Raw genomic sequence first — 210747 nt, 5'->3', positions numbered from 1 at the left:
GAAAAATATATAATAGATATAATTTAAAAATTGTTTCATATTAATATAAAAAATAACCTATAATAGAACAATAATAATATAATTGATGTGCTTAAATATAAATATAAAGGCATGCGTCAATTAAAACATAGGAAAGAACAAGCTCATTGATTAATTAGATGGAACGTTGTGGAAGTGGTGCACGAATATTAACATTCTGTTATAATTCCTTATTGTTAAAATACTTTGTGATGTATGAAACTAACAGTCTATGTTCAGATATTGAATACAAATCAATGAAATGAAGCAAAAGCAACAATGTTTGCTGTAGACAGTGAAGGATGCTATTGGCACTGACTTATGTGTAAGACTGCATGATTACCCACAAATTACCCTAACCATATTTGGCAAAAAGGAAAACCTGCACATGAGGTTGTTAACAGAGTTTATGATTGGAATCCAAAATAAAAGTATGAATACAGCTCAATGACGGTGTGAAAGAGAATAGCTCTGAACTGGAAAACCCAGACTGTGCCCACAGCCCACCTTAGAGGAAATGAACAATGAGCAACAGTGTGCTTTAGGTTTGGCAGAGAGACGCAGCCCATACTGCACGGCTGAGGCCACAGACCAGCTGACTGTCCACAGAATGATTCTGCTGGAGCAAAGTGATGGGCGAGAGGCCGGAACAAGAAATAGCACTCGTCATAGACTCCCTGTTAAGAACTAAGATTGATGACTAAGTGTGATGACTCTCCTTGCGATACTCCCATATTCCCAGTAAAGAAAGCTCCTACTTCCACTGGCTGGAGGATGGTACAAGACCTTCAAGCTACAAATAAAGCTGTACAACGAAGAGCAGTTGTGGTACCTGATCCCTACATTCTGTTGAATAGTTTACACCCAGATAAGCAGATCTTCTCAGTTACAGATATTAATAATGCCTTTTGTAGCATCCCATTTCACCCAGGTTCACAATTTTGGTTTGCGCTTACTTACAAAGGTCAGCAATGCACGTACACCAGGCTACAATAAGGTTATTGTAAAAGCCCGACTAGGTTCTCAGTGTATGCCAGCAAATCTTGCTAAATTTACACCCCCACACAGTAGTCAGATATTACTGTACGCAGATGATGTTCTGGTAGCGTCACAGACTAAAGAAGAATGCAGGAAAGATACTGTAGGACTTCTTTCATTTCGGCCAGAGAACAGTCACAAGGTCAGTAAAAACAAACTGCAACTGTTGAAGAAAGAACTTAAATATTTAGAACAAAGTGGACAAAAATTGACCAAAATAGAGTTTTTAAAAGTAGAGAACCTAGACCAGATTTACAGGACAACCCAATACCTGGTTCTGTATTTCTCTCTTCGGATGGATTAAGCAAAAAAAGTCTGAAACTAGAAAAACGCAGAGTGGCTGTGTGGTTCTGACTGATAGTGAGACCTTGAAAGCAGAACCGCTACCCCCACACTACAGAGCACAAGCAGCAAAAATAATTGCACTGACTGAGACATGCCGACTTAGGTCAGATAGTTACCATCTATACTGATAGCAGATACGCACAATGAACTATTCATATATTTACCAGTGGGAAAATAGAGGCATGATGACATCAACGGGAAAGACTATAATGAAGGTGATTTAATGAAAAATTTGTTAAAAGCAGTACAACTATCTGCAAAAATAGCCATTTGATGCACTGCACTCTCAAAAGTGAAAATAAATAAATAAATAAATGGACTCAAAGGACAAACTGCTGAAAAGTTATTACTATGTTTGACAAGGGGAACCTGTCCTACCAACATCCCTCTATAAAGGAGCAGCAATATTGAGACGTGGGCCTTGCCATGTCTCAACTGCGGGGATGGTATGGATAAAAAACAAACTACTATACAGCTTATGCATTTACAAATTATTCTAAAAAAATGTTGTTCCCAATGCATCACTTGCTCTAAATATAACCCCTAAAGGAATTATTCGACAAACAAGAAGAACATTCCCTATAGCAGAATATCCATTTCATTATTTGCATATTGGATTTTTGTGAATTAACTAGCTGTCAATGTAAAAAGTAGTGTTTGACAATTATTAACCTTTTTTTCCAAATGGATAGATCCACTAGCTGTAGCAAAACTCTAGTATGATATAATACGATTTGGGATACTAGATCGAATTTGTAGTGAAAACGGACCACACAGATTTTTCCTACCTGCTGCTATCAGACTATATAACGAGAACTGTTAACTTCCTATTGCTACATTAACTCACCTACTGCATCAGTGATTTATGTAATAATTTCCTCTGTGCAACATTTGTGCAAATCAGTACAATATTTAAATTTATACAACCCTTCCAATTCCTTCCATATGTCAAAGGTGTTAAAACATCATAAGAAATGTTTTTCTGAAAATGCTTTTCAAGATGTGCCTTGCCCACAGGAGGGACCACTTCAGGTTGGTGACTGGGTGTTCACCAGAGTCATAAAGCGCAAGAACTGGACCTCACCTCGATGGGAGGCCCACATAGAGTGACGCTGACAACACCTACAGCCTGCAAAGTCGAAGGCATCTCCCGGTGGATACACAACACACACTGCAAAAAGACAACAGGTACAGGCAACCGAGTAGTATTGTCCGTGAGAAAAAACCCAACCGAGGGAGGGGAAAAGTCTGCCTACAAAGGGGGTCAGCAGCATTTAGAGCACTGGTCGTCTCAACGGCAGCGAAGAAACCAGCGGTACCTTCTCTCACTTAGGGGGACATTCTCATAAGGAGATACTATGAGGGGACACTGTCCAGCCACGGGAGTTGTACTAACTGCCCTTGTACTGTTGATTGATGCTAGGCCACTCCCTGACCTCATCGAGGATGAGGAGAGACCTCCTGACCAGTATCACACTAATTTGTGGTATTGTTAAATGAAGACAGAGCACTCTTAACTTTACTGGTTCAGTGTGTCACTTATTATGATGGTCCTGATTTCATGGGGACCCTCCCACAGTCTGATATCAACTATGTTTGTAGGCACACAATCTATGGGCATCTTCCACCCAATTGGGTGGAGGTTGCTGTGCCCCTGTTTATGTTTCAGATGACTCCTACGTGATGACACCACAGCAGCCGACTTCCAAGGGATGGCTACGGAAGCGAGAGATTGACCTCAAGGAAAGTGATCGGATCTGGGGATCAGACGTTCCCATAGACAAAAAGCTCTGGACTACAGGCCAGAAAGTGGCACTATCCCTATTTCCAAGGTTAGCGGTAGGAACAAACATGCTAAGAGCTGAAACCATAAATTACTGAATGACTCAACAGGCACTCCGTGACCTACAGCACATATCGAATGTGCAGGCGGCTGACGTAATGAAGGACAAATCCTGGTTGGTTTAGGTCTGGCACATGGACTGACATTATGATGAAGATTTTTGGACCGAATTCCCTGTTTGAGGGCCATGATCATCAGGCTGGTGAATCAAGGCCTTCTCAGGGTGTGCGCAGTCATGCACTCTCAACAAATACACTATACACCTTTAAAGCTTGATAACTGTAAAGTGAACCTCCACGATGTCGACGGAAATGGACGCTAAGCTGTAAATATTGTGCTTCTGTGCTTTTGACCCTACCTCAGATGTTCTAACATTTATTCCATGTTTTATGATGACTGCACTCAAAATCAAAAGACGTTGTGCTGTTCTGATGTATGCATTATTGTTTAATGAATGTTTCAATGTTAAACAGGAGGGAAATGTTGGAAAAATACTGCATTTAATCATTGAAACATATTTTGCTGAAGCCTTGTTAGCTGTGCTATAGCCTTGAAGTTTTCTCCCTTCTGCTCTGCAAGAAATAGGGAGTACCAGTGTGTAGCATCCTTATCTGATGAGCCCAATGCTTGCTTTGTGCAGAGAATATTTCCTACGTACTGTGTGACGATGCACCTCCCAGAATGCAATACATATTATGAGCTGAATCCCTGTCTTCTCTTCAGTGAGAGGAAGTTGCCTTTGCTGTAAACTGCTCACTCCTTGCAAGTAAAATCCTGAAGAAGGTCTCAACTGATTGTGTCTGCTTTATTTAAGATTTACAAAGGGAACTAACAATTTCCCTAACAAACCATCGTTTCAAAATTGGTGGCCTGGATATGTCTGCATTCGCGCTGACCAATCACAGAACCAGCTTCAACCCCCAACCCCCCCCCCCGGACAAACATGGACCCCTAAATGTATCTGAAACATTTCGTTTCAGTCACTCCAGTCACAGACAAAAGAAGAAGTCACTCAATGCGCAGTCTACCATAGGAAGTGGCGCTAATGCACCTTTCAGTTGGTTGCCACCCGCCATTTAAAAGACAAAAGAAGAAGTTGGCTGCTTCCCCAAACGGAAGTACATGCTTGATACTTATTTGATGTATGTACTCCAGAAGTTTAATTGCTAGAACGGTTGAATCTAATAGCTACAGCGACAGAGAGAGACAGTGTTGCAAGGTGCTGACACGCAATTTGGATGAGTCCAAGCCTCTCCAGCATTTGTCCGGTTCGAATTGTGTGATATATGGTACTGAGGTCATTTACTCAGCTCACATTATAGCTGCTAGCGCGTTAGCGGTTAGTGTTAGCGGCTAGCGCTAGTAAGTTGTGAGAGTCAACTGTGTTTCTAATTACCACCGAGCCTGTCGTGTGTATGCTGTAGCCCGAGTAGACCCGTGGATTTGGGTTATTGCAAGTTCTATCTAAGTCTAACATGTGTGTTTTTGCTTATCTAGTCAGCTACTTGAGCTGTAAACGTGACTTTTTTTTTTATACAGGCTGACGCATGCCAGGTACCGAAACGCGAGGAGGTTGCTTCTCAAACTGACACGCGGCTACCTTGTAGAAGAGTGCTCACCTCAGGAGCAAAGGTATGTACATTTAACAGCCGTATAATCCTTTTTTGGCCAATATGCAGTTTTGTTTGAGATTATTTTGCATTTCACATTTCAGTAGTTGTGGTATTCATAATCTGATCTATATTATTGCCTATGTATTTACTCTGTATGCAGTTGGTCAACTTATTTTGATATTTTAGTCTGTTGACGGGTAATTTGTAACTCTAGTGTTATGGTGCAGATTATGTGGAAAATGTGATGGAGACCATCTTCAATAAAGTCTTGCTGGACTCAGGTTGTTCTATGGAGGACCTTGTAAACATCTCTGTCCCACCGGCCCTCTGAGCAGAATTTGAGCAACCTGACAGAAAGGAGGTCATTAATGTCATGCTAAGATTTAACAAACCAGTACTATAAAATAAGTTGAAAATGTGTTTGCTCCACACACCATTAAAACTGATCTAACTACTGTACCTCTATTTATTGTTTAGATCTGTAAAGGTTGTGAGATACATAGGAAATACTGGTAATTTCATTAATCTGCTATTCTATTCTTTAGACCTTCTAGAGTGGTGTCAAGGAAAACAGCTGCATCCTCCATCTGTACAGCAGCTGCAGTGCTTCCGATGTCTTTTAACACGTGAAGACAAAAAAGATCCTCACATCCCCCCAGCCAACTGCCCATGACTGTACCTGTTCCACTCCAGAAACTATGCTTTCAACATAACTATGAATCCTACCCGTTCATTTTGTGGTCTGCAAATTGAACTGTGACGGTAACTTATCCAGCATTATAGTGCTGGTGCATTGGTTAAAAATAAAGTTGGCTTTGACTATTGCTGTTTCACTGAACTATTTTTGTATGTATATACCTAATGAGGGAAAACAGACAAATGTTTTATAATATTTCAGCTTTTATTGAGGTATTGCCAAAAAAACAATAATTTAGGTATTTCACAGGTGGTCTAAGTCTAACAACAAACACTGCCCTGATCCAGACCAGGGAAGGTGGGATGACTTGGACTCTTCGCCCTAGAAGTCCCCAGCACCAGCTGACAAGACTTCTAGGCTAAATACCTGCAACGACTTGAGATACACACAGACATAGTACTGAAAAAAAACAATAACTACATTTCTATTAGTTATATATTAGCACTTGATATATCATACACCTTACTAAAAGCAATTAAAAAATATTAGGTCAATATATATTTAGAAACAAAACTATGTTTGTAAACCAGAGTTCCCAGGTACATTATGATTAATCTGTAAATAGTAAAATGCTCTAAAGTTTTTTATGAATTTCTGAGATACTGATTTATTCCATGCATGTGTTATTGTCTGATATACTGTATATTAAATGTGTTCTGTAATTAATACACATTCAATCATATTGGCTCCAGTCCTGGATCATCAACCATACATGACAGTAGGTTTGGCAACTGGTTCAGGCGTCTTGAGGTAAGCTTTATTGAGATTTTTTTTTATTAATAAAAATAATAAACACATGCAATATCTTGAAAGCAATAGTTGCTGTCACACCATCCCTCTGTAGGCATTCACTGTTGGCACTTAATTACAGACAAATACGGCAAAATATAAGCTGCAGCTGAAGATCCCATTATAGAAAAATTATTTTCACACAGGAGCAGAACGAGAAATAAAAAAACATGTAAAAATTAGTTTATATTAGTTTATCAAGCTATGCTCCTGAACAAGCTGTAGTCGTGTTATGAATATTCTGTTGTATTAATTCAGGCTGCTAATTTGCAACCATTAGTATTAGCGTTAGCAGCTAATCAAGTTGCGTATTATATAAATCAAATTAAATTAAATGTGAATCTGCCAGTTAGACGTACCTTGCGCCAGTTGAAGTGTAACCACTTCAACAGCTTCCCATTCGACTTCAGAGTCAGATTTTGGATCAAACGTATGGTTGAACTCCACTATGAGGAAGAGGTAGCCAGTTTCGCTGTTATGGTGGATTCTGTGACCGTGACTTTTGATCCCAGCGGCGAATCACAGCTATGCGCTTCCTCAAAGGGGTGTGGCGATCAGTTTAGCTTCCGACACACTCCGAAAATAGAGCGTTGTGGACGAGAGCTTAAAACACACATTTTCAGACGGGTCGTGTGGGCGATCTACAGCGCTTTTTGGCATGAAAAGTTACAGACACCTTACTGAGACATCAAGGTCCAATACTTTAGCAATGTGGAGCATGAAAAAAGCATGTGCATGGATCTTTAATGTGTATTGTGTGAGCTAGAGTGCGTGATGTCACAGCTAGAGTGCAAGGGCTTGCTTTTTTAGGAAAGCTGTTTGTCTGCTTTTAACTCGTCACTACAGCCACACTTTTCACTCTATCAATGTAATTTTTTCACTAAATTGTACTCATCCCTGTCTTCTTTCTAATGATGTGTCTGCCTATACCCTCGGACATATACTTTAGTCACTATCCACCTCAAAGCGCAGAGAGATCCTAAATAATGATAATTTTCGGCAGACGCCTGGGGAAAAAAACAGGAGGAGACATATTATGAAATTGCGATTGTAGTGACAAGCTTTCGTTCTCAAACATAAAATTCCAGTTGTAGAAGGAAGCCTTGTGATTCATTAAATAAAATATATTATTTAATAACTATTATGGTTTTGCTGGAATAAGCCTATTTATCAATCTGCTCCGCCCACATCTAAATCTGGATCGGTGCACTCTGCTTTCACAGAGCAGAGTGAGCCTGATTTTCTCGCCTTTTGTCTCCATGGTGACAGCACAGCTGCAGATTTTATTGACAGGTCAATCTCCTGATGCTCAGTCTACACAGCAGTTCCATGCTTATTACTGATTTATCAACTACACTACTGGATTGTGTAGGAGTTAAGCACACACTTCCCTTATATCCTTTCAAAATAAAAGCATCAATCCAAATATTTAGCTTTAATAGCAATATTTCTGCTTTTGGCTGGGTAATTATGACTATTTAAAGATAGAGTATAAGTTTAGTAATTACCCACACATGCTTCCCCTACAAACCTTTCAAAATAAAAGCACCAATACAATTTATTAGCTTTTACTGCACTGTTTTTGCCTTTGAATGGTTAATTATGAGTTACGTTACGTTATTACCCCCCTCACATTTTGATTTGATTCAAAGGAACCTTTTTGGTTGTGACTGAATAATTACAGATTGGTAATGAGACTGTTTTGCAGTTCAGCAATTAACCACACACACACACTTATTATGGTGCTTTAATTCTGAAAGGGCTTAATGTAAATCTTTTGCATTAATAGGGCTTTTTTTGATTTTAAATAATAAATTATAAGTAGGCGGCACGGTGGTGCGGTGGGTAGCACTGTCGCCTCACAGCAAGAAGGTTCTGGGTTCGATTCCCGGAGGCGGACCTCGTGCCTTTCTGTGTGGAGTTTGCACGTTCTCCCCGTGTTTGCGTGGGTTCTCTCCGGGTTCTCCGGCTTCCTCCCACAGTCCAAAGACGTGCATTAGGTTGATTGGCCTCTCTCCATTGCCCGTAGGTGTGAGTGTGTGAGTGAATGGTTGTCTGTCTATGTGTTGCCCTGCGATGGACTGGCGACCCGTCCAGGGTGTACCCTGCCTCTCGCCCGTAGCCAGCTGGGATAGGCTCCAGCACCCCCGTGACCCCGCACTAGGGAGTAAGCGGTTAAGAAAATGGATGGATGGAATTATAAGTAATTACCTGCCATTTAATAGTTTACTCACTCATAAACGACAGCTAAATCTTTTCAAAATAAAAGCACAACGTAATTTATTACCTTAAATGGAAAGATGTTTGGTTCTGACTGGTTAATTATGACTACTTTTTAAACTATTACACAGTTAAGCAATTAACTACAAATGCTTCCTCAAATTCTTTCAAATTAAGAAGCTACTCAGTTTTTTCATGATTGTCAATAATGCAGCTTGGTCAACTGTTCAATCATTGTCATCTTTTTATCTTATAACGGTTTCACCGTATATATATATATAGGTTCTGCACAGTATCCTTGCTGTTCCTAGGATTGCAATTTTCTGGACTAAGATGTCGGATGTTTTTCCAGGGATCTGTTGTAGCCACTCCTCCAATTTGGGGGTCACTGCCCCTAGTGCTCCAATCACCACAGGCACCACTGTGGCCTTCACCTTCCAAGCCTTCTCCAGTTCTTCTCTGAGCCCTTGGTATTTCTCTAGTTTCTCATGTTCCTTTTTCCTGATGTTGCCATCGCTTGGTATTGCCACATCCACCACTACGGCTTTCCTCTCTTCTTTGTCCACCACCACAATGTCTGGTTGGTTTGCCATTACCTTTATGTCTGTCTGTATCTGGAAGTCCCACAGGATCTTGGCTCGCTGGTTCTCTATCACCTTGGGAGGTGTTTCCCACTTTGACCTTGGGGTTTCCAGTCCATACTCTGCGCTGATGTTCCTGTATACTATGCCAGCCACTTGGTTATGGCGTTCCATGTATGCTTTCCCTGCCAGCATCGTACATCCTGCAGTTATGTGCTGGATTTTCTCAGGGGCCTTCTTGCACAGTCTACACCTTGGGTCTTGTCTGGTGTGGAAGATCTGGGCTTCTATGGCTCTGGTGCTCAGGGCCTGCTCCTGTGTAGCCAGGATGAGTGCCTCTGTGCTGTCCTTTAGCCCAGCCCTTTCAAGCCATTAGTAGGCTCTGTTGAGATCAGCCACTTCAGTTATGTTCCGGTGGTACATCCCGTACAAGGGCTTGTCCTCCCATGATGGTCCCTCTTCCAGCATCTCATCCTCTGTTCTCCACTGCCTGAGACATTCACTCAGCACGTCATCTGTCGGAGCCTTATCCTTGATGTACTACTTCCTTGCGGCTAGCGTACAGTCTCAGGGTGCTGGATTTGGGGTGGAACCCCTTCATGTATGGTGAGGAGCTTTCGTGTCTTAACATCTGTGGTCTGTATCTTTTCCTTTGGACACCTTTTTATTCCCGCAGGGTATCTGATCACTGGCAGGGCCTTACTTGTAGCAATCCACGTCTGGACCGAGGTAACCTGACCTACATGTGAACCTAACTCCCTCCTTTGAAGAGCCTCTACGTCCTCTCCAGTCCCCAGAGATAAGGGACCCTGAATCTTTCTCCACCACAGGAGACTGGTTTCTATCACAACAGGCACCAATTAGCACCAACATCTCAAATGTCCATATCAAAGAACCATGAGTCCACGTTGTTGGTCTACCTGTAAATCTCACAGGATTCCACCTCTGCTTATCATGCCAAAAGGACAGGCTGTCACAATTATCACTGAGAAGCTGCCTCTCCCAGAACTGGGACCACCAGCCATAAAATGTGGAATGTGCTCATCAAGGGAACGAGAGACTTCATTTGGACACAAGTTCTGGTTCAGATGCACCAGAACTTTCAACTTACATGAAACAGATGCCATTCTGTGGACAAAATGTTTTCATTTGATATTAGATTGGTTTCTGTTAGATGTTTAATGCCTGATCTACAGATTTGCCAGGAAATTCCTAAAGTTACAAAGGGACTTCAACTTATCACCATGCTTTCCTTTGTGTGTATGGACAAAGTTGAAATAGAGAGACTCACCTTCTTTACATCTTTTAAACATACACATAGACTATTTCCACCAGTTACAATTAGGTATCCTCATTATTGTATTACATTTTTAAGTGTTACAATTGTTTAATTAGTAATGTCCAGATTAGGTCATTTATAATTTGATTTAGCTTGCATTTATTTTTCGTGTATGTTTTAGTGTTTACTGGATGTTACTTAAGACAAGACCAGTCATGAAGAATAACATTACATTTGTTTCAGCGTTTTAAGGGACCACGTATAAGACCTTAATATTCTATGCATTTAATATTGCTGTTTAACCATTCTGAATTCTCTACTTATTTGAGTGTCAGAGTGATCGTTGCACGTGTATTGTGTTATGGTGTGATGGAACTTTGAGCTTGATGAAAAGAGGAAAGCTTAGTTATCCCAGATTTAGGATCAATCCAAATCAAACAGTTTGATTCCTGATCTGAAGAGGTGGAACTCTTCACCACTGGTTGAACTAAATTCTCCGCCCTGCAGTGACCACTGCCCCAGGGGTATTTAAACCAGTGATACCCTAGTGGAAGCGGATTTCATCCCTTAGCAGCTGGTTCATTTGTGCTGCCAGGCGCTCATGGATTGCAGTGAGCTTCTTTAGCCAGTTGGCATGGATCATGTCAGGGCCGGGTGTTGTCCAGTTTTTCATACCTGAGACTCTCTGTTGGATGTCTGCCACTGTGATAGTCACTGGATTTTTTTTTATTTAACCTTTATTTAACCAGGAAGGATTCTGTTCAGGGAGGTTGCTGTGGTCTTCCCTCAGGTCCACCAGCCACTGTGCATCACTGTTGTGTGACGCCTCCCTTTCCCATATACCTTTCCACTACTGTTTCCAGTCTTGGTGGGTCTGCTCTGCTGTTATTACCCTGCCATTGAGAGTACACTTTTGCAGGTTGTGTTGCGAACAGCCGGTTTATTCGTCTGGCTTCGTGGTCTCTGGTGTATCTCTTTAGGCGGCTGGCCAAGGCTTGTAGCCTTTGCTTGGCAGTTTCGAGGGCTTCAGGTATGGTCATCTGGCTGTACCTCTTGGGCATCGGTCTTTTCATTGCACCTCTCTGGGCCTCTGTAATTTGGCTCACTTCCCCTGAGCTGCCTTGATTTTTGCCAACTCCAACTTTCGTTTCCCGAGTGGGCTCCCATGATTGCTCTTATAGCCAAGCACCTCTAGGATCACTGATGCTGAAGCGTATATCAGCTCATTGGTTTCTGTGATAGTTGTGGGATGGCTCTCAAAGCTGCATTCACATCTTCCATGAGACTTTTTGATGGTACTTCACTTAATCGTTGTAGTTGTCTTCGGGGTTGCCTGTTCAATCTCGCAATCTTATCTTTCTGGGTGCTCAGCGTGTCTGTGCTCATTGGGGCTTCGTACCCAATTTTCGGTTGAAAAGAGATGGTGAAATCTCCCCTCTGACCTGGCGTCCTGTAGCATTTGTCTTGTACCTCATCAATCTCAAGTTGTGATAGCAGTTGCCGTTTGTGGATGTTGGAACACTGAGCTACTAGTTGTTTTGCCGTGAGCCCTGAATGTGGGTTTGTCCCATTCGCTGCACATTCTTTGCATGTAACCCCTCTGACTACGGTTACTTGAGTAGTAACGTTCCAACAGAGCCTTTTTCTCACATTTTAGCCATTTCTTTCTTGTTCCAGTAACCCACTTCCCCAACACCTGACGTTGGGGAAGTGACCTTGTTAGACCTTGTTAGACCGGGCGACGTCTGAGCCGGTATCTCATGTGGTTCATTGTCTCTCATCATTATGAGGTAGGCAGTAGCTTGAAGGGTCTTGCCCAAGGACCCACACTGGATGTTTATTCGCCCAAACGGGGATTTGAACCGGTGACTGAGCTATATATATATGCTATACTGGATAGCTCAATCCAGACACACACAACTCTAGGTATATATACACAAGGTATATATACACAACTCTAGGTGAGTTTACACTGTGCTGTTTTACAGCAGGTTTCCTACTATTGTTCTGGTGCCAGTTTAACTGGCACCTAGCATACAAGAAAACTGCAGCCTTTACCACACATTAGATTGTGTTTAAAGAGGGGCAAGAACACTTATTTTTCAGGAGGAAACACACATCTAGCATCTACTGTATACATATATCACATGAGGTAGATTTTCATTGATAGCACATTTCAATAAAATAAAATATTCAGGCAATTTACATTGGTGTAAATCATTGTGAACAAACTGGAAGATTGTGTGCCTAAGATTATTAGGCATATAAAAGCCCCCAACCCCACTAACACAGGTGCAAAACATTAGATTGCAAATAAAATGCTGTGTACTTTTTTTAGGTGTGTGCTGTTACTGTCACGGCCTCAGACAAAAAAAAAAGACTCAAATTGTTGTGAGTCTCCTCCCAACCTCAGAGGGCGGCACTGAGCAGCTGTTTCCTTCCGGGACCATCATTAACTGGGGAACTATTTAAGTGGAGGATGGAGACTCCTCCAGTTGTCAGTGTGTCATGGTGGACTCTCTGTTTGCATCTGGCTTCCTGTATGACGGTTGGTTTTGTTTAGTTTGGATTGTGAACAGCCCTGCTACTCCTAATTTGGTTACGTTAGTAGAGTGGTGTAGAGCCTGACTCTGTAGTTTGCGAAAGCCATGTTACTCTTAGTTATATTTTTGCCTACTCAGTGCGGCGACCTATTGTGTCCTGAATTTGTTTTGTCGTTACTTCTGTTTAGTGTTATTCCTCTGTTTAGTTTGTTTGGTCCTGCTTCGCAGTGCTCCTCAGTTTAGTTGGTGAACCCTTTTCCTACTCTGTAGTGACCTTCAGTTTTGTGTAGTAATAATAAATATCGTTTTGTATTCTGCCATCCTCGCCTGTTACTGCTTGTGCGTTCCGTCCTGTCTGGTCTTGGGGGTGTTTGTAACACAAATGTTTAATTATGTTAGTTAGGTGCTCATATAAGAGACATATTTATCTTCTGCAATCAGTTGTTAGTCATATTAATATTTGCTTTAAAGAGATCATTTCACAGTGAAGCTTTCAAAGCAGGTCCACAGTGTTACATGTGCAAAATTGTAGTACAAAGTCCATTTGAAACAATATATGACACACATATGACACACACACAACACTTGTCTTTACCTAAAACTATTAATCTTCTAATGACACAAACAAAAGCAAAACATATTTAATGTATGCAGCCCATAGACTTTGGAACTTAAATAAGAATTCAACTCCTTAGGTGACACCTTATGTGTCACCTAAAGCCAACAATCTTGTCAGATGCTAAATTTAAACGATGACAACTTTTTATTGCTCATTACTGTTTTTAACTATTGTATCTGCTGCATGTTTTCAGTGCATTAGTGTCTATTAATGGTATTTTATTTCTCCGGTGCCAGTCGGGGTGGCTGCTGGCTGCTTGTTCCCCATGTTCTAATATCACTCTTTAACTACCCTAAATAATCATGCCTATAGCATCCCACAATATGACTATTCAATTCAGTTCAGACACTTCTTTGAAAATGTTAGGAAGTACAACCTTGTAAAAGGTTGTATTGTTTTGTTATTATGTGTTTAATTGTTTAGGCCCCTGAACCTCCACACACTAACTATGCGACACTAAAGCTCAAATGCGACGAAGCCTTTGCAGTAGCTGCCCTTAGACTTCCATCCACCATTCCACCATACATATTAAGGCTGCACCAACGCCAATATGTGCCACCGAAGAGTTTTATTTATTATACATTAGCTGTTAACCAGCCTTAGACTTATTGTATGTTGTCTTTGTCTTTGACTATGAGTTGTGTTTATGTTTGCACTGTATATTTATATACCCTCTTATTTTGTGTTTATCCATGTACAGTTTTTATATTTGTGTGTGTACAATATTTGTATGTTTTGACTAGGCATTGTTCTCTAATGAAAAGCACTCTGATCAATTTCTATTGTTTTCAACTAGTAGCTTGAGATAAATTTAATTAACCCAACATTTGTTTTATTTAAGTTTATGCGTGCCATTTAATGTTTTTCTTTGCGCTAAAGTAATTGTAGATTTCTTTCTAGTTGCTTTGCACACTGTGTTTTTTCTGTCTCATTTTGCAGTTTGTATGTTTGCACTTTCTATAAAGTCATTACAGTATGTCCCCTCTTCCATTGGACCCCTGAAGCTATGCCCAACATGCCTGTTCAGTACTCCATCCATGGATGATGCGGGAAATTTTTTTGTTTGTCAAGACATGTTGTGCCCCTGGGTGAGGGTTGTTCCTGGGGGGTCATCAAGCATTTGGTTATTAAATGGTGGGGGTTTTACTGTGGTGACCACAGGAACATTGTTAAGGAAGTAAAGGGGAGTTAACTGAACTCATGAATATCACCAGTCAAGTGGGGGTTTGTAACAGGTTATAAATACAGGTCTTGTGTCCTCAGTCCTTCAGTGGATACTTTGTACATAGTAACATGTGCCTTACCTCTTAGATGTAGTGTAATTGTGATCCACTTCATGTCGACACGAAAGTAAACTTTGAGATGGTTTATCACTGATGATCTCCAGTTGATTTCTTTTTAAGAATATTTCCACAAAAATGATAATGCATTCAGACCAAAATAGAAAAGTTCACTGTGCTTCACTATTCCTCATAAGCTGTCCGTGGAGACATATTTTCAGACAACTGTCTCTACGGTTTTATTCCAATGTACTTTTCTGGCTAAAGTAGGCAGAAGACTCTGCAGACCCTCTTACCTTGGACTTAATTTCAAAGGCATCAAGACCAAGGCCCTATCTAAAACACTTCATACCTGCTTTAATGTCTTTGTTGTCACTTTGTGTCTGTTTCTAGTCATTTTGGTACTTACTTTCTGGGCCTGTCTGTTAAATAATCCACCCAGAGTTGCAAAATTTTCTTATGTTGTTCTTCATAAGCACTCCTGATTGAGACATTCTCCAGAGACTGGCTCTGGGATTTTTTTCGGATCACACTTCTCTGGCTCGACAGTCATGCCAGTGTAGTCTATGCAGAACACACTGCGGCGACGCTCTCCCTGGCCACAAGTTTGTGAGCAGGAAGACCAAGGTCCCATCTGCCATATAGGGCATGGTAGATCCCCACAAGGCCTGATATCCATGGGTTTCAGATCTTTGTCACACTGACTGGAAAGAAAGCCTGCATTGTCTGTGCATTCAATGCTCCTCCTGGACCATCCAGAATTGCAGCTCTTGGAGCATTCAGACCACTCTCCAATTACCCATTCAGGCTCCCCAAAGGGATATATCATATGTAAAATCTGTGATGAGTCTTTGTTTTCCTTGGATTTATTGAATGTCACATCTCTTGGGATGAAAAAAGTGTATTTGACTTTTGGAGGATTAACACCCCCCACAGTGGCCAGGATTTGGATGGTGATGTCCTCCTTTAGTTGCCCAAAGCTTTGGATTCGCTCCAAAGTGGTAGAGGACCCACTGTATTTCAGCACAGCACCCAGCACAAAAATGTCCTGCTCTACTGTAGATATAGAAAAGTTCCCATTCAATACGTAGCCACCGCAGTCTTTTTTAATGGCCAGGTAGTTGCCATCATGTTTAAGTCCTCTGTGGCCCCGCTGTTTGATATCAATGTTAGTGGCACCAATTGGAATTGTAATAATGTCACTGTATCCAAAACTGTTAGAGAAAAAGGAAATCTAGATTTAGATATAGGTTGTGTTTCCTAGTAGTAGTACTGTCACCCATTAAAGGAATTTGCAAAGAAGTTACATAAAACACATAAATTACACATAAAATAATAGTAAAGTAGTCACCAGTAATGAATATACTGTAACTACAGCTACCAATAGTAAAGAAAATGTCAGTATCATATGTACAGTAGTCTGGAATCAATATTCAACATGATTAGCTGCTTTAATTTCTCTAGAATGTTAACAGCTACATAAGCAGGGTAAATATGCAGTTCAAATTAAATGGGCTATAACATGCTCCTAAACTAGTCTTCCACCAGGGTATGCAAATTCAGTATGATTACAGCTAATGCACTTAACATACTGTGTCACCGACTTGATTTTCCATGTTTAATTTTACTTACATTGCTTTGTTGTAAAAACCTGTAATCTTTTGGCAGTTGACCCCATTCCCCCCACAAACTCCACACTTGTCCACCTTTTTAAAAGATCCAATCACCTGGTCACACCCTGCTTTTACACACTGGCCTCGAACACACACTGATGTGGTGTCAGGGCCACATGTTGTGCCATCAGTCACCTGCATTAACACAGAGAATGGGCACAAATTAGTAGCTGCACCACTATTACTTCAGAAGTCATACTGGACTTGTTCCTTATGAAAGAGGGCCATTAAATGTGGCTAAAGACCCTGTTTATCGTTTGACTCTTCTGGCTGCGTACAGGCTGCTGGGATTCTTGTGCCTGGACCCTTGCTGGGATTGGACCACATATCTGCATACATGTGTGCATGGGTTGTATGTGTGGGATGTTGCTGACTGAGTTGCCCTGCTGTCATTTCATTACTCCACCCCCCCATAGCTCTATCCTTTCTATGATGAATGGGAGTGTGGGAGTTGCTTAACGATGTTCCCAGCCATTGTCCCACCTGAAGCTGAATGCCCCTCAGCTGGTTGGAGTCTATATCATTTTATGTGCCTTATTTTATCACATATACATGTATTTAGGGCCTGGGCCAACAGGGTTCTGGAGGGTAGGGCTGCATAGCTGTGGGTTAACCCTGGTAGCAATCCCAAGTTTTAAATTATAGTTAGAGAGATAATAGTAGTGCTTGACTCTAGAGTCCCACAGACCTCTCTGGTGTTGGTGTCTAAGTGAGTGTGCATGTATGTGAGTGTGGGTGTGATCACATATTGATAGGTGGGTGTCTGTGGATGTGTATCTGTCTATGTGATGCACTTGGTGAGGGGTGACAAGTTGGCTGTACTCTGTTTAGGGCAATATTTCTTTCTCTCCATCTCCTAAACAGGATAGGAGAAAGTATTCGTCTTATTGCTATACCTCTTGTATTCTATGTAAAAATACTGATAAAATGTGACATCCTATTCAGGGCTGGATAAAAAAAATAAAAACAATTGTACAATTTTTATTAAAAAGCAATAAATAAAGGTTGGGACATGAAAGGTACAGCCTAATGTGTTGGCAAACGTCCGAAGCTGTGAATGTAAATACCCTACCTTAGATTCAAAAACCTTAAATTCACTGCTTCCTCTGGCTCTACATATCAGCTTACACCTATCCCTGGGAGAAACACCAGCATATTTTGGTATCCACTGTTTCATGTTCCCATTGTAGTCCAGGAAATTCAGGCTGTTGTACTTCTCACATTGCTCTTCTCTGAAACTCTTTCCTGTAGGTAAGATAGCAAATCTTTAAATAGACATCTATTTAAAAATAGAACAGCACAAGCTAAACCTATAAAATACAAACATAATCAATTCAATACAGTATATATTCATCCTTGTGAAGGATAATACTATATGTTAATAACAAGTCAATATTTACAGTTCAGTTATGTGGGTGTACTGCTGCTCTTGGGTTATAGCGCAAAAGCAAGAATATAAATTTTAGCAGAAATAGACATCCATGCTGATATTGCTATGAATGGAGATTTCATTCTTTTCTTGTGTTATACAACCTCTCACCTTTGTTGTTATCACACGGCTGAGAGTTGCAGGACTGGTACCGAATCCTCTGACCCTCACAGTACTTTCCTCCATTCTCAGGTACAGGGTCAGTACACTCTCTGTAGGAAAACTCCACTCCCCCTCCACAGGTTTTGGAGCACTGTTGCCATGGTCCCCAAAAGCTCCAGCCACCGTCCACCACTATCTTTAATAGAATATTACACATAAAAAGGAAGAAAGAACAGTTGGAGTACTTATTTTGGGTTTGGTGCCAAAAGCAATCTTATCAGAGTAGCCCTCCTAAGGTCTGCCTCTACCCACATTCCTACTACATGTGTCACTCACTGCTAGCAAACCCTGCCATGGTACAGCTATGTAGGGCAGAAATGAGTGTTGAGTTAGCTAGAACAGATCATCTTCCAGCAAGTTTTAATATAACAAGGGGAAGATCAAAAGTATAGCTTTATATAGCTATATAGTTGGTTTACATGTGTTTTTATTTCCACTGAAAACAGTGCTTCATTGCTGAACTCAAATGAAAAGCTGGGGCAATGAACTACAACATAAATCTGTAGGCCATAAACCCCAAAAACACAGGCTGAAACATGCCTTTATCTGAGCAAATGAAAAAGTGAATGATGAAATACTGTGCCTCTATTATTACACAATCCTCTGTTGATATAGAAATGTTGCATTCTACAAGCACGATCTTGTAATGGCTTAAATCTACAGAATTATATGTAGCTTCTTTTCTTTCTCAACAGAATAGTAGGGATTACTCCCACTTACAATGCGGTTCTTTCAACCCCTTCCTACAGTACTATTGATAACTTTGCAGTTGTTCCTGATGAAGTCCAATTTTATTTATTATGCTTTCCTAAAGGCAAATATTTGATGTATTGGAAAGATAGAAAAATAGAATAGAAAATAGTCTGTATTTTATTAGTTAAAATTTTATTTTATTTAAAAGAACAATGAGAACACTTTTAGTGATGTGTGATGTTTCATATGCCAGTAAAAAAACAATAACCTTACCAGTGGCTTCATCATCTTTTCCATTAACATGCAGGTTCCATGGCGACAGGTGCCAGTGATGTCACATGGTGTGCCATCAGCCCAGGGTAAGTTGCCATTTTTAGTGGAGCACTGTGAAGTCCCGTCCTCCTGGCACCAAAGCTGGCTGCAAACATCACTGTCTGACATGTTGGGGCAGTGTAGGAAATCTTCTCCAAAGATTTGCTGGCACTGTTGGTCCAAGCTGTACTTGACACCTGGTAGCTCCTTTGGCAATGGCAAGGACCTTTCTGGGACATCTAATAAACAGTCCCCTGCAGTAAAATACAAAGTTCTTTGTATGAGACTAACTGCATTGTATTTTTGTACATTGCAGCCCTTCCTTGCATGACAACAGACACAAGTGGACAATAGAATAGAATCCAGCTCTATGAATGTAGCCATACTGTATGACAGCTATTCTATTCTTTTTCTTTATTGTTCCACTAATGACACTTTAATACATCCAATAAACTTGAGTCTGGAATTGTCAATGACGTGTGTAGTTTGGAATGAACATTCTCAGCCACATGGCTTTTTGCTGAAAACATTTTTGAACTGATAAACAACTTTCCTTGCTGACACCAGCTGTTGGCTTTGGCTGACAACACTGAGAACAGGACGAAGTCCATAGTATGACTCAGTGGAAAAGAAAACCTGCTCATAAGTTTAGGAACAATACACAAAAATATAAGATTTTTTAAGAGGGTGGGGGGGGGTGGTGTTCAAACAAAGAACAAAGAAATAGTACAAGTGGAAAAGAATGTTTGGAATAGAATGACCCCTACAGCCTATAATTTTAAGGATCCAAATGTAATGTATAAAAAGAATAACAACCTTTTGGCTCAGCTCCTTCTTTAGCACAATGGACCAGTACACCAACCACATGCGAGGTTGGCTCCAGCGTGCCATTCAATTTAATTTAGATTATATAGTGCCAATTCACATACAAGGTACTTTACAAGTAACCCCCCCATCCATCTGTATATATATATATATATATATATATATATACACACACACCAAAATACACACACATATACATATATATGACACCTATATATACATATATATATATATATATATATATATATATATATATATATATATATATATATATATATATATATATATATATATATATATATATATATATATATATATATATATATATATATATATATATATATAAACACATTTATGTATTTATTTATTATTTTATTTATTTTATATAAATGACAGATTGAATTACTTCCTACCATGCCCATTGTCAAAAAACTCTGTGATATAGAGAGCGCTGCAGGGAGACCAAGGCTCTGTCTTGTTGAGGCTGACAAACACAGGAGCCATCAGGTAGTGTCCTCCTAAATCTCCAAACAGCCTCTCACATGTCTTGGAGTCATCATGAGGCATACTCAGCACATGACCTGCAAGAGGAATTTGGGAATGGGACATTTCTATGCAGTATTCACAGATTCTCTAAGAGTGTGGTTAGCAATTACTTTCTACTTCAACATGAACTAGTCCTTTTACACTACATTAAAAAAGTATTTTTTCCAATAATGAACCCACACTAGCCCACATATTAGATAATAAGTGCAACCTAACCAAGCTCATGTACAGCTGTAAAGGCAGCCTGCAGGCCATTGTCCTCAATGACTGAACAACTTCTCTTGGGGTCACACATTGTCCCAACATCAGCCACACCCAACGTTTCGCAGCTCTTTTGTCCACAGATGTCCTACAAAACAAATAGAGTAAACACTGATTATGACGAACAGAACTCTATCAAGCATAGGTTTTGTTGGACAGTTTTCTTGAGCACACCTACTTTTGCCATCTGCAAGTTTGATGTCACTATAGATTAATAACTGCTGTGGAACACTGAACACCAAAACACGTTCCTCACTTTTTGCTATGGAGTGATACTAAATGCTTATTTTACTAAATGAAAACAAGTCATTAGAGGCAGCTGCTGCAGAATTAATTAATTCTAATAAAAAAGTTTTAAGTGTATACCTACAAATGATCATCCAGAACGCAACCAAAAATTAGAGCTTAAAGGTCCATGCACACGCTTTTTTCATGCTACACACTGCTAAAGGATTGGACCTTGATGTCTTAGTAAGGTGTCTGTAACCTTTCATGCCACAAAACTGTGTAGCTCGCCCACCCGTCTGAAAATGTGTGTTTTAATGTGTGTCTGTAATTAAGTGCCAATGTGGAACGTTGAACGCCTACAGAGGCATGGTGTGCCAGCAACTGTTGCTGTCAAGATATTGCATGTGTTTATTACCTTTATTAATGTGACATTGTATTTAAAATTTGAATTTCGATTGGTTGCCAAAACCTACTGTCATGTATGGTTGATGATCCAGGACTGAAGCCAGTATGATTGAATGTATATTCATTACAGAAAACATTTAATATACAGTATATCAGACAATTACACATGCATGGAATAAATCAGTATCTCAGAAATTCATAAACAATTTTAGAACATTTTACTATTTACAGATTAATCATAACGTACCTGGGAACTCCGGTTTACAAACATAGTTTTGGTTCTAAATACATATTGACCCAATATATTTTTAATTGCTTTTAGTAAGTTGTATGACATATCAAGTGCTAATATGTAACTAATAGAAATGTAGTTATTAAATTTGACAGTACTATGTCTGTGTGTATCTCAGGTCGTTGCAGGTATCTAGTCTAGAGAAGTCTTGTTAGCTGATGCTTGTCATAGATTCAGAATTTTGGTCATGTGTTTGCTTAGTTTCCAGTCTTGTTTTGGTATTTCCTGTCTTGTTTCCTGTCGGCCTTAGTTTTTGTTTACTTACCTAGTCATGTGTCACCACTTCATGTTTTATTTTGGTACCACTTCCGGTATAGTTCTGTTCTCCTCAACCAGTCATGTGATTTCACCACCTGCATTCTATTAATCATTAGTTGGTTATTTGTACCCCTGCACTTACGCCTTTGCTTTGCCAGATTGTTTGTTCATTCACTCGTTGAGCCTTCCAGCATTTCGTAAGTCCTGTTGTGTACCAGTTCTTTGCCCGTCATAGTTGTTTTCACCGTGTCTCCGTCTAGTCCTTGCCTGTACCTTCGTTGGAGTGTGTTTTCCTACTCATGTACCGACCTCTGCCTGTCCGACCAAGAGCTATAATAAACCCTCTGAAACCTCACGTCGTGCCTACGCTGTGCGCTTGGGTCCTCCACCGTGTGTCCCTGACAATGCTGAGGACTTCTTGGGTGAAGAGTCCAAGTTGTCATCCCATCTTCTCTGGTCTTGTGGATCAGGGCAGTGTTTCCTGAGGGACAAGGCACCTATGTTGGACTTAGACCACCTAAAAAATACCTAAATTATTGTTTTTGTGGCAATACCTCAATAAAAGTTGATTATAAAACATTTGTCTGTTTCCCTCATAAAAAATAGTTCAATGAAACAGCAATAGTCAAAGCCAACTTTATTGTCAACCAATGCACCAGCACTATAATGCTGGATAAGTTACCTTCACAGTTCAATGTGCAGACTACAAAGTGAATGGGTAGGATTCATAGTCATGTTGAAAGCATAGTTTCTGGAGTGGAACAGGTACAGTCATGGGCAGTTGGCTATGGAGATGTGAGCATCTTTGTTGTCTTCATGTTTTAAAAGCCATCGGGAGCAGTGCAGCTGCTGTGCAGATGGAGGATGTACCTGTAGCTGTTTTCCTTGACACCACTCTAGAAGGAGAGAGAGAGAATAGAATAGTAGATTAATGAAATGTCCAGTATTTCCTAGGTATCTCACAACCTTCACAAATATAAACAATATATAGAGGTAGTTAGATCAGTGTTTGGAGCACAAAACCAACTTAGCTTTTATAGTGCTGGTTTGTTAAATCTTGGCATGACATTAATGACCTCCTTTTTGTCAGGTTGCTCAAATTCTGCTAAAAGGGCCGGTGGGACAGGGACGTTAATAAGGTCCTCCATATAACGACCTGGGTCCAGCAGGACTTTATTGAAGATTGTCTCCATCACATTTTCCACATAATCTGCACCATAACACGAAAATTACAAATTACCCGTCAACAGACTAAAATATCAAAATAAGTTGACCAACTGCATACAGAGTAAATATATAGACAATAATATAGATCAGATTATGAATACTACAACTACTGAAGTGTGAAATCCAAAATCTCTGTCAAATAAAACTGTCTATTAGCCAACAAATTATCATGCTGCTGTTAAATGTACATACCTTTGCTCCTGAGGTGAGCAACAACTCTTCTACAAGGTAGCCATGTGTCCACAGCCTGCAGTGGCGTGTCAGTTTGAGAAGCAACCTCCTCGCGTTTCAGTAGCTGGCATGCGTCAGCCTGTATAAAAAGAAAAAATAGTCACATTTATAGTTAGCTGACTAGATAAGCAACACATACAAGAAGACAGCAACAACATACATGTTAGACTTAGATAGAACTTGCCACAACCCAAATTCACAGGTCTACTTGGGCTACGACATACACACGACAGGCTCGGTAGTTATTAGAAACACAGCTGACTCTCAACTTACTATCGCAGTCAAACCCAAGTTGTACTGAACGTCATGTGGAGGCTAGCGCTAGCTGCTAACGCTGCGCTACCATCGCACTAGCGGCTAACATGACACTAGCAGCTAAAATGTGAACTGAGTGAATGACCTCAGTACCATATATCACACGATTCGAACCAGACAAATGCTGGAGAGGCTTGGACTCATCCAAATTGCGTGACAGCACCTTGCAACACTGTCTCTCTCTGTCGCTGTAGCTGTTAGCATCAACTGTTCTAGCCATTAGCATTCCTTACAAAGGAGGGAATCTAGATTATAACCAAAGAAACTTCTGGAGTACATACATCAAATAAGTATCAAGCATGTACTTACGTTTGGGGAAGCAGCAAGTGGATCACGTCTTGTAGGAACAGAGCCTTTCTTCAACGTCAAGCCCAGTAATAAATATACCCTTGTTTTTAAAGCAGACGGAGGTGAAATGGTGTCCACACACAAACAGGCATTTAGGCAGCAGTGGTCCATTTACAAGTAAATTAATACACAATATTCTCCTTTCTCGCTCCGCTGGTAAAAAGAAAAGGCTGCGATGCTTGTTGGGACAACCAGCAACGAAGCACTTTCTGAACCTCAGTGGCGTCATGTCAGTTTTGTGTCACAGTGAGTGACTTCTTTTTCTCTTATCTTTTGAATAGCGGGTAGCAACCAACTGAAAGGTGCATTACTGCCACCTACTATGCTAAACTGCACAGTAAGTGACTGAAAAGTAGTGTTGCAGGTACATTTTGGGGTCCAGGTTTGTCTGGGAGGAGCCTAAGCTGGTTCTGTGAGTGGTCAATAGAATGCAGACGTACATAGTCCGCCAAATTTGAAACGATGGTTCTTGAACCGGATTGGATAAACTCTCAAAAATGTGAAATAAGTAGGGGGTTGTACCTCTAACGCACTAGGAGTGTCTTAACATGAACCAGGGAGTCATATAAATGTACCAGAATGTCCAAAAAGTGAATTTTGCAGGCACCTTTAAAGGAGTCATATCATGCTTTTCATTCTAAAAAATATTAGACTTTAATGTCTCAGTAAGGTCTCTGTAAATTTTCATCCCATAAAACCCTTTAGATCGTCCACACCGCCCCTGTCAATGTGTGGTTTTCAGTCTCCATCAGCAAACGCTGTGTTTTCTGGGCGTGTCGCAAGCGAAGCTGCTCACCACACCTCTGTGCGGAAGCGCATACCTTTTTTGTTGTTGTTTTTTTTTTTTAAATTGGCTCCATGGATACGAGCCACCGCACGGTTAGGATACAATAGGTGGCAGTAGTGCGACATTGAGAATGCAATCCACCGCAATCCTCCACAGAAGAAGACCCGCTACAGAACTGCATGACATTAGTCAGCTGATTCGTAGCGTAGTAGAACCATACGTCTACGATCCAAATCTGACCCTGAAGCTGAAGAGGAGGCTGTTGAAGTCGCCACATTTCGGCTGATGCAAGATGTGTCTCATTGGTAATGTCGCATTTACTTCAATTTAATTGATTTATGTAATTTGCAAAGCGACTAGCGGTTGCTAATGCGTATGCTAAATGGCGTGTGCAGCTTCAATATTCACAACACGACTTACCTGGAAAACTCTCGTTAATAGAAAACACTACTTTAGCTTACATTATACAAATAAATAAGTTTGAGAGCATAGCTGAAATAATATAAATACATTTTACATTTACACATTTCACTGTTTTTGTCTTACTTGTGCTGCTGCTCTGACAATTTTATTTAAAAAATGTGCATTAATATTTAGAGCAATCACTGCATGACCTTCCTGGGAACAAAAAGCATTGGTTCAAATTATATATTGACCTGACGTATTTTTACTGCTTTTAATTATGTTTTTTGTCATTCTTTATAAATCTGACAGTAATATGTCTCTGTATCTAAAGTTGTTACAGGTATCTAGTCTACAGAGGCTAGTGAGCTGGTGCTGAGGATTCCTGGGGTGAAGAATCTGAGTTGCCATGTCTTCATGCTTGGGTTGTAGATGAAGGCAGTTTCCTGATGGATAAAACACTAAAACACTCATAGTATGATTGATGTAGACCACCTGTGGATTAACTCCTTTACCATTTGAGTAAAAATGTGTTTTTTGTGAGTGCAACACTCATTAAGAATTTTTTTATTTTATTTATATATAATTTATATGCTTTTTATTTATGGCCGTTTCAACTTTATAGCTTACCATATTAGAAAGAGAAAAACATGTAATTTCAATACTATGATTTCCTAAATAAAAGTGTTTTCCCTTCAGAAACAGAGTTTAGTGAAATACATAATAGTTAAAGCCAACTTTATTGTAAACCAAAAAATACACCACTACTCCAAAGCTAGAACAAACTGTTACCTTCACACTCCAATGTGCAATGTATAGGTTACTGAGTTAATTAAGAGGTCTGGGGGTTTGAGGTCAGAAGCTTTTGCAGGGCTCTGCAGACAGAAAGTAGGGTAAACAGGGAGATGTGGTGATCCTTGTTCTCATCACTATTTGGAAGACTGAGCGGAAGCAGTCCTCTACCAGATGGAAGCTGTGGCTGTCCTCACCATCACCTCATCAAAACAAAAGGTACTGCAATCAGAATTGTAGATTAGTGAAATGTTCATTATTATGTAGGTCAAAACCTTCTCTAATGTAAGAACACACAATACCAGACAAAAAATTAAACCAAACAAGAGGACAGGCCTGTCTGTGCTAAAACAACAGATAAACAGTTGTTACAATTCAAATATAAAATCTAAACAGTATATACCAATTAAAATCTTCTATTACCTATCTTACTGTTGGTACATACAAACTTACATACCTTCACTCCTGAGCTGGGCAGCAGATGTCTGTGTACCAACAGTCTGCAGTGATTTCTCTGTTTGACAGCCTCCTTGCATGTAGGTAACTGGGATGTGGCTCCCTACAGTATAGAAAAGACTGTTACATTTACTGTAAATTGTATTGGTCCTACAAATATAATGGCTATGGTACAAGCTATAGGTAACTGACCAGATAAGCAGCAGGTATTGTAGAGATGTGACTAATTAGCAACTAAGTTTGCAACACAACACTAATCATTCCAACTAATCATGTTAGAATTTGATAGAACAATGACATAACCCCAAATCACAAGTTGATTTAGGCTGGACAGGACGGGGTAATAAACATAACCGCGTTCATCTGCAGGTTCTTTTTGTAGCGATCGACCAGCTGTAGCTCTAAAGTGCAAAGGCCTAAAGGCATGCTAACGGCTAACGCAACACACAAACAGGAGCGGCAGCACGTCAACAGGACAAAAGCTCGATCCACCGCTTCCTGCCTGTCGCCGATCGAAGGCCCATCGCTATTAGCTGTTCCTCACACAGGTGTGTGGTTGCACCAACTCAGAGTAGCACATTTGAAAGGGACAAAGGCTCAGTTGACTCACTGTAGCCGTTAGCGACGCTAGCGATTAGCTTGTCTCACATGTGGGTAACTGCATTTTAAACAGACCCAACTAACATATTTAGATATCACAAGTATCAAGCACAAACTTACTACAGCGAGCTAGACCCACCGCTTCCTGGCTGTCGCCGCTGGAAGGGCGATAAAGATCAGCTGTTCCCCACAGGTGTATGTGATTACAGAAAAAGGACAGACGCTAGACCCACCGCTCCCTGCCTGTAGCCGCTCGATGCCGTTAGCCATTAGCTTTTCTCCACACAGGTGTGTGGCTGCAGGAGCCCACATGAGCACATTTGAAGGGACAAAGGCTCGACTGGCTGTAGCCGTTAGCATAGCTAGCTAGTAACTTGCCCCACACATAGGTTACTACATTTAAACGGACAAACTAACATTTTAAAACATTATAAATATCAAGCATGTACTTACTTCAGTGAGTGGATGACGGACTTTAGGAATAGGTCCTTTTTTTCCAACAGGAGCCGTGAAACAAATCCAGCATTGTACGCACCCTCGTTTGAAATGCACATACGTATAAATGCTGAGGCAGTGTTTCTGGCACCGGTCCGTTAAAAATAAAAGTGACCCACAAATCCTCACTTGTTGATCCCTTGGTAAAGTGAATAGACTTTGGTGTTGGTTAGAACACCTAAGAACCGAACTATTTCTATGGGAGGACTTGGGCGCTGCCGTGCTGGTCTGTTCACGGTGAGTGAGAGGGGGGAAATGGCGGAAGTCCAGTTTTGGTTCGGGATCATTGTGGGGGTGGTGGTTCAGGATTTGCAAGGAGAACTTTCAACCAGTGTGACGACAACTGGGACACGGCCTCAGAGTAGGTCGTGGCTGTTTTCATTGGATGAGAAAATTTACGTTTTCAAAATGTGAAAAAAGCAGGAAATGCATTTCTACCGTGCTCAGTGTGTGTATATGTGACCCATAGAGTCATAGGGACGCTCCAAAATGTCTAAAAAGTGGATTTTGCATGATATGGGCCCTTTAAACACAGATAAATATGAGGCTTTTGTGCTGAAAACTGCGTAACTAATGAATTCAAAATGTTTAAGGGAAACTTTAAATGCTAGATGCCTTTGTATTGGATGAGTAGGAAACAAGGCCTGTTACGAACTCGCCCCGTCGGTTCCGAACCGGCGGGGTTTGACAGGGAACCTACTAACTCCTCCCGTCGGTTCCGAACCGGCGGGGCTCGACGGAACCCTGGGACAGGAGAGGGGATGTGGTGGAGAGAGACGGTGACAGCACCCGCTCCAAGCGGGGAGAACTACGGCTCTCACGGAGCCGGGAGGAGAACACGCTCACACTGAGCGGAGGCTTCAGGCACCACGGCCGACGTGCTTCCAGCACACAGCTCTCTGTGTAATCCCTCACACAGACACCTGGCCGCAACCGGCAGACCAGGTCGCAGGGAACACAGGAGAGGGAAGACCCCAAATGCACGACCCAACACAGAAGGTGCAATTTACATTAACAGTTTATTTAAATACAACAAAAAATCACTGCACAGCAGGACTCAGTTCAACACAAAAGGAAGAACTAAAAATCACTGCAATGCAGGTAAACGATTAACAACCTAAACTCACCATATAAACTAAACGCTCCGTACACTACGGGCAGAAACCTACACATGAACACAAGACACTCACAAAACTTACGTGGTGAGACAGGACATAAACAAAACCAAAACCCCTTTGCTTCACAAACTTTCCTCAACGTAACAACGGGGTAGCATCCCGCTACACTGAGCGTACACACCAGCAATGTGTGAAACAAAAGACATCCCTTATATATAAACCAAAACAGGTGGGTCAACTAATTACACAGGAAATTAAAACTCAGACCCACACCAGAAAGTCACAGGAGCGCCTCTAGCGGCGTGGAGGCTAAATGTCACAGTTTTAAGGTCAAACAAGTATTACACTATTACTGTATGTTTGAGCCTATTGCCTGTTAAAGGAATAATTTACACTTTTTTTACCTCAGCGAATAGAGCATTTTTTGGATGATTGTATTTGAATAGAAAATCATATCATGTAAATATAGAAATACATTGAGTTTTTTGTAAAATGGTCCTGTACTGGTATAGCACTTTTTTACCTAGTGCATTCACGTTCACCCATTTGGACACCGGTGCCAGAGTATCATATCTAGTATTCATATTCATTTCCTGTTTTATTTTGTATTTCTGAGCTAATCCCTGTTTGTTATTTTCTGTTCTAGCTCTACTCTGGTCATGTGAGTCATCAATCTTGTTATCTATCTATCTATCTTGTTAATAATCAGCCTCTGTATTTAAACCCCACGTCAGCCCATGCTTTGTGCCAGATTGTTCGATCACATTCCTGTGTCAACTCTCCAGCATTCATGCGTAGTAAGTCCTGTCGTGTACCAGTCCCGGATCTCGTGTTTGACCTTGCCTTGCCTGCTATCTTTGTACTGGTTTTTGAACCTCGCCTGGAGACTGACTGCCTTTGCCTGATCCCAGTCTGCACCGTTGCCATCATCTTGTTAACCTGTGTACCAACCTCTGTCTGTCTGAAGATTTTTATTAAATCTCCACAAACTGAGATCCATGTGTGTGCTGTCTGTTTGCATCCCTCACCGTGCTGCCCTGTGACACTATGCAACTTATGCTGACAGTGGGGACAACTTGGGGTTCAGTGTCTTGTCCCAGGACACTCGGGAAAGCCAGGACTCAAACCACTGATCCTATAATTGATGAATAACAGCTCTACCTCTTGAGCCACTGCCACCCTGAATGAACAAAATCTTATTCAGAGAAAATGTGAACTTAGAAAAACCTTCTATACAAATGTAAAGAACTAGAAACAAGATAATGAAAACACACTTTATTATTCAACAAGCAACAAGAATATTCAGCCAGTTAACCTTTGATCATCCACTGGGACCATGTTATCAGACAGAGAAAAAGATGCCATAGGCTTGAATATATTCCAAAGGCTTTGTTTTAATTTATTTTGAGTGTTTCTGTTTTATTTTTTATTTATTTTTTAATTTTTAATACTGAATAAATCCTGGAGTGATAAAGGTTGACTGAAGCTCCACCTGTGTTCACTGTGGTCATTCATAGTACTGTACAACTAAAACTGTATTATGGTACATGACAGTTGAAAATGATAAATATCATTAAGTCTACATGTTGCCAGCAAAGGGATTGGTATTCCACTAATCAACGGTGGCATTAGGAACAGAACAAGAGCTACAAAACATCAACTTTTTGAGATCAACATCTCTGCCAAAAAGCTTCAATATTATAGATTATTTTGGGACAGTGTAACACCAACAAAGCAGCAAAAATCTTTTGTTGTAGATATTTTACCTCTCATTCGAAAGACTTCTCAGTTGTTTACTCCAGGAGCCTATTGGATAAGAAGCTCAAATGCCAAAGAATACTACTATTGGAAATACCATGACTGGCAGGTCTATAAATTTCCATAGACAAAAACATGTAGATCTGTCCATTGTAAAATAAAGCAAATAATTATTGCCAGAATACAGATGTCTGCAGCTGGGAAGAAATTACGTTAAAGACCAGTCCCTTTTTGAGAAGATGGTTGCTTCTGTAGAACAAAGACAGACACTTCCACGGCCTTGCCTCAAGCGCATGATTAGTACCACAAGACAAAGCCATCTGTAATTTAAAACACATCGGGAGTTGAGGCTGTAGTTAAACCCAGCTCAACAGTGTTTGTACACATTGTTTCACAACAGCATCTATGCAAACACACAGTCATAAAGCATAATGTACAGTATGATTCCAACCACACACTACAGTATCTTTTTTATACACCATAACAAGTGGCTTATTGATTTGTGTCAACACTAAAGCTAGCTCATCCACAAAGATCAGTTTCAGTTCAAAGCATATCTAAAGAGAAAAACAAACACAAACCACTTGTATGTTAATGATGATTTCTAGCAAATCCAACTCAAGACTGCAATAGCCCAAATTCATTATTTCATTTGTGATCCAGAGTCTGATTAGCAAATGAAGTCCAGGTTTTTCATCTAAAGAAGCCACAAATATGGCACTTGCAGCAGGACAACCCCATAACAACCTGAGCTCTGACAATAACTGACCCCAAGTTAGTGGCTAAATTAAGGTTTGAGAACACCACCAGCACCACCATTACACACAACTGGCTCTGACATGCACCCGTGTTGTTGTAAAACACTTTGGATTGCTGTGTGGTTGAATATACTGCCTCTGAAACTCTCTCCCTCTCTGAGTTTTGCACCTGGCAAACTAAACTGAATCCCACTAGGACTTAATTCATGACTCATGCTTGCTGTGTTATTGCTTTCTGAATGGAGAACAAAATACTGTGGACTATCATCAGCGTGTGGCATTGTTAAGCACTCTCTGCTTTGTACTGTATGTATACAGGCTGAACCATATTTTGAGAAGAAGCTGGAAGTCTGACTGTTGTTGATTCCAGTCAGTTGTGTTGGTTATTATAGCATTATTGTTACAAGAAACCATACTTAATCATCATTAGGGAAAGATTGTGGTCTAATTGAAAAAAAATTGTCAAAAAAATCAATCCATTATCTGAACAATTATGGGAGAAAGGCATGGTACACCCTGTATAGGTCACCTACTATACCTATCACAGATCACACATGGACAGACAAACTTTCACACTGACACATTTGGGCAATTTAGAGTTTTCCAATTATCTGACTACAGAAGCTAGAGTACCCAGAGAGAACCCGGAGGCATGGGGAACACAGACAGGCACCTGGCCAACCTCCTGGAATTTTTTGCTTTGAGGGAAACAGTGCTGTTTGTCTTCTTGTCACACAATTATTACTTAATAATTAAAGACATTTGTTGATTGCATTGCATTAATGAAGAAATAAGAACACTGGAACGTGGTAGTTACACGCAGAAATCTGGCAATGAGTCAGGTGAGTGCTGGAGCTTAAGTAACAGTTAATGACTGATAGCAAACAGCTGGTGAAAACACATGAATGACAAGTGGGAACTAACAAGATTGAACACTAAGTGGAAAATGCTGAAGCAAATGGTACTCTTGTAATCTGGTGTCATGACATCTTCAATACCAACCACCGCCTTCCTATAATCTATTTACCTAAATGTAGTTTAACATAATATTTCTCAGATTATTATTATTTTTTAATTATGTAATTGTGGTTTCACAATTTATCAGTGGCAGGTAGATGATGGTATCTTAAACTGATGAGGCTCAACAGCCATTCAACAACAATAGTAAGGCAGCAGCTCCATACAGTAGCTGTCACCTGTTACAGACCAGCATGTAATACCCCTTTTGTTTTCCTACTTAGAAACTGTCTCCTTGTTAGCACTTTAAATAAGGACAAAGGTGTCATCAAAACATAGGGCAAAATTGTGCTATTCCTCACCTCTCTAGTGAAGAGCATGGCAGTATCATAGTGCTCTGGGTGCCTCTGGCTCGTTGGATTGAAGAGCTGCTGCCAGGAGCAAAAATTCCTTAAAGCCACATCTCCATTGCTAGAAACTTCTGGGCCAACCTCCTCATCCTCCACTATCAACATCTTCATCACCACAATGTTCACTGCATTCTTTATGCTGGGATGCTTATAAAACTGAGCAGCCATTGATATCAGGGTCAGAATGTAGAGCTATGGAAGAGAAGAAAGGACAAGACATATAATTTCCAACTAGAAAGGGCTGGTACAACATAAGCACATACAGTAGTGCAAGGGCACACTGAAGTTGAATGGATAATGATCAGGCATTAAAACTATAGTCTGTAATTTTGTTTCTACCTGCAGTAACGACACCACTTTTTGGCATATCAGCTAAAATTCATAAAAAGTCCCTTAGAATTAGTTATACACTTTTTTTTTACTAAACTTGGAAAGTTTAGCATTAAAAAATAGTGTTCTGTGTTTGTTTTGTAGTTGGTTTCATCAAACATTTTTCTGTAATCAATATTTCTTTTCAGTTAAGAATTCAATAAGTATTATATCTCTGATGATGCCTTAAAATAGTTCTATTAACTAGGGGTTTTGGTGGGTTTGGCCTTTGTAAGAGAGCTGAAAAACTAGAATAAATGCTCCATGTTGTATATTGTAAAGTCATTCTAAAATCATAATTTTTAGTTGGGGGAGGGTTGTCCCACAGAATGCTTTTGCATATTTGCTGTACACACACCTGTGCAAAGCCAGTTGTTGACTTTTGCCCAGAGCTGATTGGAAACCAGGTAAATAAATAAAAGTAAGTTTAAAAAACATTGTCTAATGGGTAAAAGCAATTAAACCCACAACAGTTTTCTGGACATTTTATATATGTTTGGAAGCCAATTATCAACTGGACCTTGGACTGTCCTACTTTTTAAATTTACCCTAGTTAGAATCAAAACTGATGATTCATGGTAAATAGTTTCAGAAGATCTTTCATGTAAAATTATGCTTAATTTTGTCTTACACAACATGCTTCAATCTTTACTAGATAATGCTAAGGATGTGCTGGAAAAATGTGACCAAGACTTAAGGAATGCTATCCAGCATTGCTGGCATTTCTTTTCCCTGACTTCTTTCTTAGTCTTTGGAATGCAGAGAACCCCTAAAAGTCTTCCCAAGCAATCTGGCAAACATTTTACTTATGTTATATAAAAAAAATACAAAGTGAAGAAAAACAAATCATGCTTTTTTAGAATCTTGGCTTATCAGGTAGGACGGTAAAATATAAGGAGAAACTGATTATGTCTGCGGTAATTTGGCATTTATAAACGCATGCTTTATAGAATACATTTAGATTATTTAGAAAATGTGTATTTGTGTCCTCTGTGTGCAGGAATAGGTGACTTAATCGTTTCTGACCTTTATTTCATCATCTCCATAAAACTGGGTCATTGTTGAGTCTGCTACCACCAGTGTCTCTATGAAGCGTGGCGCGGAAACAAAGCGTCTGCGGCGAGGATCCCTCTGTGCGTCACCGTGGCTGTGCGTAAAACTTTCCTCAACGTGCTTTTCCAATAAGCGCTTCTCCGTCGTCTGATCATAGGAGACACCAGGGCTTTCGGTGAATATCCTCCGCTTGAGGACATGCATCTGCTTGTAAGAGTGTGGACCCACGTCACCGCTAACTTTGGGTTTGATAAAATATTCTTTCCCTTCCGTCATGAAAGAGCCGAAAATGCCAGAACACAAACTGACAGACACAACCGAGTTTTGATCGTTATCTACATTTCCAGAATAAAAACAGCGTATTGGTTGTTCCTCGCTGTCTTCTGTCTGGCTCACAGCTGCCTGAAAATCAGCGTCAAAGACTTTCTTGACGTCTTTAGCTCTGCGTAAAGCATCAACATCTCTGGATTTTATGCGTTGTATGGTAAAGGAAGGAGCGATGAAGCTGGTGTCTGGTATAAGATTTAAAGTCATGTCCTTGCCAAATGCAGTGAGGACAAATCTCGGCGGTTCCTCGCTTCTTTTCCAGAAGCGGTTGCTCGTTTTAAGATTTATCCGAACAGGTACAATGTCTTCTGATTCAAAGGGGACAAGAACTGCCGCGTTCCAAACAAACAGTGATAAAACCATCAAACGCACAGTGGCATACATCTTTCGTAGAACAGCCAGCATTCAGTTGGTGAAAATGGAGACTGGATTAAAACGTGCGCTTTATCTCGGCTGAGTTGCAGTATCTTCTCAAAATAGACGACCTCTTCAAATTAAAAGTAGGAGGACATTCTAACTAATCCTTACTAATTTCACTAAAACAAAGGCTCTCGTCCCCAACTAAGACGATTCTTGTTATTACACTCACCAGTACAGCTGCAGTCTGGACATTACGACCCTATTTATGCTTTCTGCTCTTCTCTTCGTATGAAGGAGGTTTATTTTTGATATACGCCGTTACTGGAAATTCTCCTCCCACACATACCTCGTGAGAAACGCGCGGATAAAACGGATCCAACGAGAATAGGACGACACCCCCTTTTAAAATAGATCGACACCCGTGCTCCTATTATTAACTCGGTGGGCTACAGCGAGAGGCAGCAGGACATCTACATCCCACTCTGAGAAGCTTAAATCCGCTACACGAGTTATTTAGAAGCTACGTGCGAGTAGCAACCGCCCGCCACCTCCCCACAAACAACGTCAATCTGCTCGACAGAGTACAGACGACTGCTAGACAGAGATACGCACTATGCGTGATTGGAGCCGGACATTTTTTTATGTTTGTAACTATTCAAATTTGACTTAACAATATTAGTCAAAAACTAAACACAATGGCAAAGTGTAGTGTAAAAATGTTATGTTATATTGCATTTGGAAACTTTCATATTAAACAAAAGTATAAATCAGTGTTTTTATGACGACACAGCTGTGTTTTGCAAAGAAACGCTGCTCACTACATTTGCTACGCATAACGTGCATAACTTTGTTGAGTCAGTGAGTCAGAACTATGGCAAGTCAACATTTTTACAGTCATCATGTAATCGCAATTTAAATATTAACCCACAGATAGCGCCAGAACATAACTAAACATGTTTTAGGTGCTCAGGCTAATCGGCGTTCTGAAGTCTGTGTGTGGGACAGCTCTCAGTCTGTGTGTGTGGCAACGGGTCTCTTACTATTGATGTCTCAAGACTTCTTTATAATTATTATTAGTGGGAGAGCTGGCAACAGCTTTCACACAATTGTTATCTTCTGATTTCATTATTATTATTATTATTATTAGTGGGAGAGCTGGCAACAGCTCTAACACTATTGTTATCTTCGCTCTTTATTAGTGGGAGAGCTGGCAACAGCTCTCAAACTATTGATATCTTTGCTCTTTATTAGTGGGAATGCTTCCAGCATTCACTGTATTGTTTGTCTAATCTTTATTATTATAGTTCTTCCGTCTGCATCTAACTAGTCCCGCAGACTTTAAGCTACAAAAACCATATAAATATCAAAACGTGCAGCTCTTTAAGATGATATGGGCTAGTATTTTTCTCCAAATATGTTTTATATTTTTCAAGTTATTAAGCTTTTTCCAACTTTTTTTTGCCATATTGAAATGAATGGAGAAATGTGCAATGTCCTGTGGGTAATGCACCCTAACAGTGTGTAAATGAGTTATCCCTGCAATAATTGATATATGAGTTTGCTTTACAAGCTTTTTTACAACATTAACATCAGAGCTGTAGCTTTCATAGTGTTGTAACATTCAGCTTTTTGTTTTGTTGCCACTATCTTATTTATGTTAATACTGTTAAACATTTACATAAATTAGTTACTAATCCAGAAAAGCTTCTTAACCTTCGTCCTTTTACTTATATATATATCCAGGTGTTCCCTTTTGTAATAACCACTTTAAGCTAGTCTTTAAATTGTTAAATTGTTGTTTCTTGAGAAATAAAGTCAACATTAAAGCATTCAGTATTGTATGCAAATTAGATCACAATGCATTATGGTTAGTAATTGTGAACAATTGTGGCACCCTAATAGATAAACTTGTGTGCAAACGCTTCGTTTCGCTGACGGTGAAATTTTGTCGTTTTTGCAAATCCACTTTTGTAAGCTGCAACTTGTGGTAATTGCATTTTGACATTGTTTTATGAGAATATGGTGGTGTTTGATCTTCCCAATGTTTCATTTTCTGATGCCTGTTGAGTTTTGTTGTTTTTTTAGATAAAGCAATTCAGCTATACTTCACTATAAACTATTCAACTATACTTAAACTGCCTAAGCTTTTCTTGAGGGGGAAACTCAGTATTACTGCGTTCAGCATTATATTCAAATTCAGAGCGCAATGCATTATGGGTAATGCACCCTAACAGAAACCGGTATGAGAAGGAGTGACCCTTGCAATGACTGGTACATGACTTTTGCAATAGACTCTTCATGTTTGCACCTTACAATCTGTTTTTACAAAGCAGCGTTTTGTTCAATGTAAATATTTTAAGTGTCTTGATATCATTAAAGCTCAGATGGCCCTTTAGTTTTGTCATCTTACTTATGGCCCTTTAGCTTTGTCGTCTTACTTACAGCTATAATGAATGACAAATGATTTTCTACTAAAACATTGTCATTTGCCCTAGGTTTATACCTTTGATACTGTTGGGACTTTCATATCTTTGTGTAAAAAAGTAAATATCAGAATAGTACTTCTAAACGCAACAAGAGATTGTCTCTTTTTCAACACCCCCTTAGCAAAGTACAAATCCCATTTATTTTTCACACATCTAATATATACCCTGAGGGTCACTCACACGCTCTTTCTCCTCCCTCAGGGTGCAGCACGCAAAAAACAAGAACACAATACACATACACATGAGCAAAATGCTAAATGAATTTCACAAAATTTATAACATTACTTAAATCCTAACTTTAACTGTAACACTACAAACGGTTACACTTAACCCATAAGCCTTAGCGGTTCAGGATAAGAATAGCCCCCCTGGGCTGCTACAACATGTTAAAATGAAGTATTTTTATCAATCTGGCGAAAGCTCTTCCGCCACGTCCTTATTTGCCTTAGATATCTTGTGGTTCAATGGCTTAAGTCCATGACTTTCGAGTAGAAGGCCTAGGTTTGACTCCCATCTCATCCCAAGACATGTTTATAGAACAATTTTAAAAAATGTGTATTTCAACTATATTAATGACGTTAAGAAATTTTCTGTTTTTTATAATATATGTATAGTGCTGCTCTGAGGTGTAACATCAGCAACTAGTGTGGCTAGTTTTGCTCCGACCCTGGAAATCCTGGTTTCATCCTCCAGTTGCCTGGTGACATCCTCTTAGCTGTCCATGGCAATGCCTTGGTTTACAATACCTATCTGTTAGCATGTGCGCTCTCCGCGACAGAGTTATCAATGGATGGAGCATAGCGTTTAACTTCTGTTTTGATGCAGATACTTCCGCTGCAGCTATTCTCAGCTCAAGTTCCTCATTTTGAAATGCAACTGCTTAAGCTTCTTCTGTAAATATTTAACACTGTTTAAAAAACTCCTAATTTTTTTCAGATACATTAATCTATGCTTCCTGCTGCTTGTGTACATTCAAGTTTAACCCTTCATCGTAGAATCGTCATTCAACTTTTTGAATGTGTGTCATCTTTAGAAGATGGGAGCAATTGCTCTTTAACTTTTAACGTTATTCAACTTTTTTTTATCACTTTTTTATAATGGTCATCTATGGGAACCATCGTTCAACTTTTTATCAACTTCCCCCTCATCAGATTCTGTCATCGTCATATAGTACTTTGGCATAGAAACGTAATTTTAACTTCAAAAGTGTCTATCATTGTTCAACTTTCTCCTTGTAAATCAGTGTCCCTATATCTTTTATAGTTTTTGACTTGTGAGCGTCTACATATCGTGTGGTTTTCAGTGATTTTTCAGCGTTTCCATTAGTGTGTATTGCATGAGCTACAGTGCATGATGTCACAGCTAGAGTGTGAGAGCACGTTTTTTTAAGCCAGAATTGTTTTTTTTAACCTGTCACTATAGCCACAGTTTTCACTCTATGAATGTATTGTTTTCCTCTCATTTGTAGTCATACTTGTTTTCTTTCTAATGATGTGTCTGGGTAATCTGTTAGATGTATACTTGGCTATCGACCTCTGTGGTGGAAATTTTCCATAAAGAAGCAGATGAGAGAGTTGTCCTTTTGTGCGATTTATTGAAATAATAAAGAAAATAAAATAATGGGGAAAGCAAATAAAAAGCATGGATGTTGATCGTGCACATCAACAAACCAAAAACCAGCTGGGGAGATCAGTGCACACACCACGGAGGTGTGATGCAAAGAGCCCACGATCCTCAAGTTGTCTCTGCCTTTTAACCCCTTTCTCTGGCTCTGGTGGAATGTTTCGCTGCAGCAATGGAATTGTTTGTGCCACTTTATCTCGCTGTGAGTGAGAATGTTTGCTTTCTCACTTCTGCATCGTCATGTCTTGTTATCCAAAGGAAGGAACACTGAGCTTCCAAGACAAGATGCATTCGCTTTAACAGCCTTGGGTCTGGTGGGGAGTCAGATAGGATGGAGCCAGAGTCCGGGTGTAAAAGACAAACATATATCATAAATTATTAGTCAGTCAAATGGAACATCAGATGTTTAGACTTGATGTACGTCAGGGCACAAGAGATTATTTGTTTGTGTAAGAATGTTCAGTATTGCACCTAACCAGCACATGACGAGTGTGTTGGATAAGAAATAGCACAAGGCAAAATTTTTCCATTACATTCCCCCCTTTTGATTACACATTAATCAAACACTAAAATAATAAAAAATTTCAAACATTGCATTTTGAAATATTAACGGCCCTTACAAATGAAACAGTGAGTGTATTAAGTCAAAATTCAAAAATACACCTTCACATAAAATGCATGTAACTTAGGGATAAAAGTTTGGGAGCTGTTTTGGTGGGTAGTTATACAAGAATAACCTCTGTATGAGCATGTGAAGAAAATAAGTCAATAATCGTATTTGTATCAGAATTATATTTTTTGATCAGATTGCCTAAGACTATTGTCAAAGTCATTAAGTGAATTAGAGTTGGGGTTTTTGAACATAGAGCATTGTGTCATTTGATACGAGAGTGTTGCTGAGGTCGCACGCATGATGAGACCTCTAATCAGGTTGTCACAATCGCACAGATGAGGACCCACATGCACAGCACGACACAGCTTGGAAAGTGATAGGGAAGGTTTTATTCCAGGTATGCGGGTTCAACGAGGACAGGCAAGGTTCATACACGAGAGAAATTACAATACCGGAATCGTCGAGCGTCAGGTCGTGGTCAGGCAGGCAAGATCAGCAACAGGCAGAACAGAAGACCAGGGCAGACAAGACAGGCAGGGATAAGGCAGGCTCAAAATCAGCAGTCAGGAACAGGGTACATGATATACGGCCGGACAGGATCAATGAACTGGACTATGACGAGGTACACACGATCTGGCGGGGAACTGAGGACACAGGTGGTGGTTAAATACAACATGACTTGATTACTGATACTAAACAGGTGTGTGTAATGAAGACCGGTACTGACAGGGGACAGCTGTGACAACGGGTAAACAGGAAGTAAAGCAGGAACAGAAACAGAAACCGGGAGTGCTACCAAAATAAAACCGGAAATGGAAACAGGAACCAAAATAAAACAAGGAACAGAGCCAGAACCTGACAGTACCCCTCCCCCTAGGGCGTCTTCCACGGCGCCCACGGAAGCCCCCCCCCCCAAACCAGGGCGGGCGGAGGGCGGTCCCAGGAGGAGGGACCGAATCCCACCCCCTCAAGGCAACCAAGCAGGTTGGGTGGAGGGAGGACCGGAGGAGGGTCAGATCAAGAGTCCACAACACAAAAACAGAAAGTCCACGGCCAGGAAAACGCAGAGTCCAGGAATTCCCTCACGGAGGGTGGAGACGCGGCGAGATCCTGCACAGCCGTCTGAGGCAGGGGGCCACACCCAGTGCCCTTGGGCTGGGCCAGCGTCCACGGGAACCCCCCCGAACGGCGATGTCCTCCTGGCTGACGCTAATCCAGGAGGCTGAGGAGTCGAGGCGGACGGCGCCGCAGGAGGCAGCGCCAGGCGTGACTCGACTGGACTGGGACAGGACTCGACTGTACTGGGACAGGACTCGACTGTACTGGGACAGGACTCGACTGAACTGGGGTCTGGACGTGACTCGACTGGACGGGGGCCTGGACTAGACTCGACTGGACGGGGGCCTGGACGGGACTCGACTGGACTGGGACGGGACTCGACTGGACTGGGACGGGACTCGACTCGACTGGACGGGAACCTGAGCTGGGCTCGGCTGGAACGGGACCTGAGCTGGGCTCGACTGGAACGGGACCGAAGGCTGAACAGGGCGCGGCTGGACTGAAGGCTGAACAGGGCGCGGCTGGACTGAAGGCTGAACAGGGCGCAGCTGGACTGAAGGCTGAACAGGGCGCGGCTGGACTGAAGGCTGAACAGGGCGCGGCTGGACTGAAGGCTGAACAGGGCGCGGCTGGACTGAAGGCTGAACAGGGCGCGGCTGGACTGAAGGCTGAACAGGGCGCGGCTGGACTGAAGGCTGAACAGGGCGCGGCTGGACTGGAGACCGAACAGAGCGCGGCTGGACTGGAGACCGAACAGAGCGCGGCTGGACTGGAGACTGAACAGAGCGCGGCTGGACTGGAGACTGAGGACCGCATGAGTGCAGGGAGTCCTCCCAGCGGAGCAAACATGGAGCTGGGCAGGTGGGTGCAGGCACGACGGTCCGACGGGGCTGAGAGAAGGAAACCGAAACCATGGGCGGTGCGACCGGGGCTGGCGTGGTGCGGAGCGCGCTGTCCAACTCGCCGAGTCGCGCGCACAATCGTTCGTAGAGGAGACGGACACTGGGGCGCTCTAGCACGCTGTCCTCGTCCTCCAAGGTCCACATCGCCACCTCCACGGCACATCGCTGGGTTTTCGGATCGAGCACCCTTCGGTAATCCTCCGCGAGGATTTTAAAATAAACGCGTAGGTCGCTGGGTAGCTCGGCGCATGTAAACTCCATTCCCCCCGTGGTTGACTGATACTCGTAGCCAAAAAGCAAGAAACAAAAACAGTCACTGACCTGGGCGACGGCTGAGTGCTGGCTGGGTCCAAGTTTGGCCAGATCGTTCTGTCACGATCGCACAGATGAGGACCCACATGCACAGCACGACACAGCTTGGAAAGTGATAGGGAAGGTTTTATTCCAGGTTCAACGAGGACAGGCAGAGACGGCGTCAGGGACAGGCAAGGTTCATACACGAGAGAGATTACAATACCGGAATCGTCGAGCGTCAGGTCGTGGTCAGGCAGGCAAGATCAGCAACAGGCAGAACAGAAGACCAGGGCAGACAAGACAGGCAGGGATAAGGCAGGCTCAAAATCAGCAGTCAGGAACAGGGTACATGATATACGGCCGGACAGGATCAATGAACTGGACTATGACAAGGTACACACAAACAACGATCTGGCGGGGAACTGAGGACACAGGTGGTGGTTAAATACAACGTGACTTGATTACTGATACTAAACAGGTGTGTGTAATGAAGACCGGTACTGACAGGGGACAGCTGTGACAACGGGTAAACAGGAAGTAAAGCAGGAGCAGAAACAGAAACCGGGAGTGCTACCAAAATAAAACCGGAAATGGAAACAGGAACCAAAATAAAACAAGGAACAGAGCCAGAACCTGACACAGTTGGATAACTTTCAGTACATTTGGGTCTAGAATGAATAAGAGAATCAGGGATTAAACCAGAATGATGATGCATATTTCCTCTTGTGTTGTCTTTCATCTGTAGATGAAGGATAAAAAATTTTTGTAGCAGTGAATAAAGTGATTGTGAGCAAATCAAACACCAAGTCAACTTCAGGATATTTAACTCAGTGTTGTTGTGAAATTTTCTTCTTCAATAGTAGTGTGCAAAGTTACATGGAAACATCATATGATAAAGGCAATAATTCATGTAACATAAAATGAAGTTTAACAAAACAAGGTTACAATTGATGTCTTGTAACATTCTGCTTCGTCCTGTTGAACAGCGTTAGATTGTTTCCAACCTGTGTGTTGAAGTATTGACAGTTCGTTGGGGTTCTTCAGGTTGTGATCAGCTGATCACAGAGACACTTGGGATTCGTTATCACCGCCAGGTTTCCTCCCAATGTCGTCTGAGTCACTGTCACTCCCGTGATGTGAAGAGTCTACACGTCGTCCAGCGTCGGCAACTCAAGGCTGCTCGTGTGTGTGTTTTCTCAGGAACGTGTGTGTAGATGTATGGTCTGATACTGTGATTCACCGGCGCAGCTTCAGGCGGCGCTTGGCTCACACCTTTAGCTGAATGGTCAACGCAGCCTCGCCTCAGTGCGTGTGTGAGCACAGCGAGGGTCGTTCTTCTCAGTTCCTTTCGTTAGTGGTGAATTCTCCGAGTGGTGTAGATGGAGGGTCGTCTGTCGGATCCGGGACCTTCCTGGATGGAGTTGGATCCAAGTCACTCTTTCTGCGATCTTTACAGCCGTGTGGGTCGTCAGAAGGACCTGGAAGGGGTCGTTTGGAAACGCCATCGTTTGGAGTCCCAATGCTTCCTCCTAAACTCCTTAACGATCGCCCAGTCCCCTGGTTGGATGGTGTAGTGGTCCTGTCGACTGTTTTCACCTGTTGGGAAATCTGAATTATGGGGAAAAGGTGTTTGGGCGGCACGGCTGCCATCAGGCCTAAACCAGACTCCATTGCTACAGATGGAAACATTCGTCTGCCAGAGTCTGCGTTCCTGTGAGGTAGAAAATGTTTAAAGCACAGGGAGATGAGGAAGGAGAGGGTGGAAAGGAAACGAGGAGAGGGAACAAGGATCAGGAGAGGGAGGGGTTGTTGGGCAGCGACCTTCGCAGCAGCATCTGCTGCTGCATGTCGGCAGAAACAAAGTCGTCACTGATGGTGTGAGTCGGACGGTTAAAAACAGCAGAACCTAATCATGATGTGAGATAGGTTTGCAATCAGACTTAAAAAGCTTCCTATGCTTCCACAGAGCATCTGTGGAGTCTGTGTAGATGGTAACAGACTCTCCTTCTGCTAGTTTACTAGCTTCAGTCAATACGATCAACTCTGCAGCCTGAGCAGAGTAGTGTCTTAGCAAAGCACTAGACTTCAAGACGACCTCTTGATAGTAACGTTCAGCATGTTGAGCAAAGTGGTGTTGTATCTAAGTCATCGGGCTGTAGAAAGTGTCAGACTTGGGCAGGTGGCGGACCCACATGCACAGCACAGAGGCACGATTATGGTTAAGCACAGGTTTATTAGATAAGGCAGGGTCAGGCGGTCCAGATCATACACAAAGCGTTCAGTGAAGTACTACACACGGGAGCAGGCGATCTCTAATCCAATGTCCAGGCAGGGTTCGTTACACAAGCAGACTCGGCAAAAGTACAGGCAAGGATAAGACAAACTCACGGTCAGATTATTAGGCACGGTTCTCTCACGGGCAGCGGGATACACGAGGTTCAGGCAGAAGCAATGGTCAAGGCGATCAGGGTCAAAACACGAGTAGCTAAACATGAGATGCTGGAAAGAGTACGGAAACTAACAATCTGGCAACTGGAGTCTGTGAGAGGTGGAGGCTATATACTGATACTGATTGCTGATTGGCAACAGGTGTGGATAATGAGAACCGGAGAGTGACAGGAAGTTAACAAAATAAAACAGGATGTGCCAGATGACATGAATCATGACAGTAAACAACTGGAAACAAAACCCAAATCATGACAGTACCCCCCCCCCCTATGGCGCCTTCCACGGCGCCCACGGAAGCCCCCCCCCCCCCCAAACCATGGCGGGCGGAGGGTGGTCCCAGGAGGAGGGACCGAATCCCAACCCCTCAAGGCAAACGAGCAGGGTGGGTGGAGGGAGGACCGGAGGAGGGCCAAAACAAGAGTCCACACGACAAGACAAAAGTCCACGAACAGGAAAAACAACAACGACGTCTCCCTCTTAAGGCGGGTGGAGACGCGGCGAGACCCTGCCCAGCCGCCGCTGAGGCAGAGGGGCACACCCAGTGCCCCAGCGTCCTCCTGGCGGACGCTGATCCAGGAGGTTGAGGAGTCGAGGCGGACGGCGCCGCAGGAGGCAGCGCCATCCACGCAGCAGGAGGCGCCGAGGGCGAGGCCACCAGTCCGGCAGCCGAGCCAAGGACGAGGCAGGAACCAGCGGCATCCTCCTTGGACCACCGCGACGAGAGACGGGAACCAGCGGCGTCCTCCTTGGACCACCGCGACGAGAGACGGGAACCAGCGGCGTCCTCCTTGGACCACCGCGACGAGACACGGGAACCAGTGGCGTCCTCCTTGGACCACCGCGACGAGAGACGGGAACCAGCGGCGTCCTCCTTGGACCACCGCGACGAGACACGGGAACCAGCGGCGTCCTCCTTGGACCACCGCGACGAGACACGGGAACCAGCGGCGTCCTCCTTGGACCACCGCGACGAGAGACGGGAACCAGCGGCGTCCTCCTTGGACCACCGCGACGAGAGACGGGAACCAGCGGCGTCCTCCTTGGACCACCGCGACGAGAGACGGGAACCAGCGGCGTCCTCCTTGGACCACCGCGACGAGAGACAGGAACCAGCGGCGTCCTCCTTGGATCACCGCGACGAGAGACAGGTGCAGATGCGGCCGGAGCCCAGCCGCCAGGAACCGATGCAGATGCGGCCGGAGCCGAGCCGCCAGGAACCGATGCAGGAGCGGCCGGAGCCGGGCCGCCAGGAACCGATGCAGGTGCGGCCGGAGCCGGGCCGCCAGGTGCGGATGCAGGTGCAGCGGGAGCTGCGACGGGAACGACCCCCTCCTGGAGGTCCGCCGGGACTGCGACGGGCGCTGCGGCAGGAGCGACCCCCTCCTGGGGATCGTCGGGAGCTGCGGCGGGAACGACCCCCTCCTGGAGGTCCGCCGGGACTGCGGCGGGCGCGACCCCCTCCTGGAGGTCCGCCGGGACTGCGGCGGGCACGACCCCCTCCTGGAGGTCCGGCGGGACTGCGGCGGGCGCGACCCCCTCCTGGAGGTCCGCCGGGACTGCAGCTGGCGCGACCTCCTCCTGGAGGTGCGCGGGGACTGCAGCTGGCGCCGTCTCCTCCTGGAGGTGCGCAGGCGCTGCGGCTCCGAGGGTGACAGGGGCTGGAACGACCTCTCTCGGGTCAACAGGAACGGGGACTGGAACGACCGCTACAGGGCCGACAGGAACGGGGACTGGAACGACCGCTACAGGGCCGACAGGAACGGGGACTGGAACGACCGCTACAGGGCCGACAGGAACGGGGACTGGGGCAGCCTCAACTTGGCCGACAGGAACGGGAACTGGGGCAGCCTCAACTTGGCCGACAGGGACGGGAACTGGGGCAGCCTCAACTTGGCCGACAGGGACGGGAACTGGGGCAGCCTCAACGTGGCCGACAGGGACGGGAACGCTCTCAACGTGGCCGACAGGGACGGGAACGCCCTCAACTTGGCCGACAGGGACGGGAACGCCCTCAACTTGGCCGACAGGGACGGGAACGCCCTCAACTTGGCCGACAGGGACGGGAACGCCCTCAACTTGGCCGACAGGGACGGGAACGCCCTCAACTTGGCCGACAGGGACGGGAACTGGGGCAGCCTCAACTTGGCCAACAGGGACGGGAACTGGGGCAGCCTCAACGTGGCCGACAGGGACGGGAACGCCCTCAACGTGGCCGACAGGGACGGGAACACTCTCAACTTGGCCGACAGGTGGCGGACCCACATGCACAGCACAGAGGCACGATTATGGTTAAGCACAGGTTTATTAGATAAGGCAGGGTCAGGCGGTCCAGATCATACACAAAGCGGAAACTAACAATCTGGCAACTGGAGTCTGTGAGAGGTGGAGGCTATATACTGATACTGATTGCTGACTGGCAACAGGTGTGGATAATGAGAACCGGAGAGTGACAGGAAGTTAACAAAATAAAACAGGATGTGCCAGATGACATGAATCATGACAGTAAACAACTGGAAACAAAACCCAAATCATGACAGAAAGATGTGATCTATTTCAAAAGAATCAAAGACACAGTATGAGGACAAAAGAACAGAAGTCGTACAACCTGATTTCTCCACTGTTTGAGTGAAAGGTCGCGTAGGGTCAGATCAGGAAGACCCAAAGTAGGAGCCGACTGAAGAGCAAGCATGAGGTCAGTGAACGTTGTTCAGCCTCAGATGTCCACGTGAGACAAGAAGTGGACGATGAAGATGTCTGCATCAGAACCCTGAGTGGGGCCTCAGAGAAGGTAAAGTTAGGACTGAAGGTCCTACAGTAAGAACAAAACCCTAGAAAAAAATAAGCTGTTTTTACTTGCACGGTTTAGGCAGGTTTCAAATTGCTTCAACTCTGTTGGGTGAGATAGATTTGCCATCAGCTGTAATTACAATGACCCAGAAAAATGACCTTTGTCTGAACTAACTGTAATTTAGACAGGCTCTTTGTGGCCTGTAGCATCCAATGTTTCAGTAGATTAGTGGTGTCTGCAGTAATGCCATCTACAGTATGGCTTCCTTTAAGAGGGTGTTGTTATTTACATGGTCTGTGGTCAGATTTAGGTGTGATGACCACTGGTTCACATCCTCTCATTAGACCTACATCATGTCTGTGTGTGAGCCACAGGGAAGCAGGGGCTTCCTGTAAGGCTGAGTGTTGGGTCAGACCGTCCTGTGAAAAGTAAAAATAAAAGCAAAAGCATGTAATGTGGGTAAATACGTCACATGGGGTCGGAAGTCGTTCACCAGTCTCCACCCCGTTGACATCTGTTCACGAAAGCACCCACGTCCTGCATCTGTCTCCATCATGTTTTCACAGAGTGACGTGTGGAACTGTAGAATAAAAATCAAAAATTTTTTTGTTCGTTAGTAAAAGAAATCGCAAGCGCAGACCTGTGTTCATCCCAAAAGAGGGAAGTTGCGGTCAGTTTGTTACTGTGTGTGTTAAATCATAACTCTTCAAACCTGTCATCAGGACCAGAAGACACATGTGCTGTACAGGACAGGTCAGATGCGTCTCTGGAGGTCTTATCACATGGGGAAACAAGCTGTGATGCAGCCTGTGTGAGGGCCTCAGTTACAGCTTCCCCTCAGCAGCTAATGATAAGAGCACAGCTAAGCTGAGGTTAACAACAACAAAAGAGAGATTATTTAGAATGTCTGTAGCTGTAACCTGCTGGAAAACAATCAAATACCTAAATTACACATGAGATCTCTTCCTAAAAAATTAACTGGCCATAAATTTGAAAGCAACAATAAATCTCAAGGTGTCTTGCTGTCAGATGTTGCACAAGACAGTGAAAGAATAAGTTTTTCTTTAATAGTCTGGTACGTACAGTGATTAATATTACTTCTCTCTAATAGTCGTCTTCCCTTTAATAGTCATTAATAGTCTGTTTCAGTCAGTTTCAGTTTTCCTATAGTCTGGTTTTGTTTTTGTTTTGTTTTCCTATAGTCTGCTTTGTTTTCCTACAGTCTGGCTAGACATACCTATATTGTGCACAAATCTTTTTAGAAACATGAAGGATTTTATTACTGAATTTGTTGCAAGTTAAAATTGTTTAAACCCATCAGACTGCAAAGTCATGCAGCAGTTGTCATTTAGCTGTTTGTCATCATTTAAAATCACTCTGTGGGATTTTTTTTGAGCAAAAAGCGATTCTTCATTGGAAGCAGATAAGCATGAATTTGAGCGTGTATCAGCTCTAAGCGTGTTTCTTCATTGCGTGTATAAATGTGTGTATGTATGATTTGCGGTACCGTCTTCTATGTCACGTGAAAAGGAACCGTCACCTTCCTCCTTCCCCAACCATCAGTCCCATGTGAGCGCCAGTGGGTGAAGCCTTTCGATGGGACAGTTGTTCCTCGATGACAGACCTTTCCTGGATCCTCGCATGCAGCTCTATTGGGCCAATCACGTCTGAAGCCTCTCCTGTTGTTTCAACCAGTGTCTGTGTCAGCGCACGTCTTCTCACTCTGCTGTTGCTCTGTCCTTGTTTTCCTTTGCTGATTGTCATAAGCACGTGTCTGTGTCAGACACACACGCTTGTAGTAGCTGGTTTATCTGATGAACCCAGAACGTGATGGCTGCAGACGTTGTGGGAGTCGCTGAGGCGTCCATGCTGTGGTCTGTGTCCTCCAGCTGCTGTGGTATCAGAGCTTCTGGTTGTTGGTCAGGCGCTTCTTCTCCTTCGGTTTTTCTGCTGATGGTGGGAAAGGAGTCCAGATCCGGATTTATCCTCATCGCGCTCAGTTCTGCATTAGAATAGAGAGCGTCGTTGCCATGGAGACGAAAAACGGGAAACTCAGGCTCACTCTGCTCTGTGAAAGCAGAGTTTCAACACTGATGAATAGGCTTATTCCAGAATAATAATAGTTATGAAAGAAATAACTTCACTTTATGAATCCCAAAGCTTTAATGAGCAACTGGTTTGAATTTTATGTTTGAGGACTAAAGATTGCAGTCACACCCACAATTTCAAAACGTGTCTCCTGCGTTTTTCTCCAGATGTCTGGCGGAAATTATCATCTCTCTACGTATTGATGTTGTAATGGAAAAATTTTGCCTTGTGCTATTTCTTATCCAACACACTCGTCATGTGCTGGTTAGGTGCAATACTGAACATTCTTACACAAACAAATACTCTCTTGTGCCCTGACGTACATCAAGTCTAAACATCTGATGTTCCATTTGACTGACTAATAATTTATGATATATGTTTGTCTTTTAGGGCGTGGTGCGGTGGGTAGCACTGTCGCCTCACAGCAAGAAGCTTCTGGGTTCGATTCCCGGAGGCGACCCTGGCGCCTTTCTGTGTGGAGTTTGCACGTTCTCCCCGTGCTTGCGTGGGTTCTCTCCGGGTTCTCCGGCTTCCTCCCACAGTCCAAAGACGTGTATTAGGTTGATTGGCCTCTCTCCATTGCCCGTAGGTGTGAGTGTGTGAGTGAATGGTTGTCTGTCTATGTGTTGCTCTGCGATGGACTGGCGACCTGTCCAGGGTGTACCCTGCCTCTCGCCCGTAGCCAGCTGGGATGGGCTCCAGCACCCCGTGACCCCGCACTAGGGAGTAAGCGGTTAAGAAAATGGATGGATGGATGTTTGTCTTTTACACCCGGACTCTGGCTCCATCCTATCTAACTCCCCACCAGACCCAAGGCTGTTAAAGCGAATGCATCTTGTCTTGGAAGCTCGGTGTTCCTTCCTTTGGATAACAAGACATGATGATGCAGAAGTGAGAAAGCAAACATTCTCACTCACAGCGAGATAAAGTGGCACAAAGAGAGACATTCCACCAGAGCCAGAGAAAGGGGTTAAAAGGCAGAGACAACTTGAGGATCGTGGGCTCTTTGCATCACACCTCCGTGGTGCGTGCACTGATCTCCCCAGCTGGTTTTTGGTTTGTTGATGTGCACGATCAACATCCATGCTTTTTATTTGCTTTCCCCATTATTTTAATTTTCTTTATTATTTCAATAAATCGCACAAAAGGACAACTCTCTCATCTGCTTCTTTATGGAAAATTTCCACCACAGAAATTGACGTTTACGAACAGGATCCCGCTGCAGGTCGTCTGGACGGTGTGACCAGGGACGATAGTCCTGAGGACTAGTGTCGCTCAGCCTCCGAACCTTTACAGCTGTTCTAGAGTGGGAGGACTGCTCACCAGTCTGGATCGCCTCTGACGAGATCCAACGAACTCGAAATCCAACCTCTACTCGGCTCGGTGAGAGAGATTCCGTTTTGTCGCGACTTATCGAGGAAAAAAAAAAGAAAACGGGTTTGACATTGGTTTCAGGTATTCGGGGTTTACTTGGCTCTGATCATTTGGTTTAAGGAAAGTAAGGCAAATAACAATTAATTCTAAAGCATCCCCTACTAGACTAAAACATAAAAGAAAACATAATAAGGACTAGAGATGATAATATTTCTCAAACGACTATTTGGCTGAAAACATCTAAAATATAATATTAGGGGAAAAAAATTATAATTTTAAAATTTAATATTCGGGTAAAATGAATTAGGTCAAAGTCTGCCCTGGTGGCCGAGACGGTGGTTGCTAAGGGTTGGCTCGTGGAACGTAGCTTGTTTTTGTCTGTACTGAGGATACAGACCAGTGTTCAGATCTGAGCGCAGTCCAAAGGGTGTGGACAAGGAAATAAAAGACGGCTTCTGAAATACGGAGCGCGTTTGCAGGGGAAAGTGTTCTTGAGATACGAGGGACCCGGGTCTTAGAGGGGCCTGACGGTGAGGGAGCACTTCCGAGAACCCTGTCGCTGATCTGAGCGGTTCCCTTTCTACGGAGACGTCCGTGGAAGAGAAATTTCGAAAAAAGGTTCCGGCCGGAACACAAAAAAGTCTAAAGCAGGAAACCGCCGGGACTCTGAAAGATGGGTTCGGGGCGATCTAAGTCTCCACCACCAGACTGCAGCATTACAAAAGTAAAAGTAAATATGGTTATTAGTGCGTCATGTTTACATGAGTGGGAAACTGGTTATGGGTTCAAAAGGAGAATCACTTAGTGTAAAAGACATATGCACCTTTAAAAGAAAAGTTAGATACAAAAGATGAGATTTGAAAAAGCAAAACTATCAAAACTAAAGCCCTAAAAGAAACAAAAGTGATGAGAGTAACAGGAAAAAAAGGAGATAACAACTCTGGGGAAGAATTGTTTGCACTCGCCACACACACACACACACCACATACACACACACACACACACACACACACACACACACACACACACACACACACACACACACACACACACACACACACACACACACACACACACACACACACACGTCATGCCAAGAGCAAATGCTCCGATTGTTTCTGCTCTCTATTCTAATGCAAATACCTAAACTACACATGCTTTAAGATCTCTTCCTAATAGTTTAACTGAGCATAAGTTTGAAAGCAAAAAGGAGTTTTTAGGTGTTTCGCTGTCAGATGTTGCACAAGACAGTAAAAGAGTACGTTTTTCTTTAATAGTCTGGTACGTTCATTTACCAAAACAGTACATTTTTCTTTAATAGTCTAGTACGTTCATTTATTATTACTTGTGAATTTTGAGTCTTCTCCCCTTTAATAGTCATTAATAGTCTGTTTCAGCCTAAACCTACAGTATAGTGTAAACAAATCTATTTAGAAACATGATTTTATTACTGAATGTTTTGCAAGTTGAAATTGTTTAAACCCATCACCCTGCCATGTCATGCAGCAGTTGTCATTTAGCTGTCTGTTATCATTTTAAAGGATGTAGGATGTTTTTAGCAAAAGGCCAGTCTTCACTGCAATCAGACAAGCATGACTATGGATCAATTGAGCAAAGATTTGGTTCAACTGAGTGTGTATCAGCTGTAAGCGTGTTTCTTCATTGCATGCATGGAAATGTGCGTGTGTGTGGTACCGTCTTCTGGGTCAAGTGAAAAGAAACCATCACCTTCCTTCTTCCCCAGCCATCAGTCTACTGTGAGCGCCCGAGCGGGTGGAGCCTGATGTAGCATGGGACAGTTGTCCTTCGATGGCAGACATTTCTTGGATCCTCACATGCAGCTCTATTGGGCCAATCACGTCTGAAGCCTCTCCTGTTGTTGTTTCAACCAGTGTCTGTGGCAGAGCACGTCTCCAAGGACGGCAGATATAGCTCACTCTGCTGTTTCTCTTTTCCTAGTTTTCGTTTACAGAAGATTGTCATAAGCAGGTGTCTGTGTCAGACACACACGCTTGTATGACAGATTCACAGTCTCTGAAGCTTCAGAGAGGAATCCTTTCATGTGGCTTGTAGTGGCTGGTGAGTCTGCCCACAACGTGATGGCTGCAGACATTGTGGGAGTCGGTGAGGCATCCATGCTGTGGCCTGTGTCCTCCAGCTGCAATATCAGCTACTGTTGGAAAAATACTGCATTTAATCATTGAAACATATTTTGCTGAAGCCTTGTTAGCTGTGCTATAGCTTTGAAGTTTCCTCCCTTTTGCTATTCAAGATATGGGGAGTACCGGTGTGTAGCATCCTTATCTGATGAGCCCAATGCTTGGTTTGTGCAGAAAATATTTCCCACGTACTGTGACTATGCACCTCCCAGAATGCAATACATATTATGAGCTGAATCCTTGTCTTCTCTTCAGTGAGAGGAAGTTGCCTTTTCTATAAACTGCTCACTCCTTGCAAGTAAAATCCTGAAGAAGGTCTCAACTGATTGTGTCTGCTTTAAGATTTACAAAGGGAACTAACAATTTCCGTAACAGCTACCACCCTGGCTTCCGGTTATTGGTTAGGCACTTCTTCTCCTTCGGTTCTTCTGCTGACGGTGGGAAAGGACTCCAGATCCAGATTTACCCTCATTGCACTTAGTTCTGCATTAGGATAGAGAGCAGAAACAATAGGAGCATTTGCATGTATGTGTGTGTGTGTGTGTGTGTGTGTGTGTGTGTGTGTGTGTGTGTGTGTGTGTGTGTGTGTGTGTGTGTGTGTGTGTGTGTGTGTGTGTTTTTTTATTTTTGCTATTTTCAAAACTCTTACTCGTCATAAATTTTGTAATGTTCTGTCCGGTGGTAAAGACTCAGGTTGCCCCAAACCCGTCTTTCAGAGTTCAGCGGTTTCCTGCGTTAGGTTTTTCCTGTTCCGACTGGAACTTTTCTAAAATTCCTTTTCACAGACGTCTCCGCATAAAGGGAACCAGCCAGATCTGGTGACAGAGTCTACCTCGAAGTATTCCCTCACCATCAGCCCCCCTGGGTCCCTCGTATATTAAAAAAAACTTCACTCTGAAAACGTGCTCCGTCTTTCATGAGCTGTCTTTTGTACTTAGCCCCCACTCGCGGTGTGGACTGTGCTTAGATGTGTAACCTTATCTGTACTCCCAGTACGGACAAAAACTCGGTTTCACAAGCCAACCCTTAGCAAATTGTCGTCTCACCACCCAGAGCAGACTTTTGACCTAAATGAGAAAATGTATTATTGTGATTATTATTATTTTGATCTAATCAATTTTCCTCGCTTTTTCCAAACAAAATCAATTATCACAAAAAAATCTCTCACACTGGGCCAAGCCAAGTAAGGATTTAAATTTGATTAAGAGTTTGTTGGAAGTTGTTAGAGGCGATTGTCATGGGAAAAATTGTGTCTTCCTTATTTCTATGCAGTTATTATACGACTTATGATTTATGTTTTGCATTTAATATTTTATGTCTTGTCTTACTGTATGCATTTCAATGATTGTCTCTGCCTGATAGACTCTCGTCTCAAGCCTCCAAACCCAAGGCCAGGGTGTTGTGTCTCCCTGTATGTTGAGACTTGGTGCTCCTTTCTCACAGATGCAGGTGTGAGAAAGTAAAAATCTTCACACACTGCGTCTGGGAGGAGATGGTGCATGTAATTTGATTGGGCTAGACAGACATTCCACCCTAGTTGGACAGAGAAGCTAAAAGGCAGAAACAACTTGAGGATTGTGTGATCTTTGCATTATACCTCCGTGGTGTATGTTCTGATCTCCCCAGCTGGCTTTTTATTTGCTTTCCTCATTATTGTTATTTTCTTTATTATTTCAATAAATCGCACAAAAGGACAACTCTCTCTCATCTGCCTTTATTGCAAAAATTCCACCACAGAAATTGGCGTTGTCGGCAGGATCCCGCGGCAGGTCGTCTGGACGGCGTGATCAGGGACGGCGGTCCTGAGGACTAGGTTCGCTCAGCCTCCAAACCTCTACAGCAGTTCTGAGTGGGAGGACTGCTCACCCGTCTGGATCGCCTCTGACGAGATCCAACGAACTCAAAATCCAACCTCTACTCTGCCCGGTGAGAGAGATTCCGTTTTGTTGCGACTTATTGAGGAAAAAAAAAAAAAGAAAACGGGTTTGAAATTGGTTTCATTACTTGGCTCTGATCATTTGGTTTAGGGAAAGTAAGGCAAATAACAATTAATTATAAAACATCCCCAACTAGACTTTAACAACGACAAAGGAAAATATAATAATTAGGACCAAACAACATTTTAATTTTAAAATTTAATATTCGGGTAGGGAAATTAACTAGGTGAAGGTCTGCTCTGGGTGGTGAGACGTTGGTTGCTAAGGGTTGGCTCGTGGAACCGAGCTTCCGTCTGTACTGAGGATACAGACATGTTTTTTTGATCTGTGCGTGGTCCACACGTGGGGGACTGAGTATAAAAGACGGCTTCTGAAAGAGGGAGTGCGTTTGCAGAGTGAAGTATTTTCAAGATACGAGGGACCCGGGCCTAGAGGGGCCTAACGTTGAGGAAATACTTCGTGAAAGACTCTGTCGCCAGATCAGGTTGGTTCCCTTTTTACGGAGACGTCCGATAAAAAGGCATTTTGGGAAGGTTCCGGCCGGAACACACAAAAAATCTAAGGCAGGAAACCGCTGGACTCTGAAAGATGGGTTCGGGGCAATCCAAGTCGTCACCACCAGACAGTAACATTACGAAATTAATGAGGGGTAATGATGAGTGCGTGTCATGTCTTCACGACTGGACAAAACATTATGGGTTTCAAGAGGGTGGTTCACTCAGTGTGAAGGACATACGCGCTTTAAAAGAAAAATTAGAAGAAAAGGAGAAACAGCTCCGTAAAAGCAAAACAATTAAAGTTAAAACTTTAGAGGAAATTGAATTAAATAATAGATGCCTTGAAATATGGGTTAAAGAATCCGAATGCAGGGAAAGATTAAAATGCCAAAAAGAACTAGGAGGGAGAAAGGATGAGAGTGGTGACGTAGCTGGCAGAAAAGATAACAACTCTGTGGAAGCTTGCACACCGCCACCATACACACATACACACACACAACATGATGAGAAACAGAGCGCTCCCACTGTTTCTGCTTTGTATCCTTTTGCAGAGCTGAGCGCGATCAAGGTGAATCCCGACCTGGACTCCTTCTACGTCAGCAGGAGGGCCGGGCAGGGTGGACAGCAGGACCAACAGCCTGACCAACAGCAACAGCCTGCCCCATATCAGCCTGCCCCATATCAACAGCCTGGCCCACACCAACAGCCTGGCCAACCTCTGTTATCAGGAGCTGCAACATCAGCTGCAGAGCAGTCAGAGCATGTGGAGGACAGTGTAAATGCCACACTAACTCCTGGAACGGTGGCACGGATGTTCTGGGACGATTCACCTGTCGGCTTCATTCCTACATCATCCACTGCCACAGGCTCTGCCCATGCACCAACTGCCACTACGAGTGCTGCCTCTGCAACTACCAGCGTTCGTACCCTGAGGAGCAACACACCAGTAGCTCCAGAAATCAGCTTGCCCATGGTGGAAGTGGCCGGCCCTGAAGGAAGCATGTTAGTGCACAGACCATGGACTAGCGCTGACATAGCTGACTTTGCTCAAAATCTCCCAGACATCACTGTATCAGGAAAGACATTCGGTGCCAACCTTCTGGCTTTCTGCCAGGAGTACAGACCCACTGGAGCTGAGATCCGTCGCATCCTGGCCAAGCGTCTTTCAGCCTGTGAATATCAAAAACTGACTGGACAATTGCCTGATGTGACACTTGCTCTCAAACACAAAGACTGGACAAACAACTTAAATGATGGATTCGTTGCCGCAGTGAGGACGCTTGTCACCCACCTCGAAACTGCGTTCCCCGATAAAGTCTGTATGATTAAAGTCACCACATGCAAACAACAACCAGAGGAATCAGTTGATGACTTTGTTCACCGCCTCACCACCGCATACAACACACATGGAGGGGTTCATCCTCCCGCAGAAGGAATGGGAGGACCTGTTTGTTCACCGTATGAGAGCCATCTGTGTGAACTTGTGATAAAAGGTTTACTCCCTGAAGTTTCGGAGGCTGTGAAGCAGTCATACATTGGATGGAAGGAAGACGCACGTTTGTCTGATCTCACCAGACACGCACGCCATGCTTACGACACTCTTCAGCAAAGAAAGATGGCGAGGAAAGAAAGACAACAGAGTGAGCTGCATCTACCGTCCTTGGAGATGTTCTCTGCGAGGGGCACAATTCATAACAACGGCAGAGGCATGGGAGGCAGGCCCCGCGGGCGCGGGAGGGGGAGAGACCCCAGACGGGACTGGCCCAACAGAGACGTCAGAGCCACATTTGGAAATCCAGGGAATATTTGCCATTTTTGCGGCGAACCAGGACACTGGAAGAAGAACTGCCCTTTGCTACGCCAGCACCCACCCTCCCGGGCACTCTCGTCAGACTGACTAGAGGAGGAGCCCAGCGAAGGTTTCCGTTCACATGATGACGTAGACGGTACCGCACAGACACACACACACTCGATCACACTTGATACATGCTCAATCGATTCAAATTCATGCTTGCCTGCTTGCAATGAAGACTTGCTTTCTGCTCAAAATATCCCACAGAGTGATTCTGAAAAGAATAACAGCTAAATGACAACTGCTGCATGACTTTACAGTCAAATGGTTTCAAACAATTTCCTGAGTTTGCTCTGACGGTTCAAGGTGAACGTATGGTGTTTTTAGTAGACTCAGGAGCAACAAATTCGGTAATAAAATCTTCCATGTTTTCCAATCCACCTAAAATGAGTGGACGATTTGTGCACACTATAGGTTCGTCTGGCCAGACAATAAAAGAAAAACTTACTGTGCCTCTGTCTTGCACAACATCGGACGGCAAGACACTCAAACATTCATTTTTGCTTTCAAACTTATGCCCAGTTAATCTATTAGGAAGAGATCTCATGTGTAATTTAGGAATTTCACTGATTTCCACTCCGGAGGGAGTGCAGGTCACAACCACAGACAATGTAAATAATTTTTCTTTTGTTTGTGTTAATTTCAGCTCAGAGCCGCTGCTCTACTCTTATCAGTGGCTGCTGAAGGGAGAGGCTGTAACTAAGGCCCTCATACAGGCTGCTCGACAGCTTGTTTCCTCACAGAATACGACCTTTAGAGACGCATCTGACCTGTCTTGTACAGCACATGTGTCCACTGGTCCTGATGAAGAGTTTGAAAAATCATGGTTACGCACATCTGCGGACAAACTAACCTCAACCTCTCTATTCTGGGATGAACATAGGTCTGCGCTTGCGATTTCTCTCACTAACGAACAAGAGAGATTTGTTGATGCTTATTCTACAGATCCACATGTCCTTCTGTCAAAACATAACGGAGACAGATGGCAGGACTTGGGTCCTTTCGTGGACAGATGTCAACGGGAAGGAGACTTCCGACCCGAATGTGATGTATTCACCTACCTTGCATGCTTACAAAAAACTTTTTCAGTCCAACTTTCATGCGCAGCGTACAGTGCACTTGGTACCTCAACATTCCACACACACTCCACACCACGTGTTTTTGTCGGAGGACGCTCTGACGCAGTATCCAGCCTTACAGGAAGTTCCAGCTTCCCTGTGGGCCACACACAAATATGATGTAGGTTTGATCAAAGGATGTGACCCAGTGGTCATCACGCCAAAATCTGACTACAGACCATGCAAACCGCAATACCCTTTAAAGAGAGAAGCAATTGAAGGAATAACACCGGTGTTTAACTCTCTTTTGAAAGCAGGAGTCATCGTCCCATGTGACACCTCTCCAGTGAGGACTCCACTCTTCCCAGTTAAGAAAATCAGAGACAAAGGACAGCCAACAGAATGGAGGTTTGTCCAGGATCTGCAAGCAGTAAATGCGGCGGTCCAACCACGCGCGCCTACGGTACCGAACCCCTACACCATTCTTTCTCAGGTTCCGCCCAAGGCTAAATTTTTTTCAGTAATTGATTTGGCTAATGCTTTTTTCAGCGTGCCCGTCCACAAAGACAGCCAATTCTGGTTCGCTTTTGAATTCAACGGAAAGTCATATACCTTTACCAGACTATGCCAGGGGTATTCAGAAAGCCCTACAATTTACAATATGGCACTGAAGGACAGCCTGGATGATCTTGTCTTGTCCCCAGGCACCGCCCTGCTGCAGTACGTTGACGACTTGATGATCTGCAGTGAGGATCAGGAAACTTGCACAGCAGACACAATCAAGCTGCTGAAACACCTGCATGCTGCTGGACACAGAGCAAGTCTGTCTAAATTGCAGTTTGTTCAGACTGAAGTTACCTTCCTAGGTCACATCATCACCGGTGAAGGAAAATCCATTTCACCTAAAAGAGCTGAAGCTATTCAGAACCTGCGTAAACCGTGCACATACAAACAGCTTATGTCCTTTTTAGGCATGTGCTCTTATTGCAGGAATTTCATTCCTAACTGCGCCGTCTTGGAGGCTCCGCTTAGAGCGCTGATGCAGACGTCTTCTGCATCCACCACCCGCCTCACGTGGACGTCTGAGGCTGAACAGGCGTTCACCGACCTCAAACGTGCTCTTCAGTCGGCTCCTACTTTGGGTCTACCTGACCCTACGCGACCTTTCACCCAAACAGTGGATGAGAAATCAGGTTGTATGACCTCTGTCCTTCTACAGGATCACGGAGGACGTCCGCGCCCTGTAGCCTATTTCTCTGCTAAGCTTGACCCAGTCGCTGCGGGGCTCCCACGATGCCTCCGAGCAGTGGCTGCGGCAGAGAAAGCCGTGCTGGCATCACGTGACATTGTTGGGTATTCTGATGTCACCCTGCTGGTTCCTCATGCCGTGTCTTTGATCCTTTTGGAACAAAAAACATCACATCTTTCTACAGCCCGATGGCTTAGATACAACACCATCTTACTGGACATGCCAAACATCACTGTCAAAAGGTGCAATGTGCTTAACCCAGCCACTTTGTTTCCAGGCCCTGACGATGGCGAGCCTCACAACTGTGTTTCGGTGTTGAACCAGGTCTGCACTCCGCGCCCAGATCTGTCGGAGGTGCCAATTCCTAACTGTGACCTCGTTCTCTTTGTTGATGGCTCCGCCTCTAGAGACCCTGCTTCGGGCCGCTGTCAGGTTGGATATGCAGTCTGCACCTCTCATACTGTTTTACAGTCTGGCCCTTTGCCAGGACATTACTCTGCTCAGGCTGCGGAGTTGATCGCACTGACCGAAGCCTGTAAATTGGCTGAAGGGAAGTCTGCTACTATCTACACAGACTCCAGATACGCTTTTGGCGTTACGCATGACTTTGGTGCTCTGTGGAAACACAGAAAGTTTTTGAAATCTGATGGCAAACCTATCTTGCATCATGATAAGGTTGCTGATCTGCTCGACGCAATTCTGTTACCGGCTGCAATTGCTGTATGTAAGTGTCCCGCACACACTGGGGGCACTGATCCCATCTCTGCTGGAAACGCACGCGCTGATGCTGCTGCGAAGGCAGCTGCCCGACTTCCCCTTCCTCTTGCTCCCTGCCTCTTATCCTCCACCTCTACCCAACCTCCCTCTCCTCCCTCTGCTCTGCCTGATCTTCAGACATTCTCTACCCCACAGGAACGCAAGCTCTGGCTGACGAATGGCGCCACCAGTAGCCATGGCGTTTGGTATGGGCCCGACGGCAAACCTTGCCTACCTAAACACTTTTTCCCTCATTTCGCGAAGTTGACACATGGATTAGACCATGTATCAAAGGGGGGAATGTTAGATGCTCTTACAAAACATTGGTACACTAAGGGATTTTCAATCTATGCGCAAAAATACTGTGAAGCGTGTATGACATGCGCCCAACACAACCCAGGTAAGACGACTGCCAAACCACTGGCAGCTCACCCACCACCGGAACAGGCGTTCCGGTGGTGGAACCATTTAATGCTGGACTTCATCGAACTAACGCCGGCAGAAGGTAAAAAGTATTGTTTAGTGATTGTTGATATGTGGTCAAAATGGGTGGAGGCCTTCCCAGCTAAACATGCTAACAGCCATGCAGTTACCAAAGCCTTGCTGACAGAAATAATTCCCAGATGGGGGATTCCATCTAAAATCAGCAGTGACAACGGCTCACATTTTGCAAACCAAGCCCTCGAGGAAGTGGGAAAGTTTCTGAACATCGACATCAGAAAGCACTGCTCTTACCACCCTCAAAGCGGAGGGGCGGTAGAGAGAGAGAATGGCACTTTGAAAAACAAACTGGCTAAATGCTGCTCAGAGACTGGTCTCAAGTGGACTCAGGCTCTTCCCATTGTGCTCTCATACATGAGAATGAGGAGAAGGATGAGAACAAACCTCAGCCCGTATGAGATCCTATTTGGTAGACCTCCTATGATGGGACTCCACCCTGAGACTGAGACTAGGATTTTACCACCTACTGAAATGTGCGAAGACGCAATGCTACAGTACTGTAAGAACTTATCCTCTGTTCTGTCCCAAATCTCCAAACAGGTGAAAGCGGCTCTGCCCAAACAGGCGACAGAACCACTGCACATCATTCAACCAGGAGACTGGGTGATCATTAAGGAGCTTCGCAGGAAGCACTGGAACTCAAAGCGGTGGCAAGGTCCCTTCCAAGTCCTTCTGACGACCAACACGGCTGTGAAGATCGCAGAAAGAGCGACTTGGATCCACTCCAGCCACTGCAGGAAGGTCCCGGATCCGACAGACGACCCTCCATCTGCATCTACACCACACGAGAAAGCCACCACTGACGAAAAGAACTGAGAAGGACGACCCTCGCTGTGCTCACACACGCACTGAGGCGAGGCTGCGTTGACCGTTCAGCTAAAGGTGTGAGCCAAGCGCCGCCTGAAGCTGCGCCGGTGAATCACACTGTCAGACCATACATCTACACACACGTTCCTGAGAAAACACACACACGAGCAGCCTTGAGTTGCCGACGCTGGACGACGTGTAGACTCTTCACATCACGGGAGTGACAGTGACTCAGACGACATTGGGAGGAAACCTGGCGGTGATAACGAACCCCAAGTGTCTCTGTGATCAGCTGATCACAACCTGAAGAACCCCAACGAACTGTCAAGGTGTCAACAAACAGGTTGGAAACAATCTAACACCACTGTTCAACAGGAAGAAGAAGACATTGAATGTGATCCTGTTGTTTTAATCTTCACTGTATATTACTTTAATATTCGCTCTAAATTGTGTGGTTGATTTACATGTATGCCTCTCTGTGATTTTATCCACTATTTTTTAACAAAACATTTTACATTTCCACTTGATTTACACTTTCGCACAAATTTTTATCTCCCTCTGACGCAAAATGACATCTACCAGACGAAGCAAGATAAAAATGATTGTCATATCAACCATTGCGGTGACATGTGTGACCCTCCTGTATCTCTGGAGGACTCACACATTTGTTCATTATAGATCCAAGCGCGATATTAAGGACCCTAAAGCCTGGCAGCTTGCCCAAAACTATGTAAATCAGAACCCCACAGGAAACTTATGGTTAGCGTACCTCAAGTACACATCTAAAACCCTCACAAACAATTCATGCGTCGCATGTGCTGTAGCCAGACCCGATCTCATGGCTGTGCCCACTCCCTTTAACAGCAGTGAGTGTTACACCGAGCGACAACTGCAAAATAAAGACACCGGGTGTAGATACACTGCGGACCCCAGCACTCCGAGATGTGATCCGGCTTGCAAAATGCGCGCCTTGCACAATCTAGGCAAGGGTATGGAGATGTACAGTCCTGTCACACATAAGAAAGTCGAGGTGGCCGACATCAAGATAATGGAAAAGGAGCCTGCGGCTTCCTTGTATTACACGGTGTGTACCACGTGTCAGTTTGAATGTTTCACCTCCAGTCTCGACGGAGGAGTGGATGTAGGCCACTTCCCCAATTGCCACCTGACATGGGACGTCTCCAACGCGCACGGACTTAACCCTGAAAACCAAGTGATCCGGTTTGCAGTTCCGACAAACGCGGATGCCGTCCCTTCGCCCTCATATACCTATAGGATTAATAATGTCTCACACGTTGCCCCATCCTCCACTGACTTAGTCCAGCAAAGGAAGCCCTTGTCTGACATGTGGTGGCTCTGTGGGGATCACCCCAGGGCCACCTTACCAACCAATTGGACCGGCACCTGTACTCAGGTAATGTTCCTCACAGGGGGAATACATCTTCTACCCTCAGCTCCACAGAAACACTCACGCACCAGGCGCGGGGCTCCAGGCGGTTCCTTGGACCCCGAGCTCTACATAGATGCAATAGGCGTACCACGAGGAGTGCCGGAAGAGTTTAAGGCTCGCAACGAGCATGCGGCGGGGTGGACGAGTGCTATTCCCTTTATGGGCCCCATAATAGAGGTTAACAAGAATTCGGCCTGGATCAACTATCTTTATTACAATCAACAGCGTTTCATCAACAAAACTGCAGGCGGAATGAGAGGCATGTCTGGGCAGCTGGCTCCTACGTCTCAGATGACTTGGCAGAATAGAATGGCAGTGGACATGCTGCTGGCGGAGAAAGGAGGTGTCTGCGTTATGTTTGGAGAAGCGTGCTGTACTTTTATCCCTAACAACACTGATTCTAATGGCACTGTGACAAAGGCTATTGAGGGCCTTGAGAGTCTTAGAGACGAATGGGCTAGAAACTCCGGCGTTGATCCGTCCCCTTGGGGCTGGCTAGACCAAACTTTTGGAAAATGGAAATCAATTTTCATGTCGGCAATAGTCTCGCTTATCATCTTCATGGCCGTGATCATGTTGCTTGGTTGTTGTGTTATTCCTCTGATTAGGGGTCTCATCATGCGTGCGACATCAGCGGCGCTTTCGTACCAAATGACACAATGCACTACATTCAGGAATCCGGACACCGACTCACTCATTGATTCTGATGCTGACTCTGTAGAGGATGATGTTGACGTTGATAACGAGGACCACAAAGATAACTCCACAATAGTTTGAATTACCATACAATCTTCTGCCCATTTTTGCTTAACTGAACATGAACTGATTGAAATCGCTTATAGGCTTATTTCCCTTTCTTTCCAGAAGCTCATACACAAGGGTTATTCTAGTATAACTACCCGCAAAAACAGCTCACGATCTTTTATCCCTACGCCATTTACATTTGTATAAGCAATACGATTAACGAATCACATGTTTGACAATTTTTCTTCTTAGTGCTTGATTAATGTGTAATCAAAAGGGGGGAGTGTCATGGGAAAAATTGTGTCTTCCTTATTTCTATGCAGTTATTATACGACTTATGATTTATGTTTTGCATTTAATATTTTATGTCTTGTCTTACTGTATGCATTTCAATGATTGTCTCTGCCTGATAGACTCTCGTCTCAAGCCTCCAAACCCAAGGCCAGGGTGTTGTGTCTCCCTGTATGTTGAGACTTGGTGCTCCTTTCTCACAGATGCAGGTGTGAGAAAGTAAAAATCTTCACACACTGCGTCTGGGAGGAGATGGTGCATGTAATTTGATTGGGCTAGACAGACATTCCACCCTAGTTGGACAGAGAAGCTAAAAGGCAGAAACAACTTGAGGATTGTGTGATCTTTGCATTATACCTCCGTGGTGTATGTTCTGATCTCCCCAGCTGGCTTTTTATTTGCTTTCCTCATTATTGTTATTTTCTTTATTATTTCAATAAATCGCACAAAAGGACAACTCTCTCTCATCTGCCTTTATTGCAAAAATTCCACCACAGCGATCCAGACAGGTTAGCAGTCCTCCCAACTCTAAATGTCTGTAGAGGTTTGGAGGCTGGTCGACCGTAGTCCTCAGGACTATCGTCCCTGCTCACACTATCCAGACGACCTGCAGCGGATCCTGTTCTGTTCTGTTCTGTTCTGTTCTGTTCTGTTCTGTTCTGTTCTGTTCTGTTCTGTTCTGTTCTGTTCAATTCAATTCAATTCAATTCAATCATCTGCCTCGACCGTCAAGCGGGGGAGAAGCACATCTACTGGAGAGAAAGAGACAAAGTTAGTTGAACATAGAACAATGATGGGAGGTTATTGGACAGGCACCACAGGTTCCTCACCTGTCTTTACCTCTGTTGCTGCCCGGTCACACCCAGCTACAGCCCAGTCAAGCCAGGCTTCTGCCCCGTCAAGCTCCGTTGCCGCCCAGCCAAACCAGGTCTCTATTCCTGTCCCTGTTGGCTCCAGGGAGGACGCTATTCCTGTCCCTGTTGGCTCGAGAGAGGACGCCATTCCTGTCCCTGTTGGCTCCAGAGAGGACGCCATTCCCGCCCCTGTTGGCTCCAGAGAGGATGCCATTCCTGTCCCTGTCGGCCCTGAAGAGGTCGTTCCTGTCCCTGTCGGCCCCAAAGAGGTCATTCCTGTTCCTATCGGCCCCGAAGAGGTTGTTCCTGTTCCTGTCGGCTCCAAAGAGGTCGTTCCTGGTCCTGTTGGCCCCGAAGAGGTTGTTCCTGTTCCTGTCGGCCTCGGAGAGGTCGTCCCAGCTCCTGTCGGCCTCGGAGAGGTCGTCCCTGCTCCTGTCGGCCTCATCCCGGGTGGTCCGACCACGTGTGCCTCAGCTCCTGGTGGTCCGACCAGAGCCCGTTGTTCGTCCCTGAGCACCCTGTTTGCCGTTCCCGTCCAGTGGCTGCTGGGTCGGGACGCTCTCCTCGTCACCACCCTCCATAAGAGGGGGTTTTAGGCCCTGTGGGGTCTTCTTAATCCTCCGTAATTGATGTTTTGGACTTTGTGCACCTGTTCCGTTTGCCAGTTTGTTGTTATTGAGCACCCGATTTTTCTGTCTCCCAGCCAACTCAGAGTAAGTCAAAGGTTTTGACCTGTGCCTGTTTTTGACTCTGTTTGCCTTGTCCATGCCTGTACCTCTGCTTGCATATTGAGTTTCCTGGTTCTGACAATTGCCTGCCTGACTCCTGTTTTGCCTGCCGTCTTTATGCCAAATAAACCTGGCTCATTCTAAGTCTGTCTCCTGAGCTGTGCGTTTGGGTCCCACTCTCCTGTCCGCTCACTGCGAGCCCTGACAAAGAAAAACATCTCGAATCCTCTGAAAAGTCTGGTGTTTCTTAAAGCACTAAAATTGAATATTTCAAATTCATTAGTTATCCTTAGATTTTTATAAATTAGAAAGAAAGAATTCACGGTTTTATGGCAATAAAGTTGTTATTGTTGTTCCTAACTGGTAACTCATTGAATTGACATCTGGCGTTATCTAGATTTATACAAGCATGGTTTCAGCTTTAAAACAAACCTGGTGCCCCGAGGAATATTAATGTTTCTGCATTAATATCAAACTATTAATTTGAATCCGCTACAGCTCTATGGTATAACTCAGAGATCCGCAGCCTAAAGCACAGGACCCGACAACTAGAAAAGCACTGGCGTTCCAACAAAATAAATGTAAACTGCATAGCATGGAAGGACAGTCTAATAACATATAAAAAAAGTACTTCATGCTGCTAGGAAAACATGTGATTCCTTCCTAATTAAGGAAAACAACAACAAACCCCAGGTTTCTTTCCAGCACTGTAGCCTGGCTGACTAAGAGTCATAGCTGTGTTGAGCCTACTATCCCCTTAAATCTCAGCAGCAATGACTTTATAAACTACTTTACTAAAATTACCACCATTAGAGAAGACATTCAGCAGTGACTTCCTCCAATTGAGAGAAAGCGCTAGATCCATTAACTTTAAATTTAACAAGTCCTCTGTCTTGCCTAGACAGGCTTTCCCCCATAACTCATATGGAGTTAACTCTTCCAAGTCATCCACTTAACATTTAGACCCAATTCCAACCAGATTACTCAAAGACGTTCTACCTTTAATCAGCTCGTCCATATTAAATCAAAATCAACCAATCTTTACATTTGTATGTACCACAGGCTTTTAAGGTGGCTGTAGTCAAACCTTTATTGAAAAAGAACTACTCTGGACCCTGGAGAACTAGCCAACTATAAGCCCATTTCAAATTTACCCTTTATTTCTAAGATTCTTGAAAAAATTGTGGCTAAACCATTATCTGACTTCCCATCTGAGTGGGAATAACCTGTACAAAGATTTTCTGTCAGGATTTAGAAAACATCATAGCACAGCTCTGTTTAGAGTCACTAATGATCTTCCCTTAGCTTTAGGCAATGGTCTGGTCTGTGTCCTTGTCCTGTTAGATCATAGTGCTGCATTTGATACAATTGATCATAACATTCTGTTACAGAAACTAGAACATAGAATCGGAATTAAAGGAACAGCACTGGGATAGTTTAAATCCTATTTGTTGAACAGAGTCCAGTTTGTTCATGTTAATGACAAATTCTCCACATGCACAAGGATTAGCTACTGTATGGAGTACCACAGGGTTCTGTGCTTGGTCCAATTCTATTCAGCCTATACATATCTCTTCTAAGTGAGATTATTAGGAAGCATTCTATTAATTTTCATTGTTATGCAGATGATACTCAGATATATCTGTCCTTGGAGCAAAATGAAATAGATCAACTATTAAAAATTCAAAGTTGTTTAAAAGACATCAAATCCTGGATGTCCCAAAACTAACTAACTAAATTCAGATAAAAGTGAAAATCTTATAGTGGCCTGAGAATCAGAGAGAGACACTATTAAATCAGATAGCCACCCTGGATGGCATAACATTAGCTTCAGATTTCACTGTAAAAAACCTTGGTGTGATCTTTGACAGGGTCTCTCTTTTGCAGTACATCATACATTAAACAGATCTCCAGAACTGCATGCTTTCACCTTAGAAATAAAATTAAAATCAGAAGTATCCTTACTCAGAGTGATGCAGAGAAATTGATCCATGCATTTGTTACCTCTAGGCTGGACTACTGTAACTCCTAGCTCCTTAAAAAGCCTACAGCTAATTCAAAATGCTGCAGCCAGAGTTCTGACAGGACTTAGAAAGCGAGATCACATTTCTCCTCCATTAGCTTCTCTGCACTGACTGTCTGTAAAATGTAGGATTGAATTTAAAACTCTCCTACTCACCTACAAAGCACTGAATGATAAAGCTCCTTCTTATCTTAAAGAACTCATAGTTCCTTATGCTCGCAGCAGAACACTTCTCGTTCTCAGAGCGCTGGGCTACTTGTGGTTCCTAGAGTCTTTAAATGTAGAACGGGAGGCAGAGCTTTTAGCTACCAAGCTCCTCTCTTGTGGAACAAGCTCCCTCTTCAGGTTTCAGAAGCTGACACACTCCACCTTTCTCTTTGAGTTCCGCACTCTCGCCGCGGAGGCGGGCTGGGACTCCACCGCACTATGTGACGTGTTTATCAAGGGTTTATCTCGTCATGTCTAGCAGCCACTGAACCTCCAGCAGATTTAGACAAATTAATCGCACTTGCAATCAAAGTCGATCGACGTTTGTGGATCAGTGTCAGTAAACGTTGCGAAGAGGAACGCGCGGCATTGTCGAGACGCTCCAGAACCGCGCTACAGCCAGTGACCGGATGATGCTAGCCTCATTGACGCTGACCTGGTTAAACGCCTGGGAGTTCCCATGGTCCCCTTACCTACATTAATGGAGGCCACAGCATTAGATGGTCATCACCTTTGGAAGGTTTGCCCGTTTCAACTTTCACCTGTCATATCGCCCTGGATCAAGAAAGGCCAAGCCCGATGCCTTGTCCCGTATTCATGAGGCTGAGTCCGAAGCCGCGGAACCCACCACCAACCTCCCTGCATCTTGCCTAGTAGGGGCAGTTACATGGTCCATAGAAAGTCGAGTCCAAGAAGCAACAAGGGGCCTGCCAGTTCCACCAGCCTGCCCACCTAATCGGCTGTTCGTCCCTCCGGAGCTTTAGGGGGAGGTAGTCCACTGGGCCCACAAATCATCCTTCAGTTGCCACCCTGGGGTCCAGCGGACAGCCTTCATCATCGGCCGCCGGTTCTGGTGGCCATCAGTGATAAAGGATGTTCGAGAGTATGTAACCGCCTGTCCTGTCTGTTCGGTCCACAAGCCTTCACATAGACCACCTCCTGGGTTCCTCCAGCCTCTTCCCGTTCCGCATCCTCCTTGGTCCCACATTGCCCTGGATTTCGTGACCGGACTTCCACAATCCAGAGGCAACACCGTCGTGCTTACGGTAATTGACCGATTTTCCAGACTTACCCACTTTGTACCCCTTCCGAAGTGTCCCACAGCCCAAGCAGTCCTGGAGCATGTTTTCCGGCTACATGGGTTCCCGAAAGATGTCGTGTCTGACCGAGGTCCACAGTTCGTGTCACGTTTCTGGAATGAGTTCTGCAATCTGTTGGGGGCCCAGGTCAGCCTGACCTCCGGGTATCACCCTGAGTCCAATGGTCAGACCGAACGAACGAATCAACAACTTGGGACCAGTCTCCGTCTCCTAGCATCAACCAACCCATCGACGTGGTCCCAGCAGCTCATCTGGGTAGAGTATGCACACAGTACGTTACCATGCACATCCACCGGCATGTCACCCTTCCAGTGTGCGTACGGCTACCAACCATCTCTTTTTCCATCCCTGGAGAAAGAGATAATCATTCCCTCAGCTCATGCCTTGCTTAGACGCTGCCAGCGCACTTGGGCCCAAGCCAGGAGAGCCATGATGCAATCCCAGGCTCGCTATAAGAGATCGGCAGATCAACATCGATCCCAAGCACCTACCTACACCGTCGGCCAGCGTGTCTGGTTATCTACTCGGGACCTGCCAATCAAGACTCGGTCACGTAAGCTGTCACAGAGATTCATTGAACCAATTTCCACTGAACGCATTATTAATCCAGCATCGGTCAGACTCACTCTACCCAGGACCATCAGGATTCACCCTACCTTCCACGTAAGCCGAATCAAACCGTTCCTGTCAAGCCCACTGGTACCGCCCACTCCACTACCACCTCCACCTTGCCTAGTCGACGGCGAGCCAGTCTAAACCGTCCATTCCCTGCTAAACAGTCGCCGCTGAGGCCGCGGACTTCAGTACCTTGTGGACTGGGAGGGATACGGACCTGAGGAACGATCATGGATCCCCACCTGGGACATTTCGGATCCCGGCCTTATCCAAGAGTTCCACCAAGCTCACCCGCACCTCGCTGGGTCGTCTAGGAATCCGTCCTAGACGAGGGGGTTCTGTCACAACCTCAGTTATTTACATTACATTAAACTGTTTTGTTCATTTCCGGTTTTATGTTCCCAGTACTTCCTCTTTCCAGTCACTGTTAGTTTTAGCCACCTTGACTTCTTCTTTCATTAACTCACCTGCAACCTATCTAGCCATCATCAGCCCAGTACTTAAGCACCACCCTTAGCCTTGTTACCTTGCCAGATTGTCTGAATTCATTCCATGACCAGCATTCCAGCATTGTCGAGTCTCCAGTTCCAGTGCATGACCCTGTTTGGTCAAACCGTCTTGATTCTAGTCCAGTCTCTGATAGCCCAGTCTAGTGTTTTTGACCTGTGCCTGTTTTTTGACCACGTCTTTTCCTACACCTTGTCGGAACTTGTTTTTGCCAACCTGTGTATGACCATTGCCTGCCTAACTACGTTCTTATTAAAACACTTGTTTATCCAAGCCACGCTGTGTATTTGGGTCCTTCCACCATTGTGCCATTGTGACAAAAGTGACAATTTTTGAAAACCTATCCATAACAGTGAGAACCACCATGTTCCGTTGAAAGGAGGCAGCCCAGTGACGAAGTCCATGGATAAATAAGACCATGGGCGTTTGGGAACGGGCAGGGGTTGAAGGCGCCCTGCTGGAGCCAGGTGGCCACCCTTCGACCTGGAGCACGCGGGATGAGCTGCAACATACTCTCGCATATCCTTTCGCACTGTAGGCCACCAGAAATGTTGGAGCGACGCTCGTACAGTACGTGCTGCCCCCAGATGCACAGTGAGGTGGAAGTCGTGACAGACCTGCAAGACCCGTGACCTGAGTTCTGCAGGGACAAAGAGACAGCGATCAGGACAACTTGAAGGTGCTGATGGTACCTTGATTTGTGCCGATGACACCCTCCTCCAAACCGGCGCGTGCACCAACCTAACTGAGCCAGGGGGGATAAACTTTGACCTATCCAGAGGGTCAGAGGGGGCATGAATATAAGACAGAGCATCTGCCTTAATATTCAGAGTACCAGGTCTGAAAGACAGGGTGAAAGCAGAACGCTCAAAAAAGATCGACCACCTAGCCTGGCGGGAATTCAGTGTTTGGCAGACTTGAGGTACTCCAAGTTTTTATGGTCTGTTAGAATAGTGAAGGGGTGGGTTGAACCCTCTAGCCAGTGTCTGCTCCAGGGCCAGCTTGACCACCAGCCGCTCCCGGTTGCCCACATCATAGTTTCATTCGGGGGGGGGGTAGTTTTTTGGAGAAGAAAGCGCATGGGTGAATTTTTGTATCCAAAGGCGAATGGTGGAATAGTACTGCTCCCACCCCACAGTCCGTTACCTTTTTAACCTCGGCGACAAATGGTAGATTTGGGTCGGGGAGTGCAAGAATAGTAGCAGTAGTAAACAAAGTCTTCAATTCTTCGAATGTGTCCCTGGCTTCTGGGGTCCACAAGAACTTGGTCTTAGATGACGTCAACCTGTGTAGTGGTGCCACTACCCCGACTAGCCTTTAATGAACTTCCTAGAGAAATTTGCAAACCCCAGGAACCGTTGTAGTTGCTTCCTGTCTGTGGGCACCGGCCATTCTCTAACGGCTTGCCCTTTATAAGGGTCCATGGTAATCCTTTCTGAAGTAATAACAAAACCCAGAAAGGAAGTCGTGTACACTTGATACTCATACTTCTCAGCTTTACATAGAGCTGGTTCTAGAGGAGATGCTGAAGAACCGCTCGGACATGCTGGAAGTGCTCGGCTTTAGACTTTGAGAAAATGAGAATATCGTTGAGGTACAGTATACAAAAACAAACTTATTCAACATATCCCCTAAGACATCATTAACCATGTTTTGGAAAACTGCTGAGGCATTCGTTAGGCCAAATGGCATGACGAGATATTCAAAATGACCTGTGGGTGTGTTAAAAGCAGTTTTCCACTTGTCCCCCTCTTTAATGCGCACTAGGTGGTAGGCATTACGCAGGTCTAACTTGGTAAATATTTTTCAACAGTTCAAGAGCTGTGGCGATCAAAGGCAGAGGATATCTATTCTTTACTGTAATAGCATTAAGGCCCCTGTAATCTATGCACGGTCTTACCCCCCCATCCTTTTTATCGACAAAATGAAACCTGCCCCTGCAGGTGAGGTCGACAGCTTGATGATACCTGCAGATAAGGACTCCTGGATGTAGGATTCCTTCGCCTCCTTCTCTGGACCGTACAGTGGAAACAAACGGCCCCTGGGGGGGTGTGTTCAGGTAGAAGGTCGATTGCACAGTCGTAAGGTCGATTTTGTGGGAGGGCGACCGCCTTGGCCTTGTTGAAGACTTCTTTGAGGTCGTGATATGCTTGGGGAACCCTGGAGAGGTCTGGATAGCAGTTTTCCTATTAATAGACCGCCTATGAGGGGCGAGCGGAGAGAAGGCAGGAGGCGTGGCAGGCTGTGCTCCACCTCAGAACCTTCCCTGTTACCCAATAATGGTGGTTCAGCAATGTCAGCGTTATGAAATGAGATCTTTTCCTGGTGATTCCCCCTTGACAGAAATACAGGTACAGGGATGTAGGGAAAAATGTTTGATTCAGTGATCTGACCTGTAAAGCCTGCCCTACTGCTTCAGAGGTTATGTGAAGCTCCTTGGCTAGGGCCTCCGTGATGAAGTTAGCGTCAGCTCCTGAATCGATCAACACAGTCACAGTCTTTTGGAATGGTCCTAAACCAATCACCACCTGTAACAGCTCCATAACAGCTCCCACTCCCATCAGCAGGAGAGCCAAACAGGGTGGAGCGCCTGACCAACATCAACTGCCTGCCCCACATCAACAGCCTGACCAACAGCAACTGCCTAATCAACAGCTTGACCAACCTTTGTCACCAGGAGCTGCAACATCAGGATAAGAGCAGTCAGAGAATGTGGATGACAGCGTAAATGCTGCACCAACTCCCGGAATGAATGTAGGATTTCTGAGCCACCTTACCTCACCTCATCCTGGCCAAGCGTCTTTCAGCTTGCAAATATCAAAAACTGACAGACAATTGCCTGATGTGACACATGCTTTCAAACACAAAAACTGGACAAATAACCTAAATGATGAATTCACTGCTGCAGTGAGGACGCTTGTTATCCACCTCTAAACTACATGGGTTGGAGACTGAAAGGTGCCTTCAGACCCAAATGTGATGTGTTCACATACCCTGCATGCTTATAAGAAACTTTTTCAGTCTACCTTTCATGTGCAGCGGGCAGTGCATTTGGTACAACATTTCTCTGACACAGTATTGAGCCTTACAGGAAGTTCCTGCTTCCTTGTGGGCCACACAAATAACATGTAGGTCTGATCCAAGGATGTGAACCAGTGGTCATCACACCTAAATCTGACTACCGGTCATGCAAACAGCAATATCCTTTAAAGAGAGAAGCTGTTAAAGGAACAACACCGGTCTTTAACTCTCTCTCTCTACAATATGGCAATAAAAGACAGCTTGGATGATCTTGTTTTGTCTTCAGGCACCGCACTACTACAGTACATTGAAGACCTGATGATCTGTAGTGAGGATCAGGAAGCTCGCACAGCAGACATGATCAAGCTGCTGCAACACTTGCATGCCACAGGCCATAAAGCGAGCCTGTCCAAATTACAGTTTGTTCAAACTAAGGTCACCTTCCTAGGTCATGTCATTGCCGCCGATTCAGTAATTCAAAACTCGTCTATTGTAGGAACTTTATTCCTAACTGTGCCTTTTTAGAAGTGCCACTCAGAGCTCTGATGCAAAGACCTTCCACGTCCACCTTTCGCCTCGTGGACATCTGACACCAAACCGGCGTTCACCAAGCTCAAACTTGCTCTTCAGTCTGCTCCAACTTTGGTTCTGCCTGACCCTACGCGACCCTTCACCCAGACAGTGGATGAAAAATCAGGTTGTATGACCTCTGTTCTTCTACAGGATCACGGGGGGCATTCCCCCCCATAGCGTATTTTTCTGCTAAGCTTGACCCAGTCGCTGCTGGACTTCCACTGTGTCCCCAAGCAGTGGCTGCAGTAGAGAAAGCTGTGCTGGCTTTATGTGACATGTGGGCTACTCTGGCGTCACCTTGTTGGTTCCTCATGCTGTGTCTTTGATCCTTTTGGAACAAAAAACATTACATCTTTCCACAGCCCAATGGCTTAGATACAGCACCATCTTGTTTGACATGCCAAACATTACTGTCAAGAGGTGCAATGTGCTAAATCCAGCCACTCTTCTTCCAGTCCCTGACGATGGGGAGCCTCATCACTGTGTTTTCGTTCTGGACCAGGTTTGCACTCCACGCCCAGATCTGTCTGAAGTGCCAATAACTAACTCTGATCTTGTCCTTTTTGTTGATGGCTCCGCCTCTGGGGACCCTGGTACTGGAAAATCTCAGGTTGGTTATGCAGTCAGCACTTCTCATGTCGTCTTGAAGTCTGGTGCTTTACCAAGCCTCCACTCTGCTCAAGCTGCAGAGTTGATTGCATTGACTGAAGCCTGTAAACTAGCAGAATAATAGTCTGTGACCATGTACACAGACTTCAGAGATGCTTTTGGCATCACACATGACTTTTGAAGTCTCATGGCAAACTTATCTCACATCATGATAAGGTTGCTGATTTGCTGGACGCTATTCTGTTACCTACAGCTATTGCTCTTTGTAAGTGCCCTGCACACACAGGGGGCACTGACCCCATTGCAGCTGGGAACGTGAGCGCAGATGCAGCCGCGAACGCAGCTTCCCGGCTTCTCCTTCTATTCCAGTTAAAATCAGCAGTGACAACGGCTCACATTTTGCGAACCAAGCCCTAGACGAAGTAAGGAAATTTCTGAACATTTCTGACTGCACAGAAAGCATATGTTGGCTGTGTCAGCCATAGCAGCAATGTGTGTTGTCACTCTGGCATTTAGGTCAGCCCACTATACTCCTTTTCGACACAGACCTAAACATGAAATTAGAGATGCAAAAGCATGGCAGCTTGCCCAAGATTACATGAAGCTGGGCCCTACCGGAAACTTATGGCACGCATACATCAAGTACACCTCTAAGTCCCTCACAAACCACTCATGCGTAGGTGGTGCAGTCGCTAGACCCGATCTTATAGATGTGCCAATTCCTTTCAATAGCAGTGAATGTTACAACGAAAAACAGTTAAAGAATCGAGACACTGGTTGTAGGTATACTGCAGACCCTAGTGTTCCAAGATGCAATCAAACTTGCCACATGCAAGCTGAACACACTTTAAGCAGTGGGATGGAGATGTACAATCCAATAACACACAAGAGAATTGAGGTAGGTGGCATCAAGATGATGGAGAAGGAGCCTGACGCTCCCTTGTATTACACCGTATGTGCTACTGTACGTGCCTATTTGAGTGTTTCACTTCTAGTTTCGGTGGAGGAGTAGACGTAGATCATTTTCCCAATTATCATGTAATGTGGGACATCTAGAAATCATTTTCCCAATTATCATGTAATGTGGGACATCTAGAAAGCACATAGGCTTGACCCCGTTTGCTGTTGAAACTGATTCTGATGCTGTGCCTTTACCCTCTTACACATATTATATAGGTAATGCCTCTTATGTTGCTCCGTCCTCCACCCTCTTAGCCCGACAGGAAAAGGTTTTGTCTGATGTGTGGTGGCTTTGCAGGGACCATCCCAGGCCTAATTTACCATCTAACTGGACTGGCACCTATATCCAGGTGAGGTTCATCACAGGGGGAATACATCTCTTGCCCTAAGCGCAGCAAAAGCATTTAAGCAATTGGCTCCTACATTCCAGATGGCATTGCAGAATCAAATGGGCGTTGTTGGCAGAGAAACGAGGCATTTGTGTTATGTTCGGAGAAATATGGTGTACCTAATAATAACACTGATTCTAATGGTACTGTGGCAAAGGCGCTCCACGGCCTTCAGAGCCTCAGGGACGAATGGGCTGCTAACTCTGGTATAAATACTTCCCCTTGGAATTAGCTAGACAAAATGTTTGGAAAATGGAAATCTGTTCTCATAACCGCAGCTGTTTCCTTTATCTTTGTGATGGCTATGATTTTTTTGCTTGGTTATTGTGTTAACCCACTGGTTAGAGGTCTCATCATGTGTGCAACCTTAGCAGCTCTCTCGAATCAAATGACACAATGCACTATATTCAGAAACCCCGACACTAATTCACTTAATGACTGGTGATCTTGGTTTCTCTGATGATGACCACGATGATGCTGAGACTACAATTGCGTAACTACTTTATTGTGACAATCTTTTTATTTCTCCTCTCCTTTCCTTTGTTGTTTTCTATCTGATCATAAAATATAATCTGATACAAATATGATTATTGGCTTATTTTCGTCACATGCTCATAAAGAGGTTTTTCTTATACCAGTGACCAATGAAATAATTGGAATAATAGGGAAATAGGGATAATACAGGAAAGCGCTGTCCTGCATTATCCACAGCATGAAAAACATTTGAAGACATTGTCATCAAAATCACTCTACTGGCTTGTTGATATTTGGCTTAAGCCTATTCAACAAAGCTTCAGTATAGGCAAAACCTGGGAATGTATACTTAAACAAAGTCATGCATATGCTGAAACTGGAACACAGCACAACTTAAAACCTTATGCTTTCCACATGTTCAATGACACATCGTAAGATGACATCATGATTATATGAACCATTTTGCATTAGAGATGGAAAGTCACTGTGTTTCTGGAAAGATGTGACAGCAGTGATAATGACAAGGCATACATGTAACTAACTCATGACCTTAGTGATCTCCAGAGAGGCTGGGCAATCACATTGGCATGTCCCCATCAACCTTTGGATCTGTGTGTGTTTGCATGTGTCCTTGTCCACAGTTCTAGTGTGTGGACACATATTTGTGTTCCCACAAAAGCAGTCCTACAGCATGCAACAGGTGCAGCTGATTATGTAGCTAATTTCCTCACTTCATGCACTTGTGTAACTCTCTTCTTCTCCCAATTTGTGTTATTATGCTTTGTATACCACAGCGTGTGGGAAGGACAATCCCCCTCTTTGTCCCTTCCTACTCTATGATGACTGGCCAACATGTAGAGGTGTGGTCATATAATTTGAATATCATCAAATAGTTGATTTCAAATGTTTATTTCTTTACTTTTCGGTTATAATCATTACAATTAATGAAAACCCCAAATTCTATATCTCAGAAAATTTGAATATTATAAAAAGGGTTCAATATTGAAGACATCTGGTGCCACATTCAGCTATTTAATTCAAAACACTTGCCTTTATATGGTCTCTCTCTGGTTCTGCAGGCCACACAATCATTGGGAAGACAGCTGACACCTTGCACAAGAAGAGCAAGACACAAACGATATAGATGCGAAGGGAAGGAAAAAGTATGGTAGAAAAAAGTGGACAAGGGCTAGGCATAACCACACCCTGGAGATGACTTTGAAATAAAATCCATTCAAAGATGTAGGGGAAATTCACAAAGAGTAGACTGCAGCTGGAGTCAGAGCTTCAAGAACCACTACGCCCAGACGTACTGTATGCAAGTAGGATTGTGGGATTTTCTTAAAATTACTGTATCTTCGCTTACTCTTTGCCAAAACACAACTCTCTGGAACAATCCAGACATCATAAAAAACAAAAAGGCACACATTTTCCAATTTGAAATATCAAAAAGAATAACACATCTGAAACATGTTTTCACAAGAGACAAGTTTACCTCTTTAAAAAAATTTGTGTCTCGATATGAAATTGTCACGGATAGCGAATATGGCGGACCCACATACGTACGAATCAGGTTTAATCATATCTCTTGGTCAGTTCACAGGCGGAGGTGGGTACACAGATGGACGGTAAGCGGAGGTACAGATAAGAAGCAGGCAAAGCGGGGTACAAAAAACGTTAGCAGGGCTGGCAACAGATCTATCCAGCAGACGGCTACGGTACAGACAGGGACATTCCACAGACTTGGCACAAGACTTGGCAACTTACAAAAGATCAGGACTATGAACAACGCTGGAAGGTGGTGATGAACACACGACAATCTAGCCGACGACTGAGGTAACGATTGGTGACTAAATACACTGAATAGATTACGGGATGAGAGACAGGTGGTGGATCATGAAGTAAAAACATGGCACAGACGCCAACAGGGTGGACGGAAGGAGAACTGGCGGAGGGCCACAACAAACACAAAGCAAGACAAGGCAAAACTAATCAATAAGAGTCCACAAGTTCAGTCCACAACATGAAAGAGCACACACAAAGTCTAAATCTTAAATCCTCCCCCCCTTTAAGAAGGGCGATGGCGAGGAAAGTCTCGGCCCAGCAGCCACTGGGCCAAAAAGGCACACCTAGTGAATGGTGGATTCTGTGAGGTCGGCGTTGAAACAAGCCACCTCCAGAGCCCCACAGGGAGCGACGACATCCTCCAGGCGGGGAGCTGTCCCGGAGGCAGGAGGGTCGAGGTGGCCGACGACAAAGGAGGCAGCACCGCCAATGTGTCAGGAGGCGCAGAGGACGAGACCACCAGTCAGGCAGGCGAGGAGCCGGAACCGGAAATGAAAGATGAGCCACATACGAGAGCAGATGAGGAGCCGACAGCTGATGCAGTCATCACCGAACCAGTTTAGTCCATAACATGAGAGCGCACACACAAACCACAGATTATGACAGAAATCACTAATGCCAATTTCTTAGAATATTAACAACTAATGTCAATACTTGATGCAAAACTAAGAATACTCCTATCCAAATGCAATCACCACCAGCAACAGAACAATTTATTGACATCTCAGTGCAAAGGACAATATCAAAAATCTATATTTAAATTTCCAATGTTGATGACATAGCGAGCCTTCCGATCTCTAAATGGGAAGCTACTAATCACATGTTCTGGAAAAATATATGTTTAAATTTATTACAAATGACAAAAAAATACAAATTTATAGAAAGAGCCTTCACTTTGATGGCTCTGTCTACTGGACCCCTCGAGGATATGGCTGTCTCTGAATGTTTATACCTCATACTGTACCTAGTCACATACAGTATAAAGCATGTAATATTACTCAAATGATGATTCTAAATTGTTCTTTAGGTTAAATATTATTTCAAATTAGTTCATTAATGAGTTGCCATTTCATTTGTGTCATGTATCACAAATGTATCCTTAAAATCTAAATTTATTTCATTTTGAATCAAAATCAAATCAGATAACAGTAACACTGCAGGACTCTTCTCATTGGGAGAAGAGGCTGGTGAAAAAACAGTATGACCAGGTTTGTATATTGGCCGTTCTGCCTGGAAGGAGGCTACTAATGTTATGCTAAATATATACAATGAGAAATTAGCGATTTCATTAGGTGATTAGGATTAGGTGATTACACAGGTCAGACACTAAGCTTTTGTGATCAAAGCTCCAACTTTTGGTTATACCCTAGAATTGCATCATTTGTGCTTGTGTATGCGTGTAGTGCGAATGATGTGTGGGGGATCCGTTTTCCGCTCAGTGTACATGGATTCGCTGCATGGGTAGTCTTTTCTGCAGACCCTTATCAATTGCCAGCCTTGTGTTGCGGGCCCGGGGGCTCCATATGGGCCGTAGGTCATTGGGCTTTGCTCTCTTGGGCTGACCGCATTGACCCACAGTGGTCCACTCTGATCTTGGGTGCTGTCTCTGTGGCTGCTGCAGCTCTGCCTGGGAGGATCTGTGTGGGCGGCTTGGGTCGCAACACCTACCCTCCTGTAACTGAAGGTGTGTGGACTCCCTGGCTTCTGGGTTTCTTCCCTCCACTCGTTTAGCTGGGTGTAGCCGGCGAGATCCTCCCATCACTCTTATTTATCCTGTGCCTATTGTTTGCTTAATTGATATGTTGGTTCCAGAATCTGGTTGCACACCCCCCCTCCGCACACACACGCACAAACTTACTTGTCCACCAACACAGCGACATCACACATACTTAGGATAGACTAAATAAAACCAAAAATAAACCATTAATCAAGAAGAGTATATATATTTCTTATATACTTCTCTTGTAAAAGCAAAACTATCCATCACAATATGGCATTCAGCCTAATACATGCTGCTTGCTGAACTGCTGGCCAGGACAAAAAAAAAAAAAGAAAAAAAAGACATGGGTTTCAGCTGTCACATTCCTTGTGTCAAGCTGCTCTTGAACAATAGACAGCGTCAGAAGCGTTTTGTCTGGGCTAAAGACAAAAAGGACTGGACTGCTGCTGAGTTATGTTCTCTGATGAATGTTCTTTGGAAATCAGGGTCCCAGAGTCTGGAGGAAGAGAAGAGAGGCACCAAATCCACTTTGCTTAAGGTCCAATGTAAAGTTTCGACAGTCTGTGATGGTTTGGGGTGCCATGTCCACTGGGTTTTCTGGGGTCCAAGGTCAACACAGCTGTATACCAGGAAGTTTTAGAGCATGTTATGCCTTCTGCTGCTGACCAACTTTATGGAGATGCAGATTTCATTTTCCACCGGCACACAAAGTACCTGCTACCAGTACCTGGACTATGGTATCCCTGTGTATAATTGGCCACCAAATTTGCTTGACCATAACCCCATAGAAAATCTATAGAGTATTGTGAAGAGGAAGAGGCGATATGCCAGACCCAAAGGCCACTATCAGAGCAACCTGGCTTGCGACCTGGGTCGCTGCATTGCTGCAGTGGTGTACGTGCTTTTCATGTTCATACTTTTCAATTGGCCAAGATTTCTAAAAATCCTTTCTTTGTATTGGTATTAAGTAATATTCAAATTTTCTAAAATACTGAATTTGGGGTTTTCATGTCAGTTATAATTATCACAATTAAAAGAAATAAATATTTGAAATATATCAGTCTGTTTGTAATTAATGAATATAACATACAAGTTTCACTTTTTGAATGGAATTAGTAAAATAAATGAGCTTTTTGATGATATTTCAATTACATGACCAGCAACTGTAAAAGTCCTCCTTCTACTAAGAAAGTCCCCCTGCATACTGTGGCAGGTTGTTAAAATTGCTTTCAATTACTGTAGTTGTGAGTTGGGAACAGGAGAAACTGCTCTGTTGATGTTTGTAACTGCAGTCAGATGTGGAAAATTATTTCTTACAAGGAGATAATCCTAATAATTTGTATTCCAAGCAAATATATAAGATGAATCACATGTTGTTACAATGTAAAGGAAACTAATTTAAAAGGCGGATGGCACCACTAACCCAGTGTCCAGTGTACACAGGTGCAAATCAATGGAATGAAAAAATTGTACTGCTTTCTTACTAATTTGATAGACTGAATACTAACAAAGGCATGAACTGTACAATAATGTCAAATAAACATGTTTTTATTAATTAATTACTTTGGCAGTGTTTTGAACTGAATTGTACTGTATTTAACAAGATATTACATTTATTTGTATAAAGTGAACTGTGTTCACTTCTGACAGTGTGTACAATGAAAAGGACTGATGAGAGGAGTTGCAGTACTCAACATCATTGTTAATAATGACCAAACACTACAAAAGATTTTTTTCTTTTGGGTGATCCTAGTCATCTTACTACTTACTGTAGGCAATAAATTGCAGTTAATTGAATTTAGACGTGGAACTACTATGTAAGTTCTAGGTAAGAAAAAGGTAGTACATAGCTGCATGAAACATTATAAAGTAGGGAAAGACAGAGCGTAATCAGTTTCACAGTTTTAAAACAAACATAAAAGCACAAGCATTTACTTACACTTTCAGTGAAAAAAAGCAGTGGAACAGGACGAGCCATCATGTCACACTGCATTTCAGAAATGGATTAAAAGTAAATCTGGTGGGTCTCTGGGTTGTATTTTTATGCCAGCGTATTCTCTGGATTTTTGGACAGGGTCTGCAGTAGGTTCCTCTGGAAGTTCACTTCAGGTATTTCAGGAACAATGAACTCCAGCAGGAGGTCAAATATACAGTAGATTAGGTGTCTAAGAGAACAGAAGCAGAAACATAGTCTGTGACTTTTATTGAAACCTAGGAAAGATTAGAAATGAGTATTATAAGCAATATTTTACTACTAAACAGCATCACTACTTCCCCAAAAATTTACAAAACACATTACACATTCATCCCAAACACACCAAAGCTTAAAACTGTTTATTGAGCCAAATGTATCATATAGGTACTGAATCAAAAAACGGAGGAAGGCTTCAATCATAGTCTATTAATCTTTGGGGACCTCTACTCTACTCGTATACCCCACCCACTGTTGATTGCGGAGATAAGGAATGTTCAGACAATTAGAAGCTGGAATCTGCTAATGGTTTAGATTAGGATTGGCTATCTACTTCCAATATTTAATGCCCTAACCATTGCTGAATACCTCATTCAGGTGTGTATAGTCAAGCTATTAAATGCAAGGATAGAGCATCAGGGTTAGCCATCTCTTGTTTATATCATGTTTTGACCTGATCAGTATTGGGTAAAAAAAAAAACCTTATAATTATTTAGTAGCCTGGTAGCGGTTTGAGCCCCAAGCTTCCTTTAGCAAGACACTAGCACTGTAATTGGCTACCCACTGCTCAATACAAGCGGCAACTGCTATCACAACTTGAGATTGACGAGATACAACACAAATGCTACAGCAAGGGGGAGCCAGGACGCTAGGTCAGAGGGGAGGTTTTACCATCTCCCCAACCGGAAATTGGGCACGAATGGCGAGATTGAACAGGCAACCCGGAACCCCACTACAACAAGTGAAGTACCATCAGAAAGTCTCATGGAAGATGTGAATGCAGCATTGAGAGCGATCCCTACCACAACAATCACAGAAACCAATGAGCTGATATACGCTTCAGCATCAGTGATCCTATAGGTGCTTGGCTATAAGAGCAACCATGGGAGCCATTAGAAACAATACCCACCATGGAAACGAAGGTTGGAGGCAAAAATCAAGGCAGCTCGGAGGGAAGTGAGCCAAATGACAGAGGCCCAGAGAGGTGCAATGAAAAGACCGATGCCCAAGAGGTACAGCCAGATGACCATACCTGAAGCACTCGAAACTGCCAAGCAAAGGCTACAAGCCTTGGCCAGCCGCCTAAAGAGATACACCAGAGACAACGAAGCCAGACGAATAAACCGGCTGTTCGCAACACAACCCGCGAAAGTGTACTCTCAATGGCAGGGTAATAACAACAGAGCAGACCCACCAAGGCTGGAAACTGAACAGTACTGGAAAGGGATATGGGAGAGGGAGGCATCACACAACAACGATGCACAGTGGCTGGTGGATCTGAGGGAAGATCACAGCAACCTCCCTGAACAGAATCCAGTGACTATCACAGTGGCAGACATCCAACAAAGAGTCTCAGGTATGAAAAACTGGACAGCACCTGGCCCTGACATGATCCACGCCTACTGGCTAAAGAAGCTCACTGCAATCCATGAGCGCCTGGCAGCACAAATGAACCAGCTGCTAAGGTATGGGACTCACCCTGAATGGCTAACCGAAGGGCGAACGATCCTGATAATGAAGGATCCCTCAAAGGGTACAGTCCCATCCAACTACCGGCCAAAAACCTGTCTCTCCACAACATGGAAGCTCATGTCAGGCATCATCGCAGCTAAGATAAGTGGGCACATGAGCCAATACATGAGCGAAGCACAGAAGGGCATTGGTAAGGATACCAGAGGAGCCAAACACCAACTCCTGGTAGACAGAACAGTCGCCCAAGACTGCAGAGTGTGACACACCAACCTGTGCACAGCCTGGATCGACTAAAAGAAAGCCTATGACTCAATGCCACACACATAGATTACTGAATGCTTGGAGTTGTACAACATCAACAGAACTCTAAGGGCCTTCATTGCAAACTCGATGAGGTTGTGGAGAACCACCCTTGAAGCCAATGGGAAGCCACTTGCCCAAGTATCCATCAAATGTGGCATATACCAAGGAGATGCACTGTCCCCACTGCTGTTCTGCGTAGGTCTGAACCCCCTCAGCCAAATAATAAACAAGACTGGCTATGGATACCGACTCCGGAACGGGGCCACCATAAGTCACCTCCTCTACATGGATGACATCAAGCTGTACGCCAAGAGTGAGCGAGACATCGACTCGCTGATCCACACCACCAGGATCTAGCTCGGACATCGGGATGTCATTCAGACTCGAGAAATGTGGGAGGATGGTGACAAGGAGAGGCAAGGTAATCCACACAGAAGGGGTCTCCCTCCCAGAAGGAACAATAGCAGACATTGAGGACAATTACAAGTACCTTGGAATACCACAGGCAAACGGCAACCTTGAACAGGCAACAAGGAATGCAGCAACAGCCAAATGCCTCCAACGAGTAAGGCAAGTCCTAAGAAGCCAGCTCAATGGCAAGAACAAATCCCGGGCAATAAATAGCTACGCCCTGCCAGTGATCAGATACCCTGCGGGAATAATAAGGTGGCCAAAGGAAGAGATACAGACCACAGATGTTAAGACACGAAAGCTCCTCACCATGCATGGAGGGTTCCACCCCAAATCCAGCGCCCTGAGACTGTACGCTAGCCGCAAGCAAAGAGGCCGAGGACTAGTGAGCGTGAGAGCCACTATCCAGGATGAAACATCCAAGATCCATAAGTACGTCAAGGATAAGGCCCCGACAGATGACGTGCTGAGTGAATGTCTCAGGCAGTGGAGAACAGAGGATGAGATGCTGGAAGAGGGACCATCATGGGAGGACAAGCCCTTGCACGGGATGTACCACCGGAACATAACTGAAGTGGCTGATCTCAACAAATCCTACCAATGGCTTGAAAGGGCTGGGCTGAAGGACAGCACAGAGGCACTCATCCTGGCTGCGCAGGAGCAGGCCCTGAGCACCAGAGCCATAGAGGCCCAGATCTACCACACCAGACAAGACCCAAGGTGTAGACTGTGCAAAGAGGCTTCTCATGTTCCTTTTTCCTGATGTTGCCATCGCTTGGTATTGCCACATCCACCACTACGGCTTTCCATGTTGTGGAGAGACAGGTTATTGGCCGGTAGTTGGATGGGACTGTACCCTTTGAGGGATCCTTCATTATCAGGATCGTTCGCCCTTCGGTTAGCCATTCAGGGTGAGTCCCATCCCTTAGCAGCTGGTTCATTTATATATGTGTGTGTGTGTGTGTGTGTGTCTGTGTTCACTGGATGGATATTATATATACTGGATGGATTATTATATATAAATAAATTGGTTGCATACAGACAGACTTCAAGATTGTAATTGTACTAATAGAAGGAGAAAGATAACTCTAAACAAGACAGTTATGTTGTAGATTAACGTCTTTCAAACGCGCATTTACAACATGGTGGAGTGATTTGAATTCTGACTTTTAAAAATCAATGTTTGAAATCTCTTTACTGAGACTTGAGCCTAGAACAAAAACTTTGCAAGCATGCATGCTAACCACTACACCTCCTCAAGTCCTCCTCCTACACCTCCTCAAGAACCCCAAGATCTCCACAACAAAAATCACATGGGTATCATGGGCGTCTAAGTCAAGCCCATATAAAATGTTTACCTACATATATTCACCTCTTAATGCCCCTTATTTTAATTGGCCATAATTTATCCATATTCTGACATCTGTTAATTACTGCATACATAAACACCCAACATAAATCCTTGGTACGTCAATGCATGCGTGTAGTAGTAGGACTAGGCCCGACCTGCTGTGTGTAAACTGATTGCCACCTACATGTCATTAAGATGTAACACATCCTGTGCATCAACAAAAAGGGTGTTGGCTTTTTGGTACTCATAGACATAAAACATTATTAACAAAAAAAACTCATTAGCAAAAGTGCAGTTTGAACTAATTTCACCTGTTAATATAGGGGTTTTGAAGTGACTCCAACACAGTCTGCCAGCTGCGTTTGTAGTTATCTGAGCCCAACATATCCAACACTAAATCTGGACAAAAGACCATATATAACATTAGACATTTGCTGAGTGTATATCTCTCCGCTACTTTTCTAAGCTGAGCTAGCTAACGTTTTAGACTGACATTTGGAAGAATAAAATAATTTGGTTAAATAATTCCTCTTTGTAAATGGACTTTATATAATTGAATGACACAGAATTCTGAAACAGTGCGCACACAGTATCGAGTACAATTTTGTCAACATTTGCCTCAAAGAGGTGATGCCCTTTTTATGTGAATAAACTTTATCCTCCTGACAAAAATACAAATTTAATTTACGTAAAATGATAAATTTTATTTTTATTGCATTTAAGTTTATATCTTATAGTTTGTACCTGGTAGGAATCTCATCAGACAATGTAAAGCATGTTGTCTGGTGGCATCCTTCTGTTGCTGGCTTCGTTCTAATTGAGGTTTCATTCGTAGAACTCCACCTGGCCATACAGCCTCCTGGATAACCTGCAGGTACACCACCCAGTACCTGGTACATGTCAGGTTGGCTACATTCACATCTAGCCATCTGAAATTCACAAACACACACAGTAGTTTAAAGTTAGTACAAAACAAATGTCTAGGTTATGGTGTTATGTTTAAATACTACAACCAAAGTGGGCAAATATTTAGTCAAAAAGAAGCACATAAACTTAACTAAACACATTTAAAATTAAATCAAAAATCTTTATGACCTGAAGACACAATATGAACGTATATAAAAAAAGTCATCAATTAATGTGTGGACACTTGTGTTGGCTGACCTTGTTTTGGTGTCAATATATGATTGTTGACTTGTCATTTACTGGACCTTCTTAGTAAGTTATGACAAGGTGTTCCTCAGTTTGACCTATTTTCTAGTTAATTCTAACACAACTGTAAAATTATAAAAGAAAAGAAGGGGCTTAATGTATTAGAATTTTAACTTTTACTTTAACTCTATAGCCATGTAACAGTAGTACAAAAGCCATTCATTGTTTGGTGTTATACACTTGATAAATTTTTAGCAGTAGCAGTAAAACCATTCCTCACTCAAACTGCCACAAATGACGACCAGACTTTTTAAAAATTGTTTTATCTGTGACCTTTCATCACGCCTGACCTGAGCAGAATGATCCTTCCTTTTAAAATCCTTTTAAATAGAACTCACTCCTCATTCATTCCCACACAAGAGAAACTTGAGGTCTAGCAGGGAAAGTCAGTCTGGTGTGATTTCACATTAGAGCTTAACTAAGTCAATACAGTACATTCCATGCATTCACACGTACGTGCTGGATTTTATTCATTATGACTATTTATACACAAAGAGTAAGATTTACTACTGGAGCAGGCACCAGTTCAGGAGGTAGACCAGTTGGACTGGTGGTACAATTCCCAGCTCCTTTTTTCATGTGATGAAATATCCCTTTCTACTCTTGATTATAATTGCAGGCTTATGGATTTTAAATGCTCCGAAAATTAGGTGTTGCTTGAATAGCCTCTTAAGGTGATGTAGTGTGTGAGTGTGACTCTGTATAGATTCTTGAGTCATAGTGCAATACTATGTATTGATAGTATTATCAGGTGTAGTCATTTAGGTAGGACGACATGTAAGTAGGACACGTACTGCAGGAGATATGCCCATTATCCTATTTGACTGTTGGTCAAGCTTACGGAAAAATTTCTGTCATTACTCAACATTGAAAGGTCAAGCAAGTTGGTTGACTTAGCATGAATTTGTGCAGGATTGCCTGGTGCAAATTACAGTCCATCAGTACAATTCTGCAGCATTTGCCAAAACATTAGACTTCAACTCCTAATGAAAATGACATAACTTTCACAAGTACAGTAGTTTGCAGAAGTACAATAGTTAGACTTAATGACTTAATAGTTAGTATACATAAACAAGGCTGGTCTACAGCAATGCTAACAGCTCTGGCACAAACTGCTATATTATATATGGGGAGGCATTGGATAGATAAGTGCACTACAGGACTTTGTGGTCCTGTGTTCTTGGGGTATGGTGAGGACCTGTGGAGTGGGGGTTTCCTTGGGCATGTTGTTAGGGTTAAACCGCACACCTGTATCTAGATGATGGTGTGTGTGTATGTAAATAGGTATGTTAACAATTTAATATGGTAATCTTCTCAACAATGAAAATGAATTTACTTTTATTATTAATATTTGGAAAGTCCGTTGCTTTGCTGGCTCTAAATACACATTCAAACAAATGAAGGGTCAGCGGAGGAGCAGGCTGTAGATTAGTACTGGCCAGAGATACGCTTCTCAACCAATCAGAGCCTTTGGGGGCAGGGCCTAAGACTGCTGCGGCGCTCACTAGAGATGGGAGGTTTGATTCTTTTAACTGACGCGAATCTTTAACTCTCAAACAGTAAAGTGAACGAATCATTTCGAGTCATTCATGCATTTTGTTCATTTTACAGCAGGTGGCGCAGTGGGCTTTGTAAAAATGGACGTGGTTCTCAAACACCATATGCTGAATTTGGTTTGCTTTAGCTGACAAGATATAAATAATAAAAAGCAAGCAACAAGCACCTATAAAGTACGTGTTGCTTGCCACAGAGCCTGAGCTGTGAATGATGATCGGGAACAATGCACAAAACTGTGTAGCCCAAGCTGCCTTTTACGTGACGGCTGGTAGAGGACAAGATAAAGTAAAACATATTTTGACAATTAGTAAGACTTTTAAGCAAAAAGCAAGTAACACAAAATCAACATGTTGAAATAATTTTTGAGAGTATTGATTTACAAACACTCTTTACATTATATATACAATAACACTACACACATCTACAAAAATCAAAGACCACTACTTAATTATGACGTCCATCATATATGTCGGGTGTCAGGTGAAAAATAAATGAATGTCAAATATCAGATATCATTAATTTTCTTGTTTCTCAGTCCAAACCGCCCCATAGCTAAACTACAGCTGTCATGTGACAAAAGAACAAAAGATAAGGATCCGTAAAAATCCATATCAACGAATTGCGAACAAACTGTAATGCTTACTGCTCACTACAGAGCCTAAGCGGCCTGGCTCTCACGTGACAAAAGAACAAATCCCTGAATCATGAACGAATAATTTCTGTTTCCTGCTGCTGCCATGTGGCAAGAGAAGGTACTGCATCAAAATGAACGAATTATTCACTGAGAGAACTGATTCCTCCCGAGTCAGATAAAAGATAAGTTCATATTGAACAAATTGTTCACAAACGACAGATCAGCTGGCGGGGGCAGATGAATTGAGAAATTGTATTTAACGACATTCAGAGTTGTGGAAGATGTCGGTCTGAGAAGATATCGGTCTGAGTTGGAATTATGTGTTCTGTGAGCTTGACTTTTATTTAAAGTTGTTTTTAAATCGTTGTTGTAAAACAGCTGTAAAAAAAAGAATGTAATACATAACCTGTCAATAAGGGTTCCAAACAGCAGTCTGGTGGTCCTCTGAATGTTTTCTGTACAGAGCCAGCTCCACTGCTCCCTCATCAGAAGACACAGGATGTTTAGAGCCACCTCAGCCAGTCCCATCTCAGAGGCTGCGCCTACAACATGCAAGACACAAAACTCAATGACACAAAAAAACGAAGATCACACATTGTATTTCAAGAACATTATATACTGAATACTGGTGAAGCATGTTGTAAGCATTTCACATTTCATTTGATCAGAACACGTTGCAGCTTTTCTTACCGTAATTCCCAGACTGTAAGCCGCTACTTTTTTATAGTGTGGCTAATTTGTGAATATTACCAGCTTATGAGCTTCATGCTGCTGAACAGGGTCGACATGTTTACACCATGCAGATCTGACTGAAAGCTGTTGAGGCTTGCGTGTTATATGCGCTCTTTTTCACTGTTATGCGATGGCATTGAGAATCTTCAGTGTGCTCTTGCAACTGGTGTTACGGTACAGCTCATTTAACTTATTTTAAGGATGCACCTGTATGTGATTGACAGAGCCAACGGAGCAAATTCTTCTTTCTGCCTTCAGTAATTGACTAACTCGACAAGATAGTGATCAATTACTTTTGTGATACATTGCTGTACTTTTGTTTTTCTGTGTAAATATCTTATGTTACAACTTGGAAACCTGCGGCTTTTAGACAGGTGCTATACCTGTACTGTATATGAAATAAACATTTTTTTATTAAAATCTAATGGGCTTAAATTTGGGTGCGCTCCATAGTCTGGAAAATACGGCTAATGTAATTTGTTCTGCCATTTGTTATTATTATATCCAGCAGGTCTTGTAAAATATGATGGTGAACAATATCATAGAATAGTCATGACATCTGGATCACTTACCTATTGGATGTGGATGTTGGGGTTTCTTATGTTTTTGCTATAGAATAATTTATTTTAATATGTAATAACTAATCAACTATTATAATATTTTCTGTTTATCATTTTATTTAAATACCCCTGTGATGTTTCCCTGCAAAAATATAATTATACTAGTTTAAATTTTACTTAAATATATTTACTTGTTTAATCTAATTAAATTATAATTAAGTCTTAATCACTCAGCACAGCCTTCAGCAGTCAGACATAGCTTCAGCAATGGCTTACTGCCTTGTCTGTCTCCAAAATTGTGAAACAAACTCAAGCCACATATTGCTCACTCGACACCATCCTAGCAACATTTATTTAAACAATTTGGTGTAGTTCCTGTTTATTTTAAAAAGGCCATAGTAACCCCCAATTTAAAGAAGCCCCACTTGGATGCTGTTTCCCTTGGAGAACTTTAGGCCAGTCTCAGAACTTCCATTCCTCTCAAAGGTACTGGAAAAATGTGTGCACAATCAACTGCTCACACATTTTCAGCAGAATGAGCTTGTTAACAAATTTTAGTCTGGGTTTCACAGCACTGAGTTCACTCTCCTACTGTAAAAGTCCATAATGACATTTTGATTAGGCTTGCTGCTGCTGGACCCTACAACAGCTTTTGAAACTGTTGATCACTGTGTTCTTTTGCACCTTCTAGAACATCTAGATCGACGTGGCGTACCGGTTCCATAATGTTTAGGCCTGCTATTTTACTAACAAATCTTATTGCGTAGCTTGGGATGGTTGCTGCCCTGACATTTCAACCAAAATCCAGCTTTTGTGGCTTTCCATATGTTGCTGCAATAATTTGTAATTAGAGCTGCAAAGATTTTGTAAAAGGGAACAAACTGATGAATAGTAACTACAGTAGACTATGTTACTTTCTTAGTTCTTAAGCACTCAGGGCCTGTAAGGTTCAGTGCTGTAAAGCACTCACAACACTGGTAAAAAAAAGGACAGATAAAATAACTAACGGAAATAAAATCACAAGGTATAGATAGACGTTACTGACCTTGTCTCCGCTTACCATGTTCAGATATAAATTTTTCACTCAAAGTGTCATCCATGCAGCCGCTAAGTTCACTGACTACGGGACTGTCCTCCCTCATCGTCTCAGCTTTTATGACCAGTTTTTCTTGTTCAGTAATGAAGCCTTGCAATTCTTCCAAGGACATCCTGTTAAACATCTTTGAGAGCACGGAGCAGAAGGATGTTATAAAAATAAAACTTTTTAGTGATCTTGCTGGGCAACAAAGAACAAAGTTATATTAGAGCTACTGTACATTTCACCATTCAGGGTTTAAAATATACTGTAGACAAAATCTCTTTAGTGCAGATTTAAATTACTTACTGTGCTACTTTGCTCACAGCTGAACAAAACTTGTGGTTTTACATCAGAGCCATTCATAAAGGTATTGTTTTTACTAGACAACTTTAGCCGAGACCTATGAATACAAAACAAATGCATGAAAAATAGTAAAATGACAGTACTATTCTTATATTCATAATCCTGTTTGCCTTGCCAGATAGGCTAAGGGCGGTGCTTCTTTGTAGCGGTCAACAACAACTTAACTTATTTTGAATTTGTGCTGTCTCAAGTTCAGTGGGTATAAATTCAGATAAAATTTAACGTAAATTCATGATGAGAAAAGCCTTTGTCAGCTCACTGCAGCTCTGCACCCAATGAAAGGTAACAGAGTTACTTATTAACCATATAACTACATAACTAGGATGTTTTAAGTTTTACAGTAAATCCCCAACACTGGACATTGTTAGTCTGTAGTGCCAATATGCAATGCCTGTTTGAATCTATGAAGTCATACAGTACTTGTTCTTCTTGTCTGCACTTATTTTCCCTCCATCCACCTCTGACTCATTCTCCTCTGTGGGGCTTTGTGGTTCAGAACGAGGAAATGCCGTTTTCAGAGTGTCCACAATAGCATTCACCACAATCTACACAAAAAAACACATACTTTTTAGACCGGGAGTAGAATGAATCACTTTTTCAAAATTTCTTGTCAAAACCAATGCAAATATATAGTGCCTGGCCAAAAAAAAAAAGGCGCCACTAAAAAAAGGTCACACACATTTTGTTGGACTGCCTTTTGCTTTGATTATAGCACGCATTTGCTGCGGCATTGTTTCAATAAGCTTCTACAATGTCACACGATTTATTTCCTTCCAGTGCTGCATTAATCTTTCACCAAGAATTTGCATTGATGTTGGTAGAGTCTGACTGCTGCGCAAAGTCTTCTCCAACACATGCCAAAGACACTCAATGGAGTTAAGGCAGGGGTCGGCAACCTTTAACACCTGAATAGCCATTTGGACCTGTTTACCACGAAAAAAAATTACACTGGGAACTGTGGTGGAGGGTTATGTTTGCTAAACTGCTAAACGTAACACCAAAATCACGCTGGCAATTGCGGTCACAGGTTGATCTGGCTGTTCCTGTTTACAAAAAGGGTACAGCAGATCAGTTTATTGATGTAACTTAACCATCGTACCATTAAAGGTTCGCTGCTAAAGACAATGCAATGAGAATAATGTTATTTTGCTGCAGTGACTACAGGATTGAATCCCGTTAAAGTTATTTTTTTGCTAATTTCGCAATATTCGAGAACAGTCAGCATTTGGGTTTAAACCCAAACAAGACTCAAAAGACATAATGCGGAGCTTTAACATTTTATTGACAGAAGATCATAGAAATTAACAGCAGACTCATTCAGTCCTTATTCTGTTTTAGCTACTTCCGACATCTTAGGTGTGCGTGAACCGGGGGAGGAGCGCGATAGTGGCAGCTACTGCGACGCAATTTTGAGTGACGCAAAATTTTATTTTATTTATATTATATTAAATATTTTACTTAGTTATATATTAATCTTATTTTGTTTATTTCAAGGCACTCTGTCGCACAATAAGGATGAAAGCGCTGCGGGTTGCCAACCCCTATATATATATATAAATAATTTTATTTATTAATATATTTTTTTATTATTTTTTTAATTCATTTATTTATTCATTCATTCTGTAACCAGTCCGATTTACTAAACACTTGTATGCCAATTGCAGAGTGGGCTACTGGATTACTCGCTAAAATATTAAGGGATCCAACCTTGTCTATGCGTGACACAATGAAAGGTTTCTTGACAAAAGCAATCCTAGCATCTGTGTTAAGAGCCAGAAACTCTTGCATCTCTTCGCTGTTGACTATCTCAGGAATGGCACAGAGTTGCTGAAAAAAAACACTGAATGTCAGTACACAATCTTACATCAAAGACAATATAAATGTTAAATCAAAATATTAAGTTAATATCACAAAATATAGATCCACTAACCTTCAGAAAGGTTTCAAGCAAACCTTTTCGAGCCTCTATCTTGTCACTGTCCATATTCCCAAAAGGCATGTCTGGAAATATTTTTTTGGGACCTTTCACACCTAAAACACAGGTTTAATGAAAATTTAAACCACATGTAAAGAAACCTAGATTTTCCACCCAGTGTGTGAGGATTTAACATTATGCCTCCAACCTTTAACGAGTTTCCGTAGTTCTACTTTTTCCTCCAACCGTGTTTGCAGGTTAAGAAACTCACTGTATCGTCTGTTGACTGTGTGATATGCTACTGGCTGAATAGAAGATGGATTCTCCCAACTTGACTGTAAAATATCAGCATCCTCAGAGCCTGACTGAATGGATTTGTCACATCCCAATGCCGTCTCGTACTGAAAACCAAAACAACAAACTATAAGCCTTGCCAGTATAAAATGTTTTTTAGCTAGGCAGTGGTTACATGCCAACTGTACAATACTACTGTATTACCTGCTGTTAATGAGTGAAGTGTACTAAGTATTCAAGATTTTGTGTGTCCAAACAATTAATAGAAAAACAGAGCTTCAACAACACTGCAAATGAAAAAACTGTGCTGTAACTGAAAACATACATGACAGGTTAAACAGAAGTCCACAATGAAACAGTTTCTATAAAAAGGGCACAAACAGTGGAATGGCCTAAAAATTATAAAATGATGACAATTATCTCATACATGTAATCGATAAATGCCTATTTGGGAGCATCACACACCATAGCTCTACCAGTATTAAAATCCTCCAGAGTTTCTTCAAAGTCTGGATGATGTTTTATTGTAACGTTTTTGGAGGTATAATACTGAAGGGTTGCACTTAAAAATTGCAAAGTAACATGATGGGCAGATTATGTCATCTCCTTACTTTGATGGTATAAAGGGTGTAGGGGTGTGAGCCTGTGCCTCTGTGTTCCTTAGCTGTGATGGTACCAGTGATGCGGAGGTTCTGGATAATGGCTGGTCCCTCTGGACTGCAGAGAGGGTCGAAACTGAAGGATGGCATAGTGGATGACACTTGCATACTTACATTGCTTACTACAGACAGCTCGTTATGGTTTCCCAACCCAGTCTGTTCTACATACAGAAGGAGGTCCTTGTTTGGGTTTACTGAAAGAGAACTGTCTGCTTTCTCTCGGGCATGGATTTTACTCTTAAAAGGCACTGTCTCTGCTGATTTAGATGGTGAGTGGACACAGCCATTTTGATGTTCCACATGTTCTGAATCCACCTGAACTTCAGGGAAGGGGCCATCCACGGGATAAGAGCAAACACCCAAGTTCATTGCACTGGTTTCATCAGATAATATACTGTTATTCTGTTTCTTATCCACAACTTCCCGCTGATCTATCATAAAAAGAAAATCAGTTGATCTCTGATTACAATCAGGCAAACGAGAATCCACATCAAAATCATTTTCCTGGTAGAAGGGATTTGGCTTGCTCCCTCTCATATAATGCTTTTGAAAAAATAGATTTTCTTCGTCTTCATTTTTGCTATGTGGAGAATCTACCCTTTTAAGGTCAACCACATGATAGTCAGAAAGCTCAGGTATCTGTGCCACATGGACTATTTCAGTCTTGGCTCCTGGTAGGGGACCATCGGCATTCTTTTGAGGATCTTGTAGGGGTGTAAGCTCCGATTTAACATGTGGAGCTGATGATGGTGGTAGGGATGAAGTTAATAGCTCAGTTGCAATTGGTAATTGGGTTACACTGGACTTTTCAAAAAAATCAGTCACAAGGAGATTTAACCAGTCTGGGTCAGATAATTTTGCAATAAGAGGAAGAAAAACATTGCAAGTGATGAGCTCTCCTACAACAAACCGTCCAGTGCGGGACTCCAAGTGCACTGATGGCACCAAAACGTGCAGCAACATATCTACAACTGCTCTGGTGTAGTTAAGTTTAACTGTGTCACTGGCCATAGCAAGATGGGGCGTGGCAACATTGGAGAAGGCTTTCCAAAGCCGCTGACTTTCACTGCCCCACTTCCCTGTTAATGGTGTCTCCTGCTCAATCACTAGCTCCTTGGCTGTAATGTAATCTTGCAAGTGGCTACCAAACAAATCCAGGATCCTTCGTGTCAGTTCCTGCAGTGATAAAATTGTGATTTCAGTTCTATTTAGTCATTGGTTAATTTGCTAAAAAGCTCATAGTGGACACATAAAAACAGCAGCAACACACTCCAAACATTTAGGTCTAGCTCATAGTACAGTACCTTCCTGTCAATCTGTCTTGCACGCATTTTCAGCTCCATAGCCATAACGATCATGGCCTCTTGAACCTCTATTTCGAAACCACTCTCAGAGGACACACTGGAGTACCAGGAGTTGACAAAATCCCGAATGATTTTCCTCACTGTACTATGAATCTCCTTATCCAAGTTTTGTTCATCCTCCACAGAAGACAAAACCTTGATTTGGGGAATTTGCAAAGACAATAAGGAGTATAAAAGTACCTAGCTTGCATATAAAACATACACCACATATATGTAGGCATACTTACCTGTTTAAGTGTGATAAACCTTTCCAGGTGGACAATATTTTTGGACTCCAGGACTGCCTGTGAGCCAAGCCAGCCCCCAAGCACCACCAGCAAACTGGTGAACACACACAGCAGCCAGAGGTTGACCAGCAGGTGGAACAGCACTAGCCATATCAACACTACAGCAATACCCAACAAGCTTCTCTTTCCCAACACCTCAGACATGGCAGTGCAGGGGCTACATTATATATTAAAGAAAAAAGAATACAGAGAAGAGAATACTCTCTTTAGTCAGAGAAGTGCAAGTGATATCATTACAAGAATGTATGTTATTAATGTAAATGCTGCTAAGGCTGTGTTGTCATGATCATCGCTCACTACTAGGCGACATTACTTACTTACTTACTTGCAGACAGACAGACAGACAGACCTTCACATATCAGAATCCTTATTTTATAACACCCCAGAGTAAACTGCGGGTGGTTTGAATCTGTACACATTTTAAACTGGTCTAGATTCTAGTCCAACTCTCTACGATAAATACATTTTGCATTTGCAAAATACAGAATACACATTCAACAAATGTGTAAATAAATTGGCAACAGTGTTGGACATTTTACAATGTATCATGAACGTTTAATTCATTTGCACAGCAACAAAGGTTTTTGTAAATTCAAAATGTGGCTTTAAGACTGAGCTGCAGTAGCTGAAAATCTTTACTGACAACGCGATTTCAATGCTAAATTTCACCTCGTAACCTGCGTTTGGCCACCATTAACCCAGATATTTGGCAATTTACTGCGAAATGTTTTGCACGAACACTGGAACTTAAACCTGACATAACTACCGAGAGTTTAACCGACAATTAATATCTAGCTATGCAATATTTTGTTCACGTTATAGCGTTTATTATTTAAAATTCCGTCACTACACTCCATGTTTAACTATAGTGAGGAAGTGTAGACATCAAAATATTAGCGGCATAATAGTTTTAGAATTTTATACGATTGCCGAAATGACAACAACTACGCATAGTTTACTCAAAGTGTCCAATAACGGCCCGCATGTTCTGGTTATTTGCAAATACCCAAACCAACCTTAACGTAGTACGTATCTGGGTAAAGGTTCGTGTCTTATTAAATATCATTAGCTAGCCATTACTTCCCCTACGTACTACGCAGTCTAATGGGTTTTATAACCTTCATCCTGATAAAATTTTACAAAGCTTCATAAATAAAGAAATCATTAACCTACATGAGTGGCATCAAATTCTATGCGGTCTCGTGAGAGTCTTGAAGACCATTTTTCTTCTTCTTTTGAGTTTACCGGCGGCTTGCATCCTCCTTGTTGCATTACCGCCACCTATTGATTTCTCTAACCCTCATGTTCTTTTCCCCAACCTAGCAACATTTAAAAACTCAAACAATGCTTTCATTCTACTTCCTGCTCCTCCAACTGCCAGCAACCTGCTCAAACACACATCTTATATTCCTGCTTCCCTTATACTCCTTACTATTGTGTCCCTTTCCCTTCTATATTTGTCACACTCCATTATAACATGTTCCACTCCCTCCACCTCCCCACAAAACTCACACCTCCCATCCATGTGTCTCTCCATCAACCGTAAAGTGCTGTTTAGATACATGTGCCCTATTCTTAATCTACTTAAAATACCTTGTTTTCCCCCGGCCACCTAGCCCTCCACCTATCCCCACTTTCTTTTTTATTCTATACAATTTCCCTTCTTTATCCCAACTGTCCTGCCACTCCTTCACAATATTCACCCACACTATGCTTTTCCCTTCACCTTCATCCTCTCCTGCTAAAATCCTCCATCATGTCTTCCCTTTCACAGCTGTATCTTCTACATCTAATCATTATATGTTCTATTGTTTCCAACTCTCTGCACATTCAGTCGTCATGTTTCCCCAGTATGTGTGGCGTACAGTTTAAGTTACTGTGTCCTATTCTTAGCCTGTTAAACACCACTTCCTCTCTTCTTTTCCTACTGCACCCTCTGTCCGTTCCCACTTTCTTCTGCAACCTATGTCTGCCCTTTGTCTCCTGATCCCAGTACTGCTTCCATTTTTTATTTACCTTCCTCCATACCACGTTCTTACCTCTCAGACTTTGACAATGCAACAGTGATGTCAGTTTGACCGTCCTTTGCTAATTTATCACCTTTTTCATTACCAAAAATTCATTCATGTACAGGTGTCCACACAAACCTATCAGTTACTTCCTGTATAATGATGTATGTAAATTTAAGAACACGTCTTCATAACTCTTTCTATACTTTTGGGATGTGCCACAAAGTCAAAAGCTAAATAGGGCGTAGACAATAACACAAAATGCTAAATTGAAAAATACATTTAAATTTCCATTGAATTACTACACTTCCCATGATGCTTTGGCAGCAGGTATAGGGGTTGGGCATTACTGTTTAACTCATTTTTAAATCATTTTGATGCATTAGTAAAATAAAAAAACATACTAAAATACTGGTATATACAATGTAGAAAATAGCCCATTACAATTAAGATTGGTCCAGTGTGGTCTAAGTGCATTATTTTATACGAATATTATGCAGTATTTCATTAAAAACTCATGTCTCATGTCTTTTGTGTGTCAACAGTCTAAGCATTAAACCCCAGACTTCCCTTTCCTCAAACAGTTCCTCAAGCACTTTCAGGGTCAAAACTTTTAATATTTCGTATACAGTATATTGTATGGGGTCTGTAGAGCAACCTACATATGGCACTTACTGATTTAAGCAGTTCTACAGTGAGGGGACAGTAGAGTAGTTCCACAACTTTCTTTTTTATTTATTTAGTCATTTCCCTTTTGGGAAAAAACTGCGGAATGACACAATCATTTTTGATTAACAAAACCTACTGTATAAAACCAGTCTTGTCTGTATAGCAACTGCTAACCTCCACACGATTGCCAGCACATCCATGCTTGCATATATGTTGTGATGGTCACAGTATAGGTCTAGGCACTAAATTAATTCACTTTATTTAATTTTATATGACGATTGGTTGGTTGTTTTGATTTAGATTATAATAATTAAAAGGAAACCAAATATTTGATTTTAATCTTTGCTGGAACTTACAGTACATCTCATTTTGGTATCTTTTTGGTTTGTTTGTTTGTTTTGTTTAGCTTGTGTTGACCTCCTTCAGGGCCCCATTTTAATTGTAGTTGGCTTTTCAGTCTTATGCTTTTGGGCTAAAACATTTTTAAACACACGCTTTCTCGGTTCCTGTTTTTGTACTTACATTGTGCAAAACAAGCCAACTGACTGCTTGGGAGCCATGAACTGTTTCTAATTTCTTAGGGTCTTGTGAGAGCAATACTTTACACATTTTACACTGACATGATGGACTTAACTCCCACAGCCTCATTAGTGCAGTAACCTCAGCGTTGGCCTATAAACGAACACAACTCTGTAATAAAACTTAAAGATTTATCTCATTGTTAAACATTATAAATAAATTATATATAAATTATAAATAGAAAACAAAACATATTTGTATTAGATGCAATAAAATCTCAAAATATTGTGTTTTAAGCATGATTAAGGGATTTCTTGACACCACTGACTGACTCTTAGGTTAAAATGACTCAATATGGAGGAATTGAGGTATGTAGTTGACTAGTACAACCTCACTAATCTTATTTGTTCAGTGTGATTGACTCTGGAGCCGGTGTGGGAAAATATTTCTGGATAAGGAGCCATGTAGCCCCTTATTAAAATTAGGCTGTGTGAATTTCAAGGCCACAGCATTAAAAGGTATGCTTCATTAAGGACTCTTTTCATTTTACCTTCATCATGAACCAGCTCTCGACATCTTACGAAACATTACCATTGTTAAAGGTGAGTGTGTCATAACTCCACTGATATGGCAGCCTGAACAAGCGTTATTTCTTTTCTCTTTTCAGATGCATAAAAATGTATGGGCTATTTGTTTTAATTTTTAACAAATGAAATCTTTCTTTTCTAAAAAGGGTTTTAGAAAGCCAGTATTAAATTGAACAGTATTAAACTTCTTGTTCCTGCTTCTCAGCTTGAGCTTCTTACACTTAGATTATATTGTACTTTGGTAGGTTTCTCTGACCTCTCACAGTGTCAGTATCAAAAGTAAAGGGAAGAGGTCTAGACTGTGGAGTTCCATCCTTAAGATGATTTGTCATGTCATTCTACGCACATTTTGTAAGTATGGCACATTATATTTAACACATTTTTACAAAAATTCTGAGACCACTACTGTGATTTTTGATCTGATATAGTTGCAGCATTACTTAGTTAATCTACCTGATCACTCATCAGCTTTATTTACTAAATCAGATTTAGCTGCTTGGCTTTAAAAGTAGTGCTGCTCTTCTACATTTATTAAGCAATGCTTTAATTTTTTTCCCTCACTTTTCTGGCTCCATCAGTTCCTCTGGTTCTAGGTGTGGTTATGGTTTTTGCTATCAGGGGTATCATTGGGGATCCTCTGTATGACTGCCTCCAAGACACAGATTACAGTGAACTTCTTAATATTGCAAATAAAGGTCTTCCTACCACCAACACTCCTCACCATGTAGTTATCATCGGTGGGGGCATTGCTGGACTAACCACTGCAAAGCTATTAGAAGATGCTGGTCATAAGGTAAATTGCATTATTAAGAAATAATAATTCTACACATTGTAGAGTTTGTATTAATAATGCATGAATCAAGAATTTATCTAAATCTGAAAAACAGTTCTGACACAATTTTTAGTAGTTTCGGTAATATTTAGACTGCAGTGAGTGTGAAAAAAGGACATATACATAATATATTTATATATTACATATATAGTCATTATACATAATAATCATCTTTATGATTTCTTTGTAATAACCATGTGTGGTGCAGTACTTAATCTTAGTCATTACTGCACAAAGTGCAGAATAAACTTAACCTTAACCCTAAACAGATCACTACTTTATCCTAGTAATGTTATGTTTTTTTCTTATTTAACATTTATTTTAAATTGCTACTGAATTATTTCATATTGTGACCAATTTTGGCTAATTGTTTACATGTTAACATAAAAGAGTAGTTTTCTTTGATTCTGCTTGTTATGAAGGCTTTTTTTTATCTTACCAAATCTTACTAAATCACCCAAATTATGTTGATTACTAAATGAAACATAAAGAGATGTAGCATATTCATAGTTTATATTTGCAGTTTTCCAATCGTGCGCACCCTGCCATGGACTGGTAACATATCCTGGGTGTACCCTGCCTCTCGCCCATAGATAGCTGGGATAGGCTCCAGTGCCCCTGCGGCCCCGCATGGGACTGAGCGGTAGAAAATGGATGGATGGATGGACAATTGTATGCTCAGCACTCAGCAATACCAATATTCAACTGGTGCTTTTCTGTTTTAGCCAAACACCTGAAGGGCCAGGCAAGACTGTAGTCCTAACAACAGCAGTTTACAAAGTCGCTAGGGGGCAAAACATATTTAATTATAATAATTAAGAAAACAGTAAGTGTTTTAATCATAAGAACAGGTTTCTTACCGCAAATACTATGTTGATTTACATAACTATAATAATGAACATATAAGACTAATATACTGTAGAACTGTATACTATATGATTGTCATATCCCCATGGAAAATAAGGTCACCATAATAGAAGCCAGTAACCGCATTGGTGGACGTGTGGAGACATTCAGGAACATAAGAGAAGGCTGGTATGCAGAAATGGGCGCCATGAGGATCCCCAGCTTTCATCGGTAAGTTGGGAAATTACATGAATAAAATACATGAAAGTACCTGCTAAGTTACAGTGACCGTTAAAGACCATGGAAGGAACGCAACAAGTGAGCTGTTCTAATGGCTCTTTGATCATTATTTAGAGGAAAATGTATTGTAATGAACAAAATAACCACACTAGGTCACATCTGAGATCTGTAATACTGATGTTTTTATGCTGGTGCTGAAAAAGGCACAGATTCCAGACAGATTATACCATTATACACTAAATGTATAAAGTCGGAATTAAACAATGTAACTGACTAAGTCAAAAAGGAAACATACCTTTACATATGATTCTCCCTTACATAGATATATGATATTAATATACAGTATTAAATCCACAGGCTCCTGCTTTCCTTTGTTTCCAAATTTCAAATTTCTCTAAACCCCTTCATCCAAGATGACATTAACACTTACTATTTGATTAATGGAGATCTACACAAAACCTATGAAGTGCAAAAAAACACCAGTGTGCTTAACTACAATTTGAATGAAGAAGAGAGGGGGAAGTCGGCGGCTCAACTCTTCAGTCAGGCACTGATAAAGGTCTGTATACATTCTACCTGTTAATCACATCAGTTCCATTTGTTCACATTATAATTTATTCTAGGACATATGATTCAGTAAAAACTGTAATCTGTGAACAGGTGAGGGACGACCTGAAGGTAATTGGCTGCAGTGCCATGTTGAATAAATATGATTCCTACACAGTGAAGGTAAAGATATTGTGACACTGTCCAAATAGACATTTGATATCCCAAAAGTATTGGAATAGTTAATTTGTGTTTACTGTATACTGAGTAAATATAAATGTAAAGTCAACATTAATATAAGATTATTGTGTCTACAGGGTAGTAAACCTATAGTATAGGACATTAGAAATTGTTGAAAAGGCTATGCACAATGTTTGCGGATAGCCTTTGTCTGATTTCCACAATTGTATTAGTTGTCATTTGACTTGACAATCTCCCATACATATTAATGTCATCTTAATTGTAAATTACTCTTCATGAATAGAACTTTCTGATGAAACAAAAAACTAAGTCAATGTCCTATTGCTTGTTTTTAATATACCCAAAAGTAAATACTATCAAATAAATTGACCTGGTTATTTCAAAACTTCTAGTGTAAAAATAACTGTAAATAACTAACATTTACAAATGACAGGAATATCTGGTGAAGGAAGCCAACCTCAGCCGTGGAGCCTTGAGAATGATTGGGGATGTCCTAAATGAGAACAGCCTCTTCTACACATCACTGATAGAGACAATGTACATACAGTCAGACATCAGTGACAACATCAAGTAAGGAAAATTGTGTTTCATAGCAGATCTTAGTAGTAGGCAAATATAACCTTTTACTGTGCAAGTTTGTATTTTAAAAAGCGTTGACAAAGTATTCCTTCTGCTTCCATACAAATGGAAAACATTCATTTGGGACATCATCCCAGAAATGGATGTTCCAGTACCTTTACTCCAGCATGTCTGGACAAACATCATTAAATCAACATTACAAAGGCTGATATAAAAGAATAAAGCTTTTTTTTATAATGGTTTAATGAAAATCAATTTAAAAACTCCATAAAATCCACAGTCAGGCAGAATATCTGGAGTCTAAACTATCTGGAGTTTACACATAATGTAGGAAGACGTCATGATTTGCACATTTTGCAAATTTTATTTATAATGTAAAGTTTGACAAATATCATACCTTCAAAAGCATAATAATCTGGCACAGGCTCAGGAGATATAGCAGATAGCCACTAATCATATGCTCACTGGTTTGAGTGCTAAAGCCTTTTGTGCATGTCAAAGCGAATTGGTGCAAGATTAAAAGCGCTTTAAGTACTGAAAAGGCAGGAAAGTGCTGTACAAGTGTAGAACATTTGCTATTTATGTGTGGATATTGTTGTTGTAGTTTATTTTAGAACTGTTGTTGTAATAGATTGTAGAACTGATGAGCAGCACAACTGTCACTTACCTGATACAGCATGCTGTGATGAGTGTGCCACTGCTACTAATTGTAGCCTTATGTTTACTGTAAATGCACTTGTTCATGCTGTATCACACAAAAAATGCAAACATATTAACTACAGCATTTATTCACATTTTGAATGTTTTTTTCCCAGGTACTATGAAGTGACAGGTGGCTTTGAGAATCTGCCCAATGCTTTCTACAGCAAGTTAAATGCCACAATCCTCCTCAACTCCAAAGTCAAACTAATCAGCCAAAAGGGTGGCAGCAATGTGACAATAACATACCAGAACTGGCATGATTCAGGCTCTTTGATCAGTGTAACGGCCGATTTTGTTGTGGTCACCGCCACAGCTAAGGCCACCCTTTTTGTTGAGTTTCAGCCCCCTCTCTCCGGGGACAAGATGGAGGCTCTTCGCTCAGTTCATTACATCAGCTCCACCAAAGTGATACTCAGCTTCAAAGAGCGCTTCTGGGAAAAAGAAGGAATCAGAGGAGGAAAGAGCATCACAGATCGTCTCTCTCGCTTTATCTACTACCCCAGCCACAGCTTCCCTGGCACGGCTTCAGGGGCTCTTCTGGCATCTTACACCTGCTCTGATGATTCCACTCTATTCCAAGGGATGAACGAGCAGGAGCTGATGGCTGTGGTACTAGAGGATCTGGTCAAGATTCATGGCGAATACATAAGACATCTGTGGACTGGGGGTCTGGTAAAGAAGTGGGGCTTGGATCCTTACAGTCTTGGAGCCTTTGCTCTGTTCACACCCTACCAGCAGGGACAATACTCAAGGGAACTGTTCCGGAGTGAGGGGCGGGTGCACTTTGCAGGAGAACATACAGCCATCCCTCATGGGTGGATTGAAACTGCCATGAAGTCGGCAGTTAGAGTAGCTAAAAGTATTAACAGCCTGTAATGATGATATATTATTTCTAGAGATTGTAGGGTGTGTATGTATATTGTCCAGTACTTAAGGTACAAAGAAGTGGGGGGAAATATGAGGTTGGTCTGTAAAGTCCCCCTATGAATAATAAAACAAAATGCAAATTAACACAGCAAATGTTATTTCTATTAAGAGATAATTTGTCAGGTGGCTCTGTTGTGTAAAAGTGGACAAACCTATCCAATAATGTGGACAGTAAGTGGAAGTGGATAATGTAGTACTCTGGGGATAGGGTGACCTGGAGTGTTTTATAAAACATTTGTAGTGACTAAAAATTGTATTTAGCATCCCTTAATTTCCAACATACCATTCAGAAAAAAGAAAATTTCAGAATGCTCTGTATAGCAGTAAAACTCTGTCTGGCATGCCATTTTAAAAACATTTGATTTGATTTGCCAGAGTACCTTTGGTTTCAGAAAGATCCTATAGAAACAAACAGAAGAATCAAACCCTTGGAATGTGGAGCTATAAAATTAGTTAATGAGACGCAATCATAAGTTTTTTGGTCTATCTGGAACATCAATAATCACAGACGGGAGTAAACATGAGCATTCGTTTCCATTTACTCATTTTACATTACATAAATTCTCTATTTAAACATGTTGCTGGAAAAATGCATAACATTTTATCACACAGTCCAGTTAATATCTTTAGTCCACTGTTATTGGCCACTCTTCTGTACCATCTGTGTGAAGCGGTTGCTTATGGTCAAAGTGGTGTCAATGAATCGCTCCACACAGCTCGCCAGGCACGTTTCTGTCCTGTAGTCCATCTTGGAACCTGGACTGTCCACACATTTGTCCCAGCAGATGTCCGTGAAATTGTGTACCTAAAATACACATTATAAATATGATTAAGGTTCAATATTCAGTATGCTAGCATTAGGGGTTAATGGGGTTTAATCAAGTTTGGGGTTTAATGAAAAAGAAAGCAAAATATGTCAAACAAGGCCATTAAATCAACCCATAGTCACTAGGCCTTGTAAAATCATCGTTAGTTTATTCAGTAAATTAAGAATACAGATCCTTGCTGTATAACTCAGCGTTGCACAGCTGCCTTTGTTCCAGTGAGGAAGCTTTGGTTCAGTATGTACAACTCTTCCTTCCTTGTAATTTATTGACCACATCCTTACTGGATGTCTATGTCTATATTCTTCTGCACTGAAAATCCAATGAAAAATAAACCTCATCTCTGCTCATAACTGAGCTAAGGCAATTGTATTAGCTTACTGCGGTAACTAGATTAAATAATGTTTCGTAATCTTCTCGCACTATTCAATATATTGTCTCATACGTTTAAGATAACCTACAAAATAAGAGTTCCTAGCAACGACATCGGCATGTGGCCACACGTCACGGCAGAAGAACATAAGTTAGCATGGTTATTATACAAACCTGGGCCTGGAACTGGGCTTTTTGTTGCTCTGCTGCGATCATTCGTTGGAGTTCGGTCGTCTGTGCCATCTCTGAAGCATTCAGATGGTTATAACCGTCCATTGCGCAATTAAATAGTTACGGAATTTGATATTATCGCTGAGGTAACCCTAAATTAGAGATGTCCAACTCGAGACCTCCCACTCGACTCAGCGTCGATCTTTTGAAGCGGAAGTGTCGTCAAGCAAAATCTCGATCGCGTTCCGAATCACGTGACCAAGGAGAGCGAGAGGTGTCGATACGTCACGTGACTGCCGAGCGGCTTATGTGCGGTTTGAACTGTTGTTTTAATATGTCAGAGCTTCATAGTGGCAAGCGGTCCGCAGATGATCTATAAGATGATAGATGATCTAGATAGACAAGTTTCACATTACAGACATCTGTAATGTATTTATGACAAATTCAAAATGTAATTAAAGACTAAAACTACATTTTGACAAGTCGCAATTCCAATATGATATCTTTATTAGTCAGACATCAGTGCCGTGCAAACGGCTCCTCTCTAAAGCTGGAGAGGTGGTGAGAATGTGATTAAAGTCATGTTCTGTGGAAAAATAAAATGAAATAAAGGTTTTTGATTAAACTAACGGACAAACATGTCTCCTCAATGTATTAATAAAGCAAAGTTGCAGAAGAACAAATACAGCTCTAATAACATCGGACATCAAACAGATTTGCCACATCAAGGCTACTTATACATTATTATCCAGAGAGAAACACAATTACACACCTTTGATTAATTAAGTTTTATTTGACAATAAAACATGGACTGTGATCCTGAACAACCACGTATCAGAGAGGGTTTGATGGTCAGTCTGCTCAAGCAGTTCTCACGCACAACCAGCAGATGTCGCTGTTCTGACTGTGTCGTGATGGTGTCGAGCAATGTGTCGATTTCAGCCCAACTGTGTCATAGTTGCTCAGTGATTCATGAGGCTTCGATTTCGCCATCTCTACCCTAAATTTCCCAGCGATTAGGCCGGTGGAGTTGCAGCGCCGCACTAATCGTCTCATGGGAGGGGGGACCCGCGTAATCGCCTGCCAAAATAAAACACACCACTGACACTTCAACTCACTCGTTCTTCAACTCATGGAAAATCATGAGCGACCTAGTCCGTGCATGAAGTGCAATTAATTATTCATATGTAAAATGAAAATTGAATAACGTCTTTTTATGCTGTGTTTCGTTTCCGTAAATCGGTGAAACACATTTGCGATATACTGATTTACACATTCTCCTTTTTTCCACTTTCAAAACGAAATAAGAAAAAGGGAAACCGGGGGCGGGGCCAGTCGCCAGACTTTCACAATAAAACGCCCAACAGCATTTGAAGCGCAACATCGGCAAATATTTGTAACTTTTGAAGGATTGCGGTTGTGTTTTGACACACACTGTTTCTAAGTCCTGTCAGAACTCTGGCTGCAGCATTTTGAATAAGCTGTAGGCTTTTTAAGGAGCTGTTAGGACATTCTATGAGTAAGGAGTTACAGTAGTCCAGCCTAGAGGTAACAAATGCATGGATAAGTTTCTCTGCATTGCACTGAGAGAGGATGCTTCTGATCTTAACTATATTTCTAAGGTGGAAGTAGGCGGTTCTGGAGATTTGTTTAATGTATGATGTAAAAGAAGAATCTGAAGCTAATGTTATGCCATCCAGGGTGGCTATCTGACTCAATGGTGTCTCTCTCAGATTTTTAGGCCCAACAATGAGAATCTCGGTTTTATCTGAGTTTAGTTGAAGGAAGTTTTGGGACATCCAGGATTTGATGTCTTTTAAACAACCCTGAATTTTGACTAGTTGATCTGTTTCATTTGGTTCCCAGGACATATATAGCTGAGTATCATCTGCGTAAAAATGAAAATTAATAGAATGCTTTCTAATAATCTCATCTAGAGGCGACATGTATAGGCTAAACAGAATTGGACCCAGCACAGAACCCTGTGGAACTCCATAGCTAATCCTTGTGCGTGTGGAGAATTTATTATTAACATGAACAAACTGGAATCTGTTCAACAAATAGGATTTAAACCATCCCAATGCTGTTCCATTAATCCCGATTCTATGTTCTAGTGTCTGTAATAGAATGTTATGATCAATTGTACCAAATGCAGCACTAAGATCTAACAGGACAAGGACAGAAACTAGACCATTGTCCGAAGCTAATAGAAGATCATTAGTGACTCTAACCAGAGCTGTTTCTGTGCTATGATGTTTTCTAAATCCTGACTGAAAATCTTCGTACAGGTTATTCCCACTCAGGTGGTCAGATAATTGTTTAGCCACGATTTTTTCCAGAATCTTGGAAATAAAGGGTAAATTTGAAATGGGCCTATAGTGGGCTAGTTGTGCAGGGTCAAGGGTTGGTTTTTTCAATAGAGGTTTGACCACAGCCACCTTAAAAGCCTGTGGTACATAGCCTAGTTGTAAAGATTGGTTGATTTGATTTAATATGGACGAGCTGATTAAAGGTAGAACTTCTTTGAGTAATCTGGTTGGGATTGGATCTAAAAGACACGTGGACGACTTGGAAGAGTTATTGATAATCTGTAGTTCATCCTGGTTAACATCAGAACACACGTGAAATCTCATCACAATTAGACCAACTCAGTTTAGTACACTCATCTAATAATATCATACTTGGGGGGGGACTTGAACCTAGTGCAAGATGACTGTATGCATAGATCTCCTTCCAATAATCCTTCAAGTCACCCCAATGTAACGTTTCACAATTTCTGCAATGACCAGGGCCTAATCGACACATGGAAACACCTTAACCCAGGCATAATACAGTTCACATGGTTCAGCGCTAATTATAATTTAAGATCAAGAATTGACTATTGGTTAATTTCATCTCAACTATTGTCCCATGAGGTTAAATGCAATATTTCTCATGCTCCATTAACAGACCACTGTGTTATATTTTTATATATCAAACCCAAAAATAGCATAAAATACACAAAGAAATACTGTCACAGATCATGTCATTTAGCCACGGCAATTACTCATTTCTGGTTTTATGTTCTTGCCACTTCCTGTCTCAGTCATTGTTAGTTTCAGCCAGCTTTACTTCCGGTCCCAATCAACTCACCTGCTACCTATCTAGTCATCATCCCTCGGTATTTAAGCACCAGCTCTAGCCCTGCCCAGTTGCCAGATTGTCTGTGTGTACGAGCCAGCATTCCAGCATTTTACTTCGTATCCTAATCCGTGAATGACCCTGCTTTACCTGACCTCGTCTACTGCCTTGCCTTTGATCCTTCCTTGCTGTAAGTCTGACCCAACCTTGTCTCTTGACCACCGATTGTCTGATTCCTGCCTGTACTGTAACTGCCCTTGTGTACCGACCCTTGCCTGCCTGACCACGAGAACCAGTAAATTGATTTTCCCACCAAGTCTTGTCTACGCTGTGCATGTGGGTCCGCTACCTACAGCGCGGTGACAGTACAATCTGGCCAGACTCGGACCCAGCCCGCGCCCTGCATCTGTTTAAGGTCAGTAGCTGATTTTGTTTTTGTGTGCGTGGACAACGCGCAGTTGTGATGGCTCTTACCTACCCGAGTCTGCCGGAGGGATTCGGCACGCGCTCTGTGCGCAGCGCCCGCTGGCATCTCATCAGCAGCTCCCGCTTCGCCGGGGAAGATTCCTGTCGCCGCTCCATCAGATCAAGCTCACGTTCCTGTTGCTGCTCAGGCAAGTCATGTTTACGTTCCTGTCGCCACTCAGTCTGGTCATGTTCACGTTCTTGTCGCCGCTCCGGCAATTCAAGCTGGCGTTCCTGTCGCCACTCCGTCAATTCAAGCTGGCGTTCCTGTCGCCGCTCCGTCAATTCAAGCTGGCGTTCCTGTCGCCGCTCCGGCAATTCAAGCTGGCGTTCCTATCGCCGCTCAGTCGAGCCAAGCTCACGTTCCTGTCGCCGCTCAGTCGAGCCAAGCTCACGTTCCTGTCGCCGTTCAGTCGAGCCAAGCTCACGTTCCTGTCGCCGCTCAGTCGAGCCAAGCTCACGTTCCTGTCGCCGCTCAGTCGAGCCAAGCTCACGTTCCTGTCGCCGCTCAGTCGAGCCAAGCTCACTCTCCTGTCGCTGCTCTCGTGCCGCTCTCGTGTCAAGCTCTCGTCCCAGACGCTGTCCAGTCTGATCCAGCTCACGCCCTGGCCCCATCTTCTGCGTCAGTCATGTCGGGTGAGGAGATGGAGTCCACATCCAGTCATCGGCGTTCCTGACGACGCTGGCGAAAGCACAGATCCAAGGCCCAGGCCCAGAGGCCCCAGCCTTGGTAACCAAGCAACCCTCTCCTGCAGCAGAGGGCCCCCTCGCTCCACCAGACGACATCCCCACCTCCATCGTAGGCATCCCGGATAGCATCTTCCAGCAGATCCGTGCATAATGTGCCCCTCCAGTCCTGTTCCTGTTCGCCCATTAACTGAACTCAACAACTGAGGCAGCGACCGACCCAGTCACCAAGAAGCACTGTTTCCGTGAAGCAACCGCGCTCATCATTAGAAAGCCTGCACTGCGCAAGGCCCTGGGGTCCACTGAGCCGCCGTCAGAGCCTCCATTGGTTCCTGCGCCTCAGCCTGCATTGGTTCCTGCGCCTCAGTCTGCATTGGTTACTGCGTCACAGTCGACACCTCAGTCTGCGCCTTCGTCTGCACCCAGTCCTGCTTTGGCCTCAGCTCAGCCACCTGGCCAGACCCAAGCTCCAGCTCAGCCACGTCACGCTCAAGCTCCAGCTCAGCCACGTCACGCTCAAGCTCCAGCTCAGCCACGTCAAGCTCAAGCTCCAGCTCAGCCACGTCACGCTCAAGCTCCAGCTTTATGCCAGCCAGTGTGCACTTCTTGCCAGCCAAGCCAGGCCTCAGTCCCTGTCAACCTCCCTGCAGAGGTCGTTTCAGTCCCTGTCAGCCTCCCTGAAGAGGTCGAACCAGCTTCGGCTGCTGGTGGTCCGGCACCAACAGTGTCCGCCCAGGCTCCCCGTCTGGGGTCGTCGCTGGTCCTGGTCCCGTTGTCTCATCTGTCTTCATCCTCGGTTTTGGCTTCAACGCCATGTCTATCCTCGTCGCTGATTCTGGTGTCCCGCCGGCTCTCATCCTGTCTGCCTGATGGGTGGCCTAGCCTTTGTATCATGCTGTGGCAGGGATGGCGCTGCCTCCTGCGTCGTCGGCCACCTCGGCTGTACGGTCCCGGAGACGACTCCCGGCCTGGAGGTTGCCGTTTCCTGCCACGGCGATGGCGCGTTGCCGTTGCCGTCCGCCACGCCCCCTTTGTCTCCTGGAGCGTCGCCCATCTGGACAACACCAATCGCATGGTTTGGGCCACAGGGGGCACCCTGTTCAGACACCAGCCTCCTAAGACTCCAGCCCTCTCCTCAGGCACGGACTGTGCTGTTTCGGCCCGGCGGCTGCGGGGCCAAGACTCTCCGCGCCACCACCCTCCTTGAGGGAATACCAGGACTCTGCATCCTCCTGTTATGGACTCACGCCTCGTGGACTTGGTTCTGTTCAATTCAATTCAATTTTATTTATATAGCGCCAAATCACAACAAAGTTATTTCAAGGCACTTTACAAAGTAAGGTTTAAAACCTCACACAACTAAACCCAACAAATCCCACATACAGCAAGCATTTAATTTGACAGCAACAGTGGAGAGGAAAAACTCCCTCTCTAACGAGGAAGAAACCTCCAGCAGAACCAGACTGGATGTGGGCGGCCATCTGCCTCGACCGGTTGGGGTGAGAGGATAGAGAGATAGAAAAGCACAGCAACAGCAACAAACAACAACAAGCAACAAAAGAGCACAGGCAGGATGGTTGGACCAGGGACTGGATGCAGGCAGGATGGTTGGATCCGCAGCTGCCCATCACAGACACCAAACTTTGAGTCCAATGATACCTGTAGGTGAGGACAGAGAGGGAGAAAGAGTGGGGGTGGGGGGGGGAGAGGAGAGAAGCACAACTACTGGACAGAAAGAGACAAGGTTAGTTAAACATGGGACAATGATGGGAGGTTATGGGACAGAAGAGGTAGAAGGAAACAGAGGAGCTCAGTTTATAAATTAAGTCCCCCAGCAGTCTATGTCTATTGCAGCTTAACTAAGAGATGGTTCCTGTGAATAACAATAATTGCCAGTGACCTGAACCATCTCTAACTATAAGCTTTATTAAAAAGGAAGGTTTTAAGCCTAATCTTAAAGGTGGAGAGTGTGTCAGCTTCTCTAACCTGAAGAGGGAGCTGGTTCCAGAGGAGAGGAGCTTGGTAGCTAAAAGCTCTGCCCCCTGTTCTACATTTAAACACTCTAGGAAACACAAGTAGCCCAGCGCTCTGAGAACGAAGTGTTCTGCTGGGAGCATAAGGAACTATAAGGTCTTTAAGATAAGAAGGAGCTTTATCATTGAGTACTTTGTATGTGAGTAGGAGAATTTTAAATTCTATCCTACATTTTACAGGCAGCCAGTGCAGAGAAGCTAATGTAGGAGAAATGTGATCTCTCTTTCTAAGTCCTGTCAGAACTCTGGCTGCAGCATTTTGAATGAGCTGTAGGCTTTTTAAGGAGCTGTTAGGACATCCTATGAGTAAGGAGTTACAGTAGTCCAGCCTAGAGGTAACAAATGCATGGATCAGTTTCTCTGCATCGCTCTGAGAGAGGATGCTTCTGATTTTAACTATATTTCTAAGGTGGAAGTAGGCGGTTCTGGAGATTTGTTTAATGTATGATGTAAAAGAGAGATCCTGGTCAAACATGACACCAAGGTTCCTCACAGTAGAATCTGAAGCTAATGTTATGCCATCCAGGGTGGCTATCTGACTCAATAGTGTCTCTCTCAGATTTTTAGGCCCAACAATAAGAATCTCGGACGCAGAGTCGCAGTCTTACACGCCTCTCTGCATGTTCTCTACAGCCGCCACCCACTCTTAGTCTTAGTTATCGCATAGAGACTGTGTCTGCTTCTTGACCACCTAAGCTATACAAGTCACAAACAAATCAAAGAGGAGTGACTTACCAGAATTTAATAAACATCAAAACAGTTCCTCAACAAAGTAACAAAGAGATCATAAAAAACTCAGAAGCCAGTTGTGTTTTGTATTGTTTACCGTCCTCCTGCTCCATATTCGGATTTCTTAACTGAATTCTCTGAATTCTTATCTGACCTAGTTCTTAGCACAGATAAAGTCATTGTAGTGGGAGACTTTAACATTTATGTCGATGTTGACAGCAACTGTCTCAGCACTGCTTTTAACTCCTTAATAAACACTATTGGTTTTACACAGCAGGTAAATGAACCCACTCATCCTTTTAACCATACCCTCAATCTTGTCCTGACATATGGGGTTGAAATTGATAATTTCATAGTTCTTCCCCAAAACCCTCTGTTATCTGACCATTTCTTATTAACTTTTGAATTTAGCATAAGTGACCTTACAATAGCTGGAATGAAATGTTACTATAGCAGACAACGCTGTTGCCAGATTCAAGCAGATGATTCCATCATTTTTTGCCTCAATGTCTTGTAGATACACAGAGAACAGTCACCTTAATCCTTATGAACAGGTTGACTGTCTTGTAGATGATGCTGCAGCTTCTGTACGTACAATGTTAGACACAGTGGCTCCTCTGAAGAAGAAGACAGTGAATCAGAGGAGGTTAGCTCCGTGGTATAACTCAGAGATCCGCAGTCTAAAGCACAGGACCAGACAACTAGAAAGACAGTGGCGTTCCAACAAAATAAATGTAAACTGCATTGCATGGAAGGACAGTCTAATAAAATATAAAAAAGCACTTTGTGCTGCCAGAAAAACATTTTATTCCTCCCTAATTGAGGAGAACAAAAACAACCCCAGGTTTCTTTTTAGCACCTTAGCCAGGCTGACTAAGAGTCATAGCTGTGTTGAGTCTACTACCCCCTTTAATCTCAGCAGCAATGACTTTATGAACTACTTTACTAATAAAATTATCATCATTAGAAAAAACATTCAGTAGCGACTTCTTCCAAACGACAGAAAGCACTGTCTAGATCCATAAACTTTAAATATACCAAATCCTCTGTCTTACCTAGACAGCTTCTTCCCCATAACTCATATGGAGTTAACCTCAATAATCAACTCTTCCAAGTCGTCCACTTGTCTTTTAGATCCAATCCCAACCAGATTACTCAAAGAAGTTCTACCTTTAATCAGCTCGTTCATATTAAATCAACCAATCTTTACATCTAGGCTATGTACCACAGGCTTTTAAGGTGGCTGTGGTCAAACCTCTATTGAAAAAACCAACCCTGGACCCTGGAGAACCAGCCAACTATAGGCCCATTTAAAATGTACCTAAACATTTATCTGACCACCTGAGTGGGAATAACCTGTACGAAGATTTTCGGCCAGGATTTAGAAAACATCATAGCACAGAAACAGCTCTGGTTAGAGTCACTAATGATCTTCTATTAGCTTCGGACAATGGTCTAGTTTCTGTCCTTGTCCTGTTAGATCTTAGTGCTGCATTTAATACACTTGATCATAACATTCTATTACAGACACATTAGAACATAGAATCGGGATTAAAGGAATAGCATTGGGATGGTTTAAAACCTATTTGCTGAACAGATTCCAGTTTCTTCATTTTAATGAGGAATTCTCCACATGCACAAGGATTAGCTATGGAGTACCACAGGGTTCTGTGCTTGGTCCAATTTTGTTTAGCCTATACATGTCTCCTCTAGGTAAGATTATTAGAAAGCATTCTATTAATTTTCATTTTTACGCAGATGATACTAAGCTATATATGTCCTTGGAACCAAATGAAACAGATCAACTAGTCAAAATTCAGGGTTGTTTAAAAGACATCAAATCCTGGATGTCCCAAAACATTCTTCAACTAAATTCAGATAAAACTGAAATTCTTATTGTTGGGCCTAAAAATCTGAGGGAGACACCATTGAGTCAGATAACCACCCTGGATGGCATAACATTAGCTTCAGATTCATCTTTGACCAAGATCTCTCTTTTTACATCAAACATTAAAATCTTCAGCAGACTGGAGCACAGGGGCTGGTGCAGGCTGGAGCACAGAGGCTGGTGCAGACTGGAGCACAGGGGCTTGGATGAGACGGGGCTGGGCGGCCGGTGCAGCGGGGTTCAGACGGGGCTGGGCGGCCGGTGCAGCGGGGTTCAGACGGGGCTGGGCGGCCGGTGCAGCGGGGTTCAGACGGGGCTGGGCGACCAGTGCAGGAGCCGGCGGTGGTGCTGGGGCTGGCCGCGGCATCTTATAGTCCAACTTCTCCCTAAGAACAGGAATCCTCCGAAGAAGGGCCACCACCTCTCCACGAGCATCCGTCCGGACCAGGGGGTCGGTTGCTGTGGCAGCAGTGTCAAGGAGCTTCTTTAGGAGAAACATTATTGGGGGCTAGCAGTGGAGCTGAAGCCACTCCATAGTGATGCTGGACAGGACTGCGGGGCTGGGGGAGTCAGGCTGCAGTTCTGTGACTGGGACGAGCTGCGGTACTGGGACCAACTGTGGTTCTGTGGCCAGAGCAGGTTGTGGTTCTGTGGCAGGAGCAGACTGTGGTTCTGTGGCAGGAGCAGACTGTGGTTCTGTGGCAGGAGCAGACTGTGGTTCGGGGACTGGAGCAGACTGTGACCAGCAATGCGGCGTTGGTGGCGACCATGGCGTCGGAGGAGAGACGGGTGCTGGTGTCAGACCTGAGCGTTAGGCAGAGCAGAGCATGCTCCAAATTGCTCTGTATAGAACCAAGGTGAGCGAAGAGCGTCCTCACTCCCGGGTAGTTGAGCCACCAATACTGCTCCAAGATGTCAATTGCTAGTCTTACCACCTGGAGCCGTGCCTCTGGTCCAGGCACTTCCACGTTCCATTGCGAGCTTCGAAAAACACCACTGAAGGCCCTCAGGCAAGCCGACAAACAAAAAAACAACAGAAAACCTTGGAACTGAGGCTGGCTGGGTCCAGGCTTGGCCAGATTGTTCTGTCAGGAAACACACGGTGGAGGACCAAAATGCACAGCGCAGACGTGACGTGAGGTATCACAAATTTGACAAAAACACAGTTATTAAATTAAGAACCAAATTAACTAAACTTCCTATTCCCCCAAAAGCAAAAGAAATACATTTTATCTATCTATCCTTCCAAAGAATTACTCAGACTATGCTTTAACATTGATGACAACAGCTGTTCTTTCTGCCAAAATGCTAGGATATCATCTATGTATTTTTCCTTTGTAATGCTGTACAAACTTTCTGGTTGGATGTTCACAAATGGTTAAAAAATAAATTCTCGCCTATTATGAGTTTCTTCTCTTAAGATGACATATTATTTGGTGTAAGATGATTTATGTATTAATACTGTATTGTGTTTAGCTAAGTTCTTTATACACAAAAACAGACTACGGAGATGCCCCCCAGCTTTGCCTTCTTTAAAAACGAATTTGGTGTATACCTGAGATCCCTAAGTTTGGTTTATTCACCTAAAGCTAAAAAAATAGTTGATACCATGAGTGATCTTCCCAGTGGATTAGATAACTGAGTCATTGATGTCTTCTCCTTGCATTTGTACCACTACCCACTCTGTAATTTATTTATTTTTAATATTTATTTTCACTTCACACTGTCATTCCTGCCATTGTTATTTTTGTTACCTTTGTGCTAATTGACAGATGTTTAAATAAAAGGTAAAAAAACAAAACATTGAAGAGACATATTTGTCATTTAGTTAAATCAAATATTTCAATTTTAAAATCGTTTCCACAGAACGTGGCTTTAATCGGCTTATCACTACCTCCCCAGCTTTGCACTGATGTCTGACTAATAAAGATACTTTTATTGGAACTGTGAGTTGTCAAAATGTAGACGTAGTCTTTAACTGGTCACGTGATTTGGAACGCGCTCGAGATTCTGCTCGACGACACTTCCGCAATTCGGTCTCGAGTTGGACATCTCTAGCCTAAGTACATCCGGGTGAGTGCTCTGACCTTGGTTGGCTGTCATCATGGCGGCTGTCGTTAGGTTGAATTTCGCGTGTCGCAGAGGACTTAAGCGTGAGTACCTTATCTCTGCTTGGATTTAAAGTTTATATTGAATGTGTGTATCTGCGTTATTGTAGTGCATCAATAGCTGAGCGTTTGAAATATGGGGTGCGACGTTGTTACAAGGCGGTGCCTCGAAATATAATCCAACCACAGTGTTGTTACATGCATTATAGCTTCTTGGGGGGTCAAGTAAAATGTTCGTAAATGTTAATTTTCTGTGTTGCTTTGTTGTAATTTTTTATCTTGTGTACATATTCATTGTTATGTTATGTACATATTCATGTATGTATGTACATAAATAATAAATATAAATATAAAATAAATATGCTTTGTCTTGTGGCCATTTAAGTCATGCTTTTTTCTTGTCTATTCAGCTCTGTTCCTCCGAAGCACTTTGCTGGCCAGGCCGCTGCTTGTATCTCACAAATGCCAGGAGCATCCCTACCAGCTGACAACAAGGATTAATGCTTTGCACGGTAAGTGTAGAGGGACATGCACATATTCTGTGGATCTTGCTAATACATTTTTAACTGAAGGGATGAGTTGCTTGAGTCACTGTTCAGGAAGAAAACTGCTGATGTACCTGTTTTACCAACTTCTTAAGTTGAATCTCTAAGTTTTGGAGTGTTTTTATCAATCCAAAAATGCTTAGCTTTGGTGTTTGTAGAGAGCTTGTTTATCGGATGAGATTGTTATCTTTAATCAAGATCATAGTTTTTCAATTTGAGAGTACACTTCAGTTCAGATTTGTTATGCTTTCTCTGAAAACCCTTCTCTTGCACTTATATTTGTTCTTCTCTCATTCAAATCTGTATTTGCGCTCACAGATTTCCCACTTTCCTCACACACTTAACGATTATCAGTTACAGTTTCTATATGTACCAGAAGACAAGTGACTTCAGAGCTAGTTTTTCAGGATCCGTGTGTGATTGTGTAAGCTCTAGCAGGCCGCATAACACATGCTTCTCATAGCTCTGTTAGAAACAAACCTTTTAAATGAAACCGTCAAATACCTGGACTGCCAGCCCACACAATGAAGCCTTTTGGTGATGCATATGCATTCCTTATATAAAGAAAGCTCTGTGTCTGAAATGCATCACATCCACAGCATTTCCTATCTTGACTTTCAGGCCAGCAGACAGCCAACCCCGTTTAACCTACAAATATATTTTTAAAAATAGAAAGACTGGACTTCATTTCAAAGACTATGGGAAATAATCAAGACTGTAGCCTCAAATGTGATGAATGTTCAGCATTGAATGGGCTCTCCTTTTCATACCAGCCATTAACATTATGGTCTCAGGAGTGTAGTACATCTGCTTCTGCTCTGTTGAAAATGTGAGTTTCTGCTATATATACCAATGCCTGATGACACACAAGCTCAGACATTAAACACAGAACCGTCTTACAAATCAGTTTAGCATTAATTTTTGGTCTCATTTGATGTGCAGCAAAACCTAAATCTAACTAGCTCAATACTATCAATCTACAGAATGGAAGACCGTGCATATTTAGCCCCCTAAATTCTTCGGTAATTCTTTGGTCATTTTTGAGGTGAGGTGGTTCACACCATTGCTGACTTTCAAGTGCCAAGGAGGTGAGGGGATTGTAGCAGGTATAGGTAATCAGGCAGAAAGTGCATTGATGGAATAGGTTTTCATTGACAGAGTTTAATAAAAAGAAATTTCTTTCAGTGTGGGCGATCTGCAGAAACTGTCTAGCTGTAGGCAAGTAGTAGTAGTCCTATTTATATCTACAAAAAAAGGTGCAACCAAGTGAGAAACTAAAAACATACCACTTCCTTCAGGAATGGAAGGAAATATTGTTTCCTTGTGTCACTCAAGAAAAAGTTCAATTAGGAACCTTTATATAAACGCATTATATGTAAAAACTAGACTGCATAGTTTATTCATTATGGACTGTTGGGGATATGCATGGAGCACAAATTATAATAATTGGGATTATAACTCTTGGGTTGAGGATGATGAAATGTTTGGTAGCGTCGGTGACACGGACATACTGCAGCGTATAAGTCAGCAGATAAAGGAGAGTTTGATTTGAAGCCTCAACGGAGTAGTACGGGTACAGCTTCTTGACTGGCGGCCACGGGAGGAGAAGATCAGATGGTGCAGCGGCATAAGCAAGGGAGACAGCTTCACTAACTGCTAATTTGCATGTTGCGGCGTACACCAGCAACGTCCTTGCAATCAATCAATGTGCTCGATGTGTCTCTTTTTCTTTGTACTATGGGGTAATTCTGTTGGGTTTTTCTTAAGGTCAATAAACTAGTTCCTCGTCCTGAGACTAATTATTAAAAAGAAAACTGTTGTATAGAATAAAAGGAAAACGAATCGAGTTATTCTGCGTCCCTTGTGGTCATTCAGGCCTGTTTCAAGTTTGGGCAGTTGAAGCCATAAACACTCCAGTAATTTGACAGGGTCCACCTTGTCTGCAGCATCTGTTTCTCTCGTCACAGCACAGATTTTTGAGTCTGCTGTTCCTCTTGGTTTACAGTGGACTCTGTCTCCAAAGCTGCTTCTCGGCACTGGACAGCAGAGAGAGCACTGAGTGTCTTGTTGCTTGCCATGGGACCTGTAGCCTATTTCAACCATGGCCCAATCGTGGATTTCTCACTGGCTGCTGCCCTGACACTGCATGGACACTGGTAAGAAGGCTAGTATGAATCCCAACATTGATTTTACAAATCAATGTTACTTCTCTATAAATTACTTCTCTATAAATGTTTTTTTTTGTGTGTTTTCTCTACATGTAACATCATCGTTCAACTTTTTGTCAACTTTGCTCTTTTCATCAGTGTCTGTCATCGTCATACTGTGGCGTAGAAACTTAATTTCATCTTCAAAAGCGTCTATCATCTTTAAAGGTTCAAGGCTATTTAAATCCGCATCCTCGTACCTTCTATACTTTTCAACTTTTAAGCGTTTAAACATCGGGTGGTTTTTGTTAAATTTTCAGCTTTTTCATTAGTGTGTCTTGCGTGGGCACGTTTTTTTTAAGAAAGAACCTCTGTCTTTAACTCGTCACTACAGCCACAATTTTCACTCTACTGAAAAAAACAACAGTTGATAAACTGTAGTCATACCTGTCTTCTTTCCAATGATGTCTCTGGATAAGCCACCAGACCTATATTTGAATCGCTATCGATCTCAAAGCGCAGAGAGATCCTGAATTTCTCCCAAAGACTCTAATGATAATGGAAAAAAAACAGGAGGAGACATATTTTCAAATTGCAACTGTGGCTACAAGCTTTCGTCCTCAAACATAAAATTAACTCCAGTTGTTCAGGGAAGCCTTGAGATTCATAACATGAAAATATTTTTGTAATAATTTTTATGGTTTTGCTGGAATACGCCTATTTATCAAGGGTGAAAGTCTGCTTTCAGAGCAGAGTAAGTCTGATTTTTCCGCCATTCGTCTCCATTGCGATGGCGCAGCTGCAGATTTGACTTACAGGTCAAACTCCTGATGCTCAGTGTACACTGCAGTTCCATGCTTATTACTGATTACTCAAATACACTATTGGATTGTGTAGTAATTAAGCACACACTTACTTTGCATGCTTTCAAAATAAAAGCACCAAACCAAATAATTAGCTTTAATAGCAATATTTCTGATTTTGGCTGGGTAATTATGACTATTTAAAGATAGATTAACAGTTTAGTAATTACCCACACATGCTTCCTCTAGATCCTTTCAAATAAAAGCACCAATGCAATTTATTTGCTTTACGTTTCTGGTTCTAACTGAATAATTACCAATCGTTAATGAGACTATTTTACAGTTCATCAAATAACCACACACATATCCATAAGAAAATGCACAGTGAATGCTTCCATGCTGAATTTATTCCTGAAGGATTGCTGAAAGTAGCTGAAACATTTTAAAACGGATGAAAATAGCTCAAGCATGTAAAGCATAGATGAATGTATCTGAAGAAGATAGGGAATTGTTTAAACAGCGCTCAATATTTGCAGAAGAAGCTAAACTAGTTAAATTTCAAATGGAGGAAACTTGAAAAAGATTTGCTGAAATTAAAGAACTCCTGGAAATCAAAGATGTGTGTAAAGGTTTGCTTAATTTGTTAAAATATGGCCTAAAGTATCAAAATGGCTAAATATTGTAATTTAATAGTTTTGATTTTCAAGAGCTGAATGATGAGTAGCTCAACGTTTTGGAAATATTTAATACAGCTGAAATTTGCTGCAGAACAAGAAGTTGAATTTAAATTGTAAAATAGTTTCATTAACTAGTCATAATTAACTAGTCAAATGCTGAAACATGATATTTAGGCTAAAGAGTTAGATTGGTGCTTTAATTTTGAAAGGAATTTGAGGAATTAAGAAAGCTTAGTTAGTAGCACTACAAGTTTAGTGCTGTTATTTTGAAATGATTTACAGGAAGCTTGTGTGGGTAATTGTTAAATTGTAAAATTGTCTCTAACTAGTCATAATAAACCAGTAATTACTTATAGATTCATTACCGATTCACAATTAACCATTCATATGCAGAAATTATGCTATTTAAGCTAAAAATTTAGATTGGTGCTTTTATTTTGAAAGAATGTGGAAAAGGCCTGTGCAGGTATTTGCTAAACAGTATATTAGTCTAATTAACTAGTCATAATAAACCTGTTGAAAGCAGAAATATTGCTATCTTTAGCTAAAGATCAGGATTGGGGCTTTTATTTTGAAAGCATTTGGAGGAGGCGTGTGTGCTTAATAGCTAAACTGTAAAACAGTCACATCAACCAGTCACAATTACTCATTCAAAAGCAAAAATAGTGCTATTAAAGCTAAAAGTTGGAGTGGTGCTTTTGTTTTGAAGGATTCAGAGGAAGTGTCTGATTAATTACTAAACAATCAAACAGTGTAATGTAGTTCATTACACTGTTTGATAGTTTAGTAATTAATCAGTAATATGCGTAGAGCTGCTACAATGGGCATCAGTAGTTTGACCTGTCAGTCAAAGCTGCAGCTGCGTCGTTGTAATTGAGATGAAAGGCAGGAAAGTCAGTCAACTCTTGAATGATTGTCATCTTTTTAATTTCTTTTAACACGTTATTAAAACGTTGTTTTGACGTAGTCAACTTTGACGTCAGCAGCTCAATCAGCATTTTCCAGCGTTGCGGCAGCAGATCAGCTCTCCGTAATTTCTGAGAAATTAGTTTTTCTAGTTTGTGGTCTGAGGTTTTTCTAACAGTATTGTCTACCCTGCCTGTATTAGAACATAAGTCAGTATAAGGGTATCTTCATCAGTTCTTCTCAAAAATCAACTTGAATTATTACCAATCTTATACAAACACAAGCATTACAGAAAATTCCAGTTGTAAAAAGTATTTCTCTCAACTTTATTCAATTCAATTCAATTCAATTTTATTTATATAGCGCCAAATCACAACAAAGTTGTCTCAAGGCACTTTACAAAGTAAGGTTTAAGACCTCACCCAACTAAACCCAACAAATCTCACATACAGCAAGCATTTAATTTGACAGCAACAGTGGAGAGGAAAAACTCCCTCTCTAACGAGGAAGAAACCTCCAGCAGAGCCAGGCTGGATGTGGGCAGCCATCTGCCTCGACCGGTTGGGGTGAGAGGATAAAGAGAGAGAAAAGCACAGCAACAACAACAACAAGCAACAACAGAGCACAGGCAGGATGGTTGGATCCGCAGCTGGCCATCACAGACACAAAGCTCCAATGATACCTGTAGGTTAGAGTAGAGTAGAGTAGAGTAGAGTAGAGTAGAGTAGAGAGGCACAACTACTGGAGAGAAAGAGACAAGGTTAGTTAGACATGGGACAATGATGGGAGCTTATGGGACAGAGGAGGTAGAAGGAAACAGAGGAGCTCAGTGTATAAATTAAGTCCCCCAGCAGTCTATGTCTATTGCAGCTTAACTAAGAGATGGTTCCTGTGACTGACAATCATTGCCAGTGACCTGAACCATCTCTAACTATATTTATCAAAAAGAAAGGTTTTAAGCCTAATCTTAAAGGTGGAGAGTGTGTCAGCTTCTCGAACCTGAAGAGGGAGCTGGTTCCAGAGGAGAGGAGCTTGGTAGCTAAAAGCTCTGCCCCCCGTTCTACATTTAAACACTCTAGGAACCACAAGTAGCCCAGCGCTCTGAGAACGAAGCGTTCTGCTGGGAGCATAAGGAACCATGAGGTCTTTAAGATAAGAAGGAGCTTTATCATTGAGTACTTTGTATGTGAGTAGGAGAATTTTAAATTCTATCCTACATTTTACAGGCAGCCAGTGCAGAGAAGCTAATGTAGGAGAAATGTGATCTCTCTTTCTAAGTCCTGTCAGAACTCTGGCTGCAGCATTTTGAATGAGCTGTAGGCTTTTTAAGGAGCTGTTAGGACATCCTATGAGTAAGGAGTTACAGTAGTCCAGCCTAGAGGTAACAAATGCATGGATCAGTTTCTCTGCATCGCTCTGAGAGAGGATGCTTCTGATTTTAACTATATTTCTAAGGTGGAAGTAGGCGGTTCTGGAGATTTGTTTAATGTATGATGTAAAAGAGAGATCCTGGTCAAACATGACACCAAGGTTCCTCACAGTAGAATCTGAAGCTAATGTTATGCCATCCAGGGTGGCTATCTGACTCAATAGTGTCTCTCTCAGATTTTTAGGCCCAACAATAAGAATCTCGGTTTTATCTGAGTTTAGTTGAAGGAAGTTTTGGGACATCCAGGATTTGATGTCTTTTAAACAACCCTGAATTTTGACTAGTTGATCTGTTTCATTTGGTTCCAAGGACATGTATAGCTGAGTATCATCTGCGTAAAAATGAAAATTAATAGAATGCTTTCTAATAATCTCACCTAGAGGAGACATGTATAAGCTAAACAGAATTGGACCCAGCACAGAACCCTGTGGAACTCCATAGCTAATCCTTGTGCGTGTGGAGAATTTATCATTAACATGAACAAACTGGAATCTGTTCAACAAATAGGATTTAAACCATCCCAATGCTGTTCCATTAATCCCGATTCTATGTTCTAGTGTCTGTAATAGAATGTGATGATCAATTGTATCAAATGCAGCACTAAGATCTAACAGGACAAGGACAGAAACTAGACCATTGTCCGAAGCTAATAGAAGATCATTAGTGACTCTAACCAGAGCTGTTTCTGTGCTATGATGTTTTCTAAATCCTGACTGAAAATCTTCATACAGGTTATTCCCACTAAGGTGGTCGGATAATTGTTTAGCCACGATTTTTTCCAGAATCTTGGAAATAAAGGGTAAATTTGAAATGGGCCTATAGTTGGCTAGTTGTCCAGGGTCAAGGGTTGGTTTTTTCAATAGAGGTTTGACCACAGCCACCTTAAAAGCCTGTGGTACATAGCCTAGTTGTAAAGATTGGTTGATTTGATTTAATATGGATGAGCTGATTAAAGGTAGAACTTCTTTGAGTAATCTGGTTGGGATTGGATCTAAAAGACAAGTGGACGACTTGGAAGAGTTGATTATTGAGGTTAACTCCATATGAGTTATGGGGGAGAAGCTGTCTAGGTAAGACAGAGGATTTAATAAATTTAAAGTTAATGGATCTAGACAGTGCTTTCTGTCATTTGGAAGAAGTCGCTGCTGAATGTTTTTTCTAATGATAATAATTTTATTAGTAAAGTAGTTCATAAAGTCATTGCTGCTGAGATTTAAGGGGATAGTAGACTCAATACAGCTATGACTCTTTGTCAGCCTGGCTACAGTGCTGAAAAGAAACCTGGGGTTGTTTTTGTTTTCCTCAATTAGGGAGGAATAATATGTTTTTCTAGCAGCACAAAGTGCTTTTTTATATTTCATTAGACTGTCCTTCCATGCAATGCAGTTTACATTTATTTTGTTGGAACGCCACTGTCTTTCTAGTTGTCTAGTCCTTTGCTTTAGACTGTGGATGTCTGAGTTATACCACGGAGCTAACCTCCTCTGATTCACTGTCTTCTTCTTCAGAGGAGCCACTGTGTCTAACATTGTACGTAGAGAAGCTGCAGCATCATCTACAAGACAGTCAACCTGTTCATAAGGATTAAGGTGACTGTTCTCTGTGTATCTGCAAGACATTGAGGCAAAAGATGATGGAATCATCTGCTTGAATCTGGCAACAGCATTGTCAGATAAACATCTGCTATAGTAACATTTCTTTCCAGCTGTTATAGGGTCAGTTGTGCTAAATTCAAAAGTTAATAAGAAATGGTCAGATAACAGAGGGTTTTGGGGAAGAACTATTAAATTATCAATTTCAACTCCATATGTCAGGACAAGATCTAGAGTGTGGTTAAAACGATGAGTGGGTTCATTTACCTGCTGTGTAAAACCAATAGTGTCTATTAAGGAGTTAAAAGCAGTGCTGAGACAGTTGCTGTCAACATCTGCATGAATGTTAAAGTCTCCCACTACAATGACTTTATCTGTGCTAAGAACTAAGTCAGATAAGAATTCAGAGAATTCAGTTAAGAACTCTGAATATGGAGCAGGAGGACGGTAAACAATACAAAACACAACTGGTTTCTGAGTTTTAGAGTCTGGGTGAGAAAGGCTCAGAGTGAGGCTCTCAAATGAGTTATAACTATGTTTAGGTTTAGGAGTAATTAATAAATCTGATTTATAAACTGCTGCTACTCCTCCACCTCTACCTGTACTTCTTGGAACATGATAGTTGATGTGACTCATTGGAGTCGACTCATTTAAAGTAACATATTCATCCTGCTGCAGCCAGGTTTCAGTGAGACAGAACAGATCTATGTGATGGTCACTTATCAAGTCATTTATTAAAAAGGATTTAGATGAGAGAGATCTGATATTTAATAAACCACACTTTATTAGCTTACTGTTACTTTGTTCCGTAAGAGGAACTGTTTTGATGTTTATTAAATTCTGGTAAGTCACTCCTCTTTGATTTGTTTGTGACTTGTATAGTTTAGGTGGTCGAGAAGCAGACACAGTCTCTATGCGATAACTAAGACTAGGAGTGGGTCGCGGCTGTAGAGAACATGCAGAGAGGCGTGTAAGACTGCGACTCTGCGTCCTGGGCTCCACTCTGAGTTGTCACGGAGTGGGGGGACTAAGCAACATGGCCATGTTACTAGAAAGCAGAGAGGCTCCGTTCAACGTGGGATGGACGCCGTCTCTTCTAATCAGCCCAGGTTTTCCCCAAAAAGTGCTCCAATTAGCCACAAAGCCCACATCGTTTGCAGGACACCACCTAGACAACCAGCGGTGGAGCGATGACAGCCGGCTATACATGTCATCGCTGGTCACATTGGGGAGGGGTCCAGAGAAAACTACGGAGTCCGACATTGTTTTGGCGAACGAACACACCGACTCAATGTTAGTTTTAGTGACTTCCGATTGGCGTAACCGGGCGTCATTAGCTCCTGTGTGTATTACGATCTTAGCGTACTTACGTTTATCCTTAGACAGGAGCTTAAGATAAGACTCAATGTCGCCCGCTCTGGCCCCAGGCCATCTTTATGTAACATTAAAACACGGATCAGGGATGTATTTATAATTGCATTACATGAAGTTTTAGTCCTGTGCAAATTGCTATATTTGAAACTCTTTTACCCGTTTACTAACTTTCCCAAAATAAAGACTAGCCATTCAAGCTTTGCTATCAGCAGTTATTAATTCAGCCTGAGTTAGCACTATCTCTGTTTGCAGACTTTAAAATGTGGCTTGAGCTTAGTGTCACTTCAGTGAGTCTAATCATCAGCCAGTGCACAGACTGAACAACATGGCATCTGCTGGCCACAAATACCAGTCACCACCACTATTGGGTCACCTTAAGTTACACCTTATTGAGCACCTCCAAAGTGTCATTAACCACAATCAGTTCAAAGTAAATTCCAATATCATTTGGCATTAAAGCCCCATGGCACAACTTGACTGAACATGACGTTTTGTTGCTTTCAAGAGTGGTTAAACTAGTCTGGTGCCATTAGAACACAGTGATCTTAAAATTTAGGCGAAATGAGCCAAAAACAATCAAGAAAAATCAAATGATCATATGGGTAATAGAAAAAACGGAGAAAAGGAAAAATTCTGACTCACTGAATGTAGGTTACATATCTAATTTCCCAGAGTATGCCTAACTTGTGCATACAACTGTACAAGAATTACTGTAGTTGTAGTAGTATTTCATATAACATTGAAGGTACAAAATATTAAGAGATTAGATTTAAGAGTTTCAAGGTTCATTTGAGTGGAAAGTGCATCTTAGGCTTAGGAAATAAGTCACTATGGTATTTTTCTGCTTACAGGTACAACAGCAAATTTTTTTATTAACTGTGTTGCTCTAACTGGATATGTGTGTGCAAAGAATAAATGCCTACTGATGTTCTAGAATTTAGTATTGAAAATGTCATACCTTTTTTACTGACTGCTCACTTTTTTTTTTCTTTTGGCTCAGGGGTGTAGGCCAGGCATTGACGGACTATGTTCATGGGGATGCTAAGGTCAAGATTGCCAAAACAGGTCTCTTCCTACTGTCCACAATCACCTTTTCAGGTCTTTGCTACTTCAACTACAATGATATTGGCATCTGCAAAGCCATTGCTCTTCTCTGGGGCAAATGAACATTACTGAGAGCTGGGAAGCTGGAATCAGAGTTGTTTCAACTTGTTGTTGTCTCAATCTTATAAATGTATAACTCTTACTATTAAAATGATTCCTTGATATGTCATTCTAACTGAAGATAAGCTCTGTCTTGGTGTCAATATATTTATATTTGGGTGATTAGCTTTTGCTCACTTGAATAACTTTTATTCACTTTGAATTAAAGTGGACTTCCTCCATAATTTTATCAAAAGTAACAAAGTAACATGTCCAGTCATGTAATATCACTAGCAGCTCTATTTGAAATTCATATTTATGGAATACAAATAAGTAAAAAATTACATCAGTTTTGGCTCTTTTTGCAGTTCATGTTTTTAACCCTAGAGTGACAAAGCTACAGATTTAGATAGTATAATGTATGTGAGCTTACATACTTATCCACATCTACTCTGCTAAAGATTGGCTAAAAGTAAATGCCAGATTTGCCGCCTCAATTTTCATCATCTTCAGTCCCGGTATGCATCTCCTACACAAAAGCAAAAAGACTTTTACAGTGCACAGACATTTGTGTTGAATAACACAAACAGTTGTGGTATGCTGTGCTCTGCCAATCAAAACATGAACAGAGATGACAACATGATGCCCCAATAACGTGTTATTTAATGAAGGACTTACATTTTCCCTCTGTTGTGTGAAAAGGCAGACACTAAATTAATGAGACACTTTCTGAAATGAAAATGTACTTTATTTTGGCCATTATAAAAAATTGTAAGACACTTGTTAACATACAGTCATGGGTTATTACTCATTGAATACAGCTCACATTTATACCATTTTGTGTGAAATCTGGATTTCATTACTACAATAGAATTAATGATCTGTAAACTCTAAATCTCTAAACTGTTCAATATTGGGTAAATAAAGACAAGGTTTTTGGTGGTGCTTGGGTGAAGCCTCAGGTGGGACTGTGTAATTGTTTTTACTTTGAAATCATTAATCCTTTGATACTATTTTAAATTGAGTATGGTCATCAACTTCATCAGAAGATTTAGAATGCAAGACCAATTTCTTCATAGAGGGATTGTTCTCCACAGGCTCAAATCCCAAGAACTTTCCCAGGTACGCAGATGACTCAAATGTATACATGTTCGATGCAGGCAGAGCCCGTAAGTAGAACACAGCATTGTGTTTGCTTTCAGCAATCTTGTCTGGAAGATCCTGTAGGTAAACATTTCTTATTTACAAAATGCTGTAACAACAAACAATGAAATACTTTTTTAGATTCTAAAAATACTACCTACTACTGCAATCATCTGATCAAATTGTACGACACTAAAAATATGCACACATGTTTGTTTTTTTTATCAAGAAATTTGTTACAGTATCTTTTAATACTCTTAAGCTAAACAGAGGCTAACATTACACACCGTGCGACAGGAGCACAGGTGCAGCTGGTGGGCGCCCGTGCTGCTATCACACTGTGTAATCCGTGAGAGGCCCATAGAGACCAGCTTAATTGATAATAACGTTATTACTAGTATAGCAGTAATATATTAGGTATCACAAATTTATCTATGAAATAGTTACCAATAAGACAAAGTTGTGGCTTATTTCTGCCTCTTTGGTCACATTACACCCCCTCCCATTTTACTGCATGGTTCTGTCTGTTGACAGTTGTTCTAGATCCTATAGACACTACTGAGTGAGATAGTCAGATTGTCAACGGTTAAAGCAGCAACGTTTTCACGGTCTACAAAGCACAAATCCGGCCATCAGAAACTAAAAGAAAGGTTTAACAAAGCATTGAGAAGAATGGCCGACAATAACTTTCAAACTTTTTTTTAAAGAAAAATGTGTTTATTCATGGAGCCTTCTCTGCAGTATAATGTTAGCACTTCTTTCATAGCCGACACTCTATGTACTGTCCTTGCAATCCATGCCCTAGACAGCCAGCAAGCAGAATAAAAAATGTCCACAAAAGACATTCATTTCTTGCATTATATTACAAGTTGTAAACCATGAGCTGCTAACATTTCTCCTTCTCACTGCTGAAGCTTTCTTACAAATAGGGAAAATACGTCTAAGACAGGGGTGTCAATCTCAAACCAGTCTCTTACTGGTTTTCCAACTCTCTCTCCCCCAGAGCCTGCTGATTACCTAGATCTGGTGTGTTCAGGCAATCAGCAGCTGGATGAGCCAACTGGCACACCTATTCAAGGTAATCAGCAGGAAGAGTTGGTAAACCAGCAGGGGAACCCAGCCTTTATGACTGCAGCTTGACACCATTGGTTTAAGATGTGCTTTTTGACGAAGGCGGTAAAAGCGCTCACTTGAACTACTTCCCAAGATCCAAGTAGGACCTCTCACTCTGACAGGTTTAAAGAATCAATCTTTTAAAACTTTTACTCCTCACCTGAAAGGCATCACACCCTTAATTCAATAGCGTACATTATACACTATTAAATGTGAAATAATTTAATAGTAATTTGGACTGAATACTGATAGATACATACATACACAAAACAAATAAGTGGTCCTGCAGCTAGAACTCACAACCTTGATATTAGCCTATAACTTCTAGCACCGCCCCTGGATAGCAGTGCCCTGCATTTCTGTCCCTGTCTAAACAACTTTAATCAACCTGATTATTCTTACCATTTCCTGAGAATATATTTCATTCCTCTCATTGCAGCATACCACCATCTTTTTCTTTTCTTTATTGCTGTACAGAATGGCAGCTCTCCCTGCTGAGTTTGAAGTGGATTCCATGTACATATGGAGGAAGAATTTGCAGCCTGAAAACAGACACAAAAAATTATACACCTATCAGACATAACATGTAACCACCTTGTTATGTTATGATGGTCCAAATTGGTCAAGCACATTCTGTAATTCCTGGGTTTTATGAGGTGGGGCCTTCATGGGTCAGATTTGTCCTGCATAACCACAAATGACCAAGTGGATTAAGACTTGAGGAATTTGGAGGTAAAGAAAGACCTCATAATTATTGTGGAGCTTAAACCATTCCTGAAGTATTCTAGAGCAATACCACAGCCATCAGGAAATAGTTTCCATGATGGGGTGTACATGGTCTATAGCAATGCTTAGGTAGATGGCATGTGTCAAAGTAATATTCACATAAAAGGCCAGACCCTAAGGTTTTCCAGCAGAACATTACTTACATCACATCACACTTGCTCTGGTGACATGTGTGTCTATGTATGTCCACGTCAATAGAGCAGTTGCTTTCATTGCTCAGTTCTGATGCTTTATGATGGCGGACAGGGAGTCGGGGACAGAAGTCACCACTGACGCCTTCATTAGTCTGTTGCTACGAAGGCCAAAACATAACACAGTTGGAGCTACAGTAGCTCACGTGTTCACTTCACAGATCAGCCTTCACTCCCCATGTGCATGAGTGAGAACTGGCCGCCAGTTCACCACTGCTCCTTCCTTTTGACACTGACTACTGCAGATTTTGGACTTGCTTGTAATGTGAAGTGTGACGCCAAATATTCACTTGCTGCCTAATATATACCACCCACTAACCCCATAATGAAGAGATAATCAGTATTCTACATTTCAACTTATGATATTCATAATCAATATATGTATGAATTGCATTAAAAGCATCTAACATTGTGAGGTTGACCTGCCGACCATGGTAAAATGTATGTCTAACATGCAGTTGATCATAGTATTGTCACAGTTCGTGTATTTTTTTGTTTACTTGTTTGGCTACATCTTACTGGTATATCTTACTAAGCTCTGATGACTTCGGTATGTCACATGCTCGAAGTAAGTTCTCATCATCTAGGAACAGGCATTTGTTGTCCTTGCTTTGGATCAGATGTCCACGTGGGCTAATATTGACGGATATTTGGAAATTATCACAATCCACACCTGAATTACGAAGAGAATTTTTTTTTAGGACATAAATAATAAAAACATGCATCTCCAATCTTTAGGGGGAATGCTGCAGCAAATTCGAAATATCATACCTTTTTCAGGCCCTACAAATAGAGAGCAGTAGACAAAAAGGAGGTTATACTAACAGATTAATAATAGATACAATATTGTGAGATTATGCTATAAACAAAAATTTGTCCTATTAGGGAAAAAGTATAAAATCACCTTTTTCAAAGTAAAAGCCATTGTCATATATATCAACAAAATCAATGAAACAGTTGTCCATCACATACACCTGGTTGGAAAAGAAACCCAAACTTATTAGCTGTTACAAGCTGTAGGACAGTATGAAGATATTTATAATTAAAGTAACCAGTGGACATATTTATAACTGACTTCATATAGTTAACAAACAGACAGGTGAGAAAAGAGAAAACAATATTCATGACTGAAAGAATGTTGCAGACGTTGTCTCAAATTGTTACGCACAGGTGCACTGTAGAGTGAAAGTAAGGAAAAGGTTAAAGTGAGGTTTTGTTGTATGGGTATGGAAGACAACAAGATAAATCAAACTACTCTACGTACTGGTGAATGATGTATTAGAACAGGATGTAAAACATAAGCTATGGACATAATGAAGTCAACATGAGAACATCTTTTAGAGTAATTGTGTTCCACCTTATTAAGGAAACTTACAGAAACAGGTAAACAACAGCTTCTTTTTTTATTTTTGTATATGCAATATTTATATCGTCTTTTTCCCCTTAAAAAGCAGCCTAGACATGTACAGCTATTTTTTTTTTTTTTTTTATCAAATAGTTTTGGATTCGTTAACTTAAATGGTTGGTACTACCTTCTGAGATGTCCACAATTGCAACATTAAGTTGAATGCTAATCATGTCCATATTGTTACAGTGTGTGCACATTTGTACAGTCATTTTTCGAGTTACTTTTCACCTTATTCTAGCTAATGTAGCGTTTACCTAGGTGATGAATGCTCAGCCAGCATAAGAGCAAAATTCAAAGTTAGTTTGACTTCTGTTATGTGATAGATTAAAAGTCTGGGGCTTTTTCTATGAGCCGTTTATCAAAAAAGCATATACCAAACGTTTTATGCTGATCCACATCATTTGTACAATACATTATGCGAATAAGTGAGTTACTGTAGCAAAAACGATTAAACAAAGACGTGCTAGTGACGTTCTGCATTTTAGTTGTCGTTATTTACTAAAGGCTAAGAGAGAGTCCTGATACTTTACAACAACGAACGTCACGTAGTGTTGAGTTGCAAAGTTTGACGACCACCAGTTTTTAACTGCGGTCAAGTGAGCCGTCGTTCGTTCATCCGTCGTTCAGCCAGCCGCGCTTCAAAAACGTCTTGCGCCCGTATTACGCGCTTTACAGCAGAGCACAAAACACGCTCGTCGCGACTTCCTCTTTTCATAGCGAGACGTCGGTCTGTTCAAAATATGGAAAACTACGAAACAAAATATTGCATATATAGAAAAACTGTCGCCTAATAAAGATCTGTGTACTTTTACTGTAAAATTAAGCATTTATTAGTATTTAAAAATACCATGTCATACTGTAAAACTTTTATAATTAATAACTTAACTTTGGTGCATAGTTCCAGGCTCAGACCACTTCCCCCTGATCTACTAGAGGTGTACTATCACCACACAGAAATCTGTGTATTTTTACTGTATAGTTTAGGATTTATTAGTATTCAAAACTACCATGTCATACTGTAACTGTACGGGCCGTATAGTCTACTTTAATCGTTAATAACTAGACTTTGGTGCATAGTTCCAGGCCCAGACCACATTCACCCTGATCTACTAGAGATGTACTATCACCCCACAAAGATCTGTGTACTTTTACTGTATAGTTTAGGATTTTAGTAGTACCATGTTATGCTGAAATGTGGCCCTTACAGACAAGCATAAAACCAATAAGTACTGTACTACAAACAGTGTAGTGTGTAACTTTCTTTTTTATTGTTTTAAGTCTGTATTGTGAAGAGAGAATAATTGCATTAAATCTAATCCTGAATATTTGGTTATATACATTTTTTATTTACATTGTAATATCTGTTCTTACACATTTTAGTGTTAAAAACTAGAGACGGCAATAACTTTGATAAAACAAACTCCAGACATGGGAAATGGTTTAATGAGAACAAATAACGATTTCAGTATCCATCCATTTTCAACCGCTTTTTCTGGGGGCGGGTCGCGGGGGCAACAGTCTAAGCAAACTCCAAACTTCCCTCTCTCCGGACACTTCCTCCAGTTCAGCCCAGCCCAGGACTTGTTTGCCTTGGGAGACCCTACCAGGGGCATTTAGCCCCCGACAACATAGCTCCCGGGGTCAATCAGGCACACAAACTCCTCCACCATGTTAATGTATGTTTCACACATAAATATTCAGTTTTTGACTGTTCCATGACTTTATATTAAATATTAAACATTTAGTTTCAATATTAAAAGTCACACTTTGGAGTCCTAACAGATGGTAATAAAAGGATTTAATGTGTGTGTGCTTAGCTTCACTCACAGTTTTTTATTTGAAAAGTCACATAATCTGAGCCTGGAACTATGCACCAAAGTCAAGTTATTAATCATCAAAGTTGACTGTATTACAGTATGACATAGTACTTTCAAGTACTGCTAAATCCTAAACTATACAGTAAAAATACATGAATATTTGTGGGGTGATAGTACATCACTAGTAGAACAAGTGGGAAAGTGGTCTGGGCCTGCAACTTTGCACCAACGTCAAGTTATTAATGATCAAAGTTGACTGTATTACAGTATGACATGGTAGTTTTGAATACTAATAAATCCAAAACTATACAGTAAAAATACACAGATCTTTGTGGGGTGATAGCACACCTCTAGTAGAACAAGGGGAAAGTGGTCTGAGCCTGGAACTATGCACCAAAGTCAAGTTATTGATTATCAAAGTTGACTGTATTACAGTATGACATGGTAGTTTTAAATACTAATAATTCCTAAATTATACAGTAAAAATACACGAATCTTTGTGATAGTACACCTCTAGTAGAACAAGGGGAAAGTGGTCTGAGCCTGGAACTATGCACCAAAGTCAAGTTATTGATAATTAAAGTTGACTATACGGCCTATACAGTTACAGTATGAACTGGTAGATTTGAGTACTAATAAATCCTAAACTATACAGTAAAAAGACACAGATGTTTGTGGGGTGATAGTACACTTCTAGTAGAACAAAGGGAAAGTGGTCTGAGCCTGGAACTATGCACCAAAGTCAAGTTATTAATTATAAAAGTTTTACAGTAAGACATGGTAGTTTTAAATACTAATAAGTGCTTAATTTTACAGTAAAAGTACACAGCTCTTTATTAGGCGACAGTTTTTCAACATTTTGTTTCGTAGTTTTCCATATTTTGAACAGACCGACGTTTCGCTATGAAAAGAGGAAGTCGCGACGAGCGTGTTTTGTGCTCTGCTGTAAAGCGCGTAATACGGGCGCAAGACGTTTTTGAAGCGCGGCTGGCTGAACGACGGATGAACGAACGACGGCTCACTTGACCGCAGTAACATTTTAACTGAGGTTAACTGGCTATAGTGTTTTTTTCTAAACCGAACGAGTGAGTTAACAATGGAATGATCACTGTGATCATCACGGAACAATTGCCCGTATTTCGTTAATGCTCTGTCTTGTTTCAGTGATAAAGTTAAACGGGAAGTTTAGTTTACTACGTACCTCTGCTGCTCAATGACGACTGCAACAAATCGTCTCCGAAACCTTTAAAGTAAAGTTGTATACTTTATATTGTTTTCAAAACTGAGTTGTGTCTTTTTCCCATTCTACACAATCTTTGACCTTTTTTCAATTGCTGGAGGAACATTATTTACTTTACCTTCTCTGATTCTGCTTATACTGAACAGGCGCTAGGCTTCACGTAGCACGAGAAGGAGGAGGCAGGACACGGACAACAGTCCGCCTCCCGCAGACCGTGAAAAATGATCCTTCTATTTATGCTATACGTCACGTCTCCAGAAAATGGTAAAACGTTTGGAAATAAGTCAGCTCATTAGTAACACACACAAAAAAGTATTAAAAGTAGAAACTTACAAATTGTATTTTACAGACTACCAGATTTGATTTAGCCTTTAGTCTTAAATCCAGCACTAAATTAGATCCCACACATATACAAATGTTTAACTTGTCTGTGCTTTATACATGAAATGTATGTATCAATTGCACTTTCTTGTCTCACCAACGACATTGTATGTTTTAGAAATAAATCAGATTTTCTATATATTGTTACAATTATGATACACATTGTTTAAATGTTTGTTTCTACTTGTATTAAATGTATTTTTTGACTATCATCATGTGGATGTTTACCACCAGAGGTGGTATTATAAGTCAACTGGCTGTTGACTTATAATAGGCGTCCTCTGTTAAAACCGTTTTTTTAGGTTTACTCGCATGCTGGAACATGCAACAAATGAGTGGCTGGAATGTCTCTTTTTCTAGTTCTGTATAACACATGCTACTGTATATAAATGTTTTTCTGTAAATAATAAAAGGCCAGGCTTTAAGTGATGTACATAGCAAAGTATTTAGATCACAGAAAGCATTTACCATCTTTCACTCAAGACTATGGAAATGACAGTGGACTTTAGGATGAACCGCCTGCCCCCCCTCCCCATCACCATCCCCAATAATTGTGTCTACTGTGGACACAGTTCCTAAGGTCTACAATTTCCCAGGACCTGAAGTGGGACCCCCACATAGACACTTTCCGCAAAAAGCCCATCAGAGGTTGTACATCCTGAGACAGCTCAGGAAGTTCAACCTGCCCCAGGAGCTGCTGCCCATATTCTATACTGCCATCATCCAGTCTGTCCTCTGCACCTTCATCACTGTGTGGGTTTGGTTTAGCCACCAAGCAGGACAGACACAGACTGCAACGGTTGGTGCGGTCAGCAGAGAAGATCATTGGGATTAAGCTTCCATCCGTTGAGCACCTGTACCAGGCCAGACACATAGTCAGCTTCTTCCCCCAGGCTGTTTCTGAGCTGATCTCTAGATCAGAATCAGTTTTAATGGCCGTGTAGTGGCCAAGCTCTAGAGGATAAAAAACTATGTTCAGAACATCCTTGGATGCATTTCTCTATCTTTGGAGTGACAATACCTGCCATCATTATTAAAGGGCCCATATCATGCAAAATCCACTTTTTAGACATTTTGGAGCGTCCCTATGACTCTATGGGTCACATATACACACACTGAGCACGGTAGAAATGCATTTCCTGCTTTTTTCACATTTTGAAAACGTAAATTTTCTCATCCAATGAAAACAGCCACGACCTACTCTGAGGCCGTGTCCCAGTTGTCGTCACACTGGTTGAAAGTTCTCCTTGCAAATCCTGAACCACCACCCCCACAATGATCCCGAACCAAAACTGGACTTCCGCCATTTCCCCCCTCTCACTCACCGTGAACAGACCAGCACGGCAGCGCCCAAGTCCTCCCATAGAAATAGTTCGGTTCTTAGGTGTTCTAACCAACACCAAAGTCTATTCACTTTACCAAGGGATCAACAAGTGAGGATTTGTGGGTCACTTTTATTTTTAACGGACCGGTGCCAGAAACACTGCCTCAGCATTTATACGTATGTGCATTTCAAACGAGGGTGCGTACAATGCTGGATTTGTTTCACGGCTCCTGTTGGAAAAAAAGGACCTATTCCTAAAGTCCGTCATCCACTCACTGAAGTAAGTACATGCTTGATATTTATAATGTTTTAAAATTTTAGTTTGTCCGTTTAAATGTAGTAACCTATGTGTGGGGCAAGTTACTAGCTAGCTATGCTAACGGCTACAGCCAGTCGAGCCTTTGTCCCTTCAAATGTGCTCATGTGGGCTCCTGCAGCCACACACCTGTGTGGAGAAAAGCTAATGGCTAACGGCATCGAGCGGCTACAGGCAGGGAGCGGTGGGTCTAGCGTCTGTCCTTTTTCTGTAATCACATACACCTGTGGGGAACAGCTGATCTTTATCGCCCTTCCAGCGGCGACAGCCAGGAAGCGGTGGGTCTAGCTCGCTGTAGTAAGTTTGTGCTTGATACTTGTGATATCTAAATATGTTAGTTGGGTCTGTTTAAAATGCAGTTACCCACATGTGAGACAAGCTAATCGCTAGCGTCGCTAACGGCTACAGTGAGTCAACTGAGCCTTTGTCCCTTTCAAATGTGCTACTCTGAGTTGGTGCAACCACACACCTGTGTGAGGAACAGCTAATAGCGATGGGCCTTCGATCGGCGACAGGCAGGAAGCGGTGGATCGAGCTTTTGTCCTGTTGACGTGCTGCCGCTCCTGTTTGTGTGTTGCGTTAGCCGTTAGCATGCCTTTAGGCCTTTGCACTTTAGAGCTACAGCTGGTCGATCGCTACAAAAAGAACCTGCAGATGAACGCGGTTATGTTTATTACCCCGTCCTGTCCAGCCTAAATCAACTTGTGATTTGGGGTTATGTCATTGTTCTATCAAATTCTAACATGATTAGTTGGAATGATTAGTGTTGTGTTGCAAACTTAGTTGCTAATTAGTCACATCTCTACAATACCTGCTGCTTATCTGGTCAGTTACCGATAGCTTGTACCATAGCCATTATATTTGTAGGACCAATACAATTTACAGTAAATGTAACAGTCTTTTCTATACTGTAGGGAGCCACATCCCAGTTACCTACATGCAAGGAGGCTGTCAAACAGAGAAATCACTGCAGACTGTTGGTACACAGACATCTGCTGCCCAGCTCAGGAGTGAAGGTATGTAAGTTTGTATGTACCAACAGTAAGATAGGTAATAGAAGATTTTAATTGGTATATACTGTTTAGATTTTATATTTGAATTGTAACAACTGTTTATCTGTTGTTTTAGCACAGACAGGCCTGTCCTCTTGTTTGGTTTAATTTTTTGTCTGGTATTGTGTGTTCTTACATTAGAGAAGGTTTTGACCTACATAATAATGAACATTTCACTAATCTACAATTCTGATTGCAGTACCTTTTGTTTTGATGAGGTGATGGTGAGGACAGCCACAGCTTCCATCTGGTAGAGGACTGCTTCCGCTCAGTCTTCCAAATAGTGATGAGAACAAGGATCACCACATCTCCCTGTTTACCCTACTTTCTGTCTGCAGAGCCCTGCAAAAGCTTCTGACCTCAAACCCCCAGACCTCTTAATTAACTCAGTAACCTATACATTGCACATTGGAGTGTGAAGGTAACAGTTTGTTCTAGCTTTGGAGTAGTGGTGTATTTTTTTGGTTTACAATAAAGTTGGCTTTAACTATTATGTATTTCACTAAACTCTGTTTCTGAAGGGAAAACACTTTTATTTAGGAAATCATAGTATTGAAATTACATGTTTTTCTCTTTCTAATATGGTAAGCTATAAAGTTGAAACGGCCATAAATAAAAAGCATATAAATTATATATAAATAAAATAAAAAAATTCTTAATGAGTGTTGCACTCACAAAAAACACATTTTTACTCAAATGGTAAAGGAGTTAATCCACAGGTGGTCTACATCAATCATACTATGAGTGTTTTAGTGTTTTATCCATCAGGAAACTGCCTTCATCTACAACCCAAGCATGAAGACATGGCAACTCAGATTCTTCACCCCAGGAATCCTCAGCACCAGCTCACTAGCCTCTGTAGACTAGATACCTGTAACAACTTTAGATACAGAGACATATTACTGTCAGATTTATAAAGAATGACAAAAAACATAATTAAAAGCAGTAAAAATACGTCAGGTCAATATATAATTTGAACCAATGCTTTTTGTTCCCAGGAAGGTCATGCAGTGATTGCTCTAAATATTAATGCACATTTTTTAAATAAAATTGTCAGAGCAGCAGCACAAGTAAGACAAAAACAGTGAAATGTGTAAATGTAAAATGTATTTATATTATTTCAGCTATGCTCTCAAACTTATTTATTTGTATAATGTAAGCTAAAGTAGTGTTTTCTATTAACGAGAGTTTTCCAGGTAAGTCGTGTTGTGAATATTGAAGCTGCACACGCCATTTAGCATACGCATTAGCAACCGCTAGTCGCTTTGCAAATTACATAAATCAATTAAATTGAAGTAAATGCGACATTACCAATGAGACACATCTTGCATCAGCCGAAATGTGGCGACTTCAACAGCCTCCTCTTCAGCTTCAGGGTCAGATTTGGATCGTAGACGTATGGTTCTACTACGCTACGAATCAGCTGACTAATGTCATGCAGTTCTGTAGCGGGTCTTCTTCTGTGGAGGATTGCGGTGGATTGCATTCTCAATGTCGCACTACTGCCACCTATTGTATCCTAACCGTGCGGTGGCTCGTATCCATGGAGCCAATTAAAAAAAAAAAAACAACAACAAAAAAGGTATGCGCTTCCGCACAGAGGTGTGGTGAGCAGCTTCGCTTGCGACACGCCCAGAAAACACAGCGTTTGCTGATGGAGACTGAAAACCACACATTGACAGGGGCGGTGTGGACGATCTAAAGGGTTTTATGGGATGAAAATTTACAGAGACCTTACTGAGACATTAAAGTCTAATATTTTTTAGAATGAAAAGCATGATATGACTCCTTTAAGGACCTGCATTAACCTGATGATTACATCCTATACCATCTCATTCTGGCATGTCCAGACTGTCATATTAGTTCATAGTGAATCAGTTTTCATGTGTGACAAGAATGAGCTTCAGTGGTGGATCTGTCTGTTGTGTTGTTCATTAGTGGATGTCAATTAAACTGCTTGGTCCTGTGTGGTGGAAATTTTCCATAAAGAAGCAGATGAGAGAGTTGTCCTTTTGTGTGATTTATTGAAATAATAAAGAAAATAAAAATAATGGGGAAAGCAAATAAAAAGCATGGATGTTGATCGTGCACATCAACAAACCAAAAACCAGCTGGGGAGATCAGTGCACACACCACGGAGGTGTGATGCAAAGAGCCCACGATCCTAAAGTTGCTTCTGCCTTTTAACCCCTTTCTCTGGCTCTGGTGGAATGTCTCTCTGCAGCAATGGAATTGTTTGCGCCACCTTATCTCGCTGTGAGTGAGAATGTTTGCTTTCTCACTTCTGCATTGTCATGTCTTGTTATCCAAAGGACGGAACACCGAGCTTCCATGACAAGATGCATTCGCTTTAACAGCCTTGGGTCTGGTGGGGAGTCAGATAGGATGGAGCCAGAGTCCGGGTGTAAAAGACAAACATATATCATAAATTATTAGTCAGTCAAATGGAGCATCAGATGTTTAGACTTAATGTACGTCAGGGCACAAGAGATTAGTTGTTTGTGTAAGAATGTTCAGTTCAGTATTGCACCTAACCAGCACATGACGAGTGTGTTGGATAAGAAATAGTACAAGGCAAAATTTTTCTATTACATTCCCCCCTTTTGATTACACATTAATCAAACACTAAAATAATAAAAAATTTTCAAACATTGCATTTTGTAGTAACAGCCCTTACAAATGAAACAGTGAGTGTATTACAGTAAGTCAAAATTCAAAAATACACCTTCACATAAAATGCAACTTAGGGATAAAAGGTTGGGAGCTGTTTTGGTGGGTAGTTAAACAAGAATAACCTCTGTATGAGCATGTGAAGAAAATAAGACCATAATCATATTTGTATCAGATTATATTTTGTGATCAGATAGCCTAAGACCATCGTCAAAGTCATTACGTGAATTAGAGTTGGGGTTTTTGAACATAGTGCATTGTGTCATTTGATACGAGAGTGTTGCTGAGTTCGCACGCATGATGAGACCTCTAACCAGTGGGACAACGCAACAACCAAACAAGAGAATCACAGGCATCTCAATGATAAAGGAAACAGCTGTGGACATGAGAACAGATTTCCATGTTCCAGACATTTCGTCTAGCCAATTCCAAGAGGAAGAATCTATACCAGAGTTAGCTGAGATTCTGAAGGCCGTGGAGCGCTTTCGCCACAATACCATTAGAATCAGTGTTATTCAGGATGTAAGTACAACATGCCTCTCCAAACATAACACAAACGCCTTTTTTCTCTGCTAACAACCTGTCTATGGCCATTCAATTGTAATGTAATAAATACAATTAATGTATGATAGCCATAGGTTTCCGGTGGGGTTCTGTATCATATAATCTTAAGATAGATTTCATGCTTTCGGATCTTTAATTGTACATTTGCGTCTAGAGCGAATAGGAGATTCAGGGATTTAACCAGAATGATGATGCATATTGCTGCTTGTGTTGTCTGTCATCTGTAGATGACGGATAAAACTAATTGTAGCAGTGATTAAAGTGATTGTGAGCAAATCAAACACCAAGTCAACTTCAGGATATTTAAACTCAGTGTTGTGAACTATGTGAAAGTTTCTCATTCAAAAGTATTGTGTAAAGTTACATAGAAACATCATATGATAAAGGCAATAATCCATGTAAGTTTAACAAAGCATGGTCACAATTGATGTCTTGTAACAATCTGCTTCATCCTGTTGAACAGTAGCGTTAGATTGTTTCCAACCTGTGTGTTGAAGTATTGACAGTTCGTTGGGGTTCTTCAGGTTGTGATCAGCTGATCACAGAGACACTTGGGATTTGTTATCACCGCCAGGTTTCCTCCCAATGTCGTCTGAGTCACTGTCACTCCTGTGATGTGAAGAGTCTACACGTCGTCCAGCGTCTGCAACTCAAGGCTGCTCGTGTGTGTGTTTTCTCAGGAACGTGTGTGTAGATGTTGGTCTGATAGTGTGATTCACCGGCGCAGCTTCAGGCGGCGCTTGGCTCACATCTTTAGCTGAACGGTCAACGCAGCCTCGCCTCAGTGCGTGTGTGAGCACAGCGAGGGTCGTCCTTCTCAGTTCTTTTCTTTAGTGGTGAATTCTCCGTGAGATGTGGATGGAGGGTCGTCTGTTGGATCCGGGACCTTCCTGCAGTGGAGTTGCATCCAAGTCACTCTTTCTGCGATCTTTACAGCCGTGTGGGTCGTCAGAAGGACTTGGAAAGGACCTTGCCACCGTTTGGAGGTCCCAGTGCTTCCTGCGAAGCTCCTTAATGATCGCCCAGTGCCCTGGTTGGATGGTGTGTAATGGTCCTGTCGCCTGTTTTCACCTGTTGGGAAATCTGAATTATGGGGAAAAGGTGTTTGGGCGGCACAGCTGCCATCAGGCCCAAACCAAGGGGAAAGGAAAGGATAGAGAGAGTTGGAGAGAGGGAACAAGGATGAGGAGAGGAAACGAGGATCAGGAGAAGGAGGGTTTGTTGGGCAGTGACCTTCGCAGCAGCGTCTGCAGCTGCATGTCGGCAGAAACAAAGTCGTCAATGATGTTGTGAGTGGGACAGTTCCAAACAGCATTAGCTGTAGGTGGCAGGACAGCGTCCAGCAAAGCAGAACCTAATCATGATGTGAGATAGGTTTGCAATCAGACTTCAAAAGCTTCCTATGCTTCCACAGAGAACCTGTGGAGTCTGTGTAGATGGTAACAGACTCTCCTTCTGCTAGTTTACTAGCTTCAGTCAACGCGATCAACTCTGCAGCCTGAGCAGAGTAGTGTCAAAGCAAAGCGCCAGACTTCAAGACGGCCTCTTAAAAATGAATAAATTCAGCATGTTAAGCAAGGTGGTGTTGTATCTCAGCCATCGGGCTGTAGAAAGATGTGATGTTTTCTATGCCAAAAGGATCAAAGACAGTATGAGGAACCAATAAGGTGACGTCAGAGTAGCCAACAACGGCTCTCTCTGCTGCAGCCACTGCTCATAGACACTGTGAACGTTCAGTAGCAGCTAAATCAAGCTTGAAAAATAGGCTACAGGACAAAAGAACACAAGTCGTACAACTTATTTTCTCATCCACTGTTTGAGTGAAAAGTCGCAGAGGGTCAGATCAGGAAGACCGACTGAAGAGCAAGTGTTGGGTCTAAAAATACCACAACAGCACTGATAGACACAGAGACAAGAACAATATAGCACAACTGAGAGCCAACCAGTTTTTACTTGGCCAAGGGGAGCTCGTCTGAGATCTTAGTGTTGTAAGCGCTTTACTCAGAGACCACCAACTCCAACGAACTTCCCCAAAGCACAACATTTTATTGATGCTTGTACACGCCTTTAATGTCACATCATTGGTGCACTTGTTAACAAGCGGAAACAACCAAGTAGTCATAGCAATACTAACAGATCCCCTCTTGTGGTTTTGAACACCTACGACTGAATAGGAGCACAAAGCAAGGGTGACAAAATTGTTCTTCGTAAATGACAATACTTGTATAAGAACTTAAGCATGTGGTTAGACGTCTGTGCAACTGTCAATGTGGTTATAAGGCACAGCAAATGCAAACCATAAATTTAAAAAGGTAAATGATACATATTGACATGCCTCTGCAACATCGCGTGGAGGAGGGGGACAGTTCCTCTGGACTGGACAACCGGGGTGGTTGTCCCTCTTTACAAAAAGGGGGACAGGAGAGTGTGTTCCAACTATAGGGGGATCACACTTCTCAGCCTCCCTGGGAAAGTCTATGCCAGGGTACTGGAGAGGAGAATTCGGCCGATAGTCGAACCTCGGATACAGGAGGAACAATGTGGTTTTCGGCCTGGTCGTGGAACGCTGGACCAGCTTTATACCCTCAGCAGGGTGCTTGAGGGTTTGTGGGAGTTTGCCCAACCAGTCTACATGTGCTTTGTGGATCTGGAGAAGGCATTCGACCGCGTCCCTCGTGACATCCTGTGCGGGGTGCTCCGAGAGTATGGAGTCCAGGGCCCTTTGCTAAGGGCTGTTTGGTCTCTGTACAACCGGAGCAGGAGCTTGGTTCGCATTGCCAGCAATAAGTCAGACCTGTTCCCGGTGCATGTTGGACTTCGGCAGGGCTGCCCTTTGTCACCGATTCTGTTCATTATTTTTATGGACAGAATTTCTAGGCGCAGCCAGGGGCCGGAGGGGGTCGGGTTTGGGGACCACAGGATAGCATCTCTGCTTTTTGCAGATGATGTTGTCCTGTTGGCTTCATCAGGCCAGGACCACCAGCGTGCGCTGGTGCGGTTTGCCGCTGAGTGTGATGCGGCTGGGATGAGAATCAGTTCCTCCAAATCTGAGGCCATGGTTCTCGACCAGAAAAAGGTGGTTTGCTCTCTCCAGGTTGTAGAAGAGTTCCTGCCCCAAGTGGAGGAGTTTAAGTATCTTGGGGTCTTGTTCACGAGTGAGGGAAGGAAGGAGCGTGAGTTTGACAGACGGATCGGTGCGGCGGCTGCAGCAATGCGGTCGGTGTATCGGTCCGTCGTGGTGAAAAGGGAGCTGAGCCGAAAGGCAAAGCTCTCAATTTACCGGTCAATCTACGTTCCTACCCTCACCTATGGTCATGAGCTTTGGGTCATGACCGAAAGGGCAAGGTCACGGATACAAGCGGCTGAAATGAGCTTCCTTCGCAGGGTGGCTGGGCGCTCCCTTAGAGATAAGGTGAGGAGCTCTGTCACCCGGGAGGAGCTCAGAGTAGAGTCGCTGCTCCTCCACATCGAGAGGAGCCAGTTGAGGTGGCTCGGGCATCTGGTTCGGATGCCTCCTGGACGCCTCCCTGGGGAGGTGTTCCGGGCATGTCCCACCAGTAGGAGGCCCCGAGGATGACCCAGGACTCGCTGGAGAGACTACGTCTCTCGGCTGGCCTGGGAACGTCTTGGGGTCCCACCGGAAGAGCTGGAGGAAGTGTCCGGGGAGAGGGAAGTCTGGAACTCTCTGCTTAGACTGCTGCCCCCGCGACCCGGCCCCTGATAAGCGGAAGAAAATGGAAATGGATACATATAAATGATTAGATGAATTTAATAAATGAGATGAATGTTAGATGAAAATATATTTTCTCCAACATTCCCCCCTGGTTGTCATTACAAGGACATTTAAACATCAGTATCACATCTCTCTGAATCAGTTTTTAATGTGAACGTCAAAACATTGTATAAACCTTGTAAGACCTTTTGTAAAACCTTTCATGGTAAGGCATGGGTGTAGCATACAGTAGAGTGTCAGGTGAGAAGATGAATGTGGCATGTGAGAACACACAAAACAATTTAAGTTATTGTACGCCTTAGCTAACACCTTGACATATTGATACCACATGTCGGTCTCGAACGGGTGCTTGTGGTTGGGGTCCAGGTCCTTTCAGTCATCCACTGGTGTACCAGTCAATCTCTTCACTCTAAACAGATTTAGCATCTGGCCATCCCACAGTACGAGAGAACAAACAAACCAATCATAAAGATTGTGACACAGACCACTACCTGGAGCTTACCCACTGACGCCATAGCTGGGAGAGGGCATCTGTTGGTTTCTTCGGCGACCAAATGTTTAGATACCGGTCGACTTCCACCCTTACTCAGTGCCGACCAGGGGAATCACCCTCTTGCAGTGGTTTTGATGGATCCACGTAGCTCTCTCCTCGATCTTTACAGCCATCGTGTAGTGAGTACCACAGTGTATGGCTCCTCCCACCGCAGACTTGACCACGTCTTTTGTTTGATTGCCTTGATGAGGATCTGGTCACCTGGCTCGATCTTCTCCTCCTGCTGAGACAAAGCAGCATCTGGCAGCTTATTTGCATTCACAATCTCTTTTTCCTTCAATAGATTTGTCATCCACTCTGCTAGTGTCTGGCTCTCCTTCTTCTCTTTGACATCAGTCATTATAGGTAACACAAACGGTCTACCATAAATGATCTCAAAAGGAGTTAAACCATTCCCTGTTGGAGTGATTCTCATGTACATTTCTACTAGGTCCAGGAACTCTGGCCAGGACCTCCCAGTCTGTTCCATAGTTTTTTTCAGGCTCAGTTTAACTGTACCATTTGTGCGTTCTACCAACCCTGCAAAACTGTGAAACAGGGTCTTTCCGTTTGGTGTGTGCAGCACATTTGCACACAGCAATGCACCGCATGCCCCACTGGCTTGCCAGTAGAGGTCGTCACAGCCATGTGTTGACAAAATCGAAAGGTGCCGTGCAGGTGCCAGGAAGGACATCTTGGTCTGTGTCAACAGTATTCCTACAGCGTGTGGTACTAGCAGCTCGAAGGTGTGAAACAACACCACTTCCGCTGAGCAGTGCTCTGCTAGTGCAGCTGCACACACTGCTCGTACACAAGATGGTAAAACGCATGCAACAGGGTCTAAACGTTTGGAATAATAAGCTACAGGCTTGTAGCAGCCTCCTGTTTGCTGGGCCAAAATAGAAGTCATAAAATGGCCTTTCCAATCAACTGTTTGAACAAACGGTTTTGAATAGTCTGGTAAACTCAATACTGTAGCACCAGTAAGAGCTAGTTTCAGCGAAGTGAAAGCTTCTTCAGCTTCTCGACTCCACTCTATATTCTGTTTCATGGACATAGGTTGGGAGTAGATCACATTTAACAACGGTTGTGTTATTTGTGGCTAGCTCGGTAACCATAGTCTGCAGTAGTTGCACAAACCTAGTAACTGCATAATGTGCTGTTTCGTTTGTGGTTTAGGAGCATCTAAAATAGCTGTGACCGCAAGGTGACAGTTCATGTCCTAAAAAGATCACTTTCTCTTTGACCCACTGCAATTTTAAAAGCGAAGCTTTGTTCCCCGTTTTTGCCAAATAACGGAACAGTGCAAGTGCAGCAATCTCGTTGTTTGTCAAAAGAAGTTAAAATTTCATCTACGTAAACTAACAACTGACTGTGGTTCTTCAATGCTATGTAACGGTAGGGTCAGTATTTCTTTGCCCTTGCCTATAGCAACCATACCTTTGGAAGTGGGGACAATAGAGATTTTAAACCATGTCATCAAATCACGACCTAGCAGGCTTACAGGACACTTTGGACACAGCACCACTTTAGCATGCTCAGACTCCCCAGTCTTATGGTCAGTGAACATAATTGGCTTTGAAAAAGAATCTTTGGTCACCAGTCCATTTGCTGATTTAACAAAAATGAACCGGGAAGAACTCTGGAGTCCGGGAATCTGATCTCTCAGCACAGTTTTGTCAGCTCCTGAATCGCACAAAAAAGTAAGTCGCGTACCATTAAGAAGGAAATCTCTAGTGGAGAGCTGGTCATCTGATGTAAATAAAAAGGTGTCTACCGACTGTGTGAGGTCCATTTGCTCCCCCTGGGGTGGGTGGGTTGGTAGCTGAACAATCATAATTACTGTCAATTATGTTATATTGTTGTTTGAGAGGTTTCAGATCAGGATAATGAATTGGTTCTCCTGACATTAAGGAGTGAAGTTCACCTTTGTGAGTTGTTCTGGTGTGGCTGGCTACGGGCTGCAGGTTCATTAATGTCTAATTTAATGTCTAATGTCTAATGTCTAATTTTCAGCACCACTTTAGCATGCTCAGACTCCCCAGTCTTATGGTCAGTGAACATAATTGGCTTTGAAAAAGAATCTTTAGTTACCAGTCCATTTGCTGATTTAACAAAAATGAACCGGGAAGAACTCTGGAGTCCGGGAATCTGATCTCTCAGCACAGTTTTGTCAGCTCCTGAATCGCACAAAAAAGTAAGTCGCGTACCATTAAGAAGGAAATCTCTAGTGGAGAGCTGGTCATCTGATGTAAATAAAAAGGTGTCTACCGACTGTGTGAGGTCCAGTGTCTCTGCATTATCACCTGCTGGCTTTACTAATGAACTATTTAAATCTAGTCAGCTCATGTGTGAATTTCGTGGGGATTGTCTGTTAAACTCTTTGGGAGTTCTAAAGACTTTATCTGAGCGCCCAGGTCTACGGGGGCACTGGCTGGCATAGTGCCCTGGCTGGTCACAGATGTAGCATTTTCAGGGGCGCATCCTACCCTTCTCCTGTTCACCCATCTTTCTCTTGTGGAACTGCTTTCCACGTACTGAGTTCTGATAGTGTTGAACTCTTCTCCTTCACCTTCATCTGACCTCCCAAACAACCCAAACAAGGCTGCTTTGGCTTTCTGTTTCTTTCTTTTGATGATTTCAGACGCATGGTGAGCATAGTTCATGGTATTGGGGACATTAGCTGTGCCGTGGTTGACGCCATGCTTTCGGATGAAATCAGCTATGGTGTGGTGAAAACCCCCCATCAGCGCTTGTTTTAGCTGCTGCTGATAGGGTGAGTCATCAGCGGTGTCTTCCGTTAACCGGCTGTGGTTTCGAAACATTTCTTCTAACTGCGCTCTTATGGGGTGCCAAATGTAAAAGGAGCACCTATAACTAGTTTTTTCACATTTAACTAAATGACACAACATGTTTTCTCACATTTAGTTAAATGTGCAAAAGTCTAAATGTACATGTTAAATGTCAAATGTAAATGTTAAATGCTAAATGTTAAATTTAAATGTTAAATGTTAAATGTAAATGTTAAATGCTAAATGTTAAATGTAAATGTTAAATGCTAAATGTTAAATGTAAATGTTAAATGTTGGCCGAGTGTAAAACTAAATATTCATGAATGGGCAAGTAGACTCCATCCCTACCCTCAAACAGCGCTGGTCTCAGATCAGAGACGCGAACTCAATCACCTCAAACAGTGCGCGCAAACCCCGCCCACATCTGATCTGGAAACTTTTGTTTTTAGCCTGGACGTAACTTCGGCTAGCTAGTATAGTTAGCCAACTAATTCTCCACCGGCGCCACAGAAATATTCTTTTTAAACCTACTTGACTCCTCATTAATGGTGTTTACGACAGAACGGCAGTCTGAAGCGGAGCCTCAGCCCGCACACCTGCCGTTACAGCCCGTTCAATATCCCCCAACGGGAGGGAGTCGGAGCTGGCGGCCATGATGGCTTCGACTTCAGGCTTCTCTCCAGTATTTTCATGCACCGATCCAGAGTCAGATGTGGGCGGAGCTATGCGTTACTGTTTGACGTGTTTGAGTTCGCGTCTCTGATCTGAGACCAGCGCTGTTTGAGGGTAGGGATGGAGTCTACTTGCCCATTCATGAATATTCAGTTTTACACTCAGCCAATATTTAACATTTACATTTACCATTTAACATTTACATTTAACATTTACATTTAACATTTACATATAACATTTAACATTTACATATAACATTTAACATTTAGATTTAACATTTAACATTTAACATTTAACATTTACATTTAACATTTAACATTTACATTTAACATTTATATTTAACATTTAACATTTAGATTTAACATTTAACATTTAGATTTAACATTTAACATTTACATTTATATTTAACATTTACATTTATATTTAACATTTACATTTAGACTTTTGCACATTTAACTAAATGTGAGAAAACATGTTGTGTCATTTAGGTAAATGTGAGAAAACTAGTTATAGGTGCTACTTTTACATTTGGCACCCCATACGCTCTGTACTCAGACACATCTTCACCTTCCTTATGTCTGCATTGCGCAATTTTAGCACAGTCAGGTATTTTTTTCCACAGCTATTTCATGTTTTCAAGCACCATCTGTACTTTGTGTTTTAATGCACTGCTTTAAGCTTGTACATTTGTGTTGCGTGCATCTTTTCCAGTAAAGTCACCTTTCACTCTGCCCCAGTTAAAGGTCAGAGACTTTCTGAAAGTTTAAACAACTCACCAGCCATTAAGTCCAAATGAATTAATCAACTGGCGATGTTTATCAACCCAGGCATCCACATCTAATTTTAGATCACCTAAGCTTTTGCACGCTTCTGTGCAGTCTGCACGCTTCTGTGCTTTGGTCCAGGGTCGGAAGACATAAATTGTCTCTCTGTCATCATGTGCACCTGTGGCTGTTGTTGCCCCATAATGCGGGTTTGCAACTTCTACGAGGGGATAGAATTCTTCATTTGCTCCCCCTGGGGTGGGTGGGTTGGTAGCTGAACAATCATAATTACTGTCAATTATGTTATATTGTTGTTTGAGAGGTTTCAGATCAGGATAATGAATTGGTTCTCCTGACATTAAGGAGTGAAGTTCACCTTTGTGAGTTGTTCTGGTGTGGCTGGCTACGGGCTGCAGGTTCATTAATGTCTAATTTTTCTACTGCTCTCTGGCATTCGAGCAATTTTTCTTCGATTTCAGATTTTCGATCTGGCTTCTGTCTTCTCTCTTCACTAATTTTCGCACCTTCACTAGCACAGACGGCTCTTAGGTTGGCTTCACCACAACAGCTGCAGGGAAAGCCGTTCACGCTTCATTTCTATTTTTTTCTGAATGTCCCGTCTCCGCTTAAGCGCTTGCTCCCACCACTTCCCAGCCTACAACAATTGCAGGTGTTTTTCTTTGTTTGGAGCTCTGCGAGTGTTAAGAGCTTCAACCTTTAATCTCTCAACTATTTTCTCACACGGACCGCACATCAGTTTGCCCTCAAAAATCTAGTACAGCCAGGTGAAAATTTCTTCATGTACTTGGAATCACCCTTCATGGTGGCAGGTTTGCTTTTCCCATTACCCATTCTGAATAATATTTTTGACATTCAAGTTTAAACTCCTTTTGGTCAGGATCAACGATCAGTCACAGTGTCTGCAAGGATTATCGACTACACCAAGCTTCCACAGAAACTAGTTTTCTGCGGATGTAGCTGTCCCAGCAAACCAACCTCTCAACTTTGATCCAAACCCAGGTAGAACAAACAAGACAAACAGGACAATCCCTGCGACTCCCACTAAGGAGTTAAATGCGTTTAGGTACAATGGTCAAGCGTAGAGTTTGTGTTAGCACCGTTAGGTTTCCACTCTACATAGACTCATTTACACAATCATTCACACGTTTTGTTAACGTCTTAACAAGTACGCTGGAATTACGGCTCCAGTCAACCCAGTCGATCCTAGTGGATTCTGGAATTACTAGGCAAAACTTTAGTTATTTATTGTGGAATTATGGGCCCAGTCAACCCCTACTTATTTATCCTGGAATTTCGGGCCCAGTCAACCCCAATCATGGCATTACGGACACTCACTTATTGTCGCTGTATTGCTCGTCTCCTGGAACTCATCATCAACGCCGTCGGAGGGAAGATCAGGATCTATTTCACCGACCCAGCGACGAATTCACGCCCCAGGATTTTGTGTCGGACGAGTAGATGTCCGGCTGCCGACAGGCTTCAGTGTTCCATCACCTTCCTCCCACAACGTGGACTGTTGAGCTCTGGTTTGAACGACCACATCATGTTGGGTTTAAAAATACCACAACAGCACTGATACACACAGAGACGAGAACAATATAGCACACCTGAGAGCCAACCAGTTTTTACTTGGCCAAGGAGAGCTCGTCTGAGATCTTAGCATTGTAAGCGCTTCACTCAGAGACCACCAACTCCAACGAACTTCCCCAAAGCACAAAATTTTATTGATGCTTGTACACGCCTTCAATATCACATCATTGGTGCACTTGTTAACATGAGGAAACAACCAAGTAGTCATAGCAGCAAGTAAATCAAAAGCAAACCAAAAACCAGTTGGGGAGATCAGTGCATACACCTCAAAGGTGTGATGCAAAGAGCCCACGATCCTCAAGTTGCTTCTGCCTTTTAACTCCTCTGTCCGACTACAGTGGAATGTCTGTGTAGCCCAATCAGACTGCATGCACCATCTCATCCCTGTCGCAGTGTGTGTGGAGATGTTTACATTCTCACACCTGCATCACTGGCGTCTGACTATCAGAGAGGAAGGAGCACTGAGTCTCAACAGACGGACAAAAACAACTTCCCGACCTTGGGTTTGGGAGCTAGAGTTGAGAGTCAATCAGGCAGAGACAACCATTGAATAATCTAGGTGAAATGTCAAATACATAACACAGAAGTAAGACAAAACACAAGATATTAATTGCAAAACATAAGTCATAAATCATATAATAACTGCATAGAATAAGGGAGAAACAATTTTTTCCATAACAGGATCAGCGGCAAAATCAGTACTAAAAGAGCTGGATGGGGTACAAGCAAGGGCCCTAAGATGTGGGGGGGGGGCAGAAAAAACGTCTCCTCTACGTATGTGCACTGAGTGTTGAAGCAGGTATCATGCCACTTAGCCTCAGGAGAAAACATATTGCGGTGAACTACAGGTTTGGCCTGAAGGGGAAGGCGGGTTACTGTCCAGATAAAAAAGTTTTAGACTAGTGTTGGGAGAGGGAGAAAGTAGGGGTGGAAAGCTTTGGGTGAAGGGTAAAGTGTGGGCAATAGGTGGTGGTAATGCAACAATGAGGATGCAATGCTGGTAAACTCAAAAGAAGAAGAAGAAAGACTTGCCCGTTTTGTTCTCCCTTGTTCTCCTCTCTTCGTCACCTGCGTCCACGTGGAGCTTCCCTCTGTCCCTGACAGGCCTCGGAGCCTCCACAGCAGCCAGCCGCTGAACCAACGTGGACATCATCACAGAGAACAGGCCTGATCACCCATCTACTCCCAGCCAGCAGCAGGAAAACGTCATCTTAACCCTTCCAATAAGCCGTGCACCAAAAAGACTCGCTCGCTTGCCACGCTCATAAAAATGGCTATAAAATCATCATACATGAATATTTTTTTAAAGGGTTTTTTGGTAAATCACTTAAACAATTTCAGACCTGCCCAAAACTACCAAGCTTTTTATTTTCTTCAGAATTGTCCACTCTTGAGGGAGAGCAGGATCCTCAGTGTGTTACAAACTCGCCCCGTCGGTTCCAAACCGGCGGGGTTTGACAGGGAACCTACTAACTCTTCCCGTCGGTTCCGAACCGGCGGGGCTTTGACGGAACCCTGGGGCAGGAGAGGAGATGCGGTGGAGAGAGACGGTGACAGCACCCGCTCCAAGCGGGGAGAACTACGGCTCTCACGGAGCCGGGAGGAGAACACGCTCACACTGAGCGGAGGCTTCAGGCACTACGGCCGACGTGCTTCCAGCACACAGCTCTGTGTAATCCCTCACACAGACACCTGGCCGCAACCGGCAGACCAGGTCGCAGGGAACACAGGAGAGGGAAGACCCCAAATGCACGACCCAAACACAGCGTCTTAACAGTTAACATAAAATAGTTTATTTAAGTACAAACAAAACTCACTGCACAGCAGGACTCAGTTCAACACAAGGAAGAACTAAAAATCACTGCAATGCAGGAAAACGATTAACAACCTAAACTCACTAAACTAAACGCTCCGTACACTACGGGCAAAAATCCTAAACATGAAACATAAACCCTAAACATGAAACATAAGACACTCACAAACCTCACAGGACATCAAATCAAAACGCAGGAACTCCACTTCTTACTCTCCTCTCTTTGGACATAACTTGGTGTAGCATCCAGCTACAACCGCGTACACACCAGCAATGTGTGAAACAAAAGACATCCCTTATATACAAACCAAAACAGGTGGGTCAACTAATTAGACAGGAAATTAAAAACTCAGACCCACACCAAAAAGTCCCAAGAGCGCCTCTAGCGGCGTGGAGGCTGAATGTCACAGAACCCCCCCCTCAACGGCTGGCTTCCAGACAGCCGCCAACAAAAAAAAAAAAAAAACACCAGACCCGGGTGGGCGGAGGGGGAAAACACAGGAGGCGGGCACAACACAACCCCTCCCCAACAAAACAGGAGCCCATTTCAAAGTCCATCGTAGGGTAACTCCCATCCCAGCGGCAGAAAACAGTTCCTCCCCAGCGTCCTGCTGGGGCCAGTCGGCACCTCCGTGCTCTGAAAGTCCTTCAAATGTCTATAACTGTCCACTGCCTTTCAAGGCGGGCGACGAACCTCCTCCAGCCACCGCTGCAGAGGAGTAGGCAGTTTGACTGTCCCCAGACTGACAGTGCGACCTCTGGGCGGCCGCCGCCGAAACATGAGCCCTCCAGGGGCTTGACGCGGCCGAAACCGTCTGTCCATCAGACGTTGAGATCCCCGTGGCGGCCGACGGCGTAGGAGGCAGCGCCACCGTAGCAGCTGTCTACGCCGAAGGCGAGGCCACCAGTCCACGAGACAACTACGCAGCTCCGGACCACCGCCAGAGTGCAGGGAAACCAGCGGCTTCCACCTTGGACCACTGCGTCGACGAACAGGTACCAGCGGCGTCCTCCCTGGACCACCGCGACGAGAGACCGGAACCAGCGGCGTCCTCCCTGGACCACCGCGACGAGAGACAGGAACCGGCGGCGTCCTCCCTGGACCACCGCGACTAGAGACAGGAACCGGCGGCGTCCTCCCTGGACCACCGCGACTAGAGACAGGAACCGGCGGCGTCCTCCCTGGACCACCGCGACTAGAGACAGGAACCGGCGGCGTCCTCCCTGGACCACCGCGACTAGAGACAGGAACCGGCGGCGTCCTCCCTGGACCACCGCGACGAGAGACAGGAACCAGCGGCGTCCTCCCTGGACCACCGCGACTAGAGACAGGAACCAGCGGCGTCCTCCTTGGACCACCGCGACTAGAGACAGGAACCAGCGGCGTCCTCCTTGGACCACCGCGACGAGAGACAGGAACCAGCGGCGTCCTCCTTGGACCACCGCGACTAGAGACAGGAACCAGCAGCGTCCTCCTTGGACCACCGCAACGAGAGACAGGAACCAGCGGCGTCCTCCCTGGACCACCGCGACGAGAGACAGGAACCAGCGGCGTCCTCCCTGGACCACCGTGACTAGAGACAGGAACCAGCGGCGTCCTCCCTGGACCACCGCGACTAGAGACAGGAACCAGTGGCGTCCTCCCTGGACCACCGCGACTAGAGACAGGAACCAGCGGCGTCCTCCCTGGACCACCGCGACGCAACGTTCCACCAGGAACGGACGTGGTCTCCTCCAGACCACCAGGAACGGACGTGGTCGAACGTGGCTTGGCGACAGGAACATGACGCGGTGATGCCATTGGAACCCCACGAAGCAAACCCACCCTCACACTACCCTTGTAGGCCAGACGAGGTGCTGGCACAGGTGAGCCGACTCGTGATGCAGCAGGCCAACAGGAAGTTGCTGCAAAGTTCTCTGTCCTGTCAGCAGCCACAACAAAATCCACCTCCGATGAGATACGTTCCTTAGTCCGTTTAAAATCCACTGTTCCATCACACTGTCGCTTCAGCTCCCTCCATATAATCCGAGCCTCGGAGGGAGAGAGACAAACAGCTCCGGGCACGGTCTCCATTTGAGTGACGGGAGCCGTGGGCGGAGCTACGGCAGAAACCGCTGCCGGGTGAGAGTCTGTTGGCGCCCCTAAATTAAAATATTCCACCGCTGTTCTGGCCGCTGCCAAAAATCCAGACCGCAGATCTGGATCCCGCTGTGATGGCGAGCGTCCGGCCAGCTGGGCAGCCAACTCCTCCCGTAATGCGGGGAACCACGTGACCAATTCCGGCACTCCCGGAATTGCGTGGAACTGCGGCACGACACCAATTAGATCGTCCAATCGGTTAACACCGTACAGCCGGTCCCATGGAGCCGGCGAGGTGCACGCAGCCCCGACATAATCAAAAAACAGCCCCCAGACGCGAGGGCTGATCTGCTCTGAAGCAGCCGGAGCCATGGGGACACTCCGGTGCAAAACGAAACAAAACAGAGCAGGAAACAAAAGCACGCACACAAAACACAGACAAGCTAACACAGACTAACACTTAGCTGGCTAGCTAACCTAAAACAAACACGAACTACAGTAAACAAGCTATGGGTCGGCTGGGATCTGGTTTGGCTGGTGTGTTCTGTTACGAACTCGCCCCGTCGGTTCCAAACCGGCGGGGTTTGACAGGGAACCTACTAACTCCTCCCGTCGGTTCCGAACCGGCGGGGCTTTGACGGAACCCTGGGGCAGGAGAGGAGATGCGGTGGAGAGAGACGGTGACAGCACCCGCTCCAAGCGGGGAGAACTACGGCTCTCACGGAGCCGGGAGGAGAACACGCTCACACTGAGCGGAGGCTTCAGGCACTACGGCCGACGTGCTTCCAGCACACAGCTCGGTGTAATCCCTCACACAGACACCTGGCCGCAACCGGCAGACCAGGTCGCAGGGAACACAGGAGAGGGAAGACCCCAAATGCACGACCCAAACACAGCGTCTTAACAGTTAACATAAAATAGTTTATTTAAGTACAAACAAAACTCACTGCACAGCAGGACGCTCCGTACACTACGGGCAAAAATCCTAAACATGAAACATAAACCCTAAACATGAAACATAAGACACTCACAAACCTCACAGGACATCAAATTAAAACGCAGGAACTCCACTTCTTACTCTCCTCTCTTTGGACATAACTTGGTGTAGCATCCAGCTACAACCGCGTACACACCAGCAATGTGTGAAACAAAAAACATCCCTTATATACAAACCAAAACAGGTGGGTCAACTAATTAGACAGGAAATTAAAAACTCAGACCCACACCAAAAAGTCCCAAGAGCGCCTCTAGCGGCGTGGAGGCTGAATGTCACACAGTGTCTTTCTCCACTTTCAGAGGAAGAGTCAGACGCACTCTCCTCCTTCTCTGCTCACTAATGAAATGAACTTCTTACCCAAGCTGCATGTTTGTCTTGGCAGCCAGGTGCTGGCAGCTAAGTGCATAAACATGTTAAAAGTTGTTTTTGTTCATGTTTTGTTTAAACAAAGTAAAGATTGGTCAGAACCGTGAATCAATTTAGCCAAAAAGGGGAAAATGGACTTTGGTAGTACTGGGAAACCTTGTTGGTTCACCCAGACCCCTGAGGATAGTTTAGTACACCCTTTATTCTTCCAGGATGTTTGTTCACCACTGTCAGCCCCTGTTTGCAAATATAGAGATACCATTAAGGGAAAAAACATTTTCCTGGACAGTCAAGGGCATTTGCAGAATAGGGGACACAGGAGACATAGCAGCAGATTTTGCTGGGGCATCTGCTGCTGCTTTACTTCATGATACTGGATCATGGAACCTGTATGAGCCTGGCATTTACATATTGCTACAGAAGCATGAAGCAGTAGTGCACTTAAGAGAATGATGAGCATTCTATGCGAAATGGGCTTTCATGTAGAAGTGAGAAAACCACAAATCTTCACACAAAGCATAGAAATTATGAGATACGTTGACATACAAATGCATATAGCGAATCAGTGTATACTGTGATGTCCTGTCCGGTACCTATAATAAAAGCACAAGTGACAGTAAACAGCTCAGCTGCTTGGGCAGACAAAGTTGATGGTTGATTGAGTTAAGATGGTCTCTCCAACTTCTAAGCATGAGTGTCGTTCTCCATCGTCAGCTGTAGGGAGCAACACATAGCAACAATGCTACTGCAACTGCAGCAACTGCTGTAGATAAAACAGCTTCAGTAGCTGCTGCTACAGCTCTTAAACATGCAGCCATACCTCGGAAAGGTTTGGAATGGTCTGGAAGTTCTAAGCACAGAGTGCTTGACCATGCCTGTTTCAAGTCAGTCTCTGCATCTACAGTCCAAGTCAAAGAGTCAGTCATGGCCAAATGTTTGCCCCCATATGTGATGTTATGTAGGGGTCAGGGGATCTCTGCATAATTTTGAATCCATAGAGGGCAATAGCCTGCAAAAAGACATCAATTGCTTTTTGTTTTGAGGTTTTGGTACACCTGACCTTCGGCCATTTATTTTGGACTGGTGAAGAGAGGGGCTAAGCTGTCAACTGATCACCACCTGGTGGTGAGTAGGATCCGCTGGCAGGGAAGGAGGTTAGAACGACTTGGCAGGCCCAAACGTATAGTGAGGGTCTGTTGGGAACGTCTGGCTGAACCCTCTGTCAGACGGACCTTTGACTCATGTCGTGTCCGACACTAAAGCCTTTAAATTTTGTATTCCAATCTGACTGAGCTTTTTATAAATCCAATAGGTGTAAAATATCCTTTATTGAGATAATAAAATTCTAAATATATAAATTCCAGAGATTAAATGGTAAATCCCAAAAAGAAGAAAAATGAACTAAAATGCACAGTAGTAAGGTTCCAGAAAACTTCCCAAAGAGTTGACGAGATAAAACTCCCAAAGTGTGGAGTCCCAAATAAACTAAGTCCAAAGCAAGATCCTAAAATTATTCTAAGTCCCAGTAGCCAGATCCCAAAATTATTCTAAGTCCCAACCGCAGGGTCTCAAAAAAAATGACTAAGTCCAGAGCAATAAGAACCAGGGTCGACAAAGCGTTTATTCCACAGAAAAGTGACAGAAGACAAGACAGACTGAGGATTTTTGGTCACAACATCACCTTATATACCTGTTGCTCACGGGGTGGGATTCAGCTCCCCGGACGTTAGATCATCATCTTGACCTTTTAGGGTGTTTTTGACCATTATTTTATTATATTTTTACCTAATCATAATCCCAAACAAAGTGAAGACACTTGTTGCTCTGCCCTTTTCTCCCCGGGCGGGGCAGCTCCCCTCCAAACCTTCACTTTCCCAAGGTCAGGTTACTGTAGGTCAGGAGCTTGCAGCAGAAGCTGCACTCCTCCCACCTGCCTTATCTAGGTCAGTAAAACACAGTTTTTAATGGTCTTGGTGGTACTACACTTCTGTTGCATAACAGGGTCTCCTCCTTACACACATGACCCCGTGAGTGCTATTATCCACACCTGCCACAGTGGGTGCTGTTGGGTGCTGTTGTAGTACAGCAGGTGCCAAATTATTTTGTAACATTGTCTCCTGGAATCTCAACAGTAATTACTTTATAAACTTTATGAATTTTTACACAAAATATCCCCCCTTTGGTCCTAAAAGGACCATCCATCAGTAACATACATGCAATTCAACAACAAAACATAGGATTATATGTCGGTATGTTGATATGTGAGTTCTACAGTGAGGGCCTCCCTAAAGAATGTGTCACAACTATCAATAAAACAGTTATGAGGCACTTCTAAAAGTGATCCCAGGCACTTACCTGTACAAAGTGGATCACCCAGGTGCCGTCACTGACAGAACACCTATGGACAGGACAACATGACTCGGGAAACGTCCCCTCACTTTCAATGTCACTCATGAGAGGTAAATTGCCATGTCATGTGGTCCGGATCCCTAAACGCATTTCAATCTAATCTAGTGAATAAATGTCTCACACACATGTTCAATGAAAATGAAATAAGCATGCATAATATATATATTTGTGTGAAGAAGTGTATCTATGAGCACAGATTATAAGTAAACATGCATAATATGTGTATGTGCTCAGGTTACTACCATCTAGTCTTCAAATATGCTATTTCATATAAGTGAAAAAAAACAAAAAACAAGAATACTCATCTTTGGCTCATAAAGCTACACAGAACTTTAGGTTTAACTTTCTAAGGAGTTTTCCTTAAGTACCAGTTACCTTATTTTTTTATAAAGAAGTTTCCGACATTGTTCTCTCTCAGAGCAGCTTTACACCTTATGCCTCAAGCCTACATGCTCAACACTTTAGGTGTAGTACTGGGTTCTAAATGCCCAGTACTTTTAAAATAATCAAAGAAACCTTCCTGACTTTTCAGTCTTTACAGACCTACTTAGTCCTTTCTCCTAATCGTTCTGGTCAGAATGCTACTACATTTTGACAACATCACACAGGTAGTGTAAACTTCCTGTCTCTACTAGTTGTGTTAATTTATAATAGTATGTTTATTATGTTTGTTTATGTTTATATATGTTATTCAGCATTATTGAATAATATTTGAATAATTTTAATCTGCACCTTTTGGATTTGTCCAATTACTTATTTCAGAATTATTTTTATATGATCTCTTAAGCTCTACTGTTAACCATTTGTACCTTCCTTCTGCACAGCCTTATCATACAGAGTTTATTTTTAATAAATCACACATTGGTTTGTGTCCATCAATAGCATTCCTTCTTAATATGCTGGTTATGGAGTTACTGTGTCCATAGTCCCCCGGAAGTCCATTATACAGGTGTTTTCTCCTCCTTGTAGCATCCTGTTATCTTCTAGGGTCTCTGTCACACTAATAATACACATGATATGTGGTTATACAAGTTCCAATATGATGTCGATACTAAGTGGTTACATATGTTCATATATGAAGCAAACACTGATGGTAGTGACAGTTTTCATGGATAAGGTTCTGATAACCTTGGGAGCAATCGTGCCCTCTCCATTTCCACATGTTCATCACGAAGTATGTTGGGCCCATGGAAGTTTCCCTCTTGCATGTCAATTATTCCAGAAAGGAGCACGATTGTGTAATTGCAGCAGTGGTTGTATATACAGTTAATAGCTTGCCTGTATCATTCCGCATCCATCCTGGCCCGGTTCCTTTCGTTCTCCATAGTGGCCAGTGATCTTTCGGCACGTTGAGCCCGCGCTCTAAGCTCCATGTTCTTATTCCGCTGTCGCGCTCTGCTCCGTATTGCCTTAAGAGCCCTTCTTCCCTCCTGTGATAGGTTCCAAGTAGTAAGAAAAAAGGTGTGGCGTGACATTGAGGCAATCTCTTCCTCAAAGTCACGTGCCGTGGTATAGGTATTCCATGGGCGTGACAGGTATCTGCCCATTAGGTTACCATCTCCCTCAGAAATGTGATGACGTCGTGAGGGAAACAGCCGTCTGTTAAGGTCCTGGTTGGCCAGCTCAGAAGATTCTGCTGGAGATGTTGGATTGGATGATGGCTCCTCCTCATCATCATTCTCTGGATGATTCACTGCTGGGTCTGGAGGCAAGTTGATCTGCTGCCATGGGTCGTTGTTCTCCTCTGGATGCTGGGGTTCCTCTAATGTTGATGTCGCCGGTGTAGGTGGTGGTGGTGGTGGTGGTGGTGGTGTCAGTACTGGTGGCAATGGTGATGGTGGAGTCAGTGCTGGAGATGGTGGAGGTATGGTCCTGCGGTGTGGTCGAACCTGGGCAATGGCCGCTCCGAATGGTGTTGGCATCAAAGGTGGAAGTCGATGCTGGTAAAAGGATTGCTGCCTCCCTCCTTCACCGTTAGATCCTGCCTGTATCATGGTGGTCAGAATAGGTGTTTCCCTGGATGATGTGGCTATGTGATAAGGTGCTGCTAACATGTGTGATGGGCCTGGTCTGTCGGTCCCATCGTCCTGACTGCCAGACGCTATGGCTGCCTGCCAGGTCCAGAAAGCCTCAGCCATTGTATAGTCTTTATGGAAAATGAATAAAATGGTTATAGTTGTGTATTTAAATATGTACATAAATATGTTGCTTTTGTTTTGTTCACATTCTTTTCTACTGATTTTGAACACTGTACATACCTTAATAGAGAGGGATGATGACCTTGGTTTTTAGTTTTTAATCATCTATATCCCCTGTGCTGTTACTGAAGTCACTAATGCTGTCGTCAAATTCGGTCAAAGCAATTTCATCACCATCTCTTACCTGTAATGGGAACTGCCCTGTCACACTTTGCAGCACTTTGGAGATCAGGATGCGTAGCAGGGGCAAGATGCAGCAGATTATTATTAAAATCAACACAAAGAATCCTCCTATTGTCACTCCTATCATTTTAAGCCACCTCGGCCAGCTCATTTTGCTAAGCCAGTCCCACAGACTTGCCAATCTTGTGTTCCAGTTTGAGTTATTAACATGTTCGTCCCGAACTTTCTTCATGGCATTTAATACTCGTGTCAAGTCACCCTCCTTTGCTGTGTGGAGAGGTATTACGGTACAACACTCCTTTCCAAACTATTCACATACTCCTTGATCTGTGGCCATTATGGACTCAATCACAAATCTGTTTTGTAATGCCATAACTGACGTGGGATGCAGTTGGTCTTTTACAAATTCAAAGCCTAACAGGGTGAAATTTATGAACCTCTGTTGATTGTACCATAAGTAATTAACCCATCGACTATTTCTTGCTATGTATTGAGCATTGGGTATTTGACCAGTGAGCGGGATGCTTCCTGCCACTCTACCTGACTGTATCCAATCTGAACCTATTGCCTCATATTCACCTGGGACTCCACTTGGTACCTGGTCCCATGTGATATATACTTCTGCTGGTTGGTATGTCCATGTCCAATTGGCTAGGGTGTACTGCTGTGGTGCATTTCTTTTTGGTCGGGAACTAGCTGGTGCAGTTTTCTGGGTGATTAGCGTCAGTTGTCCAGTCAGCATTACTGGAGCACATATGCCCGTCCAATTTCTTGGTAATTGAGGCATTATTGTGGCATTGTTTTCACAGGTCCAGAAGATGTCTCCTAATGGAGCTGTGCCTTCAGCAAAATCTAATAGTCTATATTGTGAGATTGTAGTAAGGTTTCTCTCATATATTACATGTGCTCCGTTTGAAACAACTTGGGTGCATTTCATGCAGGCTTTTGGGCTGGTGGTGCACATTTTGATGGTGGCTGTCACATTACTTGTTGCTGTTCTTGGGTACCATGTTTCCTTGCTGCATTTCACCAATCCTGCCGCATCCTTCATCTTTGGTGTTTTTCTGCCTGTTACCTGCTCCAATTCCTCCCCCCGTACTATACAGATAGGAAAGGTCATGGAATCAGGTTTTCTTACAATTGGAGGTATTATGGTTGCTATGTCAAACTCTCTATGCTTTCGAGTATATCTAGATGGGCAAACTGTTAGTACATCGCTCCATTGCTGCAAATCTCCTGCCATGTGTAATGCACAGTGTGCGAAACATACTGACAAATCAGGACAGCTTCCTATTTCACTTCCTGGCAGTGGTTTAATTTGGGGTATCTTTTTGGCATTATAGCAAGCAATACAGTCTTGCTTTTTTCCTCCTTTTGCATTGAACATTGCTTTAGCCGAATATTTTAGCCACTGTTGAAATAGATTAGTGTCCTATTTGGACGTTTTTAATTTTTCTACATCACGTTTCTCTCTCCCATGTATTAAGTGGAATAATTGATGAGCTTCTGACACTGTCATGGGCTCACCTGCATCTGCTTCCTGACATATCGTTTTCGTGCATGTTACCTGTATGGTCATCATCCCTTCTCCTCGGCAGTCATCCGTGCGTGGATTTCCCAGCCAATACGTTTCTAAAAAACTAGTGGTCAGTGTGAACTCATATGCATTAGACTTTATATATGTTCAGTGGCGGTTGCTCCGTGGTTCTATTATGCCTTTATGAACAGCTAGTGTAATCATGGCCAGCGCACAACCAGCTAGTGGGTGTTGGCCTTTTTCAGTACTGGTTAGCTCAGACGCAGTGTCATGTAGCAGTAGTAGCTCCCCCCTTGCTAAGCCTAAAAGAGTTAGCACAAGAAGAACAGAGAGAGAAGAGAGAGAAAGGCAGCGGGGGCTATTCAGGCTCCTCCGACACGTCTCCTTCCCATGCTGGTGTGTGTAGAGGTACGTCAGAGTGGTCAGGAGCAAGGGAAGCAGCATCTTCGACTGAGAACCCTTCACCTGCTGTTCCAGGACTTGTAACTGTGGATGTTGCATTATTAAAGTCAGTGTTACTATGTGCGTGGTCTGGTATTTCCCTTTGTGAGGTTTGCGTGACTTGTCTTCTTGCCTTTAATCTTTCTGATCGTCTTTCCCCGTTAGAAGGAAGTAAAGCTGGTATTCTACTTCGTGGGGTGCTGTCCGCATCCCCTTCAGCATGCACAGGGGCTGGTAGGTTCCCCGGCGGGTTAGGTGGTCGGTGACGCGTGCAGTGATTAAGGTGGTACCAGAAGTCCTTACCTTCTACTTTTAAAGCAGTGGGTGTGGTTAACACAACCTTGAACGGCCCCTCTCTGCGAGGCTGATTCCACTGCCTTTTGAACACGCGTATGAACACCTGGTCTCCTACTTGGATGTTTCTCACATCCAGTGGTATTCTGTTCTCTCCTGTACCGTTGGCCTCTTTTACCTGTTGGAAGATAAGTCTGTGGATTTTAGTCAAACCCCTTAAATAATCTCCCAGTTCTCTTTCAAGCTGGTGCAGTGTTGGTCCCTCTATCGGACCACGATACTGTGGAAGAGGCATTTGTCGGCCAGTAAGCATTAATGAGGTGTTAGATGAGTTAGTCGGTTAGTTTGTGAGCGCATATACATTAATGCCAGTGGTAATGCATCCACCCATGTCAGTTTGTTATTACTGTCTGCCATTATTTTACAGATTTTAGCTTTAAGCGCTCCATTCGCTCGTTCTACTGAACCTTGTGACTGAGGGTGATAAACACATCCAAACTTCTGCTTAACTCCTAAGATGTAAAACATCTCTCTTATAACTTTTGACACAAAGTGAGGACCATTATGTCACAGCCTGGACTCACTTCCTGTTTTATTTTCTTATACTTCCGGTTTTGTCTTGTCACTTTTGTTTTAGCTTTACTTTGCAGTCACGTGATATCCGCAGCTGTATTCTATCAATCATTACTCACCTGTGTTCTCATTAGTATTTAAGCACCACCTCTAAGCCCAGCACCTTGCCAGATTGTCTCTTTATGTTACTGCCAGCAATCCAGCGTTTTGTATCTATAATCTTGATAACCCATGTATGACCTCGCTTCTCCTGACCCTGATTCTTGTCTCGTCTACGACCCTGCTTTGCCGTGAGTTGACCCTAGCCTGCCTTGTGATTACCGCTTGTCTAACCCTGCCTGTACTGTACCTGCCTGCTCTGTGTACTGACCTTCGCCTGCCTGACCACGAACTAGTTAACTGCGTTATCACCCAGTCTTGTCTCCGCTGTGCGTGTGGGTCCGCTACCTTGAGTCCGTGACAGTACAATCTGGCCACACTCGGACCCAGCCGGCGTCTTGCATCGGTTTAAGGGCTGCAAGGGATTTTGTTTTGTGTACTCAGACAACGCAGAGTCGCTATGGTGTTTACCTGCTCGAGTCTGCCGGAGGACCTCCGCTGGTGCTTCGGGGAGCTCGCGAGGAATTACGCGGAAGCCCCCAGTCTGAAGGCGCAGCTCCGCGTAATAAAACAGGCGATCGCTATCCTGGAGGAGGAATTTTGGTGGCTTGACTACCCGGGAGTGCAGACGCTTTTTGAGAAACTCCAGGCAATGCGGAAGGATTTGGCACGCGCTCTGCGCGCGGCGCCCGCCAGCGTCTCATCAGCTGTTCCTGCTGCACCGGAAAGCGCTCCTGTCGCTGCTCAGTCGAGTCAAGCTCACGTTCCTGTCGTCGCTCAGTCGAGCCAAGCTCACGTTCCTGTCGTCGCTCAGTCGAGCCAAGCTCACGTTCCTGTCGTCGCTCAGTCGAGCCAAGCTCACGTTCCTGTCGTCGCTCAGTCGAGCCAAGCTCACGTTCCTGTCGTCACTCAGTCAAGCCAAGCTCACGTTCCTGTCGCCGCTCAGTCGAACCAAGCTCACGTTCCTGTCGCTGCTCAGTCGAACCAAGCTCACGTTCCTGTCGCTGCTCAGTCGAACCAAGCTCACGTTCCTGTCGCCGCTCAGTCGAGTCAAACTCACTCCCCTGTTGCCGCTCAGGCAGATCCAGCTCCCGTTCCAGACACCAGCTCATCGGTCCCAGTCCATGCCCACGTTACCGCCATAGTTCCCGAGTCCAATTCCGCCCGTACCGTGGCCCCAGCCCCTGCTTCAGCCCTGGCAGTTGAGAAGCCCACAGCTAGCCGTCGGAGGTCCAGACGGCATCGACGACAGCCGGTTTCCCCTGTCCAGGCTCCAGAAGACTCGGTCACGGAAATCAGACTGCCTCCTTCGCCAGCAGAGGGCACTCTCGCCCCATCGGACGACATACCCACCTCCATCGCAGGCATCCCGGACAGCATCCTCCAACGGATCCGTGCCCAATGCACCCCTCCAGTCCTGTTCCTGTTTGCGCACTGTCTGAACTCCGCCGAGGCAGAGACCGACCCGGTAATCAAGGAGCGTCGCTTCCGTGAAGCCGCCCTGCTCATCGCTCGGAAGCCTGCGCTGCGCGAGGCCCTGGGTTTCATTGATCCCCCATCAGAGCCTGCACCCGTTCCTGCATCAGAGCCTGCACCCGTTCCTGCATCAGAGCCTGCACCCGTTCCTGCATCAGAGCCTGCACCCGTTCCTGCATCAGAGCCTGCACCTGTTCCTGCATCAGAGCCTGCACCCGTTCCTGCATCAGAGCCTGCACCCGTTCCTGCATCAGAGCCTGCACCCGTTCCTGCATCAGAGCCTGCACTCCTGGCCCCAGCGTCTAAGCCTGCACTCCTGGCCCCAGCGTCTAAGCCTGCACTCCTGGCCCCAGCGTCTAAGCCTGCACCCCTGGCCCCAGTGTCTAAGCCTGCACCCCTGGCCCCAGCGTCCCTGGCTGCATCCCTGGCCCCAGCGTCCCTGGCTGCATCCCTGGCCCCAGCGTCCCTGGCTGCATCCCTGGCCCCAGCGTCCCTGGCTGCATCACTGGCCCCAGCGTCCCTGGCTGCATCACTGGCCCCAGCGTCCCTGGCTGCATCACTGGCCCCAGCGTCCCTGGCTGCATCACTGGCCCCAGCGTCCCTGGCTGCATCACTGGCCCCAGCGTCCCTGGCTGCATCACTGGCCCCAGCGTCCCTGGCTGCATCACTGGCCCCAGCGTCCCTGGCTGCATCACTGGCTGCAGCAACTCCCGCCCTAGCCTCACCTCAGCCATGCCAAGCTCAAGCCCCAGCTCAGCCATGCCAAGCTCAAGCCCCAGCTCAGCCATGCCAAGCTCAAGCCCCAGCTCAGCCTGCAGCAGCTCAAGCCCCAGCTCAGCCTGCAGCAGCTCAAGCCCCAGCTCAGCTTGCAGCAGCTCAAGCCCCAGCTCAGCCTGCAGCAGCTCAAGCCCCAGCTCAGCCTGCAGCAGCTCAAGCCCCAGCTCAGCCTGCAGCAGCTCAAGCCTCGGCTCCGCCACGCCAAGTTCAAGCTCCATCTTTACGCCAGCTAGCAGGCACCCCTGGCCAGTCACACCAGGCCTCAGTTCCTGTTCCTGTCGGCCATATTGAGGCCGTTCCTGTTCCTGTTCCTGTTCCTGTCGGCCAAGTAGAGGTCGTTCCTGTTCCTGTCGGCCATATTGAGGCCGTTCCAGTCCCTGTTCCCGTCGGCCATATTGAGGCCGTTCTAGTTCCTGTCGGCTCCTCTGAGGAGGACGCCGTTCTAGTTCCTGTCGGCTCCTCTGAGGAGGACGCCGTTCTAGTTCCTGTCGGCTCCTCTGAGGAGGACGCCGTTCTAGTCCCTGTCGGCGCCTCGGAGAAGGACGCCGTTCTAGTTCCTGCCACTGTCGGCTCCTCGGAGGCCGCAGTTCCCGACGATCCCCAGGTGGGGGTCGCTCCCGCCGCAGCACCTGTGGCAGCCCCTGCCGACCTCCCGGAGGAGGTCGGTCCAGCTCTGTCGCCTGCTGACCTCCCGGAGGAGGTTGGTCCAGCTCTGTCGCCTGCCGACCTCCCGGAGGAGGTCGGTCCAGCTCTGTCTCCTGCCGACCTCCCGGAGGAGGTCGGTCCAGCTCTGTCTCCTGCCGACCTCCCGGAGGAGGTGGTCGGCCCGCTCCTGGTCCCTGTGGTTTTTGTGCCAATGTGTGCAGGTGCAGTTCCTGGTGGTCCGGTCCCGGACACGCTCGTCGCAGCCCCTGGGGGTCCGGTCCCGGCCACGCTCGTCTCTGCTCCTGGCGGTTCGGCCCCGGACACGTTCGCCTCAGCTCCTGGTGGTCCGGCCCCGGACACGTTCGCCTCAGCTCCTGGAGGTCCGGCCCCGAACACGTTCGCCTCAGCTCCTGGAGGTCCGGCCCCGGACACGTTCGCCTCAGCTCCTGGAGGTCCGGCCCCGGACACGTTCGCCTCAGCTCCTGGAGGTCCGGCCCCGGACATGTTCGCCTCAGCTCCTGGAGGTCCGGCCCCGGACACGTTCGCCTCAGCTCCTGGAGGTCCGGCCCCGGACACGTTCGCCTCAGCTCCTGGAGGTCCGGTGCCGGCCACGTCTCCACGTCTGTCTTCGCCTCTGGTCCCTGCCCCGTCTCCGCGTCTGTCTTCGCCTCTGGTCCCTGCCCCGTCTCCACGTCTGTCCTTGTCTCTGGTCCCAGCCTCGTCTCCACGTCTGTCCCCGTCGCCATTCCCGGCTTCCCGCCGGCTCTCGCCTCACCTGCTGGACGGAGGGCCAGGTCCTTGGCGAATCCTGTGGCAGGGATGGCGCTGCCTCCTGCGTCGTCGGCCACCTCGGCTGGCCGGTTCCGGAGGCGACCACCTACCGGGAGGTCGCTGTTTCCTGCCCCGACGATGGCGCGGCCTCTGCCATTGCCAAACGCCGCGCCTTCTCAGTTCCCTGGAGCACCCCCGGTCGGGAGAGCACCGGCGCATGTGCTTGGCCACAGGAGGCGTCTTGTTCCGACGCCGGCCTCCTAGGACTCCAGCCTTGCCCTCGGGCACAAGATGTGCCGTCTCGGCCTGGCGGCTGCCCGGCCAGGACTCTCCTCGCATCCACCCTCCGTGAGGAGGTTTCTGGACTTTGTTATCATCCATCATGGACTTCACACTCATGGACTCGGTTCTGTTTTCTGTTATTCGTGCCTTGTGTTTTGTTTTGGCCCGCCTCCTGTCCTCCCTCCGCCCACCCTGCTTGTCTGCCTTGCGCGTTTTGGGGCGCCTGGGAATTCGCCCGTGAGGGGGGAGTTCTGTCACAGCCTGGACTCACTTCCTGTTTTATTTTCTTATACTTCCGGTTTTGTCTTGTCACTTTTGTTTTAGCTTTACTTTGCAGTCACGTGATATCCCCAGCTGTATTCTATCAATCATTACTCACCTGTGTTCTCATTAGTATTTAAGCACCACCTCTAAGCCCAGCACCTTGCCAGATTGTCTCTTTATGTTACTGCCAGCAATCCAGCGTTTTGTATCCATAATCTTGATAACCCATGTATGACCTCGCTTCTCCTGACCCTGATTCTTGTCTCGTCTACGACCCTGCTTTGCCGTGAGTTGACCCTAGCCTGCCTTGTGATTACCGCTTGTCTAACCCTGCCTGTACTGTACCTGCCTGCTCTGTGTACTGACCTTCGCCTGCCTGACCACGAACTAGTAAACTGCGTTATCACCCAGTCTTGTCTCCGCTGTGCATGTGGGTCCGCTACCTTGAGTCCGTGACACATTATCAGAAGATATAGTATCTGGCATTCCAAACCTGGGAAAGACTTCTGTACACAAGAACTTAGCTGCTGCTTTGTGGTCTGGATTGGTTGTTGGACAAGCTTCTATCCACCTGCTGAATCGACAGACCACCACAAACAGGTACCTCTTACCTCTCACTCTGTCTATCATGTCCACATAATCCATCATCAAATGTCTGAAAGGGCCTTCAGGAACTGGTATGTGAGCTATTGGGTGGGTGAAGGTTTTTCTCACATTATATTTAGGACACTGTGGGCACAAAGCCAGTTCTCTATCCACCATTGGTGCTATATACGGTGACCACCACACAGCTTGTAATTTCTTTAACACTTGGCCTTGTGAACAATGATCTGGCTCGTGCATTTTCTTTATAGCAAAAGGTAAGAGTGACAACGGCAACACAAAATGTCCCTGACTACTCCTCCATAAATCTGCATGTGGGGTGGTTGTTTTAATGGCCCCCCTTTGGACCCAGAGCCTCTTCTCTGCCTCTGGAACAGAGTTCTGAGCTTGTATTAGTGATGCTAAGTTGGTGATGGGTATAGCATCTTCATCATTCAAACAGGAGATTGTATTACACTTTTGTTGCTTCTTTTGCAGCTTCATCTGCTAAGTTATTACCTCTAGATATGAAGGTGCCGTTTCTTTGATGTGCTGGACATTTCACGATAGCCAACTCTTTTGGTAGTTGCATGGCCTGAATTAATTGTGCCACAGCTTCTCCATACACAACCGGTGTGCCGTCTGCACGGATGAAGCCTCTTTGTTTCCAGATGCAGGCATGGATGTGACACACTCCATACCCATACGCACTATCAGTGTAGATAGTGGCTGTTTTTCCTGCAGCCAGCTTACAGGCTGCAGTGAGAGCTTTTATCTCAGCAAGTTGAGCAGAACATGGCTGATCAATGCTCACCGACTGTATTTTATCAAATGTGTCATCAGGTCTTAACTGAACAACACCATAGCCCGCACGGGTACCAAATTCATCTCGTATACAAGACCCATCCGCAAATAATGTTAATTCTGATGGGATCGGTTGATTATGCAAATTTTCTCGTACTTGCATAAATCTGTCTGTCTCCTGAATGCAGTCATGTGGGATTCCTTCATTTGGTAGCACCATTCTAGTTGCTGGATTTATTGTGGTGCACCGTTGAATTGTTAATTCTTTTCCTGACAGTAAAACTTCATAACCGGTCCTTCTGGCCTGTGTAACTACAAATCGAGGGCTGGTTAGCATTGCATGCAATTGATGTGACATATACAATGTCACTGGGTGTCCCATTGTTAGAACTGATGCTTTTTTGTAAGCAAACGCAGCTGCGGCCAAGCCCTGATAGCAAGGCGGCAGCCCTTCTTCAATGTTATCAAGCTTGGTGCTATAGTAGGCTATCGGTTGTTTCCCTGTAGGGGAATTTTGCATCAAAACAGCACATGCATAGCCCTGTCTCTCAGCCACATAAAGATGAAATGTTTTCTTATAATCAGGATTAGCTAATGCTGGGGCAGTCTGCAGGTCTCTTTTTAGAATTTGAAATGCTCCTTCTGCTTCCTCTGTCCACACCAGAGGTGCTGAACGGTTATTTTGTCCAGCTGCACGTATCATATTTCTTAAAGGAGCTGCTTTTATGGCATAATCACAGATCCAGGGTCTGCTGTATCCAGCCATGCCCAAGAAGGACAACATTTGTCCCACAGTCAGTGGTTTTGGAGCTTTTACAATTGCCTCCACTTGAGAGGGTGCAATGTGCCTCTTTTCACCGCTAAGCTGTCGTCCTAAATACCCTACTGTCTGTTGACAGAACTGCAACTTGCTCTTGCTGACCTTATGACCTCCAGCTGCCAGTGCGTTCAACACTGCAACTAAATCCTTTTCACACTGTTCTTTGGTTTCTGATGTTGGGGGACCTCATGGTATAAACGGTTGTTGACAGAATCAAAATCAAGGACCCACATGCATTCTCCTCAGACAAAGGAAATTCTGCGGCCTGCATGTAAAGTCCTCATCCTGATAGTAGTGAGTGAGAACAAAGAGATTTCAAATCTCAACGCCAAAACCAGGCGCCAGGCTGGGGAACCATACCTGGCTCCCCGCTGTGAAGGCCGAACCCCCGTGGATACAAGCGACAGTCGGCGGAGAAACTTGGACGTCAGCCGGAAGAACTTGGACGTCAGCCACCCTGATTGGACCAAACAATAGGACGGGCGTGACCAAAAACATGGTTATAAAAGTCGCCGTGACCGAAGACTCGTCCCTTGTTCTCTTCGATCTCTCCTTCCCTTCTTCTCTCCGACTTCGTCCCGGACCCTTCTCTCCTCGCACACGAGACCACTGCAGACCTTTTTTCTCTCCGTCCGCCTGGAGCCTCCACCGCAGCCAACAGCTGAACCAACGGAGACGTCGTCACAGAGAACGGGCCTGATCACCCATCTACTTCCAGCCACACGGCAGGAAACCGCCAGCGTAACCGCTTAACTCGCCGCCGCATCAACTGATCACGACGCGATCACCGCGACGCACACCTGGACCGGACCGGACCGCAACAGCACAAGCACGCACGCACGGAACGCCGGATCTTCTCACCAGGATTGCGCACTAAGGCAGAGGCATTCTTAAGTCTGAGCAGAGTAGAACTCTTAGGGTATCAGTAATTGTTTTATTGTTGTGTTGTTTCTTTTCCTGCACACACGATCTGACCGCTGTGTATTTCCGCGATCACGTGACTGTAACGCTGTTACAGATGTACGTGAATCTAAGAGGTGTACATTGAAGTGTTGTAACCTGTGATTTCGCTAGCTTAAGTGCTTTATTGTGTTACTGTGGAGCGGTGCTCTGTTTCTTCTGCGACCACGCCAAGCGCACGTTCAACTACTGCACGCTTCCGTGATCACGTGACTAAATCGCAGAATATAGCCCCACGTGTTTGTGTGACCACAAGCCTTATCCACGCTAGCCCTACTTCACACTCTTTTACATGCTTCTTTCCCTGTGAGCGCCAGACACACGCGCTCCATTCAAAGGGCTCACCGGCACACGCGCGCAGCTGTGCCACCTCACCACGCCCCTAAAGGTAGGGGGGGGGGTTTCCCTCCTCCTTTCTCTCTCTCTCACACACGCACACAAACACACACACACACACACACACACACACACACACACACACACACACACACACACACACACACACACACACACACACACACACACACACACACACACACACAACCCTCTTATCTCAGGTAACGCGCATACACATACAGAACGCCAGACGAACACACCATAAGATTAAGTTGTGATTTGCTGAGTTATTCAAGATAGTGTTGACACTAGAGTTGATATTAACTGTTTAATAAAGCGTATCATAATTTTATTGGTCGTTGTCTGTGATTATTTGTACATGGTTTTACAGCACTAGTGAACTGAGTCGGCTATGGTACGGAGTTCACCCTTCAACTAACTTAAATACAAATGAGACTGTATTGGCTATTCCAAATCGGTTATTGGTCCCTGGAAACAGGGTGGTGCCCCGTAAACTAAGTAATTATTAATTCAATTAATAATTATTAAATCAATAATAGTAAGTGTTTCACTTGCCAAACTATAGACATTTTTCGTATAGTTATATATATTTAAGCTAATAACCAAGATTTGTGAATCTAAATTATAAACATAATTGGTATCTCCAATCAGGAGCTATAAATCCAATTATTATAATTTGTGCTCCTCGCATATCCCCAACATAATTGGTGCCCCGTGTGAGGCCGACCAAGATTATTCACCGTGCTGTAAACCAGTACAAATAATCTACTGGTGGATGCAAGAATCCACAACTGTGTGTGTAGAGACCAGGTTGCCTATTGGTAAAGCTAGTCGCTGAAAGGTGCATCAGGAACTTTTTGTTTTTGAAAGCTGTGTTTCACCTAGTGTTGATCTGCTAAGTAGGGGTGTTGCATAAGTTACTGAAGCACCAGCATCACCAGCATTGCTCTGCTACCATCTTAGCTACCAGCATTAGCCAACAGCTAATATTAACTTAGATGCCAGCGTAGCATTAGCAACAGTTACTATTAGCTTAGCAGCCAGCTTAAGCGGTAGCCTAGCGATAAGCTACAGTGGGTCAGCAGTAGTTGTCACCCTAGCCCAGCCACTGTGCTATTAGCTTAGCCTCAGCCATTGAGTAATACCAGTGCATATATATATATATATATATTGTTTTGCTCAGTGAGCATTCAAGTAAGTCGCAAGTAAACACTACTTGTGCGATACTATTCTAGCTGTTGTGAAAACCTTACAAATAAGGATGAGTAACAAGAGCTCCCCTGGGTCAGGGAGTCTGGACTTCCAAGGTGTTGTTGCAGGACTTGTCAGAATATCCACGAAAGATCTAGAGCGCCTTAACAAGTATACTGTCGCAGAGTGTGAGGGAGAAATGCACAGGCTGATGTCGGTCGTGAGTCAACCCACGGGAGAAACCCGCCTGACTCAAGAGGTAGTGGGCCAGCTGGCATTGCTGTGCCATCAGAAAGCCCAAATGGAGTCCGCAGAATCTGCTGAGAAGATCGCGGCCCTACACAGTAGCTACTTAGCTGAGCAAAAGACCGTCACCCATCTAGAGCATAGCTTAGAGGTAATGAAAAGGGAACTGGAACAACTCGAGGAGAGCTATAAGAGGTTGCAGCGAGACCATGACATACCACCTAGGTCCCGAACAGTTCACCAGGAGGAGGTAGGAGATAGGAATGAAAATCAGTGCAGACAAGTAGGTATGGCAGCTCAGTCAAGTGACCAAGAGCTGGACAAACCTGGTCCTGGGAGTGAGACTTTCCGCGGCCTAGAGGCCCCAAAGTCAGCCCCCGCAAACCGGACCGATCTAGCACAAAGAGAGCCACGTGGGTCCTTTGGAGAAGCGACCCCAGCTCACGCCCAAAAGGGCACTCATTCAAACTCTTTCCTCACTACTGACACCCCAGTCTACTACGCGTCGACCATAGCCCATGGTAGCGTAGTCAGGGGAACAGGAAGACTGAACAGGGACAGGTATGCACCCGTGGATACGCCAATCCACAGAAATGCACTCCCGAGTTACCCCCATCCAGAGCCACACCTCGAAGACCAGAGATGGCAAGGTCCTAGTAGAGAAACCTACTTTAAGCCTGAGCCCACTAATGGTAGATATGAGCCACTGCCACCCAGTGGGGGATACCCTCCTCGCAACGGCCCCCCCCAAGCTCTCACCCAGTCCCTTACTACGGGGGCGACTCAAGCTCAGAGGACTCTGACATTGTGAACCCTGTCCCAAGGCAGGAGATACGCACATGCCAACTCGAATCTATGGCTAAGGACATTGAGCGCTTTGATCCCAGTGACAGGGAGTCCACCATAGATGACTATCTGCGGGAAGTTGAGCGGTGCCTCCTGGACTGCTGAAGCTGATCTGGAAGACCACGGCTAGAAGTGTGCATAGTTTTATAGAAACCCTTCCCTGCAGCACACGTGACAGTTACCCAAGGCTCTGTGATGCCCTTAGGGAAGAGTTCTCGCCCTTTACTGACTCTGCCGCTGCCACCCTTGGAGCATTTGAGGTCCTGCACAAAAGGGATGAATCTCCAAAAGAATATTACAGGCGCCTCCGAGCAGCCTACTTCCAGGGTCACAATGCCCCAGGTCTTGAGGAAGACAGCGCATTCCGATCCCTCTTCCTGCATAACCTCCACGAGAGCATTCGGTATGAGGTGACAATGCATAGCCAATCAGGTCGACTCACTATGCAGGAACTCCGAAAATACGCGCAAATGGCCTGGCAAACCCGTGCACGACCAAGGCGTCGCCCTGACCGGGACGCCAGAGTCCTGGGCATCCAAACTATGGACGACTTGGCGTTAGAAGGCCCAGAATTACAGCGGGCAAGGGGAGAAAATAGAGTACAACCCCATGCCACAGAGTTTTCCCATAGGCCCGGGAGTAGATCCAGACAAGGTGGGGAACACACTCACCGGGCCTCAGAGAACAACCAACAGTATGGCACTGCACCACAGAGAGATAAGGGACGGAGTGAACAAAAGTCAGCTCAGAAGGGTAAATACAGTAGAAAGGCTGATAACCATCTCAGTGCACAACTGAGAGCAGCCATTGCGCAAGGCATAGCTGATGCTCTGGCCACGCAAAATGCACCTGGGAGTTCTGCCCCGCCTCAGAAATGCCCAAAAAAGCAAATAAAAAGTGAACCGTCTAGGTGACTAAGCCGGGACCCGCTCCCGGAAGCTGCAAGGGTTTACCTCATAGGCTGGGGAAGAGAAGCTGGCGTGCCCCAAGTAGACACTGCTCGTACACCAGACAACGACACTCCCCCCTTTTTAACCTTCTTGGGGGACCTTGTCCGACAGGGTAATGCCCGCCGCGTCTACACGTCAGTGGTGATAGGGGGGTGCTTCAGCTCCCTGGCCTTACTGGACTCTGGTTCTGAGATCAGCCTGATGTCTTCAGACACATTCAAGGCAATGTCCAGAACCATGTTGTCTCTTGGGAAACCCCTACAGGTCAAACCGTGCAACATCAATATCACTAGTTACACACAAGATAAGTCCCCCATCGTTGAACGAGCCTGGGTTACTATTGCTTTCCAAGAGGTAACTCTTGTGCACACTTTGTATATCTGCAATCTTGACACAGAGCCAGTGCTTATTGGCCAAGATCTGTTGGATCGAGTAGCACCTCTTATTGACTGTCACAGAGGTCGCATCTGGGCCCAGGTTAAAGTCCCCAAACCATTGGCCCTTGGGGACAACCGACCAGAATGTGACGGACAGGTCACAGCAAGGGAGAGGCAAGACAAAGAGTCCAACCCCAGTTCTGAGGTGCCAGACCTGCCAAGCTCCTTCCAGACCCATGGTTCATTTCTGTGTGCTCTGACAAATGAGGGCCAAATCATCTATAGCCCAAGGATCGTGGGGGGCATTCATCTTAACGACCTTCCTGTGCCTGAGGCGCAACTGACGCTCCGGTCAGAGAAGACTGCCATCAGCCAGGAATTGTATTACGCCTTGTGCTTGCAACAACCACCTCCCACCTTCGTGCAGCACAGTCATAGGCTCCTCCCAGCAGATTAGTCAAGACCCCTCCTTAAGGCAATCGGGGTCTGTGCCGCCACCATCCGAATTGGTGGTCGGGTCATCAAGCATTTCCTAAGTGTAGTCCCCCACTTGCAGCCGCCTGTTCTTGTGGGCGCTGATCTCCTTGTGCGGCTAGGTACGCATCTTGACACCATCAACCAAGTCTTATGGTCGCAGGTTAGCCCAAGAGACACCTCACAAAGTCCTGAAATAGAGAACATGAAATCGGGACAGACCATTCCCCACGCGTGCCAAGTTGCTGCGGAGAGCGACAAGACCATTCCCCCCAGAACGGCAGGTAACCCGGTCCATCTAGTAGTCGTGAAGGGGCAGAAAATCCATGGCTCACAAGCATTCTTCCAACCCCTTCCTAGGTTCGCTGAACTTAACTTGACGGTCTGTGGCACACCTCTCCTAGAACTGGACAATCGTGCAGCCTACCTCTTGGTTCAGAATCCAACCAACGCACCGATCCTTGTTAAGGCCCAACAACCGCTGGGCATCTTGGTAGAAAGTTCTTTCCATGATTTTGAGCTGACAGTACCCGTCATTGGGGAATTACCAGCATCTCTAATCAGGGAGGAGAGTGTGGGAGACGTCCTTCTGTCTCACCCAACGGGTATGATCTCTGTATTGCGCTATGAGCCACTAAGAGACCAACCAATCTGTGGGGCAACACTTGAACCAGGGGGTGACATGCTGGTCTACACCTTGGCTGCCCAGCCAGAGTGCACTACCCAAGGGGGAACCAACACCTCTCCGGTGGGAGAGGAACCTTACCCCGGCTTTGAAGCAGAAATCAACCAGCAACTTGAAAAAGCGGACGCATTGACAAATGAGGGGCAAAAAGAAGCCCTTCGAGATCTCTTCCGCGAATTTAAACCCATCTTCTCGCAAGATTCGCATGACTGTGGGGTCACTGACTTACACACCGTGCGCATTCCCACTGACCCCCATGCACCACCAACGTTTGTGCGACAGTATAGGATCCCTCTGGCAGCATATGAGTCTATCCAAGAGATTCTGGACACACTGCTGAAGAAGGAGATCATAAGGGAATGTAACTCGACATATAACTCGCCGATCTGGCCGGTTCTGAAACCAACAGGGAAATGGCGTCTTACCATCGATTACCCTTGACCCTTGACCCTTGAACAAAAACGTTCCCTTGTCTCGATGGCCCATGAGACTGGATCCAGCTGACCAGTATAAACTGGCCTTTTCCTTCGGCAACCGCTAGTACACCTGGAACCGTTGCCCCTTCGGGTACTCAAACTCCCCTGCAGAGTTCAATATCTTCCTCCATAAAGCAATGAGTGACGCTGCCGCTCGCGGTAACCTCATCTGCGTAGACGATATCCTCATGAGGAGTCAGACATTTGAAGGACACTTGGCAGAAATCCGACATGTGCTCTCACAACTCCTGGCTGCAGGAGCCAAGTTAGCATTAACCAAGGGTCAGTGGTGTCGAACCAAGGTGAAGTATGTCGGGCTGACAGTGGGCCAACATGGTATTGAGCCTCAGGCAGACAGAATCCAGGCTATTAGAACCATTAACGCCCCAAACACACTGTCAGGACTCAGGAGCTTCCTAGGGGTCTGTAACTACTCACGCCAGTTTGTAGAAGACTATGCGGAGATAGCCAGACCCCTCACAGAACTCCTTCGTAATGATACTCCCTATATATGGACGGAGCGCCAACAACAGTCATTTGAGAAAATGAAAGAAGCGCTCAGCACAGCCCCGTGCCTAGCTTATCCTGACAAGGATAAAGAATTCTATCTTGAAGCTAGCTTCTCCCAACAAAGCCTCAGCGCTGCTCTGGCCCAAAAACATGACACAGACAGTGTTGTCGCCTATGCAAGCCGCCCACTGAGTAGCGTGGAGATTAAATTCTCAGACTGTGAGAAAGCCTTGCTAGCCACCATCTGGGCTGTGGAACATTTCCGCAGTTACATTGGTGGTCAAAAGATCATCATTGAAACTTGTCACCAACCTGTGTCGTTCTTGAACAGCCAGAGGCTCAGAGAAGGCAGAGTTTCCAACAGTCGCATTGCCGCTTGGATGATGGCCCTACAGGGCTATGATGTTGAAGTGAAGTACTCAAAGAGTCACAAGGTAACACTCACCCAAGGGCTAGCAGACTGCCAACACTGCGACTGTGAGGGAAAAACAGATCCGTCACCGCTGGTCACAATCTCACCAACGCTTCCCTCTAACCACCACTACTTCAATGAAAATGCCTGCCAGGGCCTCCCTGAAGTTTATGTGGACAGCTGCTCCTTCCGAGGTGACAGCCAACTCAGGGCTGGAGTAGGTATCGTGTGGGCCAATCGCCAGTTTGAGGAGCCAAACCACTACCTGTTAGGCCCTAAAACAAGCCAGTATGCAGAGATTGCCGCCGCTTTGATTGCCATTCAACAGGCAGCTAGACAAGCTCAATTGCAACTTGTGATATGCTCAGACTCAAACTATGCCCGCCACAGTTTCATCTCTCACTTCCCCACATGGAAAGCCAGTGGGATGAAGAACGCCAGGAACAAACCTGTAAAACACGCAGAGTTATTCCTGGCATGCGATCAACTGGTAACAGACAAGGGAATGACGGTGTACTGGCGGAAAGTCAAAGGTCATTCCCAAACCTCTGGCCCAGACAAAGAGGGGAACGATGAGGCAGACCGCCTGGCGAGACTGGGAGCAGAGGAGGGCCCCCTGTGGGAACTCCAACCTGACGGGCTCCCAACTCCCCACAGCTGTACGGTTAATGCAGTCACCCGTAGGCAGTCCAGAGAACAGCAACATAGCCAGCCTGACAAGTACGAGATTCTGCACCTGGGTAGGAAACCAGGAGATGCGGATCTCATCACCATGCAGGAACAGGACCCCACCATCTGCGCCGCCAGGAAGTGGGTAACCAACCCACCAGCAGCGGAGTCACTCCCTGACAGAACAGAGGAGCTGAAAGACCTGGGAGCAATGAGGCATGCCCTACCGCACCTGAGGCTGGAGAAAGGCCTATTGGTGTATGTCCATCACAACCAAGGATCAATCCGCTGGGTTGTCCCCACAGACCATAGGGGGGTGATGCTCAATCATGCCCATGATTCACCAGTAGGGGGTCACCGAGGCTACAAGGCCACTCTCCAGACCTTGCAGCAAGTGGCATACTGGCCCTCTATGAGTAAAGATGTGAAAATCCATGTACAAAGTTGCCTGGTTTGCTGTCAATTCAACCCATCACGACCACTAAACAGGGCCCCACTTCAGAAAAGGGGTATGACATTCCACTGGTCCCACATCCAAGTAGATTGGATCGGACCCGTCCCAAAATCCTCCAGAGGTAATAAATATCTCCTTACAGTGACCTGTGCATTTACCAAGTGGGTCGAGTGCCTGCCAGCACCAAATGACACAGCCGTCACCACCGCAGTCCTTCTACTAAACCATGTGTTCAGCCGTTGGGGGCTGCCATTGTCAGTCGACACAGACAGAGGGACACATTTCACCTCCCATGTCATGACCGAACTATACCATATCCTAGGGGTGAACGTGAGATTCCACATATCTCACCACCCTCAATCATCAGGACAAGTAGAGCGTGCAAACCGCACCATTGTCCAGATGCTTAAGAAATACGTGAGCAGCCACGGCAATCACTGGGACATGAAGTTGCCCCTGGTGCTAATGGCTATCAGGGCCACCCCACACAGAGCTACAGGTGTCACACCTTTCGAGATGATGACTGGAAGACAAATGACTTTACCCCTCCACCTCCTCTACCAGGCAGAAGACGTCAGTGTGGTGACAGCCTACACCGCACACCAGTACGTGTCTGACCTGAGGGAGCACCTTCAGACGACCTTTGCTTGGGCCCAAAGCAACTTGGGATCCAGTGCAGAGGGAGCCAAAGCCTATTACGATAGAAAAGCATCCCACCGAGAGTACGAAGTAGGCGATAAGGTCCTGTACTTTCAGTTCGCAAAACCTGTCGGACACTCTGCAAAGTTCCTACCCAGCTGGTCAGGCCCCTTTGAGATTGTCGGAAAACTCTCCCCGGTAGCCTATAGAATACAGGTTTCAAAGCCCAGAAAGTCACCGGCGTACAGATGGGTCCATGCAAACCAGATAAAGCCCTTCAAGCTTAACGTTTCCCAGCCAGGGGAAGCTGCTGTGTCAACCCAAAAGGAAGAGCAGCCAACCCCTCGTAGCAACAACTAACTCACAACCAGTCAGGGCAGCATGCTTAACTCCACCTGCATGCACCGTAAGGCATAAATCCAACCCTATAATAACCAAAGCTTCATCTGTTGCAGATGAAACTCCCTTGGGCCATCATCATCCTCAACATACAGTGGGCCCTCTCCATTGAGATAACCGAACCTGGCCCGCCAGTCGGCATCGTCCTACAAGACGTACCTGGCCTTCTGATCACACATTGCCGTCTTTACACCCAGAGAATCTATGTCCGACTAGACCCCTGGGATGCCTATCGCAATCACATCCACCTACCCCCTCGGTTAACTGAAGGCAGGCCAAGCGGGACCCAAACCCACGAGACTGTGGAACACACCCGCTCCACAGTGATCCACGTCCTAGAACAGCTGCAGAAGTTCCTTGTCACAGAGGCAGACCTCAGCGGCAAAGGAAGACCAAAACGGTTCCTAGGAGGTCTAATCGCAGCAGCATCAGCTATCGGGTCCCTCTTCTCTATCAGCCTCTCTGCCGCAAACTCAGTTAGCCTTAGCACACTCCAGCGACACATTACTGAGCTTGATGAAGAGATGCCAGAAGTTCACCAAAAGCTTAGCTTTCAACAGCAGGAGTTGCAGAATTTAGGAAAGACAGTACAGGGTACTATAACGACAGTAAACCTCCACTCAGCTCTCCTCAACAACACCTTGCATGCCCTCGAAACCCTGTCAGGGATTGTCAAAGAAGACCTTACCTACGTAGGAGTGGTGAGAGACTTGATGCAAGAACTCATCAGAGAAGTCAGCTCATCAATCAACAGCCTCAGCAGTGGTAGAATCCCCACTTACTTAGTTAACTTAGATTTGGTCAGAGATATCCTAGGATCCGCCACCACCACAGTGGTGCAACCTTCACAGGTCCATCTAGCCTACAACCTAGGCAGTGCTATTCCCATAGCTGTAGACCCCAAGAACCTGGAACTAGGCTTTATTCTGAATTTGCCAATCATAGAAACTAGGAATATATATAAGTTAAAGTCTGTGTTGAATGTAGGATTTTGGCAAGACAACGCTCACATTCTACTTAAGACACCTCCAGTGCTAGCATACCATAGTGAAGACCCATCTCTCTACCTCGTTCCAAACCTCAACCTCTGCACCAACACCAGGGACATCCAATGGGTCTGCCCAAGTAATCCTTTCATCAGGGACACGACCAACTCCCTATGCGGCCTTAGGCCTGACGCCCCCGAGCAAAAGTGCCAGGGCAGCCTGTCAGACAGGGACAGAGCAGCAGAGCCTAGGGTGGAACGAGCTGGCAACCGATGGCTACTCAGCACTTCAGCCACCGAAGCCTTGATTGTCTATGACCACCATGACACAACCACTACGTTGGCCCTACCAAACCAAACCCTGTTCCTAACGGTACCTCAGGGTGCTACCGTCCATATTGAGGACATCATCCTCCATTACCTCAGTTCAGAGAGACATGACACTGAGATTGAGATCATGGAGGTGTTCAAGGGTTACAATATCACGATTGATGACACCCTTCAGCGGCAACTCATGCTAGAAGGGGCCAAATTGGTAAAGTTTAACCTCAGGCAGACGGGGCTGACCACAACCTACGCGGATCAGGTGACTCGCCCGGTAACCTACAGCGAACACCCAATCAGCATGGTCGCGTTGGGACTCCTTCTTAGTGGTTGGGTCATTACAGCAATGGTAGCATACGGAATGTACAAATATATCAAGGAATTACAAGCTAGGTTAGATTCTGCCCTGGTAGTGCCAGTACGCTTTCCCCCACAGCTTAACGCACCTACATTCAACTTAGCCGCCAGGACCTAAGACACCCCAGGCTCCTGTCTTCCTCTCTCACACACATCTGTCCTTATCTGTCCTATCTTCCCTTTGCTCGTTTATTATTTTCCTTCATGGTTAACAAGAACCTTATGATGGTAATATCTAGAAATATTAGACTGTTGACTCTGCTCAGACATTGCTTTTGCCTCTGCTCAGACATTGCTTTTGCCTCTGCTCAGACATTGCTTTTGCCTCTGCTCAGACATTGCTTTTGCCTCTGCTCAGACATCGCTTTTGCCTCTGCTCAGACTCACCTCCGACTCTAGCAAACAAGGACTGTTTGGAACACATGGCCCTTTCAACGTCTTGTCCCGAAGCGATGGCTGGCTCATTCAGAACAAAAAGGGGGGATGTTGGGGGACCTCATGGTATAAACGGTTGTTGACAGAATCAGAATCAAGGACCCACATGCATTCTCCTCAGACAAAGGAAATTCTGCGGCCTGCATGTAAAGTCCTCATCCTGATAGTAGTGAGTGAGAACAAAGAGATTTCAAATCTCAGCGCCAAAACCAGGCGCCAGGCTGGGGAACCATACCTGGCTCCCCGCTGTGAAGGCCGAACCCCCGTGGATACAAGCGACAGTCGGCGGAGAAACTTGGACGTCAGCCGGAAGAACTTGGACGTCAGCCACCCTGATTGGACCAAACAATAGGACGGGCGTGACCAAAAACACGGTTATAAAAGTCGCCGTGACCGAAGACTCGTCCCTTGTTCTCTTCGATCTCTCCTTCCCTTCTTCTCTCCGACTTCGTCCCGGACCCTTCTCTCCTCGCACACCAGACCACTGCAGACCTTTTTTCTCTCCGTCCGCCTGGAGCCTCCACCGCAGCCAACAGCTGAACCAACGGAGACGTCGTCACAGAGAACGGGCCTGATCACCCATCTACTTCCAGCCACACGGCAGGAAACCGCCAGCGTAACCGCTTCACTCGCCGCCGTATCAGCTGATCACGACGCGATCACCGCGACGCACACCTGGACCGGACCGGACCGGACCGCAACAGCGCAAGCACGCACGCACGCAACGCCGGATCTTCTCACCAGGATTGCGCAGTAAGGCAGAGGCATTCTTAAGTCTGAGCAGAGTAGAACTCTTAGGGTATCAGTAATTGTTTTATTGTTGTGTTGTTTCTTTTCCTGCACACACGATCTGACCGCTGTGTATTTCCGCGATCACGTGACTGTAACGCTGTTACAGATGTACGTGAATCTAAGAGGTGTACATTGAAGTGTTGTAACCTGTGATTTCGCAAGCTTAAGTGCTTTATTGTGTTACTGTGGAGCGGTGCTCTGTCTCTTCTGCGACCACGCCAAGCGCACGTTCAACCACTGCACGCTTCCGTGATCACGTGACTGTATCGCAGAATATAGCCCCACGTGTTTGTGTGACCACAAGCCTTATCCACGCTAGCCCCACTTCACACTCTTTTACACGCTTCTTTCCCTGTGAGCGCCAGACACGCGCGCTCCATTCAAAGGGCTCACCGGCACACGCGCGCAGCTGTGCCATCTTACAACGCCCCTAGCGCTCTCCCTCCTCCTTTCTCTCTCTCTCTCACACACGCACACAAACACACACACACACACACACACACACACACACACACACACACACACACACACACACACACACACACACACACACAACCCTCTTATCTCAGGTAACGCGCATACACATACAGAACGCCAGACGAACACACCATAAGATTAAGTTGTGATTTGCTGAGTTATTCAAGATAGTGTTGACACTAGAGTTAATATTAACTGTTTAATAAAGCGTTCATAATTTAATTGGTCGTTGTCTGTGATTATTTGTACATGGTTTTACAGCACTAGTGAACTGAGTCGGCTATGGTACGGAGTTCACCCTTCAACTAACTTAAATACAAATGAGACTGTATTGGCTATTCCAAATCGGTTATTGGTCCCTGGAAACAGGGTGGTGCCCCGTAAACTAAGTAATTATTAATTCAATTAATAATTATTAAATCAATAATAGTAAGTGTTTCACTTGCCAAACTATAGACATTTTTCGTATAGTTATATATATTTAAGCTAATAACCAAGATTTGTGAATCTAAATTATAAACATAATTGGTATCTCCAATCAGGAGCTATAAATCCAATTATTATAATTTGTGCTCCTCGCATATCCCCAACACTGAGCAGATCAGAATGTCATCTACATACATTAATGTGGTTGATTGAATGTCTAAATGTTGAAGATCTTCTGCTAACACTCTGTTAAAAATAGAGGGAGAATGCACAAAGCCCTGTGGCAGCCTTTGATATGTGTATTGCTGACCCTGGTAGGTGAAGGCAAATAAGAATTGAGAATTAGGATGTACAGGCACACTGAAAAATGCTGAGCAGAGATCAATCACGGTGTACCACTTAGTTCCCGGTGGGATGTTGGACAGCAGTGTGTGGGGGTCTGGGACAATTGGGGTTTCTTCCTGTACTACTGCATTTATTGCTCTTAAATCATGCACTAATCTATAATCATTGGTGTTTGGCTTTTTTATTGGAAAGATTGGAGTGTTACATATGCTTCTAGTCCTGATCAGTACTCCTGCCTCTACTAGTCCCTGTATTATAGGCTCTATTCCTTCTATAGCTTCTTTTTTAAGTGGATATTGTTTTTGGCATGGTAATCTCATTCCTGCTTTAACTTTAAATTGGAGAGGTGAAGCTGATTTAACTAATCCTACGTCTGTTTTGCTGGCTGACCACACATGTGGGGGAACCTGTTTTAATAATTCTTCATGTTCATCTGTTAGTGTCATGATTGTTTGGGTTTCATATTCTAATTGTACTTTTTCTGCTATCACCTCATCAGCTTGTCTGCTAATAATTTTTATAAAGCGTTGATCTGGGGAGTGTTGAATAAACTCACAATCAGTGGGGATCCATTGTTTGACCTGTTGGGCCTCTCTTATCATTGGTCCTAACTCATGTGATTCATGCCCTTCTGCTATGAGTAGTGTGATGTGTGGTGCTGAACCAGAAACTTGAAACCATCCTTGCAGTCTCTCAGGAATCTTGACCATGGCTGCTGCTCCCTGAGGGCCTATGATAATGTCATCATATTGGATTGCTGTAGTGGTGTTATTTATTAGTTCCTCCCAGCATTTCCCATAATCCTCTTGGCTCTGGTTGTTATCATACAGCATAGTGCAGTGAAGAGAGAGAGTTGGTTCTTGTGCCTTTTCATAGTAGTTGGTTACAAACAGCTTCCATTCTTCCCATTCTTGTTTCAGGTGATGTTAGTTTCAGCCAGTAAACTAGTGCTTCTGATTTTTGTTTCACATTCTTCATCTCCAGACGGTCTTATCAGTGTGATCATGGTGTTCAGCTTATCGTCTGGTATGTCAAAGGCAACCCCCGGGGGTGCACATTATTCTTGCTTTTAAAGAGCATAATATGTCTCTTCCCAACAGATTGATTGGCGTATCTGCGGAATAGAGAAGGGGCGCATAGATTGTTTTTCCAGCAACCTTTATTGGAATAGGTTCCGTTAATGGTATCACTTGTGTCTTCCCAGAGAAGCAAACAGTTCGGATCTTTGATGACGACAGGGGAAGTCCAGCTCCTTCTTTTCCTATGAATGAATAAGTTGCCCCTGTGTCCACCATGAAACGATGTTTAGTATCTTGTATTGTTATTTCAATGGTTGGTTCATGCTGCGGTTGCTGAGTGATGACAGGTGTAATGACTTTCCCCTTAGGCTTCTCTGGGCCTAAATATGGCCACTGTGCTGCAGGGCCCATCCAGGGATTAGTCGGACAGTTTCTCATCATGTGACCTGGTTGCCCACATCCCCAGCACTCTCCTTGCGCTGCTCTCGGTTGCCCAGGTGGGCCTGCAAGCGGTTGTGGAGTTTGGTACTGCTGGCCTGTTTGGTATTGTTGTGGGGTCTGGTACTGCATCAGTGGGGGCCCTCTCCTCCATCTTCCTCTCTGATTGGACCCTCCTCTTAGGTTCATTCTGCCCCTGCCCTGTGTTGGGTAGCCTTGATTTAAATGCACATGTATTGGAAGGGTTTGCTGCACCTGTGCAGCCCCTGCTGGTTGATAGGATGGATGCTGTGCAGGTGGAAAAATTTGTGATACTGGCTGTGCTGCTGGTGTGGCAGGAATAACTGGGGCCTGTAACATTGTTGTATCGTTCTTAGTGTCAGGCTTTGATTCCTGTGCTGTTTCACACTTAGGCTCCACTGCTGCTGTGGTCGCTGGTGCATGCAGTTTAGCCTTTTCTCTGTCTCTCTTCTGCTTTGTCAGCTCTCCTATTTGAAGCTGCGTGAGTCTTGTTTTGTTCTTCCAAGCTTTGTTTTTCAGCTCTGTATGTTTCCACATAGTGCACTATGTGTTCAGAGTACATCGGCCATTCCATCCTCATCAGTCTAACAACATTGTTCAGTTTCTTTCTGACCTCCTCTGGCATGGCTTTCTTTACCATTAATTTGAAGAGGGTTTTCGTGGTTTCATTTGTATTCCATTCACTTCCAGTCTCATTTTTCCACTTTCTCTGAAAGTCATATAGGACTGTGTGGGACTCTCTCCATCTTGTAGAGTCTCTTTCTCCAGCTTAGAGGGATCCATCTTTGCAGGAAACTTAGCTCTGAGAGCTTTCCATACTCCTGGTCGGTACGGTCCAAATGGTGTTGCATCATAGTCATTGTTTGAGAAAACCTTTCCTGTTCTTCCTTCTTGTAGGATTTCTTTTGTTGTCTGCTGTCCTGCTATTTGCATCAACAATGCTTTAATGTCTCTAATGCCAAAGTTATGCCACTTGTGTTTTCCTCCAGAGCTGTAATCCATTTGTCAGCTCCATCTGTTAGGGATGGGAGTCGGTTTACCAGTCCTGTCATGTCCATAAAGTTCCATGGCACATACCTGTTTGGCTGGTGAGGTCCCTTACTGAGCAGTGGTGCCATGTAGTTGTCCGGCTCTTCACTGTCAGACCCAGGCTCTGATTCATCTGTGTCTCTGTAATAGTTTGAAAGTGTTCGGGACCGCAGTCTCATAGATTTCTGTTCCCTTTCAGGGATAGCTTGGAACTTACCATCCATCTCAACTCTGATAAGTCCTTTTGGTTTTCTTCTTTGTTCATTACCTATTTCTTCTCGAGCCACTAAACGTTGCAGCTCTTCAAGACACTTAGCAGCATCTTGTGGGCTCATGGATTGAGTTTCTTTATTTTTCTCAACTTGTTGTTTGATAATCCTATCCCATGTTGGCTTTTGATCAGCGCCACTTATTTTGGCCTTGAAATCTTCCAGCAAGGCATAATTTTCCATTATTGCTCGTTCACACTTTCTTATTTCTTGCTGAAGTTGTGCTGTTTTAATTTGCAGGCAGATCTGGGGGCCAGCAGCAGGTCCCGGTCTCTTCGCTCACACTCTCCTGCGTTTTCTTTCCCACATGTGGGAGGACAGGAGTGGCTACTCCCATACGCTCTTCTGAGTTCTTGATCTTTCTCACAGCAATTAAATATATCTCTTTCTTTGCTGTATCTTCCCTGTGCGTCCGGCAGCTGCAGCTCACATCTATCGTTTGGCTGGTGTTCAAGGTTGAGTTCGCCTCTCTGGTGCCGGCTCCCTTTCCTGCACCTGCTTTGCAGTTCAGCTACTGTCTGTTCATCTCCACTCACGTCTGTATAGTGGTGGGGCAAGTCGCCTTCTTCACCCTTCTGAGACAAGTCTGGATATTTTGTCACGCTGAATGACTGTTCTTTCTCGTTGCTCCTGGTCAGCACTGTCTGTGTAGTGTGCTGTGTTATGTTATGTGGTGTGTCATCTACGTCTATCTCTGTCTCGTGTAGTTTTAGGGTAACAGTTCCTCTAAATTGGCCTCCTATTTCCCTATCAGTCATAACGGGAAGCTGTCCACTCCCCGTCATTTGGGCATAAAGTGGCGGCCGTGTCTCCACTTCGGGTGCCGTTGGTTTTATTTTGATAGAGCTCTGAGCTATCATCTCCTTATGAGCTCCTTCTATTCTAAAATATTGTAAAACATCTCTTTGTTCATAATTCTTTATCTTTTTCTTTTGATGTTTCTTGTCATTTTCATTGTCACTTTTGCGTAAAGCCTTTTCCACTGTGTCGCAGTACACTGGATCAAAGGTGCCTTGAACTTTGCACTCCCCGATGTCATCCTGTTCCATCTGTTCATGCACTGCTGGATTTTACGTTTCTTTGTGGGATGTTTCAGCATTATCAGTTCCACTGGGGTTAAAGTATCTCGTTGTTTACTACTGACGGCTCCCATTGCCCTTTTCAGAGCGTTAGCGCGACACCCCAGACCCGTGACTGTAATCAACTGTTTTCAGACTTTTCTCCAATTTGCTTATTTCAGCAGACTTGTGGCTTTTCTAATTACTTTACACTAATGGTGCTGTTTTGTTCTTAATTTTACGCTATTTAACTTTTTAGAGACAAATAAGATGGTCAGCACAATCTATGGTGTTCTTTGTCAGGGATCGCTCGGAAGAGGACCCACATGCACAGCACAATACACGATTTTCTGGCGTTAAAGAGTGTGGTTTATTCCAGTATGCGGAGTAAAGTCCAGGCAGGGTCATACACAGGTGATCAGACGAGTTACATGGGATTAGGCAGAGACGTAGTCAGGAGCAGGCACAGATCATAACCGGGAGGAGAGTACAATACCAAACATCAGGCGTAGAATCGTGGTCAGGCAGGCAATGGTCGGCAACAGGCAGTAGTAACAAGGTCGAGCATCAAAAAAACAGGAAACACGAAGACACGGCAGGAACAATGAAACTGGGAAAGCACGACGACACACGAACAACGATCTGGCAAGGGACTAAGGACACTGGTGGTGGTTAAATACAACGTGGCTTGATTACTGATACAGTGCAGGTGCGGATAACGACCAGGTGAAGCAGGGGCAGCTGTGACACGAACAAAAACCGGAAATAAAGCTCAAGCAGAAACAGAAACCAGGAGACTACCAAAATAAAACCGGAAACAACTAGACACAAAACCCAGATCGTGACAGTACCCCCCTCCCAAGGGCGGATTCCAGACGACCAAAAGAAAGAAAAAAAACAACAAACCCGAGCAGGGCGGGCGGAGGGAGGACCGGCGGAGGGACAGAACCAAAAACGACCCGCACAGAACACCGACAGGGCGGGCGGAGGGCGGACCGGGGGAGGGCAAAACGGGAACCCCCATAAAACAAAACTCACGCCCAAACACGACAAACCAGAGGACCTACCCGAAAAACAAAACCAGAACAAGTCCCATAATCAAGAAAACCCAACACGAATATCCACAAGACAAAAACAAAGTCCACGACCAGGTAAAACACAGAGTCCAGGGAGTTCCCCACGAGGGGGGTGGCAGGAGAGTCCACTCCCGACGAAGATCCTCTGGGGACCCCAGGGTCGCGGCGGACGACGACGGCAGAGGCCTCGCCATCGTTGTGGCAGGAGGGGGCGTTCCCCCGGCGAGCGGCCATGACGACGGCGGAGCCGAGGCGGACGGCGCCGCAGGAGGCAGCGCCACCCAAACGGCAGGAAGCGCCGAGGGCGAGGCCACCAGTCCAGCTGCCGAAGCGAGAACAGACGTGGCCACGCGGTCAGCGCCGGGCCGCCAGGGACCGATGCAGGTGCGGCCGGAGCCGAGCCGCCAGGAACCGATGCAGGTGCGGCCGGGCCGCCAGGAACCGATGCAGGTGCGGCCGGGCCGCCAGGAACCGATGCAGGTGCGGCCGGGCCGCCAGGAACCGATGCAGGTGCGGCCGGGCCGCCAGGAACCGATGCAGGTGCGGCCAGAGCCGAGCCGCCAGGAACCGATGCATCGGGGGCTGCGACAGGAACGACACCCTCCTGGAGGTGGGCAGGAACTATGACGGGCGCGACCCCCTCCTGGAGGTCCGCCGGGACTGCGACGGGCGCGACCCCCTCCTGGAGGTCCGCCGGGACTGCGACGGGCGCGACCCCCTCCTGGAGGTCCGCAGGAGCTGCAGCTGGCGCGACCTCCTCCTGGAGGTCCGCAGGAGCTGCAGCTGGCGCGACCTCCTCCTGGAGGTCCGCAGGAGCTGCAGCTGGCGCGACCTCCTCCTGGAGGTCCGCAGGAGCTGCAGCAGGCGCCGCCTCCTCCTGGAGGCCGGCGGGCGCTGCGGCTCCGAGGGTGACCGGGACTGGAACGGCCCCTACAGGGCCAACGGGAACCGGACCAGGGACGGGAACGACCTCTACTTGGCCTACAGGGACGGGAACGACCTCTACTTGGCCTACAGGGACGGGAACGGCATCTACTTGGCCTACAGGGACGGGAACGGCATCTACTTGGCCGACAGGGACTGGAACGGCATCTACTTGGCCGACAGGGACTGGAACGGCATCTACTTGGCCGACAGGAACAGGAACGGCATCTACTTGGCCGACAGGAACAGGAACGGCATCTACTTGGCCGACAGGAACAGGAACGGCATCTACTTGGCCGACAGGAACAGGAACTGGAACGGCCCCAACATGGCCGACAGGGACAAGAACGGCTTCAACATGGCCGACAGGGACAAGAACGGCTTCAACATGGCCGACAGGGACAAGAACGGCCTCGACATGGCCGACAGGGACAGGAACTGGAACGGCCCCAACATGGCCGACAGGGACAGGAACTAGAACGGCCCCAACATGGCCGACAGGAACAGGGACGGCCTCAACATGGCCGACAGGAACAGGGACGGGAACGGCATCCTTACAGGAGCCGGCAGCGCTGCTCTCTGGCCCCTCACGGGAGCCGGCGGCGCTGCTCTCTGGCCCCTCACGGGAGCCGGCGGCGCTGCTCTCAGGCTCCCCACGGGAGCCGGCGGCGCTGCTCCCAGGCTCCCCACTGGAGCCGGCGGCGCTGCCCCCAGGCTCCCCACTGGAGCCGGCAGCGACTGAGACGGCGTCTACTCCGGAGCCGGCTTGGCTGCTTGCAACCGCCGAGCCCGACGGAGCAGACGTCGGGCCTGATCGGGTGTGCCTAGCACCCGTTCGACAGGTGGTGTCCTCTGACTGGGACAAGACCTGCGCGTGACTGGATTGAACTGGGACAGGAGCGTGACTGGACTGTACTGGGACAGGGCTCGACTGTACTGGGACAGGGCTCGACTGTACTGGGACAGGGCTCGACTGGACAGGGCTCGACTGGACAGGGCTCGACTGGACTGGGCTCGACTGGACTGGGCTCGACTGGGCTGAGACCTGAACTGGGCTCGACTGGGCTGAGACCTGAACTGGGCTCGACTGGACGGGAACCTGGACTGGGCTCGACTGAACTGGAACCTGGACTGGGCTCGACTGAACTGGAACCTGGACTGGGCTCGACTGAACTGGAACCTGGACTGGGCTCGACTGGACTGGAACCTGAACAGCTCACGGCTGGCCTGGAGACTGAACAGCTCGCGGCTGGCCTGGAGACTGAACAGCTCGCGGCTGGACTGGAGACTGAACTGGTCTCGGCTGGACTGGAGACTGAACAGGGCTCGGCTGGACTGGAGACTGAACAGGGCTCGGCTGGACTGGAGACTGAACAGGGCTCGGCTGGACTGGAGACTGAACGGCTCGCGGCTGGACTGGAGACTGAACGGCTCGCGGCTGGACTGGAGACTGAACAGGGCTCGGCTGGACTGGAGACTGAACGGAACACGGCTGAGCTGGAGACCACGGAGACAGGGGACCGCACGAGTGCAGGAAATCCTCCCAGCGGAGCAAACGTGGGGCTGGGCAGGCTGGTGCAATCGTGACGGTCCGACGGGGCTGGGAGGAGGAAACCGAAACCATCGGCGGTGCGACCGGCGCTGGCGTGGTGCGGAGCGCGTCGCTTAGCTCGTCGTACCTCGCGCACAGCCGCTCATAGAGGCGACGATCACTGGGGCGCTCTAACGCGCTGTCATCGTCCTCCAGCGTCAATATCGCCACCTCCACGGCGCTGCGCTGGTTCTCCGGGTTAATCGCCCGTCGGTAATCCTCCGCGAGGATTTGAAAATAAACGCGTAGGTCGCTGGGTAGCTCGGCGCAGGTGAACTCCATACTTCCTCGCAGGTGAAGGAGACTCGCCGCCAAAAAAAAAAAACCAAGAAACAAAACAGTCACTGACCTGGGCGACGGCTGAGTGCTGGCTGGGTCCAAGTTTGGCCAGATCGTTCTGTCAGGGATCGCTCGGAAGAGGACCCACATGCACAGCACAATACACGATTTTCTGGCGTTAAAGAGTGTGGTTTATTCCAGTATGCGGAGTAAAGTCCAGGCAGGGTCATACACAGGTGATCAGACGAGTTACATGGGATTAGGCAGAGACGTAGTCAGGAGCAGGCACAGATCATAACCGGGAGGAGAGTACAATACCAAACATCAGGCGTAGAATCGTGGTCAGGCAGACAATGGTCGGCAACAGGCAGTAGTAACAAGGTCGAGCATCAAAAAATCAGGAAACACGAAGACACGGCAGGAACAATGAAACTGGGAAAGCACGACGACACACGAACAACGATCTGGCAAGGGACTAAGGACACTGGTGGTGGTTAAATACAACGTGGCTTGATTACTGATACAGTGCAGGTGCGGATAACGACCAGGTGAAGCAGGGGCAGCTGTGACACGAACAAAAACCGGAAATAAAGCTCAAGCAGAAACAGAAACCAGGAGACTACCAAAATAAAACCGGAAACAACTAGACACAAAACCCAGATCGTGACATTCTTCAGTGTACCCAACTTTTGCACCTCAATATTATCAATTATTGTTACTATTTTTTTTACTATATATTATACTAATTTACTTTTTACTTTTACTTTAGTTACGTATTACTATTAATACTTTTATTAACTACTATATATTTACTGTTATTGTATATATATATAATATATTAAATTATATATATATTTCATATATATATATATTTATATATATATATTTATATATATATATATATATATATATATATATATATATATATATATATATATATATACTATAGTTACTATTATTATTACAATTATTATTATGATTATTACAATTATTATTATTAGTGATAGTATAATTATTATAGTTATCGTTGACTTTCTTATTATTATTTACAGTAATATACCCTCAATTACTTCACACCACCCTTTTATATGCTTGTTACTACGGACTATTATAATTTTTTGTACACATATACAAGGCCTTTTTTTAGGTTTTTCTGTTTTCTGTTATCTGTAGCTACTATTTCCAGCCCTGAACCAGGCGCTGTACTTCAAGGCTAAAACCAGTGTGTACCACCCCTGAGAGGGCACGGTGGCGTGTAGTCACACTTGAGCCTTTAGGCTTCGAAGTCTGTATCACTCCTGAGAGGGCACAGTGATTTCTATTCAGACTCGCCTCTTGACCCCCCTGTCCGGCGCGGGTCCTAATGAGCTCTTTTTCTTATCTAAACTTCTCTACCCTTCACTGGGTTTGCATTCTCACTTCACTTCGTTATTCGTCTCCTTTCTATTTTATTCTTTCTAAACACACTTCAAATGCTCTCAATCACTTTCCGTATTTTACAAAACACCAAATTATTCCTCCTAAACAGGCAAAACACAGCTCTAACCAAATGGCAATCACAACATTAAACAAGCACTTTTCAAACTTATCCATCACTATTCTCCATACCCTTTCTTTTTTTTACTTTCTTATATGACGAATTAACTTAGCGTCTTTAGCATAGCACTGGGCCTCGGTTACACACACATAGATAAGGACGCTACGAGTGGTTAGTTAAAACACATACAGACAAACAACATAAATTGTTAGCTGCACACAAAAACACAGACAAACACCTTTAAATGCCCGTCGATCCTGGAGTACACTGCTTGTTCTCTAAAAAATATGTTTTAATGTTTTATTTTATTTCTAGGTTTTTTTCGGAAAGGCCCACACTATCTGTTGGCCTTGGGCTGGAAGGAGTAGACAGCTCGACTCATAAATTAGATAAATAAAAGAAAATTTAGCTCACCTTAATGGTGGATTGGGGCCCCTGAGCGTCGCCGTCTCTCCCCCAGTCCGCCGCCTCAGACACGGGCCGATCCTCCTGGCTAGCTCGCCAAAATGTCATGTCCGACACTAAAGCCTTTAAATTTTGTATTCCAATCTGACTGAGCTTTTTATATATCTTTCCGGTTTTATTTTGTACCACTTCCTGTTCAGTGCCCATGTTTTCAGTTCCAGCTTTACTTCCGTTTCTTGTTTACCTCACCTGTGTTTTATCAGCAATTAATCATCTAGTATTTAAGCACCACCTCTTGCCATAGTTCCCTGCCAGATTGTCTGCCTGTCTCGACCAGCATTCCAGCATTCTAGTTCCCTGTATTCCGTGTCTGACCTAGTTTATTACCTTGCCTTTAGTCCAGTCTCTGACAATCTAGTGCTGTAGGTTCTGACCATCGCTTGTATTTTGACCTCGCCTCTGCCTGCTCCTTGTCGTATCCAGTTTCTGCCTGCTACGTGTACGACCTCTGCCTGCCTGACCTTGATTATTAAACCTTTGATCTTAATTAAGCTGATTCTGTGCATTTGGGTTCTTCATCTATCGTGGTTTGTGACAGAAATCCCCGAACCCAGTGGTGGACGCCGGAGATAAGGGACACCATCAAGCTGAAGGAGTCCTACCAGGTCTTTTTGACCTGTGGGACTCCTGAGGCAGCTGATAGGTGTCAGAGCCCCAGTTTCACTTCCTGTTTTAGTTCAGTAGTTTCCGTTTTGTCACATCATTCTGCTTACGCTAACTTTACTTCCGGTTTTTATTCACGCACCTGTACCCAATTCATCATTACTCCCCAGGACATTTAAGCACCACCTGTCACCGTTGTCATTCACCAGATCGTTGATTCTTTGTTCTCACGTTCCAGCATACTCTAGTTCAGCTTATCCTGTTGTCGACCCAGTTCCGTTTCTCTGACGTACGGGAGTACGTCGCCGCCTGTCCTACCTGCGCTATGAACAAGGCGTCTCACCAGTCCCCAGCTAGGTTGCTCCATCCCCTGCCCGTTCCGTGCAGACCTTGGTCGCACGTGGCCTTGGACTTTGTAACCGGTCTGCCACCGTCACAAGGAAAGACGGTGGTCATGACGGTGGTAGATCGGTTTTCGAGATTAGTGCATTTCATTCCACTTCCCAAGCTACCCTCGGCAAAGCAGACGGCGCAGGTGATGCTGGAGAACGTCTTCAGGCTCCACGGATTCCCCAGGGATATCGTCTCCGACCGAGGGCCCCAGTTTGTCTCCCGCTTCTGGAGGGAGTTCTGTTCTTTAGTGGGAGCTGAGGCCAGTTTGTCTTCAGGCTATCACCCAGAATCCAACGGGCAGACGATACGAGCCAACCAACAGCTGTAAGTGGGTCTGCGCCTCCTAGCATCCCGAAACCCAGGATCATGGTCCCAGAAGCTGGTCTGGGTGGAGTTTGCGCATAACACCTTGCCCTGCACTTCCACTGGCTTAACCCCATTTCAGTGTGCATATGGTTTTCAGCCGCCGCTGTTTCCGGCTCTGGAGCAGGAGGTCCACGTCCCTTCGGCCCACGCCTTGGTCCGGAAGTGCCGGCAGACATGGTTACGAGCCAGGAGAACCATGCTATTGGCCCAGGCACGCTACAAGGCAACGGCAGATCGCAGGAGAACTCCAGGCCTGGTCTACGAGGTGGGAGACCAGGTCTGGCTCTCGACCCGGGACCTACGGTTGCAGGGACAGCCACGTAAGTTGGCACCCAAATACATAGGACCATACACTGTAGCAAGGATTATTAACCCTGTGTCGGTGAGACTTTCTCTACCCAGAAGCCTACGAGTCCACCCGACTTTTCATGTGAGTCGTCTCAAGCCGTTCCGGTCCTGCCCAATGGTCCCTCCACACCAACCGCCTCCACCACCTCGGGTCGTGGAGGGGGCCCCGGCGTATACAGTGCAAGAACTCCTGGACTGCAGACGACGGGGAAGAGGACTCCAGTATCTGGTGGATTGGGAGGGATACGGACAAGAAGGAACGCTCCTGGGTGCCCTCTCGGGACATCCTGGACAAATCCCTCATCCATGACTTTCATGCGGCGCACCCAGAGGCTCCATCCCCGGGGGGAGCACCACGCCTCAGCCAGGCCGCGACCAAGAGGTCGGAACCCGGTCCCTCCTCCTGAGTCCGCCCTCCGCCAGCCCTGGTCGGGGGGGGGCTCTAATGGGCGTCGTGGAAGACGCCGTAGGGAGGGGGGTACTGTGAGAGCCCCAGTTTCACTTCCTGTTTTAGTTTAGTAGTTTCCGGTTTGTCACATCATTCTGCTTACGCTAACTTTACTTCCGGTTTTTATTCACGCACCTGTACCCAATTCATCATTACTCCCCAGGACATTTAAGCACCACCTGTCACCGTTGTCATTCGCCAGATCGTTGATTCTTTGTTCTCACGTTCCAGCATACTCTAGTTCAGCTTATCCTGTTGTCGACCCAGTTCCGTTTCTCTGACCATTGCTTCCTGCCTGATCCTGACCGGTTTTGTAAGTCTACTCTGTTGCTGAACTTTTGCCTGTTTCTGGACCCGTCTAAGCCTGTTGATTCATTTCCTGAGATCTGAGCCCTTTTGGTATTGACCCACGCCTGTCACCGGACCCAATTACGCTTATCCCCTGTGTGCTGCTACCCGTGCCTACCTGTGTATGACTTGGACCGTTAATGACCTGGATTCTGTGATTAAAGATTACTTTAATTATACCTTCTATCTACCGTGTAATCGCTGTGCATGTGGGTCCGATCTTTACCAAAACCTGACAATAGGTACCGACAGGCCAAGCGTGCTGCAGCCCGTTCCGTTGGGCGAAACCCGGGCCTCAGAGGAGTTCGGGGAGCTCGCCCATCACCCAGGCCAAGTTCACTGAGGTAGTTTGTAAGCTCCTCGTTGGCAGGTAAGCGGGGGTGGATGAGATCCATCCTGAGTACCTCAAGTCTCTGGATGTTGTAGGGCTGTCTTGGTTGACACGCCTCTGCAACATTGCATAGACGAGGGGGAGAGTTCCTCTGGACTGGACAACCGGGGTGGTTGTCCCTCTTCACAAAAAGGGGGACAGGAGAGTGTGTTCCAACTATAGGTGGATCACACTTCTCAGCCTTCCTGGGAAAGTCTATGCCAGGGTACTGGAGAGGAGAATTCGGCCAATAGTCGAACTTCAGATACAGGAGGAACAATGTGGTTTTCGGCCTGGTCGTGGAACGCTGGACCAGCTTTATACCCTCAACAAGGTGCTTGAGGGTTTGTGGGAGTTTGCCCAACCAGTCTACATGTGTTTTGTGGATCTGGAGAAGGCATTTGACCGCGTCCCTCGCGACATCCTTTGGGGGGTGCTCCGGGAGTATGGAGTCCAAGGCTCTTTGCTAAGGGCTGTTCGGTCTGGTCGATTGGTTTGCATTGCCAGCAGTAAGTCAGAACTGTTCCCGGTGCATGTTGGACTTCGGCAGGGCTGCCCTTTGTCACCGGTTCTGTTTTTATGGACAGAATTTCTAGGCGCAGCCAGGGGCCGGAGCGGGTCTGGTTTGGGCACCACAAGATACCATCTCTGCTTTTTGCAGATGATGGAATAATGGAATTACATATATTCTTGGTTTGTTATCACTCTTGATCTATGTTTCATTATCTATTTATATTTTTACTGAATTACTTCCTATCCTAACAGATAAAATGCAGAAAAGAAACATCTTTTTCCCTGGAAAAGTCAATGTGGTGTTTTAAAAGGGACCACATGGCTACATGCGACAAGATCCCTCTGATGCAGCCAAGCATCAGACCAGTGCAGACCTGTCCTGCAAGGATGAAGGAGGAGCTGGTCAGACAGAATGCCCTAACTGTCGTCCAACAGAGAGAAGGGGACTAAACAGAGGAGAAGGAACTGCAGGGAAAATACATTCTCCAATATAAAAGCAAGTCTTTTTGCTGGCTCCTTGAAAATGACATGGGTTACACCATCTATCTCATTAGAAACCAGCACAAAGAAGAAGCGGCGGGTGTCTTCAAGGCAGAGGGCCACAACAAGGACAGTCTCATGTCATTCCTGAGATATGCCCTGTTGGGGGACCTCATCTGTATAATCTGTTAATAACAGAATTAATATTAAGGTCCCACATGCTCAAACAAAGGAGGCACTGTGGCCTGCATGTAATGTCTTTATCCTGATCTATCTCTCTCTTTTCTTGTGTTTTCTTTGACCCGAGAAATACATTGGAAATGATATGGTTTAGGATTGTAGACAGACATGCTATTGCCTCTGCTCAGACATGCTTCGCCTCTGCTCAGACATGCTTTTGCCTCTGCTCAGACATGCCTCTAAAATGCTCAGACTTGCCTCCAACTCTAGCAAACAAGGACTGTTTGGAATACATGGACTGTCAATGAACATTGATAATGCCCACAGGAGATAACAAGTACACTGAGGACCTTAAGGAACCTGTCAGAGCACATGGACCCTTTCAACATCTTGTTCCAAAGCAACGGCTGACACAGCTAATCATTCAGAACAAAAGGGGGGATGTTGGGGGAGCTCATCTGTATAATCTGTTATTAACAGAATTATTATTAAGGTCCCACATGCTCAAACAAAGGAGGCACTGCAGCCTGCATGTAATGTCTTCATCCTGATAGTAGTGAGTGAGAACAAAGAGATTTCAAATCTGAGCGCCAAAACCAGGCGCCAGGCTGGGGAACCATACCTGGCTCCCCTGCTGAGACATTTAACTCCCAGTTGACACAAGCGACGAACGGAGGAGAAAATTGGACGTCAGCCATCCTGATTGGATCACACAATGGGCGTAACCAAAAACACGGCTATAAAAGGAGCTTCCCTCTGCACCGGCACGCCTGGAGCCTCCATCGCATCCAGCAGCTTAATTAACGTGGACATCATCACAGAGAATGGGCCTGATCACCCATCTACTTCCAGCCGCCCGTCAGGAAACCGCCAGCTTAACCGCCTCCCCCCTGCCACCTCAGCTGATCACGACGCGATCATTGCAACGCACACCTGGACCGGACCGGACCGCAACAGCGCAAGCACGCTCGCACGCACGCGACGCCGGATCTTCTCACCTGGATTAAGCAGTAAGGCAGAGGCATTCTTCTAAGTCTGAGCAGAATAGAACTCTTAGGGTATCAGTAATTGTTTTATTGTTGTGTTGTTTCTTTTCCTGCATACGCGATCTGATCACTGTGCATTTCCGCGATCACGTGGCTGTAACGCTGTTATAGATCTGCGTGACTCTAAGAGGTGCATATTGAAGTGCTGTAATTTGTGATTTTGCTAGTTTAAGTGCTTTATTGTGGTACTCTGTGGTTGTTCTGTTTCTGCTGTGGCGACGCCAAGCGCACGTTTCAACCACTGCACTCTTCCGCGATCACGTGACTATGTCGCCGGATATGAGGCCGCAAGCCTTATTCACGCTAGTCCCACTTCACACTCCTTTACACGCTTCTTTCCCTGTGAGCGCCAGACACGCGCGCTCCATTCAAAGGGCTCACCGGCACACGCGGGCAGCTGTGCCATCTTACAACGCCCCTAAAGGGGGGCGCACTCCCCCCCCCCTTTCTCTTCCTCGCTCTCTCTCTCTGTCACTCTCTCACACACACACACACACACACACACACACACACACACACACACACACACACACACACACACACACCACCTTATCTCAGGTAACGCGCATACACATACAGTAAGTCCAGACGAACACACCATAAGATTAAGTTGTGATTTGAGTTATTCAAGATAGTGTTGACACTGGAGTTAATACTAATTGTCAAATAAAGCGTTCATAATTTAATTGGTCGATTGTCTGTGATTATTTGTATATGATTTTACAGCACTGGTGAATTGAGTCGGCTATGGTACGGAGTTCGCCCTTCAACTAACTTAAATACAATTGAGACTGTATTGGCTATTCCAAATTGGTTATTGGTCCCTGGTAACAGGATGGTGCCCTGTTAATTAAGTAATTATTAATTCAATTAATAATTATAAATAAATAATAGTTAAGTGTTTCACTTACCAAACTATAGACCCTTGTCATTGTGGTGGAAACTTTGCAATAAAGGCAGATGAGAGAGAGTTGTCCTTTTGTGCGATTTATTGAAATAATAAAGAAAATAAAAATAATGAGGAAAGCAAATCAAAAAGCCAGCTGGGGAGATCAGAACATACACCACGGAGGTATAATGCAAAGATCACCCCGTTCTGAGGTTGTCTCTGCCTTTTAACCTCTCTCCTGGGACCTGGTGGAATCTTCCTATCACACTGTGGGTGAAGATGTTTACATTACACAGGGAATACACAAGGTCTACAGCCTTGGGTCTGGTGGGGCATCAGATAGAAAGGAGCCAGAGACCAGGGGTAAAAGGCAGACACAAGCCATAAACAATCGGTCAGTCAAACACAACATTAGATGTCAGCACTTAATGTGCGACAGAACCTTGAGAGGAAGATAGATTGTTTGTCTAATAATGTTCAGTTCTGGGTCTAATCAACAAGTACAGAATGCATGGTTATTATACAGAGTCAGAAATTACCTCAAGAAGCATTAGAGTACAATTTTTCCATTACAGTCATATAGTTATATATTTAAGCTAATAACCAAAATTTGTGAATCTAAATTATAAACATAATTGGTATGTCCACTCAGGAGCTATAAATCCAATTATTATAATTTGTGCTCCTTGCATATCCCCAACATAATTGGTGCAAACCTGTGAGGTTAATCAGACTCAGCCCTTTCTGAGACTAGGTGGTGTTGCTTATTCACTTGGCACTACCACAACCCTCACATTGCCCCAACAGCCCTCAGCTTCAGGGAAATACAGGATCTTCTGAGCTTTGAAGCTAAAAAGACAGCCCCATCAGAAGACGTGCCGGAGGACAACCGGCTGGATGGTTTTGGTTCCCGTGCTGACCAGACCTGTAGACAGATTTGGGACAACAGGAATGATGGCTATGCAGCCTTAATCCTGAAGAAAAGCTGTGTTCCAGGGTCGAGGATGCATAAACTCCAGCAATACCTGCAGAACAAGCAAAGCTGTGGTCCGTGGAGACTCCTCCCCCACGTCCTTCCCAGAAGCCATGGGTGAGAGTGTAGTGTCTTCAGTAATGTCCTTTCTGCTATCTTTTGTGTAAAATACACAAATATACACACGTATAGTACAGCTAAATTTCAGTCTTGGATAAAGAATGGATGAAGATACAGAGCTGGAGGTGGCTATGCTCTGTATTTCACCTCCCAGACAGGATTCCCAGGACGATAAGTCAACATTTATTGTCATTTAAAAATTTCCACTTGCTCTCCAGTGAAGTTTTGCAAACAATCTACCACTTACATGTTATTTGTCCTAGAGTCGTTGCTTCTGCTGCACCTCCAGCCCTAGGACCATCATGTAAAAAAGGTTCTACATATGATACATCCAACTGCCAGCTGTGGAATAATGAACTGCTCTCCCAGCTCTGGGACAATGAAGTCTACCCAACCAAAGCATGCCTCTTATGTTCAAATTGACCACGTTCCGGTCTTGATTGTTCGCTGCTGTTGTGTTTTCTTGTTGCAGTGACGATGAATTCCTGAGGGTAAGAATTCATTTCTTATTTGGTGGAAACGGTGGCAATGTGACTTTTGTACAACTGTCACATTTACACCATCCACATTTAAAGTTAATTTAGGCGGGGATTTATAATCTGATGTCAACTGGAGATATTGATGGTATGTGATAACTGCTTTTTAATTAATGTATGGAATAGTTGTGTGTGTGTGTGTATGTTTATGTTGCTCAATAGTCTGACTTGCCCCCGCCGTCTCCAAAGGTTGAAGTGCCTGGAATCCTGGTGCCTGAACAGTTACTCCCTGCGGAGGTATGGGGTGCCGAATGTAAAAGGGGCACCTATACTGTAAGTGGTTTTCTCACATTTAACTAAATGACACATGTTTTCTCACATTTAGTTAAATGTGCAAAGGTCTTAATGTAAACGTTAAATATAAATGTAAATGTTAAATGATTGCTGGGTGTAAAACTGAATATTTAAGTAGACTTCACCCCCTATGATCCTAAATCAGTGACGCGGAGTGAAACACCTCAAACGCATAGCTCCGCCCACATCTGACTCTGGATCGGTGGACGACAATACTGGAGAGAAACCTGAGGTCGAAGCCATCATGGCCGTCAGCCCCGAATCCCTTCTGTTAGCGGAGATTGAACAGGCTGTAATGGCAGGTGTGTGGGCTGAGGCTCCACTTTAAACTGCTGTTCTGTCGTAAAGACCATTAATCGGGAGTTAAGTAGGTTTGAATAGAATACTTCTGTGGCGCCGGTGGAGAATTAGTTAGCTAACTTTACTAGCTAGTTGAAGTTATGTCCACGCTTTAAACGAAAGTTTCCAGGTCAGATGTGGGCGGGGTTTGCGTGCACTGTTTGAGGTGTTTGTGTTTGCGTCTCTGATCTGAGACCAGTGCTGTTTGAGGGTAGGGGTGGAGTCTACTTGCACATTCATGAATATTCAGTCTTACACTCTGCGATCATTTAACATTTACATTTAACATTTACATTTATAATTAACCTTTACGTTAAGACTTTTGCACATTTAACTAAATGTGCGAAAACCTTGTGTAGCATTTAGTTAAATGTAAGAAAACTAGTTATAGGTGCTCCTTTTACATTCAACACCCCATACGGAGGTGCATATGACCAAGATCTTCTCTTTACCCGTTCTTCTTGTTGTTATTCTTTTTCCTTGAGGGACAGATGTCAGATTTATGTCCAAATCCTTGGCAGGTGTAGGACTTTCCATCATTGCGCTGTCTGCTGCTGTTACGCTGGAACTGCTTCCTTGCAACAGTCTGTTAGCCCCCCTGTTGATAGAACATCAGCTGGGCAGCCACCTGTTTATTGCTTGAGTCCACTCTGTTTCTTTTAGCATGTAAACCATGTGTCCATATACGTAGTTGTCAGAATCCCTGTTTCCCAGCCCACACATGAAGTCATTACCCGGCTTTTCAGTTCTGGATGAAGACCATTCAACAAAGCAGTTTTTAGCAGATGTTTGTATGGTTCATTAGCTAGATCAATGCCGGAGTGAGCTGCAAAAACACTTTCCATGCGAATATGACAGCCAGAGGGTAACTCACCATCTTTTTGCATGGTGTTATGGATCTCTCACCTCATTTCTCACCTCCAGCTTTTTGTGGATCAGGTAGTTCATCTGCAACTTCCTTAAGTTCATTTGGCTGCAACATTCGGTAAACAAGTACCTCTGGGTTCCAAACTGCATGTGCTTAAGGATCCTGAGGCACGGGTTGTGGGTTAGGGAATGTCATCATCAGCATTTGGTGCACTTCTTCTTTTTGTCCTCCCCCACATGCCTGTTCTTTGTTTCTGAGCCAGTACTCAAGTGAAGCTGCATTTCTTGGTATAAACACACAAGATGAGCTAGTAGTTCACAATCTGGCTTAATTTTTACTCATACGGGGGTTGCCCTTATAAACCACATGGCTTCACAAATCATAATCGTCTGCTCACTTCACAGATTAATGGGCTCTCACAATCAAGGCATTACAGAATTAAAAAACACAACATAATGCTGTATGAAGGAATTTAGTTACTGTCCATACAGTAGGTCTCCCTCAGAGGACCAACAGCCTAGTGGTTAACACTAGCATGCCTGGATTTTTTTTACTCCCCTCATGAACCTAAAGGGCAGTCAAAACTCTGCGAAGGTATACCTGACATCCTAACTCAGGTGTGAATTGCTCCCTTTGTTACGTAAAAGGCCACCACAGGGGGGAGCTGGGAGCTGCGGTGGGGGGAACTGACCAACTTCAACAAAACCTGTGTGAACCTCTGTTTCACTTTGCCATCTTAGAGAGACATCAACACACCTGAGGTGTTTTCTTTTGGAACATTTGTTAATAAACAACATTTTTACACAAATGCCAATAATAAAAGGCATGTGACCCAACCAAAAACACGCACTAAATAAACATGACAACAAACAAAACCCTACAAGCAGCAGCTGAATAAGTAAAAATTAATAATACAAAGTGAGTAAATACATTTCAATCACTCACTGCTCTTTTCAGAGCAAAAAAATATACTTTGATCATTAGAGCCCAGGCCAGGGATCAAACCACTAACCTTTGAATCTCAAGACAAGCGCTCTACCAAGTGAGCTATGAACCTAGCAACAATGACCCAGCCACTCTGGCTAACCTGTTGTTGTTAAATTCATTTACATGCATTGAATACAAGTGGGTGCGCTCTCCTTTCTGTAACAGAAACACACAGGAGCAGACCTGCAACTTTTTTACTTTTATGTCTTTTTTTTCCACAGTGAAACATACAATATTTTTTACTGACAGAGTCAGAACTCCAATGTGGCCCATTCCAGCACTTGAGAGAAGCAGCTTCATTCGCTCTGTGACTGAGCAGACTCATTTACATGCATTGAATACAAGTGGGCACGCTCTCCTTTCTGTAACAGAAACACACAAGAACACACAAAATTCTGTGCTTCCTTCTGACAGACCTCAGACCTATTGGGCCTTATTTGGGCCTATTGGGCCCCACAGTACCAGTGTTTTTGCTGTGTGTTTTCATGTCTCCATGAGAGGACCACAGCACACCCTGTGACAGGGCTGATGAACACAGGCTCACACACAAGGTTCCGTGCTTCCTTCTGACAGACCTCAGACCTATTGGGCCTTATTTGGGCCCCACAGTACCAGTGTTGGTTCTGTGTGTTTTCATGTCTCCATGAGAGGACCACAGCCTCTGTCAGGCCTGTGTCAGAACTGAGAAACACAGACTCACACAGGTTTTGTTGAAGTGGCTAAGCGTGCCTCCCCCCTGTGGTGCGCAGGTAACGGCCCTGTTAGCAGAACAATGGCAGCCGATCAGGTAAGGCAGCGTACGAATCGACTGCCTCGTAGGTAGTCCTCCCAAAGTGAGAGTTGGCTGCTCCGTAGGCAGTCTAGGCACAGGAGCTCCCAGCTAGAGACTCCTGGTGTAAACTTGCCTCTGGTGTCTTTTGTTTACCACACAAATTCAAGTGACACAAAATACAGAGATCTGCATACATATGTGTTATGAGTTATGCCAGCTGATATTCTTTCAGTTCTGTGTCATTTCAGTCACCTTTTACTGCCAAATGTCACCGCAATCGGCTGATTGTGACTGCTCAATAATTTTCAAGTTAACTTACAGACTTTTCTTAAAGCAGAAACATTACCAAAAGTGCAGGAACCTTCAATCTGAGTAAAGTTAGGCACTATCCTCTATTTACAGTAGGCTTCACTTCACACCTGTAAAGAACTGGCTCATCAGTTGAACAAAGGACTGTGAGAAGGTGTGAAGACCATGTCCCCCATGAAGGACATATAATGTAGAAGCTCCTTGAGAAACATTTCTGCTCTAAAAGAATGTAGTGACCCAACTTTCAGACAACTTGGTTAAGAAAATGGTCAAATGAACTGAACGTTTATAAAATCTGTAAATAAAACTTGTTAAAAAGAAAGTGTTAAGTCTATGGCTTTAGGATCTAAAGGTTTCTTTTTTTAAACCACCAACTAACAAAAACAGTTTATTTAAAAACTGTGGGTGAGAAGTTGTGTGCTTTAACCACTAGGCTCTTATAAGTGATGGATGGATGAAGTAGATCACAAATGTATCTGGTTACATCACATCAGGTAAAAGCACTGCGAGACTCTGGTGCTTTGGGGAGAAGGGGGTGGTGTAAAACCAGTCTAACTAGTGCTGTGGATTGGTCGTTCTGTCTGAAAAGAGGCTCTCTATTGTTATGTTCATCTAAGCTTGATTAGAACACTGAAATGTTTTTTTTTTACTTTAAAACAGCTCCTGAAGCAGGCAGACTGACACTACATTTAAGTGAATATGAATAATATATATAGAATGAGAATTTAATAATTTCATTAGGTACTTTTTTGAAGTCCAACTCAACCTAATACAGCCAGTAACTGATAAACCTCCAGAAGGTAGTTTGGCAGCTGTGGCAGCGTGAGCTGCCGATGCTTATCTATGATTAAAAAAAAGTTAGTACAACATTAAATTCTGACATGATGTCAACTTTTCAAGTTTTCTCAACTTTTTAGTTGACTGTTTAGACAGACTATTGTCTGTCTGTCTGTCTGTTTGTCTGTCTGCTCCAACAAACAGTGTAGAACTGACATTATCAGATCTATGTCCTGTTCTCAGAAATGTGCCTATACTTGCTGTTTGACCCTAACTCTACAGCTCAAGTACTAAAGCTCCACCTTTTGGTTTTACCCTGGATTTGTGTCTTTGGTGCTAAAATGGGGGTGGCCTTATTAACATTTTTAACACCTTCCCCAGACAGACCAAGGAGGGGGGCTGCTGACAGTCAGCTGATGAGGGTGTGATAAGTGACTGACAGTTGACTGAAATCAGCAAAAACGAACTGCTCCATCTGTATGGATGACAGTAGCAGTAACAAAGCATATGTTAAGTAGAACACGTGAGGTACACAAAGTGGTGAAATACTTCCCTTTGTTACAGGGTTTTCAGAGGGCTTGGCAGTGACTCAATAACCCTAGAAGAGAAACTCAAAGAGAGACGATGAAATTCCAAATTATTGCAAATAAACACAGTATGACCAAAAACTCCTCCAAATTACAAAATGCAAGACATTCTGCTGCACTGTAAGTTGGCTGAGTTCACTCAAAGGTTTTGTGGAAACTGGTTGCCTTAAAAAATATTTTTTTAAATTTTTGTCAGGAAACAGGGCCCAAGTGCACAGCACAAACAAAGGAAGTTGTTGTAGGCTTTAAAGATACTCTGTGATCAGGCAGACAAAGGCCAGTACACAGGTTGCATAGATCATAGTAGCAGTACAGACAGGGATCGGGCGATAAGTAGTCAGTTTTCAGCAGAGGTCAAACACAAGTCAAAATCCAAACACCAGAACCGAGGGAGCAGGCAAGGCAAAGTCAAGAACAAAAACTACAGCGGTACACTGGTGAGACTTACTAAAAAAAGACACTGGAGAGTTGACACAGGAACGTGCGAAAACAATCTGGTGGAGGAACAAAGTGAGCAGTGGAAACTGGAATAGCAAAACTAATGATTGATTGGACACAGATGATAACGTCACATTATCATCACAGATATAACACATAATATACGTTATCATCACAGATGAGATGATGGGAAATTTACCTCCACAATTTGGGTATCCACGAACAGGATTCGCTGCAGGTCGTCTGAATGGTGTGACAAGGGAGGATAGTCCCGAGGAATAGGGTCGCTCAGCCTCCAAACCTCTACAGACATTCAGAGTTGGAGAGTTCTAGATCACCTCTGACAAGATCCAACAAACTCAAGTTAAAACTCAAGTCTTAACTTCGGTCGGCCCGGTGAGAGAGATTTCTTTGTGGTGATTGATTTGATTTGGAAAATACAAAAGATTGGAACTTTTTTTAAAATTTGGCTGAAATATTTGAATTGGTTGAAAAAAAATCTTCTATTTGGTTAAAACGCTAATTTCGATTAGGAAAATTGATTAGATTAAAATAAAAAATCACATTAATACCGTTTCTTAATTAGGTCAAAGTCTGCTCTGGGTGGTGAGACGTCGGTTGCTAAGGGTTGGCTCGTGGAACCAAGTTTTCGTCAGTACTGAGGGTACAGACAAGGTTTTTTGATCTGTGCGTGGTCCACACGTGGGTGACTGAGTATAAAAGATGGCTTCTGAAAGATGGAGCGCGTTTGCAAAGTGAATTTTTTTCTAGATACGAGGGACCTGGGTCTTAGAGGGCCCTAACGTTGAGGAAATACTTCGCCAGATCAGGTTGGTTCCCTTTTTACGGAGATGTCCAAAAAAAGCCATTTTGGGAATGTTCCGGTCGGAAAACACAAAAAAATGTAAGGCAGGAAACCGCTGAACTCTGAAAGATGGGTTTGGGGCAATCTTAGTCTTCACCACCGGACAGCAACCTTACAAAATTAATGACGAGTAAATATGGTTATTAGTGCGTTTCATGTTTCCATGAGTGGGAATTTGGTTATGGGTTCAAAAGGAGAATCACTTAGTGTAAAGGACATCTTAAAAAAAAGAACAAGAGATTTGAAAAAAGCAAAACTAGCAAATGCTCCCATTGCTTCTGCTCTCTATCCTAATGCAGAATTGAGCAAGATGAGGGTAAATCTGGATCTGGATTCCTTTCCCACCGACAATTTAGCTCTTTCTTCCCAAACTGGATGTCTATGGTTACCCCAAAAAGACACAAACTTGCTGATAACAGGGTCAGCCTCCTGGAGGGCTGTGAGATCCTCCGCTGAGTGGTCAGGGAATGCAGGAACAGCTGCTTGGTTTACCATATGATGGGCCTGTTGCCTTAAGGTCCCCTGTAGTGCCTCCGGAATGTGTGTTCCAACAGCAGACTGCTCTATATCTTGAGAAATTACAGGGTGTCTTCTGGACAGTATATCAACATTTACACTATTCCGGCCAGACCGATAGTGAATGGTGTAGTCAAAAGGAGCTAACTAGGATGCCCACCTCTGTTCTGTGGCTCCTAACTTAGCTGTAGTTAAATGACGCAGAGGGTTGTTGTCGGTCCAAACAATGCTAAACAAAAAACACATTTCTGGCCAGTACTGTAAGTAGTCCCTGAATTTTTCAGTCATTGCCCATTTTAGCGCCACAAACTCTAGCTTCATGGAGCTGTAGTTAGACATATTTCAAATCAAATCAAATCCTGGATGTCCCAAAACGTCCTTCAACTAAATTCAGATAAAACGGAAATTCTTATTGTTGGGCCTAAAAATCTGAGAGAGACACTATTGAGTCAGATAGCCACCCTGGATGGCATAACATTACCTTCAGATTCTACTGTGAGGAACCTTGGTGTCATCTTTGACCAGGATCTGTCTTTTACATTACAAATACTAATTACATTAGCTTCTCTGCCTGTAAAATGTAGGATAGAATTTAAAATTATCCTACTCACATACAAAGTACTCAATGATAAGGCTCCTTCTTATCTTAAAGACCTCATAGTTCCTTATGCTCCCAGCAGAACGCTTTGTTCTCAGAGCGCTGGGCTACCTGTGGTTCCTAGAGTCTTTAAATGTAGAACGGGAGGCAGAGCTTTTAGCTACCAAGCTCCTCTCCTCTGGAACCAGCTCCCTCTTCAGGTTCAAGAAGCTGACACACTCTCCACCTTTAAGATTAGGCTTAAATCCTTCCTTTTTAATAAAGCTTATAGTTAGAGATCGTTCAGGTCACTGGCAACGATTGTCAGTCATAGGAACCATCTCTTAGTTAAGCTGCAATAGGCATAGACTGCTGGGGGACCTAATTTATACACTGAGCTCCTCTGTTTCCTTCTACCTCTTCTGTCCAATAACCTCCCATCATTGTTATATATTCAACTAACCTTGTCTCTTTCTCTCCAGTAGTTGTGCTTCTGCCCCGCTCTCTCTCTCGTTCTCTCCTCCACCCTGTCCTCACCTACAGGTATCATTGGACTAAGAGCTTTGTGTCTGTGATCGGCAGCTGCGGATCCAACTATCCTGCCTGTACCCAGTCCCTGGTCCAACCACCTTGCCTTGCTCTGTTGTTGCTTGTTGTTGTTGCTATGGTTTTTTTCTCTCTATCCCCTCACCCCAACCGGTCGAGGCAGATGGCCGCATCCAGTCTGGTTCTGCTGAAGGTTTCTTTCTCGTTAGAGAGGGAGTTTTTCCTCTCCTCTGTTGCTGTCAATTTAAAGGCCCTTCGGGGACAGGTGAATTAGATGGAGCATTCCACCCCCCTACCATGAGAGCTTTGTACAGCACAAATTGATGGTACGGAGAACTCCTTGCCCCTGTACTAAAGGGCTGTCCTTCCCGCTCCCACCTAATTGCTTCCTGTCTAATGTCCAGTAGAGTATAATCAGGATTCTGTCTGGCAAGTCGCTTCGACTCTCTGCGTAAGGTTGGATCGAGTACATATTCAATAAACTGATCTCTTAAAAGAATGGTGAAATTAATCATACCCGTTGGGGTTCTTTGTACTACCTTTTCCATTAAACAGAAAAGGGCATGCAAATATTCCTGGAGAGATTCCCCCTCCAGCTGCTTTCTGGAGAAAAAGTTCACTTGTAGCTCGACATGGGAATTTGAGCAACCAGCAGCCACTGGGCCTGAACGGCACACCCTGCCTCCCAGAGCTCGCAGGGAGCGAGTCTAGGATACTGGCGAGTCAAGGTGGCTGATGACGAAGGAGGCAGTGCCACCATTGTGGCTGAAGGCGGGACCACCAGCCCGGCAGAAGAGCGTGGGGCGAGCCAGAAGGGTAGGGCCAGGAACCAGGGAGCCGAACGGAGCTGAGGCAGAGTAGCGTTAAGTAACCCATGAGG

General features: G+C 44.2%; 8 protein-coding genes and 2 long non-coding RNA genes across 21 annotated transcripts; 4 read left to right on the top strand and 6 right to left on the bottom strand.

Moving 5' to 3' along the window:
• Window positions 1-3092: 3092 nt before the first annotated feature.
• On the top strand, window positions 3093-5681 carry LOC129604972 (uncharacterized). The gene is made up of 3 exons (XR_008696384.1): window positions 3093-3233; window positions 4784-4876; window positions 5403-5681. It is a non-coding gene; the product is annotated as an uncharacterized LOC129604972 (long non-coding RNA).
• A 9255-nt stretch (window positions 5682-14936) lies between these two features.
• On the bottom strand, window positions 14937-35280 carry LOC114868683 (A disintegrin and metalloproteinase with thrombospondin motifs 8). The gene is made up of 9 exons (XM_029172483.3): window positions 33999-35280; window positions 32556-32795; window positions 20722-20854; window positions 20373-20540; window positions 19096-19388; window positions 18079-18265; window positions 17611-17783; window positions 16498-16673; window positions 14937-16079 (listed from the first exon to the last, which is right to left on the bottom strand). The coding sequence occupies exons 1-9, from the start codon at window positions 34755-34757 to the stop codon at window positions 15335-15337; spliced, it is 2874 nt and encodes a 957-aa protein (XP_029028316.1). The 5' UTR covers window positions 34758-35280; the 3' UTR covers window positions 14937-15334.
• On the bottom strand, window positions 25174-27554 carry LOC129604974 (uncharacterized). The gene is made up of 3 exons (XR_008696386.1): window positions 27228-27554; window positions 26509-26610; window positions 25174-26273 (listed from the first exon to the last, which is right to left on the bottom strand). It is a non-coding gene; the product is annotated as an uncharacterized LOC129604974 (long non-coding RNA).
• Window positions 35281-38772: 3492 nt separating the features above from the next.
• Window positions 38773-97030, bottom strand: snx19b (sorting nexin 19b). Of its 12 annotated transcripts, none has more exons than XR_008696372.1 (16): window positions 96714-96778; window positions 95638-95854; window positions 95351-95545; window positions 93999-95222; window positions 93302-93494; window positions 93109-93209; window positions 92886-93005; window positions 91599-91723; window positions 91122-91215; window positions 90783-90957; window positions 88852-88987; window positions 85787-85971; window positions 85354-85441; window positions 81253-81478; window positions 47638-52560; window positions 38773-47505 (listed from the first exon to the last, which is right to left on the bottom strand). XR_008696372.1 is itself a non-coding variant. In XM_029170446.3 (14 exons), exons 1-14 carry the CDS (start codon window positions 96879-96881, stop codon window positions 81355-81357), a joined length of 2988 nt encoding a protein of 995 aa, XP_029026279.1. In that variant the 5' UTR covers window positions 96882-97030; the 3' UTR covers window positions 80846-81354. The 12 variants fall into 12 exon arrangements, 6 of the variants coding, with proteins under 6 accessions (XP_029026279.1, XP_029026280.1, XP_029026277.1 ...); XR_008696373.1 differs by having other exon boundaries at window positions 38773-47769; window positions 48433-52560; XR_008696371.1 differs by having other exon boundaries at window positions 38773-52560.
• LOC129604971 (uncharacterized) lies at window positions 58360-64145 on the top strand. The gene is made up of 2 exons (XM_055513753.1): window positions 58360-59571; window positions 60937-64145. The coding sequence occupies exons 1-2, from the start codon at window positions 58552-58554 to the stop codon at window positions 61210-61212; spliced, it is 1296 nt and encodes a 431-aa protein (XP_055369728.1). The 5' UTR covers window positions 58360-58551; the 3' UTR covers window positions 61213-64145.
• A 2421-nt stretch (window positions 97031-99451) lies between the features above and the next one.
• Window positions 99452-104318, top strand: il4i1 (interleukin 4 induced 1). Its single transcript, XM_029172311.2, has 8 exons — window positions 99452-99496; window positions 99727-99832; window positions 100060-100274; window positions 101278-101390; window positions 101757-101958; window positions 102060-102128; window positions 102580-102716; window positions 103541-104318. The coding sequence occupies exons 1-8, from the start codon at window positions 99452-99454 to the stop codon at window positions 104301-104303; spliced, it is 1650 nt and encodes a 549-aa protein (XP_029028144.1). The 3' UTR covers window positions 104304-104318.
• A 551-nt stretch (window positions 104319-104869) lies between these two features.
• On the bottom strand, window positions 104870-105939 carry timm8b (translocase of inner mitochondrial membrane 8 homolog B (yeast)). The gene is made up of 2 exons (XM_029172312.3): window positions 105725-105939; window positions 104870-105159 (listed from the first exon to the last, which is right to left on the bottom strand). Exons 1-2 carry the CDS (start codon window positions 105824-105826, stop codon window positions 104992-104994), a joined length of 270 nt encoding a protein of 89 aa, XP_029028145.1. The 5' UTR covers window positions 105827-105939; the 3' UTR covers window positions 104870-104991.
• Window positions 105940-116641: 10702 nt separating this feature from the next.
• sdhdb (succinate dehydrogenase complex, subunit D, integral membrane protein b) lies at window positions 116642-128328 on the top strand. Its single transcript, XM_029171322.3, has 4 exons — window positions 116642-116796; window positions 117162-117263; window positions 119302-119452; window positions 127225-128328. The coding sequence occupies exons 1-4, from the start codon at window positions 116748-116750 to the stop codon at window positions 127388-127390; spliced, it is 468 nt and encodes a 155-aa protein (XP_029027155.1). The 5' UTR covers window positions 116642-116747; the 3' UTR covers window positions 127391-128328.
• Window positions 128094-136474, bottom strand: LOC114868033 (uncharacterized). Its single transcript, XM_055514127.1, has 8 exons — window positions 136468-136474; window positions 136102-136400; window positions 135184-135214; window positions 135027-135068; window positions 131372-131383; window positions 131133-131273; window positions 130026-130165; window positions 128094-128588 (listed from the first exon to the last, which is right to left on the bottom strand). Exons 1-8 carry the CDS (start codon window positions 136472-136474, stop codon window positions 128364-128366), a joined length of 897 nt encoding a protein of 298 aa, XP_055370102.1. The 3' UTR covers window positions 128094-128363.
• A 6841-nt stretch (window positions 136475-143315) lies between these two features.
• LOC114868409 (uncharacterized) lies at window positions 143316-147584 on the bottom strand. Its single transcript, XM_029171957.3, has 2 exons — window positions 145608-147584; window positions 143316-145089 (listed from the first exon to the last, which is right to left on the bottom strand). The coding sequence occupies exon 1, from the start codon at window positions 146692-146694 to the stop codon at window positions 145762-145764; it is 933 nt and encodes a 310-aa protein (XP_029027790.1). The 5' UTR covers window positions 146695-147584; the 3' UTR covers window positions 143316-145089; window positions 145608-145761.
• Window positions 147585-210747: the final 63163 nt, after the last annotated feature.

The sequence above is a fragment of the Betta splendens genome, chromosome 13, assembly GCF_900634795.4.
Source record: "Betta splendens chromosome 13, fBetSpl5.4, whole genome shotgun sequence".
Classification (NCBI taxonomy): domain Eukaryota; kingdom Metazoa; phylum Chordata; class Actinopteri; order Anabantiformes; family Osphronemidae; genus Betta; species Betta splendens.
The sequence above is the reverse complement of the archived record's forward strand: the minus strand, read 5'-3'. Positions and strand labels throughout refer to the sequence as shown.

Coding starts and splice junctions, on each gene's coding strand:
- il4i1 (XM_029172311.2), top strand. CDS start 99,452: ATGAACCAGCTCTCGACATCTTACGAAACATTACCATTGTTAAAG. Junction 99,833..100,059: donor TGTCATTCTACGCACATTTT/GTAAGTATGGCA, acceptor TGGCTCCATCAG/TTCCTCTGGTTCTAGGTGTG. Junction 101,391..101,756: donor AGGATCCCCAGCTTTCATCG/GTAAGTTGGGAA, acceptor TTAAATCCACAG/GCTCCTGCTTTCCTTTGTTT.
- LOC114868033 (XM_055514127.1), bottom strand. Junction 135,215..136,101: donor TTCCTGAGCTGTCTCAGGAT/GTACAACCTCTG, acceptor CGTGAAGCCTAG/CGCCTGTTCAGTATAAGCAG. Junction 128,589..130,025: donor AAATATATTCTCAGGAAATG/GTAAGAATAATC, acceptor GTTTACCTACAG/GATCTTCCAGACAAGATTGC.
- LOC114868409 (XM_029171957.3), bottom strand. CDS start 146,694: ATGTCCATGAAACAGAATATAGAGTGGAGTCGAGAAGCTGAAGAAGCT.
- LOC114868683 (XM_029172483.3), bottom strand. CDS start 34,757: ATGCTGGCTGTTCTACGAAAGATGTATGCCACTGTGCGTTTGATGGTT. Junction 20,855..32,555: donor CCATGCTCTTCACTAGAGAG/GTGAGGAATAGC, acceptor TTTGTTTTGTAG/GACATCTGTGGACAAAAGAG. Junction 16,080..16,497: donor GGTTTTTACAACAAAGCAAT/GTAAGTAAAATT, acceptor TTTCTCTAACAG/TTTTGGATACAGTGACATTA.
- LOC129604971 (XM_055513753.1), top strand. CDS start 58,552: ATGGCACTGAAGGACAGCCTGGATGATCTTGTCTTGTCCCCAGGCACC. Junction 59,572..60,936: donor CTGCTTCGGGCCGCTGTCAG/GTTGGATATGCA, acceptor ATCTCCAAACAG/GTGAAAGCGGCTCTGCCCAA.
- snx19b (XM_029170444.3), bottom strand. CDS start 96,763: ATGATATTTAATAAGACACGAACCTTTACCCAGATACGTACTACGTTA. Junction 95,546..95,637: donor GGTTTATCACACTTAAACAG/GTAAGTATGCCT, acceptor CCCCAAATCAAG/GTTTTGTCTTCTGTGGAGGA. Junction 90,958..91,121: donor GCTGTGAGCAAAGTAGCACA/GTAAGTAATTTA, acceptor GTGCTCTCAAAG/ATGTTTAACAGGATGTCCTT.
- sdhdb (XM_029171322.3), top strand. CDS start 116,748: ATGGCGGCTGTCGTTAGGTTGAATTTCGCGTGTCGCAGAGGACTTAAG. Junction 116,797..117,161: donor GTGTCGCAGAGGACTTAAGC/GTGAGTACCTTA, acceptor TTGTCTATTCAG/CTCTGTTCCTCCGAAGCACT. Junction 117,264..119,301: donor AAGGATTAATGCTTTGCACG/GTAAGTGTAGAG, acceptor CTTGGTTTACAG/TGGACTCTGTCTCCAAAGCT.
- timm8b (XM_029172312.3), bottom strand. CDS start 105,826: ATGGACGGTTATAACCATCTGAATGCTTCAGAGATGGCACAGACGACC. Junction 105,160..105,724: donor AAGCCCAGTTCCAGGCCCAG/GTTTGTATAATA, acceptor TGTGTATTTTAG/GTACACAATTTCACGGACAT.